The sequence below is a fragment of the Crassostrea angulata genome, chromosome 10, assembly GCF_025612915.1.
Source record: "Crassostrea angulata isolate pt1a10 chromosome 10, ASM2561291v2, whole genome shotgun sequence".
NCBI classification, from domain to species: Eukaryota; Metazoa; Mollusca; class Bivalvia; order Ostreida; family Ostreidae; genus Magallana; species Magallana angulata.
In genome coordinates this window covers 5,239,693-5,490,394 of record NC_069120.1, presented here as the reverse complement: position 1 = coordinate 5,490,394, position 250,702 = coordinate 5,239,693, and the positions used below count along the sequence as shown (strand labels likewise).

General features: G+C 34.8%; 20 protein-coding genes across 53 annotated transcripts; 11 read left to right on the top strand and 9 right to left on the bottom strand.

The window, feature by feature from the left end:
• Positions 1 to 5,769: 5,769 nt before the first annotated feature.
• Positions 5,770 to 7,406, top strand: LOC128165314 (histone H3.3A). Its single transcript, XM_052829720.1, has 3 exons — positions 5,770 to 5,915; positions 6,307 to 6,589; positions 6,742 to 7,406. The coding sequence occupies exons 2-3, from the start codon at positions 6,308 to 6,310 to the stop codon at positions 6,868 to 6,870; spliced, it is 411 nt and encodes a 136-aa protein (XP_052685680.1). The 5' UTR covers positions 5,770 to 5,915; position 6,307; the 3' UTR covers positions 6,871 to 7,406.
• A 2,376-nt stretch (positions 7,407 to 9,782) lies between these two features.
• LOC128165312 (putative E3 ubiquitin-protein ligase UNKL) lies at positions 9,783 to 21,323 on the bottom strand. 3 transcript variants are annotated; one of them, XM_052829716.1, is made up of 16 exons: positions 21,190 to 21,323; positions 20,902 to 21,111; positions 19,276 to 19,565; positions 18,680 to 18,815; positions 18,213 to 18,330; positions 16,527 to 16,611; positions 16,001 to 16,137; positions 15,570 to 15,641; positions 15,315 to 15,476; positions 14,456 to 14,675; positions 13,656 to 13,775; positions 13,262 to 13,410; positions 12,819 to 13,037; positions 12,609 to 12,704; positions 11,136 to 11,300; positions 9,783 to 10,934 (listed from the first exon to the last, which is right to left on the bottom strand). In XM_052829716.1, the coding sequence occupies exons 1-16, from the start codon at positions 21,306 to 21,308 to the stop codon at positions 10,773 to 10,775; spliced, it is 2,460 nt and encodes an 819-aa protein (XP_052685676.1). In that variant the 5' UTR covers positions 21,309 to 21,323; the 3' UTR covers positions 9,783 to 10,772. The 3 variants fall into 3 exon arrangements, with proteins under 3 accessions (XP_052685676.1, XP_052685677.1, XP_052685678.1); XM_052829717.1 differs by having other exon boundaries at positions 15,321 to 15,476; positions 21,190 to 21,317; XM_052829718.1 differs by having other exon boundaries at positions 10,806 to 10,934; positions 11,110 to 11,300; positions 21,190 to 21,317.
• Positions 21,324 to 25,063: 3,740 nt separating this feature from the next.
• Positions 25,064 to 32,400, top strand: LOC128167069 (geranylgeranyl pyrophosphate synthase-like). Of its 2 annotated transcripts, none has more exons than XM_052832582.1 (12): positions 25,064 to 25,194; positions 25,565 to 25,629; positions 26,636 to 26,704; positions 27,081 to 27,166; positions 28,435 to 28,481; positions 28,612 to 28,728; positions 29,595 to 29,696; positions 29,887 to 29,947; positions 30,033 to 30,111; positions 30,200 to 30,302; positions 31,930 to 32,044; positions 32,170 to 32,400. In XM_052832582.1, the coding sequence occupies exons 2-12, from the start codon at positions 25,600 to 25,602 to the stop codon at positions 32,258 to 32,260; spliced, it is 900 nt and encodes a 299-aa protein (XP_052688542.1). In that variant the 5' UTR covers positions 25,064 to 25,194; positions 25,565 to 25,599; the 3' UTR covers positions 32,261 to 32,400. The 2 variants fall into 2 exon arrangements, with proteins under 2 accessions (XP_052688542.1, XP_052688543.1); XM_052832583.1 differs by having other exon boundaries at positions 25,151 to 25,304.
• LOC128167068 (set1/Ash2 histone methyltransferase complex subunit ASH2-like) lies at positions 32,399 to 64,913 on the bottom strand. Its single transcript, XM_052832581.1, has 18 exons — positions 64,803 to 64,913; positions 62,297 to 62,337; positions 62,077 to 62,131; positions 59,422 to 59,511; positions 58,134 to 58,222; positions 52,322 to 52,413; positions 51,362 to 51,457; positions 51,123 to 51,194; positions 50,928 to 51,018; positions 50,640 to 50,709; positions 50,294 to 50,511; positions 49,972 to 50,049; positions 49,744 to 49,833; positions 49,410 to 49,606; positions 36,634 to 36,726; positions 33,454 to 33,552; positions 33,111 to 33,173; positions 32,399 to 32,741 (listed from the first exon to the last, which is right to left on the bottom strand). The coding sequence occupies exons 1-18, from the start codon at positions 64,865 to 64,867 to the stop codon at positions 32,649 to 32,651; spliced, it is 1,692 nt and encodes a 563-aa protein (XP_052688541.1). The 5' UTR covers positions 64,868 to 64,913; the 3' UTR covers positions 32,399 to 32,648.
• LOC128167067 (neurofilament heavy polypeptide-like) lies at positions 37,857 to 47,542 on the top strand. Of its 3 annotated transcripts, XM_052832578.1 has the most exons (11): positions 37,871 to 38,022; positions 38,531 to 39,692; positions 41,777 to 41,960; positions 42,354 to 42,472; positions 42,715 to 42,817; positions 42,895 to 42,981; positions 43,251 to 43,268; positions 45,812 to 46,385; positions 46,597 to 46,665; positions 46,758 to 46,789; positions 46,892 to 47,542. In XM_052832578.1, the coding sequence occupies exons 2-11, from the start codon at positions 39,043 to 39,045 to the stop codon at positions 46,940 to 46,942; spliced, it is 1,887 nt and encodes a 628-aa protein (XP_052688538.1). In that variant the 5' UTR covers positions 37,871 to 38,022; positions 38,531 to 39,042; the 3' UTR covers positions 46,943 to 47,542. The 3 variants fall into 3 exon arrangements, with proteins under 3 accessions (XP_052688540.1, XP_052688538.1, XP_052688539.1); XM_052832580.1 differs by lacking the exon at positions 46,758 to 46,789 and having other exon boundaries at positions 37,857 to 38,022; XM_052832579.1 differs by lacking the exon at positions 43,251 to 43,268 and having other exon boundaries at positions 37,878 to 38,022.
• On the top strand, positions 64,864 to 79,015 carry LOC128167066 (AP2-associated protein kinase 1-like). Of its 4 annotated transcripts, none has more exons than XM_052832573.1 (18): positions 64,864 to 64,938; positions 65,208 to 65,401; positions 65,606 to 65,724; positions 65,808 to 65,913; positions 66,093 to 66,232; positions 66,473 to 66,594; positions 66,801 to 66,882; positions 66,988 to 67,120; positions 67,506 to 67,609; positions 67,966 to 68,048; positions 68,143 to 68,315; positions 70,297 to 70,907; positions 71,231 to 71,358; positions 72,157 to 72,249; positions 72,770 to 72,903; positions 73,058 to 73,147; positions 73,889 to 73,963; positions 76,116 to 79,015. In XM_052832573.1, exons 2-18 carry the CDS (start codon positions 65,287 to 65,289, stop codon positions 77,867 to 77,869), a joined length of 4,062 nt encoding a protein of 1,353 aa, XP_052688533.1. In that variant the 5' UTR covers positions 64,864 to 64,938; positions 65,208 to 65,286; the 3' UTR covers positions 77,870 to 79,015. The 4 variants fall into 4 exon arrangements, with proteins under 4 accessions (XP_052688533.1, XP_052688535.1, XP_052688534.1 ...); XM_052832575.1 differs by lacking the exon at positions 64,864 to 64,938 and adding an exon at positions 65,003 to 65,103; XM_052832574.1 differs by lacking the exon at positions 64,864 to 64,938 and adding an exon at positions 65,069 to 65,120.
• A 2,136-nt stretch (positions 79,016 to 81,151) lies between these two features.
• On the top strand, positions 81,152 to 84,795 carry LOC128166529 (progestin and adipoQ receptor family member 3-like). The gene is made up of 6 exons (XM_052831766.1): positions 81,152 to 81,530; positions 82,313 to 82,475; positions 82,625 to 82,777; positions 83,384 to 83,581; positions 84,421 to 84,511; positions 84,604 to 84,795. Exons 1-6 carry the CDS (start codon positions 81,280 to 81,282, stop codon positions 84,729 to 84,731), a joined length of 984 nt encoding a protein of 327 aa, XP_052687726.1. The 5' UTR covers positions 81,152 to 81,279; the 3' UTR covers positions 84,732 to 84,795.
• Positions 84,796 to 86,203: 1,408 nt separating this feature from the next.
• On the bottom strand, positions 86,204 to 90,054 carry LOC128168123 (ATP synthase subunit d, mitochondrial-like). The gene is made up of 5 exons (XM_052834230.1): positions 89,848 to 90,054; positions 88,238 to 88,334; positions 87,585 to 87,662; positions 86,835 to 86,897; positions 86,204 to 86,646 (listed from the first exon to the last, which is right to left on the bottom strand). Exons 1-5 carry the CDS (start codon positions 89,985 to 89,987, stop codon positions 86,335 to 86,337), a joined length of 690 nt encoding a protein of 229 aa, XP_052690190.1. The 5' UTR covers positions 89,988 to 90,054; the 3' UTR covers positions 86,204 to 86,334.
• A 5,684-nt stretch (positions 90,055 to 95,738) lies between these two features.
• On the top strand, positions 95,739 to 107,265 carry LOC128166563 (BTB/POZ domain-containing protein KCTD5-like). The gene is made up of 6 exons (XM_052831826.1): positions 95,739 to 96,077; positions 99,377 to 99,485; positions 102,786 to 102,877; positions 104,275 to 104,370; positions 104,612 to 104,737; positions 104,943 to 107,265. The coding sequence occupies exons 1-6, from the start codon at positions 95,886 to 95,888 to the stop codon at positions 104,970 to 104,972; spliced, it is 645 nt and encodes a 214-aa protein (XP_052687786.1). The 5' UTR covers positions 95,739 to 95,885; the 3' UTR covers positions 104,973 to 107,265.
• A 173-nt stretch (positions 107,266 to 107,438) lies between these two features.
• LOC128166562 (3-phosphoinositide-dependent protein kinase 1-like) lies at positions 107,439 to 124,432 on the bottom strand. Of its 3 annotated transcripts, XM_052831824.1 has the most exons (15): positions 124,415 to 124,432; positions 124,204 to 124,321; positions 116,794 to 116,900; positions 116,427 to 116,469; positions 116,119 to 116,256; positions 114,943 to 115,087; positions 114,732 to 114,832; positions 113,964 to 114,054; positions 113,310 to 113,378; positions 112,713 to 112,989; positions 112,431 to 112,480; positions 111,979 to 112,093; positions 111,762 to 111,859; positions 110,720 to 110,774; positions 107,439 to 109,375 (listed from the first exon to the last, which is right to left on the bottom strand). In XM_052831824.1, exons 3-15 carry the CDS (start codon positions 116,887 to 116,889, stop codon positions 109,265 to 109,267), a joined length of 1,389 nt encoding a protein of 462 aa, XP_052687784.1. In that variant the 5' UTR covers positions 116,890 to 116,900; positions 124,204 to 124,321; positions 124,415 to 124,432; the 3' UTR covers positions 107,439 to 109,264. The 3 variants fall into 3 exon arrangements, with proteins under 3 accessions (XP_052687784.1, XP_052687783.1, XP_052687785.1); XM_052831823.1 differs by lacking the exon at positions 124,415 to 124,432 and having other exon boundaries at positions 124,204 to 124,339; XM_052831825.1 differs by lacking the exons at positions 124,204 to 124,321; positions 124,415 to 124,432 and adding an exon at positions 117,385 to 118,432.
• LOC128166561 (myocardin-related transcription factor B-like) lies at positions 124,408 to 156,077 on the top strand. 4 transcript variants are annotated; one of them, XM_052831819.1, is made up of 13 exons: positions 124,408 to 124,521; positions 126,431 to 126,487; positions 131,716 to 131,751; positions 138,891 to 138,929; positions 144,461 to 144,715; positions 144,837 to 144,902; positions 145,020 to 145,075; positions 146,928 to 147,003; positions 147,234 to 147,398; positions 147,545 to 150,134; positions 150,928 to 151,063; positions 151,202 to 151,301; positions 151,415 to 156,077. In XM_052831819.1, the coding sequence occupies exons 5-13, from the start codon at positions 144,565 to 144,567 to the stop codon at positions 152,158 to 152,160; spliced, it is 4,086 nt and encodes a 1,361-aa protein (XP_052687779.1). In that variant the 5' UTR covers positions 124,408 to 124,521; positions 126,431 to 126,487; positions 131,716 to 131,751; positions 138,891 to 138,929; positions 144,461 to 144,564; the 3' UTR covers positions 152,161 to 156,077. The 4 variants fall into 4 exon arrangements, with proteins under 4 accessions (XP_052687779.1, XP_052687778.1, XP_052687782.1 ...); XM_052831818.1 differs by having other exon boundaries at positions 124,431 to 124,556; XM_052831822.1 differs by lacking the exons at positions 124,408 to 124,521; positions 126,431 to 126,487; positions 131,716 to 131,751 and adding an exon at positions 132,107 to 134,387.
• Positions 156,078 to 159,067: 2,990 nt separating this feature from the next.
• LOC128168323 (vacuolar fusion protein CCZ1 homolog) lies at positions 159,068 to 164,634 on the top strand. Its single transcript, XM_052834554.1, has 13 exons — positions 159,068 to 159,146; positions 159,812 to 159,934; positions 160,072 to 160,169; positions 160,284 to 160,374; positions 160,514 to 160,636; positions 161,246 to 161,335; positions 161,453 to 161,628; positions 162,697 to 162,846; positions 162,928 to 163,073; positions 163,159 to 163,273; positions 163,419 to 163,568; positions 164,256 to 164,383; positions 164,469 to 164,634. The coding sequence occupies exons 2-13, from the start codon at positions 159,860 to 159,862 to the stop codon at positions 164,522 to 164,524; spliced, it is 1,398 nt and encodes a 465-aa protein (XP_052690514.1). The 5' UTR covers positions 159,068 to 159,146; positions 159,812 to 159,859; the 3' UTR covers positions 164,525 to 164,634.
• Positions 164,635 to 167,580: 2,946 nt separating this feature from the next.
• On the bottom strand, positions 167,581 to 176,435 carry LOC128165507 (40S ribosomal protein S24-like). Of its 2 annotated transcripts, XM_052830123.1 has the most exons (6): positions 176,366 to 176,435; positions 175,902 to 175,970; positions 174,851 to 175,060; positions 172,059 to 172,169; positions 171,420 to 171,449; positions 167,581 to 167,649 (listed from the first exon to the last, which is right to left on the bottom strand). In XM_052830123.1, exons 1-5 carry the CDS (start codon positions 176,366 to 176,368, stop codon positions 171,444 to 171,446), a joined length of 399 nt encoding a protein of 132 aa, XP_052686083.1. In that variant the 5' UTR covers positions 176,369 to 176,435; the 3' UTR covers positions 167,581 to 167,649; positions 171,420 to 171,443. The 2 variants fall into 2 exon arrangements, with proteins under 2 accessions (XP_052686083.1, XP_052686084.1); XM_052830124.1 differs by lacking the exon at positions 171,420 to 171,449.
• Positions 176,375 to 191,758, top strand: LOC128165506 (poly(ADP-ribose) glycohydrolase-like). Of its 6 annotated transcripts, none has more exons than XM_052830122.1 (20): positions 176,375 to 176,425; positions 178,255 to 178,341; positions 178,446 to 178,503; positions 179,172 to 179,257; positions 179,747 to 179,921; positions 180,118 to 180,196; positions 181,940 to 182,038; positions 182,605 to 182,724; positions 184,661 to 184,729; positions 184,876 to 184,947; positions 185,238 to 185,330; positions 186,000 to 186,160; positions 186,409 to 186,497; positions 187,889 to 188,025; positions 189,104 to 189,251; positions 189,518 to 189,596; positions 189,722 to 189,830; positions 190,014 to 190,128; positions 190,576 to 190,707; positions 190,880 to 191,758. In XM_052830122.1, the coding sequence occupies exons 2-20, from the start codon at positions 178,278 to 178,280 to the stop codon at positions 191,161 to 191,163; spliced, it is 2,169 nt and encodes a 722-aa protein (XP_052686082.1). In that variant the 5' UTR covers positions 176,375 to 176,425; positions 178,255 to 178,277; the 3' UTR covers positions 191,164 to 191,758. The 6 variants fall into 6 exon arrangements, with proteins under 6 accessions (XP_052686082.1, XP_052686079.1, XP_052686076.1 ...); XM_052830119.1 differs by having other exon boundaries at positions 176,414 to 176,542; XM_052830116.1 differs by having other exon boundaries at positions 176,414 to 176,554.
• Positions 191,759 to 192,543: 785 nt separating this feature from the next.
• On the bottom strand, positions 192,544 to 206,179 carry LOC128164736 (protein tweety homolog 1-like). The gene is made up of 14 exons (XM_052828729.1): positions 205,886 to 206,179; positions 204,573 to 204,733; positions 204,271 to 204,382; positions 203,147 to 203,385; positions 202,132 to 202,227; positions 200,543 to 200,615; positions 198,741 to 198,810; positions 198,062 to 198,123; positions 197,705 to 197,797; positions 197,487 to 197,626; positions 197,288 to 197,389; positions 197,068 to 197,208; positions 196,879 to 196,939; positions 192,544 to 196,199 (listed from the first exon to the last, which is right to left on the bottom strand). Exons 1-14 carry the CDS (start codon positions 206,000 to 206,002, stop codon positions 196,158 to 196,160), a joined length of 1,509 nt encoding a protein of 502 aa, XP_052684689.1. The 5' UTR covers positions 206,003 to 206,179; the 3' UTR covers positions 192,544 to 196,157.
• Positions 206,180 to 206,350: 171 nt separating this feature from the next.
• LOC128164737 (dual specificity mitogen-activated protein kinase kinase 6-like) lies at positions 206,351 to 219,438 on the top strand. 3 transcript variants are annotated; one of them, XM_052828732.1, is made up of 9 exons: positions 206,351 to 206,600; positions 213,680 to 213,749; positions 214,779 to 214,938; positions 215,372 to 215,491; positions 215,623 to 215,739; positions 216,430 to 216,609; positions 216,918 to 216,995; positions 217,172 to 217,311; positions 217,823 to 219,438. In XM_052828732.1, the coding sequence occupies exons 1-9, from the start codon at positions 206,594 to 206,596 to the stop codon at positions 217,980 to 217,982; spliced, it is 1,032 nt and encodes a 343-aa protein (XP_052684692.1). In that variant the 5' UTR covers positions 206,351 to 206,593; the 3' UTR covers positions 217,983 to 219,438. The 3 variants fall into 3 exon arrangements, with proteins under 3 accessions (XP_052684692.1, XP_052684690.1, XP_052684691.1); XM_052828730.1 differs by lacking the exon at positions 206,351 to 206,600 and adding an exon at positions 212,474 to 212,742; XM_052828731.1 differs by lacking the exon at positions 206,351 to 206,600 and adding an exon at positions 213,183 to 213,569.
• Positions 219,439 to 219,714: 276 nt separating this feature from the next.
• LOC128164738 (Fanconi anemia core complex-associated protein 24-like) lies at positions 219,715 to 223,707 on the bottom strand. The gene is made up of 6 exons (XM_052828733.1): positions 223,465 to 223,707; positions 223,100 to 223,239; positions 222,662 to 222,814; positions 222,377 to 222,518; positions 220,153 to 220,184; positions 219,715 to 219,802 (listed from the first exon to the last, which is right to left on the bottom strand). Exons 1-6 carry the CDS (start codon positions 223,598 to 223,600, stop codon positions 219,737 to 219,739), a joined length of 669 nt encoding a protein of 222 aa, XP_052684693.1. The 5' UTR covers positions 223,601 to 223,707; the 3' UTR covers positions 219,715 to 219,736.
• A 186-nt stretch (positions 223,708 to 223,893) lies between these two features.
• Positions 223,894 to 229,536, top strand: LOC128168082 (uncharacterized). The gene is made up of 13 exons (XM_052834174.1): positions 223,894 to 224,062; positions 224,146 to 224,269; positions 224,452 to 224,550; positions 224,691 to 224,756; positions 224,852 to 224,917; positions 225,166 to 225,257; positions 226,093 to 226,190; positions 226,399 to 226,589; positions 227,506 to 227,580; positions 227,711 to 227,830; positions 228,688 to 228,819; positions 228,912 to 229,042; positions 229,255 to 229,536. Exons 1-13 carry the CDS (start codon positions 223,962 to 223,964, stop codon positions 229,361 to 229,363), a joined length of 1,404 nt encoding a protein of 467 aa, XP_052690134.1. The 5' UTR covers positions 223,894 to 223,961; the 3' UTR covers positions 229,364 to 229,536.
• A 79-nt stretch (positions 229,537 to 229,615) lies between these two features.
• On the bottom strand, positions 229,616 to 231,741 carry LOC128168083 (trichohyalin-like). The gene has a single exon (XM_052834175.1). The coding sequence runs from the start codon at positions 230,623 to 230,625 to the stop codon at positions 229,618 to 229,620; it is 1,008 nt and encodes a 335-aa protein (XP_052690135.1). The 5' UTR covers positions 230,626 to 231,741; the 3' UTR covers positions 229,616 to 229,617.
• A 2,183-nt stretch (positions 231,742 to 233,924) lies between these two features.
• On the bottom strand, positions 233,925 to 248,214 carry LOC128166277 (chondroitin sulfate N-acetylgalactosaminyltransferase 1-like). 13 transcript variants are annotated; one of them, XM_052831347.1, is made up of 4 exons: positions 248,084 to 248,214; positions 247,352 to 247,586; positions 243,877 to 243,992; positions 233,925 to 236,650 (listed from the first exon to the last, which is right to left on the bottom strand). In XM_052831347.1, the coding sequence occupies exon 4, from the start codon at positions 236,610 to 236,612 to the stop codon at positions 235,098 to 235,100; it is 1,515 nt and encodes a 504-aa protein (XP_052687307.1). In that variant the 5' UTR covers positions 236,613 to 236,650; positions 243,877 to 243,992; positions 247,352 to 247,586; positions 248,084 to 248,214; the 3' UTR covers positions 233,925 to 235,097. The 13 variants fall into 13 exon arrangements, with proteins under 13 accessions (XP_052687307.1, XP_052687309.1, XP_052687314.1 ...); XM_052831349.1 differs by having other exon boundaries at positions 243,877 to 243,989; XM_052831354.1 differs by having other exon boundaries at positions 247,420 to 247,586.
• Between the last annotated feature and the right edge of the window lie 2,488 nt (positions 248,215 to 250,702).

Sequence of the window (250,702 nt, the reverse complement as noted above, 5' to 3'; positions counted from 1 at the left end):
ATGCTATATACCCAATGGTTAGGGCTAACTTTGCAAAAGAAGTGGGGGGTAGGGGGGGGGCTATGCCCCCCCCCCCCCCCCGGTTCCGTCGATATTAGACGAAAGAAAAGAGACGTTGCAGGACATCAACAGTGTTAGAGTGTTAGATAAAAAAAAAAATGATTTTGTTTTCAATTAAATGATCTTTAAAATAGCGAGACGAAAAGGTTAGCTACATTTTGCAGCAAAACATCGTAATAGTAAAAGTGGATGTTCGTCGGTCACGCTTATGATATCAATAACGCTATTATAATTTATATATTAAATAGTATGGTTCACTTCAAATTCCATGTGGATGAGAGTACATCATGTTTGATTTGTTTAAAATAAGTTAAAAACCCCATGCAAGTTTCGAAGTCATGAAAAACACAACCAAACACTTCAACCAACTGTCCTACACTATTATTCCAACAATATTACAAAAGGAAAGTAAGTAAAAAGTTATTTTGATAGCTTATTTTTAATCACAATGTTTGAACAATTCATTTTACATGATTTAAGGTTCTTTATTAAGCAAGTTGAATGCAAGGATTTAGTTGATATACATTCGTAAGAATGGTATCAAGTAATAAATGATAATAATCATTAATAAAATATGAATAAATGATACAAAGTCCAATCTATACAATATTTACGCGATAAACGTTTTCCGTTCCGTTCCGTTTTCCGTTCCGCGTTTTAGCAACACCCTGGGGTGGGAGGGGGTTCCTAGGCTTATTTTTGGTAACTTTTAAACTATGTAAATGTAACAAGTTAATATCCCCGAGCACCAGTAGTCTATTACAATTCTAATTCTTCTGTTTTAAAATACTGTATTCAGAAAGTACTTGATCCCATTTTATTTTTGCCATCATTGTTAGCAGGCATTATTTGGCATATTTAAGATTAGGCGAATTTCAATATGTCATCTTATTTCTCTTCAAAAACAACTATGTCTGAGCAGAATTAAGATTGGTAACAGGTTGAAGCCGTTTGCAAGTGAAGAAGGGCAAAAATAACATGGATCGAATATAACCCTGTATATAGTATCCCGCAAAGGGAATTCCATCTCCAAGTTCCTAATTCAAACCGGTTACTGTTGTGGTGTCTCAATTTAAGTTCACTTTAATTGCAAATAAAATATTTTGATATCAACAGCTATGAAAAAAAAGTCTAAGAAAATATAGATTTCGTGAAATACCAATACACGGCCGTATTGCGGATGCCTCACAATTGAAACGATGATCAATTATTTTAACTAATTTTTTTTATGAGGTGAACAGGACCTGACCCCGGAGTCATAAAAGTTAGATGATGAGCTCACTTTTGATCTGTGTCCCACTTTTCCACTTAATATATTAATCCTTTTGTAAAATTGAGACCTGAGGTTAAAAAAAAAAAAAAAAAAAAAAACTTGCCAAATTTACAGTAATGAAAAATAAATAGTATGAAAAAATTAAATTACAGAAAATAAATATAATATCTTGATCCATATTAAACCCATGGCATCGACTGTATCTTATATATATCTATCACCGTCGACAGTGCTGCTACCCTCCCATCCCTTTAATGGTGATTCTTATACAAAAAAAATTAATAAATTTTCATGGATAATTCATAACATGATTGAACAGTGCAACGCTTTCTTTTGTGTTTCATTCGGACTATGTAGTTAGAAGAGAAGGTCGGCAAAAAGAGAGCAAATTCCCGAAACTTTATAGCAATGCAATAGTGCCTGTTTGGAAGGGTAACTGTTGAAATTGACACCCCGAAACAACCATTGTCAACCGACGCGAAGCGGTGGTTGACAATTGTTTTCGAGGAATGTCAATTTCAACAGTTACCCTTCCATAACAGGCACTATTTATTTTATTATACTGAATGTCTTAATTTTAAAGAACATTTTACTGTTTTATATAAAAATGAAGTGAATTCTACTGCGAACCGTACGCGCATAATTTACGCACAGTTAACAATTCGTTGTGTTACCCGTTGCCAAGTGTGTTGCTAACGCTGAGGGTAATAGAACGGATTACCAACTGCGTCTAAACCAATCAGATTTCAGTATTCAACATGAAAGTATAATAAAACAAATTGATGCATGTGTATATTTCATATTTGCAGTAATGCCTCGTGGGGTGGCAAATTAAAGGTGTTGAAATAAACAACAAATCGTTTTAATAGGCTAACAAGATATATAAATTTACATTCTACTGTGTTTTTCCAACAATGTATTACATGTGAAAATTTTTCACCTAGTACGAACAACTGGGAAAAGAAAATCATAAATTTCGTAGCAACGATGTAATTGATTGCCATATGAAGAATATTTTTTTAGAAGTTTTTGGTTGGCGATCTTGCATGAAAACTGTAACTCCATGACATAAATAAAGTCGCAATGCCATTATTATTAACAAATTGCACGAGATGTAATCCGGCTTGCTATAACACCAGGTCTTTTTATCTTGCAGTTACGACTGTTCATCTCCTTATATTTACATTCCACATAATTTTTTGCTTGAAAAGTGTGTTAAAATCTACGGCAGTTATAACACTGTAATGCACACAGGGTACTCAAAGGTTAAAATGACGAGTTTTATTATGACGTCGCAAACGTTAAACGCTGTTAACTGCAACGTCACAAGCGAAAATCAAAGTTCACGCTTGCGGCTGTTACTGTGGCTCTTCCATTAATATGAACTTACCCTTAGGATAAGATAGGAATTTTAAGGTATGAATCACATTTTCAGAGAAGGCATGAAGTTAAAAAAAATGTAAATATTTTATAAGCATTAAATCATGATTTTTTTTGAAGTATACACTCTCTTAACTGCAGCGGTGTGTGCATACAAATTGCGTAACGCGCGTTACCGCGTTATGAAAATTTGTATGCAGAAAATAATTTGTATGTAGAAAATAAAACAATATTTTGACATTCTATATTTAAACAGGGGAAAGGTAATCCTGGTACCTATATTCAATTTGACATCATTTTAAAGAGGAGGCCATGATTTTTTTGAAGTATACAGTCTCATAACTGCAGTGATGTGTGCATACAAATTGAGTAACGCGCGTTAGCGCGTTACTCAATTTGTATGCAAGCATCGCTGCAGTTATGAGACTGTATACTTCAAAAAAATCATGATTTAATGCTTATATTTACATTTTTTTTTAACTTCATGCCTTCTCTGAAAATGTGATTCATACCTTAAAATTCCTATCTTATCCTAAGGGTAAGTTCATATTAATGGAAGAGCCACAGTAACAGCCGCAAGCGTGAACTTTGATTTTCGCTTGTGACGTTGCAGTTAACAGCGTTTAACGTTTGCGACGTCATAATAAAACTCGTCATTTTAACCTTTGAGTACCCTGTGTGCATTACAGTGTTATAACTGCCGTAGATTTTAACACACTTTTCAAGCAAAAAATTATGTGGAATGTAAATAAAAGGAGATGAACAGTCGTAACTGCAAGATAAAAAGACCTGGTGTTATAGCAAGCCGGATTACATCTCGTGCAATTTGTTAATAATAATGGCATTGCGACTTTATTTATGTCATGGAGTTACAGTTTTCATGCAAGATCGCCAACCAAAAACTTCTAAAAAAATATTCTTCATTTGGCAATCAAATAAATCGTTGCTACGAAATTTATGATTTTCTTTTCCCAGTTGTTCGTACTAGGTGAAAAATTTTCACATGTAATACATTGTTGGTTAAGGACAATACCTTTTTTTTCTTTTCAGTCTGCGTTAACTACACTTGGAGCATATACTCAGCAATCAGCATAGATCTTTTCTAACCGTTATATGATAATGTCGGGGGGGGGGGGGGTATATTTGACTTCAATTTCCAATTTTACAGAAAAAGTGGAGTGCTACGTGCCTGAATTATGTAGCATCATATCCGATAGATCTATGTATGTACGGGACTAAACGCCTTGACGGTTGTTTTAGGTATTTTTTTGCAATGAATGTATAAATTAAATTAGAAATACATGTATGTCACTAAAGAAAAGGATAATTCTGAATGAAATCAAGTAAAGTCCCGGGGTCTGGAAACTTGGAGGTAAAAAGGAGGGGTCGGTCCTGTTCCCAAGCACCTGTGATTTATTCAAGGCGGTGATGGATTTTTAAAACTATAGGAATTTATTGACAGAGCATTCAGAGAAACATATTATGATTTTACAGATGTCTTTTTTTATATGATTCCTTGACCGAACCAAGAAATAATTTTTGTTTTTTCAAGTTCACCTTTTTCGTAACTTAAACTTAGCGTGTTAGTATCAGAGTTAGCTTCGAAAAAGAGTTATACTTCATGGCAAAATAAGATTTTTAATCTCCAACAAAAACTTAACTTATCATCTGTAGATATTTCCCATAAGGATTTGAGGTTTAAGTTAAATAAATAAATCAATTTTTTGTTGATATGATCTTTGAGCAATTGAACAAAATTTCATCCTCTAACTCAGGAAAACTTCACTTTTACAGTAAAATATTAAATACTAACGAGTACAAGTTGCAAGATTACTTAAAGTTTTCCTTGAAAAAGCATGAAAGATCCCAGCTAACAAGATTAAGAATAAGTGCACATTCACTATTCATTGAAACAGGTAGATATTGTAAGCCAATTATCCCAAAGGAAAAACGTTTATGCTATGCTTGTAAATTATTAGTCGAAAATGAAAAACATTTTGTACCCTACTGTCCTGTGTATGACAATCTTCGATTTCATTATGGTGATATTTTCAATGATAAATTGTACTGTGGTATTGATCCCATAAAAGAAATTGTTAATCCATGTGATTATAATACTACAAAACGTCTATGTATCTATTTGGTTAAATGTTTTATGCAGAGAAAATAGTCCCAGGGACTATGAAGTATTGTATAAAACTTTCTTGCATGCTGCATGTAGCCTTTATGTTATAATTTTCTTTTGTCTGTCATTTGATTTCATTTTGACTGTATGCCAACATGGTAATGTCAATAAACCATTGAATTGAATTAAATATTAGTTTTCAAATATTTGAAAGGATAAATCCCTTGCGTAAAAATATAAAAAATTGGGGGAAATTTGAAAATTTAGGGACAAAATTCCCATAGGATCCACAGTAAAATGTATAACTTTCGAGACGATCTCCTAGAAAATCGAAAATCCAAAATAATGTATTGATAGATGAGGTAAAATACAAGACATTTTATAAAGTATAACGGTTAGGGTATATAGAAATGAATACGACTCGGTCTCATTAATTTTAAATATTTTTTTAACTATTGTGATCGTATCATATTTGTATGTTTTTTGGCTCAAAACAATAATAGAACCATTTCAACAAGAGCCTGGACTTTCGGTAGTTGTGACAAAACGTAATGTGACGTAGGCCTGTCTATTTCATTCCATATTGTTTTTTTTTTTTTAAATCAACATGTTTTGTCCGGCTTTTGAGCTAAGACTACGCAATCGGTGCATATTTCGCTAGAAACCACGTCATTTCTAGCTTGATTTGACGCAAGAAATAGATAATAAAATCATGCTGAAAGTTCAAGGCGTTGTAAAATGGTTCTCAATATTTTGATCAGTGCTATTTTCATAAAATTAATACTGGTTTGTGAGCCCCCCCCCCCCCCCTTTCAAAATTGCTCGTGTGAAGACAGAAAGGTGGATTGAAATCTCTCTCAGAAGTATCCAATCATACATCTTGATTTTTAGCCAATCAACAATTGTTATCCAAAAATATTCACTAATCATATTAGTTCTCCTATTGACCAATCGATACCAAGTTTTTAGTCAGAAGTCAACCAATCGTATTAGAGGTACTATTCTGAAAAAATCGTTGTAAAATAATTTATTCATCGGTTGAAGTTTAGTACACAGAAGCGGGAGAATAGTTTGAAGGTAATTTTCTTAAATTCGTACAAATTTTCAACCACTATCCTTGTATCAAGTACACAACTTTTCAGAGAGCATATTTTTGGTGTAACTGAGTGTAATTACACGTTTTTCTCTAATAGATGTTTGGTGAAAACTAAACTGCCTGTTTTGTCCGCCATTTTAAAACCTATAAATAAACAATACAATGTGCGAAATATTTTGAAAGCATATCATACAAGTATAAATATTCATAATTTCTCGATACAATCCCTAATTTTTAAATGATAAACTATGGAGAATTTTTGACAAAGATTTAATGTTGCGCAATAGACTTGCATTACTTTCGTTATCTGACAAGACGAGTTTATAGTTGTATAGAAGTTGATTATTGAACAAATATTTTTCAAATCCACAGAATGGCACGTACAAAGCAGACAGCTCGTAAAAGTACAGGAGGAAAAGCTCCTCGTAAACAGCTCGCCACAAAGGCTGCACGTAAGAGTGCTCCCTCCACTGGCGGTGTAAAGAAGCCCCATAGGTACAGGCCAGGAACAGTCGCTCTCAGAGAAATCAGAAGGTACCAGAAATCCACAGAGTTGCTCATCAGAAAATTGCCTTTCCAGCGTCTTGTAAGAGAAATTGCTCAGGACTTCAAGACCGACTTGAGATTCCAAAGTGCAGCTATTGGGGCTTTGCAGGTATACTGTATTAAAATTTTTCAATTGGTGGATATTCTTTACTTGACAGTTCATAACATTTGGTCAAGATTTTTAGACAAAAGGTATTGTTTTATTGCATTATAGTTTTTACCATTAAAACAAAAACTACATGTTCAATTTCCTTATTTCAGGAGGCCAGTGAAGCTTACCTCGTTGGATTATTTGAGGACACTAACCTGTGCGCTATCCACGCCAAGAGAGTCACAATCATGCCCAAAGACATTCAGTTGGCCAGAAGGATTCGTGGAGAGCGTGCTTGATCTCATTTCTTCTGTTTCTTCATCTACTTTTCCATCAGGACATTCAAATTTTTATCACAAATGCAGCAGACATTATCAGGACATATAATAGCTATGGCATGATATTTATGTGAGAACAAAAATCGTGAGAAATTTATCATGTGACTCTTGATTTTCATAGTTTTTATCCTGTGTTTTGAGTACACAAAGATTTTAGTTTTTAAAATGATCTCTTTTTCAAGAAATTGCTTCTTTTTTTTCATCTGTTAAAGACAAAAAAATTGGGTTCAATTCTTCAGCTGTATTTTCAGTAAAGCAAATCGGTCAGGAAGACAATGCAGTGCATCATATTATCATGAATAGTCAGGGAAAATTTGTAATTGTATGTGCAGCAGTTTTGTATTTCAATGTATTTCTTTCTTGACTGTCTTTTCCATCTTAAATTCATGGGGGGGAAACATTTTGCTGTTTTATACAGGGGTCTCATTGTGTTGTCTTGAAACGTTTTAGATTTGCATGTATTCTCATTTTAACAATAAATGTAGTACTTTCCTTAACATTGTTATTTTTTGATCAATATCAAAGACTTGCTGCAATGTTTTCCAGGAATACTTAAAATTTGAATGAGAGAAGTAAACCTGAAGGTCGTGTTAGGCTCTAGAACTTCATATTTCTGGGACATGAAGTTTGCCATGTATTTCATTTTAAAGGGATTTTTGGTTGTCAAGCTATAAGCAAGATACCCAATACTTTAATATGCAAGCAAACCTCGGGTCCTGTTTATTTTTACATATTGAATGCTGCGTAGGAAAACAAATTAAAATGTGACAAAAATTTAATGGGATATAATTCTTGATTGGCTACATGAACATACTTATTTAAATTGTTTTATAATTTAACTTTCTATGTCACAATTCAATGCGAGTGCGAAACCTAGTGATCCCCTTGACCTTTATATCAAATATTGTACAAGTTGCGAGGGGTATGTTTTGGACAGTCCTGGTTTTATTTGAAGCACAACTCCTCTTAAACAGCTACATGAAATTACATGACACTTGGGCATTTAGGACACATAATTCTGATTCCCTTATTTTTCAAAGAATTTTGACCCATTCAAACTCGGAGAGTTGCTCATATATTGAATACAGAATTTAACACTTTGTAAGCTCCTCATAAACCATTGCCCGAAATTGATGTATGTGCAAATCCATTAATCTTCTTGACATTCCCGTACATTAACAATTTTTAAAATATCCCAAGCAACAACGTTGTGAAGAAAAACATGGCACAAGTCTTATTAACTCTAAATAAATTAGGTGTTTGTCTAGTGGGATTTTGTTTCTAGACTGTTTTTACTGTTTAAACTTACATTTATGTTCTCATGATTTGATGGAAAACGTCTGAATCTCACAATTAAAGTACAGTAACTAAAACGGTAGTAAAAGTTTACCTTTAACTATTGGGATAACACTTTTATTTTATCGGGGTATGACAATTATATTAAATGCTTGTACCTCAGTTCATTTGCAAAACCTAATACATGTACCGGTACTAGAGGACTTCTCAGTGATACAATTACCGTGAATAAACTCATGCTTACAGCAAAGTCGGTTTCATTCCCCTTGAAATTTATTATAAATTTTTAACTTATTGGATATGATGAATTATAACTATAGCAAATCCAAATGGTTTATCGATATTTAGCATAACAATTCAGACTATATTCTTTTGCACCCCTCGTGGAACCCTACTATTACTCGGTCATGGTTCAAGTACAATGATCATCAACTTGTTCTATATATGAGATGACAAACACCAATACAAAACTCAACTTATTTCGCTGTTGATGCAATTTTATTATCAATCTATATTTTGTTGTACAAGAATTATTTTTAAGAAAGAAGATACCATATGACAATTCTGAATTAAAAAAGCAGTTGAATGTTGAATGTCATATTAGTACCATTTCTTTAACAAACTGGACACAATGAAAGTTAGTACATTTCACTGGACATGACGATATCTCTTGCCATAATATGTCCTCTTGAACTAGTAACACAATTTCCAGCTGTAGGCTTGTCGCATTTTTTAACAAACAATATTCAATAAACTGTGCTTTTCTTTCAGAGTTCACACCAGACTAATGTTTAAAAATTCTAAGGGCATCTTGCACTTGTTTCTGCACTTAAAACCTAGCCTCTCAATGATTTCACAATGCATTATATTGGTATACATATGTCATATATCATCTATTTTTCTAAATCAGCCTAATATGGTAAACCAAAAAATAGGAAAAATTGTTTTAATCGTTCAGATTATAAATATTTCTTAAATTCAAAAACGAGCGCATGCGCTCACATCTTGAGAAAGCAATTGATTTAAATTCCAGCCAGTTCTAATGAAAAATGTGAAATAACTAACAATCAAATACCCTTGTGATCTAGAAAAGGCAAACAAAAGAAAAAAATCTAGATGAGGGTGAACTTGTCAAATGGACAAGGTTTCTTGTCATTGCATAGAAATAAAGGCTTGTACCGTAATTATTTTGTGATATTCAATACTGCATATACATCTTTTTAATTTCTGTAAAAATGATATCACTCCCTCCCTTTGATATGTATGAACCAGCATACACAGGAATTGGGATCAGAAAAATCAGAGCATGAAAAAATTATCCAATAAATTTTGTTAGATTTATGGTAATACACTAAACTGGGGGCAAGTCCGACTTCAATAGTGAAATAGTGAGGTGATAGTTAATTCTTCATCGCATCTTGACATCATCACATACCGACTTGAAGATATTCCACAAGCTGCACAACCAATATAAATCCCTATCAGCTATCCAGTAGCTTAAATTCTTGTAACGATGTACAAATGTATATGAACAAATTTTTTACAATAACTAACAGAAAACTCAGAGAGTATCCATATAATGATGTGATGTTCATGTTTATTTTTAACAATGGCTAGGAAAATTATGATTTATAATACATACTTCATTAGACAATAAATTAAATTATCAAGATTTCAGCGACTGTATGGGCTTTACAAACCTGTGAGGTTAAATCATGAAATCAAAATTATGGTTCTGTTGCTGCATTAATGCAACTGAACTACTAAAGTCTTCTTATATCTTAGTACACACCCAGTAGTCAGCAATCTCTTTTAGCAGAATATACTTTTAACAGCAGATCCCTAATGTTATTACATGATGAAAAAAGAAATGAGATTACAAATTTGCATTGCATTTTCACCATCATGAAAATATACAGTGTAAGTATTACAAAAATGGACAAAAGTTTATTTGGAATGAATGAAAAAATCCTTGTTAATCTTATAGCACTATACTGATCTCCAGGTAAATTGAAACCAAACTAAGAAATAAAATAAACATAATTCAAATACATTCATGTCCATAGACAAAAATACTCTTAAAAAATGTTCATGAGTTGATCATTACTAAATCACAGACACAGTAATTGCTTTTTACAATAACACAAACCAATAACGTATATATACAAATTTTATAAAGCTCTCGCCTTCCACTCTTAATAAAATAAACGTCCTCACTATTGCTTATTGTAATTTTTTAACTATAATTTTACATGATTTAGAGTGCAATATCTTTTATGTTTTTTTTTTTGCTTGTGTAATATTGAAAAAATTACGTTTTTATTCAAGAATGTGAAATAAACACAAAAAGGTGAGGAGTCTTGTGAACAAATAATATCTAAACAACCTTTCTATCATAAGCTGTGCCAAAAAGACAGCCAAATTCATGCACAGGAAAGACGTAGCATATCCCAAATTTTCAAACGTAGGGTAGACCTCTAGATACAATAATAAAAACTTGTCTAACAATAGTGTCAATAGCACTCCGAGATACTAAAACAATTTGAAAATCCTATATGTTTCCACCATTACAAGCGGTAATTGGTCCGTTGTACATGACACATGGGACAATCCGTTGATTTACTGACACACGTGTCGCATAAGACCCGGTGATTGCAAGGAGAGCATGTCACGGTCCGCTTACGATCCTGACACATAATGCACTTCATATTCTGCTGATAAACTATTACCTGTAAACACAGCAATAAATCTAATTTAGTTTTCACAGTGAAATACAATTATCTATGAATAAAACGATCAGTGTCTGTAAAGTGCAAGTTTTTTAATTGGAACAGAAGTAATTTTTACAGTAACTACTTTTATAAACGTACCTTTTCTAATTTGTCTATACTTTTATAAACGTACCTTTTCTAATTTGTCTAGGTCCATACCTTTTCTAATTTGTCTACGTCCATTCGAAGTTGTTGCTGTATTTGTCTGAGCTGAGGAATGGGTATGGTTTCTATTTCATTCACCTGATGCAGTAATCTCACACTGTTTGATCCACTTCCATATTTTTCCAGATCTAGTTGCATTTTTGATATTCTACCTAGTGCCTGAAAACAGAGTTCATGTCCAAATCAATGAAATAAATTCATTTGTATAATTAAAGTCATTGTAATGTACATGTATACTTTTGTTAAGTACACTTTTATCTACAGCGATGGTAAATATTAATTTTTTTTCTATTACAGTTAAACGCAGTACAGTTAAGGCGGTCAATAAAAATATGGGCAAATTTTTGTGATGAAAACACGTATACTTTAGTTAAACTGGCATGTCCTTTTTAAAATCAATAACAGTCACTCAAATGCAATATATTTCTAAAATATATATATAATAGTACAATATTTTATGTTCATAGTGGTCACGTGATATGGCAGTCGCATGGTACAGGCAGATGTATTTGTGGTTTTGAGGTCATTTAAAAAATTCAATATTGCAAGGGCATAATCATGTCAAAATTCACAACTGAATTATGAAATAACTTGATGTTATATCGTAGATTTTGAAAAACGGTGCGAACTTTTTAAGATAAGAATATTTGTTAGTAGAAACCGTAATTTATGTTGCATATGTTGAATAATTTTGAAGGTCACAGGGTTAATTTCATTAAAAAATAATTAATTTGTAAGATTTTACAAGGATCGTAGAAGTTTTTAAGTTACATAGCATATTTCAAATTCACATGTAAAAGTTTGTCGGGATCAGGTAAGTGTATGCCCTTGCAATTAAGTGATTAATTTAGGTACTCAGATTTTAGATATACGATATTTTGTACAAAACCGAGGTGGCTTCTTTATACGATGCATACTTTTAACAAAATGAAAATAAGACTATATAGGTAGCATTCTACTAATAATAATTCTAAACAAAATATTCATTTATACTTTTCCGTTAATGTATGACATTTATTTTTCTTCGCTATAAAACTGCACGATAGCCTTCAATGATTTAACTTAATGCGTCATTTTGAAGCATATGACGTCATATTTTGTAGTACAGCGAGAACGACATCTCGCTTATTTTTCAGTGTTTATGATATAACGGACATCAAAATTGTAAGTAATAGCATTTGTTGTTTTTAATGAAAAGATTAGTATAAGTTAATTTTACTAATAAATAGATTAATAAGTACTTTCGAGGTTTGTAATATACTGTGATGTCATAATGCACATTTCCCGTACTTTTTGTCTGAACGGAGTTTATTGACAGCCTTAACTGTGCTGCGAAATCTTTTACCTATGCTTAAATTAAAGCCACTTCTTTTCCATATAGCAATTTACACCCTCCTCTAAAACATTTTAAAACCCTTATTGATAAAATCAGCCCCTGCTTTAATCTTTGTTTTAAAGAAAACCTACTTCATCTCTCTGTTTGAATGCCAGAGCTTTCTCCTCTTCAGCAGATTTTGCCTTTCTCAGAGATTCCTCAGCTTCTCTCTTCCAAGCTTCACATGCCTAAAATTTATTTATTATAGACACATATGTACATAATTCCCACCCATTTTTTTTTAAAATTGTACATGTGTAATAAGAATCAAATTTGGACAGCAATGAGAGAGAGATACTCACACTTTTGGCCTGGGAATAAGCCTGCTCCCAGTGCTCTTGTCGGGTCTTGTAATGCTGAAACTCCTCTCGCAACTTTTGCATATCTGCTCCTTGAGAACTATTGGACAGATTTGAGGAGGAATACAGTGGAGAGTGGGGTCCTCCAGGACCGCTCCGAGGAGACATGGAATTCAATTCACTAAATTTGTTGTGGTTATGATAACCCAATAAAGATAAATTCTACAAAACAAAACATTCCATTCATTCATCTCTTAAGCATGTTAAAGAAATACAAATACAGAATTATTTTTCATTTCACAAACTTGCATAAAATACAAGGGATTTTCTTGCAAAAATTTAAGAAAAGACAACAACAAAATCAGAATTAAAACAAATAATTTTCAGCAATTTTTAATCGCCATATTTTTTTATATGAATTACTGATAAATAAATCTGAAGATAACCTGTTCTCCTGATTCATGCTTTTGATTTCCCGTTAATAGAGAGTGGGAAAAGCTCCCGAATGGCGAGGGAGGAGACTGCGATAGACTTCCGATGCTGCCCCTCTGTATGCCCCCAGGGATTCCTATAGGTATGGACTGGGCACCAAAACCTGCAGTAGGCGTAAGCTTAGTAGTATAATTACATTACGAAATACTCATCTTTAAAAATTTACAGTACTTGGAATATGAAACAATAGGTAAATTTGAAAGGAGAATGTCGCTGTAAAACAATGAAATAATCACAAGATTTATGTTTGAATTTCACTCCATAAAAATTCTTTTCAAGGGTAACTATGTTGTTTGCAGATTATGCAAAAAAAAAAAAAGCATCTGAGTAGAACTCAAAACTACATACCTGATGTTGGGATCCCTGCACTTAAAGAACTACTAAGGGAGTTAACTTCATCTTTATCAAGTTCTCTATCTATACTGTTAATATCTATATCATCTAGATTTAAGTCATCTAATGCGTGTCCTACAAAAAAACAAAAGGAGTAAGTGTCAAATGGATATCAAAGACTATGTCATGAATTGTAGTGTATCTTAAAGATAACATGAGTTCATAAATACAAATAATTTTCCTTTTACCTCTGACTACTGCCATTTTAGTTTTCTTTCAAAGAATAAACATGTACCCTCTTTAATTTTTTACTGATAGTGTCTTTTTTTTATTCCTTTGTTTCAAGCATATTACTGCATAGCTAAATTCATCTGTTTAGAAGACTGTGCAACCAGAGTGCCGAAATTGGAAAGCCACCTGCCATAACTTTTGACTGGTATATACATTGTATATCCAAATAGCATTGAAGAGCAATCGAAACTACTATCGCAACCAAATACTTTTTATTAATTCATGTCGGCTTTAACATGAATATCACTAGACTTAATCACACGGATATTTTAAGTCCTTATGATACTGTTGTGAACAACCCTTGTGAAAAGGGTGAACCATTAGTCAGTTGCTAATTGAGGACAATTTATTACATGAGTCAGACAATATGAACAATGCATCTGGTCATCTTTAAACGTATTACTATTTTCCATGTGTCTTACCAAGGTTTGAAATTATTCACTTTCCTATACACTAAATGACTATATATGAATTTTGTTAACACTCAAAGCAATCATAAGTATTTGTGTGTATGATGACCTTACCTACTACAGATCCCACTGTATCGCCCGGGGGGTAGAAAGCTGGAGCCAGTGGCGACATAGTGGACACCGAAGGCTGTTGATTGGCCACTGGACTTGGGGTTGTACTTGTGGAAAAGGTCAAGCTGTGTAACATCAGCAAATTCTGTTTACGCTTGGATTTCTCCACAAAATCTATTGTTTGGTCACTGTCAATGGATTGTAACTGCTGACGCAACTTCATCTGTAAGAAAAACAACATTCTACCTTTTTGAAATGTTGAAATAAACAATCCATAAAAAAGTAATCAGTAAATTTTTATCAAGGAAGATCTGTAATGTGTGAAGTGTATAAATTTTAAACATGAAAGTGGCAAGGGTATGAAGAGGTTAGACATGTATTGATCACTGATGAGTCATGCAAGAATCAAACAATGAATGGCAAGAAATCTGGTTGATTTGATAAAGGAGAAATACAGTGAAAGGTATATAATGAACAGATAATGGATGTTAATGAAAAGTCAAGGCCAGAGCATTTTATGCAAGGAACTTGTAATTTCAAATCCTTTATTAATCTTAAAAATATGCATTTTGATTCTCTATTAAGAATAAACCATGCAATTTAAAACATGTAAAACATTGAAACATACATGTAAAATGATGAATTGTATACAACAAAATTTTCATCTTATTATCTATGAAATTCCCATGAAATCAGCAGAACGATAAATTTCCTCCAGAATCCATTGCATTCCATTGAACTCATAATTAACACATTAATACTCAGTCAGTAAGACAGACTCTGACTTGAAGAGCTGGGCAAAGATAGAGGCCATGAGGAACATGAGATGACGATGAGAAGTGTCATCTAAGTTCCTACTTACACTGACCATTTGTGAGTCTTCCCTCTCTGACCCCGGGGCTCGCTGGTAGAATCCCGAGTCTGATGTAATACTACTAGAGGTACTACTAGATCGCCCCTTCCCTATGGGCTCAGGAAGGGGGCTGCTGGCATGGAGATGGACATTTCCAATTAAGTTATTACTCTGATGAACAAAATAAAAGAAGAAATGAAGATGATACATGTTCCAATTTTTAAATATGAACAAATTGTGGTTAATGCTAAGAAGAACACTTACAGGAATACTGTTAGCTCGTTCCTTTCCTATAGGATCAGGTAATTTTGGTGAAGATGTGGAACCATTCTGACTCTTTAAAAAATAATTAAAAATTATTGACTTAAAGCATGGCTATAAAAGTGTTGCTACCTTTGTTACTGAGTTGTTTGCAGATCTTATTGATCACATATTAATAGTTTGACAATTAACAGAAATGAAGTAATACTTTAGCTAATACAGAATGCAATTTATTAGAGAGACTGGAATTTGAAAGAGCTCAACCTTTATAAACTGTTGGAAAGATGTAAAGCACAATGAAAAATTCAATATTTTATGATAATTTTTTTTTGAGGTTAAAACTGTAAAAATGCCAGCAAGTCTTTAACTTGACTTTCAGTTCATTAGCTGAAGCTTTAACCAAGCTTTGGGTTTCCAATATTCCTGGCACTCACCCCTTTCTGAATAGAATGGTGATCATTAGTTGTGTATAACGTTTGAGGATTCTCAGCTATGGGTAACACTGTCGACATAAAAGCAGCTAAAGAATTCTCACTGGTAGATAACATGTCCCTCTGCGTTGTTATTTCTTCTGTAAAACAACAGAGAAATAACAGATTAAGCTTCATCAATAACATTTCAACAATCAATTTATCACAAAAATCCTTTCTCAAAATTGAAAATTAAAAATCACATTATCAAGGCCAAAAAGAAATTGAAGGACAATAAGAATTAAACTTAAGATTGATTTTGACCTAGATACACACATGCAATCTGTGGCCATTTTAAGTAGCACCCGAAGTGCCAATAAAGATAACCCAGCAAAAAAACCCCAAAAACGAACAACCAAAGACGATCTAACGGAAGTTATAGGAATCTATAATGATCTATATCACTGTTCATTGTTACACTAAATTTAATTATTAATGTTTATTTCTATTTCACACATACTTCCAGATAAGTAAAACGAATGTAACTTACGCTCTACATGAGCAAAGGCACAAAATGGACCCCTTGGGCAATATCCAGTCTGCACCATATCATTACATTTTGTTGATTTGTAAATCTGAAAAAAAAAACAAGATGTAGAATCATTAAGTACATTTCTATCATATTCTGTTCAGAAAATAAAATCACTTTAAGAAAAGGTTTATCAGTTTTTGAATGATTAAGGTTTACTTGGTATGGGACACCGGCACCGTCACATTGTGATGTACTTCCTTTCAAAATAAACTAAAGAATAATCTCATGAATATTTTCTTTCCAAAAATTGTTACCTAACAATTTTAAAAAATATTGCCAGTATTTTGGCAAATATTGTAAAATTTGAAAGTTCTAAACCGGTGAAAGTATTTTGAGTATAATGTACATTTATCTACACAAATAACAACGTGTCCCATACTACCTTAAATAAGCATTTTCTCAATTGTTTATTTTATAAACAAAATACTGAAAATTGAAGATTGACTTTGAAATATAAATAACATTATTCCTGTGGTGTTATACGGAAGGAAGCTGGGTGGTCATCAAATCGGTGTCTTACCTCTGGGGGAAAATGCTGCTCAGTTCTAGTGTATCTTATCTCTGGGTGAAACTGCTGCTCAGTTCTAGTGTGTCTTACCTCTGGGGAAAAAATGCTGCTCAGTTCTAGTGTGTCTTACCTCTGGGGGAAAATGCTGCTCAGTTCTAGTGTATCTTATCTCTGGGTGAAACTGCTGCTCAGTTCTAGTGGGTCTTATCTCTGGGTGAAACTGCTGCTCAGTTCTAGTGGGTCTTATCTCTGGGTGACACTGCTGCTCAGTTCTAGTGGGTCTTACCTCTGGGTGAAACTGCTTCTCAGTTCTAGTGGGTCTTACCTCTGGGTGACAATGTTGCTCAGTTCTAGTGTCTTACCTCTGGGTGAAACTGCTGCTCAGTTCTAGTGTGTCTTAAATCTGGGTGAAAATGCTGCTCAGTTCTAGTGTGTCTTAACTCTGGGTGAAACTGCTGCTCAGTTCTAGTGGGTCTTACCTCTGGGTGAAACTGCTGCTCAGTTCTAGTGTCTTACCTCTGGGGGAAACTGCTGCTCAGTTCTAGTGGGTCTTAACTCTGGGTGAAACTGCTGCTCAGTTCTAGCGTGTCTTACCTCTGGGTGAAACTGCTGCTCAGTTCTAGTGTGTCTTACCTCTGGGTGAAACTGCTGCTCAGTTCTAGTGGGTCTTACCTCTGGGTGAAACTGCTGCTCAGTTCTAGTGGGTCTTACCTCTGGGTGAAACTGCTTCTCAGTTCTAGTGGGTCTTACCTCTGGGTGACAATGTTGCTCAGTTCTAGTGTCTTACCTCTGGGCGAAACTGCTGCTCAGTTCTAGTGGGTCTTCCCTCTGGGTGAAACTGCTGCTCAGTTCTAGTGGGTCTTATCTCTGGGTGACACTGCTGCTCAGTTCTAGTGGGTCTTACCTCTGGGTGAAACTGCTTCTCAGTTCTAGTGGGTCTTACCTCTGGGTGACAATGTTGCTCAGTTCTAGTGTCTTACCTCTGGGCGAAACTGCTGCTCAGTTCTAGTGGGTCTTACCTCTGGGTGAAACTGCTGCTCAGTTCTAGTGGGTCTTACCTCTGGGTGAAACTGCTGCTCAGTTCTAGTGGGTCTTACCTCTGGGTGACACTGTTGCTCTGTTCTAGTGTGTCTTACCTCTGGGTGAAACTGCTGCTCAGTTCTAGTGTGACAGTAAGCACAGTTGTCTCCATTTTCACACTGTGTGGGGTCTCCCCAGTCATCTCCATGTTTTACATTAGGACAAGGCGTAGATCTACAGATAAAGTAGCATTTAATTTATTTGCACACATCTTGCACTACATTTTATCAATTTCATTATAGAAAAATGACTATGTATTAAGCTTATTTAAATCAGTTTACTTCCTTATCCTAATAGCATATAATATGGAAATGCAATAGTTGCATTTGAAGTTTCACATGTGATTATTTTGAATTGAGAATTTCAATTTACTGACTATATGTAAAAAATCAAAAGGTCCAATATTAAACTTTCTCACACTGGCGCCTGATGGTGTGTCCTGAAGACAAATCATGTTACTCTAACAGATTTCATCTACCCAGCTTAAAACAGGTACAAGCTTACATTGAGAACTACGGCCTACCTGTACTTGCACTTCTTTGGACTTCTTCTCCTGTCCCTTGTGTTGTGAAATGATGGGCAGGCATAGCCTTGTCTACACAGCCGAGGGGGTCTCTTACAGGGTTCTGTTTTGTAATTTGCCAGGACAAAGTTGGTATCTGTCATATGTTACAAACAAAGCCATAATTATCAAATTGTAAAATTACTCACTTCTAAACAAAGCTGTTAACACATTAAACAAAGCAGCATGTAAATTACAACGCTTTAAGTTACTAAACTTCATTCATAAAAAAATAATCAATATCATCCCCATAACAACATAGATCAAGATTAACTTTATGGCTGTTATTCTCAAAACAGGATACTGCAAACTGTTTCACTGAATTAACACACTTCAGGCTATGTCATCAGTATCTGACTTTTATTTGGTCTCTGTTTCTATGGTTTCAGAGATTTTTTTTCATTAACTATATTTATCCATGCATTTCAAGTATTACCATTTTAATGTCAATTATAATCCTCTTCATAAATATTGTTAAAAAGAACTCTAATCCAATGTAACTCATATTGCAAATTGTGTTAGAAATAAAATTTATATCGAATTTCTAATCAGTTTACCATTCCACTTTGGATCTTCTGCTAGGATTTTGTCCTTTTCTAAACTACTTGGCGTTCCCGATGATGAACTTAGCGAGGCTTTAAGGTCGGGCGTCTCTATAGTCTGCAGCTCCCTGATATCATATATAGGGGGTCGCAAATCATGGGCTCCATGGGCAAATGCACAGTGTGGCCCATTTTTGACACAATTTCCTTTGGAGTCTGTTTCATAAACACAGGTTCCTGTTTTGTAATATCTCAAATGATACCTCCTCTCCGTGTCTCCTGCTGTTCTATGAAGGAAGGGACACCTAAAAATATTCTTATTAGTTTAAGTTCAGTAATTTCCAACTACTGTAAATATATCAACAACCACTAAAAAAATATTAAAGCATAATGTTTTTCCATAGCATATTAATAAAACAGGTACCTGTTATTTTTAACATATATACAGAAATTACTTTAGACTTATTTTGGGATCTTATGAAACACCAATTATTGCATTTTGATTTTTTTTAAAAACTAACATCATCCTGGATTTATTTCAACATTACGTACATTCCATGAATTTTAGATCAGTTTTTTGCAGTCTCTAATGTTATTTTCATGCATGACATGTCAGCATGTGTCAACTGTCACAGCCTTATCACACAGACATACTGGATTTTTTTTCTTGTATTAAAAATAAATATACAGAAGCACTTCATGACACAGTCAAATAAATAAGATAAAATCAGTTTAATTTCTGTACCATGAAAAGATGAGTTTCAAACACTTTATCATTATATTAACAGATATATAACTTTAATGTGCAAATCTCAATTATGCACAAACTATTTGTCATAAAATGCAGAGAAGCTCTCATAAATCTGCCAATGAACTTGATGCATGTCTTCACATTCTTGAAAGTTTTTTTCAAGAACAAAATTACTGAAAACTAGCATACAGAATGGCCTTATAGTTTTTAAAATCAATCAATTAATTTTAAATACGTTTGTTGTTGTTTCTTGTTTATACAAAGTTCAAGGTTATACCACTGACCCACTAACCCTATTTTTCAAATACGCATGACTATGAAAACAGCTGACTGAAATCAAAACATTATAGAAATGAGAGTTATCCCCAATTATAAGGCACATTTTTGAACGAAACAATCCAGAAAATCAGTCTTCCAAGACGGGACATTCCGGATTAATGTGGAGTTGGTTTTATTTATATCTTGTGTAAATTTAAAAATAGACTGGTAAACAATCGGTCAACACAATGAAAAGTTTTTTGTTCTGTCATATTTGATGGCAGAAAGTGGATAAAATAGAATTACAAAAGCAAAGGAAATATATAATATACAGTCTAAAGAGCTGTCATGATATGAACACTGATGAAAAGACGCATTTCTGCAACTCCGCAATTTTCTACAAAATGGCGGACAATGTTTACAATATGTCAGATTGTTTCGCTTTGAAAAATTGAATATTTCCCATCCAAAACTAAAATAAACACAACTCTTAAAGCATTTTATGTAAGTATCTAGCTATAAATACGACTGTCATTATACAGATCTTCAGAATAACATGAGAAAATGAACTTTCTTTTAGCAAATACAGCATTTCCCACCAAAATTTGAATGGCGGCCGTAACTTTACTCACTCATCTCCGTCCGGACAGAGCCCGTTTGTATCGTCATACTTGGTACAATACACATCTGGGCTGTAATTAAAAGTTCCGTCACGTTTACGAATCGGTCTTCTTCGTCTCTGATTCATAAAATGCCAGTGGAAGCAAGTAAACGGTCTATGTTGAGTGCATTTGTGCTGTAGAAATAACGGGCACTGTTGTGTTCTGAATTCTTTCAAATACCTGAAAAAGAACGAACACAAAATTTTAATTTCAGTCTAAAATCATACTTAGAAATCGGTTTAAGACAAGAAAACTTACAGGTAATGTTGCGGTTTTTCTGTTTGCGCTGGTACCGCTGGGCTTTCTGACGGCATTGTTGTCAATATTTTGCTAAGGCGCATGATTACTGCGCATTTGTGAAATGTCATTTCATTCATTGGAGAAAGATTTCCACGTGGTATAGTTCACGACCTTTTCGCTAGCGCGCACTTGTCAAAGAAGAAATAACGTCAAAGAATGAATGTATTTTTTTTCCATGCGATTTTTGTTTTACTGAACAAAACCTCGGAATTCTGGTTTATATAAAATGCTATATTGCTTTTTTCGAAGATGTCCGAGTAACGAGTATGTTTTTAAAATAATAAAGTTAAGTACCTCTAGTTAGTTTCCGATCCCACCACAATACACATGCACGTTATATAGAGTCAATCATATTTCAACTCACCTATATATTAGCATTGAACAAATTATTTTGAAGATGGACAGTCATACTACTTCAAAAAAAACACAACATACTTCATTGGCATACATATACTTAGATGCGTCTTATTTTTTATGCATCACCTTGAATCATTAGTCGTTATGAATTTTCTTTGATTTTATCAGGGACGTATATACTTAGTATATACGTCCCTGATTATATAAAAGAATGTCGCTATTTTTTTTTTAAATTAATTAAACGGTGTTAAGCTTCAAGTAAGTTCTGCATGTCTGCTTGTATTTGATAAACATGCGCGGATCCAGAAAATTTTTCCAGGGGGGGGGGGTCCGAAGGATAATTGTGTTTGCCAGGGGGGGGTCCGAGGCATATTTTCGCGATAATTTTACTATGTAAATTTAATAAATTTTCATTTTCCAGGGGGGGGGGGGGTCGGGACCCCCCCCGACCCCCCCTCTAGATCCGCGCATGATAAAGAATACCTAAAAGATTCAGTAAAAGTATCAAGCATGACGATCTTGAGAGTCTTAAGATCACAAATTGCCCAAATACAAGTAATGAACTCCTTTATTAACGATTCTCATATTAATGACAACAAGTATATGTACATTTAAGATCATTTAATTTGAATTTAAAAAAAAATTATGAAATATGCGGTATTCATATAAAAATGTGTTTGTTAGTTGTTGTTGTTGTTTTTTGGTTTGTTTTTTTTTGGAGTGGGGTGTATTAAAAATAACATGTTAAAATTACTTTGATATATAATGGACTATGTCTTCATTTTGTTGGGGGGGGGGGGGGGGTCCAGAACGCCGCCGTGATACGCAATATTATAATTTACAAACACGTCTTACGTAGCGCACTGGCATTACATGTCCCGGCTATGAATTCGAAAGTGAACTCAATTAAAACTGTTTTATAGTTAAGTCGAGGTCAAAGAGAAGATCAATGTAAAAAAAATTTGTTGACTAATAGTTTTGATAAAAATACCTTCCACTGAAAATGAAGTAACGGACAGAGGACACTGCCACGCGTGGCCTGAGGGAAGACTGACGCAATGAATACTGAGTTTGGCAGTTCAAGGTGCACAAAAACAGTAGTCAATATGTGTACAGAAACACTAAAAATGTGTGCAGAAAAAGTAGTAAACTTGTGTACAGAATTAATAAAATTGTGTACAATATTAGTAATTATAAAAATGTGTACAGAAGCATCGATAAAAATTCAATTGGTACAGAGAAATAGTAAAATTGTGTTCAGAAACAGTGATAAAAAATTGTACAGGAAAAACAAGTAAAACTGCGTACAGAAACATTAGTAAAAATGTGCAAAATCCAGATGTCTATCTTATGTTCCTGTTTCTTCTTCTACATGCATATTCCTATGAGAAGACAACTCATCTAACGATGTGTCATATAATTCTGAATCTATTGGTAGTGTGTACCGTAAATACAAAATTTACACTGATATGACAACTAGTTGTCAATATGACAGTTAACATCGGCGACGCATTGCATGAAGTTGCAAAATAAAATACTGAAATATTTTATAGTTTGTGCTTGCTGGGAATCCCTTCCTAAACGTAAAATTTCATGCAAAATTAATATTTACTTAAAAGAGTCACAGTTTTTAGCTCACCGAGACGAAGTCGGCGTCGGCGGGGGCGTCGGTGTCCGGACCTGGTTAAAGTTTTTTGTTGCAGGTCCTATATCTAAGTTATTACTTGTCCTAACTTCACCAAACCTGCATGGATGACGCATCTGGACCTCATGGACTTGAAAGACCTAAATGCAGAGCCTGATCTCCATTATCAAGAACGCTAAAAAATATATCTTAGTTATTATGGGCCCTAACATCACCAAACTTGCATGGATGGTGTGTCTTGTCAGTGATAATTATGAATTTAACAGGCTTGAATGCTGAATCTCTGTCGTAGCGTACTATAAGGCAAAAAGACAATTGCCTACACATAATTTTTTAAAGCAAAATTTAAAATTTGTGTACAATTTTAAATTTAAAACAAAGTTGACATTAACTTTGATTAGTTAAAAAATCATAAAACAAATCGAAAGCAGTAATTGTCATACTTGCACAGGGTTGGTTTTATAATTAGCATTAGAATTATACTTCCAATTTAATTTTTCTTTAAACTCGAGGGAAAATGCAAAAAATTAACGATTTTTTTAATCCAAAAACTAAATCCTTGGTGAATGAAACTCGGAGTCAACCAGTTACCCAGAGTGCTGGGCCCTCCGAATCTATCAAGATTACAACCCCATACACAAGAAGTTTTTTTTATCACTAAAAACTTATTACTCTTAGTAATATATGTATACATGTGCCGTATCAGTTATGACTTATAAAGAAGTTGATATAGAAATAGTACGGTTGTTGGTTTTGTTTACAAAAACATGCAGAGTATGGTTAATGATATTAATAATGATATATTAATATTTCAATAACGAAACATATAAGTTTGGTTTGCTTTTATTTCGAAATGAATGTAGTGACTGAGAATAGGAAATAAAATATTTTAAATTTACATAATGTTCCATAAAAACACTCATAACTAATTTGTTGAAACTAACAATTTTTTACTCTCAAAAGTGGTATTTTTGCGCCCTTTTAAAAAAAAACTCTAGGGGGAGGCCCCCCTAACCCCCCCCCCCCCCCCCCTGCGGGAGGGGGGTATCCCCTCCCGCATCTACCCCCTTCCTCGCTTCGCGCGTCAGTGAAGCCTTTGGCTTCAATTTTTGCCTACCCATATATCTGGGTCACGCTACGCCGCTGGTGAGCTTTGTAATCTGTGACTACCTATGTTTGGGAATGGGGCCCAATTTTACATTTCCCAGACCATGACCTGCAAAGAAAGAAGTGGTCATTTAATTAAATTTGATAAATAATATAAAAAGAAATATTATCTTCTTCTGAATCAATCATACATTATATATACCCTCGATATGACAACATACAGACATATTTAGATACAATCTACATTATTGACATGGACATTTGGTTACATGTACACATCAGAAAAGGGGACAATAAACTGACCGACTGACTGACTGACTGACTGAATGAATGAATGAATGAAAAAAGGAAAGAAATCATTCAAACATTAAATATTTCGACCGACCGTTTTACCAGTCTTGGATTACTGATAAAGATCAGTAACACGGTCGGCATGAAAAAGTAGTTGCACGAAAGTGTTCTTTATTATCATTTTTTTTTACTAAAGAGACTTTGTATAGATAGATAAACGTTTGTCTATTTACAGTATCCTTTCAAGGTGACTAGCTTTAATGTGTATTTTCAAGGTCTTGATTTTAAAAAGTCTTTTGAATGGGTTGAAAATGGGTGTTCATGTGTGTGTGTGTATGAGAGAGAGAGAGAGAGAGAGAGAGAGAGAGAGAGAGAGAGAGAGAGAGAGAGAGATTTTGTTTATTTTTGGAATTCTAAATATAGAAAACACGTGGCCATTTCAATCCGGAAGCAACTATAAGTCAGATACATGTATGATCATTACATTGCTATATATATAAAAGACGTTGCAGTTGGCACAATTTTTCAATTTACAAGATATCCAGGTGGTTAATCGTTAAGTTGTAAGTATTTACTTTACAACTGAAGTACCTTAAGTAAACAAGAAAGACTTTTGAGAAACAGCTGATAAAGAAACAAAGAAGCAGGGGATTGCTTGATTATTGTTTGATGTGTAAGTGTTTTTTCCGTAGAATTTTAGGTAGGAAACCTAAAATTGATTTCTTTTGTTCCATATTCCATACCTTACCATATTCCATATTGTTTTGAAATGTATCATATTCCTACGTTCATGCTATAGGATGTTTATATTTATTGATTTGTGTATTAATTGTGAAAAGGTATATCTACTATTTGTAAAATATATGTGTTTAAGTTATTATATTTGACCAAGTTGAGGATCTTGTTTTTGATTATGAACCATTATCTACACAGGTGACGTCTATTTATAGAATCTCAGTCACAGCAGGATGAGCGAAAAACAAGATGTCAATGAAAAAGTATGTATATAAATGGTGTGATACTAGCTTGACTTGTTGAAAAGTTCTGGAATTTAAAGTTTTAACAAAATAGCTTGAGGGCAAAGGGACAATATACCCCCTTCAAAGACAGGGTGTTCTTTTAGATTTCAGCATTTTCTGTATGTGATTGACAAACCTTTATTATTTAAATTCTTATGTTGGGAATCTCTTTATCATGTTATGATGTACATGTAGTTTGACACTGTTTCTCTGATTTTAATCATCTGTTAACATTACACAAAGTCTGTCTTCTTCAATCAGTGAAGGAAAAATGTTTATGTGATACAAACTATCTATTGAAGAACTTTGAATAGTAACAAAAATATTTTTTTGCTGTAAAGCAACTAAATTACCCATATTGCATAAGAATTACATCTGCCATGAGTACAAAGAGCAGAAACTACATGTAAACAGTTGAGCATAGCAAAGGAGTAGTTGTTACATTCAGTATAAAAATCACAATTATATTTCATAGTTGAAAATTTACAAATCACTTTTAATAATTTATTTGTTTTAAGACTTTGTGACATTCATTGGTAATTTCTAAATTATGGTTATATCGATGAAACTGTATTAAATTACAGAATTCAGTTAAGAAACAAACAACAAATTTAAAAGTTCACCAGGATATGAAGTTGGTTGGTCACATGATCAAATCCTGTGAAGCCCAAAGGGCTTCTCGGTAGATTTGATCACGTACCAACCAACTTCATATCCCGGTGAACTTTTTAACATTGCTGTATATTACTTATATTTACGTTTGAAAAAGACAAATCGCCCAGAACTGTTAAAATTACCAAGATTTTAAGTTAACAATAATCCAAGCGATAAGCGCGTGCTATGTTCATTGTGACGTCATGAAGAAGTTCATACAGAATTGAACGTTTTGGCTATTCTATAGGTTCATATTAGGAAACATATTTACAAATGTAAATATAAGCAATGTACATGTTCATGTGTTGTGATGTCTCATGTTTTTCAACAGGTGCTACTGGAGCCCTACAGCTACATATGCCAGATACCAGGGAAGAAAGTCAGGACCAAGCTATCAGCAGTAAGTCCTTCTAAAGAGCTCCATTTAAACTAATCTGCTTTAACTGTACAGTTAAGCTTGTTTGTTTGTAAAATGAAACAAAAAAATTATTTGTTGAAAAGCTTACATAACAACAATGAGATCCATAGACATAAAAAGGTTAAGAGAAAATTAGCAAGATGAAACTTTGACAAGTCAAAGCTATTCATCAATTTTATCAATGCTTAATTCTCATAATATCAATCAAATTTAATCCATTTAAAAAATATATTGTTTAAGTTGGTATTTTGAATAAAGACAACTTATTCAGCCATTTTTTTCTATTTTAGATTACAAGTTTTCAGATTCTGATATGCACATTTTAGTAAAATAATTTTCTCTTTTTTTACCTCAAAAGGCTTTTAACTGTTGGCTTCAAATACCTGAGGAGAAGTTAAAACTGATAGGGGAGGTTACTCAGATGCTGCATAATGCAAGTTTATTGTAGGTATTTTCTGTGTACATCATGATTTAATTCAAATTAAGGTATTCTGTGTAAGCATTGGTGATAATTATACCGTTTTCTACAATTATTATAGTTTCACAAGTTTGGTATTCTTATCAGTGGACTAGAAAATATTCAACGGAATAAAAAAAAGCAAGTTCATTTTATTCTCAATCTTAATATGGCTGCTATGTTTTTGGCTTACATTAGCTGCAGGTCTGTAGCTCTTGGTCTGAAAATATTTTAATGGACCACCTAGGTCATCCATCCACATTTTTTTAGACCGGGAGCTACAGACCTGCAGCTAGGCTTACATCAGCTGTAAGCTTGTGTCAGCTTTTGTATTCACATGTTATTTGACTGTTCACCTGTTTGTCTGTCTGTGAACTCTATACATTGTGGTAAAACCTTTGGGTCAATCTCAATCAAACATGGCTCAGAATATTGTGAGATTAAAGGGTAATCAAAATTATTCGAAGGGTCACGCCCTTTTAAAGGGAGGACAACAATAAACCCATCAAGTAAGCATACCGGTCTGTCAGGAAATGTTTTTTTAATGTGTTGCATTATACACTCATACAAAGTTAACTCAGCTTTTACCAGATTCCTGAAAATACTTGAATTGGTACTCCAATGATATTGTACTGTGGTTTCATCAATATTCGCTGAATACCAATTTTCGTGGATTTCGTTGTTAAGTTTATCCATGAAATTAAATGTTCATTGAAGTGCAATTTCTGCTATTATTTTGTATTGATAGGGTCATTGGCCACGAATTTACGTATCCTTGAAAGTGTGATTTTCCCTTTTTCCACGAAAATTGGTACCCTTGAATATTAATGAAACCACAGTATTTATTATTATATAGCACCCTGATATTGTATTTATACTGTTCCGCTTTGTTGCGACTCTTACACAAATATCTGTAATGGAGCCAATTGAGGGATTCAATTGTCAGAGGGATGCAAAGTTTAACATTTGAATATACTGGAAAAAGGCATAAAAAATGTCCTTTTAAGCAAATAAATACATAGAAATACTTTTTTACACGATAAAGATTTTAATTTGTTTTTCATCACGACATCTAATAGCAGTGCTGAGAATGCAATAGGAGTTTTGGCTTAAAAAAAAAATTAAGTAGAGGGATACCAAAAATCACTTGACAACTGTTACTACAATGGGTTTCTTGTTTTAATTTAAATGATAAAGACATTGAACAATTATTAATACATGATATTAAAGCCAAACATTCTTTTAATATTTGTAGAATTGATGACATTGAGGATAATTCAAATTTAAGAAGAGGCATACCAGGTAGCATCAAGTTCTGAAACTTTTTAGAGAAAGAATTTGTATAGTCTACACCATGTTTTTAGACCTGTTTGACAATTTTTTTTTTTTAATTATATAATGTATATAGCAGTGTTGTTTCTTTTTTTCACAGTTGCTCACAATATATATGGAGTGCCACAGACTATAAATTCTGCCAATTATGTTTACTTCCTGGGTTTAGAAAAAGTTCTTCAGCTGGACCATCCAGAGAGCACAAAAGTTTTTACAGGTAATATATTTTCTTTCGTTTGAATGTAGTGATTTAGATTGAAAATATTTTCTTTTGTGGTAATGATGAATATTCATGAGGTAGGCGGGGTTCGAAGGTGATTACGGGTAGAGTATGTTCAGGTAGTATTCATTCTGACAATTCCGGACGGCACGAGAAAGTCGATTTTTATTTAAGAATTAAATATTCAATGTAAAGATTTTGAACATGTTAGATGTTGCAAAGATGCATATATGATGCACAATTTCTAGTGTTACTTACAAGGTGCTTGTCAGGTAGCAAAACTTCATGAAGTTTTGCGAATGGTTTGGTTTGGATTGATAAAATGTATGTTATGGTATTTTGAAATTGAAGAATTTTTTTTATGAGCGACTACTTGTATCGGACGTCAATGCACAAAATAATAAATATTATAGAAAAATGGGGTGTTAATGTTATGTTTTATTTGAGATGGAAGTACATAAGAATTCAATACATGCTTTATGCCAGTCTGGATTTTATTTAAGGTTTCTTGTAGTGTGATCCAATTCTTGTGTTAGCTAAGATCTTGAGAACCTGTCTTTCAAAGTTGTTTCCTAAGCCATTTGATTTAATATACCGTAATTGGATTGGTTGTTGATTTTTTCAACACTGTAAATCATTAGACAGTAAAATATAAATATGCATTTGTATGATAAACTCTTATTCACTGACTGCGAGTGTAAGAGCTCTTTTCCCCAAACCCTGACATATACTATTTCCCTGATGTAAGCCTTTAGAGAATAGCTCATGCACAAGTTTTATAAAAGAGGTATCACACTAGCAGCCTGTGGCTAAGTATAACCAACAGATTCAGAGTTGTTCAGAACAAAGACTTTCTCTCATAGCTCAGCTATTGGAACTGCATCGTGGGCAAGGTATGGACATCTACTGGAGGGATGCAGTGGTGTGTCCCACAGAGGAGGAGTACAAGGCCATGGTTATAAAAAGTAAGGTCATAGACCAGTCACAGGTCAAGGTCACAGGAAAGTCATATATGTGTACTACTGTAACAATAACTTGACATAGTTAATAGTTCTTGCAATAAAACCATAGCCGTGTAACTAAAATCAATAAAATATAATTTTTGTGATCCTAATCTTTGAGATTACCAGTTTTTAATATACTTGTGTTTTACAGAAACTGGAGGACTATTTGGTTTAGCTGTTGGATTAATGCAACTCTTTAGTGACTGTAAAAAGTAAGAAAGTTCAGTAGCTAGAATTTTAGCATATGTTATTCCCAATTTCTTAGCTTATTTATCAATTTTGATTTATTTTTTTCAGAGATTTTGTTCCACTATTAAATGCTCTAGGCTTGTATTTCCAAATACGAGATGATTATGCTAATCTGTACTCTAAAGAGGTAAGCATCTTTTACTATAGTATTACATGGCAAGAAACATAACTTGAAATGCATTCCAGTCTTTGTCTCATCCTAATGCTGATTTCAGTATGAAGCCAACAAGAGTTACTGCGAGGACCTGACAGAGGGCAAGTTTTCCTTCCCCATCATCCACGCCATCAGAAGCAGTAAGGATGACACACAGGTCATAAGTATCCTTGACAATGTGAAAAACCAGTCATCTGTCCAAGATTCTGTGTACAGGGAAATTTTGACTCCTGTCTCAAGAAGATACTTTACAGGAAAATTGTATTTAACTAAACAAAATGCACGGGGTTTTTTTACAGAAAAACTTTAACCCCATCTTATCTTTGCTTTATCCACCCTAATTGACAGTGAACAAATTCAAATAGGACCAATAGAAAACTGCAGGTTACAGTCTTTCGTCACAACTGTATTTGGAGGGAAGTCTTTTATGACTGTGATTGGTTGAAAATAACATGGAGCAAAAAATAACCCAATTATTTATTTACATTTAAAATTTCTCATGTCATTAGGTTGGACAATTCAAAATATCTGCTACTGAGCTGTTGAAACATTTATTCATTCTTTATTTATGTCCCCCTTCGAAGAAGGGAGGGCATTTTGCTTTGCTGCTATCTGTCGGTCGGTCGATTGGTCCACCAACAGTTTCCGTTCATTTTCTTCGCAGAGGATAAACATATTAAAATGAAATTTGGTATACAGGTTTATCATGATAATATCTAGGTTAAGTTCGAAATTGGGTTTGATCAAGCAATTTTCGACAGAGTTATGGCCCTTGGACGTAGAAAAATTCCATTTAATTGCAGTTTCTGCTCATTTTCATCGCAGAGGGTGCACATATTGATATGAAATTTGGTATACAGGTTTATCTAAATAATATCTAGGTCAAGTTTGATTTTGGTATGATAGAGCAATTTTCGACAGAGTTATGCCCCTTGGACTTAGAAAAATTCCAAATAATTGCAGTTGACGTTCATTTTCCTTGTGGATATTTCCGGGGGGGGGGGGGCATAAGTGTTTCACAGTCATCTCTTGTTCTTTAAGCTTTAAGGGGGGGGGCATAAGTGTTTCACAAACATCTCTTGTTCTTTAAGATTTGCAGATTATGAAAATTAAAGTAAAGTACAGTAGTGGGTCTTTTACAGGAACCCTTATACTTATATAAATATGCAAAATGGATTAAGTAAAGGTGAAAAGAATCAAAAGAACAACATCTAAATTTAATTACAGATATCGTAGATGTTTGGATAGTATCACACAAGTATTGAAGAAATTGCTGCTCAACTTCCTCCAGTGAATTAATAATATATAAATAGTGCCTGTTTGGGAGGGTAACAGTTGAAATTGACACCCCGAGGAAAACATTGTCAACCGACAATAATATTTTATTATACTGAATGTCTTAATTTTAGAGAATTTTTATATTGCTTTTATATAGAAATGACGTGAATTCTACGGCGATCCGTATGCGCATAATTTACGCGCATGTAACAATTCGTTATGTTACCCGTTGCTAAGTGTGTTGCTAACGCTGAGGGTAATAGAACGGATTATCAACTGCGTCTACACCAATCAGATTTCAGTATTTAACATGAAAGTAAAATAAATACAAATGTATACTGTATGTCTATGAACATCACTGGTTATTGTATTTGTTTCTTGCTTTATGACTGGCAAAGATTTTGCTTAAGATCAAACTGGAAATACATTTATAATCCTCTCACATGAAAATTTAATTTAAAAGCAAACAGGTAGTTTATCAGGAGATTTCAGAGATCCTTAACACTGATCAAGATATATTGAGACAGCGAACTACAGACAATGATGTCAAGAAGTACTGTGTAGAGTGTCTACATCGACTAGGCTCTTTTGAATACACTAAAGAAATCTTAATACAATTGGAAAACAGGTATGCCACAATATTATAAATACAATTGGACTTTAAAAAAAAAGTTGTAGCCCTTACACTCTCTCCTCTGTAATAAATGTATACATGTGTCATTTACCAGGTAAATGGTTTTTGTTTTTTTGCAGCATTTTTGAGCTGATAGAAGAACATGGGGGTAATCCTATACTGACAGCATTAATTAATGAACTGAAGAAAGTATACAGAGGATCTCAATGACAAAGAATGGTCCTGTTATAGAATCATAGACACAATCTCCTCTAGTCCACTGCCATTTGTATTTCAAAAATACACCATTATTTATCTTTTTCACTATTGTAGCCTATGTTAAATGAATGATAAATAAAATGCAAAATACATGAATGTTTTACTCATTTTATTTCACATTTAATTATGAAGAAATGTTTTACTTTCCTAAAAACAATTTACAGTTCCATGCATGTATGATTTAGCCTCATTGAAGCAGGCTCTCAGCCCATACAGTTGATACGATACTCAGGCCCTACAGTGAAGCAAACACAGACAGGAGCTAAGGGGGACACTTGTTCAGACAGGGCTCGGCTGAATGTTTCTGTCAGTGGCACTGGTGATTGTTTGAAAAATGTTCTTAAAACTCGGGCAATTTCCCTTCATTTTCCACATGGTAAATAATATCTGCTAGAGCATATTCCACCATTGTTTGGGATGCAGCATCTGACATCTGAAAATACAAATTCATAGATACATCGTATTTACTCGTATGTTTACTGACCTTGGTTTGAACTTTGATGAAAAAAAATTCTATTTGAACATTTGAATGGAAATAAAAAATTGAATTCATACAATTGGTATGAACTATAACTTGCTTAATAAATCTTTGTTTGCAATGAAACATGTTTTTTTTTTTTCAAGAAAAGGAAGGAGTAGATTCTGTTGATTACAATTCAAATTTCTTTTGGTAGTATGATAAACAACTAATAATTTTAAAAGACAAAAACAAACCTGGGTATTTTTTAACTGAAACAAAAAATTAAAAGAATGATTTCTCTGAATGTTGAATTTTTTCACTTCAATAAAAATCTTAACTCACCGGTCTGAAGTCCTTGAGACCCTGCGGAGGACACTTAAAGTCTGGCCCAAAGTTCATGGTCACCTGTAGCAAACAAGGATCAGCTGTACTTGTGTACAGAACATACAACATACATGTACTTCTATATGGTGCTCATGTTTTCTATATTTATATGCACATTTAAAGTAAAGAATCTGTTATTGTAAAACCTACAATGAATATCTTCTTTCTCTTGAAAAACTGATGTGACATTGTGAGCCACAGTTTGATAATATAAATAAATGGCATGATAGAATGAATGAAACCTGTAGATTTATTAAAAGTGTTAGTGCAGGTGCCTTTAATGGCGTTTATTGAAACCAACCTTGGTGTTTTTGTACAAGGAAACTGCTGGATAGTATACTCCTTCAAAGACATCCTCATAGGCTATGCCCTGTGATGATCCGTTTTTGTACATAATCATCTGTAAAATTCATAAACCATCAGGTCATTTTTTTATGATTAGCATGAAGTTACCATAAACATGTAACAATTACCGGTAGGTACATAATGGCTAAAAATCACTTACAGCTGTTTTTACCTTATATGCAGGATCAAGCAAACATTCAAATTTTAAGGTGGAATAACACACCTAGAAAAATCACTCATATTTACAGTAAATTTTTTTTTACTATGAAAGGTATAATGATAAATAAACTATACATACATTTCGATCAGAGGTCAGCCATTTTGTGACGATGTGTTATTCCACCTTAATTTCAGGTCTCTCTAATTTCTTGTCAACCTCAAACATTCTCTTGCAATTCTACTTTAAGATTACCAACCATTTGGGACTCCTGGATAAATCCTAATACCTAGTAAGTATTTTACATATATATATATACATAACCCTAGTGGATTCAGGGATTAGTTTCATCTGTGGTTTGAAGGATTCAAATTTTTGTTAACTTAACATTTTAAATTTAGTGTTTGTAAATCCTTCATGTGATTCAGGATGACCTAGGATGCACACTGGATGCATGGATCCCATTGTTGGTTGTAATTTGAATTCTACTTGAGGAAAATGAGTAAATGTGCATTTACTGCAGAATCAATCATCCTTCAGGGATTCGTGTTAATTTGTAATTTCCTGAAATCTAATCAGCAATTCCTGAGTTCTTGTAAATGTGCATAATAAACTTCAGGACTAATCAATGGTTAAGAGTTCCTTGATTACCCAAAATCTTATTAAGGATTCCGGGACTCTAGTTTACCTGAGATCCAAAACGATCATAAACTTTGGAATTCTGTTACATACAAATCTATTAATCATGATTCAGGGATTCTAGTTTAGCCTAAATCCAATTAATAACTTTAATCTATTTAAGGATTCAAAGATTGTGGTTTACAAGGGAACCATTTAATGGTTATGGAATTATAGTTTACCTTTGATCCAATCAATAACTTCTGGGATTTTAATTCACATGATATCCAATGGTTTTCAGAGATTCTAGTTTATTTGAGATCCAATTTTGAATAAGAGATTCTATTTTACCTGAATTCCTATTAATGAATAAAGGATTGTAATCAATCAGAGATTTTAGTTAACTTGAGATCTAATCAGTGGTTTGAGGGATTCTAGTTTACCTGGGATCCAATCAATAGTTTTAGGGAGCCTAGTCAATCTGAAAATTCCTTCAATGAATAAGAGATTCTATTCATAATTTTAACTGCAATAAGGTAAAGTATTTCAGGGATTCTAGTTTTCATGAGACCAAATATTGAATAAGAGATTCTAGTTTACCTGAGATTCTGTTACTGAATAAAGGATTGTAGTTTAACCGAAGTCCAATCAATGGTTGGAGGGATTCTAGTTTACCTGAGATCCAGTCAATGATTGGAGGGATTCTAGTTTACCTGAGATCCAATCAATGGTAGGAGGGATTCTAGTTTACCTGAGATCCAATCAATGGTTGGAGGGATTCTAGTTTACCTGTATATATATATCCAATCAATGGTTGGAGGGATTCTAGTTTACCTGAGATCCAGTCAATGGTTGGAGGGATTCTAGTTTACCTGAGATCCAGTCAATGGTTGGAGGGATTCGTGTTTACCTGAGATCCAATCAATGGTTTGAGGGATACCAGTTTACCTGAGATCCAATCAATGGTTGGAGAGATTCTAATTTACCTGAGATCCAGTCAATGGTTGGAGAGATTCTAGTTTACCTGAGATCCAGTCAATGGTTGGAGAGATTCTAGTTTACCTGAGATCCAGTCAATGGTTGGAGGGATTCTAGTTTACCTGAGATCCAATCAATGGTTGGAGGGATACCAGTTTACCTGAGATCCAGTCAATGGTTGGAAGGAATCTAGTTTACGTGAGATCCAGTCAATGGTTGGAGAGATTCTAGTTTACCTGAGATCCAGTCAATGGTTGGAGGGATACCAGTTTACATGAGATCCAATCAATGGTTGAAAGGATTCTAGTTTACCTGAGATCCAATCAATGGTTTGAGGGATACCAGTTTACCTGAGATCCAATCAATGTTTGGAGGGATTCTAGTTTACCTGAGATCCAGTCAATGGTTGGAGAAATTCAAGTTTACCTGAGATCCAGTCAATAGTTGGAGGGATTCTAGTTTACCTGAGATCCAGTCAATGGTTGGAGGGATTCTAGTTTACCTGAGATCCAGTCAATGGTTAGGGGGATTCTAGTTTACCTGAGATTCTGTTACTGAATAAAGGATTGTAGTTTACCTGAGATCCAATCAATGGTTGGATAGATTCTCATTTACCTGAGATCCAGTCAATGGTTGGAGAAATTCTAGTTTACCTGAGATCCAGTCAATGGTTGGAGGGATTCGTGTTTACCTGAGATCCAATCAATGGTTTGAGGGATACCAGTTTACCTGAGATCCAATCAATGGTTGGAGGGATTGTAGTTTACCTGAGATCCAGTCAATGGTTGGAGAGATAATAGTTTACCTGAGCTCCAGTCATTGGTTGGAGAGATTCTAGTTTACCTGAGATCCAGTCAATGGTTGGAGGGATTCTAGTTTACCTGAGATCCAGTCAATGGTTGGAGGGATTCGTGTTTACCTGAGATCCAGTCAATGGTTGGAGGGATTCTAGTTTACCTGAGATCAAGTCAATGGTTAGAGGGATACCAGTTTACCTGAGATTTTGTTACTGAATAAAGGATTGTAGTTTACCTGAGATCCAATCAATGGTTGGATAGATTCTAATTTACCTGAGATCTAGTCAATAGTTGGAGAGATTCTAGTTTACCTGAGATCCAGTCAATGGTTGGAGGGATTCTAGTTTACCTGAGATCCAGTCAATGGTTGAAGAGATTCTAGTTTACCTGAGATCCAATCAATGGTAGGAGGGATTCTAGTTTACCTGAGATCCAGTCAATGGTTGGAGAGATTCTAGTTTACCTGTATTCATATATCCAATCAAAGGTTTCTAGTTTACCTGTATTTATATATCAAATCAAAGGTTTCTGGGTTTCTTTGTTACTTGAGATCAAATTACTGGTTTTTATAGATATACTAGTGTACCTGAGATCCAATCAATGGTTTCAGGGACTTCTCTGTTTCAGCAACATGGTCCTTCTCTTCATAGTAAAGGTGACTCTTGAACTTTACTAATGGCTGAATAACAAACAAATATTGAAGATGAGTGAACAGGATTAAACATATCACATCTCTTTGCAGATGTAATAAAAGGAAACAAGAATTTTGCATTGTGGTAGGAAAAATGCATGAATGAAGTGTGGGTTTGGGGAACTGACATGATACAAATATCATGTACCGGTACACAGTGTATCCTTCGATACACAGCTTAGTTCTAAATCTACCATGTCATGTGGTCCTATTCCTTGTAAGTAAAACTGTATCTAGAATCAAGTCCCCTCTCTCTCTCTCTCTCTCTCTCAAAAAAAAAAAAAAAAAAAAAAAAAAAATAGGTCAACTGTACAAAAATATGCTCCTAAACTTCCTTTATTTTCAGTTACCGTGAAGGGGTTTACTGTTCTCAGCAAAATTAATTTCTTTGAAAACAAAATATAAGGAAAAAGAAAATTAATTTGAGTTAACTTCCTTTACTACTTTACTGGGAAAATAACTTTAGTATGGGGGAAATTTTAATAATGATTGATGATATGCAGCCAGTTATTACAATATCAGTTAATCACATGCTCAGACATAGGACATCTTAACAAGATGGAAACCAGGCACTGATCAAGAAGGGGGGGGTGTCCAAGGGTGTTGAAGGAAGTTTTCTTTGAAAAGGGGACCCAAAGCCTATTTTCTGTAAATGTGTAAAATCTAATAATGTTTAATTTTAAGGGGGGGACTGGTCCACTCTGATCTTCCTCTGATTTCAAGCATGGAAAAAAATTATAAACTCTGTTGATAGCTCTGAAACTCTAGGTGTATTAAAATCCATATTCGTGATTCAAACAAAGTTGAGTTCTCAAACGAATGGAAATAGGATTGTTCAATCACTGTCAACACATTTTTTCCCCCTGCAAATATTTGCTTCAGAGCTTTTAGAAAAGAATTGCAGATAAGTAATTCTCTTGAGTTCACAAGCACAGGGCACATTTATGTGTTACGTGAAATGGCATTGCATTCCTAAAATTTCAATAACTAAAAGCAACGGAGGAATCAGGCCTAAAAACTTCATTGTGTGAATTCCTGGTTAATTTTTTCCCTGTGATCTTCTCCTAATACAATGTCTATGTATACGACACCTGTTTTTCTCTTTCTTTTTTTTAAGTCTGATAATGACAAAACTTGATATTTGTAAGCATTTCAGTTGTCAGCAGTAATGGCATTATCATAACGAGCGACTTAAAACCTGAAGTTGTTCAGAGCGTCTTCTTCCTCGTGCCCTGAAGTATTTCCTCGTTCAATCACAAGCAGCACTTGCCTACCGGTCTCAAGGTAACAAGATTTTCTTCCACAATAATTGACATTTTTTTTTATATTAGGCAAGTCCCTGTTATAAATGTACCATTATTTTCTATTACTAGGAATTATTTTTTAGCCAAGCTTTACAAAATCTGATTATCTATGTGATAAGCATAAAAATAAATATGACAGGTGAACAGGCCTTGTATGGTAGAAATAAATGGCTGATATGTTTATACATGTTCTACTATTTGACAAAATGTAGAAAAAGTAATGAATGGTTAGAACATGTGCCTAAAAGCCCTGAATTGCTCAATTAGGATACAGATCAATTTATTACATAGCCTTACACAATTAAATTATGCTGGTTAAGCAAGTGTAGACAGGAGATAATGACATTATGCAGTGTATAGGGTATTGAAGGAGATGAGTCACCATTCATTGGGCCCCCTCTGTCACATTCCTTTGATCTTAGGTATTAACAGTACAAGAACCAGCCTTATCTCTTGTGTACATATTTTGGTGTTTTTCACCCTCACAGGAATATGAATTCATCAGAGAGCGTGCATTGTTTGTGCTGGGCTAGCGTGCTAGTGTAACGAAGCACCTGTTGGTGTAGCACTCTGTGCAGCTTCAGTGAGCGGTTTTGTCAAGGATCAGTCCCATTACTCACTCCAGCACTGTTCTGCCCTGTGCAGGGAGGTTGCAGATTTATTGATTTTAAAATCAGTGTATGCCTTCCCAGGTCATTGGATGAACCTAGCCATTTCCCTGTATTGACAAACAAACAGGATTTTAAATATCAGTCTGAATGGATGTTTATTGTGAGGCCCTACAATTAAGACAACATTGTGTTAATTATGAAGAGAATTTCGGCAGACTAAACGCAGGATTACTGGAGAGAGACTACGTACACACTCCAATGACCTTTTAGCCTGAGGAAATGTTTATGTCAGTGCACTCTGTTTCTTCCTTAGCAATCGGGAGTAATGTTTAGTATCTCTATTGGTAAAATCCTGTGTATTGGTGTTATATGCTGTGTGGTGTTGTGAGATGTGTAGGATGGGGGTATGGATATTCTGTGTGTTGTGTGTGTGCTGTGATTTGACATGGAGCTTTCCTACACGACCCCCTAGTGAGCCAAGAAAGGAGGAATTTCTCATGCCTGATTCACATCACAATCAACTCATTGAAACCATTGAAGCTGGTAAAAATAATACTCTTAACCTGATTCAGGAAGTTGCTCATTCAGATTTGCACACAGAACCTAACCCTTCCAGTGATTCGGTTTTAAAGGTAATTGAATATTCAAAAACAAAACCAAACAAATTTCAGACAGATTCTATAAAAGGAAGTGAATGGAAAAAAGCTGGTTTGATTTTTGAATATAGTGCAAAAAAATCTGGCAAACCCGAGTCTCTTTCGTTATCCCGGAGAGAAGCACTTCAGCAAGCGGATGTTGCCGAGGGAGATGCTTCGTGGTCTACCATGGTGTTGACTATAGCTAGCACCTTAGTAGCACTGTTCAGTATGTCAGTCCTTGTAGCAGTTTTCCAGTGTTGTTGTCGCCGGAGGAAACGGAATTCTTCTCCAGAAATCGACAACAACGAAGAGAAACAACCAGCAGACGATCAAAACAAGAACAACGAAAAACCCGGCAAGGAGGAAGCCATCAAACAAAACAACGTGGAGAAAAAAACAGGGTAAGTCAGTAAGATATGATACATAAGGCTAAGTACCGGTATGTATGGTTGATGAATAAGTGACACAGGGTATGGATTGCAGAGTTGATGGATAGAGCGTGTGGGGCTGTCAGCTGTCAAGAAACCCTACACTCACCATGTAACACTGTAAAGATTGGGGGAAAAGGGTAACAGAGTAACGCATAATGAAGTTATACTTTCACTTATTGTATAAAGAGAACAGAAAATCCGCAGAGTCCATAAAAGTTTTAACTGAGGTGTAATGAGTAGGTATATAATGAATAGTGACTACTGCGGGCTGTGAAGTACTATACTGCATGCCCCTGGGGGTGGTGTTGGAACAATAAGCTTGTCACATAGGCCACAAATTGATTTTCCACCTGTCAAGTAATGATGAATGGCTAGGTATCATAACTTCCTATTAACCACCTCTTCTGCTATTGATCCCAGCCAAGGGAACCATTTCTCTGTCCCATCAAAAACTCTGAGGCTTCCAACACAGAACAGAAACCAAACACAGCCTAATAACCTAGTGTATAGCAGATGAAATACAACTAACTGAACTGAAACTACATGTATACTCTCCAAAACACAGCACATGTATTACTTTGGAATCCTAAAATTGGGGGAACATCGAACATCAAATTATGAAACACAGATATTATTTTTTATTGTAGTACATAAAATTTCATCCCAATTAACCTTTCAAAATTAAAAAATTAAAAACAACAAAAAACGGCCCCAACAAATTAACATGATTCCATAATAAGTACCGGTATACCAAGTATCTCAGATGATGCAAAAAGTTGGCTTGTTATTTCATTCTGTGATGATAAACAGATTGCATCAATGTTAATCTCAGTTATAGCAACCACACCTGATGTTCATTAAAGAGTTCATTTATTTCCCCACAGAAAAAAAAAGTGTTATAATGATAATCGCTGGTCTGGAGCATGTCCAACTTATTCAAATGCTTTATAAAACAAGGAAATTACTCGAGCTGAATATCTGAACATGAGAGGTGTCATATGTACAATGAAATAAAAACTCAATCTGTGAATAGCTTTACTTTTCAACTAAAGCTCTTGTTTGAAAATAGATGGGGTTCCAATTGAATAGATGATTCAATTATAGATCAAAATAATCATGTAAATTCAGAGATAAGTGGGATTCTTACAACCATGTTATAAAAGTTGCATATCTTAAATTAAAAAATGATCTGACACATCAGTGACAATAGCTGAGAAGGTTTAACATTGTTTCCTGGTTCATCTGAATATTTACATTATTATGGTAGTATAGATGTGTATTCAGCAAATCTGGCTGACTTTGCAGTTTGTTTACTGAGGAAAGAAACTTGTGGTATATTGCACCATTTCCGTTCTACAATATTAATACCAATGCATCCTTGATTTCTCTCTATACATGTACATACAATACTCAAATAGTTACCCCCTCCCCATCTTTTCTCTCTCCCCAGATGCTAGATGACTATGCAGACTAGAGCACAATTTGTTTACAAGTGGTTTATTAGCTTCCTCACACATTGCCCTATCAGTGTCTATAGTTAATGAACTCCTTATGACCACTGGCCAAGAACTTCTCCTGCCAATACTAATCAAACCCCTTACTGCATACCTACTGTAGGTGATAAAACACACACAATGGAGGCCTCGTCTCTGGAATCTGATCGTTTTTCTGACACTTCTGAGACAAATAGTTCAGAGTAAGTGGGGTGATAGATTTAACCTCTTTCTTCCCCTGTGACATTCATTTATAGTAACTTCTGACCCTCACCCTCACCCTCTACCCACAAATCACTGACTTTATGCCAGTAGTATTCTTCTACCCTCCCCTCCCCCTCTCTCTCTCTCTCTCTCTCTCTCTCTGTATATTTTTTCTTACGTTCAGTTTAATCTGATTTAAAATCTCATTGACATTGAGTGCACTTTAGCTATCAGAGTTTATACAATTGATATTTTTTTGAGAGATGACTCATGTTTACTCATAGTAACATGCTGGAATTCCCAACACCTATGTAGTTCTAACATAAACTCATAATGTAATCCATGTTCTATTTGCAGGGAAGATTCGAAGGAAAATACAGATGAAAAATTATCATTCAAAGATAAATTAAAAGCCTTTGAGAAGAAGGATGAATCTAAAGAGGCCCAACACCGACCTGGCCCCACCCCAAAGAAACGACCCCAGAGTGAGGCATTCAAGGCCTTTGAAGCCAAGGGCCTTCCTATCATGGGGATGCCAAAGGTATTTCAGACGGACATTTTTACGCCAGTGGTTTAGTCACCATTTCCTGTGTTCTGTCATAAACATGTGTCCCTGTTGTAATTTCTCCAGAGACCGATGTCTGATGTTGTTAGGCAAGAGTGATGAAACTCGCTTGTCATCCTAAGGCAACACTGCTCAACACACAAGGATATTCGTTTACAAAATTTGCAGTGAATTCTGCATCACTGTGCACGGTGACCAATCAATTCAGTCAAACTCAAGAGATATTAAAATACAATATTATTCTTCAAGTCACCATTCCTGCATTACGATCTTGTCTAGAAATCTGACACTATTAATACTAGAAATAAAGAGGCATCACCAAACCATTAATGTTATTGATCGTTTCCTCAAATGTTTTATTTTAAATAGGGTCAAGGACCCCGATTTCCAAAACCGAAGGAGCCTCAGAATGAAAAGGAGGAGGCTGAGGTGACACTGAGGCCCAAGATAACGGTCACTCTGTCCCCCGACGCTGTCTCTGACTCAGGGTAAATCACTCGTTACTGATTCAGTTGTGCTACTGTTATCGGTAAAACTTCAATGTATCACTGTTCAGTTGTATTTTGATAGATAATATATACCAGTACTAGTGATTCTCCTTTATAATGAACCCTTGTATGGATACATTTTTAATAAAGATGTCTTTTCAATCTAGTTCTGTTGAAAATTGTACAATTTTGTTTGCCTGTGTTCACTCTCCATCATAAATATGCTTCTGAATTTTTCTCAGAAGCTACAAACAGCCGGACAACCCTGATGTTGTGATTGCTGATGAAGATGAGGATGACTCCGAGTTTGGAGCCATCAAAAGAGAAACTGCAGTTCTGAGATCAGTACGTCCATTACTTATCATTCTATAGGATTCTAGGCTTACATGATGTGGTTCTAAATTGAGTGGTTTCACTTTCAGTATCGGAAAGCCCCTCCACCCAAAAACAGAAACCGCTCTTCTGCAGCGTTCAGGCGGAAAAATGCCCAGCAGTCCACAGCAAATCTTGTAAGTTGACACAGTGCAGGTTTAAAGAATGATTTCTAAATATAGAGCTGATTTAAAATAGAACTCCTGTCATAAAGAACATGACAATTTATTTTTTAAACTCATTTGAAGGCTTCTGTACCTTTCTTATACCTGTGTATGTAAACTACCGTAAAACAAAAGATTAAGCCTTTCACACAGGAATTGTGATAAAATTAGAATAAAATTAGAGAGCAGGAATGAGAAATTAATTCAGATGCTCTGTAGAAGGCACGGTTTTCTTTTGTCAGTTTGACGACTTGGACATAGTAAGTGTTATATATACGTACTCAACATATGAGGCATGTTACAGGCAGACGAGTTGGGCATGATTTATTGTTGATTATACATGTGGTTACCGCTTTCTATTATGATTATCGAGACAATTTATATCAGTGAATGAACTTTATGTTGAAACTGTTACATATTCTTTATGGCCTCCATAAACCCTGACTTTATTTGACTTTTTTTGGTCATTTGATCTCTGTTCTGTCTACCTCTGGCTTTTTCCTTATATACATGTATCATGCTGATTCCAGTTTCTTTTGTGAGGGAAGTCATTACATGTTCCCGATTACATAATGCTTCAGAATTTTTTATTTTGCGAGCAGTTACGTATAATTATATGAATATAAGTATATACACTCAACAAACCGTCCAAGTGCTCACCATAATAAATAGAATAATTTTGAATTTTGAAATAAAATGATGTAAAATTTTCAACATTTCGTAACTGATATGTCTTCTCATCAATAGCACAGATAAAGTAAAACAAGGTCGTTTTTAATCATTTAGCCGTGATTAAATGTCAAAACATAAAATAGGATTTTTTCTGCGCATGCTTAATATGATTGTCATTATTTTGATTGATTTTAGTCTTTGGTGATAATTTAAAAAGAAAACCACTTAACATGGCCAAAATGATCACTGCAAACACAAACAACAGAACCGTCGGAATATTGGTGTCTGCATTGTTTCCACAACAGATCATATTCATTTAAATTTGCTGTTTGTTTTGACCTCGACTTTGTTTTAAATATTAAGCAATCCAAGAGAAATGTTAATTTGATATAATTTTTCTATTTTGTAAACATAATATCATATTCATACGCAACTTTTAAATCAATCAAAAAGCTCTGAGCAGAATTCAACCAAACTGGAAGTGTTAGTGATATTTAGCAAAGGTCAACATCTGGGGTCGTAACCTAAGGTCAAGGTCAATGCATCGTTCCTAACAATTTGGAAGTTAAGTGAAAATCAGTAACCCTGACGGCAAGACAAATAAATGTGCTTATTTCCTATAGGAAATACATTATACTGGGTGAACACTTGAAAGTTTTGTTGAGTGTACATTTATTAAAAGCAAGTACTGAGGAATCATTAGAATTGTGGAGGCTGATATAAAAAATCAGAGAGGGCTACATTATTGCAGCTACCGTCCCCCACAAATTTACATCCTTGATAAAAACAGATTTTGAAATAGTTATTTTACTGAAACTGAAAACCGATGCATCCCCAATATTATCCAGGACTAAGCAAAAAAACCCATATTCCACCAAAATTGGCCTGAATTAATTTAAAAGATTACACAGTATATTTTTAAAAAAAGTTATCTTAAATGTGCAAATGAATTGTTATACATTTTCATTTTCTTTTTTATTAGAGGGAATACCAGTAGTTTCACTTTCAATAAAAATTCATTATATTTAGAAGCACCACAAGTACATGTGGACCTATTTAATGGCTTTAAAATTAAATGGAGGGGGGGGGGGGGGTAAAAAGTACCGGTACTCAAAACAGGCAGGCCAAATAATTGACTAAGCTCTAAGATTTCACAAGATAAACACTACAAGGCATCTTCCCTGCAGATCTCGGTGTGTAAGGGCTGTCAGCTTACACAGCAGCTTTTCTCTCTGTAGTAGCCACTTATGATAAGGTGAAATATCCGACATAGTCAACTACCCATCCACACAGCTGTGAGATTTTATATTCAACCTCTTCTTAAACGTTCAGTTAACGTTGAAGGTCTTTCAGTAAAACAGTTACTGTAGTAACGGTAGATATTACATTTAAAATGTTTTGTTTAATTTGTAAAAATGTTGATCTTTGATCAGTATTCTAGGTTGGACTTTAACCCCGAGGATTTATTAGCAAGGATGTGACTAAGAGAATCCACTTTTACCAAACATTTAATACACTATAAAGAGTTAAAGAGTGATGTAATACTTAAAAAAACTCATAGTACATGTATTTGCATGAAGTATTTTCCCAAATTCTTCCTTTCATACATTTTTTCATTATATAATACATGTTTATTTTTTATTATGAATTTCCTTCTTTTTTTCAACTGTCTTGTGAGCAGAAGTGTATGTTTCTAATGAGTATATCAGCTATTTAAAAAATCATCCCAAACACAAATGTATATGTTATACATATCAACATTGTTACGGTAATTTAATCGAATGGAAAAACCTAAAATCAGTCCTTATGACTCCTTAAAGTCATTGACTTTCAAAATACAAGGTAACATTATGTAAAATCAAAAATCAGAAGGAAAGATAACTACGGTGATGTAAATGATGATGCAATACTCTTGAAAGGCAATGTAGTCAACATCAGTCATTTGAAAATTCACAAAGTCTCCTTTTTTTCAAGTAGCCCTTTCCTCCTTTAAAAATGTGAACAATGATCATCTCCATGTGATTTTAATAATCTAATAGTGTATTAAAAAAGGGAAGTAAATTATTTAGTCATTACATGTCAAATACATGTGAATATATGTATTCTAATAAAAAATATTTACGTCAAACAGATCAGTGAGGATACAGAATCAGAGCCCCTTCTAACTCCGGATGACAAAAGACACCAAAAGAAGGAGGATGCTGTGAACAGTTCAGACAAGACAGATCAAGAGCCAGATCAAAGTAAAAAAAAGATTCTAGTGCCCAAAGAACGATCTCGCTCAAAGACTCCTGAAAAACTAGACTCTAAAAATTCCTCAGAAAAAAGTGCTCCAAAAACTGTCTCTGAAAAGCCAGGTTCCAAGACATTTGATAAAAATGGTTCAAAGACCCCAAACGGTACAGGTTCAAAGACTCCAGACACACCAGGATCCAAAACTCCAGATAAATCTGGATCCAAAACTCCAGATAAAGCAGGTTCCAAAACTCCAGATAAGGCAGGTTCCAAAACTCCCATCAAAGAACGTTCGAAAACACCAGACCGATCTGGTAGTAAAACTCCTGAAGAAAAATTGACCATTGGGAATAGCAGGGATCCTGACTCCCAGCCTAGTGCTGCCTCTCCATTGGGAGGGAATATATTCGCCCAAATAGACCCCACAGTGAAAAAGTCCTCACCTGCTCCATCCACTCCCTCCAGTCTAGGTGAGGCCGTCTTTTATCTATTTATCTATTCATTTATTTTTTTGATGTATTATCAACCGATATTATTTTCATATTTTTTCTCCATTGACAACTTCCTTTGCTAAAGATAAACGTTAAGACCTTGGTTAACGATAAGAAAAAGTATATTAAGGGTAAGAGAGTAATTTTCAATTTTTGAGAATATGTATATAATTTGAATAATTTGAAACAGATACAAGGAGCCGTGCTGACAAGGTTAAATCCTCCCCTGGGTTCCTTGAGGATGATAAACTAATGAAAGGTTAGCAAAATCTCCTCTTTTTCTATGCAAATATTCCTATGGATGTGACTAGTTGGTAAGGAAATTAAATTAGTCTAATTCTTTATTTCCAGCTCTGAATGAAAGATTAAAAGCACAGCAAGACGTAGGTCATTTATATTTTAATGTTATATCAATTTTTTTATCAAATTTCCAGCTTCCTTCCTTTGAAATATTTAAAGAATACTTTTATTTTTAATGCTTTCAGGGAAATGATGACAAGCAGCACAACCGTCGCTCGCTTAATACAGATCTGTGATAGACCCTGATTGTCTGCCCTTGAATGGTACCCCGCACCATATCACCACTGACAGAATCTCTGATATAACACAATATAGACGTGTATTTCTCTGCATCAGCTACCTGTCCGTGTCACTTCCTCTGCTCTACTCACCAGGAAAAGTCTTCCAAATTCATTTACAGTGTTATAAAAAATCCTCAGTAACATTTCGCATCCTGATTATATCCATATTAGTGATGGAAAAAAGGTCTTCATGTTGGCTTCATGTTCGTTAAAAGATGTGACTGCAGTGAAAGGAACTGAGTACTTGTAAAATGTTTGAATTGTGACAGATGCTAGTTTGGGACTTTGAGTGTATGCGGTGTGAACAACTTCACTTGGCTTCTGATGACTAGGCAATACATGCTTTAATCTGTAAACTGTGTGAATGCTCGTGTAGAATGATGTAGATTTTAATATATGGCTCAAACAATGTGCAATAACACAGTAATTATTCACTGAATGATTATGCAACAATCACACACTTATCTGATTATCACTGCTTAGCTTTTTATGTTTTCAATTTTTGAGCAAACAGATGTTACTAATATTTTACTACAATAAATTGTTTTAAAATGACTGGCTTTTCTCTATGAACTGGTTAAGTCTACAAAGGGATCTTTAAAGGGAATGTGAAATACCCTGAAATGTCTCCATATGTGTCAATTAAAAAATAAAATTCTGTATGTTTAATTAGGGGTTCACAGAGGTATGAAAGTAGCAAACATAACAAGAAAAATCCAAACCCTGCATGGTTTGTTTTTGCGTTTATACATACATCTCTCTTTGAATCTCTAACATTATTAAAAGTATGTTAATTAATGTTATTGTCTATCAGTATGACAAAAAGAGAAGAGCCAATTCTTCCATATATGGATGTTATTACAGCAATTTTAAGGTGTGACTACCATGCACTCCATGGTTTCAATTAAGCTAAAATGTTCAATCAACCATAAAATTGTATAGTCAGTTTTATGTATTAAAGATAGGGTTAGTTTGGAAACATGAACCACTATTTATTTTGGCCTTACAAACTTGTTACTACTTAATATATAGATTATAAATGGATGATCTTAAACCAATCTTAGTTATTTAAGTTCAAATATCATTATTCAAACAAGAGGCCCATGGGCCACATCGCTCACCTGAGGAACAATAGGTATGATAAAATCAGCTTAATGGAGTCATAATACAAACTATCTGGATAATGTACAATAATACATGTAGATCCTGTATAAATAAAATCCATTTCCCCCCTGGATATTCTTATGTTTATAATCATTAGTCCCTTTTCTAACAGGATGATTTTATAGTCATATCACATGTTGAGTATTGCAGTTCTCAAAAAGATCTTTAACAATTTCTTATATATGGGATATAAACCTACATCAAACTCTGAACCTTCTTGTGAGGCCAAAGAATTGTCCTGGGGCCAAAGTCTTAACAATTATAAAGAATCATCTGGCTGATTAGTTTCTGAGAAGAAGATTTTTAAATATTTACTCTATATATTCCAATGTTAAACTTTGACCCCCCATTGTGGCCCCACCCTACCCCCGGGGGTCATGATTTTCACAACTTTGAATCTACACTACCTGAGGATGCTTCCACACAAGTTTCAGCTTTCCTGGCTTAATGGTTCTTGAGAAGAAGATTTTTGAAAATTTCTCAAAAATTTTCATTAATTTCTAATTATCTCCCCTTGAAAAAGAGTGTGACCCTTAATTTTCACAACTTTGAACCCCCTTTGCCTAAGGATGATTTGTGCCAAGTTTGGTTGAAATTGGCCAAGTAGTTCTTGAGAAGATGTTGAAAATGTGAAAAGTTTACGGACAGACGGACGACAGACAAAATGTGATCAGAAAAGCTCACTTGAGCTTTCAGCTCAGGTGAGCTAAAAAATAAAAGAAAATGGCCTTTATTCACACCATTGTGATCTTGAAGATTGAATTTAGTCTCCAGAACCAAAACTAGTCATACACTGTAAATGTAGTACTTGTATACCAAATTAATACCTTCATCAGTTTTTCTAGACATGATATGAATTTATATCTCATTAATATTATGTACTTGTGTTTATCCTCACTCTTAATTCATAATTACATTTTCTCGTAGAACATGTACAAAAATCCACTTTCATTATTCAGTTAAGATTAGTAGACAGCGTAATTTAATTAACCCACTCACAAATGTCTTAAAATATGTTGAAAAACCACATGAAATTGTGATATCCTTTTTCACAAATTATTTAAAAAATCAGGGTTAACTGTTGAGTAAGTATAAAATATGTTGAGTAAGTATAAAATAGAGTAAATGTACTTGTTAACTACCAAGTCTGTGGTTTCTGTACAGAGAACAAACCACTAAGTGCTATGAATGGTTCACCACCAATAGCAATCTGTACGAGAAGCTGAGAATTAAATCGGTGAAAATATGGTGCACTTACCCTGTCTTTGAATGTGTTTGGGAGGAGTTTTCCTGGGTTGTCAGGTTCTGGTAGATGAATGAAGAACCCGAGGACATCCCCCTCCGAGTATCCCCCGTCGCAGTAGTGCTTCCCTCGGCTCTGGTGAAATCTTGTCCCCAACCGTGAACGAAAGGAGTAACTAAACTTGTCATAACCACAGGGGGCTTGTAAGTTACCTGAAATGTCAAAGTGATGTAATCACAGGTAAAGGACTTGGCAACTGAGAGTTGCAATTCAATTTAAAACTGCATAAGGGAAGCAACTCTGATTGTTATCAAATATACTGATAGTGTAGCATGATATAATGAATTACCTAGCGACTGTGACCACCCTATTCTTGTGGCAGAATCCTGTGGCATCTCCTCAATAAGGACCTCAAAATACCAGGCTCCCCTCCTCACCCCTGAAAAAAAATATAACAATACAGTACGGAATCAATGAGAGGAATTCAAGTTATGTTTATATTGTCATGAGAATAGAATTTTAACCACAGCAGAAATAGATTTCAAAGCCAAGTAGCAGTGCTTGTACTTGTGTGTACCATGAGTGGCCCGGACCATGCTGTAACCCTTCTCCCCCGTCACACTCAGTCGGTCAGTAGAAATCTTCAACTGTGGAGCTGGAAATGTACAAATTCAAACACCTGTACACTAATCCTGACATAAAGCATTCATACTCTCTAAAGAAGTTACTACATAAATCTCTGAAAACCCTGTTTTTTAGCTAGTAGATAAATACTCAAGTATACGTCTCCCTCTCCCTCTCTGTCTCACTCTGTCTTTTTCTTTCATTGAGTCAGTAGATTAATTCAATATGTACTATACATATACATCTGTATACATCGACCTTTCTCTTCACTCTACCTCTGTCATTCAGTGCAAACAGTACATCTGTTCCTAAGAAGGTTCTATACAGATAGCCAGGGATAGGCTTTCCTGCCCAGTCTAGACTCTCATCAAAAGCCTGTCTGTTTGGGGCGTGAGGGTCTGCTTCTGCCAGAATATATCGGTATCCATCTTTGTTAAATGGATGTTCCAATGGATAGCCATGCGGGGCCTGTTTGGTAGTGGGTCCAAGATCACTAACAAAGACAATGACATAGTTATATTGTAGTTGTTGTCATCTTAAATACCATACTGTACACTTAGATAATCAGACTTGTTGATACATAACAATAGCATTCTTGATCCACAAGTCCTGAGTACATACCCTCTCTTTTGTTTGACTCCAGGGAGCTGTACTGAGTCTGGGGCCTTTCTTTTGTACCCTCTACCCTTTCCTGTTAATCATTCAGAAATCATGCAAATCAGCAATGCATTTTTAAAAGTGGTAGTTAACTTGAAAATAATCTAACAAACTATGATCAAAATAATGCATAGCAAATGCATCAAATTGTAATTATAATGTTTGCTGTTTACATTAACCATTTGTCTATTAAAATAGACATGGTGTTTTGTAAAATAGAGGTGGTAAATGTAAATTAGAGAATTTACTAACCACTGTCCACAAAACCTCCACTCTTGCCAATAGAGGGCACACTTCCACTTTGTTTCAAGATTTCACTGTAGGGACCAACTTTGTACAGATCCTGAAATTGTTCAGTAAATTCAAGATGTCAATATTCTATATAAAGCTGAAATAACCATTCAAGTTTGTGATAAAAAAAGACAAAATTTGTATGAAATTCCTTACAGAGAGAGTCAACCCAAAATGAGGATCTCCAAGATTTTCTTCTTTGTAAGTGAACATTTCTGTTTCTTTGGACTGAAAGCAGAATAAGTGATTCCTTTACCAAATAATTACACACAAATAATCAAGAAAATATGCATGTGATGAAAAAAAATTATTGGTACATCTATGTTGAATAAATTTTCCAAATAACTTTTTTGACTTTGTAGTGTGTCAGAATGAAACTGAGTATATACATGTACCAAGGTTTTGGCGACAGTGGCGTGCCATGTTTGCTTGGTTCTTCTGGTCTGGGTTGTCAGGTTCTCCCATTGTTTATCAATGAATGGAATGATCTCCTGTAAGCAAACAGCAAAAATCATCAACCGAGATCCTACAAAGGGATCAGCTACCATCCTACAACTCTAGCACTGATGATTTTACGTAGGAAACAACCAAGTTCCTGTGTAATAATCAGCCATAATCTCATTCAGGATTAATGAAAATTCTATAGAGTAAGCAGTCTTGTTCCTACATTGCGATCAGTAATTATTCTAAGTTTTCTCGTTATGTCACAAATGAGATAATTTTATACTTTGCCCTGAATATTGCTGAATCGCACAGGAAATGGTTATAATGGCCTCCCAGAAAAAAAATTATATTTCACAGGAAATCTTGCAACATAATCATGACATAAGAATGGGTTGCAATCCCATATAAAAATCTCTCATAATCTCTCATACTAACTCATGTTTCTATATAGAATACTGTAGATTCCTTGTTTTAAGCGAGTACTTAATTATGCAATTCCTCCGTTTTCCATCAAACTGCGAGAATATAAAATCGCGAAAGTCAAATTTTTCATGTAATTTACATCTGTCTGAAAAATAAAAGTGAGATTTTAAAAATTTGTGAGATGTGATTCTCACGATTTTACGTTGATATTAATTCCTCGCATTTAGTTAGGAATCTACAGTACGTCTTCTTTTAACATAGAGATCAGTCATGATCCCACACAACAAATCTATCATATGTCATTGTTTCTTCATGGGATCAATCATAATTCAACAAAGAAATCTGAAATGATCCTATAGTAACATCAACAAATGTATACCGGATTGACTCCAATCCATTCTCCATTACTTATCACTAGTCATGAACCTTGAATTTAAACTTGAGCAAGTAAATCTTGTTTCTGAAAAGCATCAATGATTGTAACAAACCCCATCTCTAGAGAACATCTGTGGATTTTCTGAGGCCGGATCAGTCTGGTAACAGAGGTTGGCTATGGCAGTGTAACAAATTTGAGGAAAACCTGAGTAACAGAAATAAAAAAAAATTAAATTTCATATACTAACCTTTGAATGATATTTTTCAAAAGTTACTGGTAAATTTTTGAGAAAGAGGAGGTACAAAACAAAACAACAAACAAGAGGCCCATGGGCCACATCGCTCACCTGAGGAACAATAGGTATGATAAAATCAGCTTAATGGAGTCATAATACAAACTATCTGGATAATGTACAATAATACAAGTAGATCCTGTATAAATAAAATCCATTTTTCCCCTGGATATTCTTATGTTTATAATCATTAGTCCCTTTTCTAACAGGATGATTTTATAGTCATATCAAATGTTGAGTATTGCAGTTCTCAAAAAGATCCTTAACAATTGTTTATATATGGGATATAAACGTACATCAAACTCTGAACCTTCTTGTGAGGCCAAAGAATTGTCCTGGGGCCAAAGTCTTAACAATTATAAAGAATCATCTGGGTGATTAGTTTCTGAGAAGAAGATTTTTAAAGATTTACCATATGCAGTAAAACACGGTTATAACGAACACGCTTATAATGAATTGACGCTTACAGCGAAGTGAATTTCATTCCCCAAGTCTCTATTTCATGTTGTAAACTTGACGGATATAATGAATTACGCTTATAACGAAGTTAAATTGCCCGTCCCTGGCACCTCGTTATTAGCGTGTTTTACTGTATATTTCTATGTTAAACTTTGACCCCCCACTGTGGCCCCACCCTACCCCTGGGGATCATGATTTTCACAACTTTGAATTTACACTACCGTATATACTCGCCTATAAGTATTGTTCGCCTATAAGTCGGTTGTCTTTTTTCAAGTTTATTTACAAGATTTTGCCATGACCCTCTTATAAGTCGGGTATCTTTTTCAGGATAATCAGTCTATAAATTCTCAATCAAATTAGCACATTTTATCAAGCAAGACTATATTCTAGATAAAATGTATTGATGTTTGACCCCTCTGTTATTATTTCTAGATGCATTTTAAAAGTGTTGTGTTCAGTTAAGACATCTATCCTGGAATAATAACTTTCGATTTTGGACGCCATTTTTTTTTATTAATACACTTGGTATTAGCTCTAAAACTATTTAAAATACTGTTGAAAATAAAATTATAGTGATTTTGATCCCCTGTTGACTGATTAAGATAGTATAGCCCCTTTTAAAACTGGTGTGTTAGCTTGTGTTGTTTTAGGTGACATGCCACCTACAGCCACCAATATAGCTATTATCACCTCAGGTGAAATTAATTATGAATAATTATAAAACGATCTTTATTTTTTTTAAACAGACCAGCATTTATTTCAGTGTTTAATTTTTAAGTATTCAACAGAAATTACTGTTCTGTAATCCCACTGTCTAGATCGCTTGTAGACGCCATGTTTTTTAATAGTTTTTTGTAAAGAGAGTTATCTTTCTTGAAATTTGTAACCTTCGATTTTGGACGCCATTATTTTTTTAACACTCATTAAACTTGATTATAGCTCAAAAACTAGTTTAAATGCTACTGGAAATAAAATGACAGGTATTTTATCCCATACTGACCGATTAGGGTTGGTAATTAGCCCCTTACACTCAGTGTTGGCTTGTATTGTCCTTAGTACAGTTATACCTACAGCTATTATCACCTCAGGCGTAAATAATTGCCTGCTTAAATAAAAGATCCTATCAAATAAACCCTGTTTGTATTTTTAAGAAATACAGTTGAAACTTTCAATGCATTTATTAATGTGTTTATCTTTTTAGTAATTAAAATATAAACATGTCAAGTATAGGGATCACAAGTCAAAAGTTGGAAGCAAACTGGCACCCAAAAACGAAGTTTTACCCAGTGGAAAAATTTTCTGATTGTATGTCATGCCTATAAGTCGGACCCCTACTTTTTGTTCAAATTTCTACTCCCAAAATACCGACTTATAAGCGGGAATATACGGTACCTGAGGACGCTTCCACACAAGTTTCAGCTTTCCTGGTCTTATGGTTCATGAGAAGAAGATTTTTAAAGATTTACTCTGTATATTCCTATGTAAAACTTTGACCCCCCATTGTGGCCCCACCCTACCCCCGGGAGTCATGATTTTCACAAATTAGAATTTACACTACCTGAGGATGCTTCCACACAAGTTTCAGCTTTCCTGGTCTTATGGTTCATGAGAAGAAGATTTTTAAAGATTTACTCTATATATTCCTATGTTAAATTTCGACCACCCATTGTGGCCCCACCCTACCCCCGGGGGTCATGATTTTCACAAATTAGAATCTACACTACCTGAGGATGCTTCCACACAAGTTTCAGCTTTCCTGGCTGATTAGTTTCTGAGAAGAAGATTTTAAAAGATTTACTCTGTATATTCCTATGTAAAACTTCGACCCCACCATTGTGGCCCCACCCTACCCCCCGGGGTCATGATTTTCACAAATTAGAATCTACACTATCTGAGGATGCTTCCACACAAGTTTCAGCTTTCCTTGTCTTATGGTTCATGAGAAGATTTTTGAAAAATTCTCGAAAATTTTCATAAATTCCTAATTATCTCCCTTTGCAAAAGGGCGTGGTCCTAAATTTTCACAACTTTAAATCCCCTTAGGCTAAGGATGCTTTGTGCCAAGTTTGGTTGAAATTGGCCCAGTGGTTCTTGAGAAGATGTTGAAAATGTGAAAAGTTTACAGACAGACGGACAGACAGACGGACGACAGACAAAATGTGATGAGAATAGCTCACTTGAGCTTTCAGCTCAGGTGAGGTAAAAACAAGAGGCCCATGAACTTCAACATTCAAAGCCTTGTGAATGATCAGTAGAAATGTAAAACATGTCCAGTTACAATATTCTGTGTATTATTAGTCTCCTACCGGTTTCACCGGAGGGGACTATAGCTTTCCTCTGCATCCGTCAGTCCGTCTGTCTGTCCGTCAGTCCGTCTGTCTGTCCCACTTCAGTTTTCCACACTTTTTTTCTTTATGCATTTGAGGAATAATATGAAACTTGCTGAACAGCTTCAAAATGTAAAACTACAGATCAAGTTTACACTTTTGTAGCGTCTGATTGACATATTTTCGAGAAAAATAATTTTTTATATTCCAATTTTTCAATGTTCGGGTTCGTTATCGGGTTCGGTGTGTAACTGAATAAACGAGGTCAGTATGTAGTCAGTAATAATATCGTGCGTTACTTGAACCTTCCTTTTCCTGTACCATTCCTTTTATCATTTCTAACGAACAAATAAATTCTATAAAATAGTGTCAAGCATTGTGTTGTAAATTTAATCGGCAGGTTTTTTTTGTATTATTATTACAATCGGGTTCGTTGTCGGGTTGGGCTGTTTAACTGTTTGGTTTGATTCGGGGTACAGAAGACGGTAAGAAATGATATTGTGCATAACAGTGCATTGTTTTCACAAATTTTTACCAGCGAATACAGAATAGACTTGGCGAAATTATAGGAGATGAAATAAAGAGTATTATTTTACCTATTTCCTATTTAATTTCTATATCAACTATATAGTTTTAATTTCCTCTGTTCTTTTATCTCTGATTAAGGTATCCGATGTACAATTGACCAAAAAATGATGCCTGGTAAGGTATATATTAAATGTACTCGTTTGATAGGTAAGGATATGTAGCTTCTAAAAATAGATGTTTTTCCCGCCAAATCACTAAGGGGAAGTAACTCTAGCTATGCAAATCACGCATGGTAAAATACTACTTTTCTTTGAAGAAAACATGTGTAATCATTTATACTATTTATCAAATAAAAATTGCCAACATATTCTAATAAAAATTAAGTTTTTAAATAAATTGATTACCTTTCCAAATAGCTTTTTTTTTTTTATTTTTGCGAATTTTTTTTTTTACAATGACCATGACGACTCACACGATTTTTACGCCCCCCCCCCCCCCACGTCAGCCGTCGCATTTATGATCCAACGCATATTTCCGTTACCTAGTAATTTTCCTGTTTTCTATTCCTTTACGATTGAGAACTTGTAATTTTAGAATGGAAAATCTAAATTGTTCAGGTTTTTTTATTCAGCAAAATGCTTGCACAAAAAATATTGTTACTACTACAACGAAGTCGTGAATTGCGGGTCACATCAGGTGTGTAAAGCGTTACGAACAAAGCGTGCGAGAACCGTGTGAAATGTTTATTAGAATTCATTCCAAACCTTTTACTCGTAGAAAACAATATACATTGTATTATCTTTTACTCAAAATTGTACTTTTTTTTCAACAAAAAAATTAAGTCAGTTTTAAAATGGAGACTGACGATAAAGTCTGACTACGATGTTCCGTATCGCTACAATTGTGGAATGCACAATACATCAACATGCTTTACACAGTTATAACAAAATATGAATCAACCATAAATGACGCTGTGATGTTGTAGTAAGCATGCATTTTTTACACGATAAGATTGTGTACAAATACCACACATAACATGCATCGGACATGTGTGTATCGGCTATCTGGCTGAACCTGTCGATCAAATTTCGAGTATTTGATTTCATTGGATGGTGACGCGCCTCTTTTATGAACATGTAAACAGCAAAATGAAACGAATTGACTTTAAAGCAATCGGAATCAGTATCTTATAGTATTATTTGAATGATATAAAATCCAGCGATTTTGAAAAAGAGTAAAAAAAAAGTACCGTTCATGTACATATATGTAATATGAAATGCAAGGGAAGAAAATTGTTTGAAATCCCGATGAAAAATGAATCAATGATTAGAAATTCCATTATTTGACTCTTGTTAACTTGTTTTACAGAAAATAACAAGGATATGTTTTAACACAATAATTACAATAAATGTGTACAAGCATTTGAACCACGAAATCCGTATGCATGGTACATGTACTTATTAAAAATAGTTAGTAGCAAATACGCCGTTATACAAATGTTAGGTCCGAAATCCGTATGTATAATGAAATTAGGTATAGAAAAAATTGAACAAATTGAATAGGCCCGTACGATTACCAGAATACCCCAATTCAAGTTGTGCACAGTCAAAATATCTACGAAATCAATGATTAAAACGACTTACTCAGTATTTTTCGACGAAATACGTGACTGGTGCACTGCAACTTTTACTCTATATATTAGGAGTTTTTCTTCACTTTATTGCAAGAGCGCCGCGGGAAAAAAAAAACGTCATACAACGGCAAATGACGTAAAGCTGCTACAACGTCACAATCACCGTAAGGGGGAAAAGTTAAAATAACTCGTTTCAAAATTAAGAAAAAAAAATATTGCTTGACTTTATGCATCAATTGTTTATTCTTTATCGTTTATTAGGTCAGATCAAAAATAGTGCAACTTTTTGAAAATTTATTTCAAGCTCCGTAATCTACCGAGCTCATCCCGGAAAATCCCGAGCTCTCTGGCTCAATTGTACATCGGATACCTTAAAGCATGACATCTCGTTTACAATAGCTCTGATATAGTTGTGTGCTTGGAAGCTTTCATAGAATAATACAAACCGGTAGGGGACGTGTATTGCTTATGCAATACTCTCAGAATGCTTGTTTAATTGATTATTGTTGCAAAGATAAATAAATGGTAAGGTTGGCACATTCAACTATTGTACATTTAGGATAGGGGTTTGTATGTACATTTGTAATGATAATCCCATAGGACACTGTCTAGCACATCATTTGGTCTTTATACATGAACAAAAACAGAACTCGTACACATATTCTAAATTACAGTTACTTACTTGATACTTTTTTTGTGAAATTTTCTAAACCATTAGGGCTGCACCCTCTACAGGCAAACTGATAATTTGTCATAAAAGGAATGGCTGTGCTGTAATAAAATCACCCTCATGATACAATCACTAGGTCATTTATAAAAACATCATCATCATCATCATCATCATCATCATCATCATCATCATCATGTGTTGTTAATTATATATATTAATCTGCAGTTATGATTGTAAATTTAACCAGGACTTTACCTTTACTATAATGCTAAATAACAATAAATTATACATATACATGGTTTTGATGTTGAACAGTGTTATTCCCTAGAAAACAGTAAAAATATGACTTTAACATTTCATAGTGCTATAACACACCAAAGGAAACAATAAGTAAATCTGACTTTACGACTGAATGTTGTTATAACCTTTATTATCATACTCTACATAACAGTGAAATTAACATGACTTAGATATTGCATAATACTATAACACACATTTACAACAGTGAATTAACAGATAAACTGATTTAAAGATTGAATATTATTATAACATATCCTAGATAACATTTAATTTAATTAAGCATTGATTCATTATTCTTTTAAAGATGTGGTCTCATAACTGCAATGGTGTGTGCATACAAATTGAATAACGCGCGCTAGCGCGTTATGAAAATTTGTTTGCAAACACCGTTGCAGTTATGAGACCACATCTTTCAAAAAATAATGATTCAATGCTTATATTTACGTTTTTTAACATTTATTCTCTTTCCGAAAACATGATTTTGTTTTAAAAATCTCTGCCTTATTCAACAAGTAATGTGCAATTAATGGGAGAACCATTGGAACAGCCGAATCATGCTGACAAAAATAGTGCACAGGGATTTGATAACTTATAAGAGAATTTTATTTATCATTCTGTAATTTGATAAATTTACTTTTTGTATACTAAGAAATAAATCAATTGAATTCATTTTACTGTCAAAATATGTTTACATCAATGAAATATTAATCAGCGTAAGTATAATATCAGGTCGTGATCTGGCTTGAAGTCACGAGGAGAGTCAGTCATGTTCTTCGAGAAATACTAAAGGAAGACTGTATTCATACGCACCAGATTTGGTGATTGGGTCTTCTGTGTTATGCGTAAATATCACTCAAATAAATCAATGCAATTTGATAGGGGGAAAGAAAGTAAATGAAAATATCATGATTTAACATTCAAAAGTGTTATAACATACCCTAAATGACAGTAAATTTTAATGCCCTTAACATTGACTAAAAAACACAGTGATATCACATACCCAAGATAACATCCAATACAATCCTGATGGAACCACCGAAAACAGAATCCACACTGAATTTCTACTGTTCCTAGATTTCTACCTTTTCCACTGAAAAAAAATTCAATGCTGATTATAACTTCCATTTCAATTTGTGTGTGAAGAGAAATTTTCAAATTTTCAAAATTCCACATTTATCAACAGTAACACTCTGACTCACCAGTAACATTCTGAGATCTGACACTACACTCTGACTCACCAGTAACATTCTGAGATCTGACACAACACTCTGACTCACCTGTAACATTCTGAGATCTGACACAACACTCTGACTCACCTGTAACATTTTGAGATCTGACACTACACTCTGACTTACCAGTAACATTCTGAGATCTGACACAACATTCTGACTTACCAGTAACATTCTGAGATCTGACACTACACTCTGGCTCACCAGTAACATTCTGAGATCTGACACTACACTCTGACTTACCAGTAACATTCTGAGATCTGACACTACACTCTGACTTACCAGTAACATTCTGAGATATGACACAACACTCTGACTTACCAGTAACATTCTGAGATCTGACACAACACTCTGACTTACCAGTAACATTCTGAGATCTGACACTACACTCTGACTTACCAGTAACATTCTGAGATCTGACACAACACTCTGACTCACCAGTAACATTCTGAGATCTGACACAACACTCTGACTTACCAGTAACATTCCGAGATATGACACTACACTCTGACTTACCAGTAACATTCTGAGATCTGACACAACACTCTGACTTACCAGTAACATTCTGAGATCTGACACAACACTCTGACTTACCAGTAACATTCTGAGATCTGACACAACACTCTGACTTACCAGTAACATTCTGAGATCTGACACTACACTCTGACTCACCAGTAACATTCTGAGATCTGACACAACACTCTGACTTACCAGTAACATTCTGAGATCTGACACAACACTCTGACTCACCAGTAACATTCTGAGATCTGACACTACACTCTGACTCATCAGAAACATTCTGAGATCTGACACAATACGCTGACTCACCAGTAACATTCTGAGATCTGACACAACACTCTGACTCACCTGTAACATTTTGAGATCTGACACAACACTTTGACTCACCAGTAACATTCTGAGATCTGACACAACACTCTGACTCACCTGTAACATTTTGAGATCTGACACTACACTCTGACTTACCAGTAACATTCTGAGATCTGACACAACACTCTGACTTACCAGTAACATTCTAAGATCTGACCCTACAATCTGGCTCACCAGTAACATTCTGAGATCTGACACAACACTCTGACTTACCAGTAACATTCTGAGATCTGACACTACACTCTGGCTCACCAGTAACATTCTGAGATCTGACACTACACTCTGACTCACCTGTAACATTCTGAGATCTGACACAACACTCTGACTCACCAGTAACATTCTGAGATCTGACACAACACTCTGACTCACCTGTAACATTTTGAGATCTGACACTACACTCTGACTTACCAGTAACATTCTGAGATCTGACACAACATTCTGACTTACCAGTAACATTCTGAGATCTGACACTACACTCTGGCTCACCAGTAACATTCTGAGATCTGACACAACACTCTGACTTACCAGTAACATTCTGAGATCTTACACTACACTCTGACTTACCAGTAACATTCTGAGATATGACACTACACTCTGACTTACCAGTAACATTCTGAGATCTGACACAACACTCTGACTTACCAGTAACATTCTGAGATCTGACACTACACTCTGACTTACCAGTAACATTCTGAGATATGACACTACACTCTGACTTACCAGTAACATTCTAGATCTGACACTACACTCTGACTTACCAGTAATATTCTGAGATCTGACACAACATTCTGACTTACCAGTAACATTCTGAGATCTGACACTACACTCTGGCTCACCAGTAACATTCTGAGATCTGACACAACACTCTGACTTACCAGTAACATTCTGAGATCTGACACTACACTCTGACTTACCAGTAACATTCTGAGATCTGACACAACACTCTGACTTACCAGTAACATTCTGAGATCTGACACTACACTCTGACTTACCAGTAATATTCTGAGATATGACACTACACTCTGACTTACCAGTAATATTCTGAGATCTGACACTACACTCTGACTCACCAGTAACATTCTGAGATCTGACACTACACTCTGACTTACCAGTAACATTCTGAGATATGACACTACACTCTGACTTACCAGTAACATTCTGAGATCTGACACAACACTCTGACTTACCAGTAACATTCTGAGATCTGACACAACACTCTGACTTACCAGTAACATTCTGAGATCTGACACAACACTCTGACTTACCAGTAACATTCTGAGATCTGACACTACACTCTGACTCACCAGTAACATTCTGAGATCTGACACAACACTCTGACTTACCAGTAACATTCTGAGATCTGACACAACACTCTGACTTACCAGTAACATTCTGAGATCTGACACTACACTCTGACTCACCAGTAACATTCTGAGATCTGACACAACACTCTGATTCTCCAGAAACATTCTGAGATCTGACTCAACACTCTGGCTCACCAGTAACATTCTGAGATCTGACACTACACTCTGACTCACCAGTAACATTCTGAGCCTTCGTCATCCACAGACATGGCTTCCTCAGCCATTTCACCTATAAAAGGAGAGATTCAGAATATAATGGTTTCCTTGCTGGATATCATTCATGGGATGCAGGATGGACATGGGTTCATGAGTAGCTATATATTTGAAAACACTTCAATTATAATGTTTAATAACTTTTTATATATTTGATATGTTGATTAAATTCTACACTTACTTTCACCATCTTCTTTGTTGGTTGCTTCTGATTCAGCTCTACTACAAATGGTAAAATTACAACAAACTTAATGCCCTGAGAGAGAGAGAGAGAGAGAGAGAGAGAGAGAGAGAGAGAGAGAGAGAGAGAGAGAGAGCGAGCTGGGTCTAAATTTTGTCTATTTAGAATAAGTTAGACATCTAATGAAATATTAATTTATTAGTGTTGCAAATTAATAGAGAGCACAGCTCACCAGCTTGAACTGAGCTCTACCGACAAAACTTGTGCAAAGAGAAATTCAGACCAGCTGCACATTGATTCTATGGAACCTTATTGGACAAACAGTTTTAATTAGAGCAGCAGTTCCCTGTAAAATATGGCTTCCCATATCATGCTTTCACAAGAACCAACAACATAAAAATAATTAATTTGTATTGACAGTAAATATACTGCTAGCTGATACAATATTCACATATACGCAATATCTAACCAACACGCTCAATCAAAATATAATTGAGTGACGTCTTAATGGTTAGCACATTGATTCAATAGAAGTTTTTGGCATTAGTAAATTTTGACCTACAATTCCAAGGAAACTGCATATGGAATTCATTTCATGTTCTTGGTAGAATCAAAGTAAAACTTTTGAGAACCAGAAAAAAGATATAATTTTAAGAACATGTTTTTAAAATAGAAACAAAAACATACTACTCATGGGATTTTTTAAAAATCCTGGACGACACTAAACCGACGTGAACTCTGACATCACAACCACTTTTGATAAGGGGAAATAACTCTATCTGTAAAGATGGTAAATTGAACAACGGTAATCTGCCAGAATCCCTAAAATGCATACCTGTCAACTCTCCCGATTTTTCGTAAGTCTACCGATTTTGAACCCATTCTACCGATATATTTTTTACCCCCAATTTCTACCGATTTTTAAGAAATCCGGAATTTTTACCGATTTCGCTTTGAATAATAACATATTTCCTGTGAAAGAGAAAATGGCTGTTCATTGTTTATCGGTAGATACATGTTTATTGCCGCTGATAACAGGTAATCAACAAGGTGTCAACTGTGCTACCAGTGATTACTTGGATTGTAATTGCTTCCGATTCTCATTAGCAGAGTTTATTAACAGAGACAGGCATGCCAGATGTGGAAATTTTAGAAATACACATTAGCAACGGGATACTAGCTAGTGTCGAATTGACACTCTGCAGCAAAATATGACAATATACTAATAAACGGCTTATAAATGGAAATAAGTATTGGAAATATGGCATTCCTTATTATAATCACGTATGAAGTTTTTTAAAGCATGGAAAATACACCACCAAAGCTAAAAAAAAGGAAAGATATGTCTGCAAGTACCTAAATTCTTGGGAAAAGGAAGCAGAATTCCAAGGTTGGTTAACAAAAAGTGTGAAAGGCGAAGATCATGCTTTCTGCAGACTGTGTATGAAAAAAATAAAGATTCCAATTCTTAGTAAAATTGCTCAGTCTATGTGCTGTATCCCAAATAGCAATGCAGATTGTGAGAGGGTGTTCTCCCTTGTGAGAAAAATACAGACAGAACAAAGAGCTTCCATGGACAATCAGACACTATGTAGTCTTCTATGTGCTAAAATAAACTGTAAAGAGGAATGCCATCAAGTGAAACCTTCTAAGGACACTCTAAAACTGACTAAATCAGCAGCTTACAATTACAATAAAGAACATTGAAGTGTATAATTTGTTATTTCTTAGTTATCAGTATGAACTAAAAGAACGCGCGATGACTTTTTACTATAAAAAAAAGTTGTCACACGTTTTCTCCCCCAAAAAATATTTGGAATGTTGACAGGTATGAAAATGTGAATGCTCACATTTGAAACATTTAGATTTTAAGAGGATTCTGGTGATTTCACCAATTCTGGTTATTCATGACACATGATTCTCAGGGGAGTTTTAACCAGAAGACACTATAAACCTAAAAATGCCAAAGTCAACTCTGACGTTACTATCACTTTAATTTTAAAAGGGGGACTACGCATTTACAACACCATGACAATGTCAAAATCCTATCATCTACAAAATTTTATCAGAAATCCAACTAACAAATAACAAAGATCTTAACATTAATTAATAAAAACTTGCAGCTATGCTTATATCCTGAAGCGTAAAAATTATGAAAAATGACTAAAAAAAAAAGGTAAACTGTATTTTGACTATTTTGAATTCAATTTATTTACGTTTTTTGCATCCATTTGTAAAACCGTGCTAATTTTTAAATGATTAAGTATATTAACACAGGTGTTCCTAGGTGAATTTAATCATATGATGCGCTAGCCGGGAGCCCCAGCAGTCGTACTCTACGTTAAACACTTTTTATTTAAAATGAAAATAGAAAATGAAAGTTACTTTTTGATGTAAACAATGTCTATTTTGAGAAAAATACAAAATATTCGTATAAAAATAAAAGAAAATTTCAAATTTTCTTAAATTTTGTGTATATTGACAAAAACTGGTTGATATCACATACCTATTTTCCGTGTCTCCCATCTGTAATTGTGCCTCAACTGGTCCGTCTCCCGCTTTGTCCGCCATGATGCTTAATATTGAAATCTCGTGAGAGTTTGATTTGAAAGGTCATCCTAGATAAAACGTTAAAAGTTTTCGTGAGTATTTTTCTATCAAATTTTGCCACAGTAGACATAATAAAAGAGTCTACAGATCAAAGTAACGCAAATAATGGGTTTAAAGTGATGTTTTCCAAAACTTAATTGATCGTTATATCACGTGACACAAATAACAACGAGAATTCCACCATATTTTGGTGGCAGGTGCGAAGGGTGACAAAGTGAATCATCTATGTACTATGTAACAGTCTATACAACAGTTTTAAATTTATGACACAAGAGTATCTTAGTTTCATTCTTTATTGTAGAACTGGTTGTCTTGTAACCTTGAAACTTCGGGAATGTGTTTTTTTCTGTTCGAAAATGAGATGACCAAAATTTAACAAAATGAAGAAGCTGTTTCCATTTAAAATTGAATCAACGGGGACCCAAAATCCCTACATAGGCAAAGTTTTTACAATTGGAAGGTTTACAGTAACAGTTGAGGATGTTTTAGCCGAAGGTAAGTTATAAGTATTGCCGGAATTAATGGGATTCACAAATGGAGGGGGCGTGTCTTGTCTCATGACAATATTCTGTTGATTTTATTGTTTGATTGAATGATAATTGTTGATGATTTACATAATTATAGTCAAAGCAGTATATTAATAATTATAAATAAAAGTTTTTGCATTTCAATTTAACCATATTTAACTTTAAATTCCAGGGGGTTTTGCCATTGTTTTCCTTGTCAAAGCACAGAATGGAAACCACTATGCACTTAAAAGATTATTTGTAAACAATGATCATGATCTTACTGTGTGTAAACGGGAAATACATATTTCGGTAAGTATATATCAGCTATGTTCATGAATTTAACTTTGGTTGCTGGGACGTTCAGATACATTACTTCTTTCTTTTCTTTACAGAAAACCCTCAGTGGACACAAGAATATCATACGTTATGTGGACTCCAGCATTTCAATGGCCCCAAATAAAGTTTATGAGGTTATGTTATTGATGCAATATTGCAGAGGTCAGTTAAATCACTTAGTACATTTTGCATTTATGTAACGATCTATTCAATAAACTATGAGAGAAATATAATTATGTAAATTTATTGATTTCAAAAATTCGTTTCTTTTTACATTTTTTGTTGTCCTGGATGATAGATATTACTGATTTGAGAAATAATCTGTATCTTTTATTTTGAAGATAATGTGATACAACAGATGAATGAAAAAATTAACTCTGGCTTCTCTGAGAAAGAAGTGCTGAAGATTTTCTGTGATGTATGTGAGGCAGTAGCCAGGTTACACCACTGTCAAACACCAATAATACATAGAGATTTAAAGGTTGGTGGTGTTAATTCATAGCCTTGCATTTATACCCAATACCTTTGTTGGTGATAGTCATTTTACTCTTAGAATCAGACAAATATACAATGGAAATAAAATTTATAGTATGCTTTCAACATCTTTTGTTATATGTTGCAATCAGAGTTATTTAACCCTCATGTCCTAATATTATCTCCATTGATGCTATTAAAGGACAGTTATTAGCAAGAAAATAATATATCAAGTGTCTATTTCTAGGTGGAAAATATATTAGTATCTGAGGATGGCCATTATGTATTGTGTGATTTTGGGAGTGCTACAGCCAAAGTATTATTACCAGGTCAACAAAATGTTCAGCAAATTGAGGAGGAAATAAGAAAGTAAGCAGCCATTGTCCTGTGATTTAGGGAAAAAAATATTTTATTGAACATTTCATCGGTCAAATCTCTCTTTACCATGAAGTATCAACTTATAATGAAATAAGCTTTTGAGTTTTGGAATATTTATATATAAATCATGATTATCCCTTGCAATTATAAACTGTATGAAGAATAGAGATTGAGTTGTTCATCTTGAACGATTCTAGGTACACAACAGTTTCTTACCGATCTCCAGAAATGGTGGATTTATATGGAGGAAAGGCAATTACAACAAAAGCTGATATCTGGGTTTGTCAGCATTTTCTTATATTTTGAGAGAACAAGTTTATCCCCCAAGATGTGACAGAGAATTCATTCCTCATAATGGGACCTGTATTTTTGCTTCTGTTACAGGCCCTGGGTTGCTTACTGTACCGGTTGTGCTTTTTCACTTTACCCTTTGGTGAGAGTACATTGGCAGTACAAAGTGGAAACTTCACCATTCCAGATGGTTCCAGGTTCTCAAAGATGATGCATTCTCTCATTGGTAAGTAATCAAAGCTTTTCTGTATTAAAAATTACACAGCCTACTGTAGTTTTATCAGTATTCAATGAATACCAATTTTTTCATGGTTTCATTGTTGAGTTGATCCACAAAATCAAAGTGCATTTTCTAATAACACATTAAGTTGATAGGATTATTGTCAATGAATTTATGTATCCCTGAAACTGTGATTTTCATAAACTCCACAAAAAATGATGCAATGAATATTGATGATTCTGTGGTATATTGCATTGGTTATATGATTTATTTGTTGAAAATACCAAAGTTATTCTGTTGAAAAGTATCAATGTATAAAGTTGATACAACAATTTTTCATGTCTTATTTTTGTTAAAACAAGACAAGTGTAACAGTATTTGAATGTTTCAGGTTATATGCTGGAGGTTGACCCCGACAAGCGACCTGACATTTACCAGGTGTCTTGGCTGGCCTTCAGTATGTGTCACAGGGACTGTCCAATCCCCAACATGAGTGTAAGTTGTGTCCATTCAATGTCTTAGTCTGTGTAACTTTTACATCTGTTACCAGCTTCAGGCTCTGTACCTTCTAAATTCATAGTATTGTGTATTTATTTATACTTGTAAAAGAATGGGGGCTAAGTATAGACAGGAAAAATGGCCAGTATAATGTACTGAATACTGTTTATGATTTGAATTTAAGTATAATGATGTAAGTTTTCATAAATAGGATTGTCATAAATCTGTACTTTGTATTACATGTACTGGTAAGTCCAGTGTAAAATTAAGCATACACCTTGATTAAGTTTTAGGGACTTAATATATTAGACCAGATCGATGAAGGTGATAGACAGGCTCATTCTGTGTTTCAGGGCGTACCCTTGCCAGATCTGAGTAGATTGCCTGTCCCACTCACTGAGTCTGAATCCAGACAAGTGAAGACCTCAGCTACAAAGTAAGCTCATCTGTCTAATTTACCTTGATATTATCTTCACTCCTCCTCAGTTAGAGACAGTTTTATCGATTTGTGTCAACTCCTCTATTTGCAGAAATGTCTCTGTTCAACCTATTGAAAGCACAACTGTGACCCCAAGGTCACGACCTAAAGGTCAAGCTGTCCCTCAGGTTAATTCTTTGGGCTTACCTATACAGACATCTGTTGTACCTAGGAAACGACCAACACCAGTCAACCCAAATCCTGTGGTTCAACAAAACTTAGCAGGTGGGGAATTATTTTACACATTTCTTTTAAAAAAAATATAAGCAAGCTCTTTTATATTTAGTGTAATGCATGCAACACACATGAATGAGTATTTTAACCAACCTGGTTTTTTATAAATTAAAATTTTTTTTTTGAAGTACTGTATTTTTCGGAAATTAGGTCGATACGGTTTATTGGGCGAAGGAGGCCGTTTTTATCCAAAAAAAGTACAAATAGGTCGACTTCGAAGAATTCGTCGAAAAATTACCGCTAGTTCTAATGAATAAATGATTTAAACCAATAATGTTATCATATAGTAGCCTTTAATCTTATTTCTTAGTTTTAAACAAAAGGGAAATAAAATGTATTTCTTGAAAACATCGTAAGAAAATGTCTGAAATTGAATCAAAATTTTCAACCCAATTAATTCAGTACGGCCGGTTTTAATTTAAAATTGTTTTTTTATTACTTCCCTGCCATGTGTACAAACTGGTGTTAACCTTGAGGCATGACTACGGTAGCACATGCCACCCTGTGTCTCTCTGTGACTTTTTACTGTGTATATACACACGAGTCAACCTCTGATCTTATTGAAGCCTGCGGGGATGAGTAGCACGTGCCGAGAGTTCAACTGTGTATAAACAAAGTAAGCGCTACCCAGACTGATTTCAGAGACACCTGGCTAAAATTTCATTGAAAGTTTTATGTTGAATATACAGAAAAAAACTTGTTCATGTATTCTATTATGAAAACAAATTGGTTTTTTTTTAATTTCTACCCAACGATATTTTTCCCCCGTAATTACCCTTTGTACGGTTCTCATTTTACTTTTACCGCGCGAAATTGATTTCCTGTTTATCGTAAGCACACGATCAAAATGCATGACAGCATATGATAATGATCGAAAGATGATTCAGTCAGTGATCTAAGTAAGAAATGTAAGAAGAAATAAATCTATTTACATTTAATTTTGTTTAAGGAGGCCGACTTTAGTTTGCATTGCGCATGTTTTTGCGCATTCTAATATAATGCAGTTGATTTATACTTCTTATGATTTTTTTCGATATCATTTATAAAATTGAACACAATAAACAAAATACAGATAAAAATAATTAGATTTTTAAAGGAAATTTTTATTTTTGACACGATTTTTACGTTGTGCGGTAGGGGAACATTGCCGTTGCGCTTTTATGACGTTGTGATAAAATGAAGCTTTGTAGGAGTACGTTATAAGAAATAACATAAAAGAAAAAGTAAAAATTGTACGCTGTTGAAATTTTATATACAGAATGACGCTATCCTCGAGGACATTTTCCTCATTTTTGGAATGAATCCATTATACCAATCATCATTCGTGATGATCCAAATATATAGCAAAATTTGGTGCATTTTAATATTTTGAGATGGCCCCCACTAAAAACCAGACGATAGAATTTTGTGTTTTTTACATATAAGGTAGTAAATGATATTACTAATCATATATAACAATTTGAGAAAAAAAGCTATTGTAGTATTTTTTAAAAACTGCTTTGATGTGCGTAAAATGACAGTTTCCTATATATTCCTATAGTAAATGTACCTCTATTTTGAGATGGTTCCTAAAAAGAACCAGACGGTCGATTTTCATGAACCTTCGCAAATAAACTAGAGTTGGTTTAAATAACATGTGGTTAAAAAATAAAGAGTTATGCTATTGTAGTTTTTCCGCAAAAAAACCCAAATCGGCCTCCTTAAATGATAAATTACTACAGTATATTGATTAAAATCCATACGATTTTTACACAGAAATTCAAGCAGTATTATAGTAAACACTCATGATTTTATTGGAGGGTTGCATAAATTTTTGCAAAATTTCATATCAAATTTTCCAACCAAAAAAAAAAACCATAAATTGGGCGAAGCGATGAATAGGGCGAGGTCCTCATGTCAGGAAAAAAAGTATCGACCTAATTTCCGAAAAATACGGTAAGCCATAAACATCATATTGAATATTGTGTCTCAGAATCTAAACCAGTGAGAGGTGCTGTTCCACCCCAGCCATCTTTCCAGAATCCCCCAGCCCAGCCATCTTATCAGAACCCTGCTCGAGTACAACAGACCCCCCAGCAACAGCCAACACCATCTGTTCCAGCCGGAGGTCATGTGCCCCAGTATTACCCTGGGCACCAACAGAATGTGTACCAACCCCCTGCTCCAAACCACTTCCCAGGAACTATTGCTCCTGGACAGTACAACACTACCAGTGGTCCCCATTCACAAACAAACTATAATTCACAGCAGCATGGTGTGGTATACTCACAAATGAACTATGCACAGCAGAAACAGTTGTATTACCAGCAACAAAATCCAGCCCTGGCTCCTCCAGTGACACAAACCCTGCCCCCTCAGAGCCTGTCCCAGCAGGCTCCTGTACCCCAGAGTCAGCCCAGACAGCCGCCGGTGTATCCCCCTCAATCTAGTCCTCGCCCAGAAGTCCAGAAACAGAACATGGAACAACATTATTTACAGCTACAGGACTCTACAAATGTACAGAACAATAACTCAAGTAAACCAGAGGTGTTTAAAAAGCCTACTGTGCCACATTCCAAACCTAGAAGTGAAACGAAGGAAAATGTAAGTTTACAGTTTTGATGGTTAAATATGATAATGTAGGTACAGTTTCTATTAATTTACAAAGTTTTAATCAAGTTGAGAGCAACATTCATTTTGTTAGCAATTTAAGAATAAAATATTGTCATTTCAATCCAAAAATTTTGTCCAAAAATTCCATATTCAGCCTCAGATTTTACAAACATGTTTGTTCCCACACCTTTAATCTCCCATTAAATCATCAACTTATTGAATTTATTAGGTAGCAAACTGGCAGATTTAATTACTAATATTTAGATTGTCAAATTGCTGTAGAATGTGTTGATGGTTTTAAAATATTTTTGCAGATGGATTCACAACCTCTGATCTCTATCACTCCTCCATCGTCCCCCAAACATCATAGAACCCACAAACGTAACGTTAGTGATACCTACCTCACGCACCTCTCAATGGGCGGCAAAGGAAGTGCATTCAAGTACGTCACATAGGACAGGCCCTTATTTCTCTAAGTCGATGGCATCAATTAACTGAAGAACATATTACAATATTAAAACAAGGTTTATTTTGATGCTTTCATTGTTTCAGTATTAGTAAAATGTTCATGAACTGTACTCAGAAAGATTGAAAGAGGGAAATTAAGCATACTAGGGAAACAAATGGTTACCTGAAACTTTTATGCATTGACTATGATGAGCTTTTCACATTTAGTTTTTTAAACCAATAAATTCTTTTGTAAAACTCTGAAATCCAAATGTGGCAATTATCTGATTAGAATTTAACAGTATATAATTAATTATTTTTTTATATCAATGCATAAATATTTATTATATATTGTTTACAATTTGTTAATATTTTAAGGAATAAGGAATCATTCTTAGAGTATTATTTGGTGATAATTTTGGTCATCAAGTGATCAAATCCAACAAAGCCTGAAGGGCTTCATGATAAATTTAATCATGCCCCAACCATAATTATCACCTCATAATATACAAAGAATGATTTGTTATTACTTACATTTCAATAATTTTTAGCAGTTGTACAATTAATACATGTATTAAATTATTAACATCATAATGTTATTCTCATTTTTCAGTTATGCAAACCTTGCTTGGTCCCCACACAATGTCATTTGCATCATTGATAAAATGTATTGGACTATATGTTACAAATTTGATTTGTAGTGTTATCACAGCCAAAGACAACGGAGAATGTAAATATTGTGAAATACAATTTCGTAGACACTGTTGTTACAAGAGATCTTGTTATTTTTCAGGGCATATCATTCCGACCGGAGCTTCCTACCTGCCCCCCAACACCTGGGAAAGTGCAAGTCTGCCTCCACTACTCCTATACACTCTCCACCCAGGTTCGTCATTTATAATGAGCTCTGCAGGAAAATTGAGTTTGAATTTATAAACTTAAGTTAGGCAATGAAAAAATGTTTGTTATACTGGCACAGGACACATATTCAAGGATTTCTGGCTTAAGGTGACTCACTACACGCTTGAAAAAATGTTTCTCAGCAGAAAATTACTCAATTACGAAAGATAGCATGATGAATAAGATGGATACAAGTAAAATAGCCAAAAAATATGCTATTTTATGACTTCCAAAAAATGATTTAGTGAATATGAACAAAAGCTCCAGGAAGATTTGAACTAATGATCTGCAGTTCACAAGCCCAATACTTTAACCACTGAGCCTTGATAATATTCAACCCAATCAATTGTTACAAAAAAGTTAAACAAACATTAAAATGGCCATCTAGTGACATACTGTCAAAAAAGTATAAGCCTAGAAGTAATGAGCTACAATGTACTTTAAATGCAGTTACTTGTATTACTATCATAATAGTTAATACATGTGTAGATGGTTTAAAACTTTAGGTCTCCTGGGATGACAAGAGCTGTGTCAGCAGATATTGCAGAGTGGAATCCATTCGATGACAACTTTGGGCCGGATACAGAAGAGGAGTTGTTTGGGAAGGAGTTTGACAAATTAAGGAGGGGATCTAACAGCAGTAAGGGGTGGTATTTGTAATCAGAAGGAACACCCAGTGAAATTTCTTATATGAATCAATTGTTATATGAGACGGATTTGTAAACCAAGCTGGTTATGTTTGTGTTTAAGTTATGATGTTTATTTCTTTTATCTGGTCAATGCCTTCATTCTAGGTATATCAAATGTCAAGAGTAGAGAGGACCTAGTCATGTCTGGATCAGATTCATCTGATCCCTTTGAAAAAGCACCCTTTAAAAAACCAGGTACAATGCTTAATTTACACTTTACATTTGAAATCCACCTTTGTTATTAGACAATTTTTGTTCTTATATCATTGGCTTTAAGGGGTTTTGATATTGTATTTCATTTGTTATATTGATTTTGTTTGTATCCATTGGTATGATAAAATACCTGTATTCATTGTTCTTGTGTGATTAAGTCCCTTTATTTTATACCATTGTTGCAAGTTGCACAAAATTGGTTTAGTTTCTTAAGTTAAACCATTATATCCTGTTTCCCAGTGGATATTTACCCCCTCTTGATTTTTATAATAGTTGCATGATAGCTTTAGATAATACAGTATTTGGCAATGGATATGTTTGTTTAACTTAGAATTTATGCTACTTAAGCATTTATAATGATATTAATATTGAATAAGTAGAAATCATAATAGATAATACAAACTTAGTATGATTACATTGTAATATCTTTTAATCATGCTAAACTAATTCAAACAAGGAAAAAATGGATTTTCTGTTAGACAAAAAATACATACCGGTACATGTACTTGTACAAGTTACTTTGCTTTCAATATAGTTTTCTATAACAGAAACTTGTGAATTCTTCAAACTTGCCATGACTTTCGCTCTGCTTTCTCTCTGCGTGTGCTTCTCTGAATGCGTGAGGACATCGTGAATGCGTTAGGATGTCTTTGTGAATGCAATAGGACGTGGTTGTGTTGATCTGCATGCAGTGCATGATTCTGTGCTCCTTTTGTACTGCAGGTCACGTCAGGCACAGCAGCAGTTCTGACAGTGATCATCTCCGAAGTGCCAACAGCTCCCGCTCGGGTTACGGAGGTAAAGGTCACATGTAGGATTCCCAGCATGCATCACAACCAATCAGCTTCTCTAGTTTTAGGCATGATGGGACAGTTTTGGGGCCGGTCTCAGTCATTGGGTTGTGATCAGAGACCTTGTTTCTCTCTGGTTGCATTGGTAGCCCTGTATCATCAGTACTTGTTTTGAACTCTTACAGAACACAGACATAAGAGAAGGTATTCACTGCCCTCCTGGAGACCTCACGGTGTATGTTGTGCTCCTCTTGTTGAGGAACCTTAAAACATTTAAACTTCACTGGTGCAAGTCACAGACCAAAGATTTCCTGTAGATGTTCAACTCTGTATCTGCATATTCAGTCAAAGATGTTCCAATATTTGTGTATATGTAGGTGTATGTTATGCAAGATTTAGAAAGAAGAATAAGAGGCTATAAAAAGAGAGACCCATCATTTACACACAAGTTTTCATATCAAATTATTGTAAACAAGAAGCTAATGTGTTTTCACTAAGTATGTATGTAGTAGATTTATTTGGGGTATTAACTGTGTAGTATTGGGACCTATAGGTACTTGTAGGAGAGCTTTGGTTGAAGAGAGCTCAATATGTGATATATGTAAGCATTTGATAGGATTGTTATAAACTTGCTCTACAGTTCTAGATTCAAGTCTCATGTGATACTATTGATGAAGCTTGCCATAGGTTGGATGATTTCTTTAAGATACACGTCCAGCCATGCCTGTCTCTTACATCGGCCATCATCCTTACTGTCGCCATGTTCTAGGCAATCACCATGACGACCATACAATTATTTTGTGTTCTCTTTGTCACAATGCAGTGCTGTGCTACTTCCATCCTTGCTCTTTAAATCATTGTTACATTATTACATTTTACTTTTCTTTTTGAGACAATTATTTCATTGTATCATCACTTTTACAAAAGACTTTTCAAACAAGACTTTTTATCGAATTCTAGTCAAGCATGTTTTTGAAGTGTTTTAATGTGCTTGTGATTGGTGTGAAATGATCTGATCTGGTCACATTGTAGAATAGCTATTAACCTTGTTATGCAGTGTACAATTTTGTATTGATGTTTTGAACATTTTAAGCCTTGAAACCAGATTTTATGAAAACCCATGAGAATTTTATTATGTGGAGCTGCTATTTTAGACATTGTATGTATCATCGGTTCACTGTTTTATGCATACAACATACAGATGGTAGTTCACACTTTTACAGATTTACTTTACCAGGATTGGAATATGTGTGACAACCTTGTTTCAAAATTGAAGTTTTGTTAAATTCATAGTAAGGAAATTGTATCTGGTTTCAAAAAGCTTATATAAAGAGGGAAAACAATGCATAATTTGTTTTGAACATCATAATAATAAAAAGAAATACTAGTTAGAAATTATTTAAAGTTTAATTTTGTCAGCAGTTTTGAAACAAGGTGAACAGCAGTTGTATGTGGTGAATCTGATGTGTTAATCAGTGCAATCAATATGTTCATATACACACAAATGTGTTTTTATTATTGAATATGGATTTGTTTACAATAAATCAGGATTTAAACAAATACAACATTTTCCTTTTGATTTCAAAACTGCTGACAAGCACATTGCACTAAAGGCACTTGGTCGTTACCACTAGCAATAGATCACAGGAAGCATTTTGTTGTTTGGTTGGAAAGATTAAACTCGTATGCTGAAATTCATCTGTAGCTCTTGAGTTTGTGCCAATTGTTAGATTTTTCTTTTCCTCCTATCCCAAACTCATAAATTACTGATAAAAATGGTAACCAAGACCTTTGAAAACCGTGCAAAATACTAATTTTAAAAAAAATATTTAGTCTCTATCTAAATTTTAAAAAATTGATCTATGGCCTTGCTGAGGTTTGGATTATTAAAATGGATGAAAATGGAGGTGGGTGAAGTATTTAATGTCAGAGGAAATAACCTTTCTAGCTCTGCACAATTTGAGGTATGGTGCATGCCAACACATGTATAACGCTTGCATGAGAAGACATGGTTTTCATGAATAATTCTTGCCTTTAAAGTACAGAGCAATTTCTGATGGAAATGAATTACTTTTGACATTAATTTTCGAGGAGTACATTTGTTCTACTTTTATAATTTATAATGATTAACATAACTAATTATTGTAAACCTTTTACAGATGAGGATGATCCTCCAAGGAGATCAGAGGAGAAAGATCAGACTGACAATGCCAGCAGCCAGTTTTTCACCACAACCCTGATGAAGGCAGCTAGGAGTCTTGGATCTCGTTACCAGAAGTTTGTAGATACCGATGAAGAAAAAGATGACAGACCACCCGCAGTGAAAGAAGTGGGAGAAACAAAGCAAAAAGAGCATGAGTCTAGTTCCTCATACGCTGAGGATGATCACCCAATCAACCAAGTTCAGAACATGAAGAAAGACTTCAGCTACCAGGAGTTGGATGATGAGTATGGAAGTCGCCCTGTACCAGTGACATCAAAACGAAAGGAGGGAGAGTGGAGTACAGAAAACGATCCCAGCCCCAGCAATGTGACCTCAGCCCCAGGGCAGGCTCAGCTCTCAACTGACAGAATCATGGGACATGAGTATGGGGTGCGACCGCTTCTGGATGATGATGAGCTGGAAGATGACTTCAGACCCCCTCACTTTCATGGCAGTGTAGAGATAGGGTTTTCTCATGAACATGACAGTGATGACAGCCATGGAGAGAGTAGTAACAGCACAGTGTCCCCTCAAATTGGACTTAGTCCTGCCATGTCCCCATCTAATGTCAATGAAAAAAATGACCCATTTACTGCTGCTCCCTTCAGGAAAAGGTTTCCAAAGAAAAAATCTTCCACAAGCAATACTGTTTTGATGAAATCTTCCACAGGTGATGGTGATCCCTTTGCTAAAGCTCCATTTCGTCCCACTTTTCTACCGAAGTCAAAGACACACCATTCCATGGGAGGAGGGTCAAGTCCTCTATTACAAATGAATGAAGACTTTCGTAAACTGGATAGGAAAAATGATGTGACTGCAAGCATTCCATATGCAACTCTTCCAAGGAAATCAACCTCAAATAAGATTTCTGGTTCAGCATCTGTAGGGATGTCCCCAGTTCAGGAAAAAGTGTCTTCTGATATATTATTTATAGCAGATCCTTTATATACAAAGTCCTGTCATTCCAATGCCAGCAGAAGTTCCTCTGTTCAGTATCAGTCGTTAAACACTGATGACCCGTTCAAGTCTGTTCCATTCAAGGGGAAGCTAAAGAAAAATAAAACATCAAAAGAAGCCATAAACATTATGGATATGGAGATACCACCAACTGAGCCAGCAAAAACTGTGCAGGAAATCTCAGCAAATTTCACTCCAACCAAACCTAGCATACCCAAATCTCATTCCTTTGGCTCAGTCTCTTCTCTTAGTTCTTCCAAATCAGGTAGGCCCCTTCCCTCCCGAACTTCTGGAGAAAAACTTTATCAGCAGTTGGAGGAGTTGACTATTGAGAGGAGCGAGGAGCCTTTTACCTCACATAGTCCTCAACTAGATGATCATCTGATCAACAAGGAGGACACATCCGAGGATGAGTTTGAGAATGAAATGTCCAAGTCAAAGTCCAAAGGCAGAAAAAGTCCAAAAGATTACACAGAAACTGGCTTTTCCAATATGAGTTTTAATGACGATGAAATGGCTGATTCTTTGGAATCATATCCTGCACATAATTCATCTGTGAAAAACGTACAAGTTGCCAATATCTGTCATCCAGCATTCTCAAAGGAAAGTTCACCTTCTTCTGTAATAAAAGCGTCGACCGAGGCCCTGAAGGTCAGTACTGGAGGTTATGACACCTTCACATGGCCCAGGAAACAGAGAAAGCTCGCAACAAACGAACCGTTCAGCTCAAAGAAGAAAGTGGATGCTGTGTAGCAGCTAATCAGTTGTTTTTATTTTTGTTAAATTCTAGGTTGTTCTGATAGAATTGTGATATTATCATTATTCGTAATATTATTATTATCCTTTCTTCAGGGTACACCAGAATGTTGATGTTACCTTTTCCCCCTATTTTATTACTTTTATGAGCTGACAATTATCCTTTACTTTTTACATTATTTATTTTTTTTCCTCCATTTTCATATACTCATAATGTAGAATACTAATGTATACATCCAGTAGGATGATATGACTACATAATGTAAGATTTTCAGGCACAACAAAAAAGCAAGACTTTTAATCTGTTTTAGAGAAGTCAGTTTTACAACATGAAACCAGAATCTCCCTTAAATCAAGTTCTGGAAAGAAATCAGCTTCAGTGTCTTCTTGGTACTAACTGTGCATAATAGGTGCTAATTTTATGTTTTCACAAAATGCATGCTTATATTTATTTTTTTGTTTTAAATGTGGCATTTATTGTTTGGATTTTTTCTGTAATTTAGTTGTGTTGTAAACATACATTGTCATGCAATAACACAGAAGGGACGATATCGATCCTTCTTTATGGAATCAGCCTGCACCTGCCAGTTGCTTGATTCTAATGTGCTACTATGGTACAAGTACTTGTAAATGCAAGTAATTTTCTTTGAGGACATTCTTCCTGGTTAACTCATTTGCTTAAGATACCCAATTTTAATTTACTTTATCTGTCCAGTTACTGATATGAAAATGGTTTGATTTACATGAAAAAAAAGATTAAATAAATAAATACCAGTACTTGTACATTGCATCAAGACATTAAAAATAATTTTGCTTGCCAAAAATTTTAAGATGGTAGTTTTTTCCCAGTTTTCAAACAGTATACATGTATGTAATATATAAACTTCTGTCATGTCGTGCATAAGTTCAAGGTCACGCTGGCTAAATGACCTTGTGTTATTTTGACTTTGTGTTATGGTTGGTGATTAGGCTTCAGCAATACACTGTTCTGATTATTTTTTTTATGTGTTGAACTGTGATATTGGTCTATTGTTTTCTGTTCACTGCTGTAGAGTAAATGTAATACGGACTGTTTTTTCGATGGTCCATCCAGGTATCAGCTGTTGAGTACATGAAGTTACCATAATAAACTCTGCTAGAATGTGTGTGTTTTCTTTCAATATCTCTACCATCTTTATATAGGATTGGGAATCTCAAAGAATCACTTATTACAATATATAGGATTGGGAATCTCAAAGAATCACTTATTACAATATATAGGATTGGGAATCTCAAAGAATCACTTATTACAATATATAGGATTGGGAATCTCAAAGAATCACTTATTACAATATATAGGATTGGGAATCTCAAAGAATCACTTATTACAATATATAGGATTGGGAATCTCAAAGAATCACTTATTACAATATATATGCATGGATACCAAGATACCAAGTTTTAACCTCAATTGACCAAGTTAGATAATTAGATAAATGGATGATACCTATACTTTATGTTTGACCTTGGCCTTCATTTGAACAAAACATCAGGAGGGGGTTCCCTTTGTTGGACAGTGTTAAAAATTATAGGGAAAATAAATATATTGACCAAAATACCACACATGAACCCCTCCTTTCACGTAGATTAGGAATCAGACTTCCACTTTTTCAGGGGACGGGATCAAGATTGTCTCAACACAACCCCCCCCCCCCCCCCCCTGCACAAAATTGATGCTGCGTGCCTGTATTGTAAAAAAAATATGGCTATGAAAAAAGGGAGACAAAAAAATATCAGATTTTGTGAAATGTGTGGTCTGATTAGTCTTTAAATAGTTACCCGACAGTGCCTATATTTATCCCACTCCAAAGGAAGCATTGCACAAAAGTTATGAAGAAGGAAGGAGAAAAAGAGATAATTATATTTGAATATATATCTGTTTTAATCTAGTTTAAATATAAAAAAAAATATTCAACTCTTTTTGTCTCGCTTATTTCATGCGGATGTTGGTCGAATTTAATATAATGTCATAAATTTACTACATTGATACAAATACGTCGTCTTAGATATCGTGTGTTTTTCATGCTTGTAAATTATGCAGAATATAGGGTGGAAAGGATAATATTAGCTTCGAACAGACCTTCAGTCTAAAAGACACCCGGAGAAACTTTTTGTACTGAGCGTGAAGAAGTTCATATACATAAAAGAACTTAACATTATGAAACAGGATGCACGTGTCTTTTTCTTTGGACCGTGCGCTCAGGTAACATACATTCAAATGAGTGAAATCGCCTATTAAAACTGGAACAGTAGTATCACCTATTTGAATTTTGAATAAACCATATTACTTATTCCAACAACAAAAAAGGGTAACTTCCCTCCTCATAAAATTCCTAATCGGGGGGGGGGGGGGGGGGGGGGTAGCGTGCTGTACCTTTAACTGTAATAACTGCAATTTTCTAATCATTTCAATTTCTTACATGCTACCAAAATGTAGGGTCGGGAAGGCAGCTTAATTCGTGATACTTCAATTCTAAGTTTAAATAAAAAATAATGTTTGCTGCGAGAAAAGGGGGGGGTGGGGGCTGGCCCCTCCCTGATGTTACGTGCCTGATAGTTATGTCTTTGCAAAAAAAAGTTTGGGGATGTAAACTAATTACCATATCTATATAATAACTTATAAATTTTAAAAACAAATTCTAATATATAAACAAGCTTATTGATATTCACAGATTGTCAAAATCAGATAGCCCCCCCCCCCCCCCGAACTGCGAATTGACGCACTTTCAAATAGGCCTATATACAGCCCTGGAGTAAGTCGGACAAGTAAATCAAGTTCATATGGCTCGACGGTTAACCATGGGTAGACACCGCCTTCATCAAACCTAAGATGACGGTAACGTACTACCCAAAGTCCACATAAGCTCTTAGCTTGATTCCTGCTTCACTTTATCTCCGTATTAAGAACCTGTTTAATTTAAATTAGTTAATTTTCCCATCATTTTTACACGCTACCTACAGAAAGTGGGATGGGGCAACTCATTTAAAATTCAAATTTCTACGTGTATTATGTAAATTAAAGTTCGTGTTTAGAACAGAGAACAAGTGGGGGTCCCCCCCCCCCCCCCCAAGCCCCCCGATGCTACATGCCTGAAAAAATTACCCCTTTCGAGTTAACTTTGCGTGTTGTTTACAGGTTATTATGGAAGATTAGCAATTTATATATATAGCCTGGATAAATGCATTTTGTATTATTTTGATTTTCCCGCGAAGCAAGTTCCTGCTCTTTAGCAAAGGAGGAAGAAAAGTTATTATACTTCCGTTACTATGATTCCGACAAAGGTGCTTGTTTGTACACATTTCTTAGCACACACACATGTCGACAGGACAAGGACCAATTTGCAGATTATTTGCAGTTATCAGCATAAATGATGGGCCGGACAGGAAACACAGAATACGTGAAGAACAGACAGAATCTCACAAGAAGTGCAAATTCGTATCACATCCTGGATATCGAGATAGACAGTAATATCAACGCGTGTTCCAACAATATTTGTGATGTATCTCATAAAGAAATTCCCCTCTACAAATATACAGACATTCCAGATTTCCTCCAGGGAAATCCTTACGTTATTCACGGTTACAGGGTTATGCTTCCGTTTAGTCTGTGTTTGAAAAGGTAAAGATTTAGATGTGTTTATTTAGAATTTTTACAAATGCGAAATAAGATAATGACAAGATTTGGCTTGGCTAGAATACATTTAGAGGAAGAGGTGTTTATCCACTAATGCATTTGCCTTCGGGCGTTCCTTCAAAACTATTTCTGAAATCCGGTTGGGATACCGTCAATCAGCTTCACTTTTAACTTTCAAGCTGCAGGTCTGTATACGTGGTATAGCTCCCATCCAGACTGAAAAAATTCTGGTGGGCAACCTGGAAGCAACAGTTTTGTACATGCCAAAAAGTTGTAATTTATGGTGCACAAAAACTTACGCTAGTTTTGGACTGATTAATCTTTTTTCCAAACATATCCTTTGTAATTTAATATTCAATTCCCCCCAAAAATAGTCTGAGATATTACTACATATAGTGTCACTTCACTTGCCTCTGATATTCACATGCCCTGTAAAGTGCAGTAGTATTCTATAGTTTGTTTACATGTCAAAATGGCCACTTCAATCTGCACATGAATTTAACATATCCATTTTCTGAGGTCGATTAGCCCGTTTAAGAAAAATTCTGAGTAAGTATTTAGTTATGACTTCATCAGTAAATTGTTAGAAATTACATGGTACATGTACAAACAATTTCCACAGAATTTGTGTAGAAATAAGGTTAATCGGTCCAAAACTAGCGCAAGTCATTGTGCGCAGTATTTTTAAGGCATCTCTATATACCAATAAAAAATTTAATATGATTGCTTACAAATATATTAAAAAAACTTTTTAATTTTTATTTCAGTATATTTGTGTGGAGCAATGAAAGTATTAACATCTGGTCTCACTTGTTGGGCTTCCTGATATTTCTACTTCTGATGGTTTATGATAATTTGATCATTTTACCTAGAACTGGCAGTTCTTTTTCTGATTATTTTGTGGTATCACTTGGATTACTTTGCTACCAGGTATGTAAATTTAAATCTCAATTTAATTTTTCATTACTCTCATTGTTCTATTTGCACACTTTTTACACGAAGAATTTTTTCAAACAGATAATTTTTTGATTGTATATATACATTACAATATCATAATTTAATGTAAATTGTATTTGTAGGTGTGCATGTTGTGTTCTGTTGGTTTCCATATGTTTTGCTGTCACTCTGAGCGTGCCAGTCGTCGATGGTTAGCTGTGGATCTGACCGGGATTTCTCTCGGGGTCATAGGCTGTTACTTGCCAGCTGTTCATTATGCATTTTATTGTTTGTCAGTAAGTCTATAATTCCTGTAATGCAATAACATTAAATTCTGTTAAAGAGAGAAGGATAGCATTTTTGTTTTGCCCAAAATAAATGTATTGATTTTCCCTTTCTATTTCATGATCCAACAAGAGCAATGGGAATGTAAATACTGAAGCATTCCATATCTCATGAGCAAGGGGCCTTTCAGATATTGCAGAACATTTTCACCGTTACATATTTAGTCATAGATAATGCTACAAAATTGTTTTCTATAGTCATTGAGTGTGAAAACTCTATATTTTAGCTTCCATAATCTAAAAATGATATACCTTTGTTTTTAGCTGCTAAGAAAACCTTCATTGAAATTTCTCTATATTAGTGAGAGAAAATAGATTGTATATGAAATACAGGAAAACACGCTTATAACGAAGTCCCAGGGACGGGCAATTAAACTTTGTTATAAGCTTAATTCGTTATATCCGTCAAGATTACAACATGAAATAGAGTCTTGGGGAATGAAATTCACTTCGCTGTAAGCGTCAATTCATTATAAGCGTGTTCGCTATAACCATGTTTTACTGTAATAAACTTTATTAATTAATATATTGCTGACTCCTCACATTTTGTTGTTTCAGGTTTGGAGAGACGTGTATTTTTTTATCATCACAATACTCACAGTCAGTACGATTGTGATACAGCTCCATCGAAAGTTCTTCTCTCATGGCTGGTTCAGATACAGAATACTGATCTATGTGTTCCTAGCAGGCTATGGCGTTTTACCAACCATTCACTGGGTTTACCTTAATGGAGGGCCGCAGGCGGAAATAGTACAGGTAGGCTGGCTGCATGCTTTGCAATGTGAATGAGTAGCAAAAAACTGCAAATGCAAACCCTTAATAGGTGTTGATACCTAAGAAAGTTGCCAAGATACCTAGGTAGCAGACTTTGAATCTACATGTATATGTGTTATGCAATTTCATAAGATACTGATTTGGTGATAATCATATCTTTTAAAACATCAATATAGTTTTACATTCTATTCCTTTACTAGAAAATCCAAAAGGAACTGCATTTCCTGCTAGTTTAGACTTCTGATCTTGGTCAGAAGTGTCTAAAATTTTAGTACCGTATATAAAATGCTGTTAATTCCTTATATTATGCGAGTACTTAATTCCGCGATCCCGGTGTTTTGTATCAAATCGCGAGAATAAAAAATCGCGAAAGCGGAACTTTTTTCCTTATTTCTCATAGTTCTCAACTCTCAAAGAATAATGGCGAGATTTAAAAATCCGCGATGTTGCTCCTCGCGATTTTACGAGGACATTAATTCCTCGCGTTTAATTAGGAATCTACAGTATACATGTTTCAAATGATGATCTTTATTTTCATAAATGGTTTACTCCCTTTTTAATTTAAAGTAAATGTATAACATTTTCTAGTGTTTTACCAGCAGATTTTAATCATGACTGAATTGCCTGGTTCATGTTCTATGATTGTTCTTTTCATTCTCTCACAGAAGTTTTGTGTTTCACAGTAGCCTGGCTTTCCAATACTCGGCCTACATTTTATATGCATTGGGTCTTTTATACTATAATGTATACATATTGTATCACCACTGTCCACAATGTATAAAAAGCAGTATTTCATTAAGATCTTGTTTTGATCTTTTCAGCTTTTCATTCCAAAAGTAATGACCATATATTGTGCAGGAGTTTTAGCCTTGGTGTTTTATTTAAGCAAATTTCCAGAGAGATTTCTACCTGGTAAGAATGTGAATTGTCAACCAATACAGATTACTATTGAACTCAATGCTTGTAGATTGCTGTATTGTGAATTGAGATATTATTCTTTTCAGGTTCATTTGATTACATTGGTTCTAGTCATCAGTGGTGGCACATCATTGTGGTGGCAGCATTCATTTACTGGCATTTTGCGGGTCAAGAAATCTTACTCTATCGACAAAGTCACCAGTGTCACATCTAATTGTTTTGTTACCAAGATACTTTGTTAATGAATGTAATAATAATAAATTATTTTAAAAATTCAAGATGTTTTGTAGAGTGTATTTCAGCCTAATGTTTTCCAGAAATTGCACATGTTAAAAAATGTCTTATGTGTTATTTATTGGGAATTTTTTTTTACCAGCGAATACATGTACACTGTATAAGAACTGTAAATAGTCATAAAATCCTGTGGTGGGTTGTTGTTGTTGTAAAGCTTTCCATTACAATTCACAAGGTGGACCATATACATGTATATCCATCTAATGGATCAACTTAACTGCTAAGTTTAAAAAGATTGACATGAATTCACAAAAGTTTATTTGGTCGCCATATTAATATTGATCACTCCTCAACTGCTACTGGGGTATATGTACCAATCGAGGAAGTTACGATCGGTTGCATTCTGATCAGGCACTCAGGGTGCAAGGACTTCTAAAGTACAGTACTGATCAGACCCAACCTAACAGAAAGTAAACCCCAACTAAACCCTGGGTTTACTAGAGTGGACCCAGAGTAAACCCAGAGTGGACACAGAGAGTAAACCCGGTCAGAAGTATACCCCTGAAAGCAGATGCTAACTGTGTATTAGAAATATACAAGAGGCAGGTATTACAGACAGCGGGATGGTAAGATAGAAGACAGGTCTGCTTCACACTTCAATGCATAAATTTGACCTCAATAGCAATTTCCAAGTAAACCTCGAGTGGACCCAAATTTTCAAAAAGTAAACCCAGAGTAAACCCAAAAAGTAAACCCAGGGTTTAGTTGGGGTTCACTTTGGTGTTAGGTTGGGTCTGATCAGTACTGTATGGACTACACATTTTATGTTTATATTTGAAAAAAATAAAATCAAATAAAAACTACAATCATTAAAAAGGAATTATTCCTTGAAAGAGTGCAAGGTATCTGCACATTATCTTACACACATACTGCTGTATAACTTAGTGTGCACATTGAACATGTGTCTTTCATACAGAGTGCACAACATCTCCAACAAAACACTCCATTTTCTGAAGTCTGTGCTGTCGTTGCATGATCTACTGTGGTTTGAGCATGTGTGACTACATTCCAGCATTATCTTTGACTCTCAAAATTTGAGGGCCTGGATTTTACTCTGTTTTGTTTTGATTTTTAGTTGATATTCCTTACCAATGCATTGGTTAATCATTTTTTACAAACATGTTTTTACAATTTTTTCTGTCCAATGCAACTTGTTAGGGTGAATAAAATACCTGAATGCGGTGAAGCATAAATAATACCTTACAAACTAGGTGTGTAGGGATGTGCGTAACAATAAAAATCATAAACCAATATGGCAGTAGTCCGAAAAAAAGGGAAATAATGCATATTTATGAATTCATGTCAGCTTTAATGTTTCAGTTGATGGATTAACATTACAAATGAGAAAACGGAACTTCCCTCTGAATCTTTAAAACAATACCCATAAACAAATTTGAGTTTAACAGAATTTATTATGTAATACAATATGACCGAATGTGATACGAAACACACTAGTCAGGTTTTCTGCTCTAATCACAAACAGCAGAAATTGCAAACACTTTGTGAGTTATGAACTGTCTACATTATTTCTCAGCTGGTTTGGAGTCGTCCATCAGAAACTGTTCCTCTCTCTTGAACTGTAGGTTCAGATTTTCCCATCTCTGGCTAATTTCCTTGGGAGGAAAGAATTCCCATTCATTGTTGAATCGGTTTCCAAGTTGCCACTTAGGGTACCTGTCGAAACCATAGGAATATCCAGGGAACCACCTGATTCCATAGAACCTACCCTCCGATACAGGTGACTTCTCGTCATTGTTGGAGGCATCCGGGAAGTAGTAACACAACATTTCCCGCGACATGTGCTGCATGGGAGGTAGGCTGTTGATGGCCTTCATCTGTAAGACACAATACACTGTACACAACATGGACAAAAGGCTACAGCTGGATATAGTAAGTTATGTACACATTTAATGTCATGTAAACTTTTGCATGTGGGAGCTATCAAAGAAAAATCCACTCATTTTATTTTACTATTCTGAGCAGCACACGAATACAATCAATTAAGTGCACAAAAACAATTTACCTTGAGATCATTTTCAAAAATGATCAAGTCCATTTCCTCAACCATGTCTTCCCCACTCTGTGACTGTGTAGATGAAACAGAAATGAAAGTGCATAATTATGTGTAAAATAAAGACGAGGTCCAAGGAGCCACATTGCTTACCATTACATAATGATCACATATAAATTAATATCTGTCAAAATTGAAACATACAAGTACACCTACAATATTCTGAATCAACTTTATCTACGATAAAATGTCATAAAAGCATAGGATAATTATCTTAACAAGCAAGAAAAACAATGATGTTGCTAATTATTGGCTTTAACCTTACTGTATAAGTAAATACAACAATGTTATGTGTTAATCATAGTCATTATTTCAATATTAATAAATAAAGGTTTTAAAATTAACAACCCCCCCCCCCCCCCCCAACTGAACCAACCTCAATTTTTTATGTTTGACAGTGATGGCCTTAGTTTCCAGGTCTTATTTTGATGACAATACATTTCTGCAGTTATGCTTGCATATGAGTTATGATAATTAAACATATTCTAAAATTCAATCGAAGAATTTTGTTACTTTTAATATACAGTATAACAAGGTTACAGCTTAAACTTTTTATGAGTTTATTCTTATGATGAGTGAGTTAAATTTCATTTAGTCTTATGATAGTTTTATAAACTTATTACATGTAGTGATAACAAATCAAGTTTTGGATGAATTAAAATGTTCCTCCATGACCTTTTCCTCTGTGTTCTGTCTACTTACAATTTTCCTTTTCTCCTCCTCCAATGTAACCTTCTTATTGTCGGGGTCATTGGGGTAAGGAATAGTGGCCGAAGTGTACTGCAACATTTACACATACAAAAAATTTAATTGAATTACAATTAAGAAAACTTTACTCTACAGCTTTTGATGTCATTCATATTGAAACACATTTATAAAATTTTTTATTATACTTTCATGTTAAATACTGAAATCTGATTGGTTTAGACGCAGTTGATAATCCGTTCTATTACCCTCAGCATTAACAACATACTTGGCAACGGGTAACACAACAAATTGTTACATGCGCATAAATTATGTGCGTACGGTTCGCCGTAGAATTCACGTCATTTGTATGTAAAAGCAGTTAAATTTTCTCTTATAATAAGACATTCAGTATAATAAAATAAATAGTGCCTGTTTTGGAGGATAACAGTTGAAATTGACACCCCTCGAAAACCTACAACCTTCTTATTGTCGGGGTCATTTGGATAGGAATAGTGGCCGAAGTGTACTCGAAAACCATTGTCAACCTCCGCTTCGCGTCGGTTGACAATGGTTTTCTCCGGGTGTCAATTTCAACTGTTACACTCCCAAACAGGCACTATTTATATAAAGTTGAACTCAAGATAATAAATAGCAGTGGATTGACTCACAAATTTCTCTAGTTTATCAACAAAGGCTTTGTCGGGTATCCTGCTTTTGTAATAATCAAAATCCACAGTTGGCTTGGTGTCAGGTTTGTTTGTTAAGCTATACAAAGAGAAACATAAAATACACAAACTGAAATGATGATCAAACAAAACAAAAGGTCTCAATATTTGGAAAGTCTTTCAATCAAATTTATGATAAAACTTAAATAATCAGGATAAAAACCAGGCATTACTACTGTATATAGTTGTTTTTAACTTTATGAATGGCCATATTGAAAATTAGGTAATTTAACTGAGGCTTGTTCAGCAGAGTGGGTTCTCACGAGCACTTACCAAAATCCCCTGTACCTACAATACAAATATTTTGAAGAGAGCTCGCAAGCATTTGCTCTGCTGAACAGGCCCCAATATTCCCTTTCAGACTGTATCAATGATCTTGACCTTTACCAGTCATCATAACCTTGACTTGATAAACAAGACCTAGGACCCAAAACATAGTTAATTATTCAAAAGGAACGACAGAGTTTTAAATTGACAGAATTGTGGACATTCTGTTAACATGTCGCAGTACTTCTAGGCATTTGGCCAGTACCGGTAATTGAGTAACTAAAGGCGAGCTGGATCAAATCCTCTCGGGAGAACTTGTCATTATCCCTTTCCACCAAAATAAAAAGGGGTATTTGCTCATGCAAGGAGATAACCCCTATTTGTTGATAGCTCATCCAGTGGGACTTTTAGTTTAACCCTGTCTATAGTCTGTCTCAAGATATTTGTGGCAGTGCAGCACATTTGGACGATTTTTAATAAAAATACACATACATGTGAAAAAAGTGCAATTGAATACCGGTAGTTGAAACTCAGAAAGGGATAATTTCCAAGATAATTTCATTGACAAATTATTATCTTTCACTCATAAAAATTTACAGGAACGGAAACAGATTCCTTAGGGAGATTTATAATGGGGAATGTTTACATCTTTTCTCCATTCAGAATACACTCGGAATACATCGCGCAAATTTTCAATGTTATCATCTGGGCTTGCTGCAATACAAAATCCCCGTAGACATCACATTTTTTAGCATTGTATTGGAACCTGATAAGCGAACAGGGGCGTTTCGACTGAGAAATCTTGGAATTTTTTTATACTTTTGAATGAACGTCGTTTGAACCCTGAGATATTTATAAATATCAATCAATTAAGCAAAATGTGAATCCAGGATATCTTGTGACAGAGAATAACCCTTTGGGGCTTTTAATATGGGGCTGAATCTTTATCTGGTTTTCTTTGGTGCTAAACAGATACATATCTTGATTACATAAACAAACAGATAAAACATTCAAATGGGCATCATATGATATTCATATATGTATACAATGACAAAGGCATAGTTAAATGCTATATCATAAATAAATTGCCCCTGTACCGACAAAATTTACAGTCCGAATTATCTCTACATGCACGAAAAATACATTGTCAAAAATTTGTCTCAATTTCTTGCATTTTCTGATCTACTATAAATATAAGACCCATTGATTCTGTGATCAAATTGTCGTAACAGAAGGAGAATAGTTGATATTTTGTAGATGTCAATGTAAAAATTGTCAAGCCTTACGCTCCAGATAATCCTTGGTTTAACACTGCTAACTCTTTCGCTTTAGGTGCTACTTCTGCTGGAAAATTTTTCATAAATTCTGTCATATTAACACTGGATTTGGATATCCTGGAGCAACGGAGGACTGCAAAGAACCTCATTTTTGAGAGTTCTCCGGTGTTCGTCCACTTCTAAGGTGAGGACGTCAAAGTCTCTGAAACGTTTGGTGCTAAGTTAGCTTGTACTTCGGTTTTACATGGGAAAAACTTTAAGAGGGCTGGATGGTTGTGATGCTACATCGATCTCCTTGAAAAGAAGAGCTGTGTAAAGGAATATAGGCTATATCAAAAAAGTTTATAGCAGAAATCTAAAATTGTATATGAAAAAATTGGGATAAACCCTTAAGTTGACCACCCAATACCAGGCACGTAGCATCGTTTTTCAAAGTGGGGGGGCCAGACTCATCCAAAAAATCTTGACAAGCAAAAAAAAAAAAAAAAAAAAAAGGGAAATTTAAGCTTTTCCAAAATCTTCAAAATCCTAATCCGTGGGGGGGGGGGGGGGGGGGGGGGCAGTAACTTCAATTTCATTCCTCATTTCTTTACTTTCATATCAATTTTTTACATACTCCCAAAAAAGTGGGGGGGCCAACTCCATGATAATTCAATTTTTTATAGGTAAATTTTGAAAAATTTGTTGCTGCGAGAAAAAGTGTGGGGGCCAGGCCCCCCCTGGCCCCCCCTGATGCTACGTGCCTGAATACCCTTAATCAAGAGTATGGTTTATTTCTCTATTTTAGCAAACTGAACAGAAATATCATTTATTTCCCTTTATGAATAGAAATAAAGTATTGCAAAACCATAGGACAGGCCTATTATAACTTTTGAAGTGCGAAGTTTATGTGATATAATTGTTATATAATGCAACCTACATGTTAGCAATGTACAGTACACGTAGCTAGCTTTGAAATAAACTGACCGTATTAGCTAACGGCAAAGTACCGTTTTACACGGAAGTATGGTGTTCCGATGGGGCCACTTCTATGGGCAGCGGAAAGGGCAAAAAATACATTTTTACAAAATCAACGATAAACTAAATTCAGCAATCCAAAATAATATTATCAATGACCATAAATGCAAAACCAACAGTCTTCTTTGCAAAATAAATGTACATAAAAATCATCCAAAGATATCTAAATACAAATCAAGCACAAAAAGTAAAACCAACAGACATAAATGTAAAACGAACATACATCAACATGAAACAAGCGGACGCACAAATAAACGCCAGGTGGCGTTTTTTGGGAAGCAATATACGTCATCGATTATTGGAATCCGGGATGGTTCGCACCTATTTTGTTTCGCCCTGAGATGTTTCGCACCTGCCTCGGAGCGAAACATCTCACTGTATTTAGATATTTTTCTCGTATTATCATTCCTCTGAAATTAATTATTACCTATACAAGAATTGAAATATGTTTAAAAAAAAAAATTATTGAAACAGTGCTTGTCTTTATGCATGCATCGCCAAGAGAGCGTTCTTGCTTGATTAGGATTTTTATTTACTAATTTTATTAAGCCATGTCGTTTTATATGGTTCAGAACAAGAGGTGTGAACTGTGTAGTAATAACATTTATAGCCTGTTATTCACTTGAGAATTACCTGTATTTTTATAATGAAAAATTTGGGAATGTTAATTACAAATGTAAAATATTATATTGTTAGCATAGCTCTGTCTATGGGATCATTTAATTACATAAATTATCAGCTTGAACTTTACATTACCCACCCCCCTCCCCTGTATCCATTATTTAAACTACGCCTATTACCAGTCTTATTCTTATGGCAAAAGTCAAACTCGTTAAAAAAATTATTTCTATCCGACTTCTTTTTATTCTATAAATTGTTTATTTACCGGATGGCAGTAAATACAAAATTTACAAAGATGTCAAGTTGTAAATTTTGCATTACTTCCACCCGGTAAAATTAAAGTGATACGAAATGCAACAAATGACTGACAAATTTTACGTGAATAGAGGCGTGAAAATTTGGTTTGCTATAATTATCTATATAGATGTGCCTTAGCCTGACGGAAACGGAAAGTCATAAAATAAACATTTTGTATAAATTGTTATCATCAAAATATGCATAAATTAATGCATACAATGTTTTCTATAACGAAGTTTGATTTATTTTCCTACAGTCTTATGTATTGCCTGTACAAGTAGTTTGAAGAAAATTTAAGGCATGGCAGTATTCACGTCGCACTGGCGTCGGAAGCAAATTGAAAGGGGGGGGGGGGGGCTAGACTGATCCTCAGAAATATTGAGAGAAAAAAACCTAATTCCCAAAATCATAAAAATCCTAATCCGTGGGGGAGGGGGGGGGGGATGAGGGTGGGGGGAGTAAACCTATACTTCCAAAAGAAAAAATCTAACCTAGTACATTAAAAATTATTTCCCCCCAAATCATGAAAATCTTAATCCGTGGTGGGGGGTGGGGGGAGGGGGGGTGGGGGCTAGTATGCCTAAGACTCTAACTTCTCAATCTTTCAAGGTACATTAAGGAACAATTATATTTCCTGCGAGAAAAAGTGTGTGTGGGGGGGGGGGGGAGGCTGAACCGTCTATTCTGCTATGTGCCTAATGGTTAGGTCTAACTTTGCAAAATTAAAGCCCCCCCCCCCCCCCCCCCCCCGGTTCCGAAGCCTATGTGTCGATAAGCTTGAAGTATTCTGATACATGCACTTAATTTTAATTCACAATGTACATATATGTCTTGTAGCATTTTAAAATTTTTTTTTTCCAGATACATGTATTTGTATATCATCATGTTTATGGGTAACAAATAAATGACTTTTTTTATATATAAGACTGTACAATAATTGATTATACATATGTTTTCATCCGAATAGGAAATTTGGAACAAATGTACGAGTATAAACAGGTCATTAAAATATTATTTATAATTTTAAATAAATCATAATAAATAAATGGGAATGGAAATAATATTTAACCCCACGTTTGCTATAAGAATAAGACTGATAAAAATCGTAGTTAAATAGTGGATGCAGTTGGGTAATGTAAAGTTCAACCAGATACCGGTAATTTATGTAATTAAATGGTCCCCAAAATAGATCTTTGCTAACTATATATACATGTACATTTCTAATTACATCAACACTCCATTACATTACATAACAATACAGTCAGATGGTTTGCTCCGATGCAGGTGCGAAACATTGAGGTGGGAAACATCTCAGGGTGAAACAGAATAGGTGCGAACCATCCCGGATTCCAATAATCGATGACGTATATTGCTTCCCAAAAAACGCCACCTGGCGTTTATTTGTGCGTCCGCTTGTTTCATGTTGATGTATGTTCGTTTTACATTTATGTCTGTTGGTTTTACTTTTTGTGTTTGATTTGTATTTAGATATCTTTGGATGATTTTTATGTACATTTATTTTGCAAAGAAGACTGTTTGTTTTGCATTTATGGTCATTGATAATATTATTTTAGATTGCTGAATTTAGTTTATCGTTGATTTTGTAAAAATGTATTTTTTGCCCTTTCCGCTGCCCATACACTTCGACCTTCGCACTTTCGCCTTTAGGTCGAGGTGCGAGAGTGCAAAGTTGCGAAGGCGAAAGAGCGAATGTGCGAATGCGATGAAGCGAAAGTGCGAAGATGCAACGGCGAAGCGCGAAGATGTGAAGATGCGACGGCGAAGTTGCGAAGGCGAAGAAGCGATACTACTATCGCACCTTCGCCATCGCAACTCCGCACTCTCGCCTTCGCATCTTCGCGCTTTCGCCTTTTTATAATTGTGGAGCTCTCTATTTTAACTGTATAAAAGGACATCTATGGTGTTCCGATGGGGCCACTTCGACCTTCGCACTTTCGCCTTTAGGTCGAGGTGCGAGAGTGCAAAGTTGCGATGCGATAGTGCGAAGGTGCGACGGCGAAGGAGCGAAAGTGCGAAGATGCGACGGCGAAGATGCGAAAGTGCGAAGTTACGAAGGCGAAGAGGCGATACTACTATCGCACCTTCGCCATCGCAACTTCGCACTCTCGCCTTCGCATCTTCGCGCTTTCGCCTTCGCCTTTTTATAATTGTGGAGCTCTCTATCGTTTAAAGACAATTTTAGCTGTATAAAAGGACATCTGGGGCAGACGATGAACTTTTTAGAATTTATTTTCAACAGCCTGCACAGATCCATAACTGTTTCTAGAGGGGGGGGGGGGGTGGTTCGATGGATAATTATATTTGTCCGGGGGGGGGGGGGTCCCGAGACATATTTTGTAGATTTTATTATATATAATTAATAAAATTCAAATTTCCGGGAGGCTGGGATCCGGATCCTCTCTCCCCCGTTTACTGCATGTGTGAAGTTATAAATATTGAATTTTCCGGGGGGCGGACCCCTCTCCCCCTCTAGATCCATACATGAGCAAGGAGTGTCGCATAATGAAATTAGAATGTCACTGTGTTTGATCCACGGTAAACAGACAGCTGGTAAGTGACAGGAGTCTGGAAGTGCATATGTATACATTATGGCGGACATTACATTTTATATGGAGTATATAATGATTAGGCATAGCCAGCACTGGTAAACATATATGTCACATATACACATTAAAATATTTATAAACATTCATAGTAAACACAATGGCCTAGCACATGCGTACCAATTATATCATGGATTAATCGGAAAACCTTGGCGAGTATGGTGCCTGCATCAAATTCTGTGTTATCGACCGAGACTTTCTGAATGTTATCAAAAAAAGGCGAAGGCGAAAGTGCGAAGTTGCGAAGGCGAGAGTGCGAAGTTTCGAAGGCGAAGGAGCGATAGTAGTATCGCTTCTTCGCCTTCGCAACTTCGCACTTTCGCCTTCGCATCTTCGCGCTTCGCCGTTGCATCTTAGCACTTTCGATCCTTCGTCGTCGCACCTTCGCTCTTTCGCATTCGCAACTTTGCACTCTCGCACCTCGACCTAAAGGCGAAAGTGCGAAGGTCGAAGTGGCCCCATCGGAACACCATACCATAGTCAATGGATATCAATGAACTTCTCTTAGCAATTTAAAAGAAAGGGTGTCAATATTTGAAAGCTTGTTTTGCCGTATGAGCATATAACTAGATATATAGAAACAGAAGCTCTAAATCTGCGCATAGATTTAACGCAGATTAGATTAGACGGGTTTCTCCCTTTTTTTTTGGGGGGGGGGGGGGGCAAGTTCTTGTCTGTCTCGATCTTGCTTTAAGTTTCGAGCCTTTAATTAGCGATTGAATTAAGGAATTAGAAATCATTTTTAAATAGTATTATGGGGTGATGTTTTGAAAGGGGCGTGGTCAAATCAAACGAAGCCCGAAAGGCTTGATGATATATTTGATCAAGCTCCAGCAGAAATTATCACCTCATAATATTCAAAGAATGATTCCTTATTCTTTATATTTTGGGGATTTTCAGCACAATACGACTAAATGTTATTATATAGTTATTTTCATTTCTTTGAAATATTCAAACCCTGCTTGCGCAAAAAAAAAAAACCATTTGAATTTATTGGACTATATAATACAAAAGCGATTCGTTTTTATTACATAAAACGACACTGAAAAATGTAAACATTGATCAATATTGTACTGCAGCAGTACAATATGAAAAAAAAATTAAAAAAATTGATAATGGTGTTTGTATTTGAAAATCGCGTTCTTCCACTTTAACATGTTTAATGTCATCAAAACGTGCCTTTCCACCTTAAAAGGAAACCATGATATAACATATTGGCTTATGATAATTTGAATACCACATTTACCCCCGACATTTGGGAAGTTTGGTATACAAAATGACCCGAATATGTAAACGTAACAGTTAACATTTGTTCACCAAATCAAGCGGTGAATATACATTGATTTTAACGAGACTACAACGAGAAGAAAGACGAGAAAGATTAATGATGTGCAGATGAAATCTTAAATACTTTCACTGTTAATTTTTTACCTGTTGTGCAATTCTGCAGGGATTGCCTCAGGTTTTGTTGAAGAGTTTTCTTACATCATGTCATCTGAAAAAAACCCAGCTATGGATTCCGATGTGGAATCAAAAGTTGCCCAAAACAGACGTAGTCAGTGGGTGAAGCTGAACGTTGGTGGGACTGTGTTTTTGACGACAAGGACGACACTTTGCAGGGATCCCAAGTCGTTTCTATACAGACTAATACAAGACGAGCCAGATCTGAACTCAGACAAGGTATATTTAATTATTTTGATAATTTTGTTTATCTACATGATAAAATATCCTGTTTTGTGATTAACATCATTTATATACACATTTCATTTTTTAAATCCAGATCTGATTGTTCTTTATTTATGAACGAATTTAATAATTTCTTAAATGATTGAGTATATGTTGTGATCATCTCGCATTTTTCCCAAGGAAACTGATGCAAAATTTGAATAATTTAAATATAATATTTAAATATTAATAACCCTTGCCCTGTATTTGGGTACATCTATCATTTCTCACATTTTTTTCAATGGAAAAAGGGGACTCTTACATATGCTAAAATTTTAAACAATATAAAGTGGTTATAAAATGATCAAATCAATTTAGTGTCCATATTTACATGAATTTGAAAATTTTATAAAGAGGTATAGCACACTTGGTATACAATTTCGCCTAAAATTTGCTTTTTCAAACATCAGACACTTAAATTAATTTGGGTTTAACATGGTCTTCTTACTGAAAATTAGACATATATATTTCAATGAATTACTTTTCTAATGCTATAATGTATATAGCTAGTAGCAGGTCTGTAGCTCACAGATTTTTGTGCGCGGTAAATTTCAGTTTTTAACTATTGGAGGCGCTGTAGCTCCCAGGTGGTCCGTCCAAAGTTTTTGAGAATGATGGACGGTTCGCCCCGAAAGACCTTTTGCTCCGAGACGTTTCGCCCCAAGATGTTTCGCGCCTATTAATTATGTGGTAATTATGCAGTAAACTAATTAACACCATTAACTTCTAGCTAGACATTGAGGGCCTCCAAATTAGTTATAAAAAAGGGAAAGCTGATTAGACATTTGATTATGATTGCTTTATAAACATGATTATATATGCACGCAGATAATGATTTGGTACATTATATAAATTCAGATTTTTTCAAAGACAATTTAAAAAGAAGGATTTTTAATGCAGTCAATTTTAATATTTTGTATAAATATTTATCTTAAAACATCGCATTATATATATCGTTCTAAAAAATATATATGATTATTGCGATGTATTTCATATTAATATTTACTCATTATATTTACTTAAATTAAAACACTGTGTATAAATTAAAAAAAAATGTTTTCCGATGATTTATATATATAACCTGGATAAAACGACACTAAAAATAAGCAAAATTAACAATATTTTTTTTTTAATTTTCATTGTTTTCAAGTTGTATATTGTATATATCGTTATAAATTTTTATATGATGAATTACGATGTATTTCATCATGTCGCATATGTATATGTAACCGCTAGTTCTCATAATTTACACCCGTCTCATAATTAATTTCTCCTCTTTAGCTTGTCATGGAGCGCCTCCAATTTAATTTTCACACCTTTATAAGGAGACCGATTCAGAACTTAATAACGATTGCTAAATAAACATAATTATAAATCTTCCCGTGGATAATCGTTTTATACAATATTGAAGTTATCAGTGAATGTGCCACAATAAACATGATCATATGTTTTCAATAAAGTCAATATTAATGACACGCATATATATCTATTTATAAATATTTATCTAAATATTATTATTTTTAAAACATCCCAATATATATAATAATAATATATAATAAATGATATAGGTGCGAAACGTCTCAGCGCGAAAGGTCTTTAGGAGCGAAACGTCTCAGCGCGAAACGTCTATAGGAGCGAAATGTCCCGTTACCAGTTTTTGAGACCGGGAGCAACAGACCTGCAGCTACATGTAGCCACATACATTAAAAAGACATTCTATAAAAGTGTTACATGAGTGGCCTAGTAGAAGCATGCGCTGGTCTTTTTTATCTAGCTGTCACTGGTTCATTTCCACCAAGTACCGGTAGTAACTATTTTCTTTCTTATGATTAGAGAAAATAATAGAGGAAATAATTGGAAAAGGCGATATAGCTCTTTTAGGGCTAATGTGGGGCAGCAAATTTAAATAGGTTTGGTGTAGTTGGTCACAGTGGATACAAATTCGACCAGAAGTATTTAGCAAATTTGTTAATTTGCATGCCTATCAGGGGAGTAGAGAAAACAAAGCCTTATTAGGAAATTTGAAAAAAAATCTTCTTGGCCACACCAATATAATTTCTTGTTTGTTGGACCCTGTACACTCGTATTTAAATAATACAAATAATATTATTAATTTCTTGCATCCAGGAAATTCTGCACTGTTTTCTGTTCTTCTTCGGCTCTTTTTTCACATTTTAAATAGTTTTAATTTATAAATCAGAAACAAGTAGAAAAAATATAACTGTCCGCACAAAATTTTTTTGTGTACTGCCTATAAATTTTGGCTACAAAAATTATAACTTTATAATTATTTAATCACTCGCCCGCTCGTACCTTTTTTCACTGGATTTCCGACGTACAAGAAGTTATGTTGGTGTGGCCTTGCTTAATCTCATTTTGACATGTTGAAAATTCAAAATAATGAATATGAGGGTGGAGTTTAATTCTACTCAGAAACCTTAAAACGATTGTATAAGTGAAGAATGTTGTTTACACATTCTCGTTTGCCCTGTTGTTTTGTTTTTCTTTAGGTAATAGTAACATATTGATACATAACATTGTGTATTTACAATGAAAATTATTAATGGAAATTTATTCTTCCCTTTACATGCAGATGCATGTTATTTTTTATACTATAGATGGAAAGGTTGGCAGATTGATATTTGTAAGCTTGCTAAAGAATTTTTCTGATCATTTAATTACTGTACAACTGATGAATTGACATGTATTATCAAAGTAAAAATGTCATTTTCCGTAATGTCTAATCTTTCTTCAAAATCTACCCTAACTATTAAAACAAAATCTTGGCAAAATTTCTTGGTATAAGTATCATGACCCCACTTTGTAAACTGTATATTACAAATTGTTAATGAAGGCATTGATATTTACTAAAATTTGAAGTATTTTGTACAATATTTAAAAACCTAAATTTTATTTAATGTTCAAAACTCAAAACAGCATTCAATGATTCAGATTCTGGTGATTCTTGTAATTGTGTATAGGATCAGCTGGAAAAGCAATCAAAACTTACTTAAAGTCTAAGTGCTTAAAAAGACTTAATGGGTATTGATTCATAAACATAGAGATAAATATTTCAGATCAAAACAGATGAGTTAATAAAAAGAAATCCTATCAGACATTGTATTGCTTTTCCTATATGAGTCTGACAGGCTCATCTGTTGTGAATTTTTAGGTTTTATGGTTCAATTGTGATTACTGAAAGATGAAAAAAAGATTAAGAATGATATTTTAATGTGTTTTGTTTTAATTGATAGGATGAGAATGGTGCTTATCTTATTGACCGGGATCCTACATATTTTGGACCTGTCCTGAATTACCTCAGACATGGGAAATTGGTACTAAACAAGGACTTAGCTGAGGAAGGTTGGTTTTCTCTGATAGTTACCTGGTATTGATGCATCTGATTTAATTTTGGCACAGTTATTTAGTTATTTCATAGTGTAAGTATAATAGGTTTTTGTCCCTGATATCCAAGACAGCAGCTGGAGTGAAAATTTTCATAATCCATCTGTGTAATGTTTTGTTGTTGTTCCAGCAGTTCTTCCCTGTTCCAGGGGAGAATTATGTGATAGTATTGAATGGTATTATAGTTACTTTCCAAAAGGCTCCAATTTATTTACTCTTGACATAACAGTGTTTGCAGAGTACAAACACCTAGGATTTCAATAGACTTGCTTCACCCAGGTTTTATTCTTGATGTTCTATTCCAGGTTGATTGATGATATACACAATAGGGCGATCCTAGGCTCCTATCACTAGCAGTCTTAACTTTTGCATCAAATAATTTCTGTTTTATTTTGAAATAGCAGTTATCTTATTTTAACCAATAATATTTTGATGAAAGATACGCATAATATTCTAGTAGTAGACAAGAAATAAATATTGATTTATATCTTTTCTTCCAAAGATAATCCATGAACTTCATGTTACATGTACATTGTATTTGAAGTAAAATGGTAGTAACCTTTTTACACTGATATATTTTTAGATGAAATAAGATAAATACCAGGTACATATTTTTGTATTCTTTTAGACTGAATATTGTTGATTGATGCATCAATTTTCTCTAGTCTAATTTCTGAAGACTAAAAATAGAAAAATATCAAAATTCTTGAAACATATATTGAATATGAGGGGAAAAAAACTTGGCCCATTTATTGTGTACTACTACAGAAAACAATTACATGTATAGTCTAAGAGAATGATACAGACATACTCTAGATAAACCTAGGCCTGTACAAAATCCCAATGGGTAGTGGTTATATTATTGATTTCTTTTATATGCTTCTTATTATCAAAAGAAAATATGAATGACCAATTTCAATCTGTCTGTAGACAAAACAAAAGATTTTTTAATTTAGATCTTTCAGTTGGTTTAAAAATTCACAAAGCTATGTTCCAACATGGGTTTAAATCTATAAAACTTATTGCATCTTGCAGTTTGAAAGTCAGGTTGGGGGGGGGGGGGGGTTGTAGGCTTTCTGATCTCTCCATCTCTCTTGTTTTTTCTCTCTCTGGTTTTAACGTTCACCCTCTGGTCATTGGACTTCCTTTGTGGGGTGAAGTGAATTTTTTTTTATTTTTGCAAACATCTCTTTTAAATCAATCTTTAACAGCTTGTCTATGTTCTAAATTCTATATTTCATATTTTTAAAAATTGCTTTGAATATCAGTTTACAAGTTGGTATTATGGGTGATAGACAAGATTGCATTGCACAAGACATAATTTTACATTTTTGCAAAATAACTTGTGACTTACAACCAAATTGTACATTTCTTTTAAAATAATCCTGAATTCAGTAAATCTATTAATATATGAAACCATTCATTTGCGAGCTACCATAATTTAATCTCTATAAGTATTGATTACATTAGTATTTCTTGAAACATTGATTAGATTACAGAAAAAGCAATCTAAAGTCCAAGTTATTTTGCAAAAATGTCACCCTAGTGTATGAAAGCAAAATGGATGATGCAAAAGAAATCAGTCTCTGTATCAATTTAAGATTGTTCATGCAAAATAAGCAGTAATGAAAAATTGATTACATGATATGGAGAAAATTTCAGGTTAAAGCTTAATTTTATATATATATGCATTATAACAGTATAAAAGACCTTCAGATACAGGCCAATTACGCTCAAGTTGTGATATGTATTAAAAATTCATGTATTAATATTTGCTCTGCATAAAACTGAAACAATTAGACCATTGGATTCTTTCGCTAGATTTCCCAGAAGGAATGAATGGGATGTCAATAGATATATGTAAGCTCTGTGTCTGAGCTTTTCCCTCCCTGTAGCTATGACTGTATGGATATAGGACTGGAATGGAGACAGATCTCTGTCCCATCAACAAACTCCACTGGGACCATGGATAAAACAGGATGCTTTCCCTGGTTAAAACCAAGTCGGCCTCATGGTTTTTGTGTCTGGTTGTGATCATTGCCTACCTATTTTATGAGTTTTTCTTAAGCAGTGTTTAGAGTTGGATACACAGTTTGCATTGATTTTGGTTCAGGTAGATACCTAGGAACAACTTTATTATGGCAAAATTACGAGTTTATCGACTGCACTGGCACTTGGCTCTATCTAGCAAGTTTTTGTCTTGGCTGTAAAATTGATCTATGACTTCCTTTGTTTATCGGCTGTACATTGAGCTGTTTCCAGTTTGTCCACCCACTGCTTTGAAGTGGTTTCAACCTTTAATATGATATTAAAGTGGATCAGTTTGATGCAGTAGCCACTATTGATCGGTATTGAAGTTCCTCAGCTTGTTTGGTTAATTAGTGATCACTTAATGCATATCCATTCACTAAGGCCCAAATACTTGTCCTGCCTGCTGGCCAGACGTAAATCATGCACAGTAAGATAAATCTCAGTCTGCATTAATCGACAAAAATTGATTAGAAATTGATTTCTGGTTGGTATGACTGTTGCCTCAGCTTCATGGCTCCTGAACAATTTGTCACCCGTGAGATCGGGATCACAATGGTTTCTGTTGAAATGTTTTCACATCAGAAGAGGAATGCTTCATCCCTGGATATGTGTGTGTTTTTTGAAGCCTTGGAGAATACTTCAATTTTATCTAATTTGTTTTGCCAGGCTTGGTGATTTTCTGATTTGTTGCCCTCTCACAATCACACATTTATGCCACATTTATATTATTGGTCTAAAAGATTTAAACACTGAGTAAGGAGCACGGAATTTACTTCAACACCTTTTGGGAAAGAGTTATGATAAACCAAGCAAAACTTAATGTATCTAAGACCAATTTTTCTGTTTGTAATATAAATGTATTGGATTTTTCCTCTTTGAGAATTGATAAGTTAATAAAAGCTGTCCTGAAAGATTGACTAGAAATCAATGAGAAGAGAACAGGAATAAGCAGCTTGGTTCTAAAAGAACTGATAAAAAGTTTCTCTTCATTTAAATGTGTATCGGTAAGATGTGCAGCATAAATGTGAAGGCACTAATGTGAGAGATTTGAAACTCATCTCTGTTTCCAATTTCAGGACACGATAAATGCAGTCTTCAGTTTACATGTCAGACATTCAGATTATCAAGTAACAAATGACTCTGAGAGCTGCTCTAGCTCTCCTCTTAGTATAAGTGGCCATGTGTACGATGATGTGGTGAATTACAGTAATTTGTCTTAAATTTCAGGTGTGCTAGAGGAAGCTGAGTTTTACAATATCACAGAATTAATAAAGCTGGTCAAAGAGAAAATCAAAGAGAGAGATGCCAAACAAAATCAGGTGACAAAGATATTAGAGATGTATAAATATCAGGTTTCAAAATTATGACAGGGAACTTGTGCAAATTATGTAATAGTAAAGGATGATTCTTGAGCAACCGTAGTTATGTTTTAACATAAGTTTATGATGTATTAATTGTTGTATAGTGTATGAATAAGGAAGAGTCTGTATTACAGGGGAGATTAAGGATGTTAGGCATTATAGAGAAGATAATGAATATTGCTGCTCAATAGTGCTCATATTGGAAATGAAAGGAAGGGTTTGTTTTATAGGGAAGATGAGAGACGGTGTGTATTGTAGGGAAGTTAGGGATAGTGTGTATTATAGGGAAGATAAGGGATAGTGTGTATTGTAGGGAAGATATGGGATAGTGTGTATTGTAGGGAAGATATGAGATAGTGTGTATTGTAGGGAAGATGAAGAATGATGTGTATTGTAAGGAAGATGAAGGATGAAGTGTATTGTATGGAAGATATGGGATGGTGTGTATTGTAGGGAAGATAAAGGATGAAGTGTATTGTATGGAAGATATGGGATGGTGTGTATTGTAGGGAAGATAAAGGATGAAGTGTATTGTATGGAAGATAAAGGATGAAGTATATTTTATGGAAGATAAAGGATGAAGTGTATTTTAGGGAAGATAATGGATGATGTGTATTGTAAGGAAGATAAAGGATGAAGTGTATTGTACGGAAGATAAAGGATGATGTGTATTGTAGGGATGATAAGGGAGGATGTGTATTGTATTGAAGATACAGGATGAAGTGTATTTTAGGGAAAATAATGGCTGGTGTGTATTGTAAGAAAGATAAGGGATGGAGTTTATTATAGGGAAGAAAAGGGATGGTGTGTATTGTATGGAAGATATGGAATTGTATGTATTGTAGGGAAGATAAGGAATGGAGTTTGTTATAGGGAAGATGAGAGATGGTGTGTAATTTAGGGAAGATAAGGGATAGTGTGTGGGTTTGTAGTGTAGGGAAGATCTGGAAGAGGGTGTTTTTTAAGGAAGATTTGGGATTGTATTTAAAATAGGGAAGAGGATGGTAGTGTGTTTAATGAGGAAAATGAGGGATTTTATTTGTGTAGGGAAGATTAGGGATGTATTAGGGATGTTGTGTATTATAGGAAAGATGAAGGATGGTGTGAATGGTAGGGAAGGGGTGGGATGGTGTGTTTTATAGGGAAGATTAAAAATGGTGTGGTTAATTGGAAATAGAAGGGAGGGTGTGTTTTCTAGAGTATTAAAAGAAGGAACTGTGTGTTTTATATTGAAGATAAAAAGGACAGTGTTTATTGTATGAAAAATAAGGGATGTTGCTGCATACATATGGGAGATAAATAGTAGATAAGAACCTGAAAAATGTTTTGAGAAGTTGTTTTTTGTTCTTTTTCAGTCCAGTACCAAAAGTGTGTACCGTGTGTTACAATGCTCAGAAGAGGAACTTACACAAATTGTTTCGGCGATGTCAGATGGCTGGAAGTTTGAACAGGTAAACAATGCATAAGTTTAGCTATGTGGTTCACAGGTACGCTGAACTGTTTTTGCCATGGTTTAAAGACATACAGTTAAAAACAGTTAGGTATTAAAATTCACAAGAATAATTGTCAATTCCCATTTGTTCCTCAAAGACGTCATTAGAGAGTACACATGTTCTCACAAGAACATTGGCATGACAAATTAACCTGTCTTCTGACAGTAATTTCTGGTTTTATTTCTTTTACTTTCTTTAGCTGGTGAACATAGGGTCCCAGTATAACTACGGGAGTGAAGATCATGCTGAATTCCTTTGTGTTGTATCTAAAGAATGTCCCAATATTGTCAATGGGCAGGAATCAGAACCATCTGAGAAAGCCAAGGTCAGTCATTTCATTCATTTATTTGTTTCATCATTATTTGTTGAACTGCATTAAGAATCTCATCAGTAAGATCATTATTCAGGAATTGATGTATCCTCCTGTGATTGCTATCAAATCTGGAAAATGATGCTCGCAAACATTAATGAAATCATAGAATTCTTGACCTGTAACATTGTTTAGATGTGTTGTTTTTTTTGTATTGTAGGTGTTGCAACAGAAGGGTTCTCGGATGTGAGACTAGACAGAGCTTTTCTTACCTGAAGCCATCTCATCACACCGACCAACTCATACAACAGACTCATCACGTGGGGGCACCTGTCCCCTGACCCAAAACCCCACTCAGACATCCACCTTTTGGTGCATTATTTGACTGAAATCTACATGTAAACAGGAATGACTTTCATTAGTTAATCTAACTTTCTGAGTTGGTTTTAAAAACACAACTAGTAATGCAGAAGAATCATCCATTTTGTTGATGTTTTGATATTAGTTGGATCCCTATTGTTGGTAATGTTGAAGAAACTTTGGATTTGGTAAACACTTTTAAGCCTAGAACAATTGAAAGTGCTTGATTCTTGATCTCCCTCTAACATCTCCTGTTGGTTATGATAAAACTCAGTCACCTCAGCATCTAGCATTAGACATGATTAAAGGCTCCTCAGTTGTCTGTCAAAAATGTACACTATTCATATTAGTATGCTGCAATATTTGTTCATATGTGTGACCAAAAACCCTCGAAAAGAATGTGCTAGGCATTTGTGTGCTTTTATAACTTTGTTTCCAAGGTTTGTAGACATATAATTATTTTATGATACTGTATTTTTTCATCTCTTGGTCTTTTATATATAACTTTGATAAAATGCCTTTCATTTATTATTGCCATATTTTACTTGATAATTGGTGGGCTTTCTATAATGATAAACATTTTATTATTTCGCACAAAAGAAAGTTTATTTTTAATATTGCGTGGTTTTACATCACATCACTGTAAGATTTCCAATCTTGAAAGAGTTCATTTTTATGATGTGTGATTTGTTGTGTCGCCAATATCTATGCCAGCGTTCATCTGTTAGTATTTACTGGGTAGATTACACCGATTCCTATATTCAGTGTACTAGAAGTATGGTCTGTAGATAGATTGACCAATCGGCAGTGATGACTAGTTTCTTTGAAGATTTTGGTGGTGTTTATGACCTAGAAGTTGTGCACCAGTATCTGTGGGTATTTTGTTTCCGAATTCTCCAACTGTTCCTGGTTTAAGAACCTGACTTCTTAATGTAGTGTCCTGCCTTGTTCATTCACAGATGGAAAAATGTTAGTGTAGCCCGTGCCCTGCCTCACTTATTCACTGATGGACAAGAGTTAGTGTAGCCAACACTTGGTACACTTTTAGATCTACCTCTGAATTTAAAATTATGGATTGATTTTTAAGTTATTTGGATGATGATGTTTCTGAAGTAGATTTTAGAGAGGCAACAAGATGTTTCTCAAGTTTTATAGTTTTTAATTGACACAGAAATTGTGAAGGCATAAATTACAAAACCTTGCATCTTACACCAAATCATTGTGGATGTGTGTTTTTCGTGCATTGTGCTACATGCTCTGCTGTTGTGTGTGCCTTTTTAGAGGACATTGAGTCAATGTCATTTCCTAAATAACTCCATGGTATATGTGTTTTTATCAGCATGTAGTCTCACCTTCTTTGTAACCCCCTGCCCCCGTTATTTATACTGTAGTCTCACTTTCCTTGTAATCCCTGCCCCCCGTTATTTGTACCTAGCAGCCCTACAATCATGCCTTCCTGGGTCCAGCTTTAACTTCACCTCACTAATTTCTTGAGGAAGCATTCGTTCAACCAGTCTGTGGTCTAATATTCTAACATTTTGTGTAAATTATTTCATATATTTATAAGTATTATAGAAGGTTGTATACTTATATTTTTAATCAATTACTTATTTAATAGCATGCAAGAGCATATACATATATAGGATTTGGGAACTATGCAAATCCCAGACATTGTGTTGAGATTTAAAATGTATGTGTATCCTATTTAAAGCTTTTGCTGTCTTGTTAGGATGATGGATATATTTGAGTCATCTTGGTATGTCTAATGTCTGTCGCCCCCCTCTCTCTCACACCGATATGAGCCACCCTGTTGTCCAGTGTCTCCCTATATAAACTTGAGTGGATGGTAGTCATTAGGCCAATAGAAACCAGGCTTCCTGTACAAGTAGAGTGCTTAGTTGTACACTTGTTGCATAATTCAAGATACTGAACAACAAATGCTGAAAATTCGATAACATTTTGAGATGTATAAAAACAAAGGTTAGCAGAGTAATTAAACTGATAGTGTTCTAAATTGTGAAATAGAAGTAGTGATTTGATTGGCAGCACATTTTTACCTATTGTGATCTGTGTATGTCTGCATAGAAATGACCTCGTATTTTTATTGTATCTAAGTAGCACATTGTAATACATGAATACTTGACCATTTGTACTGACATTTTGATTAAATTATGAATGTACTATTTATTGTTGTTTTATCAATTCTAAACTTATATACACTGGAATTTAAATTCACATTTTTAAGGTGGAATGGGAAACAAAAGATCCAAGTATATTTTGCTTACTGGCATATTAATAATACTGATATCTAGAAGAGTTCTGTAACCATAATCCTCAGAGGAATGACATGTAAACAAACATCTAATAACAATTTATTTGTTAGAGGAAATAAGTTCAGTATATTCATACATGTACATATATAATATCACAGTTTAAATATTAATTGAAACAAGTCGATAAATTCTTTTTTGTTGTTGAAAAATTCAATAAATAATGCAGTAAGATACAGTGTAACTGTTATTAGTTCTAGGAAGCTCTCTAACACACAGTTCACAGAAACTCTAATGATGTAGAACATCCACCAATCATGCAACGGCTTCACTCAGTCAGTATTGGTTTGTTGGAATCAACAGTGCACCTCCCATTCTGTGAATCATGATCAATCTTCGACAATTCTGAAGAAGTTTCTATAAATACTGCTTAATCAAAGACTGATCATTAAATCTGTGATCACAATCCATGCTAACAATTTAGATCTCTACATGACATAACTCTGTTATCATGACAAAATTAATACAAAACCATTTAAGCTCAATGAAATAAACACAATACCCCACTTTGAATCTTTGGAATAAAGCTATATACAAAATTTATTATCCTTGATGCGGTTTCTCCAGTTTTTACACTCTTTTTAATTATTATTTCTTTCATATCAGGGAATGCACAATAAATATTTTTTTTCTTTTCAAGCAAACTTGATTCCTTTGAAAGCAGAATAATTTTTTCTTTTAAAAAACAAGATCATGGAAATATTTGTAAAGACTGTAAATACATGTGTACACATGAACATGCATCCATTATCAACGTTTTTCATGCATAGCAGAAAAACATAACATCTCGCACAATTTGACAAGAAATAAAGGACTGAATACCCATCATTCAACATAATGTAATTCTGTACAATTAACCAAACATATCATTCCATTCATTCTACACAAGTTCCAGCATCCTAAACTGTTTATATGTATAGAATGTTTAATTATTAATTTTCATGAAATATCATTATAACCAAATGTTTTTCTACAGAAAGTTTGGGTATATTGTTGTTATCTTGTTTCAATGATACTGGAAGGCTGTTGTCCTGTGATACTGGAAGGCTGTTGTCCTGATCTTTGTACATCAGTAGGACCAACCTTTTTCAGATACGTATCAGATAATGGTCCTGCACCATATAGAAGCATAAAAAAACTGCACACAGGGGCAGACCAATCTCCCAATAGGACAATTCAGTTTTACAGGAAGAGTAAATTAAACAATTCATGTAGTACAATGTATGACAATTTTCCATATGAATTTGCTGGGACATAAATAAATAATATTCAATATCGCTGCAAATTCCCTATAGGGTTGGTTATATTGAAGTTTTGATGTGCATTACATGTATAGGAACACAACATTCCCAACCCGTAATCCTTGGGAGAATGGTCATATTCATGGTATTTTAAAAAGTTGCATTGACTTTTAACAAGCTTTCCGAAGTTCATTAGTACTTTATATTGATCAATAAATAAATGATAGACATATGTAATTCATGCATATATTAAAAACAACTACCCCAGCATTTCTTAACACAGTCACTCGAATCTCTGATAAAAATCTACAGGAAAACTCAATACCCTGGAATGAGTATATTTGTCCTCATTGGGGAGAAAGTATCTGTCTGGCTCCTAGTTGTTTGGCTACAGGGGACTGCTACAGGTCTACAGATGGAGGACTGCTGCAGGTCCACTCTTTGTGTCTTGTGTCCCACACTACACTCCTCCCACACACTGAGGGGGCACTTGTTGGCAGTGGTCAGTTCTTGGGACATATCAATTACAATATCCGGATAAAACACATCCAATGAAATAACTTGTCAATATAAACCACGTCCTCTTGCGAGTGGCTGGATTAATCCGTCAATCACTTCTTGTTGTTTCTGTTGCCATAGTATTGCTGCCACACCTCTGAGATTTTGGCGACCCATTCCTCAGATCGAGACTCTCGGTCCTCCAGATAGTACGTACGATTTGGCTGTAATCAACAAATGCTTATTCAGTAATAAATTACTTTAATACATGTACTATAGAGCAGGATAAGCTCATTTTAATAACATACATGTATGAACTAATATTTAACTCATTAAGGAGATAGATACATGAATCTCATTTAAAGTTAAACTTCTCAAAAAATTAGCATTTCTATCTAAAAGTCTGAGATAAAATTCTTTTGTAAAAGATGTATAGTGCCTTTTCCCATTATTTCACCTACACCTGTGTTTGGATGGAAAGTACCTTTTACTAAAAATAGCTTCAGGTACCTAGCTGTCGCAATATGATTTTCGAAACCTGGATATATACACTGTACTGATTTTATAATGGTGTCTGTAACAACTGATTTGTCATAAATTAGGGAAACTCTGTGTATAATAGTAGTCGATATTCTGAACCATGATAAGTTCAAGCAAAATACAATGGATCTAAGTGTAAATAGAGTACATGTGTTAAAGAAGAGATCTATATATATATTGGGTGTGCTCATACTCAGACTGAATTAAACAAGATTATTTTTTTTTTTAAAAACCAGAAGAATAGATACATGTAACTTAACCTCTCTATTCTGTTCATGTTTTCATTTAAGTGTTTTACTACTTAGTGGATTCCATCCAGCGACCACAAAATCAAAAAGACCTCCTCGTTACCACTAGGCCACGCATCAAACATTTTCAGCAGATGCATTTTCAATATATATGGCTATACACATGATTGTATTAGAAAAGGCACTAATTGAAATATTTGTCTAATTTTTCAGTACGAAGACCACGTTAAACCAAAACTAATTCAATGTAAACATGTACTACAATTCCTGTAGAACTTAATTTTAATCGGATGTCTTTGGTTTAGAGTGGTTCAAATAGTCAAATATCCAATTGTTTTATCCTATACTACTTTACTATATATCCCTAACAAAACCTGAATATTTTAATGATGTCATGTAAGATAATTAACACTATTAGAGCATGGTGATTGTGTAATTTGCATTTCTTTGAATATATTTAAACCAAATATTGTATAATATCGAAAATGTCTGATGTTTGCAAAAGGCTATATTTTAGGCCAAATCGTATATTAAGTGCGCTATACCTCTTCATGCACATATATATATAAATAATTTTCTACATATAAAAAAGTGCTTTAACTTTATATCACAATTCGATCGAGTATGCATTTGAATAAATTTTTGCAGCACAGCTTGTTTTGGACTCGATGAGTAACTGAAAGGATCTATTAACTTCATGCGCACAATTTTTAATATCAATATTTGAGAGATTGAAAAAATTAAAACACTATAAATATCAGGTAAATTAAATATATTTACCGTATGAACAAAAAAGGTTTTAAAATTCTTTGCTTCTGGTCTCAATTCTTCTGACCTATGAAAAGATTCAATTCACATATAGAAATCAACTTTTTCATTAAATATATATAAGTTGTCAAGTTTTTTATCAATAATGAAAATCTATTCAATTCATTTTGTTTTCAACAATATATGAAAATTTATGAACAGCTCAGAATAAAACATTCCTGGACACCATACCGTGGTATTGTATCTGGTATGGTGGTATTGTATCTCTTTAAGGTGGAATGCTACACCAAATTTTTTTTTTTAAGGATCGCTAGAGTTTGATTTCTCAAATTTTTACAAATATTGCTAATTTTCAAAAAGTGAACCACACCGATCAAAATTAAACCGATCCCGACTCAAATGATGGAAAATTTAAATACCGGGTAAATACCAATTTTGCCTGAAAATATGGATATTTTGTTGTTATAAGATTTGTAAATTTCCTAAACAATAATATTGTACTAAAATGGTTTCTTAGCTGCAAATTAGGAAAATGTTGAATTTAGTTCTTCTGCAATTAAGATCGAAATCAATTCGTTTTTAATCGAGATTGTTCATATTTTGAAAATAATCAATAATTTAAAAAAATTTGCCATTTTGATTCAATTTATTTTTTAAAAATGATTGTTTTATATTTTTCTCGAAAACATAGTTCTATATACAAGATTTTATCCATAGGTTTGATGGATATGAAGAAAAAATGTTCTTTATTTTCGTAAATAACTTTGATAAAAAAAAAAAATAAAATGTCTTATTGACATTACCGACATTATCTATTAGATATTTTATCATTTGCCACTTTCTCATTAAAAAAATAAAAAAAATTCTTGTAAAATAAATGAGAGTATATTTTCTTCGTTAAACAACAGAGTCATGTTTCTAAAATGATACTCTAACAATCCTTAAAAGAAAATTTTGGTGCAGCATTCCACCTTGAAACCTGGTGAGCTGAATCAAATGTCAAATCAAAGTATTTGTCCTTTAAGGATCTGGTAAACTTAATTAAACGCCTTACCATGGTATTTGTCCTTTTAAGACCTGGTTAACTGGATCCACATAGTACAAGTGGGGTCCCTCCGTTAATAGCAACATTCTTTTGCGGGCAAATAGTCCCTACACAGAACAAACAGAACTCCCAGATAATTCACAGAATATCTGTCTAATTCATCAGTATAACATTTCATTTCATTTTGACTATGTTTTTTGATAATATTTCTGACATGGCTGATTACCTTGCGTTTGTCAACGAATCCTTGCTTCAGAATCAGGTTGTTCTCCACAAACTTGTGGTATTTATTCGTCTGTTTCTGGTCATCCAGTCGTTTCTTTCTCTCATCATCAGTTATTCTGTAAAGCATAACCAAATGAAAATCTACCTTGTTTGAACCAATGCAATAATGTCAGTAGAAACTAGATATCATTGAGTAAGTGACCATCTCTAATGGCCTGCTTTAAATACCTATAAGAGATTACTGACAATGAAGATGATTTTCACTTGTGACGTTGCACTTTAACAGCATTCAATGTTTGTGACGTCATAAAAAATCTCATCATTCAACCTTTCAATACCCTGTGTGTGTTACAGTGTTATGCCTGCAGTAGCTTTACGCACACTTAACATGCAAAAAATATGTGGAATGTATATATTTTCATTTTACATTTTTATTTTATTTTTCTTACTCACACTGTTTGAGTTATTATTTCCACCATTCTTGCATCATCAAACCCAGGCTGCTATAAAAACAAATTATTAAATCAGATATACTGTAAAAAGTAAATAGAGTTCATTACCTACAGCAGATGTTCCCTTGTTTGCTGGAGAATCCTTATAGCAAACTTTACATCAGCAATCAAAAAACATTATGCAAGCAAAATACAGTACCTTAACTTTGTGATAATAAGAGTATATTAACTTATAAATTAAGCAACAGAAAATCATTAAAAGAGAGTGGAACATTTAACACACCCTGTAATTGCTCCAGATATTTTCTGGGTTTGTAGAGGTAGCAGGAAGAAAGGGAATGAGGGGAGGGGGTTTTTGCTCGTGAATATGTTCAAAGTCAATTCCCTCATAAAACGGATGGGATTTTAGTTTCTCAAATCCGCCCATCTCCTCACAACCCAATCGCTGCTCTGGATCCAGCACCAAGAGTTTTTCCACCAAGTCCTGTGCAACTACACTAAATCCATCCGGAAACTCATACTCCAATTTGGTTATTTTTTGGAATATCTGATATTCATGTCTGAATGGAAAAGAAAAAGAATAAATTATCTTATTTTACCAGTTGTGTTGTATACATGATAGAAATTGTCTTGCCAAAAAAAGGACATTGTAAAGAGCAAGACATTTTTTAACTTTGTCTTTTTCAAAAATTGAGGAAACTGCCATTGTTTTTGTCAGAAATGATTCATTCATTTGTATTTTGATTGCCAAGTGTGGCAGAAATTGAACATGGGTTACTTATTTCACTAAAATGTATAGACTGTATATCATTTCCTTATTGATTGACTTCGTCATTGACACGATATAGTAAGAGTGTCAGAAGACTACAGAAATACTAACCCTCCTCTGAACGGGGGCAGTCCAGACATCAGTTGATACACAATACAACCTAATGCCCACAGGTCTGAACTGTTAAAAACAAACCATGAAAGATCAACATTTTACATTGTAAAAATGGCTTAAAGGCTCTATTCAAAGCTTTTTAAAACAAATATTAGATGAAACTAAGACTGTGCTAATGCTCTGCTAAAGGGACCCTTGCCGAGTGTAATGTTACACTGTTCAAGTAATACATGTATTACCATTCGCCAAGACTAGTGTTTATGAGATAAGTGTCCTATAATTGGAGTGGTAGCCCTTACCTGTAGTAAGCCTTACCTGTAGTAGCCCTTACCTGTAGTAAGCCTTACCTGTGGTAAGCCTTACCTGTGGTAAGCCTTACCTGTAGTAGCCCTTACCTGTAGTAAGCCTTACCTGTAGTAAGCCTTACCTGTAGTAGCCCTTACCTGTAGTAAGCCTTACCTGTGGTAAGCCTTACCTGTAGTAGCCCTTACCTGTAGTAAGCCTTACCTGTAGTAAGCCTTACCTGTAGTAGCCCTTACCTGTAGTAAGCCTTACCTGTGGTAAGCCTTACCTGTAGTAGCCCTTACCTGTAGTAAGCCTTACCTGTAGTAAGCCTTACCTGTAGTAGCCCTTACCTGTAGTAGCCCTTACCTGTAGTAAGCCTTTTTACTTGTAAGGATCTCTGGAGACACATACTGAGCTGTGCCTACAAAGGAAGTGGTCCGCCCACTGACGGGGGCTTCTGTAAAACAAACAAAACATATAACTACCGTTTACATTGTAATAATACCAGGTATTACAAAACCCAGAGCATGATTAGATCATTAGAAATTTTTTATGTAAAGATATACCTGTAGAATGTAATTTGTGATAAACAATGTGATAAAGTAATTGAATTTGTATTGACATAGAAATGCAATAAAGCCTTTTAATGAATACAAACAAATTGGGGTGGCAAATTGTGCTGATCATTTTAACAATGTTATAAATGTAATGTACTGTAATGACACCATGAAATGGTTATGAAACTTCAAATATTTACATTTGCAAATACATTTCCTTATATGAACCTATAGAATAGAGAAAACGTTCAATTCTGTATGAACTTTTTTGTGACGTCACAATATTCATAGCACGCGCTTATCGCTTGTTGCTTGGATTATTTTAAACATAAAATCTCGGTAATAATAACAGTTCTGAAATATTTGTCTTTTTCAAACGTAAATATAAGTAACAGCAATGTTAAAAAGTTCACCGGGATATGAAGCTGGTTGGTACGTTATTAAATCTACTGAGAAGCCCTTAGGGCTTCAAAGGATTTGATAACGTGACCAACCAAGTTCATATCCCGGTGAACTTTTTAAATTGCTGTTTATTTCTTAAATGATGTTCTGTGTTGTTAATAGAAACTGTCCCAACCTTCTTCTCCTTTGACATCCTTCAGGATCTTAGCACTGCCAAAGTCGGTTATCTGTATGTGCATTTCATCATTAAGAAGAATGTTCTCTGGTTTTAAATCTCTGAAATGTTGGAACAAAAAAATAAAACTGACAGTGTGAACTTGCTAAATTACTGCATGAAACACTAGTACAAGAATAAAGGTTTGGAATGATGAGACATTTGCACTAACCTGTGTATGATTCCTTTGGAGTGTAGGTATTCTAATGCTGCAACAATCTCTGCTGTGTACCACTTTGTGCATGGTTCATCAAAAGAGGACAACCTGTGGATGTAATCCAATAGCTCTCCTCTCCTTGCATAACTCAACACAAAATCTACCGGAAGAAGATTGTAAGGAACTTTAAATTTTTTATAGACATTCTACAATAAGTATACATACGTAAGGCACACATTTTTACAGGTGTAAGATTTATACAGGTGACTTTTTTTACTGCTTGCAAGGTTATTGATGTACTTTGAATTCTCTACCAGTTTCAAATACCTATTTTTAAAAATTCCCTCCTGGGTCACAACAGAACAACCTTTCCACTGCAAGTTATATGTACTGATTATACATTGTTCGAGCCAGACACGAGCCAGATTTGGACTGACAATGTTGTGTCAGACATGAGCTAGCTTTGGATTTGTAAGGTTTTGTCAGACATGAGTTTTGTTTTAACTAATAAGACTGTGTCAGACTTGAGCTTGGCTTGGGTGCTAAGACAGATATGGTTGTGTCCGACACTGGTTTGGACTGAAATAGTTTTGTCAGACATAAGCCTGGTTTGTTTTGATTAGGTTGTGCCAAACTGTCAGACACGAGCCTGATTTGGACTGATAAGGCTGTGTCAAATATAAGCCTAGCTTTGACTGATCAGGTTATGTCAGACACGAGCCTGATTTGGACTTATAAGGTCGTGTCAGATATGAGCATGGCTTAGCCTAGTACAGATGTGTCAGACATGAGCCTGGTTTGGACCGATAAAATTGTGTCAGACATGAGCCCGCTTGGACTGATGAGGCTGTGTCAGACATGAGTCTGTTTTTTTACTAATTAGGTTGTGTCAGACATGAGCCTGGTTTGGACTGATATGGTTGTGTCAGACACAAGTCTGGTTTGGACTTATAAGGTTGTGCCAGAAATGAGCATGGCTTGGACTGATAAAATTGGTTCAGACATGAGCCGGCTTGGACTGATCAGGTTGTGTCAAACATGAGTCTGGTTTTCATTAATAACCGGTAGGTTGTATCAGACAAGAGCCTGGTTTGAACTTGATAAGGTTGTGTCAGACATGAGTCTGGTTTGGACTGATAAGATTATGTCAGACATGAGTCTTGTTTAGCCTGAGGCGGAGTGGTATCTTACAGAGTCTGTCTGTGTCCTGGAAGGTGTAGAAGAGACGGATGAAGAAGGGGTGGTTCAGCTTCATCAATACCTCCTTCTCCCTCATCACATACTGCGTCTTCCTCTCCCGCATGATGTGTCGCTTCTCCAGCACCTTGACTACAATTTATATACATGTAACACAATATATTTACAAAATATATTGTAAAACAAAAACATGCTCCTGTATAGTGTTAAGAACAGGATGATAATAAATAACATGAATTCTGATTTATTTACCACAACAATTCTTATTAAGTTTGCATTCACTCCATTTGATGACTACTTACTGGCATATTCTGTACTGCTATCTACTTCTTTTGCCAAATATACCTAAAAAATATCAAAAGGTAATAAATAAAATAATCTATAAGTTCTGCAAATATTTTGAGAAAACATTATAATGTACCGGTATGTCTAATTCTGAAAGCAGTATATCGAGAGACCTATGAACTACATGTACACAATCCATGGCCATCCAACACAAAAAATAGCATAAAGTAGCACCATATAAAATAGTGATGGGACACTAAGTCTACAGACAGATGGACAGGAGCAGCACCCACACAGTCTACTCTCTACTCACTGTAAGGGAAGTCCTGCAAAAAGTTTAACAAGTTGTTATAATATTGATTAGACAGAACACCTAAGACTTACTGTTGAGTAAGATCCTTCACCGATGACTTTTCCAAATATGAAGTCATTCGGGGTCTTCTTGACGTTTTTCTTGCTGTCTCCTCCGTCAACCGACATCCTCAATCAGTCTGTAAAAAACATCACCACAAAACCACCATCAATGATTGAACTTCTCACAGTGCCTTAATACGCCTCACACATTAACTACCAGCATACAAGATATGTTTCTTTTATGTTTGCTAATGCTGGTTATTGATTTTACAAACAGACCATTAATTTATAATGCAGAAAAACATTCAGCATTATTACTGTACAAGAGATTATTTAAAATAAAACATCTAAGGTATATGCAATATTTAGATAGATATTCATCTGACAAAACATCTTTTTTAAAACCAAGAAAGAATAGGACCTATTCTCATTGATACTTAAAAACAATCAATTATCACTATTACATAATCCATCAACCAAATGTTGATATCATGCTTATAATTACCAATATAAAAAGTAATGACCAAGGATTTATCAAAAATGTAAACAAACACCATTACAATCAATAATTTGTCTAAGACATTTCTCTCTACTTGACCAAGTCAAGTAATGTTTATCTACTTGGATCCAATAATTTGTTTGATGTTGGAAGATTCGGCAGCACACTTTGTCAAATCACAGAGCACCTTACAGCCTATCAGACTCCTCCTTCTACTACAAACACTTTAACAGCATAACTCCGTACTTCCTTATTTTTTTTCTTTATGCAAAATCTGTTTTAACCTGATTGTAACCAGATATCCTTATCAACATAAGTAAACACAGCCATGATATTTGTCATTGCTTCCTGTTTTGTGTTTGTAAATAATATTACTTTGATAAAACCCTAGAAGTGTACTTTTTCTTTTAAATACAAGTACCAGGTATACAATTTCTATTCTTACAAACTGTTTTTGTCAAAAACATCAAGTTGGGGTATATAGCAAATTTAGCATTTATCTCACTCTCTTATTTCATTTTCTAAAACTTTTTCATCACCAACATCCAAAACTCAGGGGAAAGTCACTGCACAATAGTTACATTGATTTAAGGTGGTATGGGACACCTCCATATTATGACATACTTCCGATTAAAATAAACAACAAAATCAAGTATAAATTCATAATTGTTCTTCTTTTCAAAAATTGTTACCTAACAGCATAGCGCAATGGGTTAGAGCATTTAGTACAAACCTGTAAGTCATGGGTTCAAATCCAGCTGGGGCTTTTATAATTTTTATCTTTCAAAAAAATTTTAAAAATAATTTTTGGACTTTTATCCTCATTAATATTGAAGGTGTCCTATACCTTAGCAGGCATAAATTCATTGTAAAAAAAAACCAAAAACCAATTTGCATAACAACATTTCAAGTGACTGAAACATGCTTTATAAAGCATGTTTAAAATTCTAACGATGGTTCAAATATTTGACCCTGTATTAATCATTTCCTTTCTTTTGTTACATTAATGTGACTAATCTAGGAATTCCTGGGACATTTTAAGTATTTTCTTTCTGTACTTATCAGGGTTTTCCCATTCTTACTTTTTATGCTTTGTTATGTTTTTTAATGAATAAACTCAGTTCTAAGGAACAAAACCCAACAAATCAAATCAAGGAAATGTTGAACACTAGTGGGACAAGTGTCTGATATTCTATTTAATTGAGATGTTTTTCTAAAATTAAACAAGATATCTGTGAGCCAATGCTCACTAGTGATACCCCCGCTCTGATGTGAATATGCAAAATAAGCAAAGTCGACATTTAACAGAAAGCTGGCATCCAATTGGTACAGAAATATATCCAACAATATGGCATGCTTAAACAAATAGTGTGTTAAAATTTCAAGCATCTGCGATAAACAGCTGCTGAGAAATCTTAGAGGAAAATTTGTTTGAAAATTTTGGCTAAAATAAACAAAGTACTCATTTAACAGGAAGATGACGTCCAATTGGTACAAAAATATATCCCACAATATGGCATGCCTTAACAAACACTGTGTAAAAATTTCAAGCATCTCCGATAAATAGCTGCTGAGAAATCTTTGACGAAAATTTGTTTGAAAATTTTGGCAAAAAATAAACAAAGTCATTATTTAACAGGATGTTGACGTCCGATAGATACAAAAATATATCCCACGATATGGCATGCCTAAACAAATAGTGTGTTAAAATTTCAAGCAACTGCGAAAAATAGCTGCTGAGAAATCTTTGACAAAAATTTGTTTGAAAATTTTGGCTAAAAATAAACAAAGTCGTCATTTAACAGGAAGTTGACACCCGATTGGTACAGAAATATATCCCACGATATGGCATGCCTATACAAATACTGTGTAAAAATTTCAAGCATCTGCGATAAATAGTTGCTGAGAAATCTTTGACGAAAATTTGTTTGAAAATTTTGGTTAAAAAATAAGCAAAGTCGTCATTTAACAGGAAGTTGACGTCCGGTTGATACAAAAATATATCCCACAATATGGCATGCCTAAACAAATAGTGTGTTAAAATTTCAAGCATCTGCGATAAATAGCTGCTGAGAATTCTTTGACGGAAATTTGTTTGAAAATTTTGGCTAAAAATAAACGAAGTCGTCATTTAACAGGAAGTTGACGTTTGATTGGTACAAAAATACATCCCACGATATGGCATGCCTTAACAAACACTGTGTTAAAATTTCAAGCATCTGCGATAAACAGTTGCTGAGAAATCTTTGACGAAAATTTGTTTGAAAATTTTGGTTAAAAAATAAGCAAAGTCGTCATTTAACAGGAAGTTGACGTCCGATTGGTACAAAAATATATCCCACGATATGGCATGCCTTAACAAACACTGTGTTAAAATTTCAAGCATCTGCGATAAATAGTTGCTGAGATAAATGCGACAGAAATTTTTGTTACGGACGGACAGACAAACGGACAGACAGACAGACAGACAGACGGACAGACGGACGGACAGACAGACACACAAGGGTAAAACAGTATACCCCCTCTCCTTCGGAGCGGGGGTATAATAACATTACTATGCTAACCCAATGGCTTGGCCCATAATGGGATATAACAAATCAATATTTACTGTGTTACAGATAATGTAAACATCAAGTAAAAGTTATATTTTTTTCATTTGGTTTAATCACAATCAATACCGGTACTTAGTAGCAAGTAGTAAAACTCAGAGTTTTTCTTTTGAAAATGAGATCAAGAAGAGATGGAAAGTGTATAGTGTACACATCATAAATTTAATTTTAACCCACTTACTACATCACCAACATTCATCATTAATACTTGTCTAGATAACATACCAGTATAATGCAGCATGAAAGATCATATTTTAAGGCTATCTTCACAGACTGAAATGAGTTTACAGAGCAAACATTTGTTGGTGGCTGAGGGAGGGGAGGAAAGGGTGTAAGACTTTCATGTTACTTTCCTTTGTTGATATGTCAAAGAGGAACAAGAAAAAAATGAAGTCAGACGCAAACATTACTGTCTCTTTTGTGATGGTCAAATGCATTTGATCTCCAGCACCTGATAACTTAGTTGGTAAAGCACCTGACTAGAGATTCAGTGAGCCCTCCCATTTCGTTACTTTTGAGCCATCTCCAACCCTTTGAACTCAGAAAGGTTAACTCCTGCCAGAGAAAAGAACGGTTCAACCTGGGTTGTTCATCTGTGGGGCAGAAATGTGATGGTCAGACTGGTTCAAATACCGTAGCCAGATAGCTCATTGGGTAGAGCACCTGAATAATGATTCTGGGCGCCTGGGCCATTAGTCTGGTTCATTATTAATTCTCCTTTTATAAAAGTATCATTTAAACCTTCCACAAATTTCATTAGAAATTTATTATGCTTACATTGCCACATACTATAGCAACATCAAAAACATGTTTATCTTATACCGAGTGCAGTAAGAGGTGGATGAAACCTGCTTCACAAGCTTCACAAGGCTTAATGGTATTACATTGGCAGCAATTTTGCTCGACAAAGTTAACTCAATCAAGTCTAGTCCTTATTGACGTTACCGACCTTTGAGATTTTGGAAAAATTTCATTCGACATAAAAATTTGAAATTTAATAAGTATTAGATGAGAATAAAAAAATTATCAAGATCACCTTTCTACAGCTCAGATATTTCTCAAGACAAAACTTGTTTGACGTATGAAATATGACTTCATAATTGTAGCCTGAACATGCTACTATTAAATTTAACTATAGCCTACGATTTCATTCTCTTTTGAGAAGTGGACAGGCATAGCCTACATCCACGAAGTGGATCAGTTTACAATTTGAATAGGCAGGAGCATACAACTGTATGTTAATAAATCTCATTCTCTTATCTACAAAAATCAAACCAAAAAATCTGTGCTCGGTCCTATGGTCACAATGTTTATTGTTTTATAAAATCCAGTGACTGTTGTTAGCTTTGACCTCAGAAAGAGAAATAAATGAATCTTATTTGAGGATTCAGAAGGAAATCAAAGTTTACATATAGTGCAAAACTTCAATCGCCTAGAGGATAAATCAACTGGGTTTTTTTTCATAATAACAATAAAAACTGAAGCTATTTCTCTCCTGCCAGCATCATTTTTGTGAATCTGCCTTCACACAGCCTATTTCTTCAACGGGTCTTGAGAAGGGGTGCTGGTCACTTCGCCCCAAAACCAAAGCGCCCCAAGCACGAGCGCCTCAAATTTTTCTTGGTGCGCCCCAAGTACAATTCACGAGCGCCCCAAGTGTATGTCACGAGCGCCCCAAATCTTAAATTTTTTCACGTGTATGTCACGAGCGCCCCAAATGTTTTTTTTTTTCATGATTAAATTTTTTCACGTACTGTCGCCCCAAAGTAATAATTGGAATGTAATGAGCAAAATTTCCAAATGCTCCGAATGGTAAATCATGTCGTTGTTTTGGGTTTTTTTTATTTTGGTTTTTTTTATGACCGCCCCAAAATAAGTTTCGTTCTGAAATATTATGAATGTAAAATGACTTTTTTTCCAAGTGCTACACAAATTGCTTTTCTTGCTTGTTTTTTGTTTTTGTTTTTGTTTTTTTTGTTTTTGGTTTTTTTTTTGGTTTTTTTTAAGTTTCGCTGTCTATTATTATATTTCAAAATGTAGTTTTCGAGTCATAAGCTATTAAGGTTTTTTTTTTTTTTTTTTTTTTTTTTTAATTTCGGAGCTATACAAAAAATAAGAATGCTGATATAAAGCGATGACAAATATTTCCGTAAACTGTTTTTTTATACAAAGATCAAAGCATGAGCACTGAAATTGATATTCATCAAACAATATCAATCAAACAATATGACAATTATCTACCCAAATGACCTTCCAACGCCCCCCCCCCCCCCCCATTACGTCACATATTGTCAATCCAGGGTGTTGGGTGTTATTCCTTCGTTGACATTCGTACGATTGCAAGAAAAAGGTAAGTGAATATTCTCATTTATTTTCTCTCTCTACTTAACAAAACATTAATTTATTTATTTGATGTATATTTTTTTTAAAATTTATTTTAATTTTATTTAGCACGGTCATACTAATATGTAATTCTAGGAAACTTTTGCAACCAATTTAACAACAGAATCAATAATGTTCGGATCTTTAATATACCTGAGTTTACATTAACATTTTCCCCTGTTCGGTGAGGTTTCTTTAGTGGGGGGTGGGGGGGGGGGGGGTTGTAATATTGAATTACCGTAATATTTTAAGTTAACAAATGTTCATATATACAGATATAAACAGAATCTTTATATAAATGTTTCTTGGTGTTCACGCCAAATTAATGAATTTACAAATGAGGACAATTTGAAGAACCTACTACTATGCATACCTTTTAACATGATACTTATTACGAAATTCGAATCATAAGAACAAACTTAGATCATAATTTTCCGTGTAATTAGATTTTCTTGTTTAATAATAATTAATTTAATGAATATATGCCAATATTTGTAAACAGGTCTGTTTATTGCTTCCTTTATAAATATCACGTTTCCTTTTGGTGTGTTTTAGTTCATTATTGATATAGTTTCTACAAAATACCGAACACAATCATGTATACATACAATACACACAGTGATTACTAGTACATTGTGTACACACATCTAAGTGATCTAATCAAAGGGGTACGCGACGAAGCCAACGTCTCCCGTGTGTCTGGGTATGTTTTCTCCTGATACCGTGACAGGATACCCCCTCCCTTGACACCTTTTAATGTTTCCGAATATCCCCTTCTATTACATCATCGTCAGTTGTCTTCGGAAGCTAATAACACATACGGTATATGTAATACAAAATAAATAATGACACACCCGTCCCATTGGCCCTATATATCACTGCAAATACAATTATAACATATATAATACACATATTACGCATTGTTTTTTTTTTCTTATAAATAATGATTGACTGTAAATGTAAGCTTAAAAAACACATTTAGAGGTTTGCGCGGAAAATTTGAGAGTAGAAGAACAATTGTGTTGGATTATATCTGAAATTATTAAAAATTTCCTTCAAAAACAAGAATACTTTGTACAATTCAACAGAATTGGTGCGCTCGAAATAAAAAAAAATTGAGGTCTGTATTTTGGGGTGCTCGGAATAATAATGTGTAAGTTTAATGAGATTCCATCGAATATTAATGGGGACTAATATAAAAAACAATTTTGGGGCGCTCGTGAAATTAATCCAAACTTGGGGACTCACACACCAACGTTAATTTTAGTTCAAAATAGAATAATCTCATTTGGGGGGCGTTCGTGTAAATGATGCTTATTTAACGTAAAAGTGAGATTTTCCAACATACATTTTAAAGCAAAATCGGGTTTCAAATATTTATTACACATGTAGTTAAATATTAACTTTATAGCAACATAGAATGCTGATTTGAGAGCAAAGTTAAAAGTTATTTTGGGGCGCTCGTGGAAACGATCCCGATTTTAGTACAATATTGGAAAATCCAATTTTGGGGCGCTTGGGCAAATTATTCAAGACGTAAGGTGTAATGATACAACAAGATTCTATGCAGAAAGACATAATCAGGAAAACCATTTTGGGGCGCTCGTGAAAAAGATCCCGATTTTAGTACAATATTGGAAAATCCAATTTGGGGCGCTCGTGCATATTTTCCAAGACGTAAGGTATAATGATAATTTTACTTTGGGGCGCTCGTGAATACATTTGGGGCGCTCGTGAATACATTTGGGGCGCTCCAAAAAAAATTTGGGGCGCTCGTGCATGGGGCGCTTTGGCTTTGGGGCGATACGACAGTAACCCCTTGAGAAGTTAAGATGTCCCAATATTCTGCCGGTTTCAACATTACACAAAAATATGATTGGACATATATTTGAATCAAATAAACATGCATGTAGATTAAACACTTAGTAATTTTACAATAATTATTCTTACTTGGTGTGTTAATAACTTAATTCACGTTATCATCTCATTTTGTCCCTTTCGGTTTTCGGTTTTCAACTTTACTCTTTTAAACCGGAAGTTAGTCAATCTGAGGTACGCACAGAATAGCCTAGAACGAGAGATGTTAAATTACATACAAATCACTTGATATGTGTTCAACATAAGTTTTATTTTCCATTCAATTTAATTTGAATCTTTTTACCTTTCCTATATTATTTATCTTATTACGTCACTTGTCACATCCGGGATACCCGAATGGCGGCAGAAAAAAACACTTGCATTTCCGGGACTGGTTGAAAGTTGTAATAGGTGATTACTCAAGGCAGTTGACATTCAGTCATGATGTAAGCTAATGAATAAGAGGTTTTGTCAGCTAGAATTTATTTCTATTCTATATTTCTAACCGAACACTCGTAAGTAAGTGTCTGAAGAAAAGCAAACTTTTTTGGCAAGATAAAAAACATTGAATCATGATATGATAATAAGATTATACCCATATCATGAGAACATTGCACCCACCTAGTCTGTCATGTTTTAGAAATGTGTCATCCTCATTTTTTGTTTTTGTAAGCTCAATGAAAAGTAGTGGTGCTGAAATGCCAACCCATGCGTTTAATTAAATTATCTTATTCTCATATTAGCCTAATTCCATGCTACATGCTATAGACCCTGACCCGTTCATGGTAATGGCTGTTTTGCTTGTTTGCAGGGCAGATTGACAAACATTTTTGAAATATGGCGTAATGTCAATTGTTTAATCTACATCATTTAAATTAATTATCTATAGTAAAACTTTGCTAAAATATATCAATTTGCCCTACAGGAGAGCAGTACCACAGTTTAAAATCGTGAAAGGCTCTATTGTCTTCATAATAACTACTGAATCCTGTTTCAAAATCTAGATTCCTCTTTCTGGCTTTAATGGTTAGTTCCATGTGGAATGCAATTTTGTAGTCTTTGACACGATTACTTTCATTTAAAGTTATTGTAACTCAAGTCCTTGGCAAATTTTGGGACAGTCCCTTGCTAATGTAACTTAGTTCTGGATAATTGCCTGTAAGGCAAAACTTCAGTGGATATCCGAATGATAATATGCATTTGAGAGGAATTTGCCTGTCTCAAAATATAAATCATCTAGAGAAAGATTTGCAAAATGGTCTTTTATTAGTAACAAGAAGCAAGAAATCTATAATGTGGCTTTTTGGTAACATTTGCATTGACATAAGGTACAGCTACAGTTTCTATCATATAAATTATTTAGAATTTATAGGGTACAAAATCTCAAGTTATTTATGGACTGATTAAGGTAGTATGGGACACCTCCATATTGTGACATACTATTTATCAAAATAAACAATAAAATCAAGTGTACTTTGATAAATAGTTTCTTTCCCAAAATTGATAACTAATAGCGTAGCACAGTTGGTTATAGTGTTTACTATGAATATGTATTTCATGAGTTTGAATCCTTCAAAAAATTTTTAAACATATTTTTTGGTTAAATATTGTAAAATTTAAAAATTCTAAACCAATATAAGTATTTTAATTATAATTTACTATAATCCACATTAATATTGACAGGTGTCCCATACCACCTTAACTTAATTTCATCACATACACTGGAATAATAATCTACACCACAAAAATGTTCAGACATTTGAATGATTTTACTGTTGATGCTCTTACTTTACTTGCTTTATACATTCTATAAAACATGCTATCAACCATACATGTATATAATTCATATGGAGAAATTTCTGTATGCCAATAGAGAATCACCATTTTTACATACAAACTGCACTTCTTCTCTTGTTGGGGATGTTAAGGATTTGTAAAGAATTTCAGATGCAAGTCTCTGTTATGACATCTGAAGTACATCTTCAAAACTTATTTTGGCATTATATAGTCACTTGAAAATAGAAAACAAAGAATTTGAATGAAACATATTACTTTATGCAGACAAACTTTCAAATTTTTAGGGATGTAGCTTTTGTAACAGATAATTCTTCTTTAACAACAGAGGAAGAAAAATGGGTTTTATTGAATTTAAATATTATATAAATAAGACAGTCTCCCATTTCTTTATATTTCCAAAGATGACTACATGCATTATGTTGCCTATATTTCTTCTGTATATTTGATATTTCTGTGACTATCGCATTTAATGTAGTTATTATGTTGCCTGCTCTATCTTATGAACTGTTTTCATGTTTTGTAGACTGTGCATTGAGAAATGTTTAAGCTAGACACCTGGTACTTGTATGATATTTCAAAGGTAGGCAACTTTTCCACATTTTTGACCATATTTCCACCAATACCGGGTAAAAAGAGACATGACCCCTGCCATCTACTTATCCATCCACAGTGATCCATTTTTTCGGTGCTTGTGGATTTTTTTAAAGTTTTCAATGAACATTTATTTAAAGTAATATTAATCAGTCTTAAAGGCATTTAAATCATATCCTTTGATTCAAGTGTTTATTTATTTAATGAATGAACACACTGTAGTAGAAATTAGTAATAATACAAACCTGTTTGTATTGCTGCACAATGCACAGGATATAAAAAAAGAAGTACTTTACTAGAGATATCTCCTACCTATATATTTTAGGAGAGGGTTAAAAATTACCGCATATATTTAACAAATAAGGTATCAATTTTTGATGTATATATCGGGATATAAATACAGGTTGGTCATGTGAATAAATCCCATATAGCCAGAGGGGCTTTATGGAAGATTTGATCATGTACCATGTATCAGTTAGATTACAGAGACAAGTATAGAAAGAGGATTTTGTTTCAAAAACAGGTGGAAAAAACCCCCCAAATTTTACATTATTAAATATATTTTTGATTATGATCTTTCATTCCTGATTGTTATACAATTTATATATATAACACCAGCCTGGGTCAAGAGGTCAAAGAAGCGCATGAATAATCTTGCTAGGTGACTACTTTTTATATGTACTCAAACTAACCGACTTACGCTAAAACACACCTAATAACTTAATAAAAACATAATTTAGGCACAAAGAAAAAAAAAATATCTGTATTTGGATACACAAAGATTTTTTTCATTTTTTTTTTTACAATATATAACTGTTAACGAACATTGATTGAGGAGATAAATGGTTATGGCTAAGATTCACACAAGGCCTAGTCCATTCACGGTCAAATTTAATTCCTTTTGCTTCTCTGTTTGTTTTGTTTTGTGAAATTAAAATAGCTATACCTATAATGTCCGAGAAAAATCAGTATGCTCTTGAATCTGATTCTAGAATAGAATGTCCTCTGCCTATCAACCAATTAAAACAATAGACAATTTTGTATCAATGAAATTATACCCTATGCAACAAGTTGTGAGGGGTATAATGTTTTTGGCCGTCCATCAGTTTGTCAGTCTTAAACTGCTGCACGGAATTTCGAAAAATCTTGCTGCTTTTTAGGACACAATGTGTAGATTTCAGGACTTTTGAATTTATAATTGTTTTGTTTGCTGTTAAAGACAAAGGTATTAATAGAAAAGCATACTTACGCCAAGTTTTGAAGTGATGATATTTTTTGGAATAATGCTTGTTTCGAATATGTAATGGGGGTGCAGTGTGTATGTGAGCTTGGTTTGTGTATAGCTTTTGTTTGTCCATCTGACCATTGTTTACAGTATTGGGGATTCCCTGCTCACTGATTGGCGGCTGTCCTTGTGGCCTGGATCTGTTGTCTGTGTTTTGTCTTGGAGCACTCATCTTGGCAGTCTGGAGTTATTTTACACTTTAATTTAAAGTTTATTGGGTCAGTTTATCTTGTGTATATATCTGTCCTTAAAAGATTTTTATGCAAAAGCTTTGCTAAGAAAGATGTATGAATTTCCATATTAAATTGGGTTAAAAATTCACAAAGTATAGTTTGAAGAGTTTGAAGAGTTGTCTTTCTTGAAGGAAAACAGGGTTTATAATATTTTTTTATGTCATGAAATTAAATCAAAAGTTCATACAATGAAATACAATGGTCCTATTGCAAGTTTATATATTGGGACCATGGAAGTCCAATGTGCCCAAATAGTTCAAATCTTTAAAAAAAATTATTGTTGGAGTAATATTGCTTTTGAAGGTTGTTAAATTTTGAAGAGAACTTATTCTGTTTTAAAAATGCTTTACAGATTCATTTTATCAGAGCAAGTCAGTATGTGATAAATTTTGTTAATATTCTAACAAAATAAAAATCTAGTCTAGGAAGATGTTTTTATTTTGTATAATAAATTATTTGTTAAACAAAACTACCGGGTACTCTCTGAGATCCCTATGAACAGTCAGGTAGATGACGTTCACGTAATGGTCCTGCTGTTGATTGACTTTTTATGTTTTAGCCAAAAAGTTGGCTAAAAAGCGATCAAAGATTTATCTTTATTAATCCAGGGAAGAATTTTTATGGGTCAGGACAATAATCTGTAAAAATTTATTTATTTTATTGAAGATCAAAAGTATGGTAAATCTATGTCCATCAAATTTAATTAATAAATGATTTTTAAAGGAGGAGTCTAATGCCTCCTTCTCTAGGTATACATAGATATCTGTCAGTAATCATTAATTTGATTCTTTGTATTTACCAATCATCTGAGTTGGGTCTGACTTTTGTGCCAAAAGTCGCATTTAATTAATTACCTTTTACCCCCAAAACCTGTCGGTGTGACCTTAGAGATCAGAAATAATAGACACCAGGAACGTGTCTAGAGTGCCCTTGACAAGGAAGGAACACAACAATTATACACACCATAATATTATGAGTATTTCTAATTTTAATTTATGCCTTAAAAATGAAATAAAATCACAATTTTAGTTACTTGTTATTGTAGTTCTTTCAGAGTTTTTCTTATCGGTATTTTCATTAGTTTAAAGATGTTTAAAAAACAGAAACAGAAAAATTTGTTGTTGTTTATATTTTCCCAATGTGAACTGTTGATGGTGTGGATTTGAAGAAATTTAGATGATTAAATAAGTTATCAAGTGAAACTGTCTTTGATTGTTGTACCTTGCCAGTGTTTACTTGGCTGCATTCTTGGAGTTGTGTGTTGGGGAGGCAGCTGTTGTACAGTGGAACTACTAACATGTAGTACCGAGCAGTGTTTGTGTAGAGATGTGCTGGCTAAGCTGTTCTGGGTTCTCTGTAATGACATGTTGTTTGGGAGGAATTGTCTGAGACACACACACATGTGAGGCAGCTAATCAGCTGCTGAGGGAACGGGATCAGGTCTTCTACACAGAATGTGACAATTTCTACAGGTGTTGGGTTTTATTTACCACTGGGGACCACTACGATGCCTGGTGAGTAGTTGAGGATGTTTGGACTTTGTATGCTGTATAACTTTGATATGGTTTGGCTGCAATGTGGAACTTAGGTTTACTTGGAAGGTTAAAGTGTTGATTGATGAAGATCTGACTTTCATTAAATCACCAAGTTACTAGGTATCATGGTTAGGACCCAACTGATAGGGTCTAGGACAAAAGTTCTGAACTATTGATAAAGGTCATGTTAGCATTTATGTTCTAATAAAAAGTTTCTTGAAATGCATTAGCTTTACAGTTGGATTTATTTGTTGGCTTTTCAATAGAGTCTTAAATGCTATACTACCTTACTATTAAATTAATGTATGTGACAACTCTTATTGTAAGGCCTTGAAGCAACTCCAGGATATCTTGTAAGAAAATTTGAATACTGTGACTCTAAAGGCAGTCCACAACACTATGATATGCTTGCAAGGGTCTTTTAGATGTCACAAAGCATGCTTAATGTGTGGTCAATTCAGTGAAAGATAAGAAGATAAAACTGAATTGACTTGTAGCTTTTAGTGAGTGGACAACATAAGGCCATAAACCTGCAAAAAAGCATCTAGTAGAAACTGTAACAAAGGCTGTACAAGAACCCTGTGGTGCATACATGACACTAAAAAGTCAAAGTTTCTGGTCCAAAATCCTTTATAAATTGCTTGTCTTTATCAGAGGACTGTAACTAACTGCTAATATGACTGAATGTGATCTCAATACAGTTAAAGATTAAAATACTTATTTTCAGAACAGTCGAAAAAACTTGACTGATCTAAGTATCATTTGGTGTGTTTCTGTTACCTTGAATCAGTCTTGCAGAGGTTCAAACTGTTGGATCACTGAACACTTGGATTGGTGGCCTCAGAGCAACTCATTGTTATTTCAGCAGTAATTGGTCAACTTTCCTGACCCATAAGTTTTTTACCTCGACTGTCAGTTTGTATATACTGCTTGCCAAGATGAGTTTATGGTCAATTTCAGAAGCACAGAAAACAGTTGCATCCGTTAGAACATACATCTTTCATACTCATACTTCATTTCATATTTATTAGTTATACATGAAAGAAATGACTCCGTAATCTTTGGAGAATTACTACAAGAATGTGTTGTATTTGTTTTCTGTAATCTCATTGTGTATGAATATTTAGAGCATTATAGAGTAGAAGTGACTGTTATTTTTTGGAGTTGTGGTGGGTTTGTTAAAGTTCCTATGGCATAATTATTATACACACTGGAGAAAATGATTTAGTTATACGATATTATCTAGTTTAGATTTTGTAAAAGTTAATGTAGAATTAGTTTACCTTGATCAATGATGACATTAGTTTAATGACAAAGTAAAGAAAGGTAAAATGTGTGAGTCAGAAACCAAAGGAATCTCTGCTTACTAATATCCAGGGATAGCTGAATTTTCCTTATTTCTCTTGAATCTGTCAGTAATTCATTCAGTTTGTTGACACGAGGAAGCTAGCATTTATTTTTCTAAGCAATAGAGATCCCACAATAGTCAGACACAAGTCATTACACCACAAATCCCGAAATAACAAAAAAAACATACCATTGTTTGTAGATATGATCAAAATAGTTTGTTCTTTTTTATATGAAATAAAAAAGAAATCTTGGACACTGTTGTTGATCAAGCCAGGAGGTGAGCTGTATGGCCCATGGGTCTTAGTAACAGCAGAAATAGACCAAGCAAACCTGATTTAAAATGTATCATCAGCAACTAATTAGTGCTTACTGTAAGCTGGGGGTGAGGTGGAGATAAAGTAAATATGTTACATAACTATAAGTAAAGGGTGTCAATCAAATCAGTCTTCCTTACCTGTGCTCTTATTTCTCTGGCAGATAGTTATTCATAAGAATATTAACTTGGCTAAATACAATGTCATCACATGTAATAACAATTCTTTAAGTCTTTTATTTGAGGGAGGTTGTTCTATGTTTTATATCTGACCATTTGAACTTCTCTGGAGAACAACTGCAATAGTGTCCAAAAAAATTGGAAAGAGTTTTGTCCATCTGTCAGTATGAATTATCTAAATATTCCAACCTGTTTTTTCCTTTTTTGAGAAGTCTATTTATAGATATAATCCAACAATCTAACCATAGTTTGTAATATACGTCCTGGTGTACATATTGTTGACATGATTTAATTGTTTTATTTTTTTTATATATTTTTCAGAACTTTCCAAAAGGCCATTTGATTCACTCACTGAAGGTAAGGAGAATTTGGCATTGATGATACCTTTCATAGGATAAATCTCATCACTTAAAAAGTGATCCTTTAATTATCTGATGTCATTCCACTTTCTGTAGGAAGACAGAAGAATGTGTGGATAGTGTGAGTTTTGTTTGTATGGCTCCCTCTGGATGCCTCTTTTCAGTTTGGAATTACCGGTATATACACATAGTTTATGAATTCAAGCTCAAGAAATCTTTTTTCTTAAAGGTCTTACTCTCACTTGATCGAGTTACTGCCATTAGATATTGCTGCTCCTTATGAAGTCTCCAATGACAGTCTATTGAACATCTGATCTAGGGTCAAAAAATAACATTTTTAATAGTTGCTCACGCTGGATAGCCTATTTTTTTTAGCCATAAGATTCTTCGAATTGAGCACATAATTACCAGTCTTTTTATTTTACCAGGGATCGGGGGAGTGAGGTATTTTAGATAATACCCACTTTCAAGCTTTATGACTGACCCCTCTTGCTTTATCCTTTAATATACAAGTCACTTTGTTTTTGCAGAAGAAAATGAATCTGCATATCACAGTGGTAGGGTTAAGTCCTGCTGAGATGCAGAGTGGCCAAGATCTTTGATTTTTTGGTTTTCCCTTGAAGATTTGACATTTCTTAACTAGTCTGACCACCGGTTAATGAGGTCCAGAAACTACAAAATATATGATCTGGTGTCTGTAAAGGTCATTATCATACAGTCTCCAGTTAAATGTTGGATTAAATTAGGATGCTTGTTGTTTTTGCATTGTTGCAGACAAAGGTGATCCTGAATGCTGAATGCTTACTGTATGGAAAGCAAATGAACTTGATTGGCACACACTTCAAAGATGCAAATCATTTTGTCTATTATGAATGATGAGTTCTTGTCAATTGTGCTGTTTGGAATCCAAGAAAAATAATTATTATAACACATGCATATTGTGATTCGGAGACCAAGGGATCACAGTGTAAAATAATTGCACAACCACTTGGGATACTGCAGTATGAACTGTGAGCGAACAGCTGTAGCTCCACTGTATCTATTGTGGTAATAAGTGTTTCTGTTTATACAGCTATAAAGCAATGGAGATGGGGTGCTTTCGCTTTTCAGTAAGAAGTACCTTGTCATCCCACACGGTACACTCATGGTGGCAGTGGAAGGGTCGAATTTTGGGGAACTTTGCATGTACAGTTTATGTTCAATTTAAAAAGACAGAACTCATTCTTTAGTTATTTTCAAAGAAATGTTAAATATATTTTTCATCAAAGAAAAATGCAGAACGGGATGCCTTTGCTGACAATGACAGTATCATTAAATAGCTGAAAGAAAACATGCACACATTTTCTTTCTGCTCAATTTAAATAGAAAAAGAGTACTGGCATATAAATTGAAGTCTTAAAATACGAAAAGTGCACTATTTAAAAAAATAAAGAAGATAAAAATTATTTTTAGAATCCTTGAAATATAAATATTAATGCAGGAAATATTCTAAATAATAGCACCCCCTACAGCCCCCCACCCACCCATTAGATAGTAGATGGCTGGTTGTCTACCACTGAAGAGGTCTGCAAGCTGTTAACACTTAGCTACCGTTAGTGATATCTATATCACTAGGGCCCTCTACTTATACATGTGCATCTGTAGCCTCTATTCAGAGCTCAAAAGGTCCAAGGATATGATTCATGGGGGAAAAAAATTGGACCAATTTTCTTTTTGTTCATCATAAAGATTAAATAAATGACTGATTAATACTTATTTATTCATGAGGTTCATATATCTCACACAAGTTTAAGCCTGAAATCACTACAGGTTATTACAATATTGACACAAGTTTAAGCCTGAAATCACTACAGGTTATTACAATATTGACACCCTGTTTTAAGTCCTTGACCCAAACTAAGAGGTCGCCGGTGCTTACCGGTATTTTTGCTGTTATGTGAATATCATCACAAAGAGCTGGATGAGAGTGTTCTCCCTTGACATCCCCAGTAATGAGATGTGACACTGCATTGCATTTTTTTAAACAAACACTGCAGCACCGAGTTGTTCTGCCTCTAGGCTGGATTGTTTGGATCATGTCATTTCTGGCTATCTACCAGAGCGGCCCCACAGCAACTAGCCACACTAGATTCCAGCTTCAAACTCAATTTATCCAAATATCATATCCTATATAAGATTTCTCACTGCGTTTTGGAAGCATGTTGTAGTATTTCTTACAATTCGAGGCATTTAGCCTTGCCTTTGCCAGTGGTTCATTTGATCTTTCTTTCATTTAGTATTACTTTATACACATGAGTTGCAACTGTTATATAGCTTTAAACTAGATATTTTCTACTGCACATCCTGTATTCAAATTAAAAACACCTTGATGAGAAGGCATCTTTATCAGATTTAAACAAGGGGATTGTTGAAAGAATTTTTCTTCTTTGCTAAGAATATTACCTTCAATTTTGTATTGCAGTCAGAGTTCTGATCACTTTTACACCAGGCTAATCATGAAAACTCCAGAAACAAAGTTTAAAATATTAGAAACAGTGAATTGTTTTCCATTCTGGGCAGGATTAAGGTCCAAAGAGAAAGAGTCTGGTGTAGGTACCATCTAACTTCAGTGGTCCACAGTGCCCAGATATGCTGGTAAGGTTTCTTCAGTTATATTTTTCCTGCTCACTTGTATCCTTACTCAAACATCTGTGGAAAGAAATGTAACAGAAAAAAGGGAGGCAACTCTTAGAATGATATCCCTTGTTAAATGTCATCTAGTAGCTGCAGTGACCAATAAATGAAATCTGTGGCGCAATGCTAAATTGTGTGAAAAAATGCTATCAATTATGAATCAAGTGCAATGTATCTTCAGATATACTTTCTTTTAGAGAAATAATAATTATGAATTATGAAAGAAAAGATAACATCTATTTGTCAACCATAATTAGCTCCACATTACAAGAAAATTTATTGCTCCACTTAAGGTACTTGTTTAGGATTACAAGTACCAGTACATGTGTATATAAATAAAAATAAATTTAAAAAGTGGAAATACAGTAGGGTCCATAATTTTTTTTCAGAAGAGCAGACTTGGAAAATTTTCTTTAGTTTAGTTTTTAGTTTTTCTGAATCATAAGTATTTATCAGCTTGTTAATTTTGTATTTGGATTTTCATAGTATCTTTTGGACAAAAACATATTTCTTATAGTGTTCAAAATGTGTACATTATTACTTATTAGGTTAGTTACTGACTCACTACGGAAATATATTGGGTTGATCAATCTCATAGATGGCGAGGCGAAGCCGAGCCGTCTATGAGATTGATCAACCCAATATATTTCCGTAGTGAGTCAGTAACTAACCTAATAAGTGTTTTGTTTTCCCGAGGACTATCAAGCGACATATTCATTCACAAATAGCGGTGATCTACGCAAAGCCATGTATACAAGATGCCTTATATCTCGTCCAATTAAACTCATTTAAACTCTTCAAAATTATCAATACCACCTTTCAAATGCGCTTTAAAAATTTTCGCTTCACCCATATTACTTACAATGTTTTGTTGCTATTCAATTTTAAACCTCTGCAGAGATTTGAGCAAATTTAGGCCTAGACGCTGCCATTTTGTTCTGCTCCAGACACAACAATGTGACGTTAATATTCAAAGGGCAACTACTCTAATTTAAAAATAATTTCAAAGGGCCACTACTCTAAATATTTTAATGACTTACTGAACACGATTTCTGTGTTAAATAATATGAAATATCGAGATGAGTAGGTGCGGCGGCGGCCAATGACGGCCATATTGCCTAATATTAATCCTCAAAGAACCTACATAGAGATATATGAGGCAATCACGTGCCATGTTTAATCCAATGAAAATGTGACATTTCAGTCCAAGGGAAAACAATCTTAGATATGATGTCCAAGAGCTGACAAATATTGTTAGAACATGAAGGCTGATACAGTCTGCATTAGTGATATGTTATATTTATTAAATTATTGTGAGCCATGCACAATCAACCTTTATAGTTTCCTCATTTCTCAATTTAAAATTTCATAATCATGGCACATGTTATTTTTTTTGTAAAAAGTGTTTCTGAATAATAACTCCTCAAATCCAACCTTACAGCTTTAGCATCTAGAAAAAATAGTTTGTGATGTAATTAACAGTTCTATTGCATAATTTGAATGGTTAAAGCAATCTTCAAATAAATCAAAATGTTGCTGATAAAAGCGACAGTTGGGTGGTTCTTTTAAAAATCAACTGATAGAATTGCAGATTTCACATATCTTTCTTTATAATATTGAAAAATATGCATAATTTCTTGTTTAAATTTTGGATATGCTCTTGAACAGAAAAAATGCAAGAAATTGTTAACATTAAGTGGATGTCCATTAAATCTGTGTATGTAAATAAGAGACCACATCCTGTTTTGTGGTGAATATGGCAGGATAACGGACTGTTGTACAAACAATTTTTCTGTTTATTACATTACATGAAAACATCCTTGTGGATTATGCGGATACCTAATTATGATCAATTAAATATATCCAGGACAAGCAGTGTCTTCCAGGGGTCTGTGATCTTCAGAAGTAACTGAACTTGGAAATAATTAAATAATTTTTTGGTGGGTTCCTCTGTATAGAGAGGGTAATGGTGCATATGATGCAGAGGTTTGAACACTGACATCTGTGTAATGAATGCCATATGCCGTTCCATTATAACAGTAGGGGTGTTTTAGGAGGATGAGTGCAGAGAACTAGAGGATTCCCTGATCCTATCTTGTCTTTCCTCCCCTCGCGAGCCGGAGTGAGTCAGGTCGGACGGAGAAGCCTGCTCCCTGAAGTAGTGGAGGAAGTTCTTCACTGCTTGTACCAGGCAGCCACTGGGAGAGAGAGGGTACATGCAGCCAAGAGTCCCCCCACAGACGACAGTAACAGACCAGGTGTGGCAAGGGAGGGGCATGTCAAGACTGACCCCCTGGAGTTCAAGTGACCGTAGGGGACTTTGCTAATTGAGTGAAGGAACTGAGACTGCTCTGTGTAGAGAGATGGCAGTGGTGAAACACTGTTAGATAAGAAGAAAGTTTGATATATTATTTTTGTGTGTGTGGTTTCTCTGCACTCAGATTACAGGGATATACTCTGTGATAGTCTTGTCGGAGGCAGTCTTAACAGTCAACATACAGTAGAAATGATGCACTGTCAGTGTTGTTGATTGCAATCAGCTGATTCTGGAAACAGCTGATATTAAGGGTGAACCTTACAGGACTAGCAGGGACATGGCATGCCTGGTACAGAACTCTTCCTCTGTGGGTAAGGTCTTCATCCTACAGCTGTTAACAGGAGTGTACAAACTTTGATGATGCTTGTGGTTAATGTTTAATATTTAGTTCTCTCTTCTTTGATTCATGCACATGCAGTGGATAAGGGTGTGATAATGTGTTCTAAAAAAGTATGATTGATTCATTGAATTTTTACTGATAAATCTACTGGTAGTAAAAATGCTTTCTTTGATAATGTCAAATAGGCATTGATAAATTTTCAATTTCAAATGACAATCAAGAATTTGGGGAATTTAGCTTAAAATAGCCTTGCCCTGGCAGCTAACATCTAATGATTGCATCTAGTTTGCTGCATATCTGTAGACTAAGTAATATATTACTTATCTTAAAATATATTTACCAGTAAAGTTTCTGCTGGGAACCATGGGTTAATGAGATTGTAGGATAAAGGAAGTGTAGCCAGAAAGAAACATCAATTGAATAAACACCCCACCACTACAGTGAAGGCCTAGGGCCCCTCCTAATGGACCACAAGTAAATAGCCATGAATACTAGAGTTTGTTTTGCTATAAACAGGTGTTTGAACACTACTGGTAATGCCCCTGGGTCCAGGCGCTGCTGCACACAGCAGTGGGGGGGGGGGGGTCTGGTCTTTATTTAGTCTGGGATGGAGTGTCATGACCAATTTACAGTCACTGTCTGATTGACCTGCTCTACCGCTCCGAACTCACCCAGAGAGCAGTGTAAAGGACACCCACATACAGATAAATCAGGAAGAAATGTGTAACAATATAACATCTTAAAACATAAGAGCAAGAGAAGAAGATGAACAATATGTTACTCAGTGTTATACAAAAGTTTACAATTTTTATGTTGTAATCTGGAAAACATTCCAGTCATGGTATGTTTTAAGTTGTTTTGAAAGTGCTGTGTAAGAAAATAACCCTGCGACAGATACGCCATTGTAATACATAGATTGTCCCAATCAGCAGGAAGCATTTACTACTGTGGTCTCCTTACCACTACCATTGGTAGGAAGTGATACTGATCTCCCCCTCTCCCCTCAGCTTAAAACCAGCGACAAGTAAATAACTCTAATCCTGCTACAGCTATTTCAGTTCAGGGCTCCTGTTTAATTGCGAAAAAGAGATGATAAATATGGCCTCATTTTAATTGAATATGCTGCAGTTTCTGTAAATAGCTGTGAATGAGCATGGTCGATAGAGGGCCTGTCTACTGCTCTGTGTCTTCTTGACTTCTGGATGTTTTCACCTGTTTGGTAACTCCAGAGAATGGAAGATGAAGTGTCTTCATCAAATCTTCCTTTGAACTTTCATACTGGTAGTATATGTACTTTAATAAAGTGCAAGTATTGAACTACATCAGACAAGTCAGATAATTAACCAAGGTACAAAGGCCTGCTTACACTTAATAAACCAAATTGTGATTAGAAACAAAATAAAAATACCCAATGTTTTGATGTTTTTAGGTCTAAGAGAGGGTGAGTTTACAGTTGGTGAATTAGAATTTGTTTTACGATAAGTAATCTGCTGTCTAGCAGACACCCAGGGAGATTATGGCATTTCCCAATCCTCATGTTTAATATCAAATCTTTACAACCGATAGGCATCCTCTATTTTTGTTTATGCGATATTAATCTGTAAAATACATTAAATCTGAGAAAAAACATGATGTCTTATGAATGTGAACACACACCCTGTAGCCCCACCATTTCAGTTTACTTACAGTCAACATCTTCATGTACAGAACATTTTTTTTTGCATGAGTGTAAGAGATCATACTGTGTCAGTTTTGATAAATCCTATCGTTCCACACAAGCCTAACCTCATGTTATTCTTTGTTACAGAATTATCACATGGGCCAAAGAGAATAAAGAAGAATTGGGGTAAGTTTAGCAGGACCTACCCAGTGTTTGTATTGTAGGGAGAGGCTAGAGTTTGTATTGTAGGGAGAGGCTAGAGTTTGTATTGTAGGGAAAGGCTGGAGTTTGTATTGTAGGGAGAGGCTTGGGTTTGTATTGTAGGGAGAGGCTGGAGTTTGTATTGTAGGGAGAGGCTAGAGTTTGTATTGTAGGGAGAGGCTGGAGTTTGTATTGTAGGGAGAGGCTGGAGTTTGTATTGGAGAGGCTAGAGTTTGTATTGTAGGGAGAGGCTGGAGTTTGTATTGTAGGGAGAGGCTAGAGTTTGTATTGTAGGGAGAGGCTGGAGTTTGTATTGTAGGGAGAGGCTGGAGTTTGTATTGTAGGGAGAGGCTAGAGTTTGTATTGTAGGGAGAGGCTAGAGTTTGTATTGTAGGGAGAGGCTGGAGTTTGTATTATAGGGAGAGGCTAGAATTGGGTAACGTTTATTGCAGCTGTGATTTATAATATAATCAGCCTACGGTACTTTGAAAAAGTAGGTAGACATCTAACCGAGTTATTAATGTAGAAGTCAAAGACAGTATCTTAATTGTGTAGAATGAACAATCAGTTGATGAACCTGGTATTTGTACTTTGCTGTTATCTGTCTGCTGTAGAGAAAAGGCTAGGTCTGATTATGTGTTCAACAATGTGATTTATATTTTAGTAAATGTTTCATGATTAGAGGAATTTTATTAAACTTATAATCATACATGGCTGTTATGTAGTTGTCTTTGCTCATTGTGGTTTCATTTGGATAAGTGATCAGATTTATGGGTTGGCATTGTAAGAAATTAGAATGTTCTAAGATTTTTCTCTTCCTCTTCATTTCTCTGTTGTTTTCTTTGTAGTGTCACGAAATCTAGTGATACACAGGAAATCTAATGAGAGGGCCAATGGTGCCTTACTATTCAGGAGTTTTAACCTGTTTGCCTAAGTTGTGAATGGCTTTGAACACTGAAATTTTGTGCATGCTTTTCAGATTTGATAGATATGTTCTGTCTCGTTGTCTCTGCAGTAAGCGGCAGTAAGCCTGTAGTGGACATTTGGAGGTTGTTTGGAGTGTTTGGCCGAGAGGTTGCCTGTTTATGAATGGAGGCTCTATCATATTGTTTTTACAGTTCTCCAACTGACACAGGTTGAACATTTGGTTTCTCACAAACATGAAGCTTGAGAATGCCAAGATGAAGTGGGCTCAGTGGTAATGCTGTTTATGACTTTTCTCTGAACAATAAAGTTCTTGATAACAGAGCTATCTGAGGTAAAAAGTGCAGCCTGTCTTTAAGAGGTTGTCTGTACCTTTGCTAAAAATTGTTGAAAAAGATATTATTCTTTAAAAAAATGGAGAGAAAAAAAACAAACAAAAAGTGATCTGATCGTAGATTAGAGCAGTGTTAGGTCAGACGTAGAATCTGCCAACACCCCCACACGTTCCTGATTGAGAAGTCTTTGATCCTTGCTGCTGATGTGAAGTGTCTTGATTTGCCATCTTGGAGAATGGTACCGGTAAACCGGCAGTAGGGTATAGTACAAAGCAACATCTGGTGGGGGAGGCCTGCTTGGAAATGGCAGCAATGTTTGTTTTCCACTTGTTTACTCTGGCTCACCACTGGATAATGCTGTCTATTGAATCACTGTCTTCACATTAACATTCTCATCAGCTGTATTAATTAGGTTTGAGCACTTCACAAGGTTTTGTGATGAGTCAAGAGTTAAAATGAAAGGCCATAGATTACATAAAGGTATAAACAGCTAAGCAGCCACAGGTTCCTACTCGGCTCCTTAGGGCTTCTCGTTCATTTTTTTTAATTCATTAAGTTCATCATTAACAAAATTGAAGGCAGTTAAACCCATGTGATTTAGATTTGGTAAATACCGTAGCTTCATGTATCTTTACATTGCCACTTGTCTCAATCTCTCTCTGAGTAAACAACTACAGCAGGCAAGTGGCCTGACATATGAAGTTTAAATTGGCATTTCGTTGGGTATGTTCAGTTTGCTTACTGTTGGCAGCCACTGCATATTATTGACTTATTGTTAAATCTAAGGATAACTTTGATGATATTTGGGATAAATAAATGAATTTTAAAATTTGTCTCCTTAGATTTAGTGGATATCAAATTTCTTAACAATAACAGATGAAGGATATGATTTTGGAGGAACCAGCATTTTACTGACAGAGGTGGGGTGGGGGGGGTTACTGAGCAATCACAGAGATCTTAGAGTACATCACCAGAGTTGTTTGTTTCATGTGCAGTGTCACATGTACTTGTTCTGAAGCACTGGTAGGCACACAGTTGCAATTGCCTTTTCTGCACATTCCAAGACACAACAACATCTTGGGCTACTTGCACTGTGTGGGTTTGGAAGAGCATTTATTTTTCTGTTATCTGTATACAAAAATATTTGTCAAATGGTTATAGGGCCATTGATGTCATGCAGCCCAGGAGGGGGTCCATGGGGGAGAGAATTTATTGGTCTGTCATGATTATGTTCTGGTCTGGATTAAACAATAGAGCACACAGTCACAATCTGTGTACATCTCCAGGGGCTTAATATCAATGAAATTAAAACAGACTCAGATAATACCTGCTAATGGAGAGAAATAAAGCACTACATGTGTTTTATCTTTGCTTTACTGGCAGTGAACAAGATCTGGCCTAGATAACGTGCCTCCCTCTGTTTACAGCAGCTTGTGTTGAGATTCAAATCACTCTAATTACAGAATGCAAGAACAGTTAATTATCTTATCACTTTCCTTAAATACATCTTCAACTATGTTTAGGAACAAATTTTGATACCCTTTGTTAAATTTAGACCAGACGCTTTATAAATACTGCTAGTTTAATTTCAATTACTCGTAAATTAGGTTTACATCAGATGCTGCAGTGAAATAAATTGGTGAAATATTTGAACATTTTGAATGTCATTGATTTAATGTGAATGTTGATATTACCTCAGCCTACAAAAACATGCTACCTAGAGAAGATTATTTACAAAAAAAGAGTCTGTTGTGCAGAAGTCATGATTATGGGATCCTAGAGCATACCTTTGAGGTGAAGTTACTGCACATAAAACACAAGGGTTTATGAATCTGTTTTGTTAAGACGTCACCTCTGTGTCTTTATGTCACGGTTTTTATCACCCAGATCTTTCATCTGGTAACAATGAAGATTTCCCTGTTGACATTGCCAAGAGTGTTCTGTAAATTGCATATTTTCATTAAGCTTGAACTCAGCAAAGAATTTTATGACTGATACTTAGGGTTATGGAGAATGGTAGGATTAACCAAGATGTGATGTAGAATTCGAATTTGTAAACACTTGGTACGATATTACTGGGGGCCCTTTCTTCAGCAGCAGAAACCTACAGGGTTGTCTGTCAGTAGCTGCCCAATCAGACCTAGTCACTGTTGCCCCTCTGTCCATGCATTATTTGTTGGAAGTTGGCAAAATAATTCTTTGTGTTGGCAGAAACCATATCTGCTGATGGATTGATAACTAGCTCCAGAGAAAATTCTGCATGTACAGAGAGCTTCCAATGTTACACAACAGCAATTACCGTCGCTGCTGTCTGATGTCAGGCTCTGATGAGGTGGTCAGAGACCGACCAGAGCTCTGAGGGAGAGGCTTTGGTCCGGGGCCAGGTAGTGCTCAGACCACAGATGTGAATGCAGCTTCTACCTGATCTCATATTTATCAATGATCATCAAGAACAAAATGTTCTGCAGCATAGCATGTAGATCTACAAACTTGCATGTACTATCATTATTTTTTGTGGAGACTTTGAGTATATTTTTATATGAATCTCATTGTCACATCATTATCACTAGCAAACACTTCAAACAAAGATGTTTTCTTCTTTAACACATTACATCACATTTGTGTTGACTTGGAGTGAACTCCACTGCATATATCCTGCACAACATTCTCTGGTCATGTTTTATTGGTTTCTTGTTTACTAAAAATGGTTTTTATTTTCTTATTATAAAAAGATTATGTGTATAAGAATATGTCTGCTCTGATTGAATTTGTTGGGCAAAGATTTGCAAGGTTTGTGGTGTTTGTTATTCTTTTATCACATTAAATTGTCATATGGACTTAGTGCAAGAAATCATTATAAAACAGTTTTAAAGTTTTTATTAACAAAGACAATCATTAATGAAGAAGGAAATAATTTGATAGGATTCATCTTTTGACTGATTGGTAAATATTTCATTTGACATCAGAATGAAATGTTTTCATTCACATTAGAAAATTGAAAAAGGAACCAATGAAAGACCATCATTCAGTTCTTGAACATGAGGGGGAAAAACATGTCTTTTAACAGTGAGTCAGTCATTATCACCTCAGACAGCAACAAAAGCTTATTATCACAGACAGCGGCCATCAGTATGGAGTCTATGGACTGGGGTAATGTTAACACTGTTGTTTTGGAGGAAGTTTTTGTTGTCTTCATTGGCTGTGGCACTGTTGTCACTGAGGTCCAGGGTGTTGTTGTCAGTAATATCTTTAGGGTAAATGGTTATTTATTCAGTTTTATGATCTAGGTCTGGGGTAATGTTGTCAGTGATTTCTTCATAAGTGATGTTGTCAGAGATTCTTAGGGTCTAGGGTTATGTCGTCAAATATATGTACTAGGTCTGGGGGGGAAGTTGTCAATGATATCTATATTGTCAGGGGGATGTTGTCAGTGATATCTATGTCAAGGGTTATGTTGTCAGTGATATCTTTGTAATTCTTGGTGATGTTGTCAGTGATATCATCATAATCTTGGTAGGATTGTCAGTGATATCTACATAATCTTGAGTGAACTTGTCAGTGATATCTTCATGATGTAGGTTAGTGTTGTCAGTGATATCTTCCCAATCTTGTGTAGTGTTGTCAGTGATATCATCATCCTGGATGATGTTATAAGTGATATCTTCATGATATTGGGTGAGGTTGTTAGTGATATTTTCATGATCTTTGTTAGGAGTGATTTTGTCATTATCTTTAGGGTTTATATTGATGTCAGGGATATCTTCAGGACATTGGGTGATGTTGTTAGTCATATCTTTAGTGTCTAGGGTCATGATATCAGTGATATCTTCGGCATCTGGGGGTAATGTTGTCAATATTTTCATAGTACAGTGTTTTGGATAGTTTCAGCATTGAATGCTTATCATCTGATGTGATGTTGTTAGTATTTGTTATGTTGTCAGTGGTACCATCATGGCTATTTTAAGTGAAAAAAAGATTTTCAATTGGAGAATTGGCAAAAGACCGAAATAACCCTTTATTATTGTAATTCTTATGGCACTATTATAGTAATTCTTATGACACTATTGTTATTGCCTCTACCCTGTTTCCTAGAAAATTCTTTTAGTTTTATTCTTAACCAAATTGGATATTTTTATTACCAGTAGTCAAGTCCATGTTTAATATCTTCTTAATTTAATTCTTTACACCTATGAGTACTTATGATCAGACTAGGCAGTTAAATATTAGCAATGTGTTGATTATTGCCCTTGTTTTCAGACACAAGTAGCAGCAGTAGTTGGTCCCCCCTTTACGGGGGAGGCACATCTCTAGACCAAGAGGCCATCCAGTACATCCACAAGTTCTACTGCAAGGACTGCCGAATGGAGGCAGAGAGGGCAGAGAAAGAAAAGGCAGCAGCAACAGGGACTGATGGGAAGGGGGAGGGCGAGACGGAGCAGGTGCCCCCCACTAGTCCCCAGTCTACCCTGGAGGAGATGTCACTACAACAAAGCATGGACAAAAATAAAGAATGTAAGCTGTCTGTGCCAGCCAATAAAAAACCGTCTCAAATCTGTCACCAAAATGTCTGTCTTTGTCAAAGTTCTGTTCTTAATGTCTTTGAACTATGGTTATTGTTTCGTCCTATTTTTAGCACTGAAGAGAAAACTGTTGATGAGGCGATCTGTCAATGAACTGGTAGACCAAGGAATATACCCCCGTAAGTTACAAGGAATTCAGTCTTACTTGAAAATGTAGGAAAGTACTTGATTAAATCACAGATTAATAGCCCCCTAAAGTGATTTGTGTAATTCATCTCTGATTTGACTATTTACAGCTTTGAGTACACCACCAGCATTTGCAGAACAGAGGCGCCACCTAGAGAGAGCAAAGGTCAGTGGTGGTCTAGCTCTCACAAACTGTGTCTTGTTTTAATGTATAATTGTTTCATTGTATAAATGATTTTAAACTCTCTTAAGTTTGAAACAGAAGCCAGCTTGCCTTGGAAACAGATGCATTTATATTTTTTTAAAGTTCTGTTGAATGAAGTGTAAACATTCAAAAGAATTGTAAAAGAGATTTTGAACAATTATTCAACTGAAGATGATACTCATCCTAAACAAAGATGCCTTTCAAAATGATTTATTAAAAAGTTGTTTTGAATCTATCTGCTTTACTGGGTTCTTTGAAATTTTTATGGGGGGAGGGGGAGGTTGGGGGAGAGGGGATGATGCTAATCTGCTATACAATTATAAGACGAGTACATCAAGTGATAATACGAAACAAATGCATCATATTATATCCTCCAAGTTTATGTGAATCTTGACACGACTAGTATCAATATTTTCTTAAACAATAAACCGATCTGCCTGCTCAGCTGATATTTTGGGTTGAGGTTGTTGACCTGTTAAGCTACTTGCTGTGTGAAGCTAGAGGACATTTCCTTTCCACCTTATTCTCACCCGAGAGATGAAGTATTGTGATAAACCTTTCTTCTGCAGACAAGTAAACATCAATGTCTCTGGCTTACCCATCAGACACATGCTGCATTACATCACACAAAAATTCCCCCTGCTTTCTAAATTCTTTTAAATATCTCATAATCTAACAGGTCCTAGCAAGTAATTTTCCAGAAAATGCTATAGCCAGGTCTCTCGCTAGGTAATGGGCTGATGTGCCGAGTCCTTGAGTCATATCAGCAATGCTGTGTGGAATGTTGGCACGTGCCCAGATACATTATCTTGCAAGACAACAGAAAAAAGATGTGTATTCTGTCTAAGCCTCCCACACCATTCCCTGCTCGGTAATCACAGACAGCAGCCGCACTCGAGCACTCTCAGCTCGAGCTGCCGCAAACTCAGTTTTAAACTATTAAAATTGATGAGCATTGAAACGAAGAAATACATCATGCTAATTACCAATCAATGATATACTCAATGGTTACAAAGTTTTTACTTGCAACACTTGCTGCTGATAAAAAAGGGAAGGAAAATAAGCCTTGCTTTACATCAGAATTACCCAGTTTATTCCTGTACACATTTAATTCACTCACAATCATAACATGGCAGCTTGGTTGATGGTAAATAAGTTTGACAGATTGATCTGGCAAAATAGCATCCCTCATTTGTTTAACAATTTTGGCAGATTTGAAGGAGTTTTATTTTGCAAACTGGCAAACACTTGTTAGCACTTGAGAAAACTTTCATTCAGAAGATTTAGGTGCCATAAACTTCAATTTAAGTCTCAGATCACAAGCTGTAGTGAGAGGCAGATATAACAAATGAACTTCGCATCAGCTAATCCTGTCAAAAGAATTAGTGCCCATTTTTTTTTTCTTCAATTCTTCATTATCATTGTGTGGTATGTCAATTTCTCTAAAGTGCTAGAGCATCACTTATGATGCCTGCTACACTGACCTAGTTCTATTATTTAAATTGTTTATTTTAGTTTGTCTGTTTTAATGAAAAAAGGCATCTGCAGATCTTCTTCTCATTTGTACAACTACATGTGTTCTATCTCAGTTGAGATTTGCATGTCCTCCCAATTTATTGTATAACTTCTTTTAGACTTTTTCCTAGAATATCTGAACTAGTTAATGTTGGCTGTGTTGTAGATGTTGAGGTTTATTAACCATTTATTAATGCTACAAATCAAGACAAACCAACCTGAATTTCTGCCCATTAAATTATACTACCACAAAGGATTAAGATTAAAGACTTATTAAATGTTGATCTGTATTTTTCAGACTGGGGACCTACTGAAACATAAAATACAGCATCGTCCAGACAGACAAGTCTTAGTACAGCAACACATCTTAGAAGGTTTGTGCCATCATCATTATACACATGCCTTTGTTTTGATGAGGCTCAATTTACTTGAGATTCATTGTAATCTAATACTTCATCAGGGCATCCAATCCTTTTAACAATGACACCAAAATCTTAGTAATCAGCATTATCATTATGTTATGTAGAGAGAATAAGGAGAAAAATGGTTGCGTTGACTTAATCAGATTGGATATAAATATTGATTACAATTCCTGGTACTGTAGACACAAAGATTGACCCTTCCCTTCATGAGCGACAGCGTAAACTGAAAAGGGCTCGAATTGCAGATGACCTGAATGACAAGCTATCTCACAGACCGGGCCCCCTGGAACTGGTGCAAGGAAATATTCTACAGACAGACAATGAAACCTTCAGAACAGCTCTACAAGGTATATTGATTGATTTCTTATTATTATGATTTTTTATTAAAGTTAAGAACCCGACTGTTTCACTTTTAAACCATTTCTGGGATAATTTCAGTAATGTTAAGGGCATTGACCATTTCATTCTTACGTGAATAAATCTTCTCTTCCAGCTGGATCCATAAAATTCAATAGGACATTTGACGAGGACTCTGAGTCCAATTATGGATTTGAGGATGAGAGTACCACCACCAGTGATGGAGTCCCTTCTCCCTGTGACTCGTCCATGTCGGAGGTGTTTAGTCCCCCCATTATCCCCCTGGCCCCAGATATCCCCGCCTCCCTCAAGTTCTCCGTGCCAGGCACACTCCCAATCACATTTACAACAGGGACGACTCTAACCAATGTGACCGGCGTATCGGGATCCAGTGCTCTGACATCATTTGCAAAACTGTCTCCCATCACGACTCAATCCTTCAGTGTTACAAACACTTCCCCAGTGAATTCTAATGGAGTGAACACAGTAAATGGGGGCAAGTTTGGCAATGGACACAATTCAAATGTAAACAAAAATAGACCTAAGAAACCAAAACCCAAAACACAACCAAAAACAAAAGTGATTAAATTTCATGAGTACAAAGGACCTCCAAACGTAGTGAAGACTCAGACAGTGGTTCCAACTAGTAATCCCTCAAGTGAAACTCCCTACCACATCATGCTACAACAACAGCAGTTGTTTTTACAGTGGCAGTTGGAATTTCAGTCCAAAAATCCTGGCTCAACGTCTGGTCGTCCTGTTGTGGTTTCGTCCCAGCAGGTTGGCACTGAACAGCCAGGCTCTATACAGGTACAGACAAGCAGCCCAGGGGCCGTCCCATTGCTGACCTCACCGGTGCCTGTGTCCTCCCCTGGCCCGGTGAATACACAGACCAGCATGCAGGGACAGCCTGAGCTGGCCTCGCCCCCGATAGTGGTACAGCAGCCCATGAAGCCTGCCCAGACCACCATCATTCAGACCCAGCCCCAGGTCCAGGTGCACACCCAACTACAGGGACAGCCCATGGTGCAAGCCCAACCACAGGTGTCTCTCCAAACTCAGTCAGGAATTCAGGTGCAATCGTCTGGACCATCCGCTGCACAGGTGAAATCTAGCATGATGGCCAAGCCTGCTCCGGTTGTTACACAGCTTCATAGCTCCTTGCCTGTTCAGACATCACCAGTGCAGAGCAAACCTTTTGTTCAGACAAAGACAATTATACACGGTCAGCCTTCGGTGCAGTTACAGTCCATAATTCCAGGAAAACAACAACAAAAGACAACAGTGCAGAGAGCTCGACCGGTGTTACAAAACACAAAGAACTCTTCTGGAAACATAAATAAGCCTCTCATGAACCTGGAGGACATGAAGGTGGCAGATTTAAAAGCTGAACTCAAAAAGCGAAACTTGACTGTGTCTGGTCCAAAACCTCAACTTATTGAGAGACTGAAACCATATCTAGACATTAATATAGCACCCAGTTCAAACACAAACAACAGAACAGACATGAAGAAGTTACCAGTTCATGCTGTCGTGAACGTTCAATCTCTGCCCATGTCGTCATCATCACCCGCGATTCTTTCAACCTCAAACGAGGTGTCCATGTCCTCCACTTCACCCCCGATATCTCCAACGATCAGAGACAAGATCTTCAATCCCTTGTCCCCTGAGGTGATGGACATTGCCCCTTCTACCAGTGTCCTGACTGCTCAGATGAAAAACAGTTTGCACTCTGCCAGCACAGGGTCCATACCCATGGCAGTGGACAACTCTAGACCCCCTTCTGTTAATCCGGAAATCTCCATGGATGTGGATTCAAATATAGACTTTTCCAGTTTTGTTAATTTTAGTCAAGCAAATTCATCAGCCATCTCTTTACCTGCAACAATTACGCTGACTACTGTGAATTCAGTTCATCCACCACAACCTACCAACATGACCAGTCCACCCATCATCTTGGAACATACGACCCAAGCATCCCCTCATCCCTCACAGGAGGAAATCCTGCAGCAACAAAGGATTAAAATTGCTCAACTTCAGAAGCAGCTGGAGGAATCTCAGAAAATTTTACAACAACAGATGCAGCAGCAGCAGCTGCAGCACCAGTTGCAGCATAATAATCCCAGACAAACTACCACTTCTACACGGGCTACGCCACAGCCTGCTTCACCTCAGCAGATTCACCAGGTTGTGCAGCAGCCTACATCCCCTGCTCATGGTATACAGCTCACACAGAACCCCACATCTCCTCGGATACAGCTGATCAAGCAACCAACTTCACCACCACAGCTACAACAGAATTCTCCCATAATGCATCAGCCATTGTCACCACCACAGCTGCCACAACAAGTTCAGATTATACAGTCACCAGTTGGCCAACAACACACACTCAACACCATCAAAATAGAAAGTGATGGCAAAGCAACGCAGCAACCTGCAACAAAAATGGTGCAAATTGCTGCTCCTCAGACGATATCTTTGGTCAACAGTTCTGGACAACCTTTGACCATACCGGTCGTATCGCAGGGCATGCAGTCCATTCTGATGCCGAACTTGATGGACAAAACAACCAAGCAGAACCTGGAGAATTTTGTGGTGAGCCACGGTTTGAACCGGAGTCTGAACATCTCTACCAAACCAAGCACCATTGTCAGCAGCTCGTCCATCCAGCAGCCATTTGTAGGGCGAACCATCACCCTGTCCCCCATCAATGGCATCAACCCAAGGTCAGTCACATTATTCTTTCTCAAGCATCACGACAAACAACAAAGGGTTTTGTATTATAGTTTGTAAAAGTGTTGTAGCAGTAACCATTATGGACACTACTTTGTTCACTGTTTTAGGTTTTGCTTTTATCTTTGACACAGAGAAAGAGAATATAGAAACTACAAAATGTACTAAGATTTAAGTTCAGAGGCCTTTGTAATCCCTTGATTTGACATTGTGATTAAGTATGTGATGAATGGGCTTTGTGGGTAAATAGTAAAAGAGGGAGAAGCTTACTGACAGATTGTTCCTATCTGCTTTGTGTAGTCCAATGCTCCCATTGTTTATCAACAATCTTTTAGACACAATTATGCATGTGTTTATTGAGAAAGAAGTGTTTATGTCTTGTGTTCTTAGAGATTTCCAAAAAATTGGGGAAGGATTCAATATCCATATATCTGCCTGTCAGTATAGAGTGCACTATAAAACGGTTACAGAATGAGTACGTCAGCCATCTGCTACTGTTAGCTAGTGCATGAAAATGTTATCTGATGTGAAACAAATTGTCTTGTATTCATTGCACTGTTCTTTTCTGTGATGTCTACCAAGCACTTGTGATCACACTGTGAACCCTGTTGTACAAAGTCAATTTTTTTATTCCATCCAATTCATTAGTCAGCAAATTCAAATTAATGTTAACACAAGACATAAACAGGTAGCTGGCAATGGCTACTAAAAAGTTCATTTTGAAAGTTGTTACGAGCTGACAGCACATTGTAGTATTTTTTTCATTTTATTCATGATTGTTTGTAGCAAACCAGCCTCTGTACCATCTTCACCCGTGGAGGGGAAAAATCAAATCATGCGGACAGCCTCCAATCCTTTCTTTGTTCCTATGAGGAAAGAACCGCCTAATTATGACGATGCTGTTAAAAATCTGGCAAATAAGGTATTATGTGAAGTCTGTCTAGAAAACCAGATTGTCTAGAAAACATCTGGTTTTCAGTTACTGTGTTGATGAAGACTTTTGTTAATTTATTAATTGTTTAGTTGTTTCATTTCTTTTCACTATTTATTTTTATTTCAGGGTCAGAATTTATCTCTAGTAGATAATAATGCTGCCACAAAGACGTCTGTTAAAAGTCAGGCAATGGATGATGTTTTGGAAATTCTCATCAGGAATGGAGGTAGATTAAAAAACAAAAGCCATGAAATATGATAGACATATCCAGATATAACAAATGATGTTTGATAAGACTTCTTATGGCAGGGGTTTAACTTAATACTTGTAATGTTTCAGAGCTACCACCCAGTGCTGCCCAGGAGCCCCCACCCACCCCAAAGACGCAGACATCAACGGTCTCCACAACGACCTCAGAGACCACGGTGCCAAGTTCCCAGTTCCAGTTCTCTGTGTTTGGTGGTTCCACTGCCACCACACTGACAGTCAGTGCTAACTCAGCCTCTGACACCACAGATGTTTACTCACTGCTGAATGGACCAATCACTGCCACTCCCTCTGTGGCAGTCAAAAAGGAGTGTAATACTCCACCCCCCTTTGTTCTTAGTGAACCCCCAGACAGTAAAGACTTAGGCCTGGACATCAATGAAATGCTGACCCAAGACTTGACCTCAATGGATTGGGCGGATGACGCCCAATTCAACCTTGACCTCACGGATACCTCCACCATGCAAACAGACCAAGACAAAGTGGGATCCTCCAAAGACATCCTGAGTGTGCCAATCGACGAAAACTCCAAGAATAATCTGCATGGCTCAGAGCCAGATTTGGCAGCATTAGGCATAAATGACACTGAAAGTGTGAATATGGACGTCTCTGATTGGCTGGATGTGATCATGCCTTCCACTGGTTTGACCCCACTTAGTGCTAATGCCCCAGTGCAGTTTCCCTCAGATCCTATACTCACTCCTAAAACACAGCAGGAGGTGCTAGACCTGTTCAGTTTTGAGGATGGTGAGTTTGGAACACCGACAGACCTACAGACAGGGATCAACTGGGAGAAGCTTACCAGCTCGTCCAACTAGTTGTCAAAGTAGAATAAACAAATTACCTTGTCTATAGGAATTAGTTAAAACTGGGTTCTGACTCACTGATAGAAGTTCTATGGTCAGAACCCTGCATGTTATTATTTATATGTAATTGTTATTGATGTGATTAACAGTTGATATATATATATTCATATATATGAAGGGTTATTATTTCAAATGCTCTTTCAAGCTTGGACCAATTATAAGGGAGACACACACACATCAGACTCTGGTAAAATTATTGCTATAGTTTTATGGAATCAAGTTAGTGTCAACAATGATAAGACCAACTGAAATGTAAGCAGAGGTGTGCATGGAATTTTTTTAGCTTATTTTGTATAGGCAGTTATTTTTGCCTTCTCAAGCTTTGTGCAGTGCTCATTTTGAGATTAAAGTCATATGTTTATAATTTTCTTTTTTTGATGTTGAAGTACTTATATGTATTTTTTTCTTGGAATTTTTTTGATTTCCATCACATACAGAGATATGACCTCTTTTTATCAGCAATTCAAGTGTGTCCCCTTCCCTCTCATTCACTAACTCACTGACAGCATATCGCCTGCTATGTGTTTTGGGTCCACATATATCGGATTGTTTACATATTGTATTGAATCTTTCTTTGTAGCAGGAGATATGCAGTCAGTGTGTTAACCAGCTCTTGTCATCTGTCATTATTTTATAAATAGTTCATAGCTGTGCTCAAATGCATTCCATCCAGACAACCTAACATTGACAGAGCTCTACCCAGCAATGTGGATTTACCAGTTCTGTTCAGTGTTCTGGGGACCATGCTTAGAACCAAAATCTTCCTCAAGTCTACTGACTGACCAGAGGAGGATTTTGCGACACCAAACCTATTATATTTCATTCAATATTATATTGATAAGGAAAACTTGAGACCACGTTTGAGTAATTATATTTCTAAAAATACCTCTCAATTTTGAATTTGGCCATAAATTCTTCCTTTTAGATTACCTTTTAAACAATAATGAAAATTCCTGGTTTGGGTTTGATATTTAATGATTTGAATATTTCAACTATTGTTTTTAAAAAGATAGTGTGAATATCAGAAAATCATAGAGTAAACAAAAACTCCTTTGATACATTCCCCAATCTGGTAGGCCCACTTTGCACTTTATCAGAGAACACACTCCTTTATTTTCTACATTCTGTATAATTATTTAATTTACTATGACTTCATATCCCTAGGTAGTGGATAGATTATCTTGTTTATTACATAAGTAACTGAAACAGAGGAGTTTGATTCCAAACATGAAGGGCAATTTCATATGTTTGTTATTTAAATTCTAGTGGGCACATATTCCTTCTGTAAGTGCTGAGTATTTATTTGAAATCATACTGTGCTAGTTTCATTTTCTCAATTCTTACTTTTTCACATTGATGTCACCCTTATACTTACTAACAGAAACAGTAGGGGTCCCCCCGGGACACCATTTATAGGAACAAACTATTTCATGTGTGCAATAGAAGAGATCAATCAGTCACTATAGTGATTTATTGGGTTTTCTAGCTCCACCTCTTTTGATATTAATATTTGTATTGTATATCAGATGTTGCTGTGAATGGCTGCTGGCATCTCTCAAAAGTAAGATATTAGATTGGTATAGTACATTTTCCTTGTTATAGATCCACTTATAAAGTAAACAAATTTACAATAGATTGATCCTTTATCGACAATAAGCATAAGGTGTAACAAATTAAATATTAAATGAAGTAATTTTACCTGAGAAAAAAAAGTGATTTTGGGTTACTGGTAATTGTATGCATGCACTGCTGTCATTAATTAAGGGTTTCTATAGCCAGACAGGTTTTGGAAATGATAAATCAGACTTGCTTAATATTTTGATAGACATTTTGATCTTCTCATTTGTCAGACTAAAGGTCTTCCAATTTGTTATTTGATGAAAATTGTTGTCATTACCAATTTAAGTTTACAACTTTTGTTGAAAGTGTTAAGTGCCTTTAAAATGACTTGTTAAAACAGATTCAAATTTGAAGTTGGCAATGAAAACTGCAACCTCCCTCCGTTTCTATCTTATAGTACCGTACAAATTATTGCACATTTTGTAACCTGCCATAAAACAATTAGAGATTCCAAGAAATTGGTTGAATTACATGTACATGCATGTATATGTAATATCTTAACTCGAGTGAGAAATCGGTAGTTAATGCGTTATGAATACAATTAAATGAAGTACATCAGATGATATATAAACTAAAACAATGATGGTGCAACAATTTGAAAATTTACCCTGTATAGCTTGTATAATGTTGTTACCCTGGGTATTTATTTGGAGTGATAACAGCTTATGAAATAACTTTGTAGATATGTTGGGTTTTTTTTTTTTTAAATACATGTGTGTTATTGCCGTGTGTATGAGTATTTGCACATAGAGTAATATATTTGCATTGTTAGATCACAATCTTGTTTTTTGTGATGATTGTTGTTATTTATTTTGTATTTGTAACTTTGAATTGACTTGAAAAGCATACAAGCACTGACTATATATCTGTTACATTTGGGTCTCTTGTGGCAATAGTATGAAAATAGAAAGTTTTCACAGTTAATATTCATGCATTTATATTATACCTACTACTGTAACTGCAGGCAATTTGTGTGTTTTTAATATATCTAAATTCTTGTCAGATCAAAACAATGGTCTAAAAATTAGTCAACATTTAGGTTGTGTATTTTAGATATTTTCTTTATTAGTTAGTGTGAATTAATCTTACCTGTTACACATAGATTTTCTCCTCTATAGTTGCTGTATCTTGTATCTTACCGATACGAGTCTTATGACTTAGAGACAACTCCATTTTCTTCTGAAAACCCTTATGATGGTTTCAAACAGATCAAAAGGGGGAGGGAGGGAAGGGCTTTTATAAAAATAATGTGTAAAAATTGTGGTAGGTTTGGGATAGCCTTCTATTACCTCTATTTCTTATTGAATGTGTAATGAAAGTCTCATTCTATTCTCTGTGTAGTACTGTTATTTACATTCCGAACTAATTAATTTCCTCCTCTTTCTCTTTCAAACACCATTGCAACATTGTGTTAGGTTATTTGCCTAGTAGTCCCAGCTTCTGTGGTCAGAAAACCTTTTGAGTTGCCCCAGGTTGTTGTGTAGAACATATCATTTATGTGTGCTGTAGCAGGCCTCTGTATTGTACATGAGTAGTTAGCAGCTCGCGACATAGTACCTGTATGCTAGAAATTCTATGTCAGTAGAATGCTTGGTTTGAAAAACAATATGCTGTATAGAACAAATATTTTTTTCATAGTAGGTAGGAAAATTCTTGATGAAATTATCAAGAGCACACTTAGATAACTTTGCCCCACACTTTGTTAAAAAAGTTCCTATTTAGGAAGGTACTCTGTGTACCAATTCAGTTGATAGTTACCTGTAAAGGAGGGATCCTGTGTTAATGGAAACCCCGGTACTTCATTATATTGTTGTTATATTATGAAATGTTTCACAATATGGGCCAAAATAATTTTAACGTAACTAGTTGATGTACTTTTGAACGGTTAACACAACTTGTTACATTACAATGAAGCTTGTTAAGACTGAGAGCGTCCATTGTTGTTTTCACACTGTGATGTTGTGTAAAAGCCTTGTGCTATCTTCTTTAAAAGTCATATGTTTGTGCCAAATATGTTGTAGATAAGTAGATCTCGCATTCATGATAATGTGGATGCTGTGGATTCAACCTTCTGTTGTCTTTGAAGTAACTATGGTAACTGCAGCATGTTCATGACATCACTTCCTGCTTTGTCCCTGTTTGACTTGTATGTGGTGGCTAGTATAACCCTATTTTGTACATACTTTTTATATCATACACTGTAAATGCTGTCTTTGAGACCCAAATAAACTCAGCTTGATGTTATCAAATTGTTCTTTTTTATATTCTGGGATGTTTTGTATTGTTAATGAACCCACTGAAAAATCACTCTGAATCCCAAACTGTTGATCTTGGCAAGCGAAATCATTTATGTCTAATCAGCCAGAATGATAGGGTGTGCAATTTGGACAATATTGGGGTATGTGAATGGCAGTTGTTAAATTACTTGTATTACTGCAGGTCAGGTAGCATGTTTTGTTTTTCCTACAAAATAGTGGGTAGAAATGAACGAGTCGGTGATGAAGTGCACGTTTTATGAGTGTTGGTGTCACAACTACTTGGATTTTTATGGAATTTAATGCAGCCACTCTAAATATTAAACAGCCCCAAAAATGTTTGAGATCAGAAAATCTTGCCTATGTCGATTATATTGACAAGAGTCTGAATTTTTCTACAATGGGGGATATTTTGGGAATTTAAGCAGTATTGAAACAATCATGAAGGTTGTCGTTTTGGCTCTATGGTTTGCCTACTATTCGGGATAATAGTTTAACATGATCCATGTTACCCTCTTCCAAGGTACGGCAGGTAAGACCAAATATGGATTTGTCGTGGAACCAAATAGGAAGTCTGACTGTATGGGCTTTATTAGGGCTAAGTGTGGTGTTGGAATAGGCATAAAGGTGCGTTGGTTAAAAAAATCACTCTCGTGCTTTCGCAATACAAGCAGTCACGCGAACATGACTTGACATATGATGTTGCGTAAATAAATTAACTGTACACAACACGCCATCGCGCTAACTCGGAATAAGCGGCGGCGGTTGTTGTATTGTTACGCTTCTGCGTGTAAATGCGCGACAACGTGTTGTGCGAAGTTTCGTTAATACGAGCGGCGAGAACGCTGAACGCTGTTGGGCTTTTGGCGATAGCCCTTCCCTACCACCATAGTAAGCAGAATTTGTACATTCCTTCTTCGGTAGGTATAAACGTCCAATATAAGTTACATACCAGTAAGAAGTGCATTGTCAGTAAGACAAACAAGCGCTAATAAAGTTCTCGGCGTATTTCAACGTACGAGTTCGCGTTTACATGTATAACGTGCTTGTGAACTGTTCCGCACATCCAACTTACAACTGATAACTCACAAACTGTACGATGTCTGTGTTGAAGAAAACTTTTACATGTACATTATTTTGGTTCAAACTCGGCGAACTTTCTCCTAACATATGTATTCAACGTCGACGTCGATTCGTTTTCTTTAGTTTTCACTGGCGTCGGAAGCAAATTGAAAGTGGGGGGGCTAAACTAACCCTCAGAAATGTTGAGAAAAAAGTAATTCCCAAAATCATGGAAATCCTAATCCGGGGGGGGGGGGGGGGGGGGAGTATACATATACTTACAAGCGAAAAAAAAAACTTACTTACCCAAATTTTTTTTCCTTCCAAAATCATGAAATTCCTAATCCGGGGGGGGGGGGGGGGGGGCTAGTATGCTTCTGAATTCAACTTCTCTATCTTTCAAGGTAAATTTAGGAACAAAAATCTTTCCTGCGAAAAAAAGTGGGGGGGGGGTGGGGGGGGGGGGTGGGCTGAACCCTCTATCATGCTATGTTTCTAACGGTTAGGTATAACTTTGCAAAAAAAGTGGGGGAGCTAAGCCCCCCCCCCCCCCAGCCCCCCCGGTTCCGACGCCTATGGTTTTTATCTGTCCATCGCCATGCTGTGACGTTATACGTTGCAGTCATCGTCGGAATCCCACGACGGCCAATCTCGGAAGCGCTATAGGTATCTGATGAATATGAGTTGCAGCGTGGTAGACGCATTGATCACTGCGTTCAAAGTCTGAAGGAAAAACTAAGAGTGTTGAAAGGGGATATAAAATTCTTTAGGTTAACTTATGGTGTCCACTCTTAGCCAAAACAAAAAAACTGTCCATCATGAAACACACTGTCAACACCTTGAGCGGCACCGTAGCGACACAGCAGTGGGACAGTGAAATACTAATAAAAAATCTGTAAATTGGGTATTGAGACACATTTTATGCACTACATGAATATAAAAGTCACAATCATAAGCTCACTTATTAAAATGATAAAGTGATTTTTCTATTCACACCACACAACCCCCCCCCCCCCCCCATATGAAAAGTTCCTTTACGAAGAAAGTGGCAACTGCAACTGGGAAAAATCCTGTATCCGAGCTTGGCCACACCTTTTGTGTTAGTTGGTTTATCTTTGATACATTTGCAAAAGATACTGTTATAAGATTCCATATTTAGCATTTTAAAAACCATCTATTGTGTCAGTTTGTTTTAGTAATTCAAAGTATTTTCGTCCCCCCTCACCCTTTTTTTTCCAAAGTTAGTCTTAACCATTGGGTACATAGCATCAGGGATCGAGGGTCCAGTTCTCCCCACTTTTCTCGCAGCAAACATAATTGTTTCTAAATTTACCTTTAAAAGATTGAAATATTGATAGTGATATTGAAAATTGGAGTCATAGGTATGCCCCCCCCCCCCCCCCCCAATCCACGGATTAGGAATTTCATGATTTGGAGAGGAAAAAAATTCTGGTAGCTAAGATTTTTGTTGGAGTTAATAGGTATATCCCCACCCCCCCCCCCCCCCCCCCACCCCACACAGACATTAGGATTTTCATGATTTTGGAATTAGTTTTTTTTTTTTGGCTATGCATGATAGAGGTTAAGCCAAGAAATGAAGAACGCGTCGAAGCCAACAAATGAAGAAAGCGTCGGTAGCGATCTCGTACGGTGCAAGCTGTTAAATAGTTGCAAAGTTACTGGAGTGGGATAAAAATCAGTAAATAAAGGAGAAAAATAGAAATGGGGAGGGGGTCCACAAGTGTATGTTACTCGACATCATTACAAAATGTGCATCAGAATCGATTTAGTTTCTTGTTTTGTTCTTTCCTTTTCTTATCAGAAAAAACATTGAGTCTTTCAGAAATGAGTTAATTTGACATTACCGTGACTCGAATAGTTTGTAGATTGAGTTAACATTAGTCTACGATAAAAACAAAAGTGAAAATAGGAATTTCCGGTGGATCAGAGTTCGATACAAACCAAATACTTTACTGTGGATAAATCAAGCTTATTGCCATTGTTAGTCTCTCAGATATTGATTCGATTCTTACAAATGATTGTATCATAACTATGCTAAACAAATTATCTGTTTCCTTTTGCACTTAAAGTTTGTTTTGAACTGTTTATATGAAACAGGTGTATCAAGAAAAATTGAAGCAATATGACGTATTAGCTTAAGGTACTTCACTACACCGAGATTTAAACTTGTTAAGACACTACGTCACAAGATGGCGATTTAAATGATTGTATCAATCGGCTCAGATGTATATCGTAATAGCTCAGTGGTTAAAGTATCAGCCTTGTGAACCGCAGAGTTCAAATCCGCCTGGGGCTTTGGTTCATGTTTACTGAATGACATTTTTGAAAATATCCTTTTTTATCTAAAATTGCACATTTTTTCGCTTATTTGACACATATACTTCTTATCCATCATGCTATTCATCTGATTTGAGAAACTATTTCAAGGTGTAGTGAGGCACCTTAAATGTTTAAATAAATTAGAAAGAAATCTAGTAAAAACGACTGACATTGTATAAATCTACAATTTAAGATAACAAAATTACAAGGTAATATATATATGTGAGAATGGACTGTTATATTTGATAATCAGAAACTAAAACAGTTAAAGAAAACCAACTCGTGCAATACGTACAATGTAGCATTGATTTGTATTTAATTTGAAGATGATGTGAACTTTCCCCAATGTAAAGTAATGTAGCTGAGGATTTGCAATGGGGACCAAGGGCGGGATTTCTTTGGCCAGCTTCTGTGTTTTTAACCCAACATATGGACCAAGGGAAGGAGAGGTACTTATTTGTACATTTATTACCATATTTCATCAGATTTTCATTTTGAAAAACATTGAGTTGAATTAAAATAAGCATGTATATTGTAGGTATGCATTGTTTTATTTTTAAAGATAGTTATCATTATTTTTTTTCAGGAGCACAAGAAGATTGTATTTTTCTATCCCAAAGAGACAGACATAGATACCCAGATAAAACACATTGGTCTCTGTGAGGCTATAGTCAGATTCACAGAGTATGTTACCCATTTAAAAACAGAACTCTAAGCTTTCTTTATTCAAATAAAAATGATTTCATCTGTAAATTGAACACATTTTGATATCTACAGACATGCTTCTCTATATTACAGAACATTTTCTAACAAGCCATGCCAAAGTCTCCACACAACCAAGAGAAGACAACTCTTTTTGGAAGCAGAAAAGGATTTCTGGATGATTATGGTAAATTTCTGGATTTTACCTTTTTGAATACAATTGTTAGTTCAATTGTTAGGTAAAGAAATTCTAAAACCAATACTGAAACCATATGTAACAGCTTTTAAGAAATGTTCAAAAACGATTTATTGTTTTGACTTTTTAGACAGTTACAATTCCCTTCACGGAGAAGACAAAGGATGGACAGTCTGTGCTTGAGTACCATGAAGAGGAGGTACAGGATCGTGTGTATGAGGCCATTCTACAACAAGCCTACAGAATGTTTCAGGTATGAGGCCATTCTACAAATAGCCTACAGGATGTTTCAGGTATGAGGCCATTCTACAACAAGCCTACAGGATGTTTCAGGTATGAGGCCATTCTACAAATAGCTTACAGGATGTTTCATGTATGAGGCCATCCTACAACAAGCATATACTGTGGAATCATTGAATTTCTTGAGGGCCAATTTTCGTGGTTTGTGGGGTTTTTGCTTGTTTGTGGGGATGCAATTTTTGGATGCGTCGGTTTTCAGTTTCAGTAGGAAAACTAAATCTTTCAAAATCAGTCATTGTTGAGGATGTAAATATATATGTAAGGGCTACCCACAAATACATGTGTACTGCAAAAATTGAGCCTGACAACAAGCCTACAGGATGGTTCAGGATGAGGCCATCCTACTACAATCCTATAGGATGTTTCAGACATTCAGATTGTTTATATGCCTGATTTACATGTATATATTAAAACTGTCCACATTTGATCTTTCAACAAGTAATGTGGTCACATCCAGAGTAATTCATATACATGTGTTGAAATATTAAAGTTATAAATAATAAAGTATGTGACCTGATATGAGGTATATATGTGTAAACTGACATTTTGAATCTGGTTTCAGTTATTTAATGGGACATTTGCCTCCATATTGGAAAGAACAGGAAATAATGTTAAAGTTTTACAACAGAGACTGGAGCATTTTTATGTTAGAGTAAGTGTAAATAACTATCCATTCTTAGCATTAAAAACATGATGTTGAATCATGATAACTTCATGAATTTGTATTGCTTGTTATCATGATACTACAAGTAGTATTGCTTGTGTTAAGTTTTTACAGACTCTGCGATTGCCACAAGGGGATATTTTGGACATTTTTTCTGGGATCCACTTCATGCCATTAGATAAGAACACCTACCTCCATGTGCAGTGTTTCATCAACCTGTTGGAGGCTTCATTCTCTAGCATCAAATACACAGCTTTTCTCTACAATGACCAGCTGGTCTGGTATGTTGCAATAATCATCTGGTAGATTTTTATCTCACCTGAGCCAAAGGCTCAAGTGATAGCTCCCCTGAGCCAAAGGCTCAAGTGAGCTTTTCTGATCAAAATTTGCCTGCTGCTGTTGTTGTCGTCGTTGTCTTCATAAACTTTTCACATTTTCACCTTTATCTCCAGAATCACTGGCCTAATTTCAACCAAGGATTTCAAGTTTGTTCAAATGAAGGGCCAGTTCCCCTTCAAAGGGGAGACAACAAGGAAAGAGCAAAATAGGGTTAAGAGTTTTAAAATTGTTTTCCAGAACCACTGGGCCAATTTCAACCAAACTTGGCACAAAGCATTTTATGGGGAAGGGTTTCAAGTTTGTTCAAATGAAGGGCCAGTCCCCCTTCAAAGGGGAGACAACAAGGGAAGAGTAAAAATAGGGTTGGGAGTTTTAAAAATCTTCTTCTCCAGAACCACTGGGCCAATTTCAACCAAATTTGGCACAAAACATTCTTGGAGGAAGGACTTTAAAGTTTGTTCATATGAAGAGCTAGTTCACATTCAAAGGAGAGATAATTAGGAAAGAGTGAAAATAGGGTTGTGTGTTTGAAAAATCTTCTCCAGAATCATTAAGCCAATTCAACCTAACTTTGAATTTTTTTTTTACACTCGAGTCAAATTAAGGTCGGGATCAAAATCAAGTACATTTGCTGAATTTCAAGTCTTTTGATGCACTTTAATCAAAGGCTTTCTTAAATGCATTAACATTTGATAAAAATCATTTTTTTTCAATGTACCGGTTCATATAACTTTATATCCAGGAATACAATAAATATATACATAAGTGAACTAAAGAATTGTCTCTTGGGGAGCAATGTTGTCCTTTGGCCATTTGTACTCCATATACCCAGTATTTAGTATTTTGATGTAAAATCTTGAAAAATAGAAAAATTTGTAGTTAGCTTTAGTTTGAACATAAAATTGATGTGTTTATATCATCAAAAGACTGTATAACTCTCTAATTATTAACCAAAGGTTGTGCAAGCCATTTGACCCTGACCATGACCTAATTTTTTTTATGATGTGTAGGAGTGGTCTAGATCAGGAGGATATGAGGATTATCTATAAATACCTGATCACCAGTTTATTTCCGTCCTATCAAGAACAAGAACTCCAGTCTACAAACTCCGTGTCCCCCTCCAGAAACTCAGCAGCACCTGGGGATGTGCATTATGGAAAGTAAGGGAGATAATGGCTTTCTTTGACCAAATGATTGTACACATACAAATATTGGCACCTTAATCTCTGGTTTTATTTTAGGTTTATCACGGGACCACCTGACATAAGAAATGAGAAGAATTTGGGCAAAGTTCCACGCGTGTACATAAACACAGAATGCTGTAATGAGGAGTGCTTTCTTCTGGTGTATAGAGCACACAATGCCAGTGTCTGCATGTTTCTTCCTGGTAAGTTTGCTTAATGCCAGTATACTGTAATAGTACAGAAATGGAGTTATGTTTCCTGTTTACTCTGTACCTTTTCCCTTATTAGCTGCCTGCAAGATCAATTTTGAGCTCTGTCACAAACTTGATAGTTTCCTTGGACCGCGGTTGTCACAGTTGGCCTCTGATATTGGTGAACAATTCTCCAAGAAAGCGGCCTCAGGGTATGTGTAGTAAATTTAAATGCGACAAAAATCTAAGTTGCATTAATTCATTCCAAAACTCACTTAAAAAAAATTATAAATCAATTATAGATACTTTGTTTTTAATAGTGGAAATGAAGTCAATTGCCATGTTCTTTGTCAATAGAGCAGATACAGCGTATCGATTTATTTACTTCAACCATATGAACCTGGCTCAGAAGACGACGGTTCACTCGGACATGAGGAAGACGGGTAGTAACAACATTCCACCAGAAACTCTCAAACTACTGACAGACATTAGCTCCGATATGTCCAAGTATGACTTGTAGTTTCTTTTTTTAACATTTTATAAGGCATCGGGGGCATGCAGTCGAGACCAAGGGTGAAAATTCTCCAAATTCAATGATGAATGCAAGATGTAATATTGTCCTTTAATAGCATTAGTTTGAAATTGTACCCGATTCATATCAATAACTCTGGCCTCCTTTTCCTGGTCCATGTACAACAGCATTGTAGGCCTGTATAGCAGAGTGGGTGTTCAGTTGTGTTCTAGTCATAGGAAATTGTAGCAAGCTCTTGCTAGTACCAGCAGCTCAGCTGAACAGGCACTAGGCACACAAAACTGACCCCAGCTCACTCTTGATCTAATTCTCACATTTACAGATCATATTTATGTTAAATCTTTGAAGGGAAATCAAAAGAAAGCTTGTCAAATTTTTACAAATGAACCTACCATTACAATTTGATTACTATATCCAACGGAATTTACAAATATTAATTCTTTAAAAGTAATACAAGTAAATAGTTGTACAAGTTCAGTGCATTGTTGTTCAGTTCATAAAACTAAAGATTTATGACAAAGTTGTAAGTTCCTTTGTAAAAAAAAAAAAAGAAGCAATCCTGACCTTTGATGATCAATGGTTATGGATGTACGTAAATTGACCTTGGTTGCAGCCTTTCAGTGTTAACGTATGTTCATGATTTAATCAAAAACTGGTTGCAGGAGCCCAGAGGATGGGGAGATCATTGTGAAGACGTCCACGGATAATTGGGTGGTGGGAAAGAAGTCGGATCACCGCGAGTTCTTTGTGGTCATCAATCAAAAGAATGCCAATCTCATAGAAATCAATGGTAAACCCACAACTTGTCATTCCACACCAGTTGTATTTAGAAAACAATATGTGTTATATCTCTAATCTTTTCATTCATATTTCAGAGGAAGTCAAAAGACTATGCGCCTCTAATTTTACCAGTATATTTTTCCTGGATTGACGATGCAAGGCTTTAGTGTTTTTATTTTTGTTTGTGCAATAAAACTCTCTTCCTTTAAATATGAGTCCTAAGTATAATGTTTTATATCAATAAATTATTTTATTTAAATGAAGAAATGAATTTGTGTTTATTTGCAACAGTAGTGCAAAGGTTTAAATGGTCCATGGAATGACATGCAACACTCAAAATAACATGCAGCAAGTTGTTTAATATATCAATACAATATTACAAATCATTAAGATGAAGTGAAGAAAACTGGGGGGGGGGGGGGGGGGGGCTAGTATGCCTTTGACTACAACTTCTCAATATTTAAATCTTTTCAAGGTTAATTTAGGAACAATTATGTTTCCTGCGAGAAAAAGCGTTGGGGGGAGGGGGGGGGGGGGGGCTAAACCCTCTATGATGCTATGTGCCTAATGGTCTAAATTTGCAAAAAAATTGGGGGGGGGGGGGGGGCTAAGCCCCCCGGTTCCGACGCCTATGCATATTAGTCTTCTACTGGTCATAAAACTAACTCCAGAACGTAAAAAGTTTTAAAACCATGTCAGTTTTCATTTTTCAGTTCCAGTCAAAACTAGAAAACTGACCAGTCAGGAAGGGCCCCGCTATGACAATTAATATAGAGAAGTGAAAAAAACTTTGAATTCCATTCTCTTTATATTAACAATGATGAAAAATAAATGCCCGGCATAAGATGTAAAGAACTGTTATATATAAAGGATCTCATGATTTGTAGTTGGATATGATTTTCATCCAACAATTAAAGTGTTAAACTGAGGGGTAAAAATATAAGGGTGCAGCTCAGGGAATGAGAGTTTAATTTGATTACATTTTAAAAAAATATATAAAAATTATAACTAACAACTGTATTTTTAATAGATTTCAAGATAATTCCTGAATGTCCAAAAACTCTAAATAGTAACCTTGTATCTGCATAAAACAGGGATAACCTCCAATCTTATAAAAAAACTAAACTAAATGTGTATTTAAAAAAGATTTAAACTGGTGTTTTATAAAATGCAAGCCTTCAGTGAATGCAAATACATTGTATCACCCAGGGTTGACCACAACTTCAAAACAAACATCAGTTGCAGACAAAGGTGTTCATTAATCTTCATATGACAGATAGAGATAAACCTCTAAATTTTCTGCAGGCAAGATAATTAATCCCAGGGGGTTAATTGTTCTGCTCTCTCATCCTTTTCTTCTAAATTTACAATAAGATTTTTTTTTCAGAAATGACAGAATGGGGTTATTATCTGATTATCTGTTAAAATTAACAGCATTAATATAAAATAGTGAAAAAAGATATCTTAATATATATCTTGATTTATTATCATAAATCTTTGTGTACGGTATTTTAACCAAAATAAAGTATGAATATCATACACTGTATTTTAAATCCATATTTCAAAGAATGTACACAATTAATACTACACATCATTCAAAATTGACCTTAACTTCAAAACAAAGGTCATTTGCAGACACAGGCAGTGCAGTAATTAATCTCAATGTGAAAGATAAAGCTTAGGATTTTCTTCCTGTAGAAGGTTAAGTAATCCCAAAGGACAAATATTGCACAGCCTTCCAAGTATACAATGGTAACATTCTCAGCAGTTATCTCTCTTTGCCCATTCATTCTTATGCATAGTTAAAGAATCTACCCCACCACCCCAGCTCCAAACCAGAAGACATAGAGAACCAAACTTAGCATCAAAATATGTATTTCTGCCTACTGAACTACCATACCAAATTTAAACTTGATTGGGCAACCCTAAAAAAAGTTATTAGAAAAAAACAAAAAATTTGTGGACGGAAGTGACAGACGGACAGACGGACGGACGGACGGACAGTGATTACTATAGGGCACCCGCAAATCCTTGTGGGGCCCTAATGATGTGAATTACCTTAAATGTTTATTTCAAAGACCTCCATGTGGCTGTTCGAAGGAACCCCCCCCAAAAAAAAAACACATTTCCACTGCACGTTTTAACGTATCAAAATGAGTAGCAATAATAATTGTATTACATTGCCCTTAAAATTTTAAGGAATATATTTTACATTATACAGTAAATTTTTCTATTAAATTCTGTGATCTAGAAATGCCCCTAAATGCTACGATCCTATTAAATGCATATGAATTTACACATAAAAAGATCCCCAACTCCATGTGAAAACCAGTTTAAACTGGTTTGAGAAAACAGCTGTTATTGCTGTCACTAATTTATTCCTGATGTAATCTTCAAGTTTTACTGGTTAATCTTGTAAATATGGTTTTGATTTCATCAGATAGAAAATATAAATATAAGCATTAAATGGTTTGACATCGTCGTGTCAATAATTGCGGCTATTTGTACTTTGTGGATTGGAAAGGAATCAGTTAAGAGGCGCCCAATATGAAAGAAACGTGTAATGACTTACAAAGCAATAAAAAGCATACTTTAATATACAGTGCATTCACACATAAAAATTTGAAAAATGTTGTGCCATGTACAGTAGGTTTAATTGAAATGTTTTTCTTTTAATTTGTTTCTCCGTCAGGCACCTCTTACCCCGATTCCTTTTCGTTCCGCAAAGTACAAATAGCCATAACTGCTTACAGTTGAGCAGACAAATTACCACATTGCATTAATCAATCTGTCTACTCATTGAGGGCAGTTATTAATAAATCATTCAATGCTATATAATATTGATTCAAAGATATTTTATAAATTAGTGAACTGTATTAAATATTCAACGAAAAATATTTGCATGACATTCCAATCAGTAGCCTGTGATCAACTGACACATGTAAACTCTACATGTACTATTAACAAAGCTGATGAGGTTACATGGAACAGCAATCTTAATGATCCAGATTGTCTCTCTATAGGACAAGCCATCAGTGGGCCATTAGTAGAGTAAAAATAAAAGTTCTTGTTATTGTGAATGTTGCAGAATAACCTCCTCAGTCTCGAGTTGTTGTTTGAAATAAAAAACATTTCTCAACCTCTGATTATTTTGCAACATTTACGAAAAACTTGTACTTTTTTTCTTATGCACGAAATAACACATAATTCTGGACAATAGTTTATTACATGATAAAGACAACTGTCCAGCTCCCAGCATCCACCATCTCCAGTTTACTACAACAAACACAAAGAAAAGGATATTACGGTTTGCATACATATGACAGTCATACCTGTATATCTTATACAAATATCAGTCATATCAATATCAATATATCTTATACAAATGACAGTCATACCAATGTATCTTATACATGGTCATCTTATAAAATTCAGGATACCAATATCTTAAATAGGTCACTCAGGACTTACTCAGTGTGCAATCATTTTTATTGGTGGGGGTCAATGTTCATGGGTGGCCAAAATTTTCCTGGCTATTTGGGACGTAATTTCGTTGGTAGTGTAATTGGGATAATTTTAATATATATGAAACAAATGATCGTATATACATTCGTTGTGATGTTAAGTTATGAACATTGGTACACAATGAACAATGATGAGCTTTTCATTTTCAGGCTGCAAGGGGGAGATAATATACTCTGGTAAAGGATTTTAGACAAAGTTGCTTCCACCTTGACCTTTGACCATGAAATATGATTAAATGTCACTTCAAACCTATAGTGAAGTAGGGTCAACGGGAAAGCAAGTATGCTCCTAAATTGTTACTGGATGAACAGACGGAGAGTTGGACAAAACTGATCACTGTCATAATTATTGGTTGTCTATAACATGGTCTACAGATAGATTTCTATTGTTTGGCAGGTCAGTAAGATGATCCTATTTTCCTATCCATTGTGATGTCTACATGTTTCGTAAAAAAAAAAAAAACAACCATGATTGACAAGTTGCAAACTAGAGACTTCCATATCCCTTTGGCCTTTACTGTAAAGTCTTGTTTATTACACACACTTGTGTATAATATGCACCCACCAAAGTTGGGTGTAAAATGCTGACCCCCCCCCCCCCCCCCCCCCACTGTTTCTATGAATAGAATGCACCAAAAAAACGACAAAATTTTGAAAATCTGTGCATCCTATGATAATGTATTCCAAGCCCTGAAAAGTAATCATGTCTGCAGATCTAATCCAAAACAACAACAAAAGTAATGTCTTTAATGATAATTAGTCCAATTCTGTAATAACTGTAAAATGAACATTTACAAGAAACAGTTGTACGTCATATACATGTATTTTCATTAAGTCCTACGAATGAACAATCTATTTAAACAGAGTCTGTTAAAACATCAACTGTTTCACGTGACACAAGATGGTGAATACATTGGCAAAAACTTTTTTGAATGAGAACTTTGAAAATAGTGGCCAGCATATTTAAAAATACACATTTTTTATTGATATTAAAACCTGATATAATAGTCGTTTCTTTAGCTAACTCTATATCTAGCAACATTTTCATGCAGATAAGTTCATTTCTTTTTTTTATAACACTCCACATGATTTTTAAATAATTATGTGCAGGCCTCCTTAAACACTGAAAATAAAATATTGATTATATTGTGCTAATTTAAGAAAATTTTCGTACAAGTTGAGGGATTGAACAATGTACATCTGTAAACAATTAATTTTAACTTTAATCCTTTTAATTCTTTTTCCTGATTTCTGTTTAAATTTTATAAATCTGAATTAAGTTGTAAGGGACAATAATCTTTATAGGAAAAATTCTTACTTTTTTTTCAGTACAGAATTCCCAAATTTTGTTAATTTTTAAAGCATTACCTCACCTCTTTTCAAGAGAGCAAAATTAATGAAAATTTCCCTGTCACAAATGTGTTAATGTTTACAGTATAGTGTAGTTCATGTATTTGAAAATTTGAATATTTTTAATCCTATACTCAAAATAATTTTATTAGACATCCTGCAACAACAAAATGTCCCTAATAATTCGCCCAATGATATTACATACATTTCCTTATCTAATTACCCCTAGTTAAATTGCTCAACATAATGTTTTCTCCAAATTGTTAAACTATCAGCACCTCAAAAATCAGAGGAATACATAAAACTTTGACATATCCAAGGGAATTAAGTACAATTTATCACATTTCATATACCTTTATATATAACATTTATATTGACTGATATATTCATTTCTCTGAAACAAAAACTGAATTTAACCAATAAGGTCAATAATTTTGTTTAATGGGCTGAAACATATGCTTGGCCATGTATTAATAGACCTGTGTCTACATTGACATTTCTCATATTCAATAATTTTAGCAAATACATGTATGTAATGCCATATTTAGTTTTAACAAGCTTTGAAGCTAAAAAGTGTGTTATAAAAAAAATGAAACTAAATCAAAGCGGTGAAAACTTAAAGTTAAACATTTTCAAATTCTATCGCCATGTATTTAAAAGATTTTAGCCCAAAAGTGAATGAGAATTTAATGGGCTTCTAATTTTATGATTAAATGGTGGAAATAGCATCTTTACTATTATTTGCATTTTTTTTTTAAAGGGACGTGGACACGATTAAGATCAAAATTTTTTATTTTTATTTTTTATGTATAAAATGCTTTACTGGTGCATTTTAAATGATTGACCAAAATATTGAATGTTAAAGTCAAGCTACAAGCGAGATACAGAGATAAGAAATGGTTGTTATGTAAACAAAGCTCGAGTCTTATAGTTGTTTACAAAAAATGTAATGTAGAGAATTACCATTTCTTCGACAAATTGACAAGTAAAAACTAATTAAACTAATTCAGTATCTTCATAAATACTATTATCAACAAAAGAAAAATACATGTGATTGAAACTTACACCAATACAACACATATATATAAAATGACAATATTCGAGTTTGTTTACAAAACAAAGAAATATGAACTCTGTATCTTGCTTATAACTTGATATTTGACTTTCAAATTTTGACATAGCATTATAAACTTCTATTTTTATCAGTATAAACATTGAAAATGGAAAAATAAAATTTGAAAATTTTAAGTCAAATCGTGTCCAAGTCCCTTTAAAAAGCTGCTTGGTCCAGTTTTACATAAAATTTAATGTATGGGATCGATGGTTTTGCTTAGTATGTGTATAGTAATAGCTAGGCATTGTAGTAGTTTTCCAAGTCATTTAACCCATATTTTAATGGAAAAAGGATATACATTTGTTTACAAAACAAACTTTACATACAAAGGGTTCCACAATATTTCACCACTTTATTAAGATTTGCCTTCGACGTCAAGGTGGGTATAATTGTGTTACATCTTTGACATTTGCTAATAATAAATAAAGAAAAAACGATTTCAAAAATATTTTGGCAAATCAAAAATATATCACTTATTTTCCTGAAGATTGTCTTGTTTAGAATTGAAGCATAATATGTGGGATGGATAAACCCAATCAAATTTTTTTGACGGTTCTCTTTGTTGTTAGTTATTAATATGCCAGAAATTACATTACACTAGTTCATACCACTGATGAAAGGAGGAAAAAAAAGAAAAGAATGCTGATACTCATAGTGTGAAAACACAGAGCTGAGGGCTAGACCTATAAACACACTACATTCACTGTGATAAAAGGAATTTCCACTTTTCCAGTTGTCATCTCTTCAATTGTAATACTGAATTTGGATTGTTTTGGAGAAATGATGAACTTGTACCTAAAATTTTTTCAGAAACAACTGGAATAAAGTTCAAAACAACTACAATCTACAGACACATGGAATACTCAGTTTGTTACTGTGATTCCATTCAACACCAGCCAATGGCAATAGCCAGAATTTGATCACCTTCAGGACAAAGGCATGCTTCATGGCAAGTTCAGTGTTGACACTGACATTAAAGAATAGATCTAGCCTCTCAGCTTTATGTCTAGGTACAGAAAAAGGATAGCAAGGATCACACACGCACACAACACACAAACCTGTCCAGCATGGCCATCACTGCTTTACTTCTGTAAACAATATTGTCACCGTTATCCCACATACTTATACACATGTACAAGTTATCCTACTAACGAAGGTTTATCCCTGAACTTCTTCACCAGTAGGACGTTTATCATTTTCATTTCATTCTGACACCACCTATTTTCAGTCAGAGATGAAAGACTCGAAAGCGTCTCACTTCTGCTGACGATCTACGACACTGGTTCATATATATTTTTGTAGTTCAGAGATCTTACCAAACAAAGATTTCATTATCCACATCAGTTCAAGAACAAAGCCCAGAACATGCAACTCCATCTAACAGACAGAAATACAGATCTCAGAATTCTTCTGGTCTCGATGTGAATAATGAAGAAAAAGGATTTCATAAATATTCAAATCATCACTGTTAATTTTTTTTTACATTTCATGAACAAACATTTAGATGACAATAAACACATAATTTAGATGACTATAAACATTTTGGATTTTGGACACCTTACACTGCCATAATGCATCTGACCACTCAGAGTGAGAAAGGGCAGTATTTTTCTCCATGTTTTACAATACTTAAGCTCTGCTATCACACCAACATATTTTCCTTCATACATGGACACTTCTGTATGGACAATCCTTACCTTCTTGCCTGCTCCCACTTTTGCTTTCTTTGTCCCTCTGACTTTCTTTTGCCTATTCTTTCTCTCTTTCCTTTGTTTTCGGCCAGTTTTCTTAATTTCTACTAAGCCATGCTATCAAAAGAAATACAAATTAATTTGTTATTTTGTTCTGTTTACTACACAGCATTTGAATGGTTCACTGTTAATTTTAAACATTAAAATTCACATACATGTACATGTAAAATAATGAATATTTATCATAACAAAATTCCCTTTTTAATAAAAAAAAAAAAATGATTTCATGTTTAGAAACTGAGAGGAATACATTTTGTAGAATTCGTTGTAAAATAAATACACCAGATCCAGATAGAGAGTATTCTTTAGGCCAAACAAAAAAATATGTTTGTTTACTGTTACATGCTGAAAAAAAATAGGGTCGGTAGGTAGGATTTTTTTTTTATTTTATTTTTTTTTTTTACACAACTTCATAAACGTCACATACATGAAATTATTATGACAACTCGAATATATCCCTTATCCCTTTCTAAGTGACAAATTTTGACGAAAATTGGCATAAACATTGAAGAATCCAAAACAAATAATTAAACAAAGTAATATTGAAAGTTAATTAAATATTTTGTTTACAACAGTAGGTAAACAAGTCAGTGGTCGGGGTACCTGGCGCAGGCATAATCTCGGAGATTAAAAAACATGAACATCCCATTTCAAAGTGTCCGTAGAATTACAGTTAATGATAAAAGAAATCAAATTAAATATGTTCATTTTGCTATATTTTGCAACTAACGTTTGATTATGTTTCACTAATTTTCGAGCTGAAATACAGATATGGTACAAATATATTTACCAAGCTATAGAAATATGACAACGACATTACATTGAATTTTGACCTTAAGACGGCACAGTGAATATACATCAAACTGGTGGAAATCTCAGAAGAAGACCTTCAAGGCCACGCAATTCCTTAAACCAAAATTATACGATAACCAGGGATACAGAGCTTCAGTTCATCATATTATTTTCACTGATTGTTTATTAATAACTAGAATTAAGACAAATAGACTTAATATCAAGTACTGTTTACCACTAACTGTTGTCAACAGTTCTAAAATAAAAACAAGCAGGAGACATTCACAGTAATTTGATTTTAGGGTAAACAGAACTCAAAATAAAAATCAAGAATGAGAGAAAAAGTAAATGATGACATCTTGAAATCAAAACAAAAGATGAGAAATAAAAAATAATTCTTATTTCCGATCGTTTGTAAGGTGTTTAAACACAGGAGCAATGAGAAGCGTTAAAATGACGTTGCGAAAATTTTGCAGTTGCGCTGGGTCACTGGACGCAGGCACGTTGATCCACTTACCAATAATGATCTATTCATGCCATGGAAAACAAACTTTTTACATTGATAAACTCTATTCTGATTTACATTTTGGTGAAATTTTAAGGGTTTATCTCTTTTCCTAAAAGAATAAGAGAAAATGTCTTAATAATTTCCGAACAACCCTCGAAAACTGATAATACAAAATTGTTTTGCCATTATGTCATGCTTACTTTTGTTTGCCATATGCACCCCTGCGAATGTTATTGTCATTTAAATTTTGGACCACGTGGTTTTATTTAACACGTTCAGTTTCGCAGTAAAAATCGTGCCTCGTATTTATAGTCTATTTTATAGAATCTAGGTACTTGTAATCAAATATAAAATCTAGAGGTTTATCGATTTTAAACTTTATCTTCATTAATTGGTGGATAAAATGTGTTCTAGAAATAAATAAGACAATACAAAAAAATAGTTTATGTCTGCTGTTGCAACAATTAACATGCTTAGTAGAGATCTCCCCATAGGATTAATTTTCGATTTGCGCCTGACCTAGTAATAGTATCAATAGTGCAACAGACTATATATTTTTTTGCAGAATGTTCCTTGAAAATGACTCGATATGCTAAGTTTTTCTACAAAACAGACACCCATTATTTTTTTAAAAACATGATATTGCACACCACAAGCATCAAACATGGCCATGATCGAGATGTGCAAAAAGGATTTAAAATGATTTTTGAAGATAATTTTTGGGAAATAAATGCAAGAAATTGATAAGATAACACCACGGATGTCTGGTGTTTAATATCGGTTGGAAAGCGAAATAAAGAAAATCTAGAAAACTCATTGCCATCCTGTCGCTTCGCTCGCTACGCTCACGAAGCTCACTGGTAGGATTTTGGTTGTTTCTCATTTATTTTCAAGAAATTGATAAAATCGCCGACTCCTGTGGTCAAAACTATCTTGCCTCCATTTTGTTTGCCTCGTACTTCAAAATCGGGAACCTTTTCATTTCCCCCATGTTATCGATCGAACATCTGGATGAATGTCATATTATTCGGCAATACCAATATCAACTGCATTTGCTTAATGTGTGCGCATTCTTCAAACTGCAGAGAACATGTGGACGTAGATATTGACGCCATGTTTTTTTTTCACTTTCGATTTCGATTTCAAACGCTTGACAGATTAAGATGAATATAAAAGTTAAACGAACCCACGTGTGACTTCCGGATTTCAAACGATGGATAAAAACAATTAGGGTCGGCAATTATATATAGGGTCGGTCGGGAAACCGTAAACAAACATATTTTTTTGTCAGGCCTTATAACGTATACAACTTTCACAATTGTGATTTTCAAAATACAATAGTTTCATTTTAATCTTGACAATGATAATAATGAAGGAATCAGTTGTTTCAGGTGCAGCTGAATCCCAACTTTAACCTTATAATAAAACAGTTACTTACTCTCTGTAATCTGTATTTGGGTTCAAACTTCTTGGCAAAGTCCAAGCTATCATAAATTAAACCAAATCCTGAGGTTTTGCCTCCTCCAAACTTAGTCCTGAATCCAAAGCAGAAAATGACATCTGGCGTGGTCTTGTACATTTTGGCCAGTTTTTCTCTAACTTCTGTTTTAGGAATTGTGGCTTTGCCTGGATGCAATACATCTACAATCTACAAACAAAATAACCATACAATAATTTCTGTACAGAATAAATCAATTACAGGAAAAAAATCTAAATATGTTCTCCTAGAGCATATAAGGGCATGCTCATCATTTGCAATGATAATCTTTAAAGAGAGAGATAAAGACCCCTATTTGATTATTAATTACATATCAAACTATTGAGTTGTTGTATTTAATAATAATTTTCCATGCCTGTGTTAAAAAAACCCTAGATAGAATGTTCTATCGTTAAAATGCAGATGTCCTACGGACCCAGTTAAACGATAGAATTCGTGCCATATACTCGCTTTGTAGCATTTAAATAAATTATATTGCGCTGTATCTCGCCTAAATTTTCATATGATTGGTCTCAAACACCTACAATGTTGCTCTTTTATAATCCCATATTACCACATTCACTGTTTTTGCAACGAAATCGCTGCCACTTTTATCATCATGTTTGAAAATTCTGTTTATTGTCGCCATGTTAACGATAAAATCTGAGACATTCCGAGTGCGATTTCTGACAAAATGGCAGGCAAATTCAAACGCGTATTTTAATAAAATGCCTTGGTATGACTCATTAAATGGACATTTTGTGGACTAAACTACATATCCATACTCAGAAAGGTTTGTAATGTATAAAAATGTGTTTCTCCTCTGCAGATTATTTTTAACAGACTTAGAATCGACTCGAAGCTGATCCGCTTCGCGGCTGCTACATTGCAAGAATATGGGACGAATTCTTACTGTGACCTGAGCGTAGCCTGGTCACGGTAAGATTATTCTTTCTAAACCACAGCTGACAATTGATGTCAATTATGAAAATGGCTATTAAAAACAACTTACCATTTGCTTTCTGCATAGCAAACGATTTGTCATGAACTTTCTTGTTCGGATGGTGGCCGCCCCTTCACTCTGAAGAGATAAATCACATTTTAATAATTCAGCTGATTTTAACTTTAAGAGATAAAGATCAATATAAAACCGTTCTTCTCATTTTCAAAATTATGCTATAATTATATTTTAAAAAAAAGTATATACACTGATACAAACATTATCGATCCTGGAATCGTTTTACATTTTTAAAGAATTTAACAGTCTTGCATTTATTACACATGCAAGAATAGCTTCATGATGTAAACAAACACCAACTATCACGTTTATTAAAATTAAAACAGAACTTTTCGTGAAAAAAATTTCACAGTTTTAACAATTATTCAATGATAAACCCATTTTGTATCATTTAGACTGATCATAACATGCAATTTCTGGGGATTTTAACGGATTTCAAATGCTAATGTAATTCCCACCATGTTGAATGGTTCTACGAACACCGGAAAAGGACGCTAACCGGAAGTTCTAAAGTGAAAGTAAGTTTCAAGTTCTCCAAAAATCATAACCTGAGTAACGAAATTGATTGCTTTGGAGAAGATTTATGCTGAAACGGATTATAAAGCTTCGTTCCCCCAAATTCCATGACATTCCCGGTTGGTGTCTTGGTCAGTTTACTGTGAGCAGAACAATTTACATCGACAAGTTGGTCGTCAGTCTATCATAGATGGTAGAGTTATCATGGCTATTGTAAAAGCTTTAGACTTGGCTACAATTCACACTGTCATATTCTGATTTTTTATTTATCGTTAGATAATCCAACATTCATCTCATATTTTTCAAAGTAATATGGATATTGTAACGATTTTAACAAATCTTAACAATTTTAAATTATAAGTTTTGTTTGGAAATTGGACATGACAAGATACAACCTGTTTGCATCCGATTGATTTATTATTAAACACCTTTTTAATAAAACTCTTATAGATGTGACTAAACAAATGTGTAAATTCAGTAAGAAAATGTTTTCCTCACAGAACCCTCTCGATCTTGCACATCTTTGTATTAAACGTACCCTCCTGTGGGTAATAATATTACTGTTAATCCCATAAATTGATTATATCTCTTTCTTTTGGATGTAATATACTAACTGATAAAAATCAGTGTTGTTTTTAAATTATTGCTTTCTTCAGAGTGTGTGATAAGCTATACTTAATGTGAATTAATTTGATTACATGCTGCTCAGTATGACTTTGGATGCTGCCATATTGCCCCATGCACGAGCACCCCAATTTTTTTTTTCAGTCACAGTGCCCCAATGTATTTTCTTGAGCGCCTTAAATATTAGTGATGGATGCCCAAAATTCTAAAGCCTGGTAGTTAATAAAACTGCGAGTCCAAATGCCTAATTTTAGGAGCTCTGTTTGACCATCTCCTCTTTCACAAAACCTGAAACAAATTCAAATAGTGTTTTAAATTTCTTCCCAAGAATTGTCCAGCTTTATTTTGAATGTTACAAGTGGCCCAAATTTTTATAAACTTCATATTTTATACCTCCACAAATGTCACACATTTTAAAAAATGTTTTATGAAATGTTTGATTATATAAATTAACTTTACCAGTATGTATTAATTTACATTTCACATTTTTGGGTCACAGGGTCTCGGTGTAAAAAACACTATAAACACAATGTATACACATGTGAATTGTGTATACAAACCCCCAAGGGGTACAAGCAGAACCTATTTCGTGACAGATGATCCCCCTTCTCTTTGCTTATTTTTGATATCTTTTAACCAATCCAACTTTTTTATATTTTTTTAGTGACAGGACTGAGACTAAGAGAATTGCCAAAGTTACAAAATAAAAGCAATTTTGCAAGATTCCAACTCTGAGTCGATATAATTGAACTTTAGACAAATTGAAATTGGGGTGAATGAGAATTTTAGAAAACAACAAAATTTATGCAAATCAAGGTTGCAACTATAAAGTGTTGAAGTGCCTCAAAATTAAACATGAAATGCTTAAAATATAAACAAAATTAGATGGTTTCATTTTGGGTGCTCTGGAAAATTATCAATATTCAACAAAATAGTGAGATTTCAACTTTGGGAGCCTGTTAAATGCATTTGGGTGCTTTTTTCTGCATTTTGTGGATAGTTAAGTTAGGATGGATGAAACAATGATTTTGGAGAAGCAGCTTCAACCTTAACTGCACAAAGATATTTTATTACATGTTCAATAACATTGGTAAAAATTCGCTTTTTAAAGAAGAATAAAGGACCAAAGAGACCTGTAATTTTTTTCACAAATATTGGTTACCGGTATACATGTAACTTTTATTTTATTTTTTCTTGCATACAACAGATTCTGGGGTTTATGCGTTTGATATGAGTGAGCCGCCTTCAAAGAAGAGAAAAACTATTTTAGATTTTTTCCGTAGAAAAGAAAAAGGTACAAGTTTATAGGTTGATATATACTCATAACAAGTTTGTTGTACATATTTGTTAAAATAGAAGTGATCATTATATTTATATAAAAGTTGATTTATATTTAAGGTAATAAGAAAGATTCAGTGGAGAAGAAAGAAGCACCTTTAGATTCTGTCATGTCAAGGTAATTACAGTATCTGTCATGTCAAGGTAATTACAGTATCTGTCATGTCAAGGTAATTACAGTATCTGTCATGTCAAGGTAATTACAGTATCTGTCATGTCAAGGTAATTACAGTATCTGTCATGTCAAGGTAATTACAGTATCTGTCATGTCAAGGTAATTACAGTATCTGTCATGTCAAGGTAATTACAGTATCTGTCATGTCAAGGTAATTACAGTATCTGTCATGTCAAGGTAATTACAGTATCTGTCATGTCAAGGTAATTACAGTATCTGTCATGTCAAGGTAATTACAGTATCTGTCATGTCAAGGTAATTACAGTATCTGTCATGTCAAGGTAATTACAGTATCTGTCATGTCAAGGTAATTACAGTATCTGTCATGTCAAGGTAATTACAGTATCTGTCATATCAAGGTAATGACAGTATCTGTCATGTCAAGGTAATTACAGTATCTGTCATGTCAAGGTAATTACAGATTCTGTCATGTCAAGGTAATTACAGTATCTGTCATGTCAAGGTAATTACAGTATCTGTCATGTCAAGGTAATTACAGTATCTGTCATGTCAAGGTAATTACAGTATCAGATGAATATCATAGTTGGAAAATCCTTCACCATATTTACTACTCTTGTGAAGAAAATGTACATTTTGCCTTGATTTCTTAGCAGTGCAGATTCTAAATCAAAGGAAAGTCAGATTACTCCTTCTGATAAGCCCTCCAGCAGCAAAGACTTTAGTCGCTCTGTCTCAGGTGAGATATCATGCAGTTATTATAAAGTACATTCTGAAAAAAACTCTATGGAATTCTTATACATGTGTATTACAGTATAGGGTTTTCTGAAATATTACATCTGGCTACCAGACACATTTTTAATTAAGACTTGGCTATATTGTCAAAATTTGATTTATTTTGCTCTAGCTATTTTCTCTATGAAACTTATAGAAATTACTTTGTAAATTTTAACCAAATGTGTTACATTCAGGTTATTAAAATATGTGTATATGTACTTGTATTTAATGTAGAAGTTTAAAATGTAAAGTACCCTATATTTACTCCTGTACATGTAAGTGTGAATGATTGATTATAAATATTTATATAAATTTCTGAGGAAAACACAGAACAAACAGGTTATAACAACACATTTGTATGGTATGTCGTCCTTACTTATGAGTTACGTGTATGGACATTATTGTTCTTGTTTGTTTTTCTCTAGTAATATGCTCTTCTCTTTTTATTAAGATGAAAATAAGCATGCACAGTCTGCAGTGGGACCTTTACAAGAGGGAGGTTCCTCAGTTTCTGGAGGGGCCTCAATGTATGGTGGGGCCTCAAGAAAAGGGGATGTTTCAAGGACAGATTCCCAGAATAGTTACTGCAGCAGTGATGGAGACCCAACCCAGGAGTATGACATGCTGTATGTAAACACTTATTGAAAACCCATGATACCAGGTGGTTGTATGTACATTTGGACTTAATTAATTGTTGATAGTTTTTTATGTCTATGAATACATGTACTACACTTCAGTTCTATTACAGATGCCAAGGAGACTGGTACCAGTACAATAGAAAACCAGCTGTAATGTTTTTTAATCCTTTTATGTATTTTTTAGTCAAGACTTCACAGACCCACACATTCCTGATATACCTGACCATAAACCAAGTCAGAAAAGGGACGACAGCTTATGGAAGGTAAGAACTGACTGCTTATCAATGACTTTCCACTTCTTTAATACATCGATGTAGTAAGTTTATATACCCTGACCATACTTGCCAACCTCCAACATGTGAAAATCTGGTCATGACCAGATATGGAAAGTAAAAAAACTGGTCATAGTGCGTTATGACATTCACGACATATTTATCATGCACTTCAAATGTTCAAAGGTATATACAACAGAAATTTGTGTTAAACTGCTTGTTTGTGTAGTATTTTATTTCAAAGAAGCATTGTAAGTAAAAGTTGCTGATTTTTAATTTTTCAATACTTCTGATGTTGCAATCCACAGACTGGTTAAATTTGAAAGACAGTAGAGCATTCAATGTTTCATTGTTAAGTTCTGAGCAAAATTCAGTGTGAGTTTTTTGATAATGCTAAAAGCTCTCAACATTTCTGTTTGGCAGCACAAGAAGAGTCTTTGCTAATTTAGTTAGTATATCAAATCTTGGTTTCTGAGTGCAAATGTCAACCTTAGACTGCATTTTATGCCAAAAACTGTCAATATATTCTTCAAAAGGTGGCTTTACCCATGGGAATTCCTTTTTCCCAGATATGCTGTTATGTACACAGATATCGTTTTCTTTTTGTTGGTGTAGATTCCACTGGCCCTGACAAAGACCTCTTCCTATTGGAAGCCATCGCACTTAATGATTTAACCCCTCAGTTTGTCAAAACAACTCACGATAATAATTAACACCTACCTGAACTGAACACTTACCTGTTATTGCTAAAGGCATTGTTTAGTGTTTTCAATGAAAAGTAATTTTATCACAGCTACCATTAGTTAAGCATATAGTAATCCCATGTAGCAGGTTATTTTGAATTATGTTTTTGGTGATAGAAAGAGATTTGGGCAACTATATACCAACAAAATTAGCAACCTGCAAAAATAATCTGTTGCATCGCTCATGTTATAATCATTACAGATGTTGTTCATGCAACTTAATAGAAGGAAAAAATACATGTTTAATAATTTCTGTTGGTGTATGTACATTTAAAATCAATGAACTTGTAAAAGTTTTGTATTATACAAGTTATTATAGCTGAGCACTACCTGTAAAAGGCATTGTTCACCATATTTCTCTTTCATCGCCGTTATCCGTACAACCCCTGTATAAGCTGCAGACCTCTTAACAGTCCAAAGTATTTTGCTCTAGAGGTTTCATCTTTGTGAACGTACATCTTGCCTCACCATGTTACTTGGTCACGATGAAATTATCAAATTTTTTGGCACTTTTCCAATTCAGGAGAATTATAACATCAAACAGACAGATCAATGCATTATTTTCAAACAGAATATGCTCATTAAAAGAAATAAAAGTAAGAATATGCAGGAAAGTATTTTTACAGGATCTATTATATGCATTGTTTAGATATTTTGTATATGACCATAAAGTGGGTTTTACTATGTCTGTTATTGCTCAAGTGAGCGATGTGGCCCATGGACCTCTTGTTATGTTATAGCTTTTGATTTTACTAAATGCCACATTGTTGAGAACACCATTAAATAGATCATATTATTGCAGTATTCACTAGTATATTGGACAAGTGTACATGGATAGTGGTGATGACTGGCTCAAACATTGTACATGCTTTATAACCATATTGGACCATGTACAATTATCCATTTAACTTTTTAATTTTACTAGTAATTAATTTAGATGGAAAAATATTGGGTTTTGATTTCGTGTGGGAATGATTTTTTTGTCTTACAGGGGAAGTCACTGGGCAGCCTGTACAGAAACCCGCCAGAAATGAATCTTCTTCCTCCCCTCAAAAGTCATCCCGATCACCATGTGCTGATTAAACTCCCTGTAAGTAAACAATTAGACTTCTGAACCTACATTATGGATAACTTGCATGATTATTTTACCTCTGTATTTTTTATTTTGAAAAAATTATGACCTATTAAATAGAGACCAAATAGAGACCAGCTAGACAAAGTTTATTTCGGAAGCAAAATTATTAATATCTAAATTGCTATATGTCAAATTTAAGGTCTGATAACTCCAAGTTATATATCAATAACAAGTTTTTCATCACACACAAACAGTAAAGTTTTCTCTGTTATAATACTTGTCTAGTAGATTACCTGCTTACTGACTATTTGAACAGTAGAAAATTTATTGTCTCCCTTGTCAGCTGCTGTTTGATAGTTTCCATCTTGTTTTTGGTGTTGCATTCCCTTAATAATGCTTCAGGATACAATTTGTAAGACAAAATGTCAGATCTCACATCAGATCATGAGAGATCCTATACATGTATTTATTGATTTTTCATTCAATATTTTATCCTGATAGATTTTATTGGTCTGCTGGATAGATACTAATGTTTCATATCTTGTTGAGGTTCACCAGGGTTTATGTATGCTTGGTTTCAGTACAAATATGATCCTAAAGAACGACCTCTTCCTCATCCTCATCACTACACGGATAAATGGGACAGTTATCATGTTAGGATGCCATGTTCTAACCAGAGTGAATTCCCAGTCAACAACAAGGTACTTGTACCGACTTCCTTTACAAAGTACTTGTAGGTTCCCTTTACAAATTACTTTATATATATTACTGGTACTTAAACATGTTACTGTTAATGTATTATCTTTGGTGTGTATGATATTTTTAGGGGAAATTTGTTTTTTCAAGAAGTTATCATGCATTTGAATAAGCATAATTCTGGATGCACCTATTCTTTTAACACATATGTATGCATGGCAACTAGCTGTGTATTTGATTAATTGAGTGGAAGCCTTTTTCTGCCAAACATGCTAAAAGAATACACAGCCAAATGTAATATGTTTACAATAAATAAAAGCTCCTTCAAATGATACATATCAGTTTCCCTCATAAGGTAAATGTTAACTTCCTTTACATAGTAATTGTACTTGTACATATCCTTCACAAAGTAATTTTACTCTTCCTTCACAAGGTATTTGTACACTTCCTTCACAAGGTAATTGTACACTTCCTTCACAAGGTTATTGTGCATTTCCTTCACAAAGTATTTGTACACTTCCTCCACAAGGTATTGTACACTTCCTTCACAAGGTTATTGTGCATTTCCTTCACAAGGTATTTGTACACTTCCTTCACAAGGTAATTGTACACTTCCTTCACAAGGTTATTGTGCATTTCCTTCACAAGGTTATTGTGCATTTCCTTCACAAGGTATTTGTACACTTCCTTCACAAAGTAATTGTACTCTTCCTTCACAAAATAATTGTACATTTCCTTCACAAGGTTATTGTTCATTTCCTTCGCATTTTCCTTATACTTTCATGTTAAATACTGAAATCTGATTAGTTAAGATGCAGTTGATAATCCATTCTATTACCCTCAGCGTTAGCAATGCACTTAGCAATGGGTAACATTATATAAATAGTGCCTGTTTGGGAGGGTAACAGTTGAAATTGACACCCCGAGAAAACCATTGTCAACCGACGCGAAGCAGAGGTTGACAATGGTTTTCGAGGGGTGTCAATTTCAACTGTTATCCTCCCAAACAGGCACTATTTATTTTGTTATACTGAATGTCTTTTTTAAAAATTTTACTGCTTTTATATAGGAATAACGTGAATTCTTCAGCGAACCGTACGCGCATAATTTTCGCGCATGTAACATTTTTTAATGTTACCCGTTGCCAAGTGCGTTGCTAACGCTGAGGGTAATAGTAAATATTATTAACTGCGTCTTAACCAATCAGATTTCAGTATTTAACATGAAAGTATAACAATACAAATTGTTAAATGCGCAAAATTATGCGCGTACTGTTCGCTGTAGAATTCACGTTATTCTTATATAAAAGCAGTAAAATTTTCTTAAAAATTAAGACATTCAGTATAACAAAATAAATAGTGCCTGTTTGGGAGGATAACAGTTGAAATTGACACCCCTCGAAAACCATTCTCAACCTCCACTTTGCGTCGGTTGACAATGGTTTTCTCGGGGTGTCAATTTCAACTGTTACCCTCCCAAACAGGCACTATTTATATAATGGCATTTAAAATCAAAAGTTATTAACATCATAGACCCATGATAGAAATAGTCTACATGTATAAGCAATTATGGGGTAAAACAAAGACAATTTTTTGTAGAACTCAAAACATGTATTATAAAATGTGGTATTTTATTGAGAGTATCTGTACATAAATTGTCCTGGAAAAAGTGACCCGACTTATAAGGGAGTCAACAGCAAAATCTTCAAATTAAAGCTGGAATAGGGCAACCGACTTATAGACGAACCATACTTATAGGCGAGTATATACGGTATATGCCCACCAAGATATCATAAATATTAAAGCAACCATAAAAGCTACTGTGATGAACCTACAAGTGTTGTCCCAAAATTCTGTAGACAGAGCAAACAAATTAAAATATATTCACCTAAATATCATAATGTGCAATTTTTATATCATTTTCTGTCTTTGATCTATGTAGATAAGAAGAAGATGGGATATAATAGAAAGTGCTCTAAGGAAGCCTATACCAGGACCATTGGAGCTAGCAGTAAGTTTATTAGTAATGCACATCAAGAATACATGTACTTCAACTCCTTACATTAACTTGCAAATTGAAAATTAATCCCTTAACATTCATAATCAGAACCTTTTCTAACAGGTGCTTGTACATAAATTCTTTCTCATTACTTACAGGATGCCATCAGTAAATACAACACAAGGCTGACAGATAAGAACTTCCGAGTACTGACAGAATTTTGTTTTGATGTATGTACCAGTTTGCATTTCATTGATTGTACTGTGCACGTGGTTACTGTTAAATCCTAAATGAATTTGAAAAATTAATAACTGAGCAAAATCACAAGAAGTATCCCTCTTAAATGTTAAAATCATGCTATTTTTTTCTGACAATGTTTTACTACAGCTTTATGAAGATCCATCTAAAGTTTGGCACTGAAGATTAAAAACTCTTGTGATTTGATACAAAATGGTATGAGATAAGGAATCTTAAGTAATTCTTTGACATCTTTGTTTAACTTGTCATTTTATTTTTGTAGATTTTGTCAAATTCAGAGAGAACACAGTTTTTTGACGTGATTCTACCAAAGACGATAAAACTTGCTCTTAGCCTGCCTCATCTTATCACTCAGGTTTGTGTAGTATGATTATAGATCTCCTGCTTGAGTTACTTCACCTGAATGTAGTATATTGTCAGCTGGCTTTCAGATCTAGCCCACTGCATTAACCAGATATAAGTAGTTACAATACAATACCTGTCAAATAATTTAAGATTGTTGACCTCACCATTCTTTGTAAAAAAAAAAAAAAAATGTATTTCTCTGCTGCATGGACCTGAGGGGTAAATTTTGAGATTCTATTACCTTGTAAAAAAAATTCAAGTATTGCTTAAAAGTAACATACAGTACCATACTCATTGACCAAGTGCTTGAATCATGACTAATCCACACCACACAAAGGAATGGGAATACCATATGTCTTTCACAGTACAACACACCAGCAACCATTGTGAATCCTTCTAACATACACTGTACATTTTAGTTGACACAAGTTTCCAATTCTTTTACCTGGTAGTGCAGCCTCATGCATGTATATCTAGTCAGTCTAAATATTACCTGTACTGAAGCCATTATGAAACTCTACTCTACATTTACACTGTAGATATGTACAGTCATGTATTTATAAACTGCAAACAATTCAAGACCATTTGTACTGAAGTCATTATGGAACTGTACTTAACATTTACATTGTAGATATATAATATTCTTTATATTTATGACTTGTAAACATTATTTTGGCAGCCCATTCCTTTGTTAAAGAGGGAGAAGAACAAGAGCATCACCCTATCCCAGGAACAGATTGCCTGCCTCTTAGCTAACGCCTTCCTCTGCACCTTCCCAAGAAGGAATGCACGAGGAAAGTCTGCAGAATATCATAATTATCCTTCAATCAATTTCAATAGGTGAAGATTTTTGGTCTTATCGCAATTTTACAGTATTTGAATAATTAATTTGTTAGAATGTATTAAATATATGTTAACTGTATTCTCAAATTACAAGACATCAATCTTAAGCAACCAAAGACATTTTGTAATGAGATTGTTGTAGTTTATGTGTCAGTTTGAAGGAAACAATTTCAACTACACGGGTACAGAGGTTTGTTGACTAAATAGCCAGACATTGTAATGATGGTATTGTCTTTCTATTTCAGTCTGTACGATGGAGACCCTCGTTATCAAGACGTGAAATTAGAAAAGCTAAAGTGCATCTTTAATTACTTTAGACGGGTCACAACAGCGAGTGAGTAGTAATTACTTTAGATGCGTCACAAGAGTAAGTAGTAATAACTTTAGATGCGTCACAAGAGTGAGTAAGTAGTAATTACTTTAGATGCGTCACAACAGTGAGTAAGTAATTTCTTTAGATGCGTCACAACAGTGAGTAAGTAATTACTTTAGATGCGTCACAACAGTGAGAAAGTAGTAATTACTTTAGACGTGTCACAACAGTGAGTAAGTAGTAATAACTTTAGATGCGTCACAACAGTGAGTAAGTAGTAATTACTTTAGATGCATCACAACAGTGAGTAAGTAATTACTTTAGATGCGTCACAAGAGTGAGTAAGTAGTAATTACTTTAGACGCGTCACAACAGTGAGTAAGTAGTAATTACTTTAAACGTGTCACAACAGTGAGTAAGTAGTAATAACTTTAGATGCGTCACAACAGTGAGTAAGTAGTAATTACTTTAGATGCATCACAACAGTGAGTAAGTAATTACTTTAGATGCGTCACAAGAGTGAGTAAGTAGTAATTACTTTAGACGCGTCACAACAGTGAGTAAGTAGTAATTACTTTAAACGCGTCACAACAGTGAGTAAGTAGTAATTACTTTAGACGCGTCACAACAGTGAGTAAGTAGTAATTACTTTAGACGCGTCACAACAGTGAGTAAGTAGTAATTACTTTAGACGCGTCACAACAGTGAGTAAGTAGTAATTACTTTAGACGCGTCACAACAGTGAGTAAGTAGTAATAACTTTAGACGTGCCACAACAGTTTAGATGCGTCACAAGAGTGAGTAAGTAGTAATTACTTTAGACGCGTCACAACAGCGAGTGAGTAGTAATTACTTTAGATGCGTCACAACAGTGAGTAAGTAGTAATTACTTTAGATGCGTCACAACAGTGAGTAAGTAGTAATTACTTTAGACGCGTCACAACAGTGAGTAAGTAGTAATTACTTTAGACTGATCACAACAGCGAGTAAGTTAGCCTTATTGATGTGAAAGCTCTACGATACTGACTAATTGCAACAGAAATCAAAACAATCACATTATCAATGTCATCTGTTTCCTAAATATGTTTGATTTTCTGTAACATAGTCCCATTATACAATAAACTAGTAAGTGGAATTTTAGCACAACTGGAAAAAGTCTTGCTGATTATTAAAAAAAAATTCTGCATGAAGAATCCTATAAAAATGGGCTGGAAACATATGCAGAATAGTTTTCTAATCCCTCTAATAATCAATATTACTGAATTATAACATGTACCCTGGATTCATAAACTTAAGTTTTCCTGCTTTGCCATGCATTCTTCAAACCACTGAATATAATGTTGCTTTTGTGAAATAATAATTGCCAAAACACCAAACTGTGTAATGTAATGAGGTTTCTGTGGTATGCTTAGTGCCAGCAGGGGTTGTGACATTTACACGACAGTGTGTGGACAAGTTTCCTGACTGGAAAAACCTGGGGGACACCCTGACAGACATCCATGTGTCTGCGGAGGGGACCATTGAAGACGATGGAGACGGGCTGTTACAGGTAATTACAGCAACACATCATCACACAGAAAATAATTCATATCTCACCACTTTACAGGTAATTACCACAGAACCACACTACAGTTCAGGTAGTAACACAAAAACCACCCCATGATACAGGTGATGACCACAAACCTGATACAGCTTATAACACAACAACCACACCACAACACTTGTGATAACACAACAACCACACTACAACACAGCTAATAACACAACAACTTCACTACCCGACAGGTAATTACCACATCAACAACACTGTGATACAGGTATTAACACAACAACCACACCACCACACAGGTATTTACAACAAACCTGATACATGTAATAACACAACAACCACACCACCACACAGGTAATAACAACCACACCACAATACAGGTAATAACACAACATTCACACCACAACACATGTGATAACACAACAACTACACTACAACACATGTGATATCACAAAAACCACACCACAATACAGGTATTAACACAACAACCACACCTCGACACAGGTAATAACACAACACCACACCATGACACAGGTAATAACACAACAACCACAACACCACAACACATGTGATAACACAACAACCACACTACAACACAGCTAATAACACAACAACTACACTACCATACAGGTAATTACCACAACAACAACACTGTGATACAGGTATTACCACAACAACCACGCCACCACACAGGTAATTATAACAAACCTGATACATGTAATAACACAACAACCACACCACCACACAGGTAATAAACACAATAATCACACCACAATACCGGTAATAATAACAACCACACCACCACACAGGTAATAGCTACAACAACCTTAACACAACAAATGTAATAACACAACAACTACACTACCATACAGGTAATTACCAAAACAACAACACCACCACATAGGTAATAACACAACAACCACACATGATGCAGGTGATAACACAAAAACTACACCACAACACAGGTAAAAACCTAGTAACCACAATAAGACAACTTTTTAGGTACCGTAATAACTTTAGAACCTGAACAGTGTGAGCTACCTGACTGATGTGAACTGATTCTTGCACTGTGTTACAGGTGGACTTTGCCAACAAGTACATGGGGGGAGGGGTTTTGGGGATGGGAGCGGTGCAGGAGGAGATCAGGTTCCTGATTTGTCCAGAGATGATTGTGACTCGATTATTTACCGAGTGTCTGGAGAAAAACGAAAGTCTGATAATGAAAGGTGAGATACTGTCATAAAAACAATGAAAGATCAGATACTTTAATTGATTTAAATGTATCAGGATAGGATATTATGCTATCAGGATAGGATATTATGCTATCAGGATAGGATATTATGCTATCAGGATAGGATATTTTGCTATCAGGATAGGATATTATGCTATCAGGATAGGATATTATGCTATCAGGATAGGATATTATGCTATCAATCATGACTAGGAAACTCTGAAGTCAAATTTTGTGAAAATCTTGCATTGTATTTTTAAGGCTGTGAAAGATTCAGCAACTACTCTGGATATGCTGGTAAATTTAAGTGGGCTGGAGATTTTGTGGACAAAACTTTAAGGTAAAAAAGGAAAACACTTGGGTAAAGTACTAAACTCATTTATAGCATAGGATTTGATCAGATCTGTTTAGCACTGACATTGTTGATCAGACTTGATGCCGTGTTTCCCCACTGAAACATTACAGGGACCAGTGGGGGAGACTGTTCACAGATGTGGTGGCCATTGATGCCTTGATTATCAGGGAGTTCAGCCACCAGTTCAAGATGGGCTCCGTCCTCCGGGAAATTAACAAGGTCAGGTCAAGAACTAAAGAACTATTTATAGAAAAAATTAGGTCAGGTCATGAATTACAGTTGTATTTATAGAAATGACTGTATTTCCGAATGTAATGTCACAGTCTAAATTCAAAGTGATTATACAATGTTTGAACATAAGAAATTTGCAGAGAGTGATATATCATATATTATTCATTGCAGGCGTACAGTGGGTTCTTTGTACCTCACTATAACTTTGTCACCCAGCCACCTCTTCCTGCAGTGTGCACAGGGAACTGGGGCTGTGGAGCTTTTGGAGGAGACAAGAGACTCAAAGGTTCAACTTTTATCCTTTAGCTATGTCTTATACAGTATAAGACACAACATTGCTTAGTTATTGGTTCCCATCTGTAAAGTTTTTATTTGGTAACTATGGACAACTGCATGGCCTTCAAATTCAGGCCCTGGGGCCATAAAACTTAGACAAGCTTACTTTTGATCTAAGTCTCACCTTTACAAAAGGAACCTATAGTGAAAAAGTGAGACTGAGATCAAAAGTGAGCTTGTCTAAGTTTTATTGCCGCGGGGCCTGATATTGATTTCATATCTGATTCATTTAAACATTCTGTTTGATATCAGGATTGGGTGACAAGATGATAGATACCATGTATTCTTCATGTTCTTAGATCACTCTAACTTCACCGTGTTTTTGTTATAATAAATATTGAAGTTCTGATATACGGTATATGTACCAACATGACAATGACCACGACTTTATTTACAGCTCTGATCCAGTTGATAGCGGCCACTCAGGCAAGAAGGGAAGTGTGTTACTTTACATTTGACGACTCACTTCTGCGAGATGAGCTTTATGACATTCACGTCTACCTGACGAAAACCAACCCTATGGGAATAGGTACATGAAATTATGTTTCCCACAGAAAGGTCCCATGCAATAGTCACCATCCCTTTTTATTTTGCCTGACAGTGTCAATAATATTAATAATCATAACATGTCCGTACTGGTGAGTTTAGCACCAATGTGTCAAAATATGAGTGAAATTCAATTTGGACTATCTATATTACAGGAAATATCCTGACGCTAATTGAACAATATGGAAAGAAGATAACAGACTCCAAACAGTTCAAGAAGACAACAAACTTGTTTCAGTACATACCGAAGGTGTTTGATGGAACGCTTGAGAACACTGATAGTGAGCCAGAGAGTCCTGGGTTTACTCGATCGGACAGCCGGGAAATGCAGTACCAGGGGGCCGGCGGGGAAGATGAATTAGATGGACATTCCAATACAGCAGGGAAATCCACCTTGCACAAGTCAAATTCACTGGACTACAAAGCCCACACTCCTTAAAGAGGAATGTTGTTCATTTGCAATTTCTGGGGAAGTTTCTGAAATTAAAACTTTCCCTCATGATTTTGATTAAGACATGTACTGTGTAGTTCTCTCTATTCAATAGGCAGCAGCACCCAGATTTATGTGACTCGACTGTAGCACAGTCGGCCTACCTGTAGTAGTAGCAAGCTGATTCTGACGGCCTGGACATTGAGTAGAAAGGTTTTATCTCCCAGTACAGACAGTGAAATAGTCCATTGTTTGTGTTGTGTAGTAAATTTAAGTATTCCCTTGATTACCGATTCTTTTTTTTTTTTTATTGTATTGAACATTTTCCATTTTGATACCAGAACTAACAATTACTGCACTAAATGCTCCTTTTTTCTCATTAGATTTCCATTTGTTACATGTGTTGAATACCATTTTTTTTTTAAATGAAGAATATTGTTATCATATGGCATAATGTTTTCATGTTTGAACACAATATTTTTTTTCATTGCTGTAAATTAAGGATACGTGTACATGTACATTATGTATTTATATCATTGTCTTGCATAAAGTTTTCTGAACTTTTTATCTTAATTTAAATGTCATTAAATTATCAACAAATTAATTGCCATTTCATTGTTTTTTTTACAGTCAGGGTCTTGTTGTTTACATCAATTTTTGTCATTGTTTGCAATATATTTTTGTGACTCATTGAAGTTAAAATTCAGATATTCATGACCACTTCCTGCATTATCTGATGCAAGAAAATCCTCTCATTGATTTAACATTTACTACTAATCATCTCAAATTAAATATCAAAATACAGTTTAAATACATGCAAGTCTATACAAATAATTGAAGAAATTTACAGGGAATATTTATCTTTTCTTGCATTGAAATTTACTGCCGAGTTTGAAGTGAAGATACACAAGCGTAATAAAACTATGAGGATAATACATGTATAAAGATAACCAATATACATATATTACATGCAAGGCCATCCTTTTTTAAAATGTTTGGAATTGCCGCCTGGGAGTTTCCAGACCTTTTTTTTTTTTTTAAATTTTAACTGGAAGTTCAACAAAATAAAAATTGGCAATTAAGAAATAAAAACCTGAATGGACTTTTAACTATGTAAACATTGTACAAAGGAAAAAGAAATTCTTGATTTTTTGCTGATAAAATTTTATTAGTGGGGGTACTTCAATGAGGTGGAAGGCAGTTCCAGACAAACAATAATTTTATTTTGGCCTAAATGGTTCCTAAACACCACTGAGGTGTGTCACTTGGGGAGTCTGGTTACCCTTGGTTACACATAATTCATCCTAGTCCATATGTTTCTTGAAAAGGTTTTTATTGTTTGAACTTCAGGATGGTTTACTGCAACAAGTCAAATATTCAAATACAATCTTGTGTTTAAAATACTTTATTGTTTAGTACTTCAGCATTAATAATAACATGTATTAGTTTTTTTTTCAAGGATACAATACAATCCATCATTTTACTCACCAGGCATTGTGAATCAGTGATGCAAGTATAAAAGAAAACTTGTGAACAGTAAAATTTACTGATGCCTTCTGCATCACAACCATGGCTCTCAATTAAGACACAGAAAAATCCGATGGAAGACAACCTTTGACTATACATTGTTCATAACTGACAATCTTTTAAATATCTGTTAGTAATTAAAAACCTTAAAAATAACAATTTTCACTTAATTACATTGAATTGTTAGCAAAACATCTACATGTAGAGGCCTTATCATAAAGATTTTAAGAATCATTTTATTTTATTTCACAATGTATTTTTTGAAATAAAAAGTATAAAATATGATCAAAAATTTTCTATTTACAAAATCACAGAACATGTGACAATAATATATTATAACAAACATAATTTTTTCAAGAGAACAGTGAAAATACATGTAGAGTATGTTTTGACAAAGATTCCACATTTTCTCCATCTCAATATTTAGCTATCTTGATTCATTCTTTTCTCAGAATGTCAATCTGCTTTCATCAACAAGAAAACATCATTTCTATCTACATGTACAATTTCACTAACCAAAAACACCACTCAAGTATTCTGGAATACTGTAAGGTAATGAAAAAGGAAACAAAGCTTCAAAATCGAACTTTCCTAAGCAACAAATGGATAGAGTTGGAAAGTCAAAATGTCTGTCTTCACCGACTGACTAGACAAACTTCACCAAAGCAAGAACTGTCATCATTTATGATGTATTTTCTTTTCCTAACATGTCTCCATTAACATACTTTAAATTCCTTATTTTACGCTATTGGTACATATTAGTACATAATTTCGCGATTCCGCTTTTTGTGTCAAATTGCAAGAATATAAAATCTCGATCACCAATAGTTTGTTAACATTTCCTATAGTTCAAAACTGTCTAAAAAATAAAAGCAAGATTTTAAAATCTGCGAGGGTTGCTTCTCGCAATTTTACGCAAAAATTCCTCACATTTAAATAAGAATCTACAGTATTGAATTTGGGGAGAGTTGTGTCTCAATTTCCTTGTATCACAAATTCTAATTTTAACTACTACATGTACATGCGTACCCTGCTGTTTTAACTTGTTTTGGTTAGAAAACATGGTACTTGTATGTTAGACCGACAAAGAGGAAAGTGGATTTGATGCTTACAAAGACACAAAACAAAAATTTTTTTTTCATATGGAACTTGTCAAATCAAAGTCCTGTTATATAAAAATAAAGATTAGTAATGAATCTTTAACCCAATGACCAACGGGTATGCTTTAGGATCAGGTACAATTTCGTTGTTTTTAGTTCAGGTCGAACCTTGCCATTGTCAATGCAAGTATTTTGTACTCTACAACATCAAAGTGATCAGTGCTAAATAAGCTGTACAGCTTGGTGAGTGTACAGGAAATGATGGCGATGATGAAGAAGGCTGCTCGACAGTAATTAATATGATAACCTCCCAAAACAAGACACTTTGCAGGAAAACTTCGTTACAAAAATCAGTGTCAGGAAAAGAAAAATTATGATAAGAATATAAAATGCAATCATTTTTTTCAACTGCAGATAAGAGTATTTGAAGACTGCATTGAAATTACCCAATACATGACAATTATTTGACTATTTAACATATTTGTTTTCTATTATGCAAAAAAATGCATTGCACATTATTGATACAGATGTCCCCACTGATAGAAATTAGAAATAAAATCCAGAATATCAAAAGCTTGGCTTTGTGTACAAATTATGATGTATAGAGACAGTAAAGAAGCATCAGTTCTGAATCACAACCTTTGACATTACTGTGAAGTTCATTAAAAACTGTAAGCAAAATATGTAATAATTCTGAGATTCATTATCCTGAGAGAAAATTCCAAGAGAAAATTTCAACACAGAGGGTGCTGTTTTAGACATCGATGGTGCTAGTTCAGATTCGACCAATGGCGCTGTCCCTGACACAGAGTGACCAATGGCGCTGTTCCTGACGTGACGGCCAAAGGCTATGATTGGTTAACATATCTTAAATCTCAGTGACAATACAAAAATATCATTACAATAATCTGGGGTACTGGAATTCAAGTACATACAAGAGACACTTATAGTGAGGAATTCTCTGACTTCAGCACTGTGGTTCGAATAAAGCTTGATCAGGTAAACAATGTCATTATATATATTGCATGTACCGGTAAATGAAATGAGCAAAAAATTACAATCATAATCTTAAACAATATTCAAACCAAAACTAAACAACATGTTTACATAATAATAAGGGAAATAGACTATAAGTCAACATCCACTGCATTGGCAGGGCATTAAAAAGCAACAACAAAATATTCTAGAAACTATAAACTTACTTTGAAGCTGCACCTGAATCTGTTTCTCCAAACACTGATTTCAGCGTGCAAGACATCAAAACTCACACACCAGAATGTTGCTTATTACAAAACATTCACCACATTCCCATATTTTAATCTATTAAAAGCTCAATGCAATAAAAATCTAGTTTGATAACACACAGCCATACTTATTGGTATGAATTCATACACACTGCCCACAGAATAATGTACATTAACTTTTGCTTCAACGCCACGAAATAGTTTATAAACATTATTATAGTAGGTAATTACAATTTTACAAAAAAATTCGACATGAAAATTGCGGCTCCTCTAACAGCAATCCGCACTTACTTCTGCTGTTTTCATTATTCAAACTGACCCTGTTATACAGTTAATAAATATCAAAATTAACAATAGAAACAACCCTTCATATATGAAGCTCTTTTAAGCAAGCATTTCAGGAAAATTTAAACTAAATCTTATCAAAAATTAGAACTAAAATATTTTACAACCAATTTTTACATGCCATGGACTCATCCATTAATTTCAACACAACACTTTATATTATGTTTCTTTTTTTTTGCATAGACTTATATCAATGTTTTGGTAAAAATTAATTAACAATGCTATTAATCATCACTGGTCAACCAGTAAATAAATCAACACTGGACTCTGTATGGCCATTAAACAAATTGTAGAGGAGACAAAAAAATGAGTACATTTAGGTGCAGCTGCACTAGCGTGTATTCAAACTGTATTGTTTTATAAAATTTATCAATACAAGCTAAAAATATAAAACTTGACAACAGTGAAGGAATTCACTCATGTCATTCGAGAAATCACCAAGCTTCACATCTCTAACATGCAGTGCTTCAGAAAATACTAATACTGATTTTACAAATTCTGCCAAGCTTAGGTTTTGAAATTTGTCAAAATAAAAATATTCACATTTGTACTAGAAATTCTAATTTTCTCTAAGAGTTGCAATTTTTAAAGGATTGGAGTCATTGTCCACTAAGGCCATCATAACTGAGTACCAGTACATTCAAAAGCTGGCACGACAACCATCAAAACATATCATTTGAGTATTCTAAAAATTGTGATTTCATTAGTTACAGCAAAATATTTCAATACAAAGATATATGGAATAATCACTCAACAGTGCGTAACTTGGGTAGAGGTCTATAGTGGGCTACTCAATCTCATATCGCCGTGGAAACCCTCCTGGGTGATACTGTAAAACAAAAAAAATGTTCAAAAGAACCATACTCTGAGAAAGTTGGTTAAACATGCAAACTCCCCCTCTATCCTTCCTCTTCTTATTATCAATCATATTTCAAGACATTATGAATATTTTCTATTGATCCCCAACAGAAATCATCTGATAATGTTCTGTTTAGAAAAGTCACTGTTTCATGCAATGAATTAGCCACATCATCAGCAGACATGTTAGATAATTAGATCCCACTCAGTCTAGCACTTGTTTACTGGAGTCAGCAGGCACTGGAGTCAAACTCCAGACATCTACTTTTAAAACTTGTTACAGCAGACATTTTCTTGACACGATTCGATTTGTTGTTTTACAGACACTGTAGTTCTCTCTCAAAGTCCCCAGTTAGACCCAATGCAACACTAGACAAGACAGTACTTTTACTCTTAACTCCAAAACTTACTGTTAATACACAACAAATCAACAGCACTCTATTTATTTTCAATGTACAATTTAATGTACACATACACTTATCTTTCATTACTTACACTGTAATATATGCCCTATTTGAACAAAATTTTCAATGTCAGTGAAAAAGAACATAGCATTAGAACTTTAACATAAAAAATCCCCTCCACCATTTTAAAACCAGAACAAACTACCTCAACCAATACATCTCTTGTAAATTTCCATGGTTACTTACCGCAGGGGGTGGGGAGTCATTCATGGGAACCCTCTCCTCAGATCGAAGTTCATCAGCACTCCTACAAATCAGAGAAATGGAAGACATTAACCAGATACAGCTAATCACTAGAATTCAGTCATGTACTGGCATCCATACTTGTGAGCCATTTTTCATAAATCTACCTTGACCTATCTTATGTCAGCTTACCTGCGAAGATCGCGGTAGTACTCCAGTGTGCAGCTCTCTCGGGCCCCACCCCTCCTCTCAGCCTCCATGGTGCCATAACCGTTATAGGGAGGGGGGCGGTGACAGAAGGGGTCAGAATCATCCACTGGACGGTAACCTCTCCTGAAAAACATCCTCCTACATTATACTTGTGTTCTCTTTTAACAGGTCAAATTAAGCGGAACCAACAGAAGCAGCTTACTTGAGCCCTGTCAGGTACCACACTCTAGGCAGCAAACACTGTACGATAATCATACAGAGCCCAGCGAAGGGCAACATCAGAAGCAGGAGGGCCACTCCAACTCTACAACATCAATAAAGCCAATCATAAGCTATAAACTACCAGATACTTAATGAACACAATCTAATCATCATTATGGCATATATCTATATGTCCTTACAATGCAGTCTCACAGACCCCTTCCACTGCCTTTGTGTAATCCTTATGAAGAGTGCGGCAGTCCAGCAACTCGCCAAGAGAAGTCACATTCCCAAAGGTATAGTCCACATGTAGCCTCATGTAGAGTATAGGCTTGCTCATCTACAAAACACAGTAACCAATGAAAAAAAAGGTCCACCTCGGTTTATGTTTTATAGAATAGTAGAAAATTCTACAGACCTGTTCCACGCGGATGAACTTGATGCTTTCATTGAGGAATTTATCAAGTGTTGAGTTAGCCTTTGACACTTCATAGACAGCATCTTGAATATCCTGATAGAAATCATAAAGATAGTACATGTATATTCATGAATTAAATATCGTAAAGTATGTTGCAAAATGCATCAGTCATACACATTAGGTCAGAGAAAGGGCAAGAAGACACATTCAGATATGGACCTGCTCCATAAATCTTAACCTTTTTGCTCATTTAGGATAGGTCATTTACAGCAGCTGATTTTATTGGAGAAGATCTTCTGGATTAAATGCACAGTAATATATATGAAATCTAAATACACATGAGTGATAATTGCTTACCTTTTTAAACATGGGAGGAATTCCTTTGCCGACCTGACACTGAGAATATTCCTTGATCACATCTTAAGAACAAAATAGATATATAATGAAAAGGTTATGACATCCTGACCTATATAACAGTGGTTACAAAAGCTAATCCTCTTCTCCTTTAAATCCATTCATTACCTTCCAAATGAAAGCTGAATACTATGATACTAGTAAATAACAACACATTGTGTGGAATTAGCAACGACACGCTGCAGCTATTTAATATTTGGCATATTAAATGTACACACACATAATTATGGCATAAAGTTGGATCACATGATTTATTGATTTTAATAAAACAATTCTGAAAATTTAAACTTTCCGCTGTACGTGTCGTCCTAAACTGGTATTTAACACCTGAGTAATTCTTTATATAGCCTTGCTAATAAACCGGTTCTTAAGAACCAGGTGACACAAACAGGTATTCGAATGAAAACCTTATATATCCGGATAATTAATTCATTATTATACCAAGTAGAAATTGATTTCTGTCTAATTCGTCCCTCAAACGAAAGAAATCATATATCATTTCTCAATCCTTGTTTGGTACAAAACACAAAGTTCATGTCTAAGATCAATTCACGTACAGTATCAAACACAGCTTAAACTTCAATGACATGAAATCAGTGCCTGGTTTTATCAGAATTCTCACCTTTCTGGGCTTCATCTTCTCCCAGGGACTCCACAAAAGTGTCTGGGTCAAAGCACAAGTCAGACATTCCCTGTGAGAAAATGGCAGTACAAAACTAGTTCATGAAACCAGTAATCTGTGTCATTAGCATTCACTTTTATGAAACAATTCTAATTGTTTAGATAAGTGCTTGCAGTTTGTCCATAGTTAACCTAAGCCTTTACTCTGAAGTTATTTCCTCAATAAATACAGATACCATTGTTAAAATTATTATAGAAAAAAGAAGTTTAGAATTGAAAATAACATTGTTTAAGAAATAAATTCAAGTTATGCTATGAATAAATCTATTTATGATGTAAGATTTTCACATTTATTTATATCAATCAGAATCCATCTGAGAAAATTTCAAATTATTGAAACATGCATGTTAAAACTCTTGGGATTCTGATAGAAAACATGGATATTGACTACCTGATTGTAAAAAAGTTAAATATAGAAACAATTGTCTATCCCTTGAATGTCTCATAGCCTACCCTTATGATGACTTATTTCTGTCTCTTATACAGTTCACTTTATATTCCTCTTACGCAAATGCTATATATCCCCTCTACTGTAATACAGCCTACCCTTTGTACTGACTACTGTCTACTCCTTATAGTAGCTACTGTCTGCCACTTAAACTGACTACTGTCTTCCCTTCATACTGACTATTGTCTACTTCTTATAGTGGCTACTGTCTGCCACTTATATTGAAACTGTCTTCCCTTCATACTGGCCACTACTGGGTTCTGTTTACCTCTTATATTACCTCCTGTCTTTCTCTACTCTTATACTGGGTACTGTCTACTCCTTATAGTGGGTACTGTCTACTCCTTATAGTGGGTACTGTCTACTCCTTATACTGGGTACTGTCTACTCCTTATACTGGATACTGTCTACTCCTTATAGTGGGTACTGTCTACTCCTTATATTGGGTACTATCTACTCCTTATACTGGGTACTGTCTACTCCTTATACTGGATACTGTCTACTCCTTATAGTGGGTACTGTCTACTCCTTATAGTGGGTACTGTCTACTCCTTATACTGGGTACTGTCTACTCCTTATACTGGGTACTGTCTACTCCTTATATATGTACTCACTACTGTCTATCCTTATACTGACCACTGTCTTTTCCCTGCCATAAACTGACTACTGTCTTCACATTGTACTAAACACTGTCTATATCTTCTACCTATTACTGTCTTTTCTTTATAATGACAATTTTTTGACCCCTTACCATTATACTGTCCTTTGTCTATTATTTATATTGTCTCCCCCTTTAAATGACTTCTGTCTTTACCTTATACTGTCTACTGTCTTTTACTTATAATGAAAACTGACAACCCTAAAAACTGACTATGGTTTATCCCTTATACTGTCTACTCCTTATTCTGACTACAGTATACTTTTACTGTCTTTCACTAATATTGACTTATGTCTACTCATTACACTGCCTACTGTCTACCCTTATACTGTCTAATCCTTATACTGACTATAGTATAATTCTACTGTCTACTCCTTATACTGACTATAGTATACTTTTACTGTCTTTCCCTAATATTGTCTACCCTTATACTGTCTACTCCTTATACTGACTAGTCTACTCCCTCTACTGACTACAGTTTACTTTTACTGTCTTTCACTCATATTGACTTATGTTTACTCATTATACTGTCTACCATTATACAGTCTACTCCTGCAGCTGATTACAGTATACATTTACTGTCTTTTATTCATATTGACTTATGCCTACTCCTTATACTGTCTATACTTATACTGACCACTGAGATCCCCAGATAGGCTCCACTTCCGGCCCACACAAGTAACAGTCCAAAGAAGCCCAGGATGACAGATCTTTAAATAAAGTAATATAATGACATTAAAAATATTCTTAATGAATAAATAAAGGATGAGCTTTATGGTTTGAGCATTTACAGTTTATCAAGGTCTAACTTGAAGAAAGGTTATAGTCATCAGCAAGATTTTTTCAAAGAAGATGGGGGAATAAGATGGTGCAACTGCCCATTTGGTTTAGTCGTAAAATACAATTTCAAATTCAACATTTTTTCAATTAAATATTTTGAAATGTTATAATACAAGTTTACAAAAGGGTAATTTTTTATTATGTTCACTTTGAAATATTTCAAAAAAACGATAAGAAGAATAAAACAAGTCCTTAAATTTTGGTGGCATTGAACCCACAACCTAAAAACCCCAGTTCTATAAATTTACCTAATGTCTGGTGCTCTAACCACTGAACAATTTCATTCACAACAAAGTGTGTTGTTTAAATGCTATATGAGACATTGGCCACAAATTTACGGACTTGTATTATTTTAATAAAACGTTCAATTGTTGGGCTACAAAATGACATTTTAAAAGTATAGTGGGTCATCTCTCCACATTTTTGTTGATGGAAATCGGTTTAAATTCCATTGAACCGCATTTAGACCATGACAAAAATATGGAGCTCAGACCCACTCTATGAAAGAAAAGGCATTGAAGTTATAAAAATGACACTATTTGGAGGTTTTGACATGCATACGCCAGTTTAAATTAACCTTTTACATGTATTTAAAATACTTAAGGGTTACAAACCGATGTTACGTTAAATATACACTGTTTTTGATTATTATTGAAAAAATTATCAGATTTAGTGATATTTTAATTTTGAGGTATCTAATCATTCCTCATATGGGCATTTTACACGCCTTGTTCACCCATCTTCTTTATTCATTCAAACACCTTGAGTTTTTAATATTAAATTAAATAGTGCTTTTCTCTACAATTTTTTTACAATCTAAAAAAAAAATCCAAAAAAGATGGTCATAAAATAGATCAATTAGAAAGACAGTAACCAACAGTAAAATCATGTGGGGGCTCTACATAAGACATGTTCACAAATTCTCTAAACTATGGAAAAAAGACGTGAAAAGGGGAAATTGTTGGTGATATCATTTAATTATCGGCTAACTGATAACAAAAAAATTATTCTTTTCTACCGTAGATGACCAAAAAAACCCCAAAGATAATGATAGTAGTATAAAAGATTTTGATTAAATCATAAACAATGAATACAAGCCAGCACATGTGATCCACACTCATATTAAAATCTATATCACTGGTGAGACATAAAAGCATATATTTTCTGCTCCCCTAAGTAATGTTACTCTCTGCTTTAATGCCAACATGCATTTAGTTAAGAGGAATCCTATTTCATATCATTCTTCTAAAAATGGAAATTCAAGCAATATAAATAACCAAAGCAATAATAACCTAATATTGATTGTGACAGTATCATCATGATCATTTTACCAAGCAAACACTCAATATGCCTTTACGATGAGCTGTTCTATAAAAAGTTACTTACGTCATTATAAGACATCGTGATTTCTTGTAACAACCAAGGCTGGTCGTCAGGAGGATGAAGAGAGAGAAGCACAGCAACACTATAGTGACTGTCCATCTACAAAACAACAAGGATGTCACCTAATACGTTAGTCTTTTATAGCCTCGCTGATGTCTCATTTACCTACCTACCCACCCTCAATACAATAGCTTTTATGATGCATATCAAACTATTCACTTGATACAACAGTCTGTAATAACCTCACTGATGTCTTTATAACTTATCTTTCCTCCCTATAGCAGTCTGTAATAATCAGTATCATCTACATGATACCTAATACCCTATGGTATATAGGGTATTAGGTATATAACTACCCATCCCCCATACAACAGTCCGTAAAAACCCTAAATGACATTTATCAAACTTCCCACTCCCACATAGCAGTTCGAAATACGGTAGCTTGCCTTCACCAACATCTATCAAACTGGACAACTGATTAGTTTGACCTTTAGAAAATTCTCATTTACCGGTAAGTATATTAAGGTAAACATAAGAATGTAGGTATCTTTTTCCTATTCATAAGAATTCTGGTTCTATCTTATTACTATTTATTTAGGAAAACATTCATAGGAATTATATAATATTTATCAAGTAAAGATAATTTAGAAATCGAAATTGATACCCTCTGCATTAATTATCCTCCTTACTGGTAAATCTTAATTAAAAATCATTTACATTTGCATATTCATCAAATTACGTTAAATCTGAGTACATTTTTACAATATTATTATATTAGTGCAGTCATTGATATTTCATAACTGATCATGATGAATAATATCATATCATTACATGAACAACACAGTTGTTTAAAGTACCCAGTATAAACTAGAACAATCAGACAATCTGATTCACAAAATAGATTCATTTTAAGACTCATCCAACAAAATCTTTTCATTTGAAATGTAGACTCATTCTTAATTTCTTAAACTTTGCATACAATAAAAAATGTGTATACTCAATGAGCTGCCGGTGTTACCTGATAAACTCGACATCCACCGCCTGTTTGGAAAACTTCTGCAGGAGAAGACTCGGCAAGTTGGACTTGACACTGTCTATCTCATTCTTTGTTTTCTTGGCATGATCTTCTATCTGGTTTAGGAAGGGGGAGAGAGTTTGATTGGCTGTTTGATTACCTAATTTGCTGAGCAACTCTTTCAAAGCCTGCACCCCAGCTGGTCCATTGAATTCATCGACCACATCATCGAGTGTATCTAGCTACAATAGAAAGCCAGAAAACTCACAGTCAGACAGTAATACATACAACATTTACCTTCCTACCATTACTGATTCATAATGACTTCTTTATTTCCCAATTAACTAGTAATAAATTGGTTCCTGACAACTAATTTTCACAACCAATCATATTTTTAAGATTTTTTTTAAATGCAAGAGACATTAACAAACTGGTTTACCTACAGCTTGAAAAGTTTGTGATTATGAGACTCCTTTAAAAACTGTGAAACTTTCAGGCACACAAAGAAAAGTTTTTTTTACATATTCGAAGAAATTGGTTTAGTGTTTATACCTGGTATTTAAAGGTTCTCAAACAACACTTAGTCGCATGTACTATATATAATGACATCAAATATCTTAAAAACCATAAAATATTCTAAATAATAATTATATAGAAAATGTAATCTGATTTGTTCTGAAAAGTCACATTACAGGTCATAAAAAATTTCTAGTCCCTGTCATATTTGCGATACTTTTTATCTTATTTAACTCCATAGAGAATGTTATACATTTTCCAACAAGAATTATTGCTTGTTGATCTCAGTGGGGATTATTCATTCTCGTATACCATAAAACTGTTTTAAATCAATAAGAATTCAATGATGAGAAAAGAGGAAATTTACATAATGATGTTTGTAAAACAATTCCTCTTTACTTTGAACCAAACATCATTAGTTTGGTTGCTTATTGTGAATTGATTTGTCTCGGTAGATTTAAAACTCTAAGAAAAAACAAACTGAATCCTTCGGTTTAATTAATTATCATAATTAAATATGATTCTTCTTGTTGAAATGAATCTTCAGGTGATCTGTAAAACATTCATGCAATAAACGTATATTATGCCAAAATAGATCTATATAAACTTACTGTAACTGAGATTTCTCCCAGAGTTTGGTTTGCGTCATCCAAGGAATTGAAGAACTCCTTTGCTCCTTTACCAACTTGCTCATTGCCAAAAAATCCCACAGCTACTCCACCTCTGTAATCAAATCAACAAATGATTTAAACATTTTGTCCCCATCTACTATCTGACAGTCAATATGTATTTGGATCTTATTGAGGTTATACCTTTAGTTAATCCATAACTTACATTTAACATTACATGTATCCAGTAATGTGTAATGTATACACAAAGGAATTTTGTAAATTTTATAATCTGTCAGACTTACATGGAAAAAATTATGAAGATTGCCACTAATATTCGGATACATGTGGTTCGTTGTGCCTTCTGAGGCTTCTTCTTCACACACTGCACACACAGACAACAGGAAGCCAGAAACAGAATCACCAGAATAAAGGCCACTGGGGCTGCTCCCCATAAAATTAAGGACTGTTGAGTTAAAAACAAACAATCGTAGAGCTCATTACAAAATATTAATACAGGCACGTGTGATTGACACATACATCATTGCTCCTGTATATTAACCATAAACAAACTATTAGCATTATCAATGATTCTATTACATACTTGCCAACTGACCCGATTTCGTCGGGTCACACCCGATTTTTCAACCATTCACCCGATTATTTTTTATGACCCGGCGGGTCATGCTTTTCACCCGATTTTTGTCGAACAACCCGAAAATCTCCCGATTTCCGGATTTGGTTCGTAAATTACGTTGCGCGTTTGACTTCCAGTTATGAACCCAAGCTGAGAGCTTGGATTTACGTAACACGTAAACAATGCCGATGGCTATAACAGACACATTATGTGTAATTATTATCGTGAGTTGTTTTGACTAAGCGAAGGTTTAAATCATTAAGTGTGATGGCTTCCAATAAAAAAAGGTCTTCATCGGGGCCAGCGGAATCAAAACCAACAAAAAGAAAACGATATTTTTGTACCTATCAACATATCTGGGAAAATGAATTCCCATAAGTAAAACAAAGTAATCGAGTACAAAACGAGGCTTTTGTGTTCTATATAACGCACATTTGAATATTGGATTTTGTGCCCAAAATGATCTGACTAAACATTCAAAAACGCTAATTCATGTATAGGATGCTTTTTAATACACATAACTCTTCCAAGTCACTTACAACTTTCATGCCATCATTTACAGAGTTCAAAAGCAAGGTTAATGTAGCAGAAACTCTTTTTGCGTTTTTTTTAGCTGAACACAACCTACCATTTTCTGTGTCAGATCACTTTGCAAAATTCAAAATCAGCAACTGTTAGTTAAAATGCTTCTTTGCAAGTAAGCATTACACATAAGTTTTTAACACATATTTCTATTGTTTATACCTATGAAATGCATGGTAAATATGTCGTGAATGTCGTGACGCGCTATGACCAGATTTTTTACTTTCCAAATCTGGTCATGACCAGATTTTCACATGTTGGAAGTTGGCAAGTATGCTATTATAGAAACTGATGTGGCATTTCAAACTGAAAGTAATATGTTTAGTATACGAATCGCTGTAAATAGAAAAACAAATCACATAATTTAAACAAATGATAATTGACAGTGGCCGTTTTTACCTCTTGATAACTTCTGTTTTCTGGTTCAAAAGTAGAGTTTGTCTCTTGGAAAGAGAAGTCCAAGTGTGGAAACTCGTGCAATATTTTAACATACCAAATATCTCGATACGAATTCATATCTAAGCCGTAATATATCAAAATGTATCTGTATCGGTTCCTTTAAAATTGTAATGCAGTTTTTCAGTCACATTCTAGCTGCGAATTTGGTAAATTAATCCTTTGGAATGTGCGTTTTGAACAAATCAGGATTGTCATTCGCCATTTTGTTCTCACGTGACCCGTAGGCCGTAATATTTTTTACGACAAATATGCTTTATTATACACATTTACGTTCTTTATTTCACAAGTTTATTGATTATCATATTAACTGCAAATTTTATCGATATATCTGATGCATGGTAACTGTTTGATTATTTGTCCCTCTGTAGTAGGCAAGCCCCGTGGTTGAGTCATGTGTGACGTCAGCGGGTTTCCCTCACACTTCGCAGGATCATTGCAACAAGCAGTACGTGACATCCAGGGTTGTGAAATTGCAGAAATTATCTATCTGTGCAAAAATGATGATGCTTTAGCGGTCCAGTAGCTGATAGAACAATCTTTAAGGAAGCATTTACCCGATTTGGAGGTGCACGTGTAGACAATATTTGTGATCAGGAAGAAAGAGGCTTGCAAAGTTCACCGCCCCGATAGTTGAATGAATCGGGGATCATGCCAGGTAAACCAGCTGAAGGTTGCTTTGTTTTCGATGCATTTTGCATTTAGCGTTACAACTTAGACTTACTGACGTGCATTTAAGCCACAAGCATGCGGAATGCATGCCCCTTATTTTTTGTAGGACAACTTGTCTCAGCGGATGACCTACTGGCCCACTCTCGCGCGTGCACTTTCATACTATCACTGGTGCAAATGCTGTTGTAAAACAATTATTGATGAAAGTATTATTTTATTTTATTTTTGACAAATTTTAAGCTCTTAAATTAAAACGCCAGTTTTGAAAATAGTGAAGAATATTCTGGGCTTTTCAAAGAAATTTATTGTACAATTGTATAGAGTTAATGACCTTTGCATGATTAAAAAGTAACTAGACTTAATGTAAATTAATCTACCACAAAAGGGCGTATCTAAATAGTAATTGAAAGTATTTTATTAACATACAAGACTTGTCACTTGGTAGTTTTCTATTACTTAATATACATGTGATTATTTCCTTCAATATAAATTGATGTCCTGCATCTTACTGTATGTAACCGTACTTAGAGCCATACCAAGACACCGATAGACCAAAACAAAAACACATCAAAACTGCAGGCCTTCAGACTTACTTGTTTATGTAGTAAGAAGATTCTTTAAAACACCATATTTATTTCAGCCCTTTGCCACTTAGATTATAATTTTAATATTTATGCAAGGTACTTTGAAATCTTGTCAGTATTTTTTTTTTAAGTAAAACCTTTCCAAGAAATGCTACAGAATCAGTAATTAGATATTCCCTCTCTTAATCTAATGCATTTTTAATTGATAGAATTTTGCAGAAGTTGCTTTAAAAAACATTCAATACATTCTTTGAATTCAAGAAAGCAGGTCTTTAAACCTTTAAAATGCTGCAAATGCCATCAAAGGTTCAGGTGTCTACTGTGCCAAAAAATAAAAAACCTGTTACTTGAAGTTAAGTAGCTTTTGATCTGACAAATCAAGTCAAAACACCATGGTTCAGAAAGTAAATATAATACGTCACAATAAAAATGATATCCTTTGATGAGAAATTAACAAAAAAAAATCACTAATCATCTTTAAACTGGCTTAGAGAACATTGATTTGACATAGAATGTTTTTTTTTTATTGGAGGTTGGAAGTTGTCAAACTTGTGCAGGTTGAGAGTAATCCAATGATCTCTGAAACTTATCAACATGTCTCAAATGCATGACATTGTAGAATACAATTTAAAGTTCATATTGAAGGATGTAAAAAGTCAAGGTCACCATTTTCTAATGTTCAAAGATTATCATGTCAAGGTCACATGACTGTCAAGGACAAGCATTTACCTCAGGTTTTTTTTTAAACAGCAGGCACTTTAATACAAACTGTTTAGATGTAAGCTTCAAGGTCACTTTATCTCATACCCATTAAGTCATTTCACAGGAAGGAATAATTCAAAGGCCAATGTAGGTTTAGATTATGAGGTTTTTCCTTTATGTGAAACTGAAACACTATGCATGCTCTTCTTAAAATATTTTGTTTGCACTTCCAAAGCCAAAAAAAAAAAATTGAAAAAAAATTTGAAATGTGACCCCAATCAAACTTTGCCTGATCAATTATTAAGATATTGGCTATTGACTAAATCTGATGTTACAGATAAAAATTGCCATCATGAGGCTGCAGAGGCTGGACAAGGAAGTAGTCTGTTTGACATGACCTCTTTAATTTAAATTCTGAGAAAATATTTGTTGGCATTTCAAGGAATATCATATTTGTGACGTAACTATAATGTTCTTACTATGATGGCGTATATTTAAGAATATTGGCAAAATTAATTTGACTGAAAAAAAAGAAATAAACAAAACAAAAAAAAGCAAGACACATGAAGACATATGTATTTTAAATGTTTGATATTATCTCAAACAAAATCAGATCTATGAAAACAATTGATTAAATGAAATTATCTCCTGACCGTAAAGTCTTTGGTGTAACCAAAATCTAATCAAAGTACTGAAATACTGACAGGAGTTGATTTAATTGATTATTTTTTATTTGAAAATCAGTGATATGTAATTTTGCATGGTGAAGAAGGGAGGGCATATTGCTTCGCTGCTGTCTGTCGCTCGGTCCACCAACAGTTTCCGTTCATTTTCTTTGCAAGGGATGAACATATTGAAACGAAATTTAGTATACAGGTTTATTATGATAATATCTAGGTCAAGTTCGATACTGGGTATGATCGAGCAATTTTCGACAGAGTTATGGCCCTTGGACGTAAAAAAATTCCAGGTATTTGCAGTTTCCGCTCATTTTCTTCGGAGAGGATGAACATATATTGAAATGAAATTTGGTGTACATGTGTATCATGATAATATCTAGGTCATGTTTGATATTGGGTACGATCGAGCAATTTTCGACAGAGTTATGGCCCTTGGACGTAAAAAAAAATTCCAGGTATTTACAGTTTCCGCTCATTTTCTTTGGAGAGGATGATAATATTGAAATGAAATTTGGTATACGGGTGTATCATGATAATATTGAGGTCAAGTTTGATATTGGGTACGGTCATGCAATATTCAACAGAATTATGGCCCTTGGATATAGAAAAATTCCAGTTATTTGCAGTTTCTGCTCATTTTCTTCGCGGAGGGTGCATATATTAATATGAAATTTGGTATACAGGTTTATCTAAATAATATCTAGGTCAAGTTTGATTTTGGATATGATAGAGCAATTTCCGACAGAGTTATGCGGCTCCTTGGACTTAAAAAAATCCAAATATTTGCAGTTTACGTTCATTTTTTTTGTGGATGTTTCCAAGGGAGGGGGTATATGTTTCACAAACATCTCTTGTTTTTTATATAATATGAATAAGATAAAATTAACACCATCAAAGTCTGTTATGTATTATGTATCAGTATTCTAAATATTTCCAGAAAAGTGTATCCAAGCAATTAAAAAAAAACCAAATAATAATAGAGTCTAGAGTAGGCCAGTTCTGGTTCTGTCTTTAGATTTGATAGTCTTCCATTGAGTCCAAACGTTACTGCTTTAGAAATCGCAATTTGGTATCAAAGACAGCGAGCCAGTCCTATTGAGCTTTGGCCTAGGAATACATTCCACTAAAATAAATATCTTAATTGTTCGAACCATTTAAAATCTGACTATTTTCAAGGTGTTTATGAATAAGTTTCCTTGAAAAACAATGCTTCCGAATACATTACATGGAATTTATCGATTATTCTGAAGTACATGTACTATGTCTATACTGTCTTGTCGGCGATGATGATTTAATTGTGCTTAGGTCCACTAACTTTTCCCTAGAGTAACTGTATGGAAGAGTTGATAAAAATCAACTCCCCAAAATAGCATTGCTATTTTTATACATGAATATATATATAATTAATTTTATCCTTCTTAGGATTCTTTAGAATTTGAAGCAAATAAATAAAAGTTTTAAAGTTTCAAAAAGCAAAAAAGAAATAGAGGTTCATTTATTTAGTAAAAACGGGAATGAATAATTTTCATTTACTGGAAAGTGAAATATGTAAAGATAGAATAATTGCTGAGCTGTATTATATAGTTAATCTATACCCAAGGATATTGACGTACAGAACTATTGATCTTAAATGGCTTTATTAATTTGTAGTGTTGGTATGTATTACCAGGTACATTTTTTTTTAAAATGATGAAGATATGGAGAACTATTGATGCCAGCTTTATATTTTGAGTGTTTCACCTTGTCACATAATTGTGATGTTTTTAAAATAGGGTTTTCTGAGATTCTTATTCAGAATGAGTTGTTTTACTTTTAAAGTGTGAGGTTTTCTCCAATTTTAAAAATGATGAAAATCTATCCTGAAATTTTTGTCCAGTCGTCTTGTGATTCATTTAATAATATTAATATTTAATAATTTTTGCAAACTTGAAAGTGAAATATATAAAGGTAGAACAATTGCTGTACATGTATTATATAGTTAATCTACCCAGTGATATTGACCTATAGAACTTTTGGTCTTGAATGGCTTTGTTAATTGGTAATACATTTTGTTTCTGTATATAATTACATATTTTTTTAAAATGATGTAGAGTAGATATGGAGAACTATTGATGCCAGCTTATTTGAGTGTTTCACCTTGTCACATGATTATTTGTGCTGTTTTTAAAATAGGGTTTTCTGAGATTGTTGTTTTACTTATAAAGTTTGAGATTTTCTCCAATTTTAAAAGTGATGAAGATTTATAATGAAATTTTTGTCCAGTTGTCTTGTGATTCATTGATTCAAACATTTATGATTACTATAAACAGTACATAGTACTTGACACTAGGCAGGATCAAAATAAATCAAGGAAAACCCATTATTTTCAAACTTTAGGAATTTTTATTTTTACAATCTCTGAGTGGGGGATTTATCGAAGTTTTCAGTTTTACTATCCATCTCTAAAAAGGGAAGCCATGTCCATTTAACCCCCATCTATTAAGGTCTGTTTAGTTACAGAAATTGTCTTTCCCTGGAATGTTTTTATTAATAAGGAAACAAGGCAAGATCATGCATTCAGAGTAATAACTTGAAGACATCATTCCCTTGTGCATCAAAATTTTCAGCTTGAAAGCTTCATAAAATTAAAAGAATCCATTGAAAGTGAGGTGGAAATCCCTATCACTATATCTTCATATATTTTGACAATAATAGGAACTTTGCTATTGTGTCTCTCTATTTAACATCTAGTGGGTGTGATTTTATATCTGACATATTTCAGTGTAATGTTATATCATTCCTATGTATTAAATACATGTACTTTAAAGCCAATTCATGGTTCATCATGTTTTTAGGTTCAAGAGTTCTGACATTAGACATATACTGGTATAAACCGGGTATTTTAAGGTAAATCTCAATTTGATGTACCAGTAAATTAAAAATGCCTTGGTTTTTTTTAACCCCCCCCCCCCCCTCTTAAAAAAAAGCTCTACTTTTCAAATATTTTTTAGTTGTTAAAACATGAACAATTGCACAAGAGACTGCACTTTGCAGCTCAATATTCCTGTTAACTGAATATGAATGTTGAGCTTTGATGTTATCCTGCCCTTCATCTGCATCAGTGATTTACATTTGGATTTAATCTGTCCTTTATCTGATCTGATCGAGTTCTCTTCATCTAAGCTTACAAGCTAAAACTTAGAACTAAGATGCCTTTTTACATTTTTTCAAGGAGATCAGTATTTTTTTGCATATGAAATATGTTGAGAACCTTAACTAAGCTATTTTGTTAGCGACACTGCAGAACTAATACCCAGACTGGTTTGAAAGTCCATTATTAGAACCAGTGTAAGGCGTTGAACTGTAATGCAATAACTTGAGGCTTTTTAATTATACTTTTAAATTGATTAATCTACAGCTGCGAAGCTTCATTCGTAGTCTGGACTATTTTTAGACTAATATTGGAAGCAATCTGACAGGTCTTCACCGAAAGCCTTTACAGAAATAGAAAATTTATCCAATTTTTTGTAATCCATCATTCTTTTACTGATAATTACAAAATTATTTCATCAAACATATTCATATTTCATATCTACATCGTAGAAATGATATCTTTTAGATTAATTTTAAGGAGTTTATGTGCTGTCTGACTCCGATTTATATTAGTAAGAAAGGAGCCATACTAAGTAGAGTCCGTCATCTCTCAGACGCCTGATATTCGCTCCGTATATTATACCTGTAGATAGTGTGATGTTATGAATATTCATGACTGCCTTGTTTTGCCTGTCACCTAGCGGTGTGTGAACGCAGCAGTCACGATCTGGGTAGTCCCCTTTAAGTAGTTTGACCTTTATAACAGCCAATCAGATCGCTTCAACCTGCTGACTCATGCCTCCATATGAATGAGCTGTGAGATTGAGGGGAAAATAATAGTGTGTATTGACCAATAGTATTTCATGATTCATCCGGACATGATCATGTGCTCAGTGCCAATTCTATTGTAAACATGCATTCTTGGAAATTTGTAGAAATATTTTAGTGTATTGAAAATTTAACTCCATACTTGAAGTATTACTGGGTTTATATATGTGATTTTGTTTGACAATCAAAATGATGGCTAATCCAATCCAAGTAAACTTTAACTCGGGGATTAATGGGTCACCGAAGGAGACACCAAGAAAAGGTAAGCCTAATTCCAGCTTACCTGATGACCCTTATTATTTGGTTGTGTTTTCTGCTCAAAATGCCAAGAGGGTGTCCAGGTATAATACTGGATAAATGAACTCTGAAGCATCAAAAAGAAAAACAGGATGTGCTGTTTCTGTACAGAGGAAATTATCAATATATACTGGTACACTTGATCAAAATGAATAAATAATCAAATAACTGCATCTATATGTTGTACAATCTTGCAATGAATGCATTGTAACTAAACAAAACTGTATCATTTGTTTTTCTTAGCTTTAACTAAAAAATAAAAATTCAATAATTATATAATCAGTGGAGTGTGGCTTGTCAACATTCCACAGACGCCTTGAATGCCAATCGTTTGTGCGGTTTAGGGGTTCTGAATCGCTCTAGATTGTTTATTAGTTGATTTTGTCATGGTGCCTGTCGGTAGTACAGCAAAGCGTGGTACAGCACAGCTTTTGTAGCTTTTGTAAGAAGGCTGCACTTGATCACCTTTCTCCTCAGAAAGTCGGTCTCTAACTGTAAACATGTCTGGGACATTGAAAAACAAGCCTTACATCAGACTGTAAACAGGTCACGCTGGAGCGTCAGATCTGGATCCCACTCTCTTCTATTGATTGTTTAGCTTGAGGCCGGCATGCTAACACTTTAATGAGTTTTTCCTGTGAACACTCCCACAAGTGCTGAAGGTCGGCTAGATTTCAGAAACCACACTCTGGGTTTTCCCCAACTCTACACAGCCTGACTTGTCAGTTTATCTTATCCCTCCGAACAGTCGTGTAATTCATTGCATGTCTGGAAGAATAATGAAGTTGAAAGGTTCTGCTAATTTATGTCAATGTCTTAATGCATCTTTTTAACAAGGACAGCAATTTAGACACGTGTGTTGTAGAGCTTTAAATCTATTTTCATTACTTTTTTGGATACAGGTAAAAGACGGCCCCCAGGCTTGCAGTTTAAAATTGAGCAGCCAAAGGAAGATGTACCACCCCCACCGGTGTAAGTACCTAATCAGTAATCCAGCTGGGTAATTTAATTGGGACAATGATAAACCAATGTCAGGTTATTTTATTTTGGTCACAAAAAGTGTTAATTATTACCTAGTTATGTATTCAAAATGATTTTTCCATATTACCTGTATAACAATGTCATCTCTAGGCTATCAATTAGGTGGGTTTTTTATACTTTAGATGAAGGGTATGCTTATATGTTGATACTCCCAACATGCTTTATTGATAAATACCTCAACACAATTTTGTTAAATTTGTACAAATTCTGGCCAGTACAGGTTTTGGTTGCAATCAGTGCTGAGGGATGTATAGACCTCTTGTATTGTTTGTGGCCACTTGACTGATAAGGAACAGGTGTACTTTCAGTTTCAAGGGCACTTTATGCCTTCACTTCCTTGTTACAGCAGGTAGAGGTAGATCAGCCAGCAGTTCTATAGTCACAGATTGATCTGCAAGCAGTTTTAGTTCTGTAGACATACCTCTGATCACAATTTTCAAGTGTATATACACTAGCACTTCTTTAAAATATTTCAAAATAACACTTTCTTAAAACATATCATACATTTTCTTCTTGAAAGATCCAACTCTGAAATATGTGTAGTACCATAGTATATACCTATTTACTGGCTATGAAACAGCAACTTTTTACAAGGCATTTCCAAGGGAAATAGTTGCTGTTGAGGAGGTCAGTAAACTTGCTATTGTCCAAATAGTAAATAGGTATTTTATTATAATACCTAAGAAAACTTTATTGGCGATGCTGATTTTCTTAAAGGTTAACAAATTAGAGTTATCAGACTTTGAATTTAACGTAGTGACTCAGATTAGACCAGAGGTGTTCCAAGTTTAAGATCAAGGGAAATTGAAAAGCATCAGTGAATAGTTTCGCCGACTATTCACCATGGATAGATTGCATGGAAACATATCATGGATAGATGGAATAGCATGTTTATTCCTCATTATTTACATAGAAAATATTCACAAAGGTATAATAATATTGACTGTTCCTTTCCTGCAGGCCTCCAATTCAGGACTCCAAGGTGAAGATCATGTATGAGGGGAAGGAGTTTGAGATAGATGCCTGTGACTTGATCACCATCCGGAATCTTGGGCGGGGTGCCTATGGCATCGTAGACCTGGTGAGACACCGCACCAGTGGGGCCGTTCTCGCTGTCAAGGTAACATTTCGTTTTAAGTGTACTATACGCTGCCAATTGAAAGTGGAGCAAAATTAAGGATCTTTGAATTTAATCCATATAAATTGTAGTTAATATGTATAAAACTTTTAAATTAACCTTTATTCTAGGTTTTCTTAAGCTACTGATATAATCTTTTCAGTTAAACTTTTAAATTTACTAGGAATTTGATTTCTGTTAAGTCATTCCCCAAAATTTAAATATGTATGGTATATCCAATGATTAAAGAAAAGCTTCTGTAATGTGTCAAATCTCGAAAGCCTACTAAGTTGTTAGAACCCAATGTGCAAACCTACTGTTTATTATATAAACAATACAATATTTCAAACCAATTATTTTGAAAGTCCCTCTGAGAGTACCATTACATGTTAAGGTTAGAACCTGCTCTCTATTGTGGATGTTCTCTCTGTTGTAGAGAATTCCTATGACAGTTAACAGCCAGGAGCAGAAGCGACTCCTGATGGATCTAGACGTGAACATGAGGAGTGGATCCTGTCCATATACCGTCACTTTTTATGGTGCCCTGTTCAGAGAGGTAAACCTTTGGCTTTTGTAACATAAACTATAATCTTTCAGATTTTTTTTCCACCATTGTGGTTGGTGTCATCAAGTATATTCTGCTATAAATGGAGTGTGTTGTGCCTAATTTTTAATTTAATTTGACAGGGAGATGTGTGGATTGTTATGGAAGTGATGGATGCTCCACTGGACAAATTCTACAAGAAGATTTATGAGAATAAGGACCGTATTCCAGAGGATGTTCTCAGCATTGTTGCTTTCTCTGTAAGTGTACCCTTGCACTCATTTCACTGCTGTGTCCAAACAACATACAAGAAAGCTTAAAATGGTTTTAGAATCCAGGGCTCTGTCTTTTTATCTCCTCTGGCTTTAGTCATGTTATATGTAAATGCATAGGTATTCTAATTGTAATTGTTTGCAATTCCAATTGCAAGCTATGTAAGGTACCTTATAATACAGTGTCTTAGAAGCATAGGTAGGGTTGAACCCTATATTGTACAAGAGTTGGAGCTGGGATTCCATGCTGTAGATATCCCCTGTGAAAAGTCTTTGTCCACAAGATTACAACTCATGGCCTGTGATATGGACATTAACCCCGAGTCTGACCTTGACCCGGTGACAGAGCCTCCACAGCTTCTGTAGATCACATTACTGATAGAACTGGTGTACCTTGTTTATCACATTCTATGTCTTTATCATCTATGCAGGGGTTCCTCAAGCCACTTGGACAATCCTTTTTGTTGATAATTTTGGATTTCCTGTGACCTAATTTAAATTTATCTCCAAGAGATAAATAAAATCTACCGGATATTGATGTCTCTAGGAAGTCATTGTGCTTAATCAAGTTCAATTGGTACAAGATGCCCATCAATAAAAAAATCATTGACATTATAATTTCCTAAAGAAACAATTCATCCTGTTTGTAACGATTCTTGTTTGTTTTTACCTGAACAGGTAGTGAAGGCACTGCATTACCTACAGTCTGAGCTAAAGGTCATCCACAGGGATGTGAAGCCCTCCAATATATTGATCAACGAGAAGGGCCAGGTGAAGATCTGTGACTTTGGAATCAGTGGTTACTTGGTGGACTCTGTGGCCAAAACAATAGATGCTGGCTGCAAACCGTACATGGCAGTAAGTCTCTCTATCTGTCAGTCAGTCATTTCATATGAAATGCAAACTGTACACAGCAGTAAGCATTTTAAGATCAAGTTAAAACCACAGATTTGCACCATTTTTGCAAAATTTGTATTGCAAAACTTACAAAAAATAAAATTGTATTTTATTGTATTATTTAGTTTTTTTTTATATATGCTAGAAAAATTCATAACATCAAATAAATTCACAAGTAATGAATATGGTAAAACTAGCTATAATATATAAATACATGTTATTTACATATACCAGTAAATATTAAATGTATTTTGTGTACATTTTTGCAGCCAGAGAGAATTAATCCAGAGTCTGGACAAAAAGGCTATGATATCCGGTCTGATGTGTGGAGTCTGGGAATCACCATGGTAACTATTTATTATTAAATAATAAAACTTAATGCATGTAATAAACAACATGGATACACTTATAATCCGTCTGTAGAGAAACAAGGATAGTTACCCCAGATGTTAAAGTCTAACTTAAAGAAAATACAATATTAATAGATTGTGTTTCAAAGTTACACTTTTTTTTTTTTTTTAAGATCGAGTTGGCCACTGGTCAGTTCCCGTACCCGACTTGGAAGACCCCTTTTGAGCAGCTGAAGCAGGTGGTACAGGACCCCCCTCCTACCCTACCCAAAGAGGAATTTTCTGCTGAGTTTGAAGACTTCATCACCAAATGGTAATAAAGAATTTGTTTTAAGGTGGTATGGGACGTCTTGTTATCAACATAGATAAAAGTACACTACATCATATTCAAAATATAATCATCAATTTAAAATTTTCAAATCATATAGTATTTGATTATAAAATTCATTTAAATTATTATGATTACTGGGTATTCCTTGTGAAAGAAAAAAATAAAGTTACAGTTCAATTTATTTCTTTTTTTGTTAAAAGAAAGTACCGGTATATCACAATATTTTGGTGTCCCATTACTCCTTCATACAATGCTTGTCACAGAGAATATTTAGATGTAGTTCTTAACAATCAAAGATTTTAGTTCTATTATGGAGGACTACATGTATTTGAATAACTTGGTACATGTACCTGTTGAAAATCAATTTCATTCAAATGAAAAATTGTAATATAATTTTGTCTGTCAATTAATTTCATTTTGACTGTATGCCAACATGGTAATGTCAATAAACTGAATTAAATATATGAATAATTTTTTCCATTCTTTGTTGCAGCTTACAGAAAAGTGTAACAACACGTCCGAATTATGTGGAACTCCTCAAACATTCCTTCATCAAGAGGGGTGAGGAGAAGCAGGGTGAACTAGCGGACTATGTCAAATCTGTATTTGAGAAGTATGGCAACCCAAATGCTGAGTCTATAGAAAGGTCTTAATTAGGTTCCTGTAGTTAGTGTCACCAATGACTGGTCAATGGTCTTTCTGTCGGAGGGCACCTGCCTCCCAGCATCCGACACTCTATCATGGCTCGTGGTCCTCTACACAAACCCATGAGGTGCTACATGCTTCACACTTATGAATCATGGGGGTCGTTTTATCCAAGTCATATACAGTCTCTGTCATAGACTGGACTCCTTAGATACTTCTGGAATCCTGCTGACATCATTGGCAGATTGTATCTCCTCAATCAGTGATAGATATTTGAACCAATGTCTGTTTTGTTCAGACATCCAGATATTCCATATATTATGAGTCAATTATATAAAATGAATAGTTTGCATTAATTTATTGAGATGTGTTATGATAGTGCAATGTTAAAAATTTTTAAATTGATTTCTCACAATTTATTATGCCTGTTTTTAATGCATGTGATTTATATATGCAGACTTTGTATTTTTAATAAGATATATGACTTTTAACTTTTATGTTTACATTGACTTGACATCCATAGCAATAACACTGTTGTCTTGCTGTGGTTGATTACAAACGGAAGTGTGTATTGTCAAAACAAAAACAAACAAAAAAGATATGGAATGAAATTGATGTGTTGATTGTATTTAATAAGATATTGTTAATCATAGTGTGCTCAAGTAAAAAAGGGTCCTCTAAACGAACAATGTCCTTGGACTGTTCCAACTATGGACGCTATTTATTACAATGTAACTGCTGTTATATACTTAAAAGCTTGCTGGTAGTTCAGTAGTCATATTATCTAAGTCTACTATTTCATGATCATTGTCAACTTGTTACTGACAGATTTGTAACACCCCCCCCCCCCCCCCTTAGAAATATATGTAGCTCCTGTAATCTCCACATGTAGTGAACTATTGTATACAGGTAATTAAAAAAATAAAGGGTCATGACCTCTCACTCACGTAACTGGGCTTGTCTCACAAGGTCATGGTTTTTGATATAGTCTTTGTTTTTAGTCCGATTTTTGTTGCCAAATCTAGAGGTGAACAAATGAGCGTGTTGATGACCAAAGTGTACGGAAAAAAAAATACCAAAAATAGTGCGGCCATGATATCATCATTCACTGTGTGTTTAGTATTGTTTTGTAAATAAACCTCTTACTAGTAGAGTGTAGTTGCTGTAATGTGTAAATAGGAATTATCTAGTTATTGCACATATATGTACATGAGAAATTCTTAGATTAATATATATTTATATATGCTGTTGGTGTGTGATGTACTACTGTGCGAGTGTGTGCGAGAGTTTTGAATATATGCAAATGCAGATTGTTCCCTAGACTTTTCTCTGAAGCTCAGGTTAACTTAAAGATGAGCAAATATGTTACCATATATACCACTGTTTGTTACTATCATCATGTTGATCATGTATAATGATTATTGACTGTGTTGAAATGATGAAATTAAAGGCAAAGAAAACGCTTACAGAGTTGTGTTGGTTTTTCTGAGACGTGGGGGACATCAAGGTAGGATGGAGTGCCCCGGCAGACCTTGGGATAAAGGCATTGCTTTAATGCAGCCACAGAACAGGGTTTAAACAAACATGGGTTTATGCCTTATACACAATGTATTTAAATATGTTAGAATATTGGTGTTTCAGTATTGTCAGCTATACTCTTTTAAAAATCAATTATGCTATGAAAAATATCCAATTACTTCAGGTGCAAAAGAATAAATTAGAAAAAAAAATTCAATCAGAAAACTTAAGACAGCAAATTTAATCATTTCTTTTCAAAAAATTTCAGCACATTCACAGCTCCAGCTTTACCAATAACCATGGAAAGTTCCTGCAATGAAAAAATATTATAGCATGTAATATGATACAGAATGTTTTATCAAGATCTGTTGTTATGAGATTGAAGGTGCTCTGATCCTCAGCTCAAAGTATTATTTCATTCTAAAGATGTTATTTGTTCTTCATAGATTATACCAGTATATAAATTAAGGAATTTAACTATGGTTATTGCACCTTTTTCCTGCTGAGCTGTTAATTAACAAAACTGTTATTGTGAGCAAGAAATTCCTTTTGATATAAGTAATATGCAAGCTTTATTTAATATACATGTGTTCTTAAAAAAGGTAAATCTAGATGTTTTTACATGTACATGTATATAAATTTAGACTTTGTAATGATTACCTGGTTTGAGGCTCTGCAAATATTCTCAATGCCTGCAATACAACAGAGAGAAAAAGGTTAAGAAATTAGCTAAAGTTGCAATACACAACAGACAAGTTATGAAAATGTCAGAATTGATATGAATAAGGAATAATAGCTGTTGACTGGGGTAGAGGGCAACAGTTGATCTGTCAGGCGGGCTTGCAAACTGTTGCCCAAGGCTGAAGGCTGCGAGCAACAGTTTGCGAGCCGGTCCGACAGATCAACTGTTGCCCAAGACACAGTCAACAACTGTTTTGTTATACCCCTTCTAATCAATAACATGTTTTCGCGGAATGTGATGTCACCGGTCAGCAGTCTTTTTTAACAGTCGATTTTAACAGTTCCAATCTAACAGTTCCAGTCAAACTGTCAAAATGCTGGACCTTTTTTCGTATAGAGTTATATAGTAACTGTTTTACAGGGGTATAATATAACATACCACATTCAAATGTCTGTCTAGACCAATGCCAATATTTGGGGAATTATTTTATTTATTGTTATTGTTTGCGTTTCAATAAAAGCCAATTTTACATTTTTGACTTACTATATTATAACAAGAGGCCCATGGGCCACATTACTCACATAAGCAACAATAGCCATGGATACAATATCTGGGCAATGTTGTAGGATAGATCTTGTATATAAAGATTTTCAAACTTTTCTTCAGATATTCTTATGTAAACCCCTTTTGTAACAGGATGATATTTTAGCCAAATCACATATTAAGTATCCATTGAGGCCCCACCCTACACCCAGGGATCATGATTTGAAGAGACTTGAATCTACACCATCTGAGGATGCTTGCACACAAGTTACAGCTTTTCTGGCCAATTAGTTTTTGAGAAGATTTTTCTCTAAATATTACTTTGTAAAATTTTAACCCCCAGTGTGGCCCCAACCTATCCCTGGGGATCATGAATTCAACAAACTTAAATCTACACTATCTGAGGATGCTTGCACACAAGTTAAGCTTTTCTGGTAGATTGGTTTTTGAAATGTAGATTTTTAAAGATTTTTCTATATATATACTTTGTAAAAATACATCCCCCATTGTAGCCCAACTCTACCCCCTGGAATAATTATTTGAACAAACTTGAATCTACGCTAAGATTACCTGAGGATGCTTCCAAATAAATTTCAGTCTTTCTGGCCAAATGGTTTTTGAGAGGAAGATCTTTGAAAAATACCAATAGATTTTCAATTATTCTTATTTTTTTCCCTTTTAATGAGGGTGTGGACCTTCAATTTAACAGACTTGAATCCCCTACACCCAATACTGTAAACCAACTTTTATTTACGAGTGAGAAATTTTCACGACATTAGTGGGAGCCTCGTTGTCGTGAATATTTCTCAACGCGAACAAGTCCGTGCCAACTGGATGTTAATATCAGTGTGGTTGAGGCTTCAATACAAAAATAAGTTGTCACGAATAAAAGTTGGTTTACAGTAATGCTTCGAGCCAAGTTTGGTTGAATTTGGTCGAGTGGTTCTGGAAAAGTAAAAAATGTAAAAAGTTTACAGACGGACAGATAGATGGATGCCAGACAAAAAGGGATCAGGAAAGCTCACTTGAGCTTTCAGCTCAGGTGAGCTAAAAATGATATACAGTAAAACACGCTTATAACGAAGTCCTAGGGACGGACAAATTTACTTCGTTATAGGCGTAATTCGTTATATCCGACAAGTTTGCAACCTGTAATAAAGTCATGGGATAGAAATCACTTCGCTGTAAGCGTCAATTCATTATAAGCGTGTTCGCTATAACCATGTTTTACTGTAATTTTGTCAAAAGCCATCATGGTAAAAAAAATAAAAATGATTTTTCCACCAGAATTTCTTTCAAATAAATCAAAAACATCATCAATCATGTTAATGATGTTATACATGCACTCATGAGATTGGCAAGATTTCCATCACAAGAGAGTGCAGAATGGTCCGTAGGATTCAATACGATAAGGACAAGATGCAACTAATATACATGTTGCAAGTATGTTCTTGAAACTGAGAAAATTTGACCATGGTCATTAATGGTATATTTGCAGACTCGCTTTGGGAGACCGAGTCCAAATACAAATATAAAAAACATTTTTTGTGGACTCTCAAGAAAGTTAGCTTAGCTTATCTTTGATTCCTTAAAATATACTGGCACATGTACCTTTACCATGGACTTATAACCTATGTATACTGTATATGATTTTCATACTTCCAAAGTGTTCCAGCAAAGTTCGAGCTTTCACACTCCCAAGCCCTGGAATAGACCTTATGGTGGTTAACAATGCTTCATCAACACGATAGGTCCTCTTCTTTAAAAAGGGGTTGGCATTCATGTGACTTTCACTTACAACCTGTGAAGAGCAAGTCTATTCATTTTTTAACTGTGCTTATATGCAAGTTAAGGTATTTTCCTTTTCTAAGATTAAAATAATCTCCAAAAATAATTTTCATAATCAAAGAACGACTAGGAGTGAAGGACTACCATGGTAAGTACCATTTGTGCCAGTAGTGAGGCTGCCTCGTTTTGACCAGGGACAGGTATAATGTTAAAGCCCAGATCCATGATACAGAACTTCTGAACCTCGGGGTAGTACTGGCTACTAGTTGGTGTCTTCTCCGCCAGCACAATGGCCTGAACTCTGTTTGCCTACAATTCAAGTTAAAATACTCTAGCACTTTAGTGCTGCTTTTCTAATCAATCTTGTTTATATAATCAATCAGCTAAAGACAGAAAGAGAGCTGAATTTCAGTATTTGATGTATTGTAATGTACTTTTCTCTGTTTAAAATAACTTTGGTGATTTCTTAATTTTATACTTCTGTAATTTCATGAAATACGGAACAATATTTCTTTTCCTTATCTATGATGTGTAAATATAAAAACACTGAATACATTTCTACATCTGCATGATCACCATGCAGCTTCTTAGTACCTTTCTGAGTTTAGCAAGTTTTTTCTTTTGACCTGAGAATGAAACTAGCTCTGGCTCTCTTATGAAGATGACACCAATCTTACTGGACGGGAAAAAGTCAACAACTCCAAGGTTCTCCTCAAACAGCACTTGAACATTACCTACAAACAAGTTTAAATATTACCAGAGACATAAATAACATGTTATTTATGTCTCTGATATTACACTAACAGTCAGGATTGATCAATCCACATTCGTTATATTGTTGTATGGTCAGATTCTATGTCATAATGATTATGTTGACTGACTAATTCAATTATTTTCATACATTTTTTAAAAGTATTCACCAAAAATAAATTCAATTTGATATACCTTCATTTACTTACTTTGTAAAGTGTGATGTAGTTCTGAATTTTTCCACCTCTGGGCTGCAATGATGTGTCCAATGGGTACATTTATGTTCCGTGTTTTATCAACAAGAGAGGATAAATCTAATTCATCATCGTGATCTATACATTCCATTCTAATGAAACGATTTCGACTGCCTTTTACATTCCTGCCAAAATTTGCTTTTTGTTTACAAAATTCTTTTCCCTTTTCAAAGATTACCGCGAAATTGATTTAGAATAAATTGATCACCGAACCCAATTAGAAATATGAAAAAGCATATGGTCTCAAAACTTATGAGATATTTACCATAGCAATTAAATTCATTTAAAAAAGAAATATAAAATTTATTTCACTAAATTCTTCTTCGTCTAATTTACAATGCTTATAATTTATTTTTATAAAGTCGGGTTTGAAGTTTTGTTGAAAAATAAAATATAAAATGGGCGGAGTTGTTTCAGCAGTCGAAAAATGATGTTTAACACATTTTGACATTATGACATCAGTTAAGCTTGAGGGAAAATTCACCACCCTTGCACAGGTTGAAGGACTGCCAGATGTTTTCACATCGACAAATTTTACTCTCCTGAAATCAAGGTATACGACGTACATAGTTTATGAAATTACTTTCACTTTCTCTTTCACCCTTTTACTAATTATCATTATGAATTAACTTCCAGGTGGGTCTCCGATGATGAAGTGTCAGTTTGTCAGTGGTGTAAAAATAAATTCAATCAACTCAGAAGGAAACATCACTGCAGACAGTGTGGTAATGTGTTCTGTAGCAAGTGCTGCAATGAAAAGGTAAGTTTTCTGTAAGAATTGTAAAGAATTAGTAATAAGTACAATATGCTTTAACTCTTGTAATGTACCGAGTAATGTAATATTAATTAAGTTGCATGCAGCATGTGTCACAAAGCAGAATTTTAAAAATGTATATTGCATACCTATATGTACTATAAAAATATATTGATTGTTTGTTGCAGATGCCCCTTCCACAGCTTGGTTTAGAGGACCCAGAGAGGGTGTGTGAATATTGTCGTCCAGTAACAGAGTTCATTACAAAATCATGGTCCCCCCATCAGGTACGTTTACAGGTACCGTACCTCTGGATGATCAGTAATTTACAGTTAAATGATATACCAAAAATTTAGACATCATATTGTAGAATATTACTATTTCTGAATATACCGGTAACTTGCCAGTTATAAATTAATCTTTGCAGAATTTCAAATCAGAGGCTGCAGTCAATCTTGTGAATCAGTGTGGAGAAATCTCAGGACTCTGCAAGGTATGCTAACATAGATGCTTAAGCTATATCAATCTTGAAAAAATCAGAATACTGCTTAGATTGATCAGGATTTTTTACAAGGTGATATGTTTTAGGTTGTTGAGCTTGGTGGAGTTCAAACATTGATATCTCTGGCAAAGAATGAGAGCCCTGTGATTCAGGTAATTAATGGATTACAGTGCAAAACACTGTGTCAGTATGATTTATGTTAGAACCGGGTAATACACAATTGTATACAAGTACTTGTTTATGTCTTTATTAAATTGTGAATTTTAAGACTCGGAATGCATGATAACAATTCTAGAACACTCAGTATTTACTGTGTTTTGTAAAGATGTGCTAATGATGCCCATACTGTATCAACAATTTTGTATCATTAGCAATGTTGCTTGTACCGTAATTGTTCTAGGGTAAGGTAATTTCTGGCCTGCAGATTCTGTCCACACATCAACCGCTGCACCGCTACCTGGCAGAGGCAGGCGCCATCAAGGCCATCTGTAGGTGAGACCACCACTAGTCATCTAGTAACAGGTCCTGTCAGAATTATTCAGTTTAATTTAGGGTAGGCAGGGCTAACAATGTCATTATCATCAGTGGTTACAACTAGGGTTGTGGTAGCAATATGAATTCAAAGTTCATTTGAAATTACAAGGAGTATGATTAAAAAAAGGCTAATAAAAATTTAGGTTTCTATCAGGTTTCAAATTTAGTGTTCAAAGCGAGTGAATTACCGGTAGTGATTTAGAAAAACTTATTCAGCAACCTAATTTAAGATAATACGAAGAAAAAAGTTTAATACCGGTAAATCATTAAGGTCAGACGACACGTTCCTCGAGAATCTTTTTTGTATCTCCTCGTAAATAAGAGTTCCAAAAAAAAATATTATTTTTATGATTATTTTAAAAATGATTAAAATCTAATTGGATGTGGTTATGTCTCTAGATGCCCGAATGGTTAGAACCGTGGCCGCTCACTGCCAGAAGCATACTATAGGTTCTAGAGGTTGTGAGTTCAAAGCCCCGCCCCGGCCGAGATAGAGTTCCAATATAGTGAATTTTACTGTGCTGTATATGTATTTATTTTTATATCAGCAATTCAAGTGTATTTTCAAGAAGATTATATAGGAAATTGCATACTCTAGTATTTTGCAGAAATGCCTGGTAAGGTACCGTAATTTTTTGTAAGAAAGCTTGTCAAAATAGTAGTAAACCATCAACAAATTCCTGGCAAACGTTATATAAAATTGAGGAATGTGTCGTCTGACCTTAATGATAAAAATATTAAAATATCAAATTGAAGAGGTCTGACAGAGTAATTTTTTAGTCCTGCATTGCAGCATCTTGACCAAGGCAAATATGTCCTATGAACAAACACTGGTGGAAGGCATAAGCACTTTGAAAATATTTTGTCGACTCCCAGAATTAAAGAGTAAAGGTATAATAAATGTAACTTCTCAGATTTTTTTATAAAAAAGTAATCATCGAATCTCTATTGATATTTTGATCTTGAAAAGCTTTCTCATCTTTGCAATAAACAACTTTTGTTGAATTATACATTGATGCTCCCTTAGATTAACATGAATAATTTTTACAAGACTTTAACATTCCCCGTTTTGTAATCAGTTATTCTGCTTCCTGTGTAGCTTTGGAGGATGGTGCTCTCGAACCTGTTTTGCGGTTGAGCTGTACATCCCATTGTAATACAGTGTCTCTCGTAGCAGTGAGTACGCTCAGCCTGATCGCCGAGGAGATGAGTACACACACCAAGATCCTAGAGAGTCCACTCAGTGTCCTAACCTCGGTCTGCTCACTGGCAAGCTCAGAGGACGAACAGGTAAAGGGCAATGCAGACTGTATACTACTGAAGTTATAACATTCGATGTTAGATGTTTTGTTATACCTTTGTGCATACAGAATGGTTCATTAAAGTTTTCTGTTTTTTCCAGCAATTACAGACTAGTGTTAAATAAAGGTGATGTGTTGTGTTGTAAATGTAGTGATTCTCTCTTTTTTTAGATCTTTTGGTTTTGTTTTAACTTCGTTTTGCTTTATTCTTGGTTTTAATTTTATCTGCCTGGTTCTATTATTTCATTCTGAATGTTAATGAACACCTCTAACTGGTTTCTGTTTTTATACACCTGTATTTCTCTAAAACTCTTTGTTATGTATTTGTGCACATATCCGACAACAAATGCTATGTGAGAGGTTCTAATTCATGTACTTACCTGTGCCACCTAATTTACTTTCTGACTTAATTTAATCAAGAATCGGAAAAGTACAATTATCCAGAAGTGAAGTAAAATCTTAATTTGGTTCTAAATATGTAACTCTCGTTTGAAAGGACAATTGCTATAGAAAGTGAAGTCTAATAAGAGTTTTAAGAATGATTTAAAAATAGTACAGTAATAACAAATTGACTTTAAAAAATATTTTTATGAATTTGCATTAGATAAAAGGTTTCAAATAGCTTTTTATGTGTATCGATCATGCATATGAAAGTATAAAACTTCTAATTGTGTAGCAATGATGTATTCAGGGCTAAACAATAATGTTTTTCCAATTTTCCAGTTGATTGCGTGCAGACAAGTCAATCTTCACAAACACTAATTTTATGGAAAAGTTGCTGTTTATTATTACACTATAATTATAGGATGTGCAGAATATCTTCATAGAATGAATTATTGGTATATAGTATATACAATTGTATATATTTAGTAAAACTCCATTAAACTATTTAATTTTTTTAACAGATGCAAGAAGTCTCCTTAAAAACCCTGTGTTTCCTGTCTCTGGGCTCAAACTGGCAGAAGCACAGGATTATACAGGTACGTCACAAAATTCTCCAAAACCAATGGATATTAAGTATGATACACAATACACAATGTTAGAACAATTAAATACACAACATGAATAAGTATATTGAGATTGACTTCACACTATATAAATTAATTCCAGGAAGATTTCACGGCTGGTCGATCACTTCAGAGAGCCATCAGAGGAAGCCCTCGTAACCAGCAGGTGCTCTGTAATGCGGCCTGTCTCATCGCTAACTTGGCAACCAGCAATGAGGACCAGGTCAAAACAGCAATTTATTTAAGAAATGAACTCAATATCTACCCAAGTTATACGAGTATAACCTGGGTTTGGGCAGTTTACGCTTTATAATCCGCGAAGCGGATTATAAAAAAGCATAAATTGATCCAACCTAGGTTATACGAGCATAACTTGGGTAGACATTAAGTTCATTCCTTATAATTTAATTTTCTGTAGTTAACTGTACAAATTGAGAGCGTTTACTTTTAAAAATGATTTTAATCTGTTCAAAAAATCAAAAGTAATGTCAAGCAGATTGGTAAGTTTTTGATGTTGGTGCATTTTGACGTGCAAACCAGGTTATCCAAATTCTCTAAATTTTTCTATCCAATCAAATGCCGCGTTTCAACCAGAATTAAATTATTTTAATCTAATCACATTTATATAAGTTACATGTTATTTGTGCTTGCTTGTAATCATAAAAATATGTCCAAACTGAAATCTGTTTTCAGTAATCATCTTTATTTTCCATTGCGAATCACTTTGAATCTGAATTTTAAAACCTATAATTTCACACTGTTATAAAATCTTTCTAAAAAATATATATGTCAAAACAATTACTGTGTACAGGGTTATTTTCACCCCTGTGTAATTTTCCCTTTCTACATTTGCAAACAGTTTTACCCCATCACCCAGACACAGTTGTGTTTAAGTTCACCCAATCTTAAATTCACCTGCTGACGAGAGCAAAAGGGTTGAAAATAAAACGGAGGCAAATATTTCCCTGTATACAGTATTTTAAAGAAAAGTTTTATGGTAGTGTTATTCCCTCTGGTTAGTGTTTTGTCCCAGTGTAGTTGTATTTACCTGAGAGATATTTCTATAACTTTCTTTATCAGGGAGGACTGCAGGACTTGTTGGACGGGCTGGGGGAGGTGCTGAGGAAGGACAACAACAACCTTGACCTTCACTGTCATGTCGCCAGAGGTCTGGCCAACTTTGCCAGATTCCAACAAAATGCCAGCAAAATAGTAACTTAAGTTCCGACTTAACTTTATTCAGTTTTTGCGTTCAAAGTTTACCAAGCAGTCATGAAAAAATATCATTACTTATTTGTTTTCAGAAAAGCCTGTTGCCGTTGGTGATATTCAAATGTCTTAAATCAAACAGCAGCCATGTCAAGATGCATGCAATGAGAGCCATCTTTAACTTGATGTCTATCAATCCGTCTGATACATGCAGCGAACTACTCAGGTATGTATCTGACTAGTAATTAACCTAGCTAAAACTCTCCATGTTGTGGACCTTAGGCATTTCTGTTGTGTTGTATATTTACATTATAAATTAACCAAGTTTTGTATATACATGTATTAGGTATATAATGAATTTATTCAGGGACGTATATGTTAGTATATACGTCCCTAATTCATTTAAAGGGATTAAAAACCACTATATTTTGATTACAGAGATGGGGCGGGGGAACTGCTGGAGGGACTGTCCCGACTGAAGGGGCTGACCACTGCCATACAGGATGCTCTACTGGCCCAAGCGCCAGACCTCGTCAAGCCAATGTAACCAGCCTCCATGTCAATAATCCCCTCCTGTATACATAGCTTAATATTGTTATTTTAGAAACCTTTTATAATGGGAAATTTTTTTTAATTCTGGTGCATACTCTTTTAATTCTTGCAATGTATTATGAACCTTTGTTTTTGCATTAAAATGTGATTTCATAAAGTGACAAAAAACAATTATACTATAGTCTTTTGATTTAAATAGTGCTTTTATATTTTATAAATAAATATCATCAAATATAAGTTTAAATAAGTTCAGATACTGAAAAATGAATTTGAAGTTAACTGTGCCTCTGAGCTTTCTTGTGACACCACATCCGACAATTGTATGCCAATCTCCCGCTCCAAGTCATCATCAACGTAAGCAGCGACTTCCGGGTCAGAGGTCAAGGAAAAGTCAGGTGTTAATGCCCTTAGTCTGTCTGTTAGAATTTCAATCAATTTATTGCGACGAAACAAAGTCATTTCTAACTTCATTATTCTTGTTTCAAATATCAGGTGCTCTGGTAGCGTGTCAGTTGTAGGGTAACCTTCGTTGATCTCTGGTGGGGCCGCCATAATCTGTGGCGTGCGTGATGGGAGAGATTTCTTTGAGACACTAGCAAGCAGACTGTCTCTTTCCTCTTTTATTTCATGAAAACGTAACCAGGCCATTCGTAATCTGTTTTGGTTCAGTTCATCCCTCTTGATCAACAGGAGCTGCAATTGTTGCTTTTCCTTGGTGAGCTCCTCTTGCTGCTTTTCACACTTGGTTTTACCATCATCCATTGCCATTAATTGTGACTTTAAGTTGTTAATTTTGTCTTTCTGTGTTTTTAGCTCACTCTGAAGGTCTGCCTTTTCTTCTTTATGTTTCTCTATAACCACCTTCATGTCCGTTATTCTGTCATTTACAGCTCGCAGTATTTCTTTGGAAGTGTTGTACTGGACAGAGAGGTTCTTGTAGTTTCCCTCAGCCATGATCAGTTGTTTTTCCGCCTCTCGGTTCAAAGTATCCAGCCTTTTGTTTTCCTCTTTTAACACCATGTTCTCTCTCTGAAGGTCTGCACTGTTGTCTTTTACCAGATCCATTAACTGGCGTTCTCTTTCACTTGACATCATCAGGCAGCCTAGCTTTTTTTCAAAATCCTCCATCATCAACTTAAAGAGTTCCGTTTCTTTTCGTGCTTTCTCACCGTCGACAGAATCCAATCCCCGCACGTCCCCTTCATCTTGTCCACCCCGAAAGCAAAGAACCCCTCTTGACTTTTTTCGAGACATCATTAAAGTATAGTGGCCTTCTGAGCTACGTCATAAACAAACGTCTGACGCTATTCACGCGATATTACGTCATGTCCGTGCCCGATCGAATATTGAACCATAGCCGAAAGATTTACGAAATTTAACATTTATCTAAAAATTGATTAACAGAAATCTGCTAAAAACTATGAAAATTAATTTGATAATGAACTTACATACTTACGTATTAGTAACCGAGTGTTAAAGAACATGGAAATATTGAAGGCTTTCTTTTTCTTTTAGAGGCTACTTTTTATACAAGGGGAACTTTTTCCTGTCACAGCTTTCCAAAATTACATTTATAAGTTTTATTAATTTGTCAATCATGAAATTTTATATCCAAATAATTAAGTAGGCTATATATAGGCGTACATGTTGGTCTTCATACTTTTTTTTCTTTCAAGATTGTAACATCGATTGCTTGCAATATCTATAATATAGATATTTTCTGATTAATCATCATACCATAGCGAAGTTTTATACGTAGATTCTTTGAACACACATCATTGAAACTCCTTAAAATTATCCAAAACATATTGGTTGACATGTCTTTAGTGCACCAAGGGCAATAATCTTAGTATCTTCCAAAGGGAAATAAATGTACTTGTACTCAAAAATTTAAATCTTTACGCTACTCGCTTTAATAAGTGTTATTTGCACTGTATGAAAGTAAGTTATGCCTCTTTAAATATAACAGTTTTAATATATTTTGTCCGTAAGTGAGGCCTATTTCAGGGATCGACTTTGTCTTATAAATACCGATAACCGAAGAAACTACCGGGATGTCTCATGCATGTCATTTTAAATTCCCACTCATGTTGACCAAAAGTTTGTTTTAAAAAAAATGTAATTTATGAAATAAGGCGATTGACTGATGCTGTGGGCCAAATAGCTTTCATTTTTCGAAACATTTTCTTGGAAATCTTTATTCATTTATCGAATGTCAGAGAAATCTGTTCCTTAATAAAATTGCACGAAGTTGATTTTTTTAATTCTTATGAATCAATTTTGCAAAATTACCTATGAAACATATTTTTTCAAAAAATGAATTCATTTAAGGAATAAATTCAACATTTATTTGTTTTATACGACAACCCAACTCATGAAGGTTTCCAAATGCATGGTCCCACATTTGACACATGCATGCATGTTGGCTTTACCCCCCCCCCCCTTTTCACAACTAAACTGTAACATTTTGTACTGCTACTATTCTTGCGTTCAATGCGTGCCTGGTGCACTCTACAAGTTGAAATTTTCAAATAAATTCTAAATTGTTCATGCAGTGCTATAGGTCGGGCAGTTTACGCTTTATTAACTGTGAAGTGCACCATTTTTTTTTAAAGAAAAATTAATAACAAGGAAAGACATATATGATTTATAACTGATTTAATCAGCCATGCAGTTTGTATATAAAACAGTGTATTTTTAACCATCTAATATTGGGTAATATGTTTCTATTCATTGCGTGAGAAAGTCAAAATGAAACGTGATTAATCGCTCTAGAACGTTTCCCAAATTTATCTACATGTGCAGATTTCAAAAAAGTAGACAATGATCCATAAATAAGATAGCTCCTTTGTAATATCGTGTTTCTGCACGTCCAGATTACCTACATTTTAGTTGCTCATCTTATGCTCGCCGAAAATTACACCACACCAATTTTTTTTTTTTTTTTTTTTTTTTTTTTGGTGGGGGGGGGGGGGGGGTCTCACTCGATCAGTTACCACTGTAAATGTTTCAATAACGATTATAAGAAACATTCATGTATACTCAATTGAACTATTTCTTGTTTGGAATCTACCACAGGTATTATTATGCAAATATTTTATACAGTTTTAATACGCAAGTGAAGGATAGCTAATGCGTGATTTCCAGAACTTTTCCTTGACTTCATATTTTAATTCGCCTTATATAATAATTACTTCTAAATACATGCGATAACGATTTTTAAGGATTTTTTTACATCCTGTTTGTGAACAATGCAACTCTTTCCCTAATGACCAAGAAGAATTATTTTAAATATTCTACAGTTCCATTTATTTGATTAGATTTTGATGGGGTTATTTACAAGAGCGTATTGTATAATTCTTCAATATCTAAAAAGTCGACCTTGCGCAGTCCAGATACAGCCAACTAGAACCGAATGAGAGACCACAAAAAGGAACTTATGTACTAAGTAAGAATATACTTAGTATATGTATATAGAAGAAATATATAAAAAGATGTTTCTCTATATTTCAGGTGGTTCATGGTACTATGGCGGTAGCGAGCATTGCAGAAAAAAAAACCGCAACATATAAACGAACGTCTCTAAAATTAGAAATGTCTCTTCAAAAATTCAGAGAAAAAGTTAAATACATTGTATATACTAGTTAATAAAGATTTCATTTTCTAGTGGTCAAAATTATTTTTCCTTCTACATTGCTGTACAAATGATTGACTCGAAATGATAGATGATGTCTCCTTAAGCTCGGATCCTCAGGAATGTTCGATAACCCTAAATTATCCGTACATTTTTTTTTATTCGTACCATAAATCTGTCTTTTATATAGACAAGTTTAATTAGTTTTATAGTGTTAATATTATACAGAGTTATCAACGAACTTCTTGGCTTAGTGGCTCCACGGAGACCTACTACAAAATCTTTAAGTGGTTCGAGTCACCGTTTTTTTTTTCTAACATGATCTCAACTTGTATATTTATTCCATTATAACCACTGCGACCAAAGTTGCAATAACTTCGTAAAATGCATGAATACCATCAAAAATTTTTTTTTTTAATTTATTTATTTCATTTATAAAGTTTATAGGATCGGAGAATCTTAATTTATAAAAGTTCCGGACATTTACACCAGATAAGGCTGTCATTTTGAATTGCTTATTACTGGTACTTACATAATATATATTTATTGAAGAATATCTTAACTTTTAGTGAGGAAAATACATTGGCTTCTTGATATCTCTAATTTGTATATACATGTATATCTTAGCTGCTATTTTTTTATATATACTGGATAATTTACACTCACTGATCCATATGGAGTGAACACTGCAGTTTACTTTGTCTTGTTGCAGTTAAGACCTAATAAAATAGGTCATTTGAATGTTTTTTTAATGATTGAAAGAGTTTTTTACAGAATTTTAATTTGTTTCCGTGCATAGCAGTAAATAGCATCAGTTTGATCTTAATATAACCATCTCAGAGTTCATAGGAAACCTAAGTATAGACATTATTAGTTGCATCCACTGATATAGCACAAATAAAACAATGAGCAAAACAAAGTAGACACTTAGAGGTACGTTTTTAATTATTTTTCAATATTATTCACACAGAAAAAAACGTGCTGCCAGACATACTCGTACGTGCTTTCAATGTTTCTGAACACATAATCAGTACATAAAGATAATGACATACAGAGCTAAAGTGTAAAAAGACATGTATACATCAAATTTAGTTCAACAACAGTGAAAAGTATAAGAATACCAACAGCAACCAAAAAAACCCATTTAGACTAACAGTTGTAAATTCAAATGTATCCATTAAAGGTTTCACCTTTGTAACTCATGACCAGTATATAAATATAGCAAACACAGTCGTAGAAACCATACTGGTATCCAGACTGACCTTGGGTTTCTGACATTATTAGTGATTCCTTGCTGATTTTAATATTGAATAAATATTACAAATTTAAAAAAAAAAATCATTCAGGAATTCAAGAAACATATAAACACAGACCAAAACATTCATTACACACTGCATTAATGCTGGCATTTTGGCAGTGTCCAGTTAAAACAATCAAATAAATTGTAAAAAACATCACACATATAGAAAGTTTGGCAAACATCACAAATTCATGTAGAAATACATGTACAACCTATTGAATCTTGATTGCTGTCCACGAGGTATACTACAGATATGTCGACACGTACTCCAAGAACACACTGTGAATATGGATCTGAATTTGTTCTTAGAAAGTTTGATATCAAGTAATCAATAAAAAAGACGACAAAAAGTTAAACAACAAGGCCATTCAAAAGTATAGCTGCCCTAAGACTTCAAAAATACATGACTGTAGCCAGTGCAGTCCTATTGTGAAGATGCTGGGGTATTCTTATAATCAGCTTTTTCCAAGCCTTTTGTATGTTGTACTCAAAATATACAAAGAACATGAATCCTTGTACACATGCTGTGCTACACCTTATATGTAGCTTCATAAAACCCAATTAAAATCATAAAACCCCGTCAATTATGCTTTGAAAAAGAGAGAACATGAATGACCCAAAATGACATTTTTCAGTTTAGGTTCTACCTGTATTATCTGTGATTTCACAAAAGCATGCAGGTTATGACCTAAATACTTTTCATATTTCTGACCAATTAAAATTTTTTGTAAAAACTGCTTTTGATTATCAAAAAATGCCCTATTAATGACATAAAAACCATATGCATAAATAAGACTATTTCTTTGTTTGGAGTTTTAGGATGTCTATTTGGTCTTTGAAGGCAAGAATGCCCAGCTGTGCATGTGAGGCCTCACTGAGAGATTTGGAGCGTATACAGCCGCGGTACTGGTCCGGTGACAGATTGATGGGGCACTTCTTGTCGTGCCACAGGTGGAAGATCCCTGGGTCAGTGGCCCGAACCACAGTCATATTGCTACGGACGTACTTCTTATACAGAAACACATCCTCCCCACCCCACCCAACTATTCCCTCCCTGAACCCCTTCACAGCTTTAAAGTCTGAGAGGTACTGACATGTCATTCCGTATCCAAAATCTCTCCAGAATCCTGTTTTCTTAGAAATCACTAGCTGCCTCTTGATGGATGGGATGGTCCTATTTTCCATGGAATATACCAGTTTGGGATTAAACAAACTGAACAATATTGGGTAGTACACTTTTTTCTGTTTTTCAGCATTGAGACGACACCTCTCCAGGAATTCTGAGTTAAATATTACGTCCACATCACACATGAAGACTAAAGTGTCCTTGCCCTTCCAATACTCCATCCCGATCTGAAGGCCGCGCCCTCTGTTAAACTCCTCATTCACATTAATGACCCTGATATATCTATACCCATGTGTATGAATGATGGTTTTTGTTATATTTTTGACCTCATCCAACCCTTCCTGACCAAAATAAACAATGCTTAAGTAAATTCGTTTGTCTATCATGATACAAACATCTGCAAAGTTCCTCATAAATACTTCAAAAGAATCTAATCTTCCTTTTAATGGCAGTATGATATTTATCCAGGTCTCTTTAGTCCTAACTGTCGTGTTGATGGCAGGTATAAGTGGACCGAAAGGTTTGAGGATGACCACCTTGGAGTATCTCCCCGATTCCTTTGCATTGAGATTTCTGAAATAAAGTTCATAGTGAGTCCCTGAGGATGGTTCTGTTCTGTAAATGCCTTCTATGAAATCACTCACAGTGAAATACTTAGATGCATTTTTCCTTTGTTCATTGAGAATATTGACACTGTATGTGATGACATCATTCAGGTCTCTGCGCCTCGCCCCGATTGGTTTCTCCACCACTCTTTTTCCTAGTCCAGGATTAACAGGGTACACCTTGTACAGAGTGAATCTGTTAAATGCAGTAAGTTCATACTCATTTTTCATCTCCACCCCATGTAAAATTTCAGAAACATGAACTTTATCATTGAGGTATTTCTGAATTTCACTGCCTTTACTCTCTGACGAGTTTGTAAGGTTTTCTCGTTGTACTCTCTGAGAATTCAAGAGCTCCTGTAGTTCCTCAATTTTTTTCTGCAACTCTTCTATCCTGGTCTGGTGCCTTTTCTCGGATTCTTCGATGGCCGCCTGGAATAACTCTCGAGTGTGTCGAGTTTGCTGGGGGACGGTGGTTGAGATGTTGTCCATCACCAGGCCCCACTTTGTGATGAACACCATGGTCAGTACGGAGAGCAGGAACAACAGAACCAGAACGCGCGGCACAGGCTTCCCCATCCTGCCACCCCCTCACGCATGTCACCAACACCCCTGTCCTGTAAAACGACAAAACAGAAATTAGCTCAGCCCTTGTACTTTAAATATCCAGTTACATTAATTCCTTCAAAGAAGAAATTTATGTCCAGGGTATTTTTCCAAACCAATTATGAAATTAGTTTTTAATGGGATTTATTCATGTTTCTATATTATTAGAGTGGAATTTCAATGTCAAAGTTCCTACGCTATGTCATATGCCCATTTTCCCAGGCTACCTTACTCTTGTTAAAAGTTATTACAGGGGTAATTTCATATTTTATATCCTTTGATATCTCCTTCAATTGCATATTTTATGAATAACAGTAATATTGGAATGGTGGTGAGAATCAGAGGGTTAATGTAGTGAAGTAATTGCTGTCAGTGTGAGAGGTTTGGGGAGCAGTGATTATTGTTATTCGTGATGACAATCAGCATGCCCAACACCTCAGACAATGTTAGGTAATGCAGTAATTATAGAGGCTCAGCAGATCAGACGATCAGTTGTCTATTTATTTTGGTTAATCTTGAATTCCATCTCTCCTTAATGGAATTATAGTGTAAAGAATGCTTAGTCTTCCAAGACATTCAGTGCCTTCCTGGTGTGTATTAAATCTCCAGAGAGAAATGCATGGGCTGTTCATTAGTTTAATTGACATTCTATTGGTATATAATGGACACACTGCTAAAATGCATGGAAAGCCTTGAATTAGTTTTATAAGGTTCTCAATATTTTACAATATATTCCTTATTAAAAAAGAAAAACCATCAGTTCACTGCCTAGATTGAGATATATTCATGTGTGTGTGTATTTCAGTCCAGTTTATAAATGCCTTAAAATTCTGATAAAACAACAGCATTGCACCTGTCAGTGCTATAGTTTTCTGATCATTTAATTCTAATAAATATATTAAACCCAAACTTGATGTCAAGTGCTTCAAAAACCCCTAAATTGAACAAGCATGTTTTTAAGAATAATATTAATCTGCTACAACACAATTTATCAAAACAGTTTAGCCGCTGGCTTCGTGTAACGTAGCTAATCTCATGTAGAAATGCCAATATGTTTAAATGGATAAAAGAGTTCCAAGTTTTCCTCTCATATGTACATTTATTTGCACCATAATGTGTCACGCATACATAAAAATTTACATTAATTTACTTTCATCCTGACGGGGATAAATCCCTTAGTTGTTTTTTTCTCCCTATTGATTGAAATCTACGTTGATCATCTGCAGGATGTCAAACGTATGTTTCCCAGATGTCCCTCTTTGTTCATACTAGCTAGAAGTTATTCTCTCTCTTTATTCAGAAACAAAGAGAAATTTGCAAACCTGGACCACACATATAAAACAAGAGGTCCATGGGCCACATCGCTCACCTGAGGAACAATAGGTATGATAAAATCAGCTCAATGGAGTCATAATACAAACTATCTGGACAATATACAATAATTCATGTAAATCCTGTATAAATAAAATCCATTTTCCCCTGGATATTCTTATGTTTATAATCATTAGTCCCTTTTCTAACAGGATGATTTTATAGTCATATCATGTGTTGAGTATTGCAGTTCTCAAAAAGATCCCTAACAATAGTTTATATATGGGATATAAACGTACAGTAAACTCTCAACCTTCTCGTGAGGCCAAAGAATTGTCCTGGGGCCAAAGTCTTAACAATTATAAAGAATCATCTGGCTGATTAGTTTCTGAGAAGATTTTTAAAGGTTTACCCTATAAATTCCTTTGTTAAACTTTGACCCCCCCCCCATTGTGGCCCCACCCTACCCCTGGGGATCATTATTTTCACAACTTTGAATCTACACTACCTGAGGATGCTTTCACACAAGTTCCAGCTTTCCTGGCTGATTAGTTTCTGAGAAGAAGATTTTTAAAGATGACTCTGTTTATTCCTATGTAAAACATCGACCTCCCATTGTGGCCCAAACCTACCCCCAGGGGTCATGCTTTTCACAAATTTGAATCTACACTAACTGAGGATGCTTCCACACAAGTTTTAGCTTTGCTGGCTAATTAGTTTCTGAGAAGAAGATTTTTAAAGATTTACTGTATATAATCATATGTTTAACTTCAATCCCCCATTGTGGCCCCAACCTACCCCCAGGGGTCATGATTTTCACAACTTTGAATCTTCACTACCCGAGGATGCTTCCACACAAGTTCCAGCTTTGCCTTCGAATTAGTTACTGAGAAGAAGATTTTTAAAGATTTACTGTATATATTCCTATGTTAAACTTCGATCCCCCATTGTGGCCCAACCCTACCCCCGGGGGTCATGATTTTTACAACTTTGAATTTACACTACCTGAGGATGCATCCACACAAGTGTCAGCTTTCCTGGCTGATTAGTTTCTGAGAAGAAGATTTTTAAAGATTAACTGTGTATATTCTTATGTAAAAGGTCGATCTCCCATAGAGGCCCAAACCTACCCCCGGGGGTCATGATTTTCACAAATTTGAATCTTCACTACATAAGGATGCATCCACACAAGTGTCAGCTTTCCTGGCCAATTAGTTTCTGAGAAGAAGATTTTTAAAGATTTACTTTTTATATTCATATGTTAAACTTCGACCCTCCATTGTGGCCCCACCCTATCCCCAGGGCTCATGATTTTCACATCTTTGAATCTACACTACCTGAGGATGCTTCCACACAAGTTTCAGCTTTCCTGGCCGATTAGTTTCTGAGAAGAGGATTTCTAAAGATTTACTCTATATATTCATTTGTTAAACTTCGACCCCCTATTGTGGCCCCATTCTCAGGTGAGCTAAAAATGTTAAGTTTACAATTCAATAAGAACAGATTTTGAAAATTTTCGTAATAAATATTGACAATTTTTTTACTTTTTAAAGCGCTAAGCATAGCTCAGCCCTTTATTGTCGTTAGACTTCAACTTCCGGTGCATCGAATAACCGCCCCCTCTAAACAAAAGTATACATCATTTAAACTGGTTAGGGAACCAGTTTCAGGGGTTTATGCACATAACTGCACGGGCTATTGTGAATCTAATTTACGGGTTATTGTGAAATTAATGTACGGGGCTTACATACATCATTGCAGGGACTGTCATGCCGTGATGAGGAAATATAGTGCGTATACAGAAGCTGAAATGCTATATACATATATCTGTTATATCGAACAGAAGCTGGGTTAGCGCTTTTCAGTACTATCAGTACTTTGATTTAATCTTTAGCTTTTAAGATCTGTGTACAAACATAGAATTGTTAGCAAATCTCTGTATCTTGCTTATAATTCGAAGCAAACACTCAAAAATGGTTAGTAAATAGAAATTGTTAACAATTAAACACAAGAAACATGCACTACATGTATAACAAATAAAGAACACAATTTATTTTTTCGAAATGAATCATATATATACATGTATATACCTACATATTTCCGTAAGCGATATCAAACTCTATTTAAACTGAATAAACTAGAGAAAATGCCGAGCATCTCAACAAAAACCTATTGCATTAATCTACCATTACGCAAAAAATAATGCCGAATTACCGATAGAATGAATTGTATTTCAGTACTCCTACATCAGATTTTGCTTAATTTGCGCAGGTAAACAGTTAACTGTTTGATTTATCGAAGTCTCTGTTTGATTTGATACGTAAAAATCACGAAATACAGACGACAGTTTCCAGGTTACAAAGCATAAATAATGAAAACGAAACGAAAATCAGAACAAGCTAACATCAACGTCATGTGTGAAAACTGTCAACGCATTGAAATATTTAGCCTTAATTTACTTCACAAAATCGGCACCAATATATTTTTCATGTTTCAAAAATTTCCCTTCATACGCGAACTGTTGCACGAAAAGCAAATTCATCATAGTCAGATCGACCCTTTTTCGTATAATGTCATGGCTGCTTTAAACAAAGAACCTTGTTTTAGAAGTATGGAATACGAGTCTTGGTAAAATGGGTAAGCAAAACCGGGCCGTGGCAAAATAAAAGCCGGGGCAGATCGGCAATCGTCAATTCCAAATACGCATTATTTTGCAGCAATATTTACAGCAAATACAAATATACTGGTCCATCAAATATCCTGAAATTTTAATGAGATTGGCAGATTAATAACTGCTTATCTTTTGTTTTGCCCAGGCCAAGTCTTGTCTACCCATTTTACCGGATGCCGAATCCGAGGCTATTAAACTGATTGAAACACGCCTTTCCTTATTATTTTCGTAATAACTCAGATTTGAAACAGAATTAGACCTTAATTTTTGCAATTTATATTTTCCTTCCCATAAGGATAATTTATGCTAAACTACGTTGAATTGGAATCAGTAGTTCTTGAGAAGAAGATTTTTAAAAATGCACCCCCCTTTTTCTACAGTTTCAAGGTTTTCTCCGCTTTGAATACAGATCGGACTTTTATTTCTGCAATTTATATTCGCCCTCCCATAAGGATGCTTTGTGCCAAATTTGGTTGAAATTGGATAAGCGGTTTTAGAGAAGAAGTTCAAAATGTAAAAAGTTTACAGACGGACAGACAGACGGACAGACGGACAGACGGACGGACGGACGGACGGACAGACGGACGACGGACAAAAAGTGATCAGAATAGCTCACTTGAGCTTTCAGCTCAGGTGAGCTAAAAACCCTCTGAAAATTAGGAATTAGCCTAAAACGCCGACCCAGGACCCTCCATCAGGTCTTGATAACAATTTGAAATGACAGAGCTTAAGCTGCTAACCCCATTCCCCCTCCCAACTCCTCCGAAAAAGTGGAGGGTCCAGAGTTTTTACACTTTACACCACGCCCTTAATTAGGAACTACTAGTAGCTACTGGACATGCCCCATGTGAGCTTGTCTACATGGTGGTCGTCATTTGTTGACATTTTACTGTAGCAACAGAAGCTTTTTTGCTGTAAAGTTTTCTGGAACAGAATCTAATGAGTGTCAGTTAATTTGTAACCAGCATGTCAATTCAAAATAAATCTTTCCTGTCTGACACAGTCAACAAATTCTCATTTAATGAAATTCCTTCCTGGCACAAGATAACAATCTGGGGAGCTACCCTGGCACCCGGCACTGTGAGCTCCCCAGCGTGATTCCACCCATCATGCAACACTATCATTACAGACATTCATTACAACAGTGAAAGTCTCAAGTGTTTTAAAACATGAAAGAACTTTCCCCAAAAAACAAAATCAAAACAACAAGCATCTATATTCTTTACTTGACAAAGCAGGGGCCTTATTCTTCAAACAGACATGTTCTCACTTTTTTGATCTGAGTGATTTGAATGGGATATTTGTACTGTCGATCATACAACAGGTCGCACTATAGGGTCTTCCCAAGGAACACCAGAGGATCGACAAGTACCAGGATGTTTGGCCTTGAAGAGTGCTCCCAGATATCTCAGCATGATGAATGACCTCATCATCGTGCTAGATGACCTCATCAAAGGTAGCCGACAGTCGGATGACGTCTGCTTACAACTAACATAAACAACAGCATCAACTTCCTCTTCTAGTTACATCAAAGGATCCCTGCTTTGGAGAGGCTGACTCCAAGTTCACTGTGTCTGCTATATCAGAAGCGGGGGCACCCTCATTAAGCCTACAACTCCTACAGCCATTTCTTTTTTTTTTTTTTGGAGGATGGGGATTTTTACCACCTGTGTGTAATATACATGGACCTTTTCAACCTCATCTTGTGTTAGCTATGGGTCATTAATGTAAGAAGTTTTAAATTAAGAATGATTTAATGGTCTTTAAGTAAGTGGGCTCTAATCATGAATGATTTAATCAATGATTTTATTTGATCACTTCCATCAATCTAACACTGCTGCATGGATATAAGTTTGTTGGATATAAGAATAATTACAAAAAAGAACCTTGACACCCAAGCAGGCAATGTTTAACAAATGTTCTTAATAAAATAGTTTGTAGATCTAGAAGGTTACAGATTTATCTTAGACATTAGAACAGATTTAAAGCAGATCGTAGAGAAGGGATTATGCAATGCTACATCTCAATTACACTGCTATTCTCTTTACAGTTTTTACAAATGCAATTTAAAGGGTTTTTCCTTTGAAGATGACACAACATATCAGACTAAGTTATCTAAGATTCATCAGTCTCTGGAAGAGATACAATATATGTCACTGTTTACTTGTAAAGACTGTTGAATCAAAGGCAGAATTCTAACATTCCAGGGTACAACATAGATTATATAAATATCTCTGGTACATGAATTCTTACTTGTTGCAATGTAAGAATCTGACCCCAGAAGCATGCATCCCTTTGTACCAGGAATCTTACCAACACATGGAAACACAGGACCCGACCTCACACCCAACCCAGGTTTTGTTGGTGTCGACATTTTGCTGGCTACACCTATAATAACATATACTCCCCAATATCTGTAAACTGTACAGTTCTTGTTCATAGAATTCCTTTCTTAAACTCACCACAAAAACCCATCTGAGAACCCGCAACTGCTTTATTTCACAAATTATTTGTTGTTGATTGTTCAGATCGGGGAATTCAAGAGCTAGCTGATTGTTGATTGAGTTCCAGCCTAACTACCAGTACCAAACATTTAATAAGTGCAATTATCCACATGGAAAATCAAATGTCAATTTAGAATACACTACCATGCGTTTATAGTAAAAAGAGAAATAACGGATCAAGATTAAAATGTTTATCCATGTGAAAATTTTAAATGTTAAACTTACGGTATTGTATATCCATAAAATTTTATTCAACAAGTAATGCAATTCTTGAGAGTAGACCTGCATTTCAAATAATTACTGCTTTTAATTTCTGCCATAATAAATCATGAATATCTGGTATTAAATGTAAAAGCGATCCATCTGAACTCATGCATTATTTGTGAACTTGAGAAAATAAATAATTGTACCGGTAAAAAGTAATACAGAGTGTTGCCCTATATAACATCTCATGTATACTGGTTTTAAATATACCATATTGGCAATTTACAGTTTTAAATGATATACTAATGAGAGAGAGAGAGAGAGAGAGAGAGAGAGAGAGAGAGAGAGAGAGAGAGAGAGAGAGAGAGAGAAGAAAGAGGAGAGAGAGAGAGAAAAGAAAGAGGAGAGAGAGAGAGAGAGAGAGAGAGAAACTGTTATAAAGATATAGTAAATAGTAAATAAATAAATACCAGTATTCTGACAGAAAATTTCAATAGTTACTCAGAACAAACAGTGCCTATTTGAGTAGTTGTACCGTCTGACTTACCGTACTTTGACGTCTTTTATCACTCCACCAACGTGCTCTCTCTGTTATCCACCTACACTGTATCAGGAGATCAGCCAAGCCCACACAATCAACCAATCAGTACGCTCCATTCCCTGCTAATGTTTAATATCATAAAGTGTAACTAGAAATTCTCCCAGGTTTTAACTATACTGACCTATTACAAGTTACTTCAAGAGTAAACTGTCTCTTTAATAGTAAACTGAGTGTATTTAAATAACCTCAAAGTTCAAAGGGTTACAGACAAAGAGAGTTGGCTAATCTTCTATTGAAAAAAGTTAAACATATTAATTATGTTTTTTGAAATTGAAAAAAGTTATTGTTAACATTTAATATGTTATTAAGTACAAATCTGTAAGTTGTCTCTTCACCAGTAATCTTAAAATCATGATTAAATGCCAGTTTTTGTCTAAATAATTGTGACTATATATACACATAATGATCAGAGGAAAACAGCCGGTATCAAGCATTGACAACTTTTCTATCTATATTAATCTTTCCCATGAATATTCTGTAATGATATGAATTTTAACTGTTTTTTTTAATTACCTGGAGTGTTTCTACTCCCCAATTTAATTAGATTGTAAATTCATAACATAAACAAAACTTTATTTGCACATGCTCTTGTCTTTTAATAAAAAAACAAACACCCAAGAATTTCTCAGGTTGACACATTCAATATGTAACCCAACCCTCAGCAATATGTAATAAAAGGTTCCAGTGCAAGTGAAACACAGCACTTGACCTCGCCTTAGAAATAGGAGGTCCTACACAGAGCCTCAAGATTGCCTCCAGTGAGAGGGGCCAACACCCTCACGAGTTTAATTGAATCAACAAATATTTAACAATATAACTGATGAATGCATTGGAGTTACTGCTGTGTTAAATACAGTAACTTACCAAGAAACTCCAGTATTATGAGTTTCATTAGGCGATAAATTTAATTTTTTTCCACTTTGAAGATATTAAATTTGATGCACTCTTGGCCCAGAGTAACCTTTCCATCAACGGTGGCGAAATATCAAATCATCTTAATAAATCCGGCAGGTTTTCTATACGGGTGATAAAATTTAATGGGCAGACAATGGCTGTAGCTTCTTAAATACAGATTATCTCGGTGATGATCAGACTCCATTTACTGTTTCATATTTCCACCCTCCAGCCTACCGCCTCTCTTTTTACATATAAATACTTTTTTTCTGATATAGCAGTAACAAAAAGCTTTTAATGGTCACTCGAGTATCATAGACATTGGCCTCTAATTACAAATTAGCTCTTAACCCAGGAACTGGACCTTCCCTTTATTGTTCACCTTCATACGAGAGAGCAGAATAGGGGGGATTTAGTCACCATCAAGAAGGCGATAAACTCTCCTCCATCAGGCACAGGTGCAGGGGGCTAGCACACTGGATTCCTGTCGGATTCCAATAAAGCCATTTCATAGTCCATTGTTACCTATTGTTCCTGGGACAGAGGAGAGTTATACATCACTGCAGGGTGACAACCCCTTTAAAAAGAAGGTAGAGGAACTAAATTGATTTTTGCAAGACTTCCCAAGTTTAGCGGTATGGGGCAATAATAATTGATTAGGGCCCTAACACTTACACACTCAGGTGAATTATACAGCGTACACTTTGTGAACTTTGCTGCATTATTCTTGAAACAAAACATGAATGAACAATCAAGGTTTTTAATTTGTTCAGATTACTATATATCCTATTTACATGTACCATTATTTTAGATTGGGAGTGTAATTCTCTGTACTAAAGAGAACTGAGTATAATTTTGAGTGTTTTAAACCTCCCAAGTCATTTATATGTAGGAAAGAAAAAAAAAGCCAATCTACGTAAAATCACCTGATTTTTAAAGCTAATCAAAACTTACCTTTAAAAGTCATTTATTTTTCATGAATGAAAAATCATCAGCTCACGTCATAAACTACACTCCCATAGTATTTACAAAAAAAGATCATTTAATGGGTCGAATAGAATTCTTCCGACCTTGTTATGAAAATAGCCTGAGACCACTTCACAAGTTGACCGTATGGAGCTGCAGTACACAGTGTCACAAGCCGCTTATCAAGCTTTGTCCGTGTTTACCAACACCAAATAAACTGGCCCAGACCTGACCCCTCCGCCTCTCCAGCCAGTCTGTCACTAGTTACCCTCCGCACAGCCGAACCAGGCATAGATTAGCAGTATTTCACCCCTATACTGAGAGATGCAGTTTCCTGAACTCAGATAAACCATCACCAGTCTGTTGGCAGTGTAGGCATGTCAATGTTTTTCTCCAGAAAACTCTTTTAAAACAAAATTAATTTAGCATGCAGTCTACTGGCTTAGTACAGAGGATCTTGTATCTTGGCTGTTGGGAGATGCCCTTTACAAAGCTTCTATTAATTCTTCTTAATGGCTTAACATCTACCATGCCATGTATCACAAGCTTATAATGTATAAAGAAATTAGCCTTGTTTAAATCCTGTTATAAGTAGATATGCTTTCCTTTTTTATGATATCTGTTGGACAGCTGGTCTACTGGTAGGTCATTATTTGATGTAAGGCACTGGAGTTTGTTTCTAAATGCTTTAAATTAAAAGCTAAGAAGTTATTATAAGCATATTTCAATGTTGCCCCCCCCCCCCCAATGACGTTTAGAATTTTAAAGATCAAAATATCTTTCCAAATCACTATTATCTAAAGGAATGAATGATGTAAACTTCTGAACAGCACTGACCAAAAAGGTCATAAGTTAATCAGGTGAGTAAAGTGACCTCAAAACAAACTACAGGTAAAAGAGATAGGTGAACATTTATCCTATCTGTTTACATAAAGTAGTTTTCTGTGATTAAGAATCACAATGTTTAGTACCAGTTACCTTTTAGAAAGAGAATTACGGTAATAGATGTAGGGTACCTTATTTAATTCAATCTAAGTAGGGTCTGAGGACATATCAACAAAAAATTCAGCAACTCTGATATAAAAGCATTAAAAACAAAATTTAAATCACAATTTGAGGGCAAAGCATGACAAATGTCTGTTTGTTTTACCCCCCAGATTCTGACAAATGGACTTATGGCATTTATGACTTGAACAATGGCCTCCATTTAGCCATGCATACAATGTATTTTCCATCTTTACTCAATAAATAAGATGAGATGCTGCATGCTATTTGATGATTTCATTAAAACCTCCAAGATTACAACAGTTTGAGATAAACATATATTAACAATTCTGAGTTTAATGACACAGAACACATAAATCTGATAATTTCTGCTTTTCTATAAGTTATTTCTATGTGCTTTTTAAGGAAGATAGTAATATTCTTAACATTGCTAAGTCCCAAAAACATCAACAATTAAATCTTAAAACTATGTATCAACAAAACTTTTCTCAAATTATTACAATAAAAATCATTGTATCTCAAAAATTGCACTTTACTGGTACTTAAAATTCCCTACCGTTGACAATAAAAGAAACTTTGATGATTTCCTGGGTGGTGTATACAGTTACAAGTTCTCAGACTCACCAGCGCTCCATGGGACTGTGGTTTGCCGTGGATTGCTGGAGGAGCTATTGACCTGTTTAGGTCGAGTGGGAATCTACCGCTGACTCCAGCATCAACTGTTGACCTGGAGTCACACCATGGGCTGGCTGGCCAATCAGCAACATCTGTCATAACAGTCTGCATTCCGCCTGAAAGTACAGCACAAAAATGTAAATAAACTTGCCATGTTTATGGATGTTATAGCAATTATCAGCCACAGCTTCATCAAAATCTGTCAAGTTTGGGATAATTTCAAAAACATCATCTGCCTATATTGTACAGAAAGATCTGCATCCCAGAATTTTTAATAAATATTACATCCAACAAATGTTTTTGTCACAAACATACTCATAGCTTAAGTACATTTAAAAAAGTTGTAAAACAAAGAAAATAAGTTTCCATTGCAATTTGCAGTCAGTTATTGCATATGTACACTTACGACCCATACTAAAAAATATTATGAATTACCAGTAACACTAATTTCTGTCATACTCATACCTAGTTAACAAAATTACCAGCAAAACTAATTTTCATCAACCTAACACCATGGTAAACAAGTTAAAACTATGTAATTCCAAAGTAGAAATGTATTTCATTCGCCTTTCCGAATATTTCTTTCCATACACATTTCAAAAAGTTTAGTTACATGTATATAGCTGTACTCCTTAGGATCATTCTAAATGCTTCTATCATATCCAAAAAGGAGCCTGGTGACCATACTACTTCTGCTCACAACTGACCCACAAAATACTACATTCACTGCTCATGGTCATGGGTTCATGGCACCAACTGCAGAAGGAAAGGAGAAATGAGCATATTATAAATACACTGAAAACTAGTAGACTAATTGTTCTCAAACAGTTAGTTCCACCTCATTATTTTCATGTTAAGAATATTTTTGTTTCAATAAAATTAATAAAATATTTTCTTCTTGCATTACTTCAAAACAAACATCCAAAAAATTAGTATGCATATTTTTTTGTTTGACCTTGACCTTTCACCAATATGTCATTTTGACTGATCAAGGTCAACCTTTAAACTTTAAACTGACTTTAAGACAATGCTGATTGCTCAAAACTAATCAATACATCTCAACACTCTTAACTATCAGTTGGATGCTAAAAACACCAATGCTTACAAATATACAGATGACTTCCAAACACCTGAAGATAACTGCTCACAACTGACTATTAGACATCACTAAATCACTGCTCACAATTGACTATTATACACCAGTAAATCACTGCTCACAACTGACTATTAGACACCACTAAATCACTGCTCACAACTGACTATTAGACACCACTAAATCACTGCTCTCAACTGACTATTAGACACCACTAAATCACTGCTCACAACTGACTATTAGACATCACTAAATCACTGCTCACAATTGACTATTATACACCAGTAAATCACTGCTCACAACTGACTATTAGACACCAGTAAATCACTGCTCACAACTGACTCTTAGACACCACTAAATCACTGCTCTCAACTAACTATTAGACACCACTAAATCACTGCTCTCAACTGACTATTATCTCTTTCAATTAATAAAAAAATAACAAATTGCTCTTCCAGTATTTTCAATTATTATTTGCAAACAATTCCATAACCTTAGTGACAGCTTGACAATGATTATGAATATATTATGAAGATCGAAATAATGGAATCTTAAGGTTTAATTATATAAATATCTTTTGTACTATAAGAGTATTTTTGTAGACAAAAATGTTATAAAACATTAGGAGAGAAAGGACAAGACTTATTAGATATATTAATCTCATTAAAAACCAGACATTACTTTTTCTTCTTTATCATTAATTTTATGATAATGATGATGATGATGAAGTAAGTATTATATACATAAAAAATGGGGTTATTGTGATGAGACTCCTTTTTTCTGGATACTCAAAATTTAGTGTCTGAAATGCTGAAAACTTGCCAGCTTCCGAGGGCTTTGCCCCCTTGGATCTTACCAGGGCTTCGTTCTGTACCCATTGACAGGCTCAAGGTGGCCACCAAACCCTTCTGCATTTAATTTGCTTCCACAATAAGCAAGCCTTAGCTACACCCCTGGACACCACTAAATCACTGCTCTCAACCAATTATTAGACACTACTCAATCACTGCTCTCAACTAACTTTAGACACAACTCAATCACTGCTCTCAACTGACTATTAGACACCACTAAATCACTGCTCACAACTGACTATTAGACACCACTAAATCACTGCTCACAACTGACTATTAGACACCACTCAATCACTGCTCTCAACTGACTCTTAGACACCACTTAATCACTGCTCTCAACTGACTATTAGACACCACTCAATCACTGCTCTCAACTAACTTTAGACACAACTCAATCACTGCTCTCAACTGACTATTAGACACCACTCAATCACTGCTCTCAACTAACATTTAGACACAACTAAATCAATGCTCTCAACTAACATTTAGACACCACTAAATCACTGCTCTCAAATGATTATTAGACACCACTAAATCTCTGCTCTTAACTAACTATTATAGACAACACTAAATCACTGCTCTCAACTAACTGTCATACACAACTACATCATTGCTCTTAACTATTTGACACCACTCAATCATAGCTATCAACTAAAATTTAGACACCACTAAATCACTGCTCTCAACTGACTATTAGACACCACTAAATCACTGCTCTCAACTAACTAATAGACAGAACTAAATCACTGCTCTTAACTATTATAGACACCACTAAATCACTGCTCTCAACTAACTAATAGACAGAACTAAATCACTGCTCTAAACTATTATAGACACCACTAAATCATTGCTTTCAATTAACTATATTAGACACCTGGCCACAACCACTGCTCTCAACTCACTATTAGTCACCACAATAAATCACTGCTCTTAACAAACTATTAGACACCACTATATCACTGCACTATATTTTTTTTATAACAACTGACAATTAGACACCACAAAACTATTGCTTACAGCTAACTCTTTGATACCACAATACTATTGTTTAAAAGCCTCCATAAGACACCAGAAACCTAATAACAAAAACCAGTATTTATTTTTATAGTATGATTTTATAGTCTAAAACCTTATTTTAGAACTTAGATTTTTGTAGGTGAAAACTCCATTAGGCCTATACTGGTTTTTATTCCTGGCAGTTAAAGGTGGTTCTCTTATCACCAGTTTTGTGAGCCATAAAAAGAGGGACAACTCCTTCAATACATGACAAAACGCTCGTTTAAAAAAC

Coding starts and splice junctions, on each gene's coding strand:
- LOC128164738 (XM_052828733.1), bottom strand. CDS start 223,600: ATGGAATGTATAGATCACGATGATGAATTAGATTTATCCTCTCTTGTT. Junction 222,519..222,661: donor CCTCACTACTGGCACAAATG/GTACTTACCATG, acceptor TGCTCTTCACAG/GTTGTAAGTGAAAGTCACAT. Junction 219,803..220,152: donor TTTGCAGAGCCTCAAACCAG/GTAATCATTACA, acceptor TTTTCATTGCAG/GAACTTTCCATGGTTATTGG.
- LOC128167068 (XM_052832581.1), bottom strand. CDS start 64,867: ATGGCGGACAAAGCGGGAGACGGACCAGTTGAGGCACAATTACAGATG. Junction 62,338..64,802: donor ATGGGAGACACGGAAAATAG/GTATGTGATATC, acceptor TACCATTTGTAG/TAGAGCTGAATCAGAAGCAA. Junction 33,174..33,453: donor CCTTGTACAAAAACACCAAG/GTTGGTTTCAAT, acceptor TGTTTGCTACAG/GTGACCATGAACTTTGGGCC.
- LOC128168082 (XM_052834174.1), top strand. CDS start 223,962: ATGACATCAGTTAAGCTTGAGGGAAAATTCACCACCCTTGCACAGGTT. Junction 224,757..224,851: donor AAATCTCAGGACTCTGCAAG/GTATGCTAACAT, acceptor GATATGTTTTAG/GTTGTTGAGCTTGGTGGAGT. Junction 229,043..229,254: donor ACATGCAGCGAACTACTCAG/GTATGTATCTGA, acceptor TTTTGATTACAG/AGATGGGGCGGGGGAACTGC.
- LOC128166562 (XM_052831824.1), bottom strand. CDS start 116,889: ATGTCGGTTGACGGAGGAGACAGCAAGAAAAACGTCAAGAAGACCCCG. Junction 113,379..113,963: donor AGTAAAAAGGCTTACTACAG/GTAAGGGCTACT, acceptor TGTTTTTAACAG/TTCAGACCTGTGGGCATTAG. Junction 112,990..113,309: donor CTGCCCCCGTTCAGAGGAGG/GTTAGTATTTCT, acceptor TTTTCCATTCAG/ACATGAATATCAGATATTCC.
- LOC128167066 (XM_052832573.1), top strand. CDS start 65,287: ATGAAGAAGCTGTTTCCATTTAAAATTGAATCAACGGGGACCCAAAAT. Junction 65,725..65,807: donor AACGGGAAATACATATTTCG/GTAAGTATATAT, acceptor TTTTCTTTACAG/AAAACCCTCAGTGGACACAA. Junction 66,233..66,472: donor TAATACATAGAGATTTAAAG/GTTGGTGGTGTT, acceptor GTCTATTTCTAG/GTGGAAAATATATTAGTATC.
- LOC128164737 (XM_052828730.1), top strand. CDS start 212,670: ATGATGGCTAATCCAATCCAAGTAAACTTTAACTCGGGGATTAATGGG. Junction 215,492..215,622: donor ATGGTGCCCTGTTCAGAGAG/GTAAACCTTTGG, acceptor TTAATTTGACAG/GGAGATGTGTGGATTGTTAT. Junction 217,312..217,822: donor GAAGACTTCATCACCAAATG/GTAATAAAGAAT, acceptor TCTTTGTTGCAG/CTTACAGAAAAGTGTAACAA.
- LOC128165507 (XM_052830123.1), bottom strand. Junction 175,061..175,901: donor TGCTATGCAGAAAGCAAATG/GTAAGTTGTTTT, acceptor TTTTGTTTGTAG/ATTGTAGATGTATTGCATCC. Junction 172,170..174,850: donor CCAAATACAGATTACAGAGA/GTAAGTAACTGT, acceptor TTCTTTTGATAG/CATGGCTTAGTAGAAATTAA.
- LOC128165314 (XM_052829720.1), top strand. CDS start 6,308: ATGGCACGTACAAAGCAGACAGCTCGTAAAAGTACAGGAGGAAAAGCT. Junction 6,590..6,741: donor CAGCTATTGGGGCTTTGCAG/GTATACTGTATT, acceptor TCCTTATTTCAG/GAGGCCAGTGAAGCTTACCT.
- LOC128168323 (XM_052834554.1), top strand. CDS start 159,860: ATGGGGACCAAGGGCGGGATTTCTTTGGCCAGCTTCTGTGTTTTTAAC. Junction 161,629..162,696: donor TACAATGACCAGCTGGTCTG/GTATGTTGCAAT, acceptor TATGATGTGTAG/GAGTGGTCTAGATCAGGAGG. Junction 162,847..162,927: donor GGGGATGTGCATTATGGAAA/GTAAGGGAGATA, acceptor GTTTTATTTTAG/GTTTATCACGGGACCACCTG.
- LOC128168083 (XM_052834175.1), bottom strand. CDS start 230,625: ATGATGTCTCGAAAAAAGTCAAGAGGGGTTCTTTGCTTTCGGGGTGGA.
- LOC128164736 (XM_052828729.1), bottom strand. CDS start 206,002: ATGAATTCGTATCGAGATATTTGGTATGTTAAAATATTGCACGAGTTT. Junction 197,390..197,486: donor GGGGTCTGTGAGACTGCATT/GTAAGGACATAT, acceptor TTGATGTTGTAG/AGTTGGAGTGGCCCTCCTGC. Junction 196,940..197,067: donor TACTACCGCGATCTTCGCAG/GTAAGCTGACAT, acceptor TCTGATTTGTAG/GAGTGCTGATGAACTTCGAT.
- LOC128167067 (XM_052832578.1), top strand. CDS start 39,043: ATGTGTAGGATGGGGGTATGGATATTCTGTGTGTTGTGTGTGTGCTGT. Junction 39,693..41,776: donor AACGTGGAGAAAAAAACAGG/GTAAGTCAGTAA, acceptor TTCTATTTGCAG/GGAAGATTCGAAGGAAAATA. Junction 46,790..46,891: donor GATTAAAAGCACAGCAAGAC/GTAGGTCATTTA, acceptor TAATGCTTTCAG/GGAAATGATGACAAGCAGCA.
- LOC128166561 (XM_052831817.1), top strand. CDS start 137,021: ATGGCATGCCTGGTACAGAACTCTTCCTCTGTGG. Junction 137,055..138,890: donor ACAGAACTCTTCCTCTGTGG/GTAAGGTCTTCA, acceptor TCTTTGTTACAG/AATTATCACATGGGCCAAAG. Junction 145,076..146,927: donor GCCACCTAGAGAGAGCAAAG/GTCAGTGGTGGT, acceptor TGTATTTTTCAG/ACTGGGGACCTACTGAAACA.
- LOC128166529 (XM_052831766.1), top strand. CDS start 81,280: ATGATGGGCCGGACAGGAAACACAGAATACGTGAAGAACAGACAGAAT. Junction 81,531..82,312: donor TTTAGTCTGTGTTTGAAAAG/GTAAAGATTTAG, acceptor TTTTTATTTCAG/TATATTTGTGTGGAGCAATG. Junction 83,582..84,420: donor CGCAGGCGGAAATAGTACAG/GTAGGCTGGCTG, acceptor TGATCTTTTCAG/CTTTTCATTCCAAAAGTAAT.
- LOC128166563 (XM_052831826.1), top strand. CDS start 95,886: ATGTCATCTGAAAAAAACCCAGCTATGGATTCCGATGTGGAATCAAAA. Junction 102,878..104,274: donor GAGATGCCAAACAAAATCAG/GTGACAAAGATA, acceptor GTTCTTTTTCAG/TCCAGTACCAAAAGTGTGTA. Junction 104,371..104,611: donor ATGGCTGGAAGTTTGAACAG/GTAAACAATGCA, acceptor TACTTTCTTTAG/CTGGTGAACATAGGGTCCCA.
- LOC128165312 (XM_052829716.1), bottom strand. CDS start 21,308: ATGAATGAAATGACATTTCACAAATGCGCAGTAATCATGCGCCTTAGC. Junction 21,112..21,189: donor GAAAAACCGCAACATTACCT/GTAAGTTTTCTT, acceptor GTTCTTTTTCAG/GTATTTGAAAGAATTCAGAA. Junction 13,411..13,655: donor TGCAGGGATCCCAACATCAG/GTATGTAGTTTT, acceptor CGCCTACTGCAG/GTTTTGGTGCCCAGTCCATA.
- LOC128166277 (XM_052831347.1), bottom strand. CDS start 236,612: ATGGGGAAGCCTGTGCCGCGCGTTCTGGTTCTGTTGTTCCTGCTCTCC.
- LOC128168123 (XM_052834230.1), bottom strand. CDS start 89,987: ATGAGGTTCTTTGCAGTCCTCCGTTGCTCCAGGATATCCAAATCCAGT. Junction 88,335..89,847: donor AACCAAGGATTATCTGGAGC/GTAAGGCTTGAC, acceptor CTCTTTGTATAG/CTTAACAAACAAACCTGACA. Junction 86,647..86,834: donor TTTTTGAAAATGATCTCAAG/GTAAATTGTTTT, acceptor TGTGTCTTACAG/ATGAAGGCCATCAACAGCCT.
- LOC128167069 (XM_052832582.1), top strand. CDS start 25,600: ATGAGCGAAAAACAAGATGTCAATGAAAAA. Junction 25,630..26,635: donor AACAAGATGTCAATGAAAAA/GTATGTATATAA, acceptor GTTTTTCAACAG/GTGCTACTGGAGCCCTACAG. Junction 30,112..30,199: donor CTAATCTGTACTCTAAAGAG/GTAAGCATCTTT, acceptor TGCTGATTTCAG/TATGAAGCCAACAAGAGTTA.
- LOC128165506 (XM_052830116.1), top strand. CDS start 176,491: ATGCTGAAACGGATTATAAAGCTTCGTTCCCCCAAATTCCATGACATT. Junction 178,342..178,445: donor TTTCCGTAGAAAAGAAAAAG/GTACAAGTTTAT, acceptor TTTATATTTAAG/GTAATAAGAAAGATTCAGTG. Junction 190,129..190,575: donor AGGAGACAAGAGACTCAAAG/GTTCAACTTTTA, acceptor CTTTATTTACAG/CTCTGATCCAGTTGATAGCG.